A 280983-nucleotide genomic window follows, 5' to 3' on the forward strand; every position below is an offset into this window, starting at 1 on the left:
CATTTACAGGGAGGTGGATGCTTACGCATGAGTCTCCACAAGGATATTTCTTTTGGTGCATATGCTGGAAGAGGCCACCATTTGGACATTATTACCTTGTGGGATCATAAAGGATTAAAATTTCTGGAATATTTCCATTTGTCAGAGGAGAGAACTCATCTTTTCAATGGAACAAGTTCTCTCCAGCCCACTAGGGTGTTCTGAGTGGGAAGTGAGTGGGAAAGCGGAGTGGGAATCCGAGCAGAATCCCCTTGGATTTCTCCTTATGGATAAAGACAACAGTTCTGTTGGTGAATCTTCTAATGACATTTTTCAGGAGAACGCCATAAACCTAGATGACCTATTTTGGTCTTCTCCGTACTCTGGGCAGACATATTCCTGGGAAAATGGTTTGGAATGTATCTATCCCGATTGGAAGGCTCCGCCTCCTCCTTCCCAAGATCTCAAAGGAGAGGGTTCTCCTAAAAGTTTGAAATTTGTTGATGGAGATCTCATCTGTTTTAATTCTAGATCTACTAGTCCTACGGTCTCAAATAATCAAGTGCAGAATCAAAACAACTTTTATGGCTGTCCTGAACAGGTTCCTGATTTCCTGCAACCAGTGGAGGTTACTGCCACTTCAAACCATCTAGATGTGTACACAGGCGAGCTGGGTATTATTGACCCACTACTACAAGAAACCCAGCTTTTTGAGGAGACACATTTAACAAACTCTGCGTTCAGCCATGATTTCCTAGAGGAAATAACATTTGTTAACAATGATAGTCATAGCTTGCTTCCACATGGGATTCATCTCACTCTGGATTCTGAAGTTTTGTTGCCCGTTTCGTTGACATGTACAGATACGAACTCCAATCCCAAGCCTTCAGTTATATTTCAGACACCTCTATCTACACCAGAACACATTTACCTCCCATCCTCAGCCCTTTCCTGTGAGCTCACCCCTTTGAAGATACCACCACCTATTCTGTCAAATAACCAGTATCCAATGGATGAGATAGAGATGTTGTTACCCGGGTTGCTGGTTGGAGATCTGTACTTTGAACAGGAGAGTCGTAAGCCGCCAGCTATTAACAAAACCAATGAAGATGATCAACAGAGCCAAGAGATGACAGACACTAACACAGTAACAACACAGCTATCATCTGAAGCAGAGACTGTTTGTAGGAGTCCATTAGGTGAGTCTTGCATATCATCTGAACTCTGTGAAGAAATGTTGTGTGTTTTATCCACAGAATGCACATTTGATGTACCATTGGAAACTGCTCGAGAAGAGTTAGAAGAGGAGGTCTTGTCCAATGCTACAACTGATAACATTTTTTCAGAACCTGAAACAGTACTCGCACCAATTGCTTTTGTTGATTTACCATCGGAAGATCCTTCAACTGAAAGTCTGCTTGACAAAGACGAACATAAGGAGTCCACAACAGCCTTGCCACTCAGCACATCTGAGCATAATGCCTTAATTGAGCTCTCGCCTGAAGATGACATCTTACCTGAGGACCACATCCAGCCCACTCATTCACCTGAGGCTGAAGCCTTATCTGAGGAGTCCCACGATGGAGATATTCCTGCTGAATCAGTGTTTGAAATCTTAACAGACAGCATCTCTTGCAAAGCTGTGGCATCTTTAGACCGTGTTATTCCACCTGTGACAGATGCTATTGAGCTAACAGAACAGGAGAAATGTGAAGCAGACTCACCCGGTCTTGAATCTAAATCACTCACCCTTGAATTTCAGGACAATGCAACGAATGTAGAAACCCACAAAGTAGACGATGACCCTGAGGCTATGGAGACCCAGCAAGCTAATTATACACCCACAATAGGTAACAAAGAGGATTTAGACACACTCAAAGTTTTAGAAATCTCAGATTTGCATCAAAATCAAGAGGCAACCAATTTGGAAATTAAGTCGGACAGTTTGCAAACTACTTATTTAAACCTAGATGACAGTAAAGCTGACAACAATCAAGAACTGATTGCAATGAGTGAAACCTGTCAGGAGCTAGTCAGTGCTCAGCAAAAAGAGGACAATCTCACATCTTTGGACCAACTGAATGACAGTTTAACTACAAACTCAAGTTCAAATGTAATAGACACACCTGAAGGAAATGCAACAGCTCACAATGACGGTCTCAATACACAGCTGAATGCTGAAGAGAAACTTCCCATTGATTTTCCACCAGGAAGGGAGAGATCAGATTGCAGTATGCAGTCTGCTAAGAATCAAGTCATACCTCATTGTGCAAGTAATCGTAATTCTTTAGAGTCCAGTCCCTTTACCTGTGCAGGTAATCAGCTGATTGTGACGGGTGGACTAGGGGGGCCGGATCTTACAGAGACTCCCAGCCAATTGTGTGAAGCTACAGGAGAGGGAAAGGTGGGGCTTCTTGCTCAGCTTACACATCAGGAGGATTTCCATCAGCTGACACCATCACAGATAGACCTGGCGCAAGAGCAACAAGTGAGCTCAGTCGCCCCCAAATCTCCTCCCTCACATAGAAATGTCTTTCCCTGTAGAGCGAGCCTGGATGGGGAGGCCTACCTGACCTTTATGGAGATTAATCCTGATAATCCCAACATTCCCAAACATGCAGAAATGACTCTGGATCTGTGCAAGGCCACAGATGCTCTGCAAGCCGCATCGCTCCATGACCAGAGGGTCCCGGTGGACTTGATAAACGTGCCTATAGTTTCCGCAACAGCACATAAAAGCGAGGAGCAGTCGGCTCTCAGAGCGGTTTTCCAGGCTTTGGATCAGGACGGGGATGGATTTCTCCATATTGAGGAGTTCATCGAGTTTGCAAAAGCATATGGAGCCGAACAGGTCAGTTTTTGGTGTATCCGTGTCTATTTGTGTGAGTTTGTGGTGGGTAAATGTTGGGTGGGGGTGTAAATGTTAAAAAAGAGGCTTTATGATTACAGGACAGAGCTTGTCTTCTCTTGGTTCCCAAAGCTCATAGTGAAACTTGATCATGGTGACAGCCAAGAACTGCTCTTTTATTATTCAAACCCTCGAAAGACTGAGAATACCACTCTTGACCTGCATTTCTCGCGCATTCTTTCATGGTTTCTGTCTTTCCTTTTTTAACTATCGGCTGTTTTGCATCAGTTTTAATGATCTATGCAAATATTAAAACAATTGTCAGTGTCTTTTAATGATGTCTGAATCTTTATCCCGAAGTTTGTTTATGTTTACATATTTAATTAGATGGGAACTTGTAATAATTGCTATCTTTATCTTAACTTGGACATCAGCTTTTTAAAAGAACGTTCCAGGTTTAATACGATTCAAGACATTTTCAGATTTAGGTTATGGTGAGATGTTTACCATGGAGTCTTTAAAAATAGAAATGTGAAAATCATTGCCCTTTTTTTTTTTTTGACCACTTTCATGAAGTTTTCTTTTAAAATTTGTTTATTATGTGAGCTTTGAAGTTTTTTAAAACTCCCTTTTTACAGCTGTTTGATGGCATTGCATTGTCAGTATGCAAATAACTTTGCATAGAAATAGTATAACTATTTTATATTTATAAATAGTAGGAATATTTTTTACACAAATCATGTTGAAACATTTTTTAAACTGACTACTAATGAGTACAGTTTTTTTTGCTCATTTTAAAGAAAAAGAGGTACAAGTGGCAATCAGCTTTTGTTGTTATCAACAATATGTTGGAGGTTCTGTCAGATTTTAGCTTACTTTGTTCGAAAACAGGAATATTCTTGATAGTTAAGTAGAAAAAAAAATGGTTTTAGTTTAGTAAGTCATGGAATTTACAAATAAGTGTAGATTAATAATAGATAATGTATGGCTGAAATGTATGAATTGGTCTGTGTTTGAAATTCATGAGTTCATCTAACAAAATATGATCCTCTGTATTGTTTGACGAGCATTAACGATGTTGCACTAGTGTTTATATTTGGCAGGTCAGTAGACAAGTGATTCTAGATATTCAGGAGGAGGATGTATTTATCAAACTGCTTTTGAGACCTAGTGTTAAGCACTGGATTTTCCGAATCCCTCTGTGGTTATTTTGCTGTTCAGATGAGAATAAAGATTTGTGTTCCTGTTAACTCCCGATCCAACAGACACGCGCCATTGTGCATTTAAGAGAGGATGGATTTGATGCCGGAAGTCTGGCTCTTTTGTGACTGTTAAAACTGCTGATACAATCAGCTGGAAGGTTAAAAGGGCAGATAGAGACGATAGAGGGGGGTGGATGGACATAAAAATGTTATTCATCTTTTCTCACATGCACTTTCACTGTACATAGGTAATGAAACATATGACTTATATTTGCATTTGTCTTTGAGGTCAGTCTAATTTTGCGGTGTGCTTGTGACAGTGTGGTAGGTTTAAACTTTAACCGCCTTGTCATGAGAAAAGCATCACATATTTGCAACACTAAGCAAGTTTGTGTGTTTTTTTTAAGGTAGTTTATGGTTTCAGGAATGAAGCCTCGAGGGACATTCCTTTGTCTGCGTGACTGTGATTGGACTCAGATTTGCACTGGTTTTTTCTCATTATAAGAGCTTGCTCAGCTGGTTGGCTCACTGAAATGGTTATGACTAAAAGGATGGAGAGAAATAAACATGATGAAGAATCAGGGAGACAGAAAGTGGTATGATGTAAAAAGAAATGCTGAATGTGTGTGTGGATTGCATTGGTCTCAGATAGTTTCAAGACACACTGGAGAGAGAATGTGTCTGTGTGGATGTGTCTTTCATTATGATGTCATTTCTATGTCTTTTTTTATCTTTGTGATACAGTCGCTATGAGATTGTATGACGTTAGATGCAAATTCTTACCCAGAAGTAGCGTTTGCCAGGAAGGAACTGGTAACAGAGCAAAACTGTCCATGTGTGAGTGTCTCTGAGAAAGCTGTTACTGTCCTTTTAAAAATTTAAGAAAGTAAAAATAAGAAAAACTAATAATTTATATTTGTATGGGGTGAATTAGCTTGTGAAGACATAAAAAAACCTAGTGTTTTAATCAAGATCAACAGAGGTTTTTAATGATATTTTTTTCTGCTTAGTCACAGTTTTTCATGTAACTGATTGTAACTGAGATGCTTTTATATACTGTACAGGTGTGAAACAGCGCCTCGACTGCCCCACATTACAGTCATTACCTAAAGCAGTCATTTGATTAATTAAAGGAAATTTGATTGTACAGGTGATAAAATACCAGGAATAATCTTTACATGATCTGATAGAAATGTATTGATAAACAACTATGTATTATATAGTTATTTTAGTATTTTTATGTACTATTATATTTTTATTCATATTTAGAATGGGCTTTTTTTGATATATAATTTTAGTAGGGATGTTCATTTAGGTTATTTTTCCCATCCGACGCTCGTCAACCAATTATTAACCATTAACCAACAAGATAATTTTAAATGAGAATTGAATTAAATTAGAAAGGATAAGTGTCTGTGACCTGTTAAAAGCACTAACATTTGTTTCCCAGGGATTGATTTTACATGTGCAGAAAGCAGCAAACAACAGAACATGAGGATTCACATATAACATCACGCACCTGTAGCACTTCTGCGAGAGGAGAATAAGATAATAAAGCTAGGCTATATATAGCGAATAAGTAGGCCTATATTTTTACTGGCGCTGCATGCACGCACACAGTTAAGCTTTGATACTTTGACAATGCAGTCTGTTCATTATCATAATAAAATGCAGTCTGTCAAACATATGGAAAAAAAACACGCTGCTCAGTTTAAAAATGTGATAAAATCTGTGCTGTTAAGTGTTATCATCGTACCACAATGATGTTATGCAAAACATTTTGTTTTACGTGGATATTGGAACACAAGTGAAGTAGGCTAAAATAAATAATAATTTGGCATTCAAATACATAGCCAATACGGAAACATTTGATTTTGTGTCGAATGAGAGATCCAGTGTTCATTTTAGTTTCGTTTTAGCCTATATTAATTTGTTTTGGCATGTCGTTTATTATGCTGCTTTTTATAGGGTATTTTTTTCTTTTTCTTTTTAAAATAGGCTTCTGTTAATTAAAAGGATTGTTGTGGAGTGAGGGGAACTAAAATAGCAAAGCTATGTTTACAGTGTTTATCATAACATTTTGCGTCGGCATTAGGCCTATTTCTGAATGAAATTTTTTTTCTCTATAAACAAGTTTTTTTTAATATGCGTAGCATATTTTAACAATGCAGCAAATTACTGCAAATAAATAAATTACTTTTAAAACCATTTAATTGATTGCATTAATTGGTCAAAGTTCTTAACGGTTGGTTAACAGTTAACTGGTGAAAATTTACATCTCTAATTTTCTGTTTTTAGTTTTCTGAAGATGAGTTTTGGTAAATTTTATTTATTTTTTTTAAATATTTTTAAATATTTAGTTGTAATCAATTTTTATTTCAGTTAAAATTTTAGTTTTTTATTTATTGTATAGTAGTTTTTGTTTGTAACACAGTAATTTGAAGTCATCATTGACCTGTATGACTGACTTTCTTTTGTTAAGCACAAAAGAAGATATTTTGAAGAATGTTGACGGTAGCCATTAACTTAGCATTTTTTTTTTGTATGTGTAAATCAGTGCCTTCAAGAGCTAAAATATCACGCACACAAACAGAGTTTAATGTTTAGACGACAGTTTGATGTTTGATCTCTCGATTGGAGGTATTTGAACATGTTTAGTGTTTTTCTTTGAGAACTCTGATTCTGTAACTCACGACTGTCCTGCTGGATATCAGTCCTGCTGTTGCCTGGTTACTGACTGTGTGTTATAGTAAGTGTGTGTGTGTGAGAGAGAGAGAGAGAGAGAGAGAATGTGTGTTTTACCACCATAACTCAGGGACGGACAGACTTTTGTCTGTTTTGTTTATCCTTGAGTTACAAATAAGTTTATGTAATGTTTTGTTCTTTAATGGAAGATATTAGATCAGATAAGAAAAATGCTAAAATGAGCTCATGTCAATTTTGAGTCTCTTATTATTATTATTAATATATATATATATTTTTTTTTTACCCTTTTTTGAGTGAGAATCAGTTTGGTGTGTTTTGTTGTCATTAAATGTCTGATAATGTGTTCCATGATGCAGCTCTGATTGTGGAAGATGAATAGTTTGTGTTTTTTCGTGTTTGTTGAGTGCCGTGTGTTTGTGGTTTCAGGTGAAGGATCTGACACGGTTCTTGGATCCCAGCGGTCTGGGTGTGATCAGTTTTGAAGATTTCCACAGAGGCATCATCACAATCAGTAATGAAGGTACAGCAGCACATACAAACTCACTCAAGGCATGCTTTAAATTAAGGCTGTGCAATTAATCGAAAAAACGGTTCGATTTCGATTTTGGCCTTCAACAATTATGAAAATGCAATAACCGAGATGAAACAATCATTCCGGCTTCTTTTGCAGCACTACGCTTTTGTTCCTCCATAAAAGCTCAATTTCACGTGCAAATCTGTAAAAAAATGTAATGTGACATTTGCAAAATAGGACGTGCTAGATTTATCTAAGTATAATTATTCATGTTTTCAAAAGCATTAATAAAGAGAACATGCGCTGCTCCTCAGGAAGAGATATGCGCTCAGAGACGGAACAGAATACAGACATGTAAAGTCATCTTTTAGCTCAAGGAGCACGCCTAAATGGTCAAATATACACGAAAATGTGTCAAGATGATGTGCTTGGTGATTATTCATTTATAATTAATGTAAAGAGTTAAGAATGAAAACAGGTGCATAACAGTAATTTGGATCCGTGTGGCTCTTAAAGTGACAGAGGGCTATATTATATTTTACGTTTGATTATTCATTTCTGTTGGACGCTGTACCACGCTGCATGAACCTTTTCATATAAACTAAAATAAATACAAAACTAGAGCCAAACTAAAACTGAAATGAGACTTTAATAATAAATAGTATAGTGAATAAATAAAATAACCATATAGCTTGAGACTTGCATAAAAAAAAAAACATTAAAGCATAGTTTTTCATTTGTATCTTTTCTATTGTATTTGTCCTTTTGCTTTTTTTTTTTATTACTGACAGTTTAATTATTTTCAATAATTTTGAAAACTTTTTGTTTGTTTGCAATTCCGCTGGTCGCTACTATGTAGATGTCATAGCAACCTTATTTACAGGAAATACATATTTGATATGTATCACTATCTTTAAATAAATCACTCATATAAAGCTTTGGTCAATAATTGTGATTATGAATTTTGCCATAATCGAGCAGCCCTACTTTAAATCATGTTAATTAGAGATCATTTATACGATAGACTAATCCAAACTCTAAAATAAAAATTTGGTCAATTTCAAAACAGAATAAAAATATTATTTAAATCCTTGAAGCAGCATTTTTAAATTAAGAACAGCTACAAAAGGAGTTTTTTCTGGTTTGGCTAGAGTTCTCATCATCAGTTTTGCCCTCAAAAGAATAGCCAAGTTAGAAACACAAACATCTTGTTTTCTTGATGACTGTGTGATAATCTGACACTATTTAGTAATGATTTTTGTCTGATTGAGAGTTCACATCTCCTGAAATACAAATTGCAGAAAAACAAATGAGTCAGAGCATCTGTGAATTACTCAGTGAATCACACCGCTGAAATGGAAATTGAGTTTCATATAGAGAAAAGAGCTTTTATCTTGCCTCACAGGAATATTAAAATGACTGATATATTGAGTTATAGCTAGATAAAACTAAGTGAATTCGTACCATAATACATTACTGAACCTGATCTTAAATGCAAAAATTATGTAGCAAAGCACACATGATAATCCTCAGATGTCATAGTTTTCTTGAAGAATCCTGGATTTTGAAGACACCTGGTAGACACATTTTAATCTTACCTCTAAACCTTCAGAATAGTGGATTTGGTTAACGTGTTTCAAAACGTAGGGTGCATTCACACTTGTCATGTTCAGTTTGATTAAAACGAACCCTGGTGTGATTGCTCTGTTAGTCCGGTTCTTTTGAGCAAGTGTGAACGCTGCCATTTGAACCCTAGCGAGCACCAAACATTCAGACCAGGACCACTGAAAAGATGGGTCTCGGTCCACTTCCAAACAAACTCTGGTGTGGTTCGAATGATATATGACCGTAACACGGACCAAATAGTTCTAAATGAACCAAAAACAGGAAGTAATTAAAAGATGCAATGCATTACGAAATGCGGTGTAACCAAAACAAAATGAGCAAAGATGAGGTGAAGTTCCTTTTATGAGCTCCTAGTGAGTTTGCAGGTGGTGAGAATAAAATTATATGTACACTACATGCAAAAAAGACGGCATTAGGTATGTTCGACTTAAAGCGGTGATGAGCAGAATAATCAGTTAATGGGTGCTTTGATATCATACACAGTCTGACCTGACGCACCTTTTGTTTGGGGTGTTCGATGAGTTTCATCATGATGTATACGCCATTCAAGCCGACCAATCAGGTTGTGAATGTATAACTATGCCTTTAGGTTCGGTGTCTAGGTTCGCTGTCAAAAATGCCAATGTGAACGCTAAGTGGACCAGGAACAAATGTATTGTTTTCCTTTTTGGTCCAGACCAAATGAATCAAACAAACCGAACTACAAGTGTAAACACACCCCTAGTGAACTCTTTTCCTTGGAGAGGAATAGATCACCTAAAAAATTTACATTTGCTAAAATTCTCTTGTTCACAGGCCATCCAAAATGGAGATGAGTTTGTTTCTTCATCCAAGCAAATTTGGCAAAGTGTAGCATTTCATGACTTGCTCATCAATGGATCCTCTGCAGTGAATGGGTGCCGTCAGAATGAGAGTCCAAACAGCTGATAAAATTAACATCTTGTGAAGTTGAAAGCTGCATGTTGGTTTGAAATAAACCCATCAAGCAACTTCAAACTGTTGCTTCCGGCTTAAATACAAAATATGAGGATATAATTCATAATCATGCATCCTCCAGAGAAAGTGTGATCTCGTCTGAATCAGGAGAGAAATATGCACAGATAAAGCATTGGTAACAGATCTAAACAAATATATGTTTATATTTTGATGTGAGAGGACAACAGGAGATTTTTACTTCACAACACATTAACTAATGGACTGGAGTACTGTGAATTATTGTGATGTTTTTATCAGCTGTTTGGACTCTCATTCTGACGGCACCCATTCACTGCAGAGGATCCATTGCTGAGTAAGTGATGCTATGCCAAATATTGTTTATTTAGCTAAAAATGTGGTTTATGTTTGCTATATTTCAAGAAATTCCATACAATAGCAGTCCCATACACTCCCCATCTCTCTTTAAATCTATTTTGATGATTCAGGAATATTTTTCAAGTGCTTTGCTTGGGTTTTCTACCGATAATACTTCAGTAATGAGGATGGTCATGTTTCTAATGGCCTGCTAGGCGCTCAGATTTCCCTTTTATTAATGGATGAGTGACTGGAGCATCTCCCTCTCCCCGCCTGTCTATTTGTACTCCATATCATTTACTAGATTCAAGGAAACATTTTTCATTAGGAAAATATTCTAGATATCTGAAACAGACTATTACATAAATATTGTTTCCTGGACTCCAGACAGCCCAGTCGCTCAGTGCAATGTATTCCATTATAATATAAAGTTTTTAGTAGTCCTTTGTCATAATCCTGTTTGAAGGTGTTGTTCTTTATCAGGTTCTGATCCATATCTCTACAAGACTCATCTCAGTGCAGTGGAAGCCAGTGGACCTCCAGAGGAATATGACGAGGTATATAACACACCAACATTGTGGTTATTGTGGCCATTTCTCCTCCGCTCTTGTCATAACAAACATAATAAATCAGAATTTCAGGACCACATTTTGCTGAATCATGGATTCTAGACCAGCACATTCCACAAATTCCCTGAAAGCCCAGAGAACAGGAGAAACAGAGCATGTTCATTTCTCTGCTACAGCGCCTCCTGCTGGCTCAGTGGTGAAATGTGCATTCAGCTCATTCATTATTTACTAACTACATATGCAGTAGTATTTCAGAAGGACATATGATAATATTGTAGTTATTGTAGAATATGTAGTTAGTCCTGTTACCACAGTTCTTCTGGATTCAGTTTCTTCATGTAGGCTGCTTTATTAGGTACACCTGTTCAATTGCTTGGTGACACAAATTGCTCATCAGCCAGTCAGATGGCAGCAACTCAGTGCATTTAGGCATCTAGGTGTGTTGAAGACGTCTTGCTGAAGTTCAAACTGAGCATCAGAATGGGGAAGAAAGATGATTTAAGTGACTTTGAAAATGTAATGGTTGTTGGAGCCAGGCAAGGATTTAAAAAACTGCTGATTTATTGGGATTTTGATGCACAACCATCTCTAGTGTTTACAGAGAAAGGTCTGAAAAAGAGAAAATATCCAGTCAGCGGCAGTTGTGTGGACGAAAATGCCTTGTTGATGTCAGAGGAGAATGGGCAGACTGGTTAGAGATGATAGAAAGGCAAAAGTAACTCAAATTACCACTCGTTACAACCAAGGTATGCAGAATACCATCTCTGAACACACAACACGTCGAACTCTGAAGCAGATGGGCTACAGCAGCAGAAGACCACACCGGGTGCCGCTCCTGTCAGCTAAGAACAGGAAACAGAGGCTACAATTCAGGTCTGGTCTGAGTCGTCTTCATTTCTGCTTCGACATTCAGATGTTAGGGTCAGAATTTGGCGTAAAGAACATGAAAGCATGGATTTGGTGTAAGTTTCCTTGAAATTTTCATTTGTTCATGAGGTTCTTTCAAAAACATGTTTGGCCCTTTAGTGTGGTTAACTACTCTTTTTGTTACTGTTTTATATTTTAAGCTAGCTTCAATAACCACTTTAATAAATTATGGTGTGCTTGGTCTGTATACCTCAGTGTCGACAGTGGTTATGGCCTCATCTATCAAAAGCTTTAATTATAAGTTATATAATTGAGCATATTCATTTTGTAAATACAGAAATGTGCAATGTGCTGCTTCAGGATCTTGTTTTTTCGATCTGATTTTCCCTTTCCTCATTTCTGTTTCCCGTCACTTCTAATGAAACACACACACACACACACACACACACCTGTGTGTTTTCCTGTGGGTCATGAATGGCTGTGCTGTTTCCATGTATGCACAGCGCTACACAAACACACCGGTTAAGGTGGTTTGTGTAGCATCTCATCCAGAGGAACAAACACACTTACACACACACACACACACACACACATTGTTGACAATATACAGGACCGGCTGGTGATAGATTTTTTTTTATAACACACACATGCACACACCTGTCAGTCATCAGAACATATGACTGTTGCAGCACGTGCTGTCATGAATACGTCTTTTGTTCATGTTGGTTGTGAATTGCTAATGCTTTGCTACATAAAAAAAAAAATTGAAATGAAAAACAGAAATAGTGTTAAAACTTAGTGGGCTGCCTACCTAGACAGCATTTTTTGGCTATCACAGATACACTAAAATGCTGTCTAATTAGACAGGATACTGAGAAGTTATGTTGGCACATGAGTGTAATGTTAATTAAAGGGGCGGGGTCAGGGGCACAGACTCCGCCCCCTCCTGTTCCTGGTGTCCTTCAGACTTTGGTCCTTATTTTCCAAGGCAGCACACTAGGAGTAATTTTTCTGGTGACTCGATGTGGGGGCTGTGAGAGACACAGGAAGTAGCTGTTGTTAGTTTTTAGGTTAGTTAGTGAACCTGTTTTTCCCGTGTGACGGTACTCGAGTGGGAAGAATGGTTTTGGGAATGGCCTCTCCTGTTTTAAGAGCTCCTCACAGACTCACACAGGTACGTTGGGCACTGAGATGCAGGTTTTCTGATGGAGTTTGTACTTTTGGTTAGAACTGACTGATCGACTGAAGGTTTGAGGTTTATTTTGGCCATTGTGTTTTTAAACAACTAAAAAGTTTCTCACTTGTAACTTTTCTAATTATTAAATTAAAATATTTAATGTTTTATATTGTAAAAAGTATAGAAAGGGAAAATAAACAGTGGGACAAGGTTTATACATTTTATTTCTTTATTTATAGTTTTTTTTTAAGAGAATGTATTACATAAGCAAAGGGGGAAATAAACATTAGGACATTTATTTTTTAGGACATACTTGTTTTTGTTTTTTTACAAGAAAATGTTTTGCATGATATAAAAATGAGAACAAATAAAAATAAACATTAGATTAAGGGGTAATACACTGTGTGTATTATATTTTACTTTTTTACACTTTTTTTAAAAATATATATTTTACTTAGTGTAAAAAGAAAAAGAAAATACCTAGTAGAAAAAGGGATATTACATTCGTTTGCATTTTTTTTTTTCTTTATTGTGCCCAGATCGTTTCCCTGTCATTATTAATATTTAATCATTGATGTATTGTTTATGTAAATAGCAGATGCACCTTCATAGTACATTTAAACTTGGCAATAAATAACAACAAAGCAACAGTTTTTCTTGTGAGAGTCTTTTAAAGTTTAAACGCTTTGTTTTTGTGCAGTGGATGATTGACAGGTGAGTAGGCTGTTATCTAGAAAACATTGGAAAAGATTAGCATTTACACTACAAATGCAATGTGTTTTCAATCACCCCTGATGCATCGGATCATTTTGTTCTGTAAACATTCGTTGCAAACATTAATAACCTCCCGTACGTGTGTGTTTGCGTGTTGCTGCTTATAAAAAGCGTGAGCTGGTGAAATGACTAAAAATGCTTTTCAAAAACTGCTTTGAAAAGTATAAACTTAAATCTTTTTTTAAAGCTGTTATCCACATTCATTTTATAGCTCTGTATTACAGCATGTCAATCATTGATTCAGTTGTTTCTAGGAGAAACCTCTGAGACAAGGTTGATACGTGCAGCATAAGGGGAAACACCTTTATGTATTCAAAAGCAATAAAAGTTTTCTAATCAGTGTGTGTGTGTGTGTGTGTTTGTTTGCAGCAGGCGGAGGTCTCAGACAGCGCCTATCTCGGGTCGGAGAGCGCCTACAGTGAGTGTGAAACCTTCACCGATGAGGACACGATGGCTGTGGTCCATCCTGAACTCCATGAGGACGTGGAGACTGACAGCGGCATTGAAAACACACTCACGGATGGAGACGACCACAACAGGTAACACACCAACACACGGGTGTGAAATTACATGAACAAAGAGACTGGATTCATAAATCACCCGGTTGTTATTATAAGAATAATTTATTTATCAGAAATGTACTAATTCTCAGGTCATCCAGAATGTAGATGAGATTTTCTTCATCAGAACAGGTTTGGAGAAATGTAGAATTACATCACTTGTTCACTAATGGATGCTCTGCAGTGAATGGGTGCCGTCAGAATGAGAGTCCAAACAGCTGATAAAAACATCACAGTAATCCACACCTCTCCAGTCCGTCAGTTAACATCTTGTGGACGCAAATACTATATGTATTTAAATAACGCTGAAACTTAATAAGCTTAAACGAAAAGTAGAAATGTTTTAGAAATTAGCCTAAATTTAATAAGTACTGAAACTTAATTAAAAAAGAAAACTTATAAAACAAACAACCAAATTAAAATCACCCATAACAAAATTAAAAGCAAAAGATGATTCAGAATACTAAAATAACTGCAGAAATGTGATGACATCATGTTGACCTGTAAACAGTGTCGTTTCAGTAGACTTGAATGTATCAGCAATAATCTCACAAAATAATACAACTTCCTGATTCTGTGTATCAGCTTTGGACACCGTGTTCTCTAGAAAAACACTTTTTGGTTTAACTTTTTTTAGTTTTATTAGGCAGACGCCACAAAAACAATTCTTGCCATGTAATGCCACATAAGTGTTGAGCAAAGGTGACTGGTTATAACAGGAAATAAGGTTTCGCTTACCTTGTTCGTTTTTGAAATTGCATTGGATTGCATTTATTTTAAATGTTGTGCAGTAAGAGTGCAGTGTTGTTGTGCGCTGTTGTGTTTATGCAAGAATCTGCTGACTAGAGTTTCTTATTTCCCAAGAGCCACTAACATCAGCTCAGCTGACCGAGGTGTTCCTGTTTCCTGTGTTATCAGTGTCAGTCTTAATTTTCCTGTCGCCCGGCTGCAGGAAGTGTGGAGTTTGCTCTTTCTGCCTTCCTGCGGCCCAGAGTTTACCCATCTTTCACTCTCTAGGTTCCGTTTTCTCTCGCTCTTACTCTCCTCTGTCATTGTAAAATGTCTTCTATCTCAGCCCCCTCATGTGTTTCTCTTGATTTAACATTCCTGCCGTGTCAGGGTCACACCGTGTCGCCTTCCAGAAACTCACAGTCTGAGTTACGGAAAATGCATTGTCATATTTTACGATAACTTGCAGATTTTTCTCTAGATCTTTGACTTCTGGTCTCAGGTATCAGTGCTTCGCTTTTAGATTTTGTTCAGATCCCACAGGCTAGCCTTAGTTTATCTGCCTACCAAGGTTTACTCGGTCGATTTTGTTGCATTATTAATGCAACGTGTTTCTGTGTTAAATATGTGTTTTCGTGTCAACATAAATTCATGCATACAGATATTAATCTGATTGCAGATCATGTTAGCACACACACTGGGTCACCGTTAATGAGCTCTAAATCAGATTAAGACGCACACACATCGTACGTCTTAAGCATATGTAACTGTGCTTGCACAGGAGATTGATTCAGATTTTCCGGGTCACAAACGTCTGGCAGGATTGTCCAGCAGATTAAACTCTACAGGGACAACTGCATGTTACCTCACAGAAAGCTAGTTCGTTCTGAGTAAAGCAGTGTTATTATCGATCGTGGGAGTTTGGTTTCACTGACACACTGTGTGCCCAGTTGCTCAGAATCGCTAAAGAAAGGCCGAATCGCTTTAAGATGCGGTCGCCACCTTCACGCGTGCTTTGTGTGACCAATCGCAATGTTATAGTGAAACGAGGGTGAGTATATGACCGGTTTATGTAACCTAGTTCTCTTGTTAATTTATGTCTGTTGTGTGTGATCCTTTACATACACAACCATTCAAAGCTTTGGAAAGGTGTTTTTTTTTTTTTTTTATGATTTTGATTCTTGTGCTCGTCAAGGCTCCATTTATTTGATAAGAAATACCGTAAAAACATTTTTAAATAACTGTTTGCTATGTCAATATATCTTAAGATTTCATTTATTTCTGTGATGCGCAGCTGTATTTTCAGCATCATTACTGCAGAGATTAAAGTGAATTATCAGATTATCATCTTTTTAAAAAAACTGTTCAAGTTCTGCCTCACACACAAGGATGTTTTTCAAGGGAGTTTTTTTATTTTTAATAGTAGGAATAAAAAAGCAAACATGATTATCTTCAGAATTTCGATTTATTGTTCCGAGACCGTAAATGTTTACATTTTAAAGTTTTATGATTTTTCCTTAAGACTGTTAATTTATGCTAAATTATGTGTATTAAGGGTAAATTAGACATAAATTAAGCTTCTAGTAATAAAATATATAGTACCAAAAATGCATCCATGTATTTTTTGAACAAGTAATGTTTATTTAGCAAGAGTGCATTAAATGAATGCATTAAAATGTGAAAGACATTTGTCATAAAATATGCTGTTCTTTTGAACTTTCTATTAATCAAAGAATCCAGGAAAAAATGCATCACAATTTCCACAAAAATGTTAAACTTTTCAACATTTAGTAAAAAAATGTTTCTTAAGCATTGTATTATAATGATTTCTGAAGATCATGTGACACTGAAGACTGGAGGAATGATGCTGAAAATACAGCTTTGATCACAGAAATAAATTCAATTTTACAACATATTCAACAGACAACATAGTAATAATATTCTAAAATATCACTGTCTTTAAATGCAGCTTTGGTGAGCTTAAGAAACTTTTTAAATTCATTAAAATAAAATAAAAATCTTACCAACCCCAAACACTTGAGATTCATTTTTAGATTCATGTCCAGAGAACTAAAAATGTATTTTAATTTATTAATTTGCTACAAGCTTTTGCCATTGTTTCTGGTATTTTCAATAGCATTTAATGAAATCTGTTTAGATAACACATTATATTCCATGTGTTTCTGTGATAGGTTCACATTGGGCTCTGATTTGAATGGCCACACCCTCGTGGCCGTGATTGGAGGAGAGGAGGAGCACTTTGAGGATTTCGGTGAGAGCCACAACGCTTCAGACCTGCTGCTGGCCAATCAGGAGGATAGAGGGGCGGGGCCAGAGGTGGAGGGAACTACAGAGCCACTCCCACACCCGGACAGCCCACTGCCCCGCCCCCTGATGCTGCTCACGCCTAGGTAACACACAAGTTTATCCAACAAATACCTGGATTATTTAAAGCATAAAAACATCCTCAAACTCATTGTATAGCTTACACACTCCATACATAGAACACAGTGTGACATTATTCTTTATCCCAAGCTAAACTTGGACGGTATAAATAGGCACTGTAAATGTTTATCTGGGCACAAATAGAAATACACTGTTTCTAGTTTCCACACAGTGAAAAAGAGAAAGTGAGTCAGCACAGCAGCAAAGGTCAGGTGCACAATGAGACCATTCCTGACCACATACGACTTCTCTCATTTACAAACAGTGTGTGATAGACAAAACCAAACCTGTGTGTGTGTCTGTGAGACAGATCGAGATGTTATGATCCCTCTGAGCAGTGTGTGCATGTGTTAAAAGGTAAACCGCCTGATGTCCTGCTGACTGCTCTAGTATTTCTCTGATCAGTGGGTAAAGGTCGAGTTGCTGTGGCTATTGTTTTACTGCAGTGCTGATGTTGTCAGGCGTATGTGATCCAGCACACACCTCGACACTAGAGAAGAGAGCATGGAAACACAACACACTCTCAGACCTGTTCAGATACACCCACACACACTTCTCCTTCACTGTAGAGCTCACCTCACTGTAGATCCTCCTCCGTCCTTCACTTTAACTCAATGATCCTCGTTCTCTCCCTCCCTCTCTTATTAATCACTCGCGCACACACTCTCCTCTCCTCATTTCTCCCGTCATATCTTATCCTCTCCCCTTCTCATGTCTTCTGATTTCTTTCATATATCTATTTCTACTGTCGTTTCTTCCCAATTTCTCATTTCTCCTGTCCTCTCCTCATTTCTTCTCCTCCTCCTATTCGTCTTTACTTATTTCTCCCATATCTTCTCCTCTCTCATGACTTCTCATCTGCTCATTTTTTCCTATTTATCATCTACTAATGTCTCCTGTCATATCTTCTCTCTCCTAATTTCTCCTCTGCTCGTTTCTCCTGATTTCTGTTCTGTTTCTCCTGTCATATCTTCTCTTAATTTCTCTTCTCTACTCATTTCTATTCTTCTCCCCTGTTCTTTACTCCTTATTTCTCCTCTCTCCTGCTCATTTCTTCTGTTCTATCTTCTTTTCTTTTCTCCTCTCATTACTCCCTTTGTTTCCTCTCTGTTTCTCCTCTGTTCTCCTCAGCCCCAGCTCTTTTCCTGCTAGTTTCCAGAGTTTCCTTCAGTCGGAGGCGCTGGAGTTTTTCTGCACTCACTGTCATAAGCAGATCAGTCGTCTGGAGGATCTGTCCTCGCGCCTGCAGTTACTAGAGATGAATAGGTAACGCTCCCGCAGCATGTGCACGCCTCCGCTGCGTGTGTGTGTTGAGTTTGGCCACTGTACACACACACACACCCTCATTTACTGTCTGCATGTGTGTACAGTGTCACATGACTCGTGTTGGTTTTGATGTGAAGGCTCAGTGTTTGTACATTGTGTAGATGAGGTTTGTGGTGAACATGAATGCTCTGCTGTTGATGCTGTGTGTGTGTGTGTGTGTGTTTTATGCATGCACGATAGTCTTTAAGTGCTTTTTATGTAAATTTTATACAAATAATATAGGCTACATAATGCAAATATAAGTTGGCAGTCTTGATTGTTTAAAACACATTGGTAAGCAAATTTCTTAAAGAGAAGGAAGCTTAAAAATTACAATCCTGTCATCATTTGCTCACCCTCATGTAGTTCAAAACCTACAGTACATGACTGCATTTATTTAACTACACCATTGTATAGACAAGAAAAGCTAAGAAAATCTCCTTTTTTTTAAATTTTATTTACTCGTAAGGGTTTGGAATGACATGAGTTTTTATTATTGGGTGTACTGCACCTTTAAGAACTGTATAACATTGTGTTACCATTAAACCTGAGTATGCATAAAATTTTCAATTTAGTGTTGCACTGGTCAGTTTTTCCAAGACATTTTGCCTGGGAAACTTTAGTTTAACATATTAATATATGGTATTTTCTTTAAAAGATCATGGAAAGTTCTAAGCGGCAGTAGGGAACCGTGATGAGGGTGTTTTCTGACTTAGAATAGACAAAGCCGTTTCTCTTCAGACTTGTGCAACAGGAACAGAATCTCCTTTCACGCATCCATGTTACACCTCCATAAATACAGAGTTTATTTCCGTGTGCCGTGAGGTCATTACCATTGAAAGAAGAGCATTGATTCAGCCTTCAACCTGCAGAAAGAGCTGACAGCCCCAAACCTCAGCGCTTCGCTGGGTGTTTTTTGATCTGCGGTTCACAGGTCACGGATGGAAAGAGAGTTTTTCCTCTTTGCCGTTCTTTCTTCCTGACCCGTTTCCTGTTTGTTCTTTCCTTTATAGTTCCAGCAAGAGGTTGTCCAGTAAGAAAGCAGCAAGGTGAGATCCTGCCTCTCTATGCACCAAACGTCACTTTTTAAGGACAAAAGGACAATAGGAATCTTTTGTGATGTGTTTGCATGTAATTTCAGATGTTTTTTCGTGTTTTCAGCAAAAACTCACTTATGTTTTGATAAATGTTTCAGAAAACAAGACCTGTATCTGAAGTAATTTTGCTTGCAAAATTAGCAAGACTTTATTTCTTATGTAAATGCTTTTTCAATTAAGAATGTTTAGAAAACAAGACAAAAATATAGAGGAGGAACATAATTTTTTACAGTGTTCTTGGTCGACTATGTCTAAGTTTGCTGGTCCAGTAGCAAGAAAAACCCCATGGAAATTCATGACGGTTTACAGATCAGCAGGGAACATGTTGAAATGTTTGCGTGTGTTTTTCAGACACTTGCAGCACTCTGGCACTCTGGATGTCATGGGAGATCTGACTCGAGACATTTTGGACCTTGCAGATCGTGACATCACAGACAAGGTTCGGAAACAAATATAGAAATTTTGCATGGAGCTGACTGAAATGATGCATTTGGTGTGAATTGGATTGTTTTCATAATCATCATCAAGTGCAAAAAGTAACCAAGATCTAAAAAGTTAATATTACCATGATAGTTTTATTTTTTTACCTTGATTTAATGAACCCTTTATACAAAATAGATTATTTCAAATCAGCCTCACAGTGATAAACAGGAAAATAACAATCAATGATGCAAACCTTTTAAAAAATGAGTCTGTTCAATGTTGATTCAGTTCAATAACTGTGTAAAGTTCATTGATTATGAAACAAGCTCAATTCAGCTATAAGTATCTCTACAGAAGCCAGTAGTGTTTATGTTGAGTCAGTTCAGTTGTTGCAGAAGTAATTAGTTACAATTTTTTCTGCTATAATTGCCGTTTCTTAAATTTATATTTAGCCACATGTTTTTTAATATGCAGTACCAGCTGGATATTATATCAGTTTAAATTCATAAAAGGCTTTTGTTGGAATATGTTGTCATTCAAAGCAAAACATTACTGGTGGATTAGTACATTTTGATCAATTTTAACAGAAGATTCCAAGATTATCTTTCTATTTTGACATGCCTTCATTCATGTCATCCAGCTGGATAATGTTACCTTCGTGACATTGAAATTAGCAATTAATTTTGCAGCAACAATATTAAATTTAAAAGCATTAAGCATTTGATAAATAAATAAGCTCTGAAGAAGACGTTCTCATTTGAAGTTGTTTTCATCTGATAGTGAGAGTGCAGTTAAAAATGCACCCATGACACGGACGGAATAGAAAAACGGATCGTTTTGTGAATGCATGAGGAACGAAGGCTGTGTCTGTCCTGCAGGTGTTGCTGTTGGAGAAGCGTGTGTGTGAGCTGGAGAAGGACTCGTTGGAGAGCGAAGAGCAGCATGCACGCCTGCGGCAGGAGAACCTCACTCTCGTCCACCGCGCAAACGCTCTGGAGGAACAGCTGAAGGAGCAGGAGCTGCGCGCAGAGGAGAACTTACTCACACACACACGTAAACACAGAGATGCTCTGAACAAACTTCAGAGAGAGAGAGACCTGGAGATCGAGAACCTCCAGGCCAGGTGAGGGCCCACACAATACATCTTTAATGATCAATGTAGAATGGCTTTTTGAGAAATTACGTTGTGGGCGACCAACATGTTTTACGCAGATGAAGTCAGATCTAGTTTGGACTGAATTCAGGGTTATGTCAGGGTTAAACAACAAGATTTTCTTTTTGCATTGCATTGCACTTTCCCTGACACATCAGTTATGGATTATAATTGTTTTTAACATGGATTTATACATGTACCAGAAAAATATTTGTTAAATTATATTTTTAAGATCTACAAAACCAAATTATATCATGACTGTTAAAATGCACAAAAACACTTTAGCTGGAATATGATGTCACATGAAGCAACTGGAGGGTTAGTCATTTTTTACCCATTTTAACTGATGATTCCAAGATTATTCTTTTTTTCCAATTATGATGAATCTTCATTTATATTATGCATTTATATAATGTTACTTTTTAAACGATTTGCAACAACCGTATTCAATAAAAAACAATGTTTAAATCAAGTGAATGCAGAGACTTACCTGTTTGTGGGCTGTGTATGTCATGAGTCTTGCACCACGTATTGTTAAGCACATTTGGAGAGGTGGGATTTTATTAATAGTCCTCCTGAGAAGGAATAAGAAATATGAAGACATTCATCATATGCAGTTAAAACTATTTCTCACTTTTCACATTTTCAAGGATGATTATAGTGTTGTTATTGTTATCTAACACTATAAAAAATGTTTATGTAAATTGAAATAAAGCCTTTGCAATTAACTGAAATAAAAGTTCTATTTAAAAAAAAAAAATCAATTAAAGCTACATAGAAGTATTTCTTTAAAAACATACATTTACTAAACTTTAACTTGGCAGTTAAAAAATTGTATGCAATAATACTATATAAATACTACAGTTAAGAGCTTTTATCTGTTATTTTGTCAAGCTCTTAAAAAATACTACAGTTAAGAGCTTTTATCTGTTATTTTGTCAAGCTCTTAAATAATACTACAGTTAAGAGCTTTTATCTGTTATTTTGTCAAGCTCTTAAATAATACTACAGTTAAGAGCTTTTATCTGTTATTTTGTCAAGCTCTTAAATAATACTAAAGTTAAGAGCTTTTATCTGTTATTTTGTCAAGCTCTTAAATAATACTACAGTTAAGAGCTTTTATCTGTTATTTTGTCAAGCTCTTAAATAATACTACAGTTAAGAGCTTTTATCTGTTATTTTGTCAAGCTCTTAAATAATACTACAGTTAAGAGCTTTTATCTGTTATTTTGTCAAGCTCTTAAATAATACTAAAGTTAAGAGCTTTTATCTGTTATTTTGTCAAGCTCTTAAATAATACTACAGTTAAGAGCTTTTATCTGTTATTTTGTCAAGCTCTTAAATAATACTAGTTAAGAGCTTTTATCTGTTATTTTGTCAAGCTCTTAAATAATACTACAGTTAAGAGCTTTTATCTGTTATTTTGTCAAGCTCTTAAATAATACTAAAGTTAAGAGCTTTTATCTGTTATTTTGTCAAGCTCTTAAATAATACTACAGTTAAGAGCTTTTATCTGTTATTTTGTCAAGCTCTTAAATAATACTAAAGTTAAGAGCTTTTATCTGTTATTTTGTCAAGCTCTTAAATAATACTACAGTTAAGAGCTTTTATCTGCTATTTTGTCAAGCTCTTAAATAATACTACAGTTAAGAGCTTTTATCTGTTATTTTGTCAAGCTCTTAAATAATACTACAGTTAAGAGCTTTTATCTGTTATTTTGTCAAGCTCTTAAATAATACTACAGTTAAGAGCTTTTATCTGTTATTTTGTCAAGCTCTTAAATAATACTACAGTTAAGAGCTTTTATCTGTTATTTTGTCAAGCTCTTCTTTGTGGATAAGATGTGTCTGCCATCTATGATGACTTTTGTTTTCTCTCACCCAGTATTGCATTTGAATGTTTTCATTGTGCACTCTGCCCAAAAAGAAAATATCATAGTGTATCGTTTTTGTCTGTGTGTTCAGGTTGAATCAGTTGGATGAGGAGAACGGTGAGCTGAGGTCATGTGTTCCCTGTCTTAGAGCCAACATCGAGAGGCTGGAGGAGGTACCAACACATACACATCTGTAGATCACATACAGAGCCCAAAATGACTCGTTTGTCACATCATGAGTGAATGGAAAAAAAATCTATTTACATTTATTTTAGTCACTTTTTACTCTTATTTGTTGCCGAGTGTCCAAAAGAAAGTTCAAATGGTTTTTAAGAGGGAGTCATTTTTTCAGGAAAAGAGGAAACTTCAGGATCAGGTGGACGACGTCACAGATCGGTTGAACGAAGAAATCGAATCTCGCAGAAAAATGGCCGACAAACTGAGCCATGAACGCCATACGACTCAGAAAGAGAAGGAGTGCACTCAGGGGGTGAGAGGTCATCTCTTTGGCTTTATAGCTGGGGTCACATGGTTGTTCGTCTCTGTTAATGGCTTCTCTGTGCGTGTGTAGTTGATAGAGGACTTGAGAAAGCAGCTGGAACACCTGCAGCTGTTTAAGTTGGAGGCTGAAGCGAGAAGAGGCCGATCGGCCAGCTCTGGCCTGCAGGAATACAACACTCACATGAGAGAGAGCGAACTGGAGCAGGAGATACGCAGACTCAAAGAGGTACAAACCGACTTAAACTGGTCAACATAGAAAAGACACAGGGCAAGAACAACCCCAAAACTGTAAAAAGCAGACTTCACTGGTAACAACTGACTCAAATCTGTAAAAACCCAGACTCAAACAACTAAAGACAGACTTAAATGCGGACTCGGGCAGTTTTAGCAGTTTTAAGTCTGTTTACCTGTCTGTTTAGATATTTTAAACGGGTAACCTGACTCAAAATGGTCAACACAATAAAGGTAAGCCATAACTAAACTAAGGAAACACAAACACGAAAGGCATACAGAGACAAAAAGGACTGGTACTGGTTAAAACAGACTTAAATGCAAACTTAAACTGGTCAGCATAGACCAAAAATAAAATAACAAAAACAGGACAGGTACAGACTTGTCCAAGACTCAAACTGATAAACTCATACTAGTTAAGAGAGACTTAAAACAGGTAAACATAAACCCAGAAGTCTCAGACCGGTAAACACAGACTCACAACATGCATTAAAAAGCTTGTAAGCGGACTTAAATTAGTCAACACAAACTACACACTCTAAAGACTCAAACTGTTGAACAAACATAAATTATTCCACACAGACTGAAAACCCGCTAACGACAGTCCCAAGACTCAAACAGGTCAAATATCTCTCTGTGTGTGCAGGATAACCGCGGTCTGAAGGAGCAGAATGACGAGCTGAACGGACAGATCATTAATCTGAGCATCCAGGGGGCGAAGAGCTTGTTTACCGAGTCTCTATCCGAGTCGCTCGCCACCGAGATCAACAATGTGTCTCGCTCTGAGGTCAGTATTACACTATTGTGCTCGTTTCTGCTTTTAATATGGACACTTTGTGATGTGTAATGTGTGTGTGTGTGTGTGTGTGTGTGTGTGTGTGAGCAGCTGATGGAGGCCGTGCACAAACAGGAGGATATCAACTTCCGTTTGCAGGACTACATCGACCGCATCATCGTCGCCATCATGGAGTCCAACCCCTCCATCCTGGAGGTCAAATAATCACCATACCTGAACTGAAACAGGAGGCGAGCGATGCATAAAGAGATGCATCGTTATGTTGATCAAATAATTGAATCATTCAAAACATTGTTTGTTTTGTGTGTGGATGTGAATGGCCCTGTCCTTCGGTTCCTGTGACTTCCCTGTGTTTTGGGATTGAGGTGCCCGTTCCCTCTGTGTACACAATTCACGGATTGAATTTCAGTGTAAGAATCTTGTTTGTGTAAGTCTGGTTTAACCCATGTGAGGGACATTAGCTGGCCTGAGGGTTGAGCGTGTGTGCACCATTTAACTCGTGAACGAGTTTTTGCTGAATCTCAGTGTTTATACTTGCATTTTTCTTTATATTGTTATTTATTACGATGAAGCGTCAGGGGAGACTGACACCCACCAAGGGAGTTCGCAGTGTTGCATTGTGGGTAAGGTCATGGATCCCGTGCGATTTGATTTCTTGCTGAGAATATTCGTCTGCTTGCTCCTGTCCTGGATTCTTTTCCTAAAGACTTTTATTTTCTGTACAAAAGACTCTGGAAATGTTCTTTGCACTTCAAGCAATTTCATTTAGAGAAATTACTGTTTGCTATTTGAATAGTTTGAAGGATAAATAAAGTGAAGCTGCTTTATCAACGTTGGCGGGAAAACGAAGCGGCCGCTGAAGCATTGATCTCGAAGCGAAAAAAGAAAAACTTCTGCTTCATTTCTGCGTTTCAGAACTCTTTGTGTCTCTGATGAATTTGGGTGTAAATATTGATCTAGAACGTTTGGTTCTTGGACTTGTATTTTTATGGAGATAAAGATTTAGTTTCATGTTGTCTTCCATTGGACTGTTCCAGCGCACCATCATGGATCTACATCCCTCTCATCTGGGACAAGCATGTTTGAGTTTCACTTTCATCTTTTTTTGACTGGGAAAATCCAGTGGAAGATGTATATGTATTTATGTATGGCTGTTTTAAAGCTACTGTAATGATACCGATGGACATTAAAGTGCGGGAACATTGCTTCTTTAAACTTCTGAGTATGTACGCGCGTGCGTTTGCCGCCGACTGTCTCCTTAATTTCCTTACAGAGATGATTAGGGAAGATCTGAATCTACTGCTCTTGATGTTATACAGCTGCTGTATATGATTTAAGATAAGTCAACACACATTTCCAGTGTCCAAAGACAACATTTCGCCGCTTAGGAGTTCTGCTTGCCACTTAAGACTTTAATAAGTTATAAACACATAATAAACAGACTCCTCGTAATGAAGGATACAATTGTAAAAAATGATGTTTACTCTTAATTGTCAAGGTTGCTGTATAAATGAAAGATATCAGTATTGTCTTCTGGTTTAATGTTTGGCTTTCTTTTAAAGATACCCCCCATAAGATGTATCTTTACTGTAAGGGGTCTTATAGATTTTCAAAAAATTGTATGAAGGTGATTAAAAGAAAAATGAAAATACAATTAGTTACCAATAAATTAAGTGCAAATAAGTTGTTTCTTTCTTTTTTTTTTTTATGTGTCAGTTCTATGAACGTGCACATACTGTAAACTCCAAACAAGGGACAAATAGAATAGAATAGAATTTATCCGTGCAAATGCAAGATCCCTTGAGGTACGGATAAACATCATTAGAGAAACCGGGATAGTTTTACAGCTTTTTGTACTTTATGAGATTGAACCGCGAATAAATGAATGAAAATAAAATGCAAAGGTGTTTGAAAAACCTGATGCAGTTATTGAAACCCAACTGTTAACCTTTGACCTGTTATTTATCCACCTTTTTTTTGCTAAATAAAGTGCCATTAACCTTAAAACTATTTATGCTCAAACCAGTGTTTATGATTATAAATTAAAACAATATTAAAACAACTTTAATTTAGTAATATTTAGCATAACAGGCTGTTTTCGTACAGGTAAAATAACTGGATGTAAAAGACACAAGAAGTCTGGCACATTCATTTTTATCTTAAAATTACACAGACAATTTAGAGGCCACACACAGAAAAGAAAAAGGAATTATTTAAAACATTTTGGATGGTACAAATGCTTTTATAATGATTAACTTATTCTTGATGAATCTAGTAAATGAATTCATTAAAAAGTAACAAACCTAAGAAGGTTAGCGCCATCTAGTGAACTGTTATGGAATATGGTTATGATAGTCACAGGGAGTTATGTCCATATAACACGACTTATGTCCATATAATCCGTCCGTCCGTCCGTCCAGACTCTCCAGACTCTCCCCAGCTAAGAGAGACCAGCATTGGCCACCTTGCAGCTTTACCCTCCATCACCTGCAACCATCTGCACACAGACACACCTGACGCCTTCCTACCACAGCAGTACTACCCAGTGCTGGCCCCCAGCCTACTAGACACAATGGAGAAGACATGCTGCGCTCTCAGAGCTACACACATTCAGGGCTGAAATACTTGTAAATAAAGAAACCAACACATGCTTAAAACATCATTGCAAGTTACAACCACTTCATATTTTAATGCATAACTGCAACTACCACGTATGTAAATCATGCATTTATATCATCATTCATAATCACTGCATATATTAATGCTTCATTGCAGCGATTGTGTATTTTAATGCACTGATGCCTCCACTGGATTTTTTAATGCACTGATGCATCCACTGAATATTTTAATGCACTGATTCATCCACTGAATATTTTAATGCATCATTGCAACATCTGTGTATTTTAATGCATTGATGCATCCACTGGATTTTTTAATGCACTGATGCATCCACTGAATATTTTAATTCACTGATGCAACCACTGTATATTTTAATGCACTGATGCATCCACTGAATATTTTAATACATTGATGCATCCACTGAATATTTTAATACATTGATGCATCCACTTTATATTTCACTGCATTAAGTATTTCATATTAATGCATCAATGCAGCCACAGAATGTTTTATGTATAATTACAACCAATACATTCTTTAATGCATCATAATAGCCACTTTATATTTGCATGCATCATTACAACCGCTACATATTTAATTTATTGATGCACATACTACATAATTTAATGTATATTTAGTGTCCATCTGTCTTATTTTGCCTCGTTCATGTGTAACTTTCTGATATAGCGAGACAGGACTGCTCTCTTGGGTTTGTGGCTGAGGTTTTGGGAAAAGTGTATCCAAGGATACTGCTGTAAGTTTAATTTTTATACTAATGTATTTTTTCTCCATTGATTGCAATCTGTCTCCTGCATAAGTATCTGTGTGTACTTGAGACTTTGGCACCCGGCTCTCTTCCCTGACCCGTGTGGACCCGCTGTGGCAGCGTGTGACACAGAGACTGCTGGAGAAGGTTCCAGAAAGATGCACCGAGTGTGTCATCACAGGACTCATACGCAGCCTCAGCGGGTATGAGATCCAGCAGAGCTTGGCCCATCTGAGATGCAACCTGAGAAAAAAAAAACATCAATGATTATATGAAGTGTGTGTTATTCCTAACAGGGCTGCACCATTTGAGGAATAAAAAAAAAAAAAATATATATATATATATATATATATATATATATAAAATGAATTTATAATGTATTCATATAATATTATTTATTACTATAAATTATTATTATGTATTTCCTGTTTCCAGCAATTTTAGTGCTTCAACTTAAATATAATTTATTTATTTTAAATTTATTTTGAACGAGCTTTTATTTTTATACTTTGTTTTCATTTTAAATTCAGATATTTATTTTTTTGTAATTTATTTATCTAATATTATGTACATATATATATTTTTGTGTGTGCTTAATTTTAGTCATTTTACTGTTTTAATTTAAACTAAACAAAACAATATTGTTTAGTTTTGAAGTTTTTGAAAATAACTGAAATGTTAGTTTTGCATCTAATATTTATATTTATTTTATTTTTTAGCTTTATTTTATTTAATAAAAACGTTTGAATTGTTTTAATTTTAGTTAAGGATGATAAGCCAGCAATCAAGGACCTTTAGGTGTGTATTTGCAGGTTTTCTCTGAGGATATTGCATTGAGCATGTCTTTTACTTCCAGCATTAACGCAGCAGACTTTTGATGATTGATCTCTTGTATATCTCATTACTCTCCAGTTTGAGTGTGCATTAAAGGTGAGTGTTCAGTTCAGTAAAGTTCTGCTCCATCTGGAGGACAGATACAGTTCCACACTTCCACACGATCCGGCAGAATATATTGCACATTAACAATGAAATGATGTCTAATATTGATGTTTAATTCATTCTTTTCAGGATGGGACTCAATCTGTTAAAGCCGTTTCTAACCATTACGCTCTGGTCACTGGACTTTTCTTCTTCCCGCTGCTCAGGAATTATGACAGGTCTGTATGCATGCAGAGATTTTCTTTAACTCATGTTACATTATTGCACTGATTTCATGATTTGTTATAGGTCGCAGCTGACCTTTGACCTTCTGTGGAGTGATCATCTGGTGCTAGGAAGACTGCTGCACACTCTTGGGCTGCTCATGCACCTGGCCATCAATGCACAGGTACAATCATACACAAATGCAATATGCACTACACAATCTATGCACGCTCAAACATGCTGCAGTATGATTCACATAAGTGTCCAGTTATCATTGTGGAAATAATTGCAGTAAATTAGCTTTTTATTCATGCAAATTTAAGATCATTTGGAAAATGAAGAAATTAAGACAGCCATAAAAAATAGTATTGTAATCTTAATGTTACAATCTAAAATAATAAGAATAATTATTATTATATTATATTTTTTCCTTTACAGTGAAACATGTTACAATAGTGATATTTCTTGTTTTATTTTTATTTAGTAGTAATAATGATAATAATCATCAGAATTATCATCATAATTCTTCTTTTTGTTGTTCTTGTTCTTATTTGCTATATTGATATATAATCACAACATTTTAGCCAAATTGTGCATCCCTGCAAACACAAATTTTAAATCGCAATTGCATTAAAAAATATTTTCTTAAATACTCCTTTTTATTTTGCAGTGAAATATTACAAGCACAGCAACATTGGAATTTTAAATTGCATTTCAGAAAAAAATTGCAATTTTATTTATTCCTCAAGTGGTGCAGCCCTATTAGGAATAACACACACGTCATATAATCATTGATGTTTTTTTTTTCTTCTCAGGTTGCATCTCAGATGCATCCCTAATTACTATGGCATCGTTATTTGGTTTTTATCTATTGAGTTATTTTTGTACTACTAATGTTTTAGTCTAACATCCTCTATTTTATATATTATATATCCTCTAATTTATATATTTTATATATTAAATTATTGCTCTAAGTTGAAAAGCAACATAATTTCAGCAGTCACCAAATCTGACAAGGCCTTAATTAAAAGTTACCGAAATCTGTTACTCTCCTTTTTTTCCAGACCAAACTATGTTTAAATTCTAAAGGAAAAAAATACAAATGGGTTATTTGTCGACGGATAATTTATATTATCAAGCTGCGGTTGCACTAATGCCCCAGTTTATACCTAAACGTGCTGAAAACACAATAACAAAACTCACCTTATTAGCTATTCCACTCGCTTCCACCTCATTGGTTGAAACGCAGCTCCCGCGTTTTAGCTCCGCCCCACCGCCCTCGTCTCTTTTTTACGTTGTCTGGGCAACCGAAAAAGACGCTTCACAGCTAAAGGCGCGTCGTAAATATCGAAGGACTAATTTAATCTTTTTATGGTGTAAATAAAACATATGCTGCGCGAAAAACACGCGGTCATAACGGCAGTGCTGAATGGGAGAGCTCTCATGTAAGTTAAATTCTTTAAACAGTCGTTATTTGAAAGGTTTTTTAAAGCGGCAGGCCTCGGTGTGGATTAGCTAACAGAGCTAGCGACAGATTCACTAACGCTAAAAACAAATGTAAACAGATTTTCACATTACATTTCGCCACTGACACCGGAAAAGCTCAATATAGCGTCGTACTGGTTTTAAAATATTTAGAAATACATCTTATCTACAACTTTATCAGCACAGCAAACCGTTAACTTTGAGGAGTCACGCTTAACGTTAACGTTGCATGAAATATCATGGGACTAGCATGTTTTTTGTTTTTTCATAGTAGTGCCGTGTTTTTGGACACTTGGCTATGTGAAGTACCTTGGATTGTCGTTTAAATATCACTGTATAATCATAGAGTTTATCAAAATACCATGATACCATCATATGACTCCTTCATTGTAATGCAGTAAGCCAGATTAAACCATTAAACAAAGTTGTTTTTTATATTGTAGTTGTCATATTTAGCTTCTCAATCAATATTGTCAGTGTTAGATTGTTGGTATGATATTAATACAGTCTAATAATAATTCGCTAACACTTTCTATGAAGCCCGTATTTATAATACATTATAATGGTATTTTTAAGGCTTTATAATAAATCCATTATGCATTATAAAAAAATTATAATATATTATATTGATTCATGAATAACAACAATTATAATAGCTCATAATACTTACGTATTTGTGGTTATACGTTTAAGGATATGATTATTTATAACACACAATGAACACTATATTAAATCTACTTCATTTACAGTATATTGGACTGTAGCATATCTTGACATTGTTTATTTAGGATCTGGACACAGTATCTTACCACAGCTTGTGAGTGGTTAGATTTTCAGTGTTTCTGTGGAGCTTATGTTAATTAATTGATGTGAGATTAATACTCCAACAACTGAAAAAAAAAGAAATGTTTTATATGGTTACATTTTATTTTGATGGTCCCCTTAATCTATTGAATATAAGCAACTTTGCAACTACATGCCAACTAACTCTCATTAGAGTATTAGTATGCTCAAGAAGGGTAGTTGACATACTTGCAAAGACACTTATAGTCAGTTTATCTGTTGGATGACCATCAAAATAAAGTGTTAGCATATATTTACAGTAGCAGACACACTAATACTCTAATGACCACTAGTTGAGTTGCTGTAGTTGCAGAGTTACTTATCAACAGCTGCCATCAAAATAACCAAACTGATATTACAATAAAAATAGTTCAAAGCAAATGTGTCATATTGCACATTCATCTGATCTGATATCTGATCTTATGGCTATTTGAGAGAAAAAAAGTATTATTATTACTACTTATAAGTGGTCTTTGACCGCTTTAAGTAAAGCAGCATAAGAAAAATGGCAAGATATATTTTTTTTTATTTAACCTTTATTTAACCAGGGGATCTCATTGAGATTTAAAACCTCTTTTCCAAGAGAGACCTGGCCAAGATGACAGTGTATTGACAGCGCACAGTAACAAATATGAACAACCAACACACATACATAAAAATAAACAGTGTGCATTACACTACTTAAAAATTAGACAACATTAGACTAATTAAAAATACATATTAAAAGCAGTGACAACGATTTATTGCATCTATTTCCAAAGATTTCATGTAGTGTTTAAATTGACCAAAAGAAATCAGATTTTGCAACTTCAAATCAATCTGCAATGTGTTCCATGTGGAAGGGGCTGCATAACTAAAGGCCTTCTTACCAAGCTCTGTACGGACCGTAGGTACAGAGAACAAATACAAATTACCAGAGTTGCTGCGAGACATATAAGTGCAAAGATAAGAAGGGAGCATATCCAACATAGACTTATAAATAAACATAAGCCAATGAATGTGCCTCCTCATTGATAATGAAGGCCAATTTGTCATTTTATACAAAGTACAATGATGTGTTGATGCTTTACATCCAGTCACAAATCTTAGTGCACTATGAAAGACAGTATCCAATAAAGATAAACATTTATTAGGCGCATTTCTATAGAGCAGATCACCATAATCAAGTGCAGTGAGAAATGTAGCAGCAACCAATCTCTTCCTGGTTTTCCAAGAAAAACAGGCTTTGTTTCTAAAATAAAATCCTATTTTTAATTTGAGCTTCTGTACCAATTTTTCAATGTGCAACTTAAAAGAGAGCTGATCATCAATTAATATACCCAAGTACAAGATATGAGACTTATAACACATTATAACTATGAGAAATATAATACATTGTAAAAGTGGATGCAACATGTTCATTGTGTTATAAATCATCATACTCTTAAAAGCTATAACCACAAATAAGTAAATATTATAATATATTAAAACTGTTCTTAAGAATATTCATGAGATGATACAACATATTATAAGTTTTTTTATAATGCATTATGCATTGATTTTAATGCCTTAAGAATACCCTTATAATGTATTATAAATACGGGCTTTATAGAAAGTGTTACCATTGATTCTTATAGTTTTGTAGGTCATGGCTGTGTATTTTGATCATCGCGTTGAGGCCCCTGACACCAATGGAGTGGCCCTCCTGATCTCGTGGCACTCCAGCTTGTGTGTGTTGGCCGTGGGCTCCGTGAATGCCTCCACTGGGGGCTGCGTGGATCTTTACCTGCAACAGGTGAGGGATGATTCTGTACACGTGTCACTGCTTGTTAATGTAGTTATACATTTATATACATTTTAAGCAACACAATACACTACTGTTCAAAAGTTTGGGGGCTGTAAGTTTTTTTTTTTACATGTTTTTGAAAGCATTTTCTGCTCACCAAAGCTGCTATTATTTAAACCAAAAAACAGTAATATTATTACTATTAATTTTTTTTTTATTTTTTAATATATTTAAACTGTAATTTATGATTATGATACATAATCATAATTATTCCAGTCTTCAGTGTCACACGATCTTCAGAAATCATTCTAATATGCTGATTTGCTGCTCAAGAAACATTTCTGATTATTATCAATGTTGAAAACGGATACACACACATACATATATATTAATGTTCATATTCAACAAAGATGCATTAAATTTGGTTTAAAAGCAACATTTTAACTTTCTGTTCGTCAAAGAATACTGAAAAAAAGTTTCCACAAAAATATTATGCAGCACAACATGATAATAGGAAAATATTCGCATATTAGAATGATTTCTGAAGATCACATGGCACTGAAGACTGGAGTAATGATGCTGAAAATTCAGCTTTAAATAGCAGGAATCCATTACATTTGAAAGTATATTAAAAAATAAGACAGGTATTTTAATTATAATTATATTTCATAACTTTTAACAGTATTTTTGATCAAATGAATGTAATGTTGGTGTAAGCATAAGAGACGTCATTCAGAAACATTAAAAATCATTCCAACTTTTGAATGGTAGTGTATGTATTGTTTTATCATTTCAACAAACTTAATAGTTCACTTAACATTTTAATAGTTATCTGAATGTTATTTTATGATAAAGATCCAGTATTCTTTCATGAAATAATGTCAGCGGTTATGTTGAGTTTTAATGTCTTCTGTAATTTGTGTCTGTTTTAGGGGGAGCATGTCGAGCTCTGCCATGTGGAACGGGGATTCAGCCCCTCGTTGTTGCTGTGGCACCCGACTAAACCCTTGCTGGCGGTGGGATGGGAGACGGGCGAGACCATGCTCCTCTCACACCCCTCCGGTGAACTCACACCCCTGCCCAACAACACACATGCCTCCTGCATCACAGTGCTGGAGTGGAGCAATAACGGCAGCCGACTGGTTACAGGAGATCAGGTTACACACACTGCATACATGTATACTGCCGTCAAAAGGCAAAGTGCAGAGAAACGAGAGTGTCAGAATTGCAGTAACTACAAAATCCAAACTAATACCAAGGCATTTGGTATTCTGGTTTTGTTTTCCCATGAGCCACCACAGATACTGCCTTGGTATCAAGTGGTAAATGATGGATGAAATCGCATTTAAATGCAAATAGATAGCAAAATATTAACTCCTAGCAAGGCAAATGACAGCTTTATAAACAGTTAACATTAACTAGCCAGCCGCTAGCAAATTAAACAGCCTACCTGAATTTCTTCATATTCACTCTGACAACGTAATAATAATCTGATTTATAATATTATTATTATTTATTTTTGTATTTTATTCTGAGAAAATGTTATACACCTTTTATATACTTAACTGCAGATATGGACGTGCTACAGTACAAATATTTTGAGCATCCCTTATTCTGTCCCTTATTTTCCTATAAAGAATCCCAATTATCCCTTATTTTCTTTTATGGCATCCCTAATTATATTGTTAGGAAAATTTTTAATTGTGTGGATTTTAACTACATGGTCTGTAAGTAATTACTTTTTAAATAAAATGAGCAAAACTCTTTGTGGTGAAAGGAGCATTGCGATAAGATGATCTTGAGGCTTACTATGGAGTAATTTTAACGTTCACAACATGAAAACACCAATAAAACTAAAGTTGTTAAAAACAATCAACATGTAGTAAGTAGTGTTGTCAAAAGACCCGGTACTTCGGTACCAAGTCGGTACTAAAAAAATGTAAATGTGACGGTACCAGGTTTCTTTAAGTACCGGTAGTACCGAGGTTCCGTTCAAACCCGGTTCAGCGCTATGATTTCCGCGAAGCAGAAAACGAGGAGGGAATCTCAAAATCCAGTCATGAAAATGAAACTTACATTTTAATATGGACAGTCATGGAATTTGTCAAAGTTAGCATAAATTAATCAAATCAAATCTTCATATGGACCAGTATCTGTAAATGTTAAGCCGCAAAAGTTGTTTGAAATATGAATCCGTGTTCTGCGCGTCTGTGTGAATTAATGAATGGCAAAGACGTGCGGGTTTGTTTACTACATAAACTGAAGCGCATGACGCTTGCATTAATTTCAGCATCTGAGCTTCAGAGTTCTTTCTCCATCAAGCGATCTGAACTTTTCAGTTCATCTCAATGGACGCACAGCGCACCTGTATTTGATGCTCTGTAAACTCTTTGTGAAGGAGCACGACTCACCGTCGCTTTACTGATAGCGCTGTTTCTCACACATGCAAAGAGAGAGAGAGCGAGAGTCTTACCACGCTGAATCGACACGCTATATGTAAACTATTCTTTGTTGTCTTCTCCGGTCAAAATAATGGAGTTCATTTAGAATTATTCATATTCATTTTTGAACAAGCAAAAGACATACCTGTTTCTCCGTTAGTGGGCGGAGCTAATGCGCAAATGGCAATTTCATTGTCTGATCTAGTACCGTCCCTGTTTTGATTTCAGCAAATCATTTTGACCGAACGCAGACAACGTGATTAATATTCATGAACCCAGCAGCTCATCAATTCATAGTGCATTGTATATACATTAGTATGATAGTAGAATTAGTAGTATTATTATCTTTTAATAATAATTAATATGATCTATTACTATTTTTTTACAGAAACCCTCAATGATCAATGACCAAAAATAAGATAATAAATAAGATAAATTAAGATAAGCATCACCATCAAGCATCAAGTTCAGTTAAAATGACAAATATGCATTCATTAGTTAATTTTTACATAAAGGCATTGTGCTAGAAATATTACTATTATTTAGTAAAATGTATGTGATACTGCTACTACTGTTGAAAAAAATGATAAACTTTATTTTTTTAAGAAATAAATCACAATATTTCTTCCATGTTTTAACTTTAATAGCAAATCCCCTTTATTTACCAAAAATAAAATGTTTAAATTTCATAAATTAAAAGACAAATTTAATTTGGGTGAAACTTGTTTACTGTTTTTCATAATTATATAACTTGTAGAAAAACTTTAAACACAATTGTAAATAAGTATAAAGAATGGAATTGATTTTATTTTTAGTGCTAAAAAGTTTTTTTTTTTAAATTAGCATATTTTTGTGTTTTGCTTTGGTACCGAAATTGGTACCGAGAACCATGGATTTTCACTGGTATCGGTACAGAATACTGAAATTTTGGTACCGTGACAACACTAGTAGTAAGAAACACAATCTGATTTTTTTTTATCTGATTTAGTTTGTAGATACTGCACTTTGCTTTTGCGATAGTGTTTTAGTTGTATAAGGTCATACAAAGTCAGAGTGCAGTATCTGCATTTTAGTGGTCAAAGGTCACATCAATGGTCATGGTTTTTATCTATAAAAAAATACATCCTAAAAAGGCTTTAAATGAATGCATTGCCCACAACTAATTTACCCACAACATGTTTGACTGGCTGATGTAAAAACTTTAAAGGCATTTTTCTCAGTTTCAGTGTTTGCGCAGTTACTGTACTTTGCCTTTGTAGGGCAGTATATTTCTCTGTATTATATAATAAATGCTGATGTATAGGCTTTACATGCACTGAGTTGAAATGGTGTGTGTGTTACAGGCAGGTGTAATGGCGGTGTGGAGGGTGGACGCTAGAGGGAAACTTCAGGGATCTCCTCTGATAAAACATGACTACAGTAAACCACTGACGTGTTGCATCTTCAGACCTCCACCACCTGCTGAGTGAGTCTCATTTAACCACCACATAAATAACACAATGACTTCTGAACAGTGTCCATAAAAGTTAGAGCTAGACTAGAGAGGCGATTTTGAGATGTGAAAGTTAGAGCATGAAATTAAGAGAACATAACACACTTAAAGGGATAGTTCATCCAAAAATCTAAATTATGTCATTAATAACTTACCCTCATGTTGTTCCAAACCCATAAGACCTCCGTTTATTTTTGGAACACAGTTTAAGATATTTTAGATTTAGTCCGAGAGCTCTCAGTCCCTCCATTGAAGCTGTGTGTACGGTCTACTGTCCATGTCCAGAAAGGTAAGAAAAACATCTTCAAAGTAGTCCATGTGACATCAGAGGGTCAGTTAGAATTTTTTGAAACATCGAAAATACATTTTGGTCCAAAAATTGAAAAAACTACGACTTTATTCAGCATTGTCTTCTCTTCCGTGTCTGTTGTGAGAGAGTTCAAAACAAAGCAGTTTGTCATATCCGGTTCGCGAACGAATCATGCGATGTAACCGGATCTAAATGAACTGCTGTGAAGAGAGAACTGAAGATGAACACCAAGCCGAGCCAGATAATGACTCGTTCACGAGTCAAGAACCGGTTGCATCGGTTTTCGGATCACCAGTAGTTCTTTCGGAGAGTTCGATTCAATAAACCAGTTGAAGAAAACAGTTCATCAGTTCTTTTGCGCTCGACGTAATGGCGTCATTGGCGATGATTGCCCTTGATTCAAGCCTTTAGGTTACCTGGGCTCATAACATTAGCACAGAATCGGTTCAGAATCAATCACCAAAAGAATCAGTTCGGTTCAGACGCTCTGTGAGTCGGTCTGCTTCACACTGAATCACAATTGCGCAGTATCATCAGCTCCTTGGTTCTCGAATCGGACCCGTCCGACAGAAACGGTTCTTGACTAGTGAACGAGTCATTATCTGGCTCGGCTCGGTGTTCATCTTCAGTTCTCTCTTCACAGCAGTTCAGTCAGTGTACTGTTTGAGTAAATTAATTACTTCGGGATATTGGTTTGTTTGAACTCAGAGGGAGTGTCAGCCACATTAAAAAAGTTAACAGCTTAAGTCATTTGTGGATTAATGCGTATTGGAGACGCGAACCGTTTAAAACAATTCAGTTCGATTTGGTGAACTGGTTCAAAAAGATCCGGTTACATCGAATGATTCGTTTGCGAACCGGATATCACAAACTGCTTTGTTTTGAACTCTCTCACACAACAGACACGGAAGAGAAGACAATGCTAAATAAAGTCATAGTTTTTGCTATTTTTGGACCAAAGTGTATTTTCGATGCTTCAAAATATTCTTAACTGACCCTCTGATGTTACATGGTGTCACGGCTTACGCTGCTGGAAGGAACACGGAGCCGAGGGATAAACGAAACAAGGATTTATTAAATAAAACATAGGCAAGGTAAGTAGCAGATAACAGGTGGCAAGTGGCAAGTGGCAAGTAACAGGTAACAAGTGGCAAGTGACAAGTAACAAATGGACAAGTGGACAAGCAACTAGTAACGAGTAGACGAGTAGACCCGACAAAACAGAACTGAAAGGACAAGGCTTTTATACAAGGGATAATAGGGAAAACACAGGTGGATGGCATGACTTTATTAACAGGGACAAAAACACACAAAATGAGTCCAGGTGTGTGACAGTACTCCCCCCTCCCGGTAGGTGCGTCCTCGCACCGTAGAAACAACAAAGGGAGGCGTGGGTGGGAATTTGGGAGGAGGTTCCGGTGGAGGACAGCCTCCCAGGAGGGGGCCAGCAGACAGGGACCACAGAGGAAGGAGCCAGGGAGGAGATGACGGAGGGAGGAGCCAGGGAGGAGACAGGAAGGATCTGAAGCAGGAGGTACCCAGCAGGACCCAGGCCAAAGCCATAACGGCCCAAGGTGGGGCCGACGGTGGAAGGAGCCATGGAGGAGGAATGGTCACCGACTCCAGGGACTCGACCCACGGCAACGGAGCAAGTGGAGGAGGAGCCCGAGGTGGAGACGGAGAGCCGAAGAGCCAGGGTGACGGGGAGGAGCCGGAGGTCCTAGGCGGAACTGATGGCTCTGGTGACTGACGCGGCGATGTGGATCCGGAAGGCCGCGGTGAGGCCAGAGTGACCGAGGACTGAGGTGTAGCCGAGGGGATGAAGGAGCCTGACGGAGCCGGAGGGACGGAGGGATGAGGCGAAGCCGGAGGAGTGGAGTCCCGAGGCATAGGATGGACGACGCCAGACCAAGGCGGAGCCGGAGGGACGAGGGAGCCAGGCAGAGCCTGCGGACTGCCGGGCCACGGCGGAGAGGAAGGAGCTAGGAGCCATGGTGGAGCCGACGGGTCAACGGGCCGAGGCGGAGTCCAGGCCTCAGAGGCTGGAGGCGGAGGTGAGGGAGACGCCGACCAAGGCGTCGCTGGAGGATGGCGGTCCCGCTGAGCTCGCACCACAATGATGGTAGGCTGAGGGCGAGCAGAGGGGCAGCCAGACGACAGCGGAGGAGGAGGCAGGAGTGGGTGGGAGGGTGGGAATTTTGGAGGAGCAGGCATTGGAGTAAGCTCTGGGGCTGGAGCCCTTCCTGGGCTTAACGGAGGATCAGGAGCCCGTCCTGGGCTTAACGGAGGATCAGGAGCCCGTCCTGGGCTTAACGGGGGTTCAGGAGCCCGTCCTGGGCTTAACGGGGGTTCAGAAGCCCGTCCTCGGCTTAACGGGGGATCAGGAGCCCGTCCTGGGCTTAAAGGAGGATCAGAAGCCCGTCCTCGGCTTAACGGGGGATCAGGAGCCCGTCCTGGGCTTAAAGGAGGATCAGGAGCCCGTCCTGGGCTTAACGGAGGATCAGGAGCCCGTCCTGGGCTTAACGGAGGATCAGGAGCCCGTCCTGGGCTTAAAGGAGGATCAGGAGCCCGTCCTGGGCTTAACGGAAGATCAGGAGCCCGTCCTGGGCTTAACGGAAGATCAGGAGCCCTTCCTGGGCTTAACGGAAGATCAGGAGCCCTTCCTGGGCTTAACAGAGGATCAGGAGCCCGTCCTGGGCTTACAGGAGGATCAGGAGCCCGTCCTGGGCTTAACGGGGGAACAGGAGCCCGTCCTGGGCTTAACGGGGAATCAGGAGCCCGTCCTGGGCTTAACGGAGGATCAGGAGCCCGTCCTGGGCTTAAAGGAGGATCAGGAGCCCGTCCTGGGCTTAACGGGGAATCAGGAGCCCTTCCTGGGCTTAACAGAGGATCAGGAGCCCGTCCTGGGCTTAACGGGGGAACAGGAGCCCGTCCTGGGCTTAACGGGGAATCAGGAGCCCTTCCTGGGCTTAACAGAGGATCAGGAGCCCGTCCTGGGCTTACAGGAGGATCAGGAGCCCGTCCTGGGCTTAACGGAAGATCAGGAGCCCTTCCTGGGCTTAACAGAGGATCAGGAGCCCGTCCTGGGCTTACAGGAGGATCAGGAGCCCGTCCTGGGCTTAACAGAGGATCTGGCATAGGTGAATCAGAAACCCCCTCATTTTGACCCATTTGGCGCTCCACATTATGCTCCCTCGTGGTGGGCAGTGTCGCCGGCTCTCGCACCTGGTCTGACAGGTTGCTCTCTGGCTCTCCGTCATCGGTGGGCTCGGGCTTATGCCTCGTACCGTGAGGAGATTGTAGGCTGGGCTCTGGGTCCAGAGTGGAACTCAGGTGGATGGCATGACTTAATTAACAGGGACAAAAACACACAAAATGAGTCCAGGTGTGTGACACATGGACTACTTTGATGATTTTCTTCTTACCTTTCTGGACATGGACAGTAGACCGTACACACAGCTTCAATGGAGGGACTGAGAGCTCTCGGACTAAATCTAAAATATCTTAAACTGTGTTCTGAAGATAAATGGAGGTCTTACTGGTTTGGAACGACATGAGGGTGAGTTATTAATGACATAATTTTGATTTTTGGGTGAACTATCCCTTTAAGTGTATTCCTTTATAGACTAGTATATTTCCATACAAAGTTTTTCACAAGAGTTGCTACTCTTTATATGCTTATATCGTGTTTATATCTGTAGGGATGTGGCGACGCTGGCTCGTGCTGCTGTTAGTGGGGACGAAAGCGCTCTGGACATGTTTAACTGGAAGAAGAGCAATAAAGGAGCAGCGTTTGCACTGGGATCACAGGAAGCACTGACATTCTTCATCAGTACTGCTGATGGTGAGAGACAACAGGATGAATACTTATGATGTTCAGTCGCTGTGGTTCACTCTAACACTGTGTGTGTGGGTTATTTAGGGAGTGTGTACAGCGTGGATGAGCAGGCACGGAGTGTGCCATTGGTTTCCGTAGAGAGCTCTGTACAGACGATGTGGTACTCCAAAAGGAGGGATGTTCTCGCCGTGGTTACAGACTCACTGCTGCTCTCTCAGTTCAGTCTTGGACCGGAAGGAATTGCTCAGGAGATCAGTAAGGTAACAACCAATCAGATCGCACCTCATATGTCAAGGCCAATTAAATATCCGAATACAACCACAAAAACCAGACAAGTTCTTTTGTCTTACATCCTCTAATTTCATTTTATTTTAGTTAAAGTTTTCGGAATTCTTTTGTGTGTTTTTGCATATAATGTTTTTTTTATGTCTAAATGTTTTAGTTGTTTGGGTACATCAAGATATGTCATTTATTATTATTATTATTTTTTAATAGGTCTACATAGTTCTTATTAAATGTATTTTATTTGGGTTATTTAGTACACCAAGTTACATTAAATGGAAATGAGAAATTTTGCCTTGGCAACTAGCTCAAATAAAGTAATTAAAAAAGGTTATTTTATTTCACTTAACAAAATTTTTTTTTTTTTTTTAATGTTTAAGTTTTAGTTTGTATAATAACCCTGGTGTGTGTACAGGTGAAGCTCAGTGGCAGAGGTGTGCAGCACGCAGACATTGTGTGGACAGAAAACGGTTTGCTCATCACCGCATCAGGAGAACAACACATCAGGTTAACAACTCATTTCAGTCCTCTGTGTTTTTTGTATATTAAAGTGTTGTACAGTTTCTCAGCAGCTGCCCTGAGAGTTGCATGTGCTCTGATGGTGGTGGTGGTGGTGTGTGTGTGTGTGTGTGTGTGTGTGTGTGTATAGGTTGTGGGATGTGGAGCTGGATAATCATTACGCTCTGTCACTGGATGAGTCTCTGGGCTTTGAAAAAGGAGAACTTCTCAACTGTGTGTCTTTTTGCACTTCTAAACGTAAGACTTCCACTGTTACTTGCTCAAATACGGCCTGAGTTTCTGTATTGTATTACTTCAGTTTACAACTGTGCTACCGTTTGGAATCACTAAGATTTTATGTTGCTGAATGAAGTCTTACCAAGACTGTATTTGCGTGCATAAAAAAAAAAAAATTGAATGTATCTTTTTTTTTTTATTCTTATCGAAAAGACAAAAAAGCTAATAGGTTTGCTTCCCAGAGCAATGCACATGTCGATTAAATGTATACCTTGAATACAGTTTAGGTCATTTTGTATAAAAGCATCTGCCAAAACACAAATGTAAGCGTTTTTATAACTGTTATCTTGTTAAAAAAAAGTCATCTGACTCTTTCTGTGTTTTTTTTCTGTAGAAGTTCTTGCAGCAGGTACCAGCAAAGGCCGTGTTGCTCTGTGGCACATGGTGACTGTGAGTGATCAGAAGGGGGACACGAAAATACACTGGAAACTCCAGACACCAGCAGAGGTGGAAGGAAACATCTCACAGCTAAAAGTAAGCAGTCGCTTTAGATATTTAGGGATACTTCCAACATTACGTATGACATGCGATTGGTTACTAAAGACAGTAATTCTGATTCTTGCTTCGGTTTGTTGAAGTCTTGTGTCTGTCTGTGTGTCTGCAGTGGGGTTCGAGCTCTCATCTGTTGGCCGTCTGCAGCAGCAGCTGTGTGGTGATTCTGTCAGAGCATGTGATGTGTTCTCATTACAGCCAGCAGATGGCAGCAGTGCAGCTCACACCAACACAGCTCAGCCTGGCCAACTTCAACACCAACACACACATCACCTTCAGCACAGACACACACATCAGAGCCATGCAAGTCACCAAGGTGAGGCATGTTTAATGTGGCACATTCATAAACCCTAAATATCATAAACCCCACAAGTCAGCATCACTGTTCACCACATGATATGATGAATGCAGACTGCAGACTGAATGCAGAATGCATAATATTTTTTAATTGACACATGACCAGAAACACTGGAATCTATTTCCAAAACAATGCTAAAACTGATTAATATTATTATTAAAAGTATCTGATTATGTTAAATTATTTAAAAAATCTTATATAATATATTATGTATTTAAATATGTTATATGTAATAATTATAACAATAAATTATTTTGTAAAATCAGTGTGAGAAATACGATTAAATAATGTGAGAAAAAGATTACATATGTTACATATATATGTATATGTGTGTGTGTATATGTTTTTAAAAGTTCTATTTTGCTTTATATATATATATATATATATATATATATATATATATATATATATATATATATCAAATTAGACCTTTGAATAACTTATTAAAACTATAAGTATATAACATAAAAATATAAAATATAACATTTTGTTTTACAACATTTCATAACAACATTTTGGTATATATTTAAATTAATATATATATATATATATATATATATATATATATATACATAGATATATACATATACACATATACATATATATATATATATATATATATATATATATATATATGTATGTGTGTGTGTGTGTATATATGTGTATATATATATATATGTATGTGTGTGTGTGTGTGTGTATATATATGTATGTATGTGTGTAATAAAATAATTATTAAAAGTTCTAATTTTGCTGAATAAATTACTGAAAATTTTGTATTTTTCTACGTTTTTTTTTCTGCATCTGTTTGTACAGGATATAGTTGTGGTGTGGAATGGGAAATATATCACTGTGTACGAGCCATCAGGACAAACCCTACATAGCACAGGTATCATAAACACGAGAGATTTCAAGACAACAGATTAATAATGTATAATATGCCTTGACTGATTTGCAGGACCACACAGAATCAGAGTCATTTTATGATGAATTCTGTTGTTTTTATCATCAGGTTCTTTCCAGTGTGAGTCTGCTGCTCTTGTGGTACATGAAGAAAACATTTATACTGTCGAACCTAACCGCGTCCAGATCCGCACACCACAGGTACATACACGTGTGCAAACTCTACATACACCATATTTTATCATATGAAAATACACAGTTCACAAAGTACACAGTGAATGTTTACATTTCCAAGTTTGTGTTTCATAAGTGTATGTTTGTGTGTGTGTGTGTGTGTGAATGTCCAGGGCACCGTGAAGCAGTTGTTGGCGTTTTCTGAAGCGGAAGGAAACCCGACACTGCTGAGTGTGTGTGGATCTTACCTGGCTGTGGGAACAGATACATGTCATGTCAGAGTCTTTGACCTCACACGAAGGTAAACAAACACTAATCTACTCAAGCGTGTGTAAATGTATATACATGTGTATATATATGTGTATAATGCATGTGTGTTTGTGTGCACAGGGAGGCCAAAGCCCTGGGCGTCACGAAGAACCTCTCTGAGCTCATTCCTGACCTGGGCGCTCTGAGATCAGTCAAATGCAATGCGAGCGGCAGTCAGTTGAGCATCCTCATTGCACAGGTACTAAAAAAACCAAACTGTTCTTAAAGTGATTTTGTACGCGGCGTTTTAGTGCCACGTTGAAAAAAAAAAATCTTAAGATTATATACTTAATATTAAAACTGAACTGCAGCAATGCAGCTGTAGGAAAATGTAATGAAAAACCGAATTATGACTTTTTTTCAAATATGAAGAGAAATAACAAAATTATAAGGCATCACAAAATATAACAAAACAGTAACATATCATATAAGCTTTATCAACATGAATCCGTCAAAGCAGATATAACAGATAAATGTGTTTTGTGCATTGTAGGTGAACGGGCGGCCGGATAACAAAGTGTATTTCTATGACATCGAGCTGGACACGCTGTCTCACTTCGACTTCTTCACAGGGAGGCCAGAGAGCAGTCTCGCACAGTCCGAGGACAGTCAAAGGTACCTGAGTTTCTTCTTTGTGTGGTCTCACAAGAATAGAGATAAAGAGAAGCGAACGTTCATTGTGAAAAATTAAATTTGTATTTAAGAACTCAATGTGAGGGGGAGTTGGCCGCCCGGTGCCCTGTTTCTCAGTTCTGGGACGAGAATGAGCCACGTATGTTTGTGTGTGAAACAGTTCCAGTGAACTCTGACCTCCAATCACAAACAGAGAAGGTAAAACACAATCTAATAAAAATACAATTATTTGGTTTAATTTGTTTTTATATATTTATTTTACTTAAAATTTTTTCACGTTTTTGTTTTTATTAATTATAAAGTAGGTATGATTTAAAAGCTTAAAGTCTCATAATAAATCACCTATTTTATTAGATTGTTTTGTTCTAGCACCATATAAAATCTTATAGGAACCTAATTTTTTTTTTATATCTGCCTTAGATTTCTAACACTTGATTAGGCGTCTAGCTTTAAGTTTAATTTTATTTTTTGTCAAACTTGATTCAGTTTATAGCTTTGTTTTCCTTTTTTTGGCTAGCAATAGTTAAATATGTATTTTGTATATATATGTATATATATATATATATATATATATATATATATATATATATATATATATATATATATATATATATATATATATATATATATATATATATATATATATATATATATATTAACTTCTATTATATATAATATATTCTTTCATAAAATTCTGTCCAAAAAGTGTATGTGAGATATGGAAAAGTGATTAAATAATTTACAAAAGGATTTTCAAAACAAATCTAACTCGAAGTTGAAAAAAAGATAGCATCATACATTTTTAAAATCTTCTTTTCTTAAATCAGTTTATACCTGGCTCAGAACAGACACAAATGCAAAATGTAAAGCATTTTGTTGCAATTGTCTCTCTCTTTTTTTATATTCTTGGCTCTTTTTGGTTTCCATACTAAAAACTATGCATTTTATTTTTTTAATGTGTATGTATCTCTTCCGGGTCAAAATAGACCCGAATACATTAACTGAGTTAAAGCGTATATAAAAGGTTTTTGTCTTTTCTGGCAGGAGGAAGTGTTGGTGGTGACTTTCTTTGTGACACAGGAACACGGTGTCCTCCTGCAGGACTCACAGCCTAAACCTGCTACGCTGCTCTCTCTACTGGCTTTAGATACACCATATTACTATTATATCTGCAAGGTACAGACACACAAGATACAGACACCCTTCATTCCCCTTTCTCCATGCTTGTCTGTCAATCTGGATGCATCTCTGTTTCTCATCCCTTTAATTTTTCTATATTTGTTGCATGCATTGTTTTATTTTTCTCATTCTGATTTTATTCTGATTGTCCTGTCACTGCTAAGCTCTTATTTCGGCGTGGAGGCCTCTTTCTCCCTGATGTGAGTACCTCACAGTTACCCAGCGGTCATTTGGGAGAAGAATCATCTCACATCACTCTTTCAATAATCTTTTGCTAAAGGTGTATGGTTAATAAATGTTTCTCTCTGTCTTCTCAGCTGGGTGAGGGTGGAGATCAGGGGGTCTCGACTCCCGCCGCTGCGCCCCAGGTGCCTTCATCCCCTCAGATGGTGGTACGACGAGCCCTTCGAGACTTTGTGGGTTTGGAGAGCTGCGAGAAGCAGACCAGAGATGCCATGCTGAACTTCAGCTTCTACCTCACTATAGGGGACATGGATGAAGCGTTTAAAGCCATCAAACTCATCAAGAGGTACATGCACACAGACGCCGGTTCAACACTCATGCTTACCAGAGCAATGAGGATAATAATAAGTGAATGTGCAAGGAATAAATCAGACTGGTAGAACATTTGAAAGTGATTTATGCTTTCATCTGCACTGCTTTTTAGTAGTTTTTCTATTTAAGCGGGTGCTAGATGGTTGCAATTCACAGCTGTGGCGCTGTGGCGTACTGCTTTTTCAGAATCTTGTGTATGATTACTGCATTTTTATCCAGTGAGTCAGTTTAAAAGAAATTTGTACTATTGTAGTGATCAATGCTGATATGTAAAGAGCAGGATCATCATTTGCTGATTACTCAGAAAATGTTATTGATAACTAAAACTATTAAAAATAGTTCATTGAAATTAAGCTGAAATATATATTTTTTTGAAAAACCTGAAATTTAAAATGTATTTTATTTTCAGTTAGTTGCCATGCAACATTTTTATTTTTTTGTTTTGTTATTTAATCTAATATTTATATTTTATTTTATTTCAGCTTCATTCTATTAAAGAAAATGATTTCTAATAGTTTTAGTTTTAATTAGCAGTAACAACACTGTACTGATCATCCAAAAATATAGACCGATTAATGTCCCGGTGAATCACAACAAGTCTAGGTAGGTTTTAAAACAGAAGTTATATTTGGCCTGTGTTTGACTGAGTCACAGTGAGTGAGTGAAACATTCTCTGTGTCCTGGCTGTCTGCGGTCTGGGTGGATGTGGAGGACGTGCGAGATGGCATGATTACCATCTAGCATCCATTCCAGCGAAAAGGGAGGTTTTAAGTCAAGTGATCTTTATCATAAAAATGATTTCCTAGTAATAAATGAGGTAACAGTGAGCTCGGATGTTTGTATTTTATGATTTCAGACGCAAAATGCATTCCCTGTCATATTTCCAAAGAGGATACAGTGATCTAAGGAGACACACACACACACACACACACACACACACTGCCTTCTCCCTGTTAGAATGAAATACTCAGAAGTGGCTTTTGGGAAGGGTGTGTGTTTCATGTTTGTAAAGGGAATTGTAATTGTACTTTGCGTGCTTGTAAGGTTACTGATGTTTTGATGTAGGTGTGTGTAGCAGCTTCCTGAAAGACGGCAGAGTGTATGAGAGCACTAGCGTAGATGACACAGACCTCCATGACTGTACGGGGTGTGTACCGCACGTTCCTGCTGTATTATTTTAGTTCATTTTAGCAACAGATGAAACGGCGAGGAGAGGAGAGGAAAAGAGCTCGAGTTGAGTGATCTATTGATGCTTCTCTTTAACAGAAATGTGACGGATCCCTGTAGGGTTTGTCTATGTCACAGACTGTCGGATATGTTTATATGACCTTTAACCTCTCACTTTTTAAGGTTAGTAATTTTTCTTTGATCAAAGCTGTATTTTCAGCATCATTCCTCCAGTCTTCAGTGTCACATGATCTTCAGAAATCATTCTAATAGGCTGATTTGCTGCTCAAGAAACAGTTCTCACTATTATCACAATTGTGCTGCTTCATATTTTTGTAAAATACATATTTTTCATGATTCTTTGACCATTTTGGGGTGAGCTGTCCCTTATTCATGCCAATAGTTTCTGTGCATGTAGTAAGATTAATTACTCTCATGTTATCATCGCTCAAGTGTCAGTCTGGAATCAGGGGTCACAGTGGAGCATAATGTGTCTTCGTTCATTTCCTGTCATTCAGACTGTCCTTGACTCTCTTCTGTGCTCACCGATCTCTCTCTTTCACACACACACACACACACACACACACACACACACACACACACACACACACACACACACACACACACACACACACACACACACAGAGTCAAACCCAGAAAATCCCCTTTGAGTGTTGAATGGCTTTATGTTTATTTCTTTAATAATATTATACCAGTCCAGCTCAGAGTGAAATGTGACATTTTAATAATATACTTAATATAGCTCTATATTATACTCATAAATGGGTACCACAGGCACAGGTTAGCAAATATTAATGACTAGTGTTTACTGAACTTACATAGTTCCATTCTATCATAAAATGATGATCAGTTTCAGATCATCTCCTTCTGAATTGTTGCAGAATGTCTTCATTGGGCATCTTGTAGATTATATAATATCAGATGAATGCACAGGCATTAGTCACTAACATAATTTTGGTACCAAATGACACGACCTGCACAGAATCTGCTCCTCTAAATTTCTGTCTTGTTGCATTCACATATTCATAGAATGATTATTTTGGATTAATTTGATAATACTTCCAGCTCTGTTTAACACATTTTACCATATTTGACTCTCATATATCTCTCCATAATAAAAACAAAACAATTATAATTATATTTTTCATAAACAAAATGAAGAAATTAAGCAAATGTTCTTTGTATTTAAGCATAATTACCGAAAAATCTACAACTAAAAAAATCTCCATGATTTCTATCTTGTTCCTTTTCATATTGAATTTAATAATAATAATAATAATAAAAACAATTGCACATTTTTATGGAAATTAAGCAATTTTCCCCCCAGAGTTCTCATTACATTATTTCAAGGTTTTAAGTTTTGTATATTTGTTTTACTGTTTTGATTCATGGTTATTTTAATTAACAAAAATAAAAATAAATAAAAAGAAACTCTCTAAAAAGTGTAATGTCATAATGCAAATTATTGCAATGTTTCTAAAAATAGACTTGATTTCTTTATGCAAAACTCACACACACACACACACACACACACACACACACACACACACACACACACAAACTGAATTAAAATAAAATGGAGTAAAATGTGATTTGACATGTTTTTGTCAAATTTTCTAGTTAAAACCTATTCATATTTTTTCCCCTCAATTAGCAGAAAACATGTATAAACAAGCAGATTCCAAGCCGGCCTGTAAAGGACTGTATTCAATTGACCTGGGAACAATATTCAATGCCTAGACTCCTTTTAAAATCTGGAGCTCCATGTTTCATAGAAGTATATCTGATACATGTGCATAAGAATGTGCTTCTACTTTCTCTTAAGTGCAGCTATGAATATAAACATGTCAAGATCCAGCTTGATCTTTCTCTGTCAGTTGTATTCTTCGCAATCCACAGTCCTGCTTCTGTGTTTATCCTTAAACATGAAGTCCAGGAGATCAGTTTCACATGAAATGATAGAAATCCTCTCCATGTGTATTGCGTCCGTCCGTCAGTGTTTTGTCTCAGGTGAGATGTGTCTGTGTGTGTCAGCATGGTGACTCTACGTAGTCATTGTCTAGGCGCGGCCTGAAGGGTGTGGTCAGAGATCGGCTGATGACGATGACCGACGGAGACATGCAGTCATCACGCCGATGCAGAATATTCCAGATTAGCATGGCAGCCGCTAGCGTTGCAAACAGGCAAGCAGCGATGTTAGCATAGCAGGCGTGTGACAGGTGCGTGTAGGGGCCGATCTTGTAGAATGTCACCAGACCGATCACCAGCACAAAACCTGCAGAGAGAGAAGGAGACAGGACTTAGCTTCAGAAGATGGTGCTGAAATTTCTTTAGCCAGTTTAGTGTGTTGGTTCCAAATCTCTCATAATGCTTTATTATCACCATATCTTGGATTCAATGTTTTAGTCCAATATTTGGTCATTAATATAGCTTAACGAGAAGGCTTTTTGTAGGACAGTTATTTTTGAACTCAACAAGTGTAAAAAAAAAAAAAAAAAATTCCCCCCAAAAGTAAAAAAAAAAAAATAATCGAAAAAATAAACATTTTGGGGGGGAATTGATTCTTCAATTCGGAACTTTATATAATATATTTAAAATGTATTTCTTTATTTATTATTGCAGTAAATCATTGTCATTTTAAGAGATACATGCATTTAGAAAATACATTTCATTTCATGCTGTTTTTAATCAGGTTTAAGCATGAATTTTATAGATTGCTAGATTTAGTAATGTGACGCTTTTATAAACTTTTAAAAAAAACATTCATTTTATTTTGCATTTTTTATATCATTAAAATATGTCAATTTAATGTCCCAATATAGAATGAAAAAAAAATCTAATTCTACCTATATATGGCTTTTACTGAATTTAGCCAATTGAAATGTCCAAATTTAAAATCATCTTTTTGCCATAAATTTTAAGGAAGTAATTTATAATTTCTTTTTCTAGTTTTTTGGGGTTTTAGATTGTTGAATTTGCCTAAATTTTTCTTATTTCTGCTTATTTCTAATTACTTTTTAATCTTTTAAAATTTAGACCAGTTTACTTGCCAGCATGAAATCAATACTGACCTCATTTATACTTACAGTATAATGTATGATACTGGTTTAGTTGGGAATAGTTAATCTATGCTCTTTTATATTATTATATAAAAATAGTATTGTTAATTGTTTTTCTATAATAATAGTATTGTTTTAATGGCTATCATGACCAAGCTTTTTAAAGTGTAATATAATTGAGTTTTTCTAAAAAGCTTTATTTTTGGTTGCAATGAAAATGAGAAATAAGAGCAGTATTTGTTAGTTTTAACATCATGTTGTTTTTGAACCCTCCCGAAGCGCTTTCCTGATTCATTGGAATTGAAATTACATTTCTCTAGAAATTTTCTTTGGTTTTTGAAAGCATGCCACATAGCTGACCACTGAGCCTGAAGCCGAAACATTCCTCTAATTCATCACAACCATAATAATAGCTCAATCTTCTTCCCTTTTGACTGATACGAGTTGGTTTTGGCTGGTTTGACTAATAGGAGTAGTACGTCTCCCACTTCCTGTAAAGACTCCGACTCCGAGCACATGTGTTATTAATAACTGCGGCCTGAAAACACAACAGCAGATTCCCAGAAATACAGAACGCAGAGGATGTGAGATGAATTCAGAACAGGAGAGCAACGAAAATGGAAAAAGTTAACAGTATTCAGATCACGTTACACATGCGTGTTTTATTAAGGCAGGAACAAGAGCGGACGAGGCATTCATTCGTTCTGTTTTTATTCTGAATGAAGCTTTTTTTGGCCCAGTGTCATCCTTTTTCCTTCCTTTTCTCCTCTATCCTTCTATTCTTCCTTCCTTCACTCCTTTTCATTCAGTTTCATCTGATGATTCTTGCTCACACACAATTGAACTGGAACATAGTGTACAATAACAGGCTCGATTCAGTTTATCCATTTCTCTCTCTCTCTCTCTGACTTTCTCATGGATTGTTTATCCTTGATTATTTTTGTTTATTGAAAGGTTTTATTTTTAGTGTATTCAAAAAAAAAACCCCTGCTCAGATGTGTAATTGTTTGTATTCTTACAGAAAAACACACATGAAATGCATGACATTTGCAGACCTGATCCAAATTAAATCCATATGTCCTTTGTTCCTTTTTAGAAATGCGTTTCTGTCAGATTCTATTTCATTTTTTAGTAAAATTACACGGGATAGTAAAAACATACAGAGTTCAGTCATGTCTACAGCTGTCTGAATTCACTCTTTTACACTTGAGACTAAATTGCAGCTACAGCCAGACAGATGCAATTGTGTTCAATAAATAATCATATTATTATATTTTTATTTGTTGAAAATCAGTATGGGGAAAAAAAACATTTTATATATATATATATATATAAATATATTTATTTATTCAATTAATCGTAGAAAATTAGTGTATAATAAATACAACGTTATTATTTAAAAAATGTAAATTGCTTATTAAATGTTCGTTAGCCTCATAGTAGGCTGTTTACAGTTGCCAGATAATGTGAATTTGGTTGGGATCATTAATCTAGAATTCAAAATGTTTAGTCAAGTCTGTGTATATTGCCCTTTTTCAAGTGGCTTAATCAGAATTTAGAGCCCAAACTATTCATTATATCTTTTAAAGGGATAATTCTCCCCAAAATTAACATTCTGTCATCACCAATTTGTTGGTAGCAATGACTTTATAGTATGAAAAAAATATCACGTAAGGCAAAGGCAGCAACTGTTTGGTTACCCATATTCTTCAAATGATGTGTTCAGCAGAAGAATAAAACTGAAAAAAAATATTTTTTTGGGTAAACTATATCACTTTAAGCTTTCACTCTCATTAACACACAGTAATCTAGAATGAAAATGAAATTAAATGGCCCAAAAAACTAGCCTTGAGCCATCATCACTGTGTCCGTGAGTGAGATGATGTAAGGTGACTGGGGGAAAGTCCCTGTTCAGTGGTGCCCTTGTGTTAGTGTCTTGTGAGTGCACTTAAACCGTGAGAATATAGTAGGAAAGCCTGATGTACATATGGAGGTTTATAAGGAGTTAATGATTTGCCTGCATCTGATTGGTTTTCACTGTTTACTTCATGGAAGCAGTTTGTGCCTGTTTATAATTAATAGTGCAGTATGAGGAGGACATCATTGTTTGCAGTTTGTCAGACATAGTCTGTCCCTAGAGATTGTGTAAATAGATGCAGTATTGTAGGGACAGTTAATCAGGACACTTGTTTCCTCCATCCATCAAACACACACACACACACACACACACATTGTGGGAGATTCTAGACCCGTCCCGATGAAACATGCTCCTTTGTGGCGTCACATACATCCACTTCTCTTTCTCCCTGATTGCTTTGCGCTTCTTAAAATATCATCAATTCCCGTTGAAGTCGATGTCAAATAACTCTGACACTCATTGGCCCCCTCAGTACTGTCACACCCCCCCTCCCCGTCTTTCCTCTGCGGCTCTGGGTTTGCATAACAGGTAGTTACAGACACTTCCTCGTCCTGAGCAGGGATATCCTGGCGCCTGACTGTCGCTCTCTGGAGCTGCCGCTGGTGCTCTGGACCCCCGTTAGCTAAATATAACTATTGTCACACTTAAAACGACGCACACATTGTGCACTATTAGCTGGACTGATATACTTCACTTGTGACAGAACACCATCGTAGTGCAAGCACAGCCATGGATGGCTTTGATGAAACTGAAAAGCACTTTTTATAAAACGACTGTCTAAAGCTCATAAACGTACACAGGAAATGATCGGGGTGTCTATAAAAAATGACCTGAGGTTAAGAAAACAACTGCTGTGATCAGAGTGAATGAATAACATTTGAGTGGATTCTATGACACTGCTAAGGTGTTTTAGGGAATTCTTATGGTCCTGTGGGCAATTGAAAGTGGTAGCTAGGGCTTTGTTAGGGTTTTCTAAGGATGAGGTTGCTGGGGGTTCTGAGTGGATGCTAGGTGGCTGTTAGGGTGTTTTAGGTCATCGTTATGGCGTCTGGTTACTAGGGTTTTGCGAAGGTTTTTTTTATTTTTTTTTTACTCGCACACCAGACAAGAAACACTGCGCACGCATCGCGTCCCTTCTAGAACAATTCGTACAAAAGTACGACAGTTGCTAGGGTGTTGCTAGGATGTTCTGGGTAGTTCTATAATAACTACCATCATCAGTTTGCAGATTATTACCTACAACACCCATACACTCACGCCAGCTGTCCATTCGCTAGTAGTCCATCAACGAGCATCTGTTTAAAGGTCCCATGATGTAGACTATTGTCTTTTTTTGTTTCTTGTTTTTGTTTTATGTTTCCTGATGTGTACTTATATTGTTAGTATGATTTTTACGCTTAAAATGTTGAAATAAAAGGCATTTTATATCCTGATTTTAGTCCTCTGGCTTGAGTGCTTTGTTTGAAGGGGCGTGTCTGCTGTGAGGCAACTGTTGTGATTGGCTGACATCTTTGCATTCGAAATGCCTATTACATGTGGAACCCCTCTCTAATACTTCAAAAAGAAATTACTTTTTTTTTTACTATTACAGCTGTCGAGATTAACAAATTGTGGACGTGTTGATTATAGCATTATTTTTTAGATCTTTTCTCATAATTAAAGGCTGCAGTGATGAGCATTGAGTAGACCGAGTCTGTTTATTGCGTGAATGCAGTGATCTCATCATTGCTACGCGTTTTCTCTCATAAAATGCTTTCAGCACAACTAACAACAAACACAATATCGACATGAATATAGTAAGAGCTTCGTTGTGCAGCATAACAGCATCATTGATTATAACGGCGGTTTGGGCAAGTGTGCAGATATACTCACGATGTGTGATTGACATCTTTGAACAAATATAAAGGGAGATTTCTTTGATCTCTCTCTGTAGTTAAATCACAATTTAAATAACAGATTTGTTTCATGCTACTAAGAGAAACAATGTGAAGTTGATCGTTTAGTCACTGACTTATTTACTGACAGTATTAAACAATTTAGAAAGAAAGGGCTTGGTTTACACCTATCAATTTCTAGCCACTGAAGGGCCATAGACAGGCTAAGGGAACTCATATTAATGTTATAAAACCTCATAAAGTGAAATTTTCATGTCATGGGACCTTTAAGCATGCAAGTTAGCGTTTAAACATCTATGCAGATACTATAAGTATGCAGAAATCATGCACAATAAAACAAGATAACATCACAGCCAGCACACTTTCATGGGACATCAACAGTGAGTTTTAAAGAGATGGGAGCTGATTTAATTTGTGAACGGGCCTCTGGCCAGGACTCTGTTGTTTCCTGTTGAATTGTGTAGCTTCAGGCCTCTGTGCTTTGTTGACTTTTGTTCTGTTATAGATCCTCAAAGCTCCATCTTTCCTTTCCCAAAATGCAGAACAACAAACACGGGACAATAGAAACCGTATCTCTGTGAACAGACGGCTTGATATTGAAGAATTAATTTGTTGTTTGAATATAGGTGTGTGGCATTTGTGTCAGTCTTATTGAAGCTCCTCAAAAGGGACTGTTAGTGTTTGTTAGCGACTGTAGAAGCGGGTTTAAACACTCACTGGCTAACTGGAACAGGGCAGCGATGGCTTCCTCCCACCACTGAGAATCCTGGGTAATGTGGGTTATCTCCAGTAACCCAAACAGGAAGATTAGCTGACCCACGGTCAGAGCCACCGTAGCCATCAGGTTACATGCCCGCATCATGTCAAACTGAACTGCAATCAGAACAACAGAAGTAACTCTTAAATGGTTTTTGTAAATGATTCAATGACTTATTTAAATCACATATGCATGTACGAGCAGAGGAGTGTGTGTGTGTGCGTGAGTGTTTGTAGGTAGAGGATCTGAATCATTGTGAGGAAGATCCAGCTGCAGATGTCCATAAGACACAGCTGTGCCAATGTGGGTGTCACTTCCTGAAAGACAATCCTTCACTGTGTCTATCCGTTTCCCATTTCTAAATCAGGATAGATGGATAGACGTGCCATGCTGCATGATCTCTGCTTACTTGTTCTTCCAGTGATAGTTGCCATCGTTTAATACTAGCCTGACATTAAAGGGATTCTCTACCCCAAAATAAAATTTCCCTTTCCCCCATGTCGTTTCAAACCCATAAAAGCTTTGTTTGTCTTCGTAACACAGTTTAAGATATTTTGGATGAAAACCAGGAGGCTTGTGACCATCCCATAGACTGCCAAGTAAATAACAGTGTCCAGGTCCAAAAAAGTATGAAAAGCATCGTCAGAATAGTCCACCTGCCATCAGTGGTTCAACTGTAATATTATGAAGCGACGAGAATAATTTTTGTACATGAAGAAAACAAAAATAATGACTTTATTCAACAGTTCCTCTCCTCTGTATCTCTCCACATAAAAACAGAAACAGAGGAGATGAATTGTTGAATAAAGTTGTAATTTTGTTTTCTTCCCATACATAAAATACTCACGTCGCTTCATAACGTTACAGTTGAACCACTGATGGCAGGTGGACTATTCTGACGATGTCTTTCATACTTTTCTGAACCTTGACACTGTTATTTACTTGGCAGTCTATTGGACAGCCACAAGCCTCCCGGTTTTCATTCAAAATATCTTAAATTGTGTTCCGAAGATGAATGAAGCTTTTACCGGTTTTGAATGACATGGTGATTAATGACACAAATTTCATTTCAACCTTTTAAATTGATGCCAAATTAAATCAAATGAGCTCTAGATGTCTGGAACTCGCATTTAAAGAAAAAAATAATTCTATAAAATTTTGTGACCAATTCATGTGGAAGCGGTTCATTAAAAGTTGGTAAAAACATTACATTTATTTTTTCTTCTTTTATTTTCCTGAGTAATCACAGGCTCCTGCAGTGACTTTATTTATTTATTTATTTATTATATTTTTATAATAATATTATAATATATATTACATTTATAAAATTGAATATTTATTAGTAAATTTATTTATTTATAAACTATACATTTTTTATGTATTATTTTTTATTCATTTAATTCAAAATGTATTATGGGGGAGGGGTTAATGCTTCAAAAAAGATTTTCTGTATTCTGTTTTATTGAAAGTAACCTTATATGAAACATTATATTAGGAAATCCTTTGTTGGTGTGCACTGAAATATATATATTTACAATACATAATTATAAAAATATGATTATTAGAGTTTAATGACATTTCAAGTATTCCAGTGTAATCACAAATTATCTACTAAACTTTATGTACTTGTTAGTCACATTTTAAGTTTTTTAAACTTCATAAAATAACTTTCGGCCTTGGGTATTATGCTTACAAAATCACTCTTAGCACTGAAATTATAAATATAAATAAATTAAATATATTTTATATATTATAATATATTTTATAAAATATATTTTTGAACGAATTACCTAATGATCCCATTAAATTGACAATATATTAATATAATAATATTAAAATGTTATCTTTTTCTGTTACATTCAGTAATATAAAGGGTATCAGAGCATTAAAATGTCTCTATTCTCTCACACTCAGTTGTATGATGAAGAGACTCACGTTTGACAGTGCTGCGTGACTCCTGATACCCTGCGAGCTCCGACCCCCAGCTGAGTCTCTGGCAGACTGTGGGCTCGTGAGTGTGTGTGTCCTCGTGCGTACACACTCTCCAGAGCCCCACGCTCCGCCGCCGTCCGTCCTCCAGCGCCTGCAGCACCCAGTTGGAGCTGAACGTCGCCACGTTGTTAAGCACCAGAGACAGCAGGGCCACCGCCGCCGCCACTGCCACCAGCCTGCGCGCGGCCATACACCCGCTAAAACGTCCACTGGTACACGATGAACGGTGTGAGAGGTTAGCTAGAGGACATCGCCACTCATTCTTTCTGTCTTGAGGGTCGTTGGGGTGATGGGAGTCTCTAACCCTCTTCCTCGAAGTCGGGGGTCACTGCTTCTCGTAAGGCTTGTTGCGGGACCTCCAAGGCCATCACATAAACACACACGCTTTCGTTAAATCGCTCCGTTCTTCTGCGGCTCTGCTCGTCCCTTCCTCCTCTTGTCTCCTCCAGATGTGCGCTGGGTGTTTTTTTTCTCCTCGTCTCCCTGCTGAGGAATGTCTGCGTGATGCAGTCTCGTGTGTTTCTCGTTCTTTCCCACACTCGTTTATCTCTGATTACTCAGTTTCCCATGTCCATGTGCACGCATGTGTGTGCTTTATCCCAGAAAAGCTCAGAAGGACTGGGATGAGAGGGCAGCAGAGCTTGGGAATAAGTTCACTCTCTCTCTCGCTCTCTCTCGGTCGGTGACAAACACGTTACTCCAGCTACAGGATGTGTTTCCTGGAAGGAAAGCAGACCGAACAGAATGCAACACCCGTCCTCTTTCTCTCTTTGACTTAGTGAACTGGTTATTAATGGAGCAGGAGATTGTCATATATATAAAGGTTATTTACATCCATGGAACTTCCATGGAATTTTTCCATTCTTCACAGTCTTATATTTCCAAAATACAATTTTCACAGCGATGCCATAAGAACCATTTTTGGTTCCCCAAAGAACCTTCCAGTGAACATTCTTAAAATAATTTTATTTTGCTTATTTATTAATGTGAAGAACATCTTTCCACTATAAATAATCTTTTATAAAAGGAATTGTTCTATGGAGATTAACGGTTCCTCATGCAACCATCGATGCCAGTAAATAACCTTTATTTTAAAGAAAGCTCTTTTTTTGGAATCTTTGTTTAAAGTGTCCTTCAGACTAAGAAAAATGGTTCTTTTTAAGAATTGTCCACTGAAAGGTTCTTTGAGGAATTCAAAGGTTTTTCTACAGCATCACTGCGAAATATACCTTTATGAACCTTTATTTTTAAGAACGTTATAGAGTGTTTGTACTCCAGACATAAATGATTCCTCAGATCATGTATCTTGTCGAGGAGTGTTGTGCCATAAAACAAGTGACAAAATCCTGCACATTGAAGGAGCCTAGAGACTAGAAGATCATAGGGACCTTAGCGTTTTTTGAATTGCAGCCACCCAGAGCAATGTAAAAATGTACTTTATTATCCAAAAAACTGGAAATCATAATTCATTCTGGTTGGATTTGCTTCTCTTTCTACTTTTCTGTTGTTTCTTTTCCAGTTCTGGGCCCCAAAAGATTGAGGGAATTTCCTGTTGCTTAGCTCTAATAAACAGCCCACATCTGTATCTACGAAAATCCTCACCGAGCGAAAAAATGAAAGGGGGGGATTTTGGATAAATAAAGACCAGATGGCAGTGGATGAAAAAGGAGGGAGGGCACAAAGGGCCAAGCGAGTGGGAGAGAGGGAATGTGGGCGAGAGAGTGTTTGGTGTTGATGGGGTCATTCCATGCATAGCTGGGAAGATTTGCTTATGAGATGGAACGAAGAGAGAAACAGCAGAAACATTCCGAGAGCAGCTGCTAAGAGTTTCCACAAATATCATCTTTAAAACATCCTCTCACCCTTTAAAGACAGATTTGTTACTTTGTTATGTTTCTATACATGTATCCACACTTTAAAAAGTTTACAAATTGAACCTTATTGTAACGTTTTACCAAGAATTCCTAGAAAGTCATACTCATTTCCATTGTGAATATACATCTTTATTGTTATGCTATTGCTATGATTGTTAGTTTATGTAGAGTAAGTATTGCTAGTAAGCCATAACAATGTCTGAATCATGAGATAATGGATCTCGCTGAGTTTACAAATTGGAGTGAACCCTTGCATCTGAATCTTGTTTAGGAATCGCAAAAGATTAGAAAAGTCATGGACGTTTGTAAATCAAAAAGTGTGGCAGCACTCTCTAGTGAAAAGCTTTTATATACTATACCAAAGAACCATATAGCGGCAGAAATGGCTATTGAGAAGGTGTTTGCTAAATCAAAGAGCTAATGAAGAACCTTTAAGTTCCAAAAACTTTCTTCATTCAAGTTTTTCTTTCTTGTCTTCTCTGAGACATCTTTGACTTTTGAAGTGAACTGAATCTTTTGTCTGTTGTGTGTATGTGTGTATCCGCATCTCCAGTGAGGCAGTGTGGGAGAACATGGCACGGATGTGTGTGAAGAGTCGTCGTCTGGACGTGGCACGTGTGTGTCTGGGGAACATGGGTAATGCACGGGCCGCTCGTGCACTCAGGGAAGCCGAAAAAGAGCTGGAGGTGGAGGCACAGGTGGCTGTACTGGCTACACAGCTGGGCATGCTGGTAAGACATATGAACACTTTCCTAAAGATCCACAAAATCACCCCTTATGATATAAACCATTGATGTATGGTTTATAAGCATCAGACAATATTTGGCCGAGATGCAACTATTTGAAAATCTGGAATCTGAGGGTGCAAAAAAAATCTAAATTCTGAGAAAATCACCTTTAAAGTTGTCCAAATGAATTCTTAGCAATGCTTATTACTAATCAAAAATTCAGTTTTGATATATTTACAGTAGGAAATTTACAAAATATCTTCATGGAACATCATCTTTACTTAATATCCTACTGATTTTTGGCATAAAAGACAAATCTATCATTTTGACCCATACATTGTTTTTTTGGCTGTTGCTACAAATACTGTATACCCCAGAGACTTAAGACTGGTTTTGTGCTCCAGGGTCACATATATATGTCTCACTCGATCGTGGAAGCTGAATACATTGCGAATGACGTTTGCTGTCGTGTTTAAAGCACACTAGCAGAAACACAGCGTTGTCTAAATAAACCTAGAGCACTTGGAGCCTCTCTGTCTCATTCAGTACAATAACGAGAACTAAACATTTGGATTTAAACGTTTGGGCTTATCGCTTCATCTCGCTCTTTTTTCGCAGGAGGATGCAGAGCGTTTGTATAAGTCATGCAGGAGGTTTGATTTATTGAATAAGTTTTATCAGGCGGCAGGGCAGTGGCAGCAGGCGGTGGAGACGGCAGAAACACACGACCGCATTCACCTCCGAACCACTTACTACAGCTACGCCAAACACCTGGAGGCCATGGGAGACAAGAACCTAGCGCTGGTGTAGTGAGTGTCACGTTCACATACAATCACTGCTGTCATACACATCCAGCAAATATCCTTATCATTTTCATTCAATATATTATTATATTCTTTCTACATTTTTTTCTTAGTTTATTATAGTATTGACACTATTGCTCAAGTTTGGGGTTGTCACATTTTTTAAATGTTTTTGCTCACCAAGGCTGCATTTATTTGGTCAAAAATACCGAAAAAATTTTTTATATTGGGATACATTGTAAAATAACTGTTTTCTATTTTTATGTATATTAAAATGTAATTTATTCCTGTGATTAGAGCTGTATTTTCAGCATCATTTGTTGATGAATAGAATGTTCAAAAGAATTCTAATATTTTTTTTGTTACATTTAATATATTTTATTGTCCTATTTTATCAATTTAGTACATCCTTACTGAATAAACTTATGTTTATTTAAGAAAAAAACAAAACTAATTTATCACTACCAATCAGATGTTTGGAATAAATTAAGATGTTTTTAAATCAAATTAGATCGATTTCTAAAGGGATCATGTAACACTGAAGACTGGAATAATGATGCTGCTTTGGATCACAGGAATAAATTACATCTTAAAATATATTACATTTTTAATTCTAATAATAGTTCACAATATTTTTCATTATATTTTTAATTGAATAAACACATCCTTGGTGAGCATAAAGCAAAAGTAAAAAAGTCTGTGTATGTATATATAACCTCTTTCCTGACTCGTTCTGTAGTTTTGAGAAGTCAGACACACATCGGTTTGAAGTGCCCAGAATGCTGATGGAGGACAATCTTTCACTGGAGATCTACATCAATAAGATGAAGGACAAGTGAGTTTGAGTTTTCATTGATTCATGTTTCCGGTCCTTGATATCCTCTGATGTCTGGTGTGTGATTGGACAGGAATCTGTATAAGTGGTGGGGTCACTATCTAGAGAGCCAGTCAGACATGGAGGCTGCGCTGCATTACTACGACCTCGCTCAGGACTATCTGTCTCAAGTGCGCGTGTACTGTTATCTAGGAAACATTCAAAAGGTATGTTGCCTGAAGTTTCCTTTGTGTCTGAAATTAAATCAGCCGAATGCCTCACAATGATCTGTATATTTGACAGGCGAGTGAGATAGCCAATGAGACGGGCAACAGAGCAGCGTCTTATCACGTTGCACGCCAGTATGAGGGACAGGATGAGATCAGCCAATCGGTGCACTTCTACACACGAGCGCAAGCCTATAACAACGCCATACGACTGTGTAAAGAGAATAACCTGGATGAGCAGCTCATGAATCTGGCGCTGCTTAGCAATCCAGAGGACATGATGGACACAGCCATGTATTATGAAGAGAAAGGAACACACATGGACCGAGCTGTTATGCTTTATCATAAGGTACACCCAAACAAGGAGATGCACCTTTGAACTTCACCACTAGGTGGTGCTGATCACTAATGGATGACGTCTCCATCCCTCCTTTCCAGGCAGGTCATGTGTCCAAGGCTTTAGAGCTAGCTTTTGCCACAGAGCAGTTTGGAGCGCTGCAGCTGATCGCAGAGGACCTGAATGAAAACAGTGACCCTGCCTTACTAGCACGCTGCTCTGATTTCTTCATAAAGCACGCTCAGTACCAGAAAGCTGTGCAACTGCTGGTGGCTGCCAAAAAGGTGAACGCACCATTCAGCCAATCGTTTAGTATTCATAACCGAACAAAAAGCCATTCACACCAAGAACACTAACTATAACTCATTTTATTATAGTTCTCACACAACAATCATTCATCAGCTAGAAAATTGTTTCAGCACCATTGTTCATTCTCTTTCATCATTGTTATAGTTGTCGACTTTCCTATTTTCAAAACTTATCGCAGTTATTGTCCCCTAATAGTAGAATTCTATAAGAATCACAACAGTGTTTTTTAACTATGCATATGGATTTGTGTTTGTAGTACCATGAGGCGCTCCAGTTGTGTTTGGACCAGAGTTTGACCATCACAGAAGATCTGGCCGAAAGCCTGACGGTGCCAAAAGACTCGTCCCATCTGTCTGAAGCCGGCCGGAAGGAGCTGCTGGAGAAAATCGCAGACTGCTGCATGCGGCAGGGCAACTATCACTTAGCCACTAAGAAATACACACAAGCTGGAAACAAGATCAAGGTTTGCCCTGTGCACAAATCAATCAGTGACCTGAGAAAATCAAACAGCTTGCATTTTGCTCTTACAGAAAGATTTCATGACATCTTATGGCATAATGTAAGCTAAAATTCTAATAAATAACGAATAAAAATAATACAAATCAAACGGGAGTAGTTTATCAGTAATCCTAAAAAATAACACTGCTAAAAAATCAACACATAGTAAGAGGTGGTTATAAAAACTGTAAGGGAAGCGAAACAAGTCATAGGAAAGAGGAGAAATAAGATTATTTATAGTATTATATCTTCACTCTCACCAGCCTCTTCAGAAAGAAAAGATATCAAGCTTTTCTTTTCTGTTCCGATCTTTGACAGGCGATGCGAGCGCTGTTGAAATCCGGGGATACAGAGAAAATAGTGTTTTTCGCAGGCGTTTCCAGACAGAAGGAAATTTACGTAATGGCAGCCAACTACCTGCAGTCACTGGACTGGAGGAACGACCCGGAGATCATGAAGAACATCATCAGCTTCTACACAAAAGGACGAGCTCTTGATCTGCTCGCCGGCTTCTATGAAGCCTGTGCTGAGGTACTGAGAGCGTGTGTCCATGCACTAATCATTATCTTACAGTCTTAAAAATACATTTATTGGCATTAGTGGTTCCAATCACTCCCAGTCTTTATAGTGAAACAAAAGGTTCTTTAAACTATCAAAATGTTCACAATAAAAGAAATTGTTCTTTTGAGAACTCTTCACTGAAAGATTTTTCTAAGGCACTGCTGTGAAAACGTTATTTTTGTGTATGTGCACAGGTGGAAATTGATGATTTTCAGAATTATGAGAAGGCATATGGCGCTCTTACGGAGGCCTGCAAGTGTCTGACTAAAGCAAAGGCTGACAGCAAACTCCTCATGCTGACACACAGACTCAACCTTGTCAAGAGATTCATTCAGGCACGAAGGTACTGATGAAATATGCAGAATATGATTTGTGCATTCTGTAAACACCTATGCATGCATTCATTAATGTATTTGTGTGTGTGTGTCTAGGATGCATGAGGAGGATCCAGTGGAAGCGGTGCGTGTGTGTGAGTCTTTGCTGGATGAGAAGGAACTGGACCCTGCGGTGCGTGTTGGAGATGTGTATGGGTTCCTGGTGGAGCACTACTGCAATCATGGTAACTTCCAGCAGGTATGTTGCTTTTAGAAAGCTTTCACACTGGACACATTTGCTCCGGTCTGAATCCAAATGCGATTGTTCCCGGAGCTCCCGCAACTTTAGTTTCAAACTTAATTGATTCAGCCCAATATATAAATTGAGAATGATTGACAACACAACCAGATCAGTGTGAAGCTTAAAACTATGGATGCACCAATGCCACTTTTTTCCAGGACGGGTACGATACCATTACTTTTAGTAAATGCAGAGAGATTACTAATGCTTTGTATATTCATTGCATTTGCAAGTTTTTTAATATTGTGTAGAGAAACCAAAAGAATATGAATCATATTAAATGGTTTAGATGTTTACTTTAGTCATCATCACACTTGATTATACCTGTTTAAATGCATTGCACAAGCTGTTAATTTCACTGTTTATTTTATTGCTGTACATTAATCCTGTAATAATGCAGTAGTGGGTCTAAATGTCTGAATTTCTTACATGAACCAATCTGTTATCAGTAAAATGCCAGTGTGAAAACTCTTTGAGTGTTTAATAGAAACCATAGCCATGTTATACTCTCAATGCCCTCATGTCATTCAAATCCTTCTCAATGCTTTTATTTATATAGAAAACAAAAGGAGTTTGAAGACTCTTTATGCAGATCTAAAAACCTACATTTCAGTCTGTTCCTCGTTGAATGGACCCAAGTATTCAAAAAAGTTGTACAGCATAACAGATCTTTTTTTGGAATGACATAAAGGTCAATGCATGGCAAACTATTCCTTTAACATCTGTTTCCAGTTATATTTTGATTGATTTTGTTTTTGTATGTGTATTAGGCTTGGAGTAAAATCGAGGAATTGAGATCAACGCGTCCCAACATAAACTTGAGCTTGTATGTGAGTCAGACCAGTCTGGAGGCTCTACAGAACGCTGCTGGAGTGCGTCTGGTCTACAGAGACACAGACACCCATGCTGCCGAGGATGAGGAAGAGGTGGAGGAAGATGAGAACATCAATCATTAAGAGAACAATCTGCTGAGGAGGTGGTCTTCGAAATAACAAGAGAAAATCACATACGTTTTCAATGCACACAAAACCGCACACGACTAGCCAACAGAATTCTGCCTGCCTGAGTACTGGTTATTTTTCAAATGTGCCATATTTCTATGGGACTGCCGGTCTAGTAAATGAGGCGTCTTTGATAGTTGTGTGATTTTGTTAAAGCCACTTTGCAGGTTGCCTTAAGTAGATTAGTTTGTGTGCGTGGCCTTTTGAACAAGAATGCCACTGGACCACTATATTGAAGTCATTTTGTACAAATTACTAATTATTTAATGGCCAGACTTGTCCTGCTCTCTTTTTATCACATATCTTATACATTTTAATAAATTTTTCTATATGTTTCCTTAATCATATTGAGTGAATCGCATCTCTCAAAGTTAGATGTGCAAGTGTATTTTGTGGAAGATATAAGGTGTTTTAATTCTTCGTAATCTGTTTTATTCGTTCCTGATCCTCGCTGATTTGCCCTTTTACTGAATCTGTTCAGTTAACTGATTCAAAGAGTCCGTACGCAAAGGTAATGGCACAATCCATTGACAAGGTAAATGAACTGAATCAAGATGTTCGAAGGAGTCACCGTTAATCATGTATCAGGCAAATGCATCATGATTCAGTTGATCATAAATGCTCTGGATTTACAACCCGTTTGTATTGTAGAGCACAAAGGGGTTTTGGACTTTCACAAGAGCTCTTGATATTTACCAAACAGAAGGAACAATTCAGCAAAACTGTTTCCACAACAAAACCGATCTGATAGGCAATGCAAGTACTCTCTGCTTCTCAGGCTGTGTATGTCTTATATGTGCTGAGACTTGATGTTGTTGTTTATGATTCATTTGTTTAGAAAACATTTGTTGAGCAGATGCAGCACAAATCATATCTCAGGATATATTTTTCTATTCAGTGTTTTCAGTATTTCTAATATTTAACATGTTCATGAATGCTGATTGATATAAACTTCTCTTCGCATCACTGATGATTCATTCAACCGAATCATCAGAAAGAATCGTTTAATATGATTTATTTGTCAAATCGAGCTCTCTTTCACAAATTTGCTGTTTATCAATGTCACGGAGACTCGTGTTCATAGAGAAACCAGACATCGAACACCTCTGACAGCTGCAGATCATGGACTCGAAGAATAAACCCAGCTCAGTAAACCAACTTCAGAAACAAATTTACTCTCTGACTGAAGAAAATGTATGATTTTTTTCTTGTCATTTGTATAATCGGTTTTATATATATATATAGTTATATACAGGCCATTAGTGAAGCCAAACAATTATAATGTCGACCTATATAGTTTATGTAGTATATATTAATAATTGGACCTGATCATTTATGCATTATAAAGAACTGGATTGTAAAATCCCAGGATTTTTAATCAGGTGAGAAATACCAACAGTACCGTTCAAAGGGGGTCTAATTTTAGAAATTTTTACTTTTATTCAGCATGGACACATTAAATGTATAAAAAATGACAGTGAATATTTATAATATTTATAATGTCAGCATATTAAAATGATTTCTGAAGATCATGTGACACTGAAGACTGGAGTAATGATGCTGAAAATACAGCTTCGCATCACATAAATAAATTACAAATACAGTTATTTTTATACTGTTTTATTGTATTTTTGATTCAATTAGAGAGCAGTATGAAGCGGAGATCTTTGAACCGAAAAACATTGTTACACACTGATGATCAAAATAATGCTACAGACATTTATTTAATGCGTTGATCCCATCCCCAGGTTTTATCTCAGGAGGGCACCGCCTCGTCTCTTCAGACAGAGTGTTGCCGGCTCAGAAAGGAAGTCATACAGCCTTGCATCTTGAAAAAAAAGGTCTAATATTACTTAATTTGATGAAGGTGAGTTTCCATCATGTAAAGTTTCTCACAAGGTGAGATGGAAGATTTTTGAATTTTGTATGTATGGCTCAGTCAAGCAGTCAAATGTCAAATGTTTTAATGACAAAAATAAAGTATTACAAATGTGTAATCTAACTTACAGTCTGCAAAAGAGCAGGAAAGGTGGAAATCAGGATTTGGCATAAAATGATGGGATATAATATAGTTCACATTTTACGAAAAAAAGTGAAAAGTGAAAGTCATGACATTTGCCAACTATGGTAACCCATACTCGGAATTAAATTAAAGCCATATAGAAATATTTAAAAGAAAAAGCAAACACTATTAAAATTACAGTTGCACTGAATGCTAAATGTAAAATAAAAACGGATTGTAATAAAAGCTAGATAATAAAAAATAGTTTATAGTCAAATGATTAATCGCGATTAATTTTGTTTACATAATGTATGTGTACTGTGTTTATTTATTATGTATATATAAATACACACACACTATATATATTTTGAAAATATTTACATGTACTGTATATACATTTATATTATTATATATAAATATATTTAATATATAAACATAACATAATTTGCTTAGATATATACATGCATGTGTTTGTATTTATATATTACATAATAAATATACACAGTAAACACATATATCATGTAAACCAAAAATGTTATTTTGAATGTGATTAATCGTTTGACAGCGCTAAATTAAAATATGGGTAAGTACTATAATAGCATATAAATAATATTAAAATAACAGTCATAAAATCATAGGCCCTCCCCTCGAAATCTGATCACAAATGATCACAGGAGACGGATGTTAATAGCATCTGTCTCACCTGACCACGATGATGACGTCAGTGAAACCAGACTCTGTGCACCTGCTACATCAGGAGTGACGTGGTGGAGCTTGAATCTTTCTGAGTGTGGAGGCTCTGATTCATGTGAGGACTCGTTTAGTCATGAGGCGTGGGCGCTGAAGGTCAGCTGATGTTTGTATGTGTGTGTTATCTTTCTCTCATAGTGTGGTCAAGGGGAGGGAACAGCAGGAGAATAAGACACGAGCTTTCCCAGCAGTCTGCAGTGAGTTTATTATCAGCCACTTACACACAGAAGATACTTATAAGTGTTTTTGGTTGCTGATTTGTTTCCCTTCCACATGCAGATGCTCGTTATTTCTCAACATCAGCTGAAAGAGACCCTAAACTACAAAATCATCTGAAGGAACTCATGCTTTATTCAGAACATGACAGTACATGTACAAGACAGCAAACATACCGTTAACACGAATGTGACCCTGCAGCACAAAATCAGTCTTAAGTGGGAATTTTTCAGAATTGAGGTTTATATATCAACAACTATTTGAAAATCTGGAATCTGAGGGTGCAAAAGAAATAAAAATACTGAAAAAAATCACCTTTGCATTTGTTCAAATGAATTCTTAGCAATGCATATTACTAATCAGAAATTAAGTTTTGATATATTTACGGTAGGAAATTTACAATATCTTCATGGAACATGATCTTTACTTAATATCCTAATTATTTTTGTCATAAAAGAAAAATTTATAATTTTGACCCCCCTACAGGGTATTTTTGGTTATTTCTACAAAATATACCCCATAGATTTAAGACAACTTTTCTGCTCCTGGGTCACATATGTTTATTTTACTTCAAATTATGATTTTTTTTTTAGATTTTTTTTAATGGTTTAAGTTTAGTTTAAGCTAATAACCCTGGCTTTAACTATGAAATTAACCTAAAATTTCTTCAGATACTAATGAACATTTATAAAAAAAAATTAAAAACATGCTAGCTGATCAGTAAAATGATTATTCTAGGCTAAATGTAAAAATACAAAGTTTGGTGTTTGGGATGTGAATTCAAATCATTTTTGTCCTATTATGAACCTTTTTTTGTGTCTGTATAGACATTTTAAGACATTTCCATCCCTTTTTAAAGCGAAACCTGCTTCCATACACACTAGATCTGATTTGGTCTGATAAATAGTGTCTCTGTATCCCAGACTGCAACGTGAGATGATCCTGGCTGTCCCTGAACACACTTTAGAGGCCGGACCCCCTGAGGGCCACTTCAGTCCCGTGGGGGCGAACTGAGAGAGAGCTACACAGACTGAGAGAGGACAAAGCCTGCCTGAGGAGAGCCAACTGATACTGGCTCGGGAACAGGTGTGTGTGTGTGTGTGTGTTATTTAATGGCTTAGTTCTGTGACGTGAACGTGTGCTTGGTATTTCAGATGGCTGTTTTAACAGAGAGTCCTCTCAGAGTTGAGTATCATTCAGAGTTATGAGTAAAAAATTGTGTGCTGGTTTTATGTATTATTGTGGAAAAATTGTGCAGCGTTGGACCAAGATTCCTTTAATGATGGTAAAGGTTTCTGTCAAACAGAGTACATCTAAATTATGATCAGTGATCATATTATTTACAAAAAGTGTTTTCGTAGAAACGGATCTGATATTCAATAAGCCAAGCTTTATCATTTGTTTATCCATATTGCATCTGTTTTTTATTTGTTGAACCTCAATTAAATTGTTAATCTTAACTTGGTTAATCTTAACTCGTTTTTTGTATTTTCTAGTTCGGGGAACAGACACAGTGTCTATAGTGTGATATCTAGGTGAAAGAGTCTCTATGTGCTGAGAATTAACTGACCTCTGTGACGGGAGGCAGCTAGCAGACGGTCGGTTTAGCCAGTCTGTCTGCTTCCTGACCTGGGCCCCAGTTAGTCAAGTATAAACACTAAGACTATTTGCCATATTTCTAGAGAGAAGAGTGGCGCCACCCCAGGAGGGATGAAGAACAGGTCAGGTCTGCCCCAAAAGCTCGTCCAATTGTCTATGAAACCTATGTTATTCTGTGGGCACCACTTAGACATCCAGCCATTGAGTGATGACAATCTGCTATGCATCTCATCACCACGGTAAGCAGGGAGGGGACCAGAGCATATTACAGTGTCTGACATCGTGCTTGCAAGTTCACACACCTCTTTAATGTTATTTTTAGTGATCTCCGACTGGCGAAGTCGAACATCATTAGCGCCGGCATGAATAACAATCTTACTGTATTTACGTTTAGCATTAGCCAGCACTTTTAAATTTGCCAAGATGTCAGGCGCTCTGGCTCCCGGTAAACATTTGACTATGGTGGCTGGTGTCTCTATATTCACGTTCCGTACAATAGAATCACCAATAACTAGAGCACTTTCATCAGGTTTCTCAGTGGGTGCATCACTGAGTGGGGAGAACCTGTTTAATGTTTTGATCGGAACAGAAGAGCTGTGTTTTGACCCACGACTACACTGCCTCACCGTCACCCAGTTGCCCTGCTGCAGGGGCTCTGTTTCCGGAACCGAACAATGTACAGGAATCCCTGAGCTAGACGCATCCAAAGCCGTATCTAGAGCCCTAACATTCTTACTGTCCTCAATTAAAGTTTGGATGCGTGTCTCTAATTCTGAAATCTTCTCTGTCAGCCTAACTATTTCCCTGCATTTATCACATGTGAATCCCTCATCAGCGACAGAGATAGATAAAATGTACATGTGGCAAGAGGTGCAAATAACAATAGCAGGAGAAGCCATTACTCACCGTGCTTGATGAAATATTCTTACTGCGGTTGTTTGATGAACTTGTGAAAAACTGGAGCGAGAGAGAGGAGAGGAGAAAAGAAAACAGCGATAGGTTCGAATGAAAACGCTACGAGTGCTAACTCTTTGCAGGTGTACTGCACTCACGGATGTAAAATAAAAGTGAACGATCAAAATTAATCTGATAAGATTGATCGATAATATCAGGAATATGGTGTGAATTAAGTTATATTTTATCACTTTAAAAAAACAGAGAGTGATAGTAAGATAAAGATTCTAGAGAAAAATAAAAAATAAAAAAATAAAAACAGCTATACGGAGCTACGATTAGCAACAGAAGGCCAACAGGAAGTAGAGAAAACACTGTCCAACAGCGACACCCGTGTGTGTGTGTGTGTGTGTGTGTGTGTGTGTGTGCGCGTGTTTGTGTTATTGAATTTGCTCTTCCTGAGAAACTATGTGTGGAATGTTTGTAAAGCTTATGTCAATTTTACGGGCTGTGAGAATGAAAGGCGGCTGATAATTAATTGTCTGACGTGTTAAGATCATTTCATGACCGAGCGTGTAGTTCACACTCATGCTGATCCCTGAGAAGCATTCGACAAACATGATATTTGCACACGTGATAAATAAATTGCAGTTAATTCATGGGCCAGTCACATCAGTGTTCTTCAGATTTAGAAGCACTTTATACACTTGTTTTAGTTTAGTGTTATTAGAATCTAAAATAATTTTTTTATAAATGGATATGTAAAAATATAAGTGTGTCGGTGTACTTATATATATATATATATATATATATATATATATATATATATATATATATATATATATATTATAGAAAAAATCTAAAAGTATTATAAGATTATAAATAAAATAAAAATACACATTTCAGAGAATTTTCCATCTGCTTTCTATCTAATACTTGTTTTACATAAAAAAAAAACTTTTAAAAACTGCCCTGTACCTCAATTTTTGAAAAGAAAGTTAAACGTGAACGAGAAGCGAATTCATCCTAGGAATTTAAAGTTGGAAATACTGCAGGGCAAACTTGAAAGCATATTACTGGAAAGAAAAAAATAGCACGGATTATCCATGAAAAAGAGAGCGTGGAAAAGACAGAAAGAGAGCGAGCGAGACAGAAAGAGGCTGTGGGCTTTGCAGATAAAGGGAGAGTGTTTGGGAAATGGGCTGCAGACTGAGGGGCTTCGAGAGCCTCTTTATGAACTGGGGAGAAAAAAAATCAAGATTATGCTTATGGGAAACGGGGTGCAGTGAGTACAGTGGCCCCTGAACCCCTGGGAAAGGAGCAGGGCCGGGGAGGGGGCTTATGGGTAGAGAGGGTAATTGCTGGGGCTTCGGGGGTGTGCCAGCTCACACTGGGTGGCATCCGCACAGACACGCTGACATCATGAGAACATAACAGAGAGAGAACGAGAAGAAGGAAGAACAAAGTGGATTCAACGCTTTACCTCATGGTTCTAGGCAGATTTTAATGTCTATTATGATTTATATATTATATTATATTATATTATATTATATTATATTATATTATATTATATTATATTATATTATATTATATTATATTATATTATATTATATATATTTCCACACACAATTGATATTTGAAATATACTATTTTAAAAAGTACAACATTACAAACAATACTAATAAATATTATAATTTGAAATTATATATAATTAAATGCATATATAATTTATTATATATTTACATATTTTGTTAGATAATTTTCTATATAACATATACAGTAACATTATAAACATTATATTCACATACATACATGCGCAAAATATATTATGGTATATTTTAAATATGAATAAATTTTGTGTGCATATATATATATATAATTCATTATACTGTTATGGTAAAAACTTGAAATGTTATTTATTACAATTATTATTTATATTATAAAGTAAGTTGAGGTATTTTCACATAAATTAATATTTTAAATATATTGTAATATTTAATAAAATCAGATGGAGATAATGTGTTATATTATATTAAGACTTACATTTATTTTAAATAATACTTACTGAATATATATATTATGTGCATAGAAATATGATATGCATTAATTACATTGTTAATGTTGTTTATAATAATACTTTACATTTTATGTTCAAATGTTTACATATTATTTATACATTATTTATTAGTATTATATAATTATAATTATTTGTAATATTATTTTATTTATATTTGCATCATCAGTCAAACATCAGTACAGTATAACATAGTAGTTTTCACCATGCTTTACAGAAGTCATTCATGAATCATCTGACCCCATAGTGACACTGAGATCATCTCAGGAATGTGTGTCTGATAATACGAGCAGTTGGAAAATTTAGAATGCCAAATAATATTCCAAATAGGCATCAGGGTTCATCTTCAACGGGAAGTTCACTTCTAAACCTGCATGCAGTCTGAACATGAGAACCGCTGCTTTAGTCGTTTGTTTGGGCTTTAACACTCAGTCGATATGTGCATAATACACTCTGGCAGGCCGTGTTAGAGCATGCGTGTGTGTGTGTGTGTGTGTGGATGGGACAAGCCTTGTGAATGGCAGTAATTTATGAGAACAGGCTGGCGGAGGGGATGGGGGGGGGTGAGACAGAGGAAAGGAAAAAAGTGACAAAAGGGAAAGAATGTGGGACGCGTGAGAGAGGAATTTGAGCAGAACTCAACTCTCAAATTAATGAGTGTGAATTCAGGCAGAAAGACTGAGAGCAAGTGAAAATGAGTGAACCTTTACCTTTCCAGAATGCATATTATTTATATTTATATAGTCTTTTTTTTAAATGGCATGCAGTAATTGTCATGCTAGCTTGAGCATTTCATAGTTCCCATGGTCATAACCTGGAAATGTTGGTTTTCACTGCTTTAGGTAATTAGAATCTTAAAAATGCATGCAAATATCCATAGTTGATTCATATTTTCTAGTTACGCTCAGCTGGAAACTGCTCTTTTGCTTTTTAAAACAAATATTCAGCAGTCATTTGTAGTCTTAAGGTACATTTCTCTGTCAGAAGCACCTGTTGGCTGATTTCAAGAGTTCGGAGAGATTTTCAGCTCTTTAACGCTTCTGGAGGAGTGAGAGAGAGAGAGAGAGAGAGAGAGAGAGACGGGAGTTGAGTGGGAAAAGGGCCTGAGGAGAGGAGAGAAGAAAAGCACAAGAGTTTGAGAGAAACATCAAGAGATTGAGCCGAGAGATAGAGAGAAACGACACGCTGAGCGGTTGAAGGGAACTAGAGGAAAATAACCTGAAGGAAAGTTTGAGAGAGGGAGAGGAGGGGTCCCGAGAGTTTTTCCCACACTCTGTTCTCTGCTTTAATCCGTCAGGAATGGGACAATATTCAGATGCCCTCCTGTAGCTGCTCAACACAAAGAACAGGCGTTTTTCTCTCTCACACGAACGAGCCGCTTGGTATCTCACAGGCTCTGGATCTGTCCTCATGTCTTGCCTCTGTTTCTGTTCTCACAGTCTGTTCGCATGTGTTCACACATAATTCCCATTATCACAGGAGTTTAGCAGTGGCACTGATTATACCTCGGGGAAACTCTCGAACACCTGTAACCTAGATCTGCCTCTGTCTGTCACTGATGGCTTTCAGATGCCGGGTCATACAGCTATGTTGAATCTCGGGGGTTATCGTAGTATTTGTTTTGTTTTGCTGGAGCAAACACTTCAGTAGCGTCAGGTCACATTTCCCATCAGTGTCCATGTTTCAGAGCGATCACTGGATTTACTTAGCCATTTGGTTGATTTAAAAATCATAATGTTAATATGAGGCATAAACTGCATGTTTCATCTGTGCACCAAACTAATTAGCAAATATAATGACTGTTTTCCGACAGGTTTCTAAACTCGTCCCCCTTTAGTTAAGCTATTTTGGGCTTGAGAGTTCAAGGTTTGGCAAGTCTGTGCATGTAATGTTTTATTTATTTATTCATTCTTTGATTCATTAAATCAAAAAGCTTTCATTATACATTATTATAATATAATATTTCACACTAATATCGTATTAATTTTAATTACGTAATATTATATAAATAATAAAAAAATGTGTGTCAGTGTGTATATATGAACAGGCTTATTTATTTATTTATTTATAATAATAATAGATTTTATTTATAATGCACTTTATGTTTAAACTAAATCTCAAAGTCCTACAAATTCAAAAAAGAAAAACAAAACGACGAAAATCTGCCCAAAAAAAAAGCTTAAAAACATAAAAACTATTTATTATTCATTAGTCCATTAAGTCACAAATATTTTATTTTATTATTAAGCCTAACCCTAATTTATATTATAGTTGATTTTTTATCCAAAACATAATAATCTCTTCTCTGTGCTACAAAAGAACACAGTAATATAAATATTTATTAAATAATTTGTTATTGTTATTTGTTATGTATATGTGTGTATATATTTGTATGATTTTATTATATCAATTGTTTTTTTACCAAAACCCACTAGTCCCATTTCTGTGCTAAGAAATAACACACTATTTCCAATATGTATTTACTTATTCATTCATTAAATCACAAATATTATTTCCAATATTTATTTACTCATTCATTCATTAAATCACAAATATTAACCCTAACTCTAAATTATTTTGTAGTATATTTTTTACCCAAAACACAATACTCTCAACTTTCTGCTACAAAATAATAAAATTTTATAAATACTTATTCATTAATTGTCTATATTAAGTGTATATGATTATATATGTGTATGATTTTATTATATCATAGTACTTTTTTACCAAAATCTAATGCACTAATATCACTAATTGTTTATTTATTTGTTAAATCACCAAAATTTCATTGAGTTACAATACATTTTTGCAACTGATATGTGTGCGTTGTGCAAGTTGGAAGATGTGACCACATGTGTTGTTTTTAATATGAGGAGAAGGTAATTGCGTTTTGGAACGAATTACATTTTTCATGGCTTAAAACCAGTTTTGAGTGAACACAGTAGAAGAGGAGAGGGAACGTGTTTATCATTTCACAATTATTATGAAAATGAAGTGGAAAAGTGTGAATGTAAAGGTTTAGTGGTTGGGATATTGGTCTGTTTACGCTGTTAATGTTGAGATTTTAGGATTATATGATCAGGTTTTTGATGTTGACATGTTTTCTATGTAACTGCACTTGTTTTTGTTTGAGGTGATTAATTAGGGTCATCTTGGCGGGAAACAAAAAAGACACTGCCCTCCCCGACCTGAGGAGCTCAGCTCACACACTTGGGCTTCCCTCCACATTTTAATGAGATTAAGGCCATCTGCAGAGTCTTAAGGAACAAAAGTGTGTGTTTCTGTTGAAGTCCTAAAGCTAAATCATGTTTATTCTCAAACCAACTGTTGCATTTTAGATAAACATAGTGTAGTGTAATCTGTGCAACCAATAACACTATATAGAGTTTAAAAGTGAAGTTTGGGGTCTGTAAGATTTTTTTTTTTTTAATTTTTAAAGTCTATTCTGCTCACCAAAGCTGCATTTATTTAATCAAAAATACAGTAAAAACATCAATATTGTGAAATATTATTACAATTTAAAATAACTGTTTTCTATGCCAATATATTGTAAACTGTAATTTATTCCTGTGATGCGCAGCTGTATTTTCAGCATCATTCCTCCAGTCTTCAGTGTCACATGATCTTCAGGAATCATTCTAATATGCTGATTTGCTGCTAAAGAAACATTTCTGATTATTATCAATGTTGAAAACAGTTGAGCTGCTTCATATTTTTGTGGAAACCATGATACATATTTTCCAGGATTTACTAATTAATAGAAAGTTCAAAAGAAGACCTTTTGTTTGAAATAGAAATCTTTTGCAACATTATAAATGCCTTTACTTGATCAATTTAATCATTGCATTCTTGCTTAATAAAATCTTTCATTTCTATATTTTTTTAATCACTCAGGACTTGATAGTGAATTTCACGCAAAAATAAAATTAATTAATTAATTACAAAGACACAGCAGGTAACAAGTTAACTTGAATGAGAAAATTTGAAGTAAAGACTGAAAAAGTATTTCTTTCTTTTATTGCAAAACATGCTCCAAAAATCTTTGTTTTATTTACAAACTAGAAATATATATTTTTTGCAGTGCTCTAAGATCTAGTTTGTGAATGTGTAAAACATCTTTTGACGATTTTATATTATAAGTGCTCTTTTATATTTGTAGTTTTAGAAATGTATCACATAGCTATTTCGCGTGTGATTTTGTTTTAATGCTAACAAAAATAGATTGAGCTGAATTATGAGGTTTTGGGTCGAAATGCAGTTTGTGATCCTGTATGAATGAGTGTGTGTGTGTGGATATAAATGGACACAATCCAGGTCAGAGAGCTCCTGTCAGTGGTTGGGTCGTGCTCATTTCCTCTTCTATCTCTGGAGCTCTTGGAAGTCCAAACATATACACACTATACCTGAAAACACACACACACACACACACACACACACACATACCCTCAGCAGCTCACCAACACGGCAACACCCTTCCTCATTTTCCTGTTATTCACCTCAGAAACACAGTATAGGTTTATACTGTACATATGCTAATAATAATAATAAAGTCAAACATGGCCTGTATGATAGATATATATATACAGTACAGACCAAAAGTTTGGACACACCTTCTCATTCAAAGTTTTCTATATTTTCATGACTATGAAAATTGTAGAGTCACACTGAAGGCATCAAAACTATGAATTAACACATGTGGAATTATATATGGAATAAAAAAAGTGAAAATATGTCATATTGTAGGTTCTTCAAAGTAGCCACCTTTTGCTTTGATTACTGCTTTGCACACTCTTGGCATTCTCTTGATGAGCTTCAAGAGGTAGTCACCTGAAATGGTCTTCCAACAGTCTTGAAGGAGTTCCCCGAGAGATGCTTAGCACTTGTTGGCCCTTTTGCCTTCTGTCTGCGGTCCAGCTCACCCCTAAACCATCTCGATTGGGTTCAGGTCCGGTGACTGTGGAGGCCAGGTCATCTGGCGCAGCACCCCATCACTCTCCTTCTTGGTCAAATAGCCCTTGATGCCTTCAGTGTGACTCTACAATTTTCATAGTCATGAAAATCAAGAAAACTCTTTGAATGAGAAGGTGTGTCCAAACTTTTGTTCTGTACTGTATACATATATATTCACACTGCATGCCAAATAAAAATGATCTACTTAGTTTTTTTAATTCATTTTCCATTTAATATTTGAAAATGATTTTTAACAATGTCGCACATTATTTTCATTTAATAAGTAATTCAGAAACCAGACAAACACAAATCCGATGATTTTTTGTTCTTTATAATTGTATATTTTTCATACAAACTCTAGAATGTTGACAGAATATTTCACCATCCAGTTTTAAAACTCTAAAACATCTTATATACACTGATATCCACATAAACACACATATACATGTATTTTACACCCAGCATTCACATTGGTTTATGAAGACATTAATAACAAACATAAAATATGGCAGTTTTGCATGTCGGCTGGCTCTCAGTGTTTGGTTGATCTGTTCAATTGTTTAGTGCTTGTACATCGCTGACAAAAATAGATATGAAGCACAGAATAAAGACAAAAGCAATAGCAGATAACCAGAATTAGATGGAGGACAGTGTTGGCAGTCCAGCTTTTAATGTTTTGGTACACAAGTCCACAGTATGAGAGAGAAATAGAGTAAGCTTATGAGTGTTATTACAGACAATAAATTCTCTTTATAGATTATATCGGATGTAGATTTATTTAAAGTACAAATAAAATCCAGATTTGTGAGGATACCCTGTTAATGTGATTTCACACTGACACCAGATTAAAGCAATTACATATTCAGCATCACATGACTGTCTGCACTCCCATTGGCTATTCCGCCACTGCTCATTTGCATAAAGTAAAACTTTGTCCAAATGCAAAAGTCGAAAATGTATTGCGTTCGGTTGCAATCGTTGTCAGTGTGAACGCAATTAATAAAAACATCTTTCATCAGAGTTAAAGTGCTCTGAACGTGTGAAAGTACGTTTATAACATTAGCAACATCAAAGCAAACTAGTGGTGATGTTAACCATGTTAACTACTTAACCATGAGGTAATCAGCACATGCTATCCGAATAATTAATATACTATTGCTATTGTGTCTGTTTTCATTACTTCATATTAGCTGCATGTTATCCTCAGCCTGTTAGCATATAAACCATAGCCGATTCCATATTATAGAAATATATATTTATATAAAACATCTTTTGCTATGCTACATATAGATTGGTTTTGGTTCTCAGTGCTTGCAGCATCCAGGTATCGCCATCTTTCCCTTTCATTCACCAGTGCAAATTTAGAAAATAGACTTGACATTTAAAAAAGAAAAAAAGAAAATATATACTCTCAATACAACAACAGTTTAAAAACGTTTTCTGTTCATATACAGGCTGACAAATCAATGTTTTTCTGTGGCGTCAAATACTGCAAAAGACGACTACATGCTACATGCATTGCGTACAGCTTATTTATCAACTCAACATCATGAGGACTTTGGATATTTCAGTGATATGATGCTCATATCAAAGCGTCCAAAGACAGGATTTCCTGAGTTTAGAAAGAGGTTCAGTTTAGGCCTCCGAATCTGAGAGGAATTAGACAGACATGACACACAAACACCCTTCGTCAGAAATCCATCTTGATCCATCTTAATAAGTTGTTTCAGTGTCACAGTGTCGGTTTCGCTGTTCTCCTAAACAGCTTTCATCTGTTCAGGAGTTTCTCAGACACTGTGAATCTTCTGAGACAGAATCCCACATGAACGTGTTTTCCCATCAGTCGTTGATCAGAGTGCAGGGGATCATCAGAGATTGTTTGGCCTGCTCATACACCTTCAGGAAGTCTTTATAGCGTGGAGCACAGCCGAGCCATGCCTCCCCAAAGTGAACGCGGCCGGTAAACAGGAAGCTGCCCGCGCCGGGCCGAACGCCACACAGCAGAGCCGTACGGATCTCACCCGACCGCGTCAGACGCCCCGATTCAGGGAACAGCGCAAACTTCTGACGGAAAACCTGCGTCGCGCTCACTTTGATCACTGCCGCTTTCAGATGTGAGTCTGTATCCACTGAACGGATGTTTCCTCGGACCACTACAAACACAGAAAGCTCTGTTAGTAAGGATAGATTATTAATAAAGATTATGAACATCGAACTAGAGCTTTTGCTACTTTTTGGTAGATTTACGATTTCCTTCTAAAACAAAAAATTCAATTTGAAGGCCTCGAATGAAACCACTGGGTTTGATGAGAATAAGTGTACAGTAGAACTTTGCAAGGAGTAACTTGGTGTAACGAAAACTAAAACCATAAATAAAACATTTTCATAACTTGAAATAAAATAAATTTTATTTTATTCCAGCTAGCTGAGAAGGCAACATTTTCATTTAGTTTAAATCGATGTACTAATTTAAATAAAACTAAATCTGAACAAATTATTATAATAATATAAATAAATATATATATATATATATATATATATAATATATAATTTTTCTTTATTTAAAAACAAAGAAATGAATAAAAATTCCAAAAGCACAAAAAAAAATAAAAAAAATTATTCCAAATAAAATTAAATGGAAAGAATAAAACAAAAACAAAAAAAGATCTAAATCTGAAATTAAAATTATTTTGGGAAAAAAATCTATCTATCTATCTATCTATCTATCTATCTATCTATCTATCTATCTATACACACATATATAGACATTTTTAAAAAATGAATAAAAATAAAAATCACAAAAAAAATGAATCCAACGTTTATCATTTAGTTTTACTTGATGCACTAAAACAACTAAAACTGAAATAAAAAAAATATAAAAACTATATGGAATTAAAAAAAAACCTGGTAAAATTGACAAAAATACAAAAAAATGACAAAAATTCTAAAAAAAAAAAAAAATCTTATTCAAAATATTAATGAAAAAAATAATGGTATCTTAATGATACTAAAATAACACTGGTGGTGTGTAATACCTTGCAGACAAAAGGTCTGATCCCAACCTTCAAGGTTGCCAGTTCAAATCCTGAACTAAAAACCACCAGAAAGTCATGCATAGAGGTTCAAGATCGGGATTGATGGCTGAAAGTTGTAGGTTTGAGGTTCTTGCTATCCAAGAGCCAGTACCATTACAGGAAACCCCCTGCTGATTGCTTTGGATGAAAGCATATTTACCCCTTAAAACTACAATGAAAAGTAAATCCAGATACTCACCAAAGTCACTAGTGCACACAGCCATCAGGATCTCAGTGTTATTGCATGGCCTGCAGACTCCTGTGAGAGAAAGAGAAGAGAAGAACATGAACACCACAAGATGAGGCGTAACGCACAGCTGTTGCTTTAACAGCTCTTCGCTGGAGGTGTGATGATGTAAATGAGCACCTGATAGATATGTGTGAGCCATGTCACCTGATCAGAGCTCATGAGAGAGGTGTGTGTCCCCTCAGTCAAGACCCTAACACTTCCCTCTTCCTCTGTACCGTTCATCTGGATGATCTACATGAGCTGCTAAAGCAATAAAACTGAACAGCTGATCTCACAAAACCCTCCCACACAGAAACCAAACGGACTCATTCTTCAAGTTTGTGTCATTTTGAAGATGCAGGATGTTTGTTTATATACCTTTACAAAAAATGTTCCATGTTAACTACAGTTTATAAGCTTTAAGTCAAGGTTAGATGGCTTTGTTAATTTGAAATGAATGAAAATGAGGCTTTGGTGGAAAGACAAAAGGTTGCATTAATCTAAATGTCCTAGCTCATGTCTAAGATTTATTCCTTTTTTTGTTTATTATATATGTTCAATTAAATGTAGAAATTAATGTAATATTAAATATGTAAATAAACGAGATTCAGAAAGTGACTAAAGATTTTAAATTAATTTGTGGTGGTTTTATTTTTGTAAAATCACAACAGATTAATATGTAGTACAAATTCTTGAATCAACACTCGTAATTATCGATATACTATAACATATTTTTTTGATTAAGATTAGAATTTTTTTTTTATTTTTCTTTTAAGTTAGTTTTAGTAATTTTGTTGTATTTTTATGTCACTCTTATTTTTGTTTTATCAGTTTTTATTTAATTTTAGTTATTTTAGTACATCACGTTAAACTGAATGAAAATGAAAAGTTTTCATATTTTGTTTCTGTTAACTTTATTCAGTTTACTTTATTTCAAGTAACGATTTATGATTTTAGTTTGCTGTTTTCACATTTAGTGAATAATAAATAAAAACGGTTAGAAATGTAAAAATGTATGTCTATCGCATTCATTTGTATCATTACAAACATTGATTATATTGCCCATTCTGCACTCTAGATGTCGGCCATATTGGTTGAGCATAACGTAAATAAGAGCACTATTTAAACTCAGCACTACTGAGAGTTTATCGAATGCATCTCCATCTGATTTCTGCAAGCTGTGCAATGTCAAACAGCAACAGGTGTCTGTGTGGGTGTGAGAGAGAGAAAGTTGTTGGCCCTTTAAAACTTTTAAACGTCCTTCCCTGTCTCCTCTCTGCTCCCAAAACTCCCAACAAAAGATCCGCTTTCCAGTTGCATGCCCCCCCCCCCAAACCCCTCCTTTACCATGGTGACTGTGCTCTCATGCAGGTCTCTGAAACGAATCACTATGGAGACAAACCCTGTCCCATACCAAGCTTTTGTCTTTCTCTCCCTCCCCCTCCGCTCTTGGCTTTTCCGCTCTTCAGATCCGAATGCTCCCTCGCCCATTTCTCACTACTGGCTGGAAGGAGCTTTGACCTAAAACTATTACTCAAACCTATTGCATTTAAATAACTACAGTGCTACAATTGCAGATCGCAATTAAAAGTGAAGAATTAGAGCTTGAGAAGCACAAGTCTTCACGCGGTGGATCTATGCTGAAATGCATCACTCCAAAGTTTAAGTCTCATTAAAGTTTGAATGAATGCTGTGTTCATGACTGGTTTTGTCTGTCTGGTGCTCCCCGTTCTGCACCCCCATCCACCCAGAGGTCACTCGTCTCCAACTATGCATAGTTTCATAGTGTTTGGCTATTTTTAATTTTTTTTATTTGCAGGTTTGGAGAAGCATTCAGGACTCAACTGGAGCTTAATGCACAGAAACAAATCCACGAAGATGATCTTAAAAGTTCCTAAGAGTTGCTAGTAGTGACTTTTTGGCAATTTTAGATTATTTTGGGGATATTAAAAAAATTATAAATGTTAGTTCCCAGTTATATGCATTCCAAGAACTTTCTTTGTTTAATATTTTAAGCAATTTCTTTTGAATAAGTATTTGTTTTGCATAGTTTCATATCGTTGCAATTGGCTCTCACAGGTTTGCATAAATGTTTAGGATTCTCCTGTAGGCTAATTATCAGACACACACAAAAAAGTGATTTTGGGCATTCAGAGGTTATTTTTGGGCAATATTAAATTATAAACGTTATTCACGACTATTTAATATTTTAAACTAAATTCTTAATTCTAAGTGTTTTTTGCATTGTTTCATAGCTTTGCATTGCACTTTTTTGCAGAACCATCAACTCAGGACTCGTTTGCAGTTCTCAAATTCTCAGAAACTAACCCATATTGATGACCTTAAAAGTCCAGAAGATTTGGTAGTAGTAATTTTAGATTCATTTGAGATTATTTTTGGACAAATATTAATTCAGAAAGGCTTAAAGTATTTTATTAGATTGTTTTTGTTGTTGCTTAAAATAGGTGCTAATTTTCTAGAATATTCACCTTCGCTGCCGATTGGTTCCGAGTTGAGTGACGGCTGTGCCATCCAATCCCCCCTCAGCTCATAGCGAAATGCTGCGATGCGTCTGCTTATGTCCTGGTGAGGTGTGGCTTGCAGGAAGAGAGCCGGTCGTTCTCCAGGCATGGCACTGAAGCAGCGCACATGGGCCGGACCGGACGGCTCGGAGGTCTCGTCTCCCACCAGAAGCTCCAGGACTCCGTCCCGCTCCAGGTAGAGCTGAGCCCCGCCCCAGTGCTGATCCGGCTTGATGCAGGCCGACACCGGGCTCCTGCTGGACTTGCCGGGACCCATGGCGCTCCACTGCAGTCTGGGGGACAGGGTGAGACGCAGCGCTCCAGCGGGGTACAGCCACTCCACAGAGCCCTCCGCACACCTCAACCAAACCTGCTCCACGTTCTTCACCGCCTGAGAGAGACCACTGCACAGATGGAAACCAGCAGAGGTTAACCAGAGAAATCTGAACAGGCCAAACCACCATGAGTCACCTTATCCACATTAAGTCATTCCCTGTGTTGTGTTTTCTCAAAACTTGAGTTTTGAGTCATTTGGCCAGTGCATAAAGTTGCAGGAAAAGTTCAACGCCCCCTATGGTTACTGGTTACTTTAACTGCAGCCATTTAAACTTTTTGCACTAGTGGAAACATCCTTCCACGACCATTAGAACTGCTCATATCACAGCTTTCATTGGCTAATATTTCAAATTTTCCTTATATTTTACAAGCAAAGTGCTTTATTTAACCTTTTTTGAGCAACTGGTTTGGCTTCTAAACATATTTGAGCAAACATTAACTATTCTACAACTAAAAATATCCACAAACTGTATAAGATAGATAGATGGATGTGCAATGCAATTCAGGCACGTATAGCCTATATATGACAGATGGGTAATGCATATTTTAACTATACGTAATATTTTATAAATGATTTATGTTATTGTAATTATTTGCATACTTTTTTTGCACACTTTAAAATTCAAATACATCATGAATGGTAGAAGAAAATGCATCAATGCATTCCAGGATACACCGTGAACGATATTAAAAACGAACAGATATAAAGCATTTAACTCGTGCATTTTGATGATATTTACCTTCCCCTCCAGCTGCACTGGTCTTCCGAGTAACTGGCCATCGTGAAACCCGTCAGGAAGGAAATCCAAATCGCAACATCCCTAAAGCCCAAAACCTCCATCACAGCGCAGAGAGACACTGCGGTTATCCAGAGACGAGTGCGTGAAGTCCTTCCTCCGCTGCGTTTCCAAATCTATAATTAAACCAAACGAAAACCTGCTGATTCCATGCTGTTGTCTGATCTAAAAGACTGATCTGTTCTTAACTAAACCTCGCCTTTCCCCTTTATTTCTGTAGATCAGTCCGTGTCGCGCGAGCAGTGAGCTGCTGACTGACCGCAGCGCAAGAGTTTCAGAACTGAACTAAACTTAAAACCCCGCCCACAACAGGAGGCGTGGCTTCACCGATGTTAAAATCAAAACATCTATTCATACTGGATAAAAAAAGGACTGAAGAAAGTTTAATAGCCTTGGATTTTGAAACATAACACGTTGTTGGCAATAGCTGTCCGAATCATTTTAGTGAATCAATTGATTCGGACGAACCAAATAAATGATTTGGAAGTCAAATCGCTGTTTTCAAATTAGGTTATATAAATTGCGTTGAATTTATGTTGTTTAATGTTTCAAAATAGACTAACTGTAGCATTTTCCAAATATTATTAATCCAGAAAGTTATTATTACTACTTAAAACATCGTTTCAAACTCACAATGTTAATAATATAAGAAAATAACAATAAATCACTGATCTACAAAAAAAAAAAAAAAAATTACCAATCGGTTCTAAAGGAATCATTTCATAGAGTCGGTTCAAAAGAACTTTCGAGTTCATTGTTGAATCAATACATTTTAGCATTCACTCTCCAGCTTTCAGAGAGAAATGCGAGAAAGTTGGTTTTTAACACGTTTCAGTTAGCTTTTTTAACATGGTTAAAATATTTACATTTCCATGTAGTCAAAGCTTAAATTTTAATGCAATCTATCTTAATTATAATATACTTTATAATCCATTTAAGATGGCTGCTGATTGAATTATGTTTGTGATGCAATATTAGTCTAAAAATAAGGGACAAAGTCAGTGCTTGAAAACTGAATAGTAGCCTAAGCTGCAAAAGCTGAAGTTAAAATCAAGTTGAGAAGAACTAGGATGAAAGATCACATGATAACATGCCATTATTACAGGGCTGTTCCATCTTACTGTATTATAAGCAAATCAAATATTCTTTTGCATTACCATATCTTTATGGATGTGCATGTGTGCGTGGGCGATGTGACTTTGATGTGGTTATGACAGGACCTTTGACATATTCAAAGCCTGATGTCCAGTGTGTGTGTGTGTGTGTGTGTGTGTGTGTGTGTTCCCTGTTGATCTGCTGTGCATAAAGTGAGGCTTTTGTTCTCTGGTGGCCACTTCAAAGAATATACACATAAAAGCAAACGTGAACATGCATGTATGTGCGTGCGTATGTAATTGTGCATGTTAAGTGTTGCATAGCAAGTGAATTGACTTTCTGAGTCTTGAATCAAGCCTTTTTCCAATATTTGCACACCAAAACAATAAACATTGTAAATGAAAAAATATGATGAAGCTATGTTTGGATTGTCAGTGCAATGTAGTGAAAAACAGCTTATGATCCCATTTGGATTGATGTTGAGGCATAAGACAGCCATGCATCTTAAAATATATATTTTTTGTTGTTGTTTTGCAAACAAGGCCCAATATTACCTAATTTGATGATGCTGAGTTAAAAATAAAATAAAAAATTCTATCATGTGTAATTTTCACAAAATAAGAATGAAGATTTTTCACATTATATCAGCTTTAATGCGCTCATCAAAATAACAAAAGCAGCCAAATGTCAAATGTTTTAATTACAAAAAGAAGTATTCAGAATGATCTTACATTTAACACTGTAAAGGAATGGAAATCAGAATTTGGCACAACAATAATGTCTTTAGAATTGAAAGTAAAAATTAAATCAACTTAAATAAAATAAAGAAATACATTCAAGATAGTAGTCACCTTTTTCTTGCAATTGTGAGATATAATCTCAATCTCTATTTTTTTTTATTATTTGTGGCAGAAACATGCTTCCATAAAAGAGCAATTATGCCTCTGTTGTAGTTTTTCTGGGATAGTGTTGGTCTCCTCAGATCTTGATCCAGCTGTGTTTGCAGTCTTTCCCCGGACACACACACACACACACACACACACACACACACACACACACACATGAGAAAAAGGCAATAAGAACAACAGTGTCATTTTTCACAGTTCTCTTATAGGGGCTTGCCAGCAAATACAGCATTGTGTGTGTTTCCTCAATGAAGACACTTCTTACACAGTTATAATGGAAAGATTAAAGGACATGGAGAGACAGTGAGATCAGAAGAAGGGTCACACACTATTAGAAAGGGCAGAAAGATTGTGTTTTAAGCTTCACTTCCATTGGGTGTAAAGTTAAGGATTCAACTCAAGTTCATCTAGCCTGTTTTTTATTCATTTGTTGAAAACCATAAGTGCCCTTACGAAAAAATAGTATACTTCAAGTTTATTTTACTAAGTATACTTAAGTAAAGTTCAAGTATATTTTTAAGTTTACTTTTATACAAACATCAGTGTTCTAGTAGTGCACTGTTTCAATACTCCTTGGGACTAAATTGGCCCACTTTCTAGTATATTAAAGTATACTTTAAGTATAACAGTAGCTAACTTTGAGTACACAACTAGTTTACCTCTATGTGTGTAGTTTGCAATTATACTAAAAGTGAACTTATAAGTATACTGATAGTTTAATAATTAAATACTTTGTACACTTTGAAGTATAGTCTCAGTAAACTACTAGTTTAGTAATGTTATACTGCAAGTATACTCATAAGTTTTCTTTAAGTGAACTTTACATCATACTTTAAGTATACTACTATATCCCTATTATGTGTAATATATTTTGTTACATTAATATTTTAACATACAAAACATCAAAAGAAAGACAAGGGTATCTGCTTGTAAACAAAAACATTTAATTCTAGCTTCATGCATTCTTTTTTTAAACACTTTAATGTGTATCATGAACAAAAAGCTGAAAAAAGACTATGAATTGGATTCAGATTGATAATCAAAATGTAATTTTGAGTATATTTCTGAGGAGTACAGTAAACTAAAAGCATACTTTCCTATTTTTAGTTTAAAAGAAGTATACTAAAAGCACACTTATTAAACTTTTTTTTTCATAAGGGTGGATAGCACAACATAATGTGATGCATTTTGGCTTATGGTTAACTGAGTGGATAAAATATTACATACCATTCAAAAATTTTGGGTCAATAAAATATTTGTAATGTTTTTGAAAGATGAGGTCTTTAAGGCTGCATTTATTTGATGATACAATACAATATACCATAAAAGCAGAAGTATTGTGGAATATTATTACCATTTCAAATAACTGGTTTCTATTGTAATATATTTTAAAATGTAATTTATTTCTGTGATCAAAGCTGAATTTTCAGCATCATTCCTCTAGTCTTCAGTATCAAATGATCCTTCAGAAATCATTCTGATATGCTGCCAAATAAATATTCCTGATTAATATCAAAGCTAAAATATATTAATTCAGAATTTTTGATGAATAGAAAGTTCAAAAGAATAGCTTTTATTTGAAATAGAAATCTTTTATAAACTTCTTTACTGTCACTTTACTTGCATCCTTGCTGAATAAAAGCATTAATTTATTTAAATAATAATAATGATAATAATATTGCCCCCAAAATTTTCATTGATAGCTTAAGTAAAAATTCAACATTATATAAAAAAAAATATTTTCTTGAGTGCATTAATGCTGTGCCACAATTTAAAATTAGAATTTTTTTAAATGTATTATTAATTAATGAATTTATTTAAAAGAAAAGTAAAGAAAATATCTGATGTTTGCATGTTCAAAAATGATTCTATGATGATGTAAGAAGGTTAATTGTGCATTACTATGTAGATGTAAAAAGGGTGTTGATTTGTGTTTGCTAGGGTATTCTGGGTGGTTGCTATGACTGTCCTTCACTGTAAGTCAATGTAACAATCGAGTTCAATACTTAGTGTTAGCAGTTTGAATCACTAACTCAAAGTAAGAGCAATAGGAAAAGTGATGCAAAGCACATTTAGACCAGTGTGTTTGAGAGCTCCTGTGACCCTTGTGATGTTTCGGGAAAATGAGCGAGTGTGTAAACGAGAGCTCGGGAGAGACACAGAAGCGAATCCTCCGTACACACAACTGACACTAAACACACACACACTCAGACTGACGCATATGTAACAGTGCACTTTCACAGACACACTGCAGCTGCGTGGTCATGTTTCTTTACTCTTTTTCCTCTTAAATGTTGTAAGAATATTTAACCTCGCTTTAGCGTATCACTGTCAATCATGAAGAAACGACTTCACACACAGCTACAGTACAAGGAAAGGGAATTCTTTCTTTCTTTCTTTCTTTCTTTCTTTCTTTCTTTTTAAAAAAAAAATTATTAGGTTTTGATACTTGAGCAAAGTTTCCCAGTTATATATATATATATATATATATATATATATATAATACCAGAAATATAATATAATAATAATAATAATATATAATTTTTATTGTATTTTTTTTTTAAATAATGTGCTTCATAATGTGTATTTTATAGTTGAAGGACACTGGCATTCAAAAGTCTGGGGTAAGATTTATTAATGTTTATAAAGAGTCTCTCATTTATTTGATCAAAAATACATTAGAAATAGTGAAATATTATTACAAATCAAAATAACAGTTTTCTATGTGAATATATTTTAAAATGTAATTTATTCCTGCGATCAAAGCTGTATTTTCAGCGTCATTACTCCAGTCTTCAGTGTCACATGATCAGATCAGATTCAGAAATCATTCTAATATGCTGATTTGCTGCTCATGAAACATTTCTGATTAATATCAATGTTTAAAACAGTTGTGCTGCTTCATATTTTTAAGGAAACTGCGATACATTTTATTTTTCAGGATTCTTTGATGCAAAGAAATTTCAGTTTCCTTCAGTTTAATTGCATGTCTCATCATTCTCTGTGTCCACCCATCCTCCCATCCTCTCTCCCTCCATTCACTCATTTTCTTCTGCATTGACTCAGATGGATATCTCTCTGCTCTCTCTCTCTCTCTCTCTCTCTCTCTCTCTCTCTCATTGTGTGTCGGTTCACATTAAGCATGATTAGCTCACACCCTCTCACAGCCGTATTCACGGACAATGAGCGCATGCCAGTGCAGTTTGACCCCTGAGAGCCTTTTTTGTCCTTCCTCTGCCGTCAAAATCGCCGTCTAAAATATCTTCAGTCCTTTCAGACCAAAGTCAGTCAGGAATCTTTAAGCAGACCGCATCAGCATGATGGCACAAATGAGGGCTTTTCAATTTCTCAGTTGTTTCTCCTAGACACATTTGTGCATAATGTCCTGCTTGTTCCTGCTGAGCGAAAGACATGCATCCCATTTAGAGTTTCAGAAGAGATTTCAATGATATACTCAGATTTCACTAATTGTACAATCAAAAGTCAGAGATCTCAATATGAGCTTGAACATTTGTTGTCTTTGTATCTCTATACTCTTACTGTAAGTTTTTCAGCTGAATTAGTTGTGTCTGTTTTTATGTCTCGTAAACTGTGACTTTAGATGCTAAAACATACTATTACTAAGAGCAAAACATACTGTTAGATGAATATTTAAAATTAGATATATATATATTTTATTTTCAATTTTTATTAAATGCTTTTTATTAAAATTTTAGATTTTATTTTATTTAAAATATATTTGTAATTTTGCTGTTTTTGTAATTTGTATTAGCTTTTTTTATTAATTTCTATTTAAATTTTAGTTATTATACTGCATCAGGTTAAACAAAATTTAAATTAGATATTTTGCTTTGGCAATAGCTTAAATAAAATAAGTTAATACATTGTTATATATTTATAAATTTTCAGTTTACATTTCAGGTAACAAAAACATCTTTTTATATGGTTTTAGTTTAAGTTTCAGTTAACTATAATAGCCCTGGTTGTAACACTACAGGAAATGTATTACATTATTTTAGCTTTTAACCCAGAAAGCTTTCCTGTGCTTTTTAAAAGATGCATTCAAATTATTATCTATGAATAATGCATTATGCATGTGAGAGTTTTATTAGCTACTGTTATGTAATTTGGTGCTCTTTTCACTCAAACAGAGCAGACCATAAGGTGTTGCATAAGCTGTAAAGGACCTCTGTGAAACCAGTAATCGTGTGATTATTGAATTAGTAGTTTTCACTAGTATTAGTATTTATAAAAGTGCTACTATTTAGTGCAAAAGTTGATTGTTGTGTTGTCCTGCAGTGTTTGTGAATGATTCCTCACATCATGTGTGTTGTTGAGGAAAGATGTGCTATTACTTAATTGATAAACGCAACGTTTTCATCTGGTGGACTATAAATCAAGTGAAAATAAACACAGATGCATGCTCAAAGAGACCACAAAATTCTCAAGCATTTATTTGTTACTGTCATGCCTGATCCTAAGCTTGTGCTGCCATTTAATCTCAGATCAATCAAATAGTTTTCCACCAAATTTTCCAACAAAATCTCCGAACTGAAACCCTCACTGGTGTGTGTGTGTTTTCTAATCGGGCGTCTTATTTTACCCGTGCATTTGTGACAGAGGTCAGCAAGGTTCTGATGTTTGTGATGGAAATGCGAATCAGAGACAAAGACAGGTCGCTGAAAGAGTCAGTTTGAGTCAGTACATGCCCAAAACACGATTTTACCGCCATTTCTTGAGTTCCTGAGGAATTCAGGAATAGATTGACCGGGATTCCCCGGGGATTTGAGTGTGTTTGTGTGTGTGAGAGTTGATCAATAAAATCACAAAAGCTAAAATGATTGGCTAAAATGCATGAGCTGGGATTAAACGAAAGGAACTAGAGGATGCACGATGAAGTGCAATAAGACAAACCATGCTGATGAGCGAAAACTATACAAAAATCTATACAAAATGGTAGCATGTCACAATTTAATGATAGTGCAACTGAGTGTTTCTGAAAAGCTGCCCTTTGACCTCCTGCCTTGACCCCAAATGACCCGAGTCTGTGTTGTTAGAGATCATTAGTCAAACACACACACACACACACACACACACACACACACACTGGCTGACTCACACAAAGATCGCTTGCCAGTGCGTTTCATTTATCTAATCATCAGCCAATCAGAAAGCACACTCTCTGCTCGGATTGGCTTGTGTTTGTGGACAGAAGATAAAGTTAAAGAAACAATCAACTACATCCCAAGCTAACTCTGTATTTTCCTTAACACTATTACTTTTCTTTTTTTTTCAGTTTAAATTTTTCTATTCAATCTAAGCAACACTAACAGAATTTTTCTTTTGATGTTGGTTTTTCATGGCTAAGAAGACTTAGTCAGGAGGTCTTTATGCTGGAAATTTAGACTCAGATGAGTCAATAGTGTCATGCAGTATGAGTAAAGAGCAATAAAGTGAATATTCACAGCGGTTCAGTTCAACTGATCTTGGGTAAACGTTATGAGAAATCATTGAGCTCGATTTGATAACATTTGATTCCAGATATCTCAGCAAATTGTAAGACACTTTTGAGATTCTTAAGAACTAGAAGAAGCAATTAAGGTGAAGGAAACTTACTGGTTTCTGATTACTTTTGTATGTCTATTATTATTATTAAATTAATTTGTATGTGTACGTTTTGTATGTTTATATGTGTAATATATTTTTTGATTTTATTTGATGTGAATCTACAATTTTCATAGTCATGAAAATAAAGAAAACTCTTTGAATGAGAAGGTGTGTCCAAACTTTTGGTCTGTACTGTATATATATATATATACACACACACACATATGTATTATTATAATTTTTTTTCAGTTTTACTCTGCTGTCTTAATTTTTTGCACTATTAGAAAATTAAAAAAGGACTCATTTAAGAGCAATTACCTGGACAAAACTAAAGCTCTTCAAAGGATCTTCATCAATAGTTTTGGGTTACAGACGTGTACGGGTGACAGTAAAACACTGAATATCCCCATCATTTGAGTGTCCAGGTCCAGTATTTTCGTCTGCTGTTGTAAGTTTTCAGGTCTTTGATATAAAGGTAATATTCGTTTAGCATTTAGGTTATTAAAAATGCTAAGAAAAAAGTGCAGTTTGCCACTTGCAAATGCTCAAATGATCCAAATGGAACAGCTGGAGAGACACCGGTGATGAAGTTTGACAGTGAGGTTTGCAGATGTCAGACTCTTTTGCACCCTTGTGTTCTGCCTGTTATTCGTTCATTTGGTCTCTTGTGCGAGTGACTGACTCTATTGTCATCAATACATTGTAAATCAGTTGTTTTTGGAGGGAAAGCGATAGCACATCTGTGACACACACACACTGCGCCCTCAGGGTCAAACCCCTGTCTGGCCAGACTCAACAGTGTGTGTGTGTGAGTGTGTTTTGTGTTTCTGACTCGACAAAAATTTCCCTCCAAAATTTCTTTTCTCATTCATCAGCCTCTCCGCCTCAGGGGCTAAACACACACTTTAGACAGCGGTGTGTGTGTGTGTGTGTGTGTGTGTGTTTAGCCCCACAGAAGCTCACCGCTGCAGACCCACCGGGGGAGAGATGCCTCCTCCACTCGTCCTTAAAACACCACTGAAAAGATTGCAAACTGAAGGAGACTCCCTTTTGTCACATTTACAATGTACAAGAGTGGAAACTCAATTGACTCGACTACAAACAGCTGATACACAAATAAATCAGGAAACCTTGGTTTAAATGATGTCCTGTGCAGGTCTGGATGTGGTCTCAAAGTCTAAATGTATTAGAAATTTGGATTTTATCATAAACATTGTCCAACTTAATCATCTCCATCACAAATAATTAACTTTTTTGACCCACTAACACTACTAACACTACACTACTAAAAGTTTTAATGATTATATGCAGAGTTAATATTAGAATATACATGTGCTTTGTACTTTTTAAAATTAATTTGTCATTTCACAGAATCAAGGTGATTAAAAATAATGAAAAACCTAAAATAGACATTACTCTAAAACAAAGGGATGTTGCTTGTCAACTACTTATTTATACACTTATCACTCTGGAATGGTCTTGCCACTTGTGAATGTGATTATTGGCTCTCAAGGTTTAGCTTTAGAAAATTAGGTTTTCCTAATTATTTGAAGTATTCTTCTTAATGATCTGTGTGAAGTTGCATTAACCCTCTGAAGAAATGCCTGTGTGATTGGGTATTATGATCTCTACTGGTTATTTGTTACAGAAGAGTCTTTAGTTCGTGATGTTTCATTCCTAAGGTTCTTCAGATCAGCATCTGGCTTCTTCTTTACAGCACTAAAAGTAGATGTTCTCAAGAACCTGAGAATAAAAGACTATGAAACATCTTTGAGTGCATCATTTAACTTTCTTTCTCTGTCTCTCTCTCTCTCTGTGTGTGTGTGTGTGTGTGTTGGAGGTGGGCTCATGTTTTAGAGGGAATTCCCCTCACTCATTATAGTAAATGAATCCCACCATCTTTGTATGCATGTCTGTGTTTTAATTCTAATTTCTAAGTTGCAATGATTTGATTGCATGCAAACTTGCATGTTTGAGGACATTTGGAAAATATATATATTTTTTATGCCACAGATTTAAAATGACAATTGCAACTTTTTATTCCACAGTTCTGACTTTTTTTCCCCTTACAATTGCGTCGTTTCTCACAACTTTTCCTCTCAGAATTGTGAATTGCAATTTTTGATCTTATCACATGTCTATGTCTTGCAATTCTGAGAATTATGTGAAAGAAATTTAGTTGTCAGATCTAAACTTTTTTTTTTTAATTGTGAGAAGAATGTCTCTTATTGTTTTATTCAGTCACAGAAACACGTTTACATAGATAAATCATGTTTCATAATTCATTTTAATTTAAATTTTTTAATTTTTTAACTAACCCTAAATTATCAGCACTAATAAAAGGACTGATGTCTTAGACAGCTTCTCTAATACAGCAGTGTGAATGCTTGAGCGGCGTGACGGAAAGCTTCTCCCCAGGGCAGGGAGTTTTTATACACCTCCTTAAACAGGAAACATTAATTAGAGGGTGTGTGTGACCTTTGACCCTGCAGCTGAGGGCAAGAGTGACCCCTCGCTAGTACAGGAAGGATAAAGCCTTGCCTGAACGCGCACACAAACTCACATGACTGATGCATGCGAACACGCCGTCCTTCAGTGAATTAACACTTGATTTGTTGAAACACTCTGATACTTCTGAGTGAGTGCCAATGAATGAGGCGTTTGTCACATTCTGTCATGCTGCCAAAGCACAAACACAGTGTAATTGTGGGACGTTGCGGGCTTTTGTGTGTCCTGCTCAGTGAAGTGGCACCTCTTGTTCAGATTAGCAGGATTACCTGAAACTGTGCCAACCGGACAGAAACAGACTTCTCTTTTCCCTTCCTCCAGGTTTCAAGGAAACAGTCTGTGTGCACAAGTTCAAAAATATGAATGCAGCAGGGTTGCGGATGTTATTGTGTGTGCTTATGCAGATTAGGCACACATCATTGTCCAGTATTGTACTGTCAGCAATTTATTATAATTGTAACATACATATTTACATACACTGCACACTGACTAAAATTCAGAAAGTGAAAAAGCATAATAGGAGCCCTTTAGAAACATCGCTGCTTCTTCGGAATGGTATGAAACTTGACTTTTATGGCAGTCACTTTATGTGACAAAAAAAAAAGAAAAAAAAGAAAAGTGGACTTGATTTGAAAAAACTAAATGGTTGTAAAAAAATAGATAAAAAAACAGACCATGGAAAGGGTTACACTCTAAAACAGGGGTGTGCAAACTTTTACATAATTTACTTAAAAGTAAAAAAAGTTACATTTCAGATGTTTGGTCACTTTTGAACAATACCAGAGGGTTTAAAAAGCTTATTTTCCAAGTCATTTTATGCACAATATAGATTTGAATGTTTTTCACTTATCCCTGAGCCAGATTGTCTGTCATAAAATGACAATCTAGAGTCCAGCAGCTGGGTTCTGGAAGTGAAAATCCCATTCGCTTTATCCACAGAGGAATTCAATTTGAATTGCATTGAACTTTTTAGCCTTTCACTGCAGAGGATCCACTGGTTAGCAAGTGATGTAATGCTAAATGTTTCTGCTCTGAAAGACACAAACTCATCTTAGGTGGCTTGAGAGGGTGAATATATTTTTAGTTTTGGGTGAAATAGTCTTGCAGTGTTATTTTATAAATACAAGTTCACATGGTCTCTGGTATAATCTGTAAATTAGCTCATAAAAACTGCAATGAAGTTTTTTTAATGAGGTTCAGGATGTCGTTGATTCAAGGACTTGAGTAGCAGGATCAGGTGTGTTTAATTAAAGATGAAGCTTAATTCTGCAGGGCTGTGGCACTCCAAACGTAAAGGTTTATTTGAGTATGAGCAAATGTTGGACCGCTTCACTGTCTGTCCACTAGAGGACGCGATTGAGCCTCACATTCACCAGCTGCAATTATGATTCATATTTACCTCACTTTACCCTGAATGAAGGTTGTGAGGGCTAATTATTCATAACATGGGCTGTTACAATATAATCAAACATTAAAATATTCCAGAGGCGGATAAACAGCCTGTTGAAATCCTATGGTTGAAATATTATTGTGCCATGTATTTACACGTTCACTGTTAATACCGTTAACATCACTTTATATATTTATGGCTGTAGTTGTATTTTATCCACGTTTTATTTCATTTAACTTTATGATTATGTCGTCAGCTAGGTCCTTCGAAGCCAAATTGTGTTGGTCTCTAACTATTTTATTAAATCGGTGGACGCTTGTTATTGAAGAAACGTATTCATAAAGAGTTTTTTTAAAATAGATATATTCAGCAATAATATTGTAATTCGGTTTATGTTATATTAATTTAATCCCACAAAAGAAAACACTGAACACAATAGAAGTAGATTTTATTGTTGTTTGGTAATTTATTTATATTAAATGTTTTTTTTTAATAACAGTTTTAACTTTTTTTTTTTTTAAGTCTGTCACTTTTAAATTACTTATTATTATTATTATTCCATCCAGTGTTTGTTATTCTGTTAAGAAATTTGAAATGCTTCTAACCATTTATTGGCAATTGTCAGTCATTTTAGTTGTTTTACATTTGCTGGATTTAACAAAATTATTGTTCAGAGGTTTAAATGTGTATGTTTAAGTAACTGAGACTTTAATCTGCACTGACTTTATTAAAGAAATCTTCTCTGACAGTAGAATTATAATAATCATATCTGTGGTGAGCAGCTGCATTTTGACACCTGTGTTTGTGGCAGGTGACCTTTCTGCACGTCAGGAGCAATACTGTACACCTGTAACCACTGTATCACCACTTTACCCTGTAGTCCTCCTAACCTAACCTCTTTCACATAATCTGTCCAGATGTATTTAATGTGTGTATTATGCAGTCATACTCTATACTGCATTTCAGCTAAATCTTTTTCTCCACCAGAAGCAAAGCTAGTAACATGAGCGCTAATATAGTTTGATGACTTCACTGCAGGGTGTTTTATACTTCTTAAATGAACACAAGATTCACAATAATGTGAGACTAGCAGTATCTTCCTTGTGAAACAATCTCTTTAGAGTGTCTTATTTGAAATGTTGAATATTTAAGTGAATAAATGCAAAATAAATGAAACGTGACAAATATGTCAGAAAATTCAATTCATATATTACAAACAAATTAAATACAGTTGTATAAGTACCCTTAAAAAAAATCAGTGTTTTAATCATCCTGTAACTGGATTCATTATGTACGATTTCAAATTAATGATAATTCACTAAATGTGTCTCAGCATGTATTTTGTCCTTCATATTTTTTTTATGGTATAAGGTGCTTCATTTTGATCTGTTTTTGTTTCTTCATGTCTGTATCATCTTTAATGCAGTTCATTTAGTAAATCGTATAGTGTTTTAATATAGTGTTATATCGTATTCCACAGAATAAAGACGAGGACACGAGGATGAGTGCTTCCACTCTCTGGAGAGTCATGCCGTCATGTGTGGATCCTCCCTCCTCACAGCATCAGAGAATCATCCATCTTCAGTGGGGTAAGATGTGTCAGCGTGGAAACCCTCTTAATCTGCTCAGTTTCATCCATGCAGCTAACTGAGAGTTGCACGTGAGAAAAAGTACTGATAGGCCTATTTTGCATGAAATGGCATTTTTTACATGGCAGGTAAGATAATTTTTTCTCATTTATATGAATATTTTTATTTAAAATGCATATAGTATTCCCCAGTGATTTAACGATATCCACCTTATTTTGCAATGTGGAAGAGATATCCGATCCACACAGCAAAAAAAGAAAAAAAAAAAAATATATATATATATATATGTGTGTGTGTGTATATATAAAAATTCTACTTTATGTTTCAAAATATTTTATAGAAATATACCAATACCATTCCAATAATTTTTGGGGCCTTTTTTTTTTTTTACTAAATATGTTTTAAAAATATGTATATATATTTTCAAATGCATTTAAAAATATATTTTGCCCTCCATATATTTCAATCCAACAAAATATGTTAACATATGTCCCATTTCAAGAAAAACTTTATTTGTTTTCTGGTGAACATATAACACATTTGAATAATAATAATAAATCATGATCAAAGCCTAAATGTACGTTATTTTAGATTGGATATGTATTTTCTTGTCACTAAAATATATATATATATATATGTGTATTTATATTGTCCCTGAAACTAAATATATTTTTAATTTCCAAGAATATATTTCATTAATCTTCACTTTTTACAACATATATTTAGCATTTAATTAAAATATATTTTGGGCAGAAAAAAAGTGATGTGCATATGTCAACAGAAGTCTTACATATATTCAGTTTATGTTACTAATAAGGCGAATAGCAATTTTTTTAGGTTATTTAGAACTTATATTAGCGTTGAGAAGGCAATACATAAATTGCTGAGATCAGTCTTTTGAATTCTTTTTTTTTAAAAGTTCATCTCTATGACGCCATCTAGCTTCTCATATTTACAGGCCTCTTTAACTTTATGCTTAAACAAAAATGCTGACAAACTCTTGAAAACACAGAGTAAAGGCTGAGATGTTCATTTAATACTGGCTAATAAATGACCGACTGTCAAACAGTGAAATCTAAACTAACCTAATTCTGTAGCTAATGGGTTATAAATGGAAATCACATCTTGGTAACATCTCAATCATGTTCCAACATGTCATTATTTAAACCCTGGCGACAGACGTACAGATTGAGTTCATGATGTGACTGTGAATGAACAAAGGCTGTTTTAGTTTTGCCCTTTTGTGTCCTGTATGTAAAATACTGACATTATAAAATGTGTTACTATATAATTTCAATTCATTAACAGTCAGAAACACACTGGCTTGTTGCGTAAATCGTTTGCTGCACTTTGTTATAGCCACTTCATTATTTACCTAATAAATCAGAAGTCTTGCACATTCAAAGAAAATATATTTTTGAATGAGTTGCATGTAATTCATCGCTGGTGTGGTGCTGCTCTCTTGTGGCCATATGGAGGAAGTGCAGCAGAAACTCGCATGAACAAATCATTTATTACATGGTTTTTAAGTACATACAAACTGTTTCTTCTACATTTAAATGTTCTTAGCAATCTTCTGAGCATGTTAAGAACAATGCAAGCTGATATAAGTAGGCCACGGTACTGCAAAAAAATTTATCAATTTTTCTTAATATTTGGGTTATGATTGATCAGTCTATTATTACACTTTATATTATAATATATATATAAATATTATATATATAAATATATATATAAATATTTTCATATTTATTTTCATAAATATTATTTATATATATATAAATATTTTCAGTCATCGATTTACCCTTTAATATCCTAAGTTTATAATGAAATATATATGAAAAAAATATGCACTATTTATTTAGATGACTTTGTGATGCTGAAATATTCCTTTTAGCATGTTGACTTACACTGTTTGTGCATTTCCAATTAAACAGAACAATAGCAAATGAGCATGCGCGGTTGTATGTGCCTGAATATCTCAATCATCTTGCACGACCAGCACGTTTCCTTTGATCTCATATTCGATGGTGCTCCAGTCGAACAGGTTTCCTCTCGGCACGCGCTGCGCGTGGTTCAGATACAGCGCTTTGATCTGGTTTCCGGTTAGGGCGTAGTCCCACATGTTCAGGTCCGTGAGCTCGCCGGCGAAGCTCTGCACCGTCTCGAAGTCGCCCAGGTGTTTGTCGGGGTCCTGTCCGAGAACAGCGGTGCCCTGCGGGTGGATGCTGTGACCCGGTTTATGCAGCTGAAATGCGCTGCGGCGTCCGTCCACCCAGAAGGCCGTGAGTCCGGTGCGCGAGGCCCAGGTGAGGCACAGGTGAGTCCGGAAGGTGGAGAGATGCGGCAGGTGGAAAAACGCCCCGTCGCCGCTGAGGTAGAAGGACACACGACCGTCTTTCTCTCTCCACACGTTGAGCTCGTCGAAGTCGGGCGTCCTGTAGGCGAACAGAATGATCTGACGCTCGCCCTGGAGCTCCGTCGCGACGCGCATGCAGAGCGTGAACGCTGTAAGGCCCAGTGGCTGCTTAGGTGTGAGTTTAACATAACTGAAATCAGTCTCATACGGGAACAGAAGCACTTTACCACCGAGACCCACTGCAAGACCAAATAAAATACTGTAACAAACACAAAACCAGCTCAAACTCCTGCTGCATGAATCTATAACATACAGTGAAATACAGTACAGTACCTTCAGTAGCTGCTGGTGTCAGAGAGAGCAGACCGAGGAATAAAACCACTGGCACCAACATCATACTGCAGCTCTGGAAGAAAAAAATAAAACAACAATTAAGAATATTAAAATTATTGTCTAAGTTTGACATGAATGCCTTCCATATTCCTGTAAATTCACTCCTTGGGTGAATCACAGTTAAACTTGTCAAGACAACAACAGTTCATCCAGAAAATAAGTAAAAAAATAAGTAAATTAGGACCTTTTTTTTTTTGCTTTGCATTGCAACATTTTCATGGCAAACATACTATCCATAAAAAAATCGCATTGCTTGTGAATATTATTTTACTAATGTGGTGATAACATTTTTAAGTTTTAATATGCATGATTTTTGTTGCATCAGAGTAAATATAAAAATTGTCCTAATAATTATAAATAAATAATGATGATAATAATGCATTTATATAATTTTCTGGTGAATATAGTATTTCTTCAAGAGCTTCATCCAGGATATGTGTGCCACAACATTATTGTAGTTAGCCAAAACTAAAACCATAAAAATTGAAATAAACTGAAATAAAATCAGCTTAAGTTTATATATATATATATATATATATATATATATATATATATATATATATATATATATATATATTTGAAATTATATTAAATAACAAAAACTATAAAAACTAAATTACCAAAACATGAACTTAAATTAAATCTGTAAATAAAAGTAATAATTCAACATTAAGTAAAACAATACTAGCATCTAAATGATACTAAAACAATACTAGTGTGCTATATAATAAAACAGATGCATTATTATCACATCATAACATTTAGTATCACTAAGCATTATATTTCAAATGATTGTTTCAGTTTTTCAATTATTATATAAATGAAATTGTGACAAATATAATACTTACTGTGTAGCAGAAGGGTGTTTATTATTTCTGTCTCTGAGGAAATCAACGCTGCTGAGCTGCTTCCCTCCTTGTACCATCGTGACATCAGCTAAACCAACAAAAGATGCTGTGTGAGGATTCACACGATCATGAGACCAAGAACACAAAGAGGTTTTCAAATGTCTCTTCCTCTGGATTTCTCACTCTGTCAAATACTAGACAGTTTATATAATTCCTTATTATTTTTTTTTACATAACCTTTTGCCTTTTGTGCAAAACAGAAATAATCTTTTTAATGTTTTTTGAGTTGTGAAAACATTGGTGTAATCGTGACAAAGAGCAGACATTAGTCTTTTCCTATTTAAGATCACAGAAGCTGTCGATGTGTGTCATATGGTTTCATGAATTCACTGTGGTTTAATAATAGTATAATTATACTTTTAGGATGTTTGAGTGAAGGTACTGGGAATCTTAATTTTTACATGTCTGTATCATCTTGTTTTGCATAAATGTGTTTAGTTTGATGTTCAGGTTTTTTATAGGAAAGCCCTGATACATCTAAGCTGTCTTCAAAATTCGATCAGAAGAAGGTTCCTCCGGAGACAGGAAGTAAAACAGTATTTGGATTCGGACATGCCTTACTGCATTTTAGAGCTTTCAGACACAGCAGAAAAAAAGGGGGTGGCTATTTGCACTAATAAGTTTAAATAGCGAAAAATGCTATTTACACTAAATGAAAATAGCATATTTTCTTAGCAATAGATGCTATGTGCAATAGATGCCAAGTGCAAAATTTGAATATCATGGAAAAGTTTCTGTAATTTTAATAAAAAAAAAAGCAAATGTTCTTATATTCTAGATCCATTGCACACAAACTGAAATCATTCAAATGTTTTTGTTTTTCTGATGTTTATGTTTTACAGCTTAGGAAAATTAAAAATTCTGAATCTCAAAAAATTTGAATATTTTCTTAAAGATCAATCAAAAAAGATTTACAAAACCGGTTTAATTATGCACTCAATACTTGGTTGGGGCTCCTTTTGCACAAATTACTGCTTCAGTTTGGTGTGGCTTGAAGGCGATCAGTCTGTGGCACTGCTGAGGAGTTACTGAAGACCAGGTTGCTTTGATAGCAGCCTTCAGCTCCTATGAATTGTTTCTCAGATGTTACTTACTTGTATCTTCCTCAACACAATGCCCCATAGATTCTCTTTGAGATTCAGGTCAGGTGAGTTGGCTTCAATCAAGCACAGTAATATCATGGTCAACAAACCACTCGGAAGTGGTTTTGGCACTGTGTGTAGGTGCTAAAGTCCTGCTGCAAAACGAAATCAGCATCTCCAAAAAACTTGTCTGTAGATAGAAGCATAAAGTGCAAAATTTACTGTCATCTGAAAAGAGGACCACTGAGAAACAGTCCAGTTCTTTTTCTCCTTATCCCAGATGAGATGTTTTTTTTTCCTGGTTCAGGAGTGGCTTGGTTCTAAGAATGTGACCGCTGTTGCCCATTTCCTGAAGACGTCTGAGTGGGGTCACTCTTGACTTGCTGACATCCGGCTCTCACTCCTTGAGAAGCTCTCCCAAGTTCTTAAATCAGCTTTTTCTGACAATATTCCAAGGCTGTGGTCATCCCTGTTGCTTGTACACCTTTTCCTACCACACTTTTTCCTTCCCGTCAACTTTCTATGAATATATTTCAACACAGCACTCTGTGAACAGCCAGACCTTTCAGCAATGACCTTCTGTGTCTTACTCTCCTTGTGGAGGGTGTTGATGATTGTCTTCTGGACGACTGTCAAGTCAGTATTCTTTCCCATAATTGTGGTTGCATGTTCTAAACTAATCCAGGAGGTATCCAGTATACTTCAAAATTAATCAAACTAATCAAGCTCAAAATGGAATATTAAAATTTTCTGAGATACTGAATTTTTTCCCCCTAAGATGTAAGTCGTAACCATCAGAATAAAAAAAAATATGTCTAGATAATATATATCTTGTAATATATTCTAGATTCATTGCATACAAACTGAAATAATAAAGTTTTATTTTTTAATTCAATTATAAAAAATAAAGACCTTTTCTATGATATTAAAAATTTTTGAGATGCACCTGTATACATAAACTAAATCATATATAAATATGAATTATCGTATATACATTATTGTAAATGTGTATTACTATATACTTATAAATATACACGGTAAACACACATATTATCATTGCTTTTATTTTGGATGTGATTTATTGATTTGAATAGCCCTATTATAATTATGGTTACAACATAGTTTGAGTTTATGTAAAATAACCAGATGAATTCAAATATACATGCTGACTTGTTTGTGACACTCGCAGTGCTTTATGGGAGTGGGCAATCCCTGCAGAGTTCCAATTTTCTGATTGGTAGATATTTCTCTGCAGGATTATGGGTAGTGTAGTTCTTCACCTGGATTTTTGCTGTTAACCTGCACAAACACTGCAGATATAATGCTGAGAAAACAATTTCTTTGTTAGCACCTATGGCTTTGTAAATCATTAAAACAGGTGAACAGATTATAGAGGTTGACACAAATGTGTGACCTGATCAGAATCAATTATTTTTCACCACTAGTACATCTCCTTTAATCTCATATTTGATGGTGTTCCAGTGGAACACATTTCCCATCGGCACATATGGTTCCTGGTTTGCATAAACTAACCTTATCTGACTGCCAGGGAGAACATAATCCCACATGTGCACATCTGTAATTTCTCCTACAAAGCTCTGATTCTTATCAAAGCCACCCAGGTAGTTATCAGGGTCTTGACCGAGCAGGACAGTGCCACCAGGACGAACTGAGTGACCTTTTTTATACAGCTGGTATGAGCTGCGACGTCCATCCACCCAGAAGGCAGAAAGACCAGTCACAGATTCCCAGGTGACGCACACGTGGGTCCGGAAGGTGGAGAGAGGAGGCAGGTCAGTCTTCAATCTACCGTTGCTGAGGTCAAAGGACACACGGCCGTCTTTCTCTCTCCACACGTTGAGCTCGTCATACTTCTGTGTGCGGTAGGCGAACAGAATGATCTCTCTCTGGCCCGGGAGCTCTGTCACAACACGCATGCACAGAGTAAATGCTGAAAGACTCAGTCGCTTTTCAGGAGTGAGTTTAACATAACTGTAGTCAGTCTTGTTTGGAAAAAAAAGTATTTTACCACCGAGACCCACTGCAATAAAAAAAGAAAAAAAGGGGGATGAGGGAAAATAAGCACTCGCAATAATCAATGTGATTTATTAATGAAAATGTGGTACCTTCAGTAGCCGCTGATGTCAGAGAAAGCAGACAGACAAATAAACCCACTGGCACCAACATCTTACTGCAGGTCTGAAGAAGAATAAAATGAGTGCAATGTTTGTATGAATATGCTCGCCAGTAGGACCGGATTTAAATAATGGGATGAAGAAAATCTATCCTCTGACTGGTAAACATTAGACCTAGTTCAGTCGATCAATTCTAAAACAATGCTTCAGTGTCATATTAAATCAGACTTAATTAATAAGCATTACTTTTCAGAAGTCAAACACACAGAGGGTTAATACTTACAATGTTTAGCAGGTCTTATCTGAGAGAACAGCTGCTTGATAGTCATGAACTGGAAGGTCTTGAGTATTAAAATGCTGCAGGGATTGAGCTCAGACTGAGGAATGATCCTCCCCACCATCTTTTTTAACATGCAGTGACTTGCTGAACATCATAAACAACATTTTTCAAATTCACTTTTATTGACTCATTTCATGAGAGATTATATAGACGATATGCACTTGTATATGTAGCTATAAAATGACACACCAAAGGCCTGTTAAAGTGATCTACAGAAAAGCTAAAACATTTAAATTGTGAAATACTTAAAAAACAATTGTCATTGTACAATCAAATAAAATAAAATCTTGACATTCCAAAGCTGTTTGGTGTTTTTATTATTATAATTTTTTGGTTTAGGTTATAATAATACCATTTTAGTTTTGGGACTCAATATACTCATCAGATCAATGAAATCATGTTTTATGAGCATTTTATGAAAAATACCCAGATTAAATATTTTAATATGAAAAATAATGGTTGTTTTTTCATAGCCTTTGATGAAGAACTGAATTTACAATCCCATATACCATTGTGATTAATATAATAGTTTTAAAAATCTTATAAGTTATACTATTGATTAAAAGTTGATTACAAATATAGTTTCAACATAGTTTGTTTGTGCAAAAGAAGATGTATACAAATAGACAAGTTGACTTGATTGTGGGAGTGGGCGGTCAATGTAGTGCTCCTCTTCTCTGATTGGTAGATATTTCTCTGCAGGATTATGGGTAGTGTAGCTCTCCCTTTATTGCTTTAAGGTCTGTGCTGCTGTTCTAAACTAGCTGTAGTGGCCTGAGATTAAAGGTCACGTTTTTCATGTTTTTGAAGCTTTGTGTTTACAGTGGGCAATATAACGTGTTCATGTTTCGCTTGTAAAAAAACACAGTATTTTTCACACAATTCACTCACTGTCATAAAAACGGGCTGATGACTTCCTTGTTCTATAAAGTCCCTCCTTCAGAAATACGTAACGAGTTCTGATTGGGCCAGCAGTTCCGGTGTTGTGATTCGACAGCAGCTTAGAGCACGCTGACCTCCTGAAAATGCAATAGGGCTAGTTTTTGGAGTAGTTTTGAGAAGCAAGTAGGCAGGATTTGTTTTGAAAACCTGGCAATCCTGTTCAAACGCAACTCTTCCTCTTCTCTGTGAGAGCGCAACAAGACCACGCCCCCTTTTTGTGTATTCCTATGGGCGGAGGTTAGTCAAAAAACTGTTTTAGTGATGTCATTCCTGCAGGAACTAGAGAGATGTAGTTCGTTGTAGGCGAATTCTGTTAAATAAAATATCTCGCTTGGCATTGAACTTTGAGCTTTAGAATTTTACAGATATTATTTATACTCTAACAACAACATTACACACTAACTAAAGTTTAAAACATGGGATCACGAAGAAGGGGACCTTTAATGCTGCCTTCATGTGCCATCAGAATTATCATAAATACAAGTTTCCTAGTTTGAAATGGGACATGAATGGCCTCTGGGAAACTATGAGACACCTGTAGTTCCGAGTTGATTATTTTATTATTTTAAGATCATTTTGATGCATGTGGTTCTGAGTTGAGTGAGCGATACACTTTAAATATGCAGAGGAGAGAAACATAGCAGTCTATCTACAATGCTTTCTCCTGCATTTCAGTCATGTATATTTACGTACATAACCATTTGATGCACAATAATGTATGTTTTGAGCACAGTAAAAATAGCATTTATTTGACCAAAATTTAGGAAGTGTCATTCAGTTAGTGCTATATAGCGCTGTGAATGTTTATATCGTTACCAATAATTGGGATACTACATTTGATTCAAAACCTGTTGGATATTGACTAAATATCTTCTAATCTATACATTTGAGCTTTAATAAGATTTCCAACAAGAAACAAACAGGCAAGAATGAATAGGCAGTCCACCATGATTTCTGTTCTTTCCGACAGCAAAGCACTTGAACAAACTCGTAATTGTAATGTCAGAAGTGGGAAGTAGGAAGTTTCTGATTGCACGTGAAGGCATCATTAATTAGACAAAATATTTATAAAATTGTCAGAATAATTGACCACATCGTCCAGAAGTCACATGCATGTATGCATCAATACATTTTTATAATTTTTAAAAAATATTTAATATATTTCAGAATTATGCACATGCATTGAACTTGTAATGTTCAGAATTTTTTTTATTGGTTAGCCTTCACAGCTTTGTACATGGTGTATGTGACATTACATCATATTACAATCAGTTATCTGTAGTCACTTGCACATCGCCAATTATCTCATATTTGATTGTGTCCCAGTCAAACACGTTTCCCTTGTCATATGTTTCCTGGTTTGAATAAACCGCCTTAATCTTACTGCCTGAGAGGACATGATCCCACATGTGCACATCTGTAATTTCTCCTACAAAGCTCTGACTTGCGTCAAAGCCACCCACATATGCATCAGCATCTTGGCCGAGCAGGACGGTGCCACCAGGACGAATTAAGTGCCCTTTTTTATAGAACTTGTACAAACTGCGACGTCCATCCACCCAGAAGGCAGTAAGACCAGTCTCAGATTCCCAGGTGATGCACAGATGGGTCTGGAAGGTGGAGAGAGGAGGCAGACGGAAAAATGCTGCATTGTCACTAGATCTAATATACAAGGACAAATGGCCATCAGACTCTCTCCACAAGTTCAGCTCATCGTCATTAACTGTGCGGTAGGCAAACAGAATGATCTCCCTCTTTCCCTGGAGCTCCGTTGCGACACGCATGCAGAGAGTAAATGCTGAAAGACTCAGTGGCTTTTCAGGAATGAGTTTAACATAACTGGTATCAGTCGCAGTTGGAAACAAAAGCACTTTACCACCAAGACCCACTGCAAAAAAAAAAAAAGGTGGATTAGGGAAAAATACCACTTGCAATCATCTGATCTATTAATGAAACTGTGGTACCTTCAGTAGCCACTGGTGTCACAGAGAGCAGACAGAAAAATAAACCCACTTCCACAAACATCTTGCTGCAGGTCTGAATGAAAAAAGAGCAAGAAGAGTCATAAAATAATTTTCTGTTTAACTAAGTTTGTCAGCAGATAGGACTGGAATTATGCAATAATGAAGCTTCATCTTCAAGCTCTGGTAAATATGCAGAAACAAAAACATTATTCCTAGTTGAGTAGATCAGTTCTTCACTGCGTTACATTAAATAACATTTAATTAAGTGTGAAAGCACTACATCACTTTTTCAAAGATGTATTACACAAGTATTCAGTGTTCAGCAAAGAAGATCAGTTGACCTCAGTTATTTGCCTCCTAGATGGTCATAATCAGAAGGGTCTCCGGTATTAAATGCATTGATGATTAATCTCAGATTCAGGAGTTATTCTCCTCACTGTCGTTCTAACATGTAGTGACTTCATAAACGTTATGGAGCATGTATAGAATTCAGATCACAAGTATCAAGAGGTATATAGCTTGTTCAGGTTATTGAACTGAAGGTCTATTTTGCACTAGTCACGTATCTACTCGGGTGCTCAAGTTCAAGGTGGCTGTCAAAAAACAGTGAATCTAATCAATATGCAGGCAAAAGTTCACTTTACTTACATCAATGCGTTTAAAGTTCATTAAATGAAAACAACAGCTCTAGTGGCTGAGTAACTGCATTTGTGTAGGTAATTTCACAACTGCATTAGATTAAAGTTCCTTGACCTGCAGGCCGTATGAGCATTCAGACAAACATATGCTGATCGATTTTGAAATGTGTCCTGCTAGAGTTCAGATTTATCTGTATGAGTGTGTTAACAGAGCAGGATAATTTTTTGCCATTTAAGCCTTTTTTGCTCTGTTCCACAAATAAAGATAATTGGATTCAGAAGACTTGGAATGCAACACAAGTCATTTGAAATACTGTTTTATTTTCCAAAATAAGTAGCATTTAAAACAATAAACATATAATATGCACTGTTGCTCAATATTTAATTACAGCTTCAGATGCATGATTTTGTCATTTTTGTACAAGCCTACTTCTCAACAAAACATTTAACTATATATATGCTCATGTTTTGACGCCTTGGGAGTGAGAATAGGTTGAGATGACATATTTTATGGTGTTCCAATTAAACACAATTTCCTTTGGCACATATGGTGAGAAAAATTGTTTTTGTTTGTTTAAATGTTTGCCAGAAAGTATAGATTAGATTAGATTAGATTAATCAACTTTATTGTCACTGCACATGTAGGTACAAGGCAACGAAATGCAGTTAGCATCTAACCAGAAGTGCAATAAGCAGTAAGTACAGAATACACAAGGTCTATAATATGTACAATAACTATACAGATAAGTATTATGGACATAATTTACAGATTTTATATACTTTTAGCATGATATACAGATAGGTATACTATGAATATACTATATGGATGTAAAAAGTGTATGTACACTATAGGCAGAACTATGAACATATGAACATAATTACACTATAGCAATGGACAGTAAGTGCATAGAAAATATTTCAGTGTGCAAATGAATTATTCAGTGTTCCTGGATGAACAGACAGTAGTGCAAGTAATAACAAGTTACTGGTTTTTGCTTGTTGTGAATAAATAAATAAATCAAAGATGTAGTGTTGAAGAGGGGGAGGAGTCTGTGTGTGTGGTGTGGAGGGTGTTGAGGGGTGTCAGAGGGCAGAGTTCAGCAAGGAGACACCTTTAGGGAAAAAGCTGTTCCTGAATCTTGTGGTCCTTATCCGGAGGCTCCTGAAGCGCCTCCCGGAGGGCAGGAGGTTAAACAGTCCATGGTCAGGGTGAGAGGAGTCCTTGAGAATGCTGCGAGCTCGACGTAGACAGCGTTTCCTCTGCATGTCCTCAAGAGCAGGAAGTGGTGTCCCTGTGATGCGTTGGGCAGTTTTCACCACCCTCTGCAATGCCTTGCGGTCAGCCACTGAGCAGTTCCCATACCAGACTGTGATGAAACTGGTCAGGATGCTCTCAATCGCACACCGGTAGAAGTTCACCAGGATGGATGAAGACAGCTGGTTCTTCTTCAGTGTCCTGAGGAAGAAAAGGCGCTGGTGAGCCTTCTTGACCAGGCTGGAGGTGTTTGTGGCCCAGGACAGTTCCTCCGAGATGGTGGTTCCCAGGAACTTGAAGCTGGAGACATGTTCAACAACCATCCCGTTAATGTGGATGGGGTCAAGCGTGCTTCCTTTCTTCTTCCTGAAGTCCACAATGAGCTCCTTAGTCTTATTGGTGTTAAGGACCAGGTTATTGTCAGCGCACCATGTGGCCAGGTGCTGTACCTCTTCCCTGTAGGCAGTCTCATCGTTGTCTCTGATGAGGCCAATCACCGTGGTGTCGTCTGCAAACTAAATGATGGAGTTGGATCCATGCACAGGCTTGCAGTCGTGGGTGTAAAGGGAGAAGAGGAATGGGCTCAGCACACAGCCCTGTGGTACGCCAGTGTTAAGTGTGATGGTGGTGGAGTGAGTGTGGCCTGACCGAACATGCTGAGGCCTGTTGGTCAGAAAGTCCATAATCCAGTTGCAGAGGGAGGTGTTAATGTCCAGGTCTCCAAGTTTTGTGGTCAGCTTGGAGAGAATGACGGTGTTAAATGCTGAACTGAAGTCAACAAACAACATCCTAACATACGTGTTGTTATGGTCCAGGTGTGTGAGTGCAGAGTGCAGCACTGTGCATACCGCATCCTCTGTGCTCCTATTTCTGCGATAGGCAAATTGGTGTGGGTCCAGTGTGGGTGGGAGGCAGTCTTTGAGGTGTGCTAGGACCAGTCGCTCGAAGCACTTCATAATGATTGGTGTGAGTGCTACGGGGCGATAGTCATTCAGGCACATTGGGGAGGAGTGTTTCGGTACTGGCACAATGGATGTGGACTTAAAACATGTTGGCACAGTTGCTTGGGTGAGGGACAGGTTGAAAATGTCTGTGAAGACCCCTGCAAGCTGCTCTGCACATGCCCTAAGCACACGTCCAGGAATGCCATCAGGGCCAGCAGCCTTGCGTGCGTTGGTCCGGCTCAGTGCAGTGTGGACACCTGTGGAGGTGAGTTTGAGAGGTTGGTGGTCTGCTGAGGGTGTGATCTTGGTGGCCGTCTCCTTGCTGTCGCTGTTGAAACGAGCATAAAAGTCATTTAGCTTGTTAAGGAAGGAGACGTCCGTGACAGTTGGAGTGGAGTTGCTTGACTTGTAGTCACTGATGATCTGGATGCCCTGCCACATGCGTCGGGGGTCAGAGTTGGAAAAGTGTTCCTCTACCTTCAGCTTGTAGCAGTACTTGGCCTTTTTGATGCCCCTTTTCAGGTTAGCCCTGGATTTACTGTAGGCCTGAGCATTATCTGACCTGAAGGCAGTGTTGCGGGCTTTCAGCAGAAGTCGCACCTCCTTGTTCATCCATGGCTTCTGATTAGGATATGTTGTTATCTGTTTTTCTGTTGTAACACTGTCAATGGTGGAGTTGATGTGATCCAGTACAGAGGAGGTGTAGATATCCATGTCCGTGTGAGATCCACAGGCAGCCTGAGAAGCAAACATACTCCAGTCAGTGTGTTGAAACCTGTCTTAAAGTAAAGAGTCTGCTCCAGTTGGCCACACTTTGATGGTCCTCACTGATGGCTTCACACGGTTGATGAGGGGTGAATACTTAGGGGTGAGAAACAAAGAAAGGTGGGAGGTGGGTTGCGATGTAAGCTCCATTAATGTTTGTGTATACATGATCCAAAGTTTTGTCTCCTCTGGTGTGGCAGGAAACATGCTGGTGAAATTTGGGGAGCACTGTTTTTAATTTGCAGTGATTAAAATAACCTGCGACAATAAAAGCAGCCTCCGGGTGAGCAGTCTGTTGTTTACTAATGGCTGCATGAAGTTCGTTCAAAGCAAGCTTGGCATTAGCATCCGGTGGAATATAGACTGCGGTTATTATGGTGGAAGTGAACTCCCGTGGCAGATAAAAATATATAAAATAAGATATAAAATAATGGAATAAAGAAATTTCATCCTCTAGCTGGCAACTATGGAAAAATTCAAAAACATTCCTAGTGTGGTATACACTTGTGCCAGTATTCGGTAATGCGATATGTCATGGTAATGAATAATATTGTTATCGTGGACACTTCTAAATACCGTGAATAATTATATATTACAAATTATTCAGATATGGAATGCATTTTAAGAATAGTATTCCCATCAACTGGTCAAAATGCACAACACAGTATGCTGCTTGAAAGACTGATGTGAACTAGAGGTCTTCACGGGTCCAAAAATTCATGCCCGAACCCGAAAGAGACCCGTAATGTACTACACCGAACCGACCCAGAACCGTCTAATACTTCAAAAGCTGGACCCGGACCCGTGTACAGTAGATCCGAGAAATGCCTCGACCCGGACCCGTATATTATTTGAAATCTGGACCCGAACCCGACGGGAAGACCCAACTTGACCCGACTGTCACATATTCCACCATAAATTGCTATTACAAGTCAATAAACCTGTTTTTGTCTTACCTAATTTAAAGAGCCGTAGTCTCTCTTCCTTGTCCCTGACTGCCTGTGATGCATTACAATCCTCCGACAAGAAAGTTATTCATGTTATTCCTCTCGTTATTCCAAGTCGAAGCTGAATCCACTCATTATTTCAGCTTCAAAAGTCCATTTGATGTCACGGTGACGGATGACAAATGCTACTGTGCACATGTACATTCTTACATAATAACTTCGACTGTTTGCCCTTTTGAACTATAATAACGATCGCTCGTGCAATGCCATGGTCGCTGACGTTATTTATTTGCTATCATCTGATCTCTGTGCTCTCTGCTCTGCATCGAGTCTGAATCTGACCACTAAAACTTTAAGATTAAACGGTTCATTTATAATATTATAAAAAATGGGAGAAAATGTAAAACGTGGTTTGGCGGTCGAAGTGTCCCTCACTGGTTGCCATAGAAACATGAAATGCGCTCGAGACTCCACATGCGTGCTAGCTGTATCAACCTAAAATGCTTTAACGCAATTTGAGCGTCATAGAAAAGATTCATGTGACAGTTTACCTCAGATTGTGTTGCTGATTTGAAATATATTAAATATGAATGTGTCATGTCTGCAAGCATTAATACCGTGCGTGCACTTGTATTAACTCTGAGTCTGCACGCTCTGCTTCTAAAAGCAGAGAGAGAGAGAGAGAGAGAGAGAGAGAGAGAGAGAGAGAGAGAGAGAGAGAGAGAGAGAGAGAGAGAGAGAGAGAGATCACTTTTTTTTGGCTCACTCTTTTCTTTTCCTAATTTTACAAGTTGCAAGTTACAAAAAACACAAGCAGTCTTTGATCACGGCCGGGTGTTCTCCGAGTCCGATGACTCCGATCGCACGGGTATTACACACAATGTTAAACAGACCCGGGACCCGAGGTAATAGATTCGGACCCGACCCGGACCCGGCTTATCATTTAAAATATAGACCCGAACCCATAAGAACCCATGTGAAGACCTCTAATGTGAACAAGCACGCATGAGAAGCACATGGAGGAACACGTGAGGGACACACTGAATGAAAGCACATTCACTCTCTGACAGCAGATGGCGCTAAACTGCAGAAAATGCAGTCCTTACCCTTGAAACATCACAAATAAACCAGTTGCCCTACTTTCTAAAACATATTTAATAATTTTAAATAGCCAATCAGATTTGTGTATTTGCTATGATGTTCATCACAGTGCCAAATACTTAAGCATTAAGTCTTAATAGGCTATTTTAATCTGGACTACAACATTACATAGAAATAGTTTGAAAGTGTTTTGATTTTTTTTATTGTTAATTTACATTTTACATTGCTTCATTTTAAACATTAGTTAATTCATTAGTTAACTTAAACTGCCAATGAAAAATATTTTTCTGAACATTCATTAATCTTAGGTATTCCAATATTTAATAACATGTTGATAAAACCTAAAGTTGCAACTGTATTTTAGCTAACATGAACTAAAACTTTTACTTTTTAAAAAAGATTAATAACTTCTGTAGCAAATGTAGCTATTGCTCATTGTGAATGTTAATGGTTAACTAAAGAGATCTTATTGTAAAGTGATACCTATGGGTCTTTAAAGTTCTTTTGCACTTTAATCAGTGCAAAACTTTTAACTTTATATATTTTTTTCTGTATTGCTTTATTGTATTTAAATGTTCAATTATTTTTGTTATAAGAAAAAAGTTTTTTTTTACCTGTTATACTGTATTATGAGCACTTTTTTAAAACTAAATTTAAATACCGTGATAATACCGTTTACCGTGATAAAAGCATGAGCTATTAATCGCAACAGGAAAATTTGAGCCCGGCATATCCCTAGTGTGGTAGATGAGTTCTCCACAACATTATTTTTTAATATTATATCACATGTAATTACTAAGCATGAAAGTATTACATCACTTGTTGAAAGAAAAACTAAACGCTCTGGTTAAGAATACTTACAAAATATTTACATTTATTCATTTAGCTGACGCTTTTATCCAAAGCAACTTACAACTGCTATATATGTCAGAGGTCACACGCCTCTGGAGCAACTAGTGGTTAAGTGTCTTGCTCAGGGACACATTGGTGTCTCACAGTGGATTTGAACCCGGGTCTCTCACACCAAAGGCATGTGTCTTATCCACTGCGCCAACACCACCCACACATTTAGCAGTTCTTATCTAAGAGAAGATCTGTTCAACTCAGCTGTTTGTGTCCTAGATCATGAGGAGCGATGTTGACCAGAAACTATTTGGAAAGTGGACTGACCTCAAATTCGGTTTGAGCCTCCCACCATCTGTTTAACCTGTAAAAATGAAGCTGATGTGTCCTGCAGTGACATTCAGTGCATGCAGTTTTTATCGACTTGTTTTTTAAAAGACTATATGGAGTATGTGTTCTTGTATTATTAGAGTAAAATAATAATCCACAGAACTGCAAAAAATCATTTGACATCTATTAATTCATTGTACATTCATGTTAATTTCATATCTTGATGTTCCACAACTTGCAAAGGCAATGTTAATGTTTTTGATATTATGATGATGTTATTACAGTGTTTAGATTTCTTATACACAGGAAAACTGAAAAGCTCAGAGGTTTTGCTGATAGAGCACTTCAGAAGAAATAGAGATATACAATTATTTTAGTTATTATTATTATTATTATTATTATTATTGTATTCTTCTATTGTCACACTATTTGCTTGAAAAAAATAAATAAAATAAAAAAAGTTATTATTCCATATACTTTTGCTTTAAAGGATTATGATGAGAAATATTTGAGTCTATATTCAGATCTCTGATTTTTAGTTGAAGTATCTGAACACAGTTTGAGAAAACGGACAGTAGAACATTTCCCAAATGACCTTTTCTATAGATCTTGAACAAACTGCGCTAGATCTTCACTAGACTGAATATACAAAGACAAACGACCATCTTTCTCTTTCCACACGTTGAGCTCATCAACCTCTACTGTGCGGTAGGCGAACAGAACAATTTCCCTCCAGCTTGACTCCATTGCAACATGCATGCACAGAGTAAATGCTGAAAGACTCAGTGGCTTTTCAGGAGTGAGTTCGACAAAGCTGGTGTTAGTTTTGTTGGAAACAGAAGCACTTTCCCACCGAGACCCACTGCAGGAAAAATCCACAATAAACAAATGCATCCATGAACAAAATCCTACTCAAGATAATCGACGTGATCTTTTAGTAAAACACAATACCTTCAGTAGCAGCTGGTGTCAAGTCAAGTCACCTTTATTTATATAGCGCTTTAAACAAAATACATTGCGTCAAAGCAACTGAACAACATTCATTAGGAAAACAGTGTGTCAATAATGCAAAAATGATAGTTAAAGGCAGTTCATCATTGAATTCAGTGATGTCATCTCTGTTCAGTTAAATAGTGTCTGTGCATTTATTTGCAATCAAGTCAACAATATCGCTGTAGATGAAGTGACCCCAACTAAGCAAGCCAGAGGTGACAGCGGCAAGGAACCGAAACTCCATCGGTGACAGAATGGAGAAAAAAACCTTGGGAGAAACCAGGCTCAGTAGGGGGGCCAGTTCCCCTCCTCCTCTGGTGTCAGAGACATTTTTTTGGTTTACAATATAATACCATTTTAGTGTTGGGACTTAATATACTCATCAGATCAATGAAATCATGTTTTATGAGCATTTTATGAAAAATACATAGATTAAATGTTTTAATATGAAAAATAATGGCAGTTTTTTCATAGCCTTTAATGAAGAACTGAATTTACAATCCCATATACCATTGTGATTAATAGACTAGTTTTAAAAATCTTATGAATTAAACTATTGATTAAAAGTTGATTATAAATATAGTTACAACATAGTTTGAGTTTATGCAAAAGAAGATCTATACAAATAGACAAGTTGACTTGATTGCGGGAGTGGGCGGTCAATGTAGTGCTCCTCTTCTCTGATTGGTAGATATTTCTCTGCAGGATTATGGGTAGTGTAGCTCTTCACCAGGGATTGTGCTGATAACCTGCACAGACACTGCAGATGTAATGCTGAAAAAAAACAAATTTCAGTCATTAAAATGAACAGATCACAGAGGTTGACACAACTGTGTGACATTACAACTAGCCAGAAACAGAAGCACTTTACCACCGAGACCCACTGCAAGACAAAACCAAAATTAACCATAAAAGACATATATGCATTGTTTTAAATAGACAAGCAGAATACCAGTCACAATAATCCATGTGATATACAAATGAGAACTGTGGTTCCAGACAGAAAAATAAAACCATCTTGCTGAAGGTCTGAGGGGGACAAAAATGTGCAAGAAAACCAATTTCTTAGTTTAGCAGACAAACACTTCACTGCTTAAGTGTTTAATCACTTTTTAGAGACAACGGACCTGTTTACATCTAGTATTAAGATGAGTTTTGGTCGATCGGATCACAAGTAGACAAGGGAGACATGCCAGTCACATGTTTCAATCGTCATTAGAATGGCGACATCTGAGGTAGTAAGTGCATCATGTTTTCATCAACTTACAGGTTATTGGTTTATTGGAGCTATGTGGGCACTCAGTTTTTTTTCTCTTTTATTTGGTCAAAATGTCATGTTTTTAAAGACGAAGTGCTATGCATAGTCTATTTAAGACTAATTGGTACAGCCATGGCTAGTCATTTGGCTGTGACATAAATTTTGTGTTTTGCAAAGTTTGCTGCTTAAGCTGTTGAAGTGTTCATTCAAACTGTTTCTAGATTATAGTTTTTTTTTATGTGTATATTGTGCTTTTTATATAACTGCTAAAAGCTTATTGCCCAAAAAATGAACTTTTCACAAAAACAAATTTTACTGTTTTTTGATCCTGACACAAAATGACCAGCTAACATTAACTGACTAATCAAATCAGCAGCACATGTGAAAGTGTGTACAGCATGTGTACTAGTCAGGTAAAATCACTATCATACTAATTAGATTGTAAGCGTAGACTGACTGCTATATAAGGAGGGAAGAAGTACTTCCAATCATTGTGTTCTTGTTAGCAATGGTTACCTCCAAAGAAACACATGCAGCCATCATCATTTTGCATCAAAATGGCCTCAGTTGAAAATACAACAAAGAATATAGCATCTGTAAGAACCATTTACCGAATCAAAGAACTTCAAGGAGAGAGGTTCGACTGCAATTTGATAACTAATAATGCAAGAATTGATTACCATCAGTTAGGATTTGGCCCAGAAGTGACCCAGACAGCAAGCAGTTTTGGCCCAGATCTGGCCCACATCTGGCATGCATGGATTTCACTTGGGCCAGATGTGGGCCGGATCTGGGCCAACACTATGTTGGTGTCTAGGTAATATCCAGCATACCAGAGTGAATTGTAGAGGTTATGATCAACAAGGGTCAACACTGTAAATACTGACTCACAATATCACAATACAACTTTTTAGAAAGAAGGTCCATCTTGCACCATCATTTCAAGATGCACTTCCTTGCACAATCATCATTCTACAGTATTAGCAAAAAGCCAGTATACGTGTCAGTTTCAACTGTTGAGCAAATTTTTACATCATGCATTCCTCAATGCTGCCTTTTAAGATGTCACGACCGGCTCAAAGCCGTGACAAATAAGTGGAGGACTTAATAAAGGTTGGTAAGGTTGCAACAGGTTTTTATTAATATAAGTAACAAAATAGGTAAAACGGGAAATCAATTACAAAGTAACAATCAATTCCTGTATGACAACCGATGTTAAAATGTCAGACAGAACCAAACTCAAAATAAACGGGAGAAAACAAGTCTCACAACATCTCTCAGCACTGGAGCTCTCCGAAGCACCCCTCAACATTCTCAAAGCCTAAGCTTATATATAGGTGAACATCATTCTCTTGATGGCCCTGCACAGGTGTAAATCATTGTCCAGATGAGCCTCCCAGCCAGACCCACCAGTTGAAAACAGGCACAACCAGAGACTCGTCACACACCCCCCCTAAAAAGAAGAGAGCAAATGGTCTTAATCAAGCAAACAACAACTCCCAATTCACTTTGTCCAAGTAGGAATAGTTGGTTCAGCCTGAGATTCTCCCTAATCCCGTCAACTCTCCGTCTTTCAGCAACCTGACGCCTAGAAAGCAAAATGAAGGAGGAACAGAGACAAAAAAAGTCAGAAAAAATACAAACTTCAAAATTTTTAAACCACATGAACACGGGACAAGGCGTCAGCAGTTACATACTCTACGCTATGGCGTATATCCAAAGAGTAACTCTGAAGAAACAAACACCATCTCATCAACCTTTGGTTGGGGTTTTGTAAGGAGTGTAGAAAAACTAAAGGATTGTGATCCGTATAGACCACTAGAGGTCACTCTAACAACCCAACATATACTTCAAAATGTTGTAAGGCCCAAATCAAAGCCAGCGCTTCCTTCTCGATCACTGAATAATTAAGATGATATAAATTAAACTTAAATTTAATTTACCTACTTTGGGAGTAGGATACTTGTCTATTGCCTCTATCTTTGCGCGAACAGGACGTATATGGCCTTGCCCCACCACCTTCCCCAAATAGGTAACGGTGGCTTTGGCAAATTCGCATTTTGACAAGTTAACAGTTAAATTGGCCGAGACAAAACGATCAAACAGTGCCGTAATCTGAGTCAAGTGTTCCTCCCAAGTTTGATTAAAAACAACGAAATAGTCTAAATATACAGCGCAGCCACTCAAACCAGATATAACGCGATTCATCAAACGTTGAAACGTAGCGAGAGCGTTACGCAATCCGAAACTCATGACCTTGTAGTAAAATAACCCTGAAGGCGTAATGAAAGCAGAAATCTCTCGAGCTCTTGCAGTTAAAGGTACCTGCCAGTAACCTTTTAGAAGATCAAATTTGCTCACAAATCTAGCATTACCCACTTGATCGACACAATCCTCGATTCGAGGCAGTGGGAACGAATCAGGCTTCGTTATGACATTTACCTTTCGGTAGTCTGTACAGAACCTAAACGAGCCATCTGGTTTATTCACTAGTAATGATGGCAAAGCCCAACTAGAAAAAGAAGATTCAGCGATGTCATTTTTCAACATATACTCGATTTCATCATCCAATTGTTTTTTCTTAGTCACCGATACTCGATAATAACGCTGACAAATTGGAGTTGCATCTCCCACGTCAATGTCGTGCTCTATTAGACCCGTACAAGAAGGAGTATCAGAAAACAATGTAACATACTCAATTGTCAAATAAGACAAATCAGTGCGCTGTACATTCGTTAGATGACTAAGTCGAAAATGTAAAGAACTTAATGCTTCCGAATTTTTAAGATGAGCCTGAAGAACGCAATCTCCCAGATAGATTTCACCTTCCTCTTCAGCTACTGGAGATTGAACCAATTCAACCGTGTCATTAACAGATAAATCTGCAAGCATAACAGGTTTAATAAAAGAATCAGGCACACTAACTTTGTCTTCATTTGTCATAAGGTCATCAATTTTTACAAGCATAATAAGGCTTTAACAAATTTACGTGACACAATCTCGTCTTTTTTTTTCGATCTGACGTATTAATCAAATAATTCAGATCAGAAATCTGCCAAACAACGGTATATGGTCCAACAAACTTAGCCTGAAACGGTGACCCAACGACAGGCAACAACACTAGTACCCGGTCACCAGGTTGAAACGAACACAACTCTGTTTGACGATCAAAAAGTAGTTTAATTCGACCCTGAGATCTGTGCAGAGATGCCTTCGCCAATTGGTTTGCCTCATTAACTCGTCTACAAAAATCACTTACATATGACAAAACATTTTTCGGTTGATCAGACTTTTCCCAATCAGCCGACAAAACAGCCAACGGACTTCGGACATCGTGTCCAAACACAAGGTCGTTCGGACTGAACCCAGTACTTTCTTGTGCAGCTTCCCGGGCCGCCATCATTAACCAAGGCAGACCAGTTTCCCAGTCCTTAACCATTTGAACACAGTACGACCTCAGAAGAGATTTTAACGTTTGATGAAACCTCTCCAGTGCTCCCTGACTTTGGGCATGATAAGCACTGGAGAGGTTATGTTGAATATGCAGTTGTTTCAACATTTGACCAAACAAATTAGAAGTGAAATTACTTCCCTGATCAGATTGAATAACTCGTGGTATTCCAAATACTGAAATGAACTGAGTAAGCGCCTTTAAGACTAATTTTGTGGTTACAGAACGTAAAGGGTATGCAGCAGGATATCTAGATACTCGGCACATAATTGTAAGCAAATATTCACTACCTGCTTTTGACCTAGGCAAAAAACCGACACAGTCTACAATGAGATGCTCAAACGGTTGACTAATAGCTGGAATTTGATAAAGTGGAGCAGGTTTCAAAGATTGATTTGGTTTTCCAGTAAACTGGCAAGTGTGACAAGATTTAATGTATTTAGATACATCACGCTTTAATTTCGGACAAAAAAAAGGTTTCAAAAGTAACTTGTATGTCTTTTTCACTCCCATATGGCCAGAAGCATCATGTGCGGTCTGTAACACTAGCTGCCGGAGAGACTGGGGAATCACAATTTGCACCATAGGATCACCAATCACAAACTCTCCTTGTGGCACCCATTTCTGAAAGAGCAATCCCTCATCTAGGTAATACCCAGACGAAAGATTCTCAATTGTGTCATACGAGACAACTCGGTCAAACAATTCAACAAGAGTAGAATCAGTTTTTTTGTGTTTCAATCAATTCATCAAGTGACACTGCCAAAAAATTGAAGGGATTTCTAGAGATTCACTCACCACCTTCTCAGATCCAGGTTTTACTTCAGCTTGTGATTTACTTATAGATCGCGTAAACACACAAGAAGGCAAAATACTTGACGGACAAGTCAAACTCTCATCACCATCTGATTTCAAGATCATCGGGCATGATGTAACCACTAGATGTGGTGAATCATTTTGCCAGACACATTCACCAGCCAAGTCATTCCCCAGAATAACCTGTACTCCTTCCACAGGCAAACAGGAATGAACAGCCACTTCCACTTCTCCCTGGACCAACACAGAATGCAAAACAATGTTATGACATGTTAAAACAATGTGGAACAGACATAACATTGAGGCCAATGTCCTTAATCAGCACATTACTCCCAGTGTACGAAACACCTGAAAAAGGTAACGCAGACTCTAACACAAAGGATTCTGCTGATCCTGTATCACGTAGAATATTTACTATTACAGTTTATGCGGAATCTACCATTCTAACGGAACCCTTTGTAAAAAAAGGAGTAAATGCTGAAACACATGGCGAGCAACTTTCTTGCACGTTCACTGTTGAACCAGTCACAGCCAAAACCACAGACTTTACAGGAGACAAAGGTTTAGGTTTCGGTCTAGAATTGTCAGTTTTTGCTTTCAATAACAGGCATTCATTCTTCCAGTGACCAAACTCATGACAATAATTACACATATTCGCTCTGTCTTTTTCTTCAATAGATCTATGCCACTGTGCATTGGATGAATCATGCATAAACCTAGAAAATTTACTCGAACTTTGCCACGGTTCTTTTTTAAAGTTCCCTTCACCAGATCTGTAATCAAAAACATTTTTATGAGAAAATAAGAATTCATCAGCTCTAACGGCCGCCTCATACGCAGTGTCAGGTTTACGTTTGCTAATATACGTTGCAATACGATCTGAAATGGAACTCTTAAATTTTTCAAGCACCATTAACTCTTTTAAATCGTCAAGTGTTTTTACATCAGAAGCAACACACCAACGATTAAAATAGACAGAAATATCGTGTACAAAGTCAACATACGTCTGCTTTTCATTTTTCTTCCAGGACCTAAACCTTTATCTATAGGCCTCTGGAACCAACTCATAAGCACTCAACACCGCTGCTTTTACAGCTTGATAATCAGAAGCATCCTCTAAACTCAGAGAAGAATATGCTTCTTGGGCTCTGCCTGTAAATACAGACTGCAGCATGAGCGTTCGCTTATCATCTGGCCAACGTTGTGCATCCGCAACACGTTCAAACAATAAAAAGAAACGCTCGACCTCTTTTTCATCAAATTTAGGAATTAACTTCATATTTCTCACCGCATCAAACTTGCATGAACTTGAACCACGTTCTGACTCTCCAGTTAAAGGAAGTTTACCATCTCGTATTAAATCTAAACGATAACGTTCAAGTACAAGTTGTTGCTGTTGTAACTGGACTTTAGAAAATTCCATTCGATTTTGCGCTTCTAACAGCTTTTCTTTCATTTCCATTTGAATGATCAACAATTGCTTTTGTTGTTCAAATGTTAAATGAGACTGTGTTGATACCGCGCTTACAAAAGTTAACGGGTCTTCTGAAGATTTAAACTCTAGAATACCCTGTTCAATTAGCTTTGTCTTTACCAGGGTTTTAACCTGATCCTTTAGACGTTTATCTTGACTCATCAGATTAATTTCGTAGTATTCTGCAAGCTCTAACAGTTGATCCTTGGTTAAATCATTTATCAAGCTTTCGGCCGGCGCACTAACAAATGCCTGAACGTTAGAGGTCATTATGACAAATGTATGGCTACTAAATTTTAAAAAAAATATTTTTGAGACAGAAGTTGGAACAAGGAATTCCCTCTAACTAATATTGTAACTACCTAAACTCATCCCTATTCTTCATACAGTTACTTGCAGCGGGTTTTTATACACTGTAAACCAGTGCTTGCAATAGCAACCAATTTATGAGTCACTACAACAAACACGGACGTGTTCCCGAGACAAATGCTCTAACTGCTTTCACCGCACAAAAATAATAAACTAAAATAAAAAAAATGGGCATCCTGTTAAGGATATCCCGCTAAACCAACACAAGGAAAAGCCTATTCCAAAACAACTATCTCCTCAAATATACAAACAGTAGACCATACTTACCAAAACCCCGTAAAAAAAAACAAAAACAAAAAAAACAGCCAAAACAACCAAACCAACCACAAAAAATCCTCCACAGGTTTTTACTTAACGAATATTATTGGGAAAAAAATTCTAACTAATTAATCATCAATTTAACAAAAAAAATGAACTATTTAAACAAATAATGAGTCTCCAAATATATCACTAAACAAAACCGCGGACGAACATGCAAATTTCTCTTACCAAACCAAATTGTCAACTACCAAACAAATTGGACACATATTTATCCCTTAAACGAAGCGTCCATAATTATCACACTAACAAACTATGAACAAATCTTTATCAACTAATAATTAACCGGACGACACAAACTACCACTAAATCTTCATCAAATAACAATTGGCCGGACGAGCCCCCATATTTGTCACAACCGGCTCAAAGCTGTGACAAATAAGTGGAGGACTTAATAAAGGTTGGTAAGGTTGCAACAAGTTTTTATTAATATATATAACAAAATAGGTAAAACGGGAAATCAATTACAAAGTAACAATCAATTCCTGTCTGACAACCGATGTTAAAATGTCAGACAGAACCAAACTTAAATAAATACAAAAGAAAACATAATCTAAACAAACAGAAACCAAACACAAAATAAACGGGAGAAAACAAGTCTCACAACATCTCTCAGTACTGGAGCTCTCCGAAGCACCCCTCAACATTCTCAAAGCCTAAGCTTATATACAGGTGAACATCATTCTCTTGATGGCCCTGCACAGGTGTAAATCATTCTCCAGATGAGTCTCCCAGCCAGACCCACCAGTCGACCACATCAGGCACAACCAGAGACTCGTCACAAAGGTTTCAATCTAACAAATGGTATATCTCACTGTTACCTTTTAAGGCTTTTCTGGTTTTGTAACAGAAGTTTGCAATCTCAATATAATACAATATATACATTCTTACTCCACCTACTTCCCTTTTTCATTATCTTAACGGTGAACTTTCTGTTCCTTTTAAGGTATGCCACATTTTCTCTACAATAACGGTTTTTCTAAGTCATGCTTATTCGTCCTTTTACCACGTCTATACCCTTTAGTTGGAAAATCTATTAATTTTCCTAATACCATTAATACATCTCCATTTTCTTTTCTTGACATAATTCTTTGACCTATGTGCAAAAACATTATATAATAACCATTATTATAACTAATCCTACAACAATTAATCCTCCATAGAGAATGTACCAACCGGCACTCATAAAGAGATTAATTTGACCACTTCATATATCCGTTGTAATGAAATCAAACACAGCTTTAGCTGCTTTCCTTATACCATCCACACCTTTTTTCACAAATTCTCCAGAAGCCTCAAACCATCGTGGTCCTACTTTTATTCTCTGATCTCTATACCAGTATTGCATAGATCATTTTTCAACCAGTTTAAACCAAGATAATCATTTTTATCTTTTGCTTTACACAAATTTTCCTTCCAATTCCTTCTTTCAATTGTCAGTGATAAATCATCAATCGCTATAGCATCTAATTTGGTTAAGGTCCATGAAACATTTTTCACTGAGGATTTCTATTTCTAAATCCTTATTACTATGGATTCTGTTATTTTCTAGTTCTACTGTATTGGACCCTGTTATTGCTTTCACTTTATCAACAGTGCCCAACCCCTCAGAGAACTTACCTACTTTATGCCTTGTGTTATAATGACCTCGTCACCAATTTCTAACCTTGTGTTTTTCTTAACCTCTCTTTCTTTCAGGTTCACCGTATTGTACCTGTTGAGGTGCAATAAACACCGATCAGTATTCTGGTACCAGTCACCTAGGTCTCTATTTTTAGCAAACCATTCCTTAACAGTTCTAATTGCGCGCTCTGCAATTCCATTTGTCTCTGGACAGTATAGGCTATGGATTTAACTAGTATTATTCTATTTTCTTTACAGAATTTTTCTACTAGTTTCCCACTTATGTTATGTGCACCATCTGCTCTTAGACTTTCAATCAGTCCCTGCCACTTTATTCATTCTTTTAAACACTCTACTACCCTTTCTTCGATTGCTGACCTCAAAGACTATATCATGGTTTTCTTATTGTGGTTATCGAAGGCAATCAGAAAATAGCAGTTTCTTTTTTTAGTTTTGTGGCGTAATGGCCCTGCAAAGGCAGTACTAATCTGCTGTGAAGGATACTCCTTTGGTAATTCACTTTCCTCACAACCTTTAGCGACCATAAACTTCCTGCATATCTGGCATTCTTTTCTTACCTCCCTATAATGATTCCTCCAAGTAGGAAATGTTTAGATTTCTTAATCTAAGTTCCACTTGAATCATTTTAACACTGGGATGGTTTAGCTCATTATGCAGTTTCTGAAATAACTCTGTTATTTCTTTTGTTTTAAACTCGACCTATTAGTTTATCTATCTGTCGATTCCCTTCAGCAATATTCTGCTGTGTATGGCTAACCTGGTGATAAACGTGAGCCTTTACTTTCTCTAGCAAATTGGCTATATTTTTCCTCTGCTCTCTATGTGCCTTTGGTTTACCCTTAGCTGTATGGAAGTCATTAGCTTTCCACTTGTCAAGTTTTAAGTTAATTCAACCACTACCATATTCCAAGTCACTTTGTCAACACAATTTCTGTGTGGTGTTATGGAAATTTTTAGTTTTGTTAATTTGGCATTGATTGCATTAATCTCATTTAAGTTTCTTTTTTAACATACAATGAATAAGGTAGTATATATAGTCCATACGGACATATTTTATGTAACTTGTGCACGTAACTGCTTTAGGTTGAATAACAACATTTGAGGGGAAACTGTGTAGCAGAGACGGACAGTTTTTGAGAGTAACCAGGCATCTACGATGAGATGTGCATGAGATGTGCATGTGTTATGATGTGATGTGCACTGAGCAACATGATTGGCTCAAAGGGCCTAGTCTGTCCTTCAATGTATCTTTTTACATTCTATAAAAAGTGGGCTGTAAGTCTGTGTGTTATCTCTTTGCACACAGACTTGGAAGATGTGTGTAAACCAGATCATTCTCTGCAGAGAATTAAAGCAATACAAAGACAAAACTCTGTTTAGTTTTTCATTCTCAGTCTCTACAAATTGTTATTGAATTAGAATTTCCACAACAGTGACCCTAGTAAATGTATCTTTCCTTTTCTGTTTAATTCTTCTTCAATCTAATTTATTGTCTCCTAGAATTAAACTCCATTGATTCCACCTTTGACTGATTCATCACTAGGTTTCTTTTTAATCTAGCTATCTCTCCTGCCACAGAAGAAATCACTATTGGTTGTTCTTTTGCTACAATTTTTAGCTGTAATTAGTCTCTTACATACAGCTGCTAATATTCTCTCAGCACTGTTCTCATCAAAGCGCTTCATTGCTGGTCCTTGCCTGTTTGTCAAGAATGCAATCGGATATCGCCCTTCTGCATTTCAAATTGTTAAAGTAACTTCCTCTTCTTCTTCAGCGACCTGAACGTACAGAGGAAATGTCTCATCTCTTCTTTCTAATGCACCACTATTAAGATCTATTTTGATTAATTTTAATCTAGCTTGCTCCATCTGCTCAGTCCATTGCCATTTCCCTCCTTGCTTCCTTGATATAATATTTTAGCCACTCTAGAATATTTAGGTATTAGCTCTCTGATATAATTCAAGGTATCTAGCAGTAACTGCAGCTGCTTCCTGTTTATGGGGGACCTTGACTGCTGCATTTCCTCTAGCTCAGCTCTTGTACTTGTTGTTAGAGCTTTTCTATCTTTGCCAAGCTTAAATCCTAGAAGATCTATCTCATGCTTTCCAATCTCCATTTTCTTCAAACTGGGTTTAACACCAGCCTCTGTTCACCTACCTAGGGTCTGTTCTAGCTATTTCAGTTACACTCTATTTCGTCTGGTCAGAGGAAAACTGGTCCCCTGAATGAGCCTGGTTTCTCCCAAGGTTTTTTCCTCTATTCTATCATAGTGTTTTGGTTCTTTGCTGCTGTTGCCTCTGGCTTGCTAAATTGGGATTACTTCACTGATAGTTATATCATTGACTTGATTGCAAATGATTGCACAGATACTGTCATTTTGCATTATTGACACACTGTTTTTCAAATAAATGTTGTTCAATTGCTTTGGCACAATCTTTCTTGTTCAAAGCACTATATAAATAAAGGTGACTTGACTTGACCCTGTCTTGATTGTCCACTCCAGGCACCCCACCAACTATAAGCAACCCCACAACCACACATCCAAAAACTCTCAGAGCAGAATGTCAGGGTAGATTTAGGGTTAGTGTTAGTTGAAAGTGTTAGAAGATATTATGCAGACAGTCTACTAATACTCCACCAACTGCTAGTTGACATGTGGCTGCAAAGCTACCCACCGCCAGTAGAATGCCTAAAACAGACCACCAAAACAAAGTGCCACCGCAGTTTAAAGTGCTCTTATTTATCCTTTGTGAATATCAAAATGTCAGTGTAAACTGTAAGCAGGAATACTGGTACATTTTCCAAAATTGCACTTTGAAATTGTTTTGGCTTAAAGCCTACATAATCTTAGATTAATTCATCTGTTTTCATCTTTTACTTCCTCTTTTTCTACACTGACTTCCGCTTTTCTGTCAGCTATCTTTTACCCTGCCTATTAGTTTTGGGCCTGCTTTTTAGTCTCTCTACTATAATCTGCTGTTTTTCCCTTATGCTCAATTTATTCCCTTTTCTGGACTTATGTAGCTACTTTTCTCGTTACTGTCTTCTGTCACAGTCTTTCCCTAGATTTTGGTTGTTCCCTAGATTTTCTCCCTCCAAGGGATGTTTCTTTAGGGCTAGATCTGTCTCTCCCTTTTCTCAAATTTTTTTTCCTGCTTTTTTTTGGTGCATCTTGCAACCGTTTTTACAACCATTTTAACATCATGCATTCCTCAATGCTGCAATTCAATGACTACTGAACTTCCAGCCAATCAGCAACCTCGGAAAATCCCTTTTCAACACAACAAAGGAAACCCCCTTTACACAGGAGACGCAAGTGACTCCTCCAGACATTTGTACTGGTGTATCTAATATAATTTTAACCTCATTGAGGAACTCAATGCAAGGGTTAACTAAGTGATTGATGGCTGTTCATGTCTATGCAATTTCACGTATTGCTGTAAACTTGGGATTCCATTTTCATTCTCTTAAACTCATCCTTTCCTAAATTTCTACCTTCCTGCAACTTGAATGTGTGAGTTCATGTGCTTATGTGTTAGATTAGTTTATATGTCTTAGATTTATTTAATAAAGCCTTATTCATATTGAAAAGAGAAGTATCTTGTGTTTTCTCCTTACAAGTTAATGTCTTAAACTGCCGATCTTGTTACTGTGCTAATTAATAGTGTTTTCACTATAGTTTGGATATTAATATCCAGCGCAGATTTGATGTTAAATGGCTCGTTCCGTGAATCGCAGGGCATCTCAGTGATCATCCGTGAAACAGTGATTCTGTTCAAATTCCCTTTAAAATCTTAAATGATTCCCTTTGAGATAAATTGACCTGTTTCCCTTACAATTATTATTATTTTTTTTATTATGCACAAACACTGCAGATATAATGCTGAGGAAACAATTTATTTGTTAGCCATTACGGCTTTGTAAATCATTAAAACAGGTGAACAGATTATAGAGGTTGACACAAATGTGTGACATTACACCTGATCAGAATCAATTATCTTTCACCACTAGTACATCTCCATTAATCTCATAATTGATGGTGTTCCAGTCGAACACATTTCCCTTCGGCACAGACTGTTTCTGGTTTGCATAAACTTCTCCAATCTGACTGCCAGAGAGAACATAATCCCACATGTGCACATCTGCAATTTCTCCTACAAAGCTCTGATTCTTATCAAAGCCACCCAGGTAGTTATCAGGGTCTTGACCGAGCAGGACGGTGCCACCAGGACGAACTGAGTGACCTTTCTTATACAGCTGGTATGAGCTGCGACGTCCATCCACCCAGAAGGCAGAAAGACCAGTCACAGATTCCCAGGTGACGCACACGTGGGTCCGGAAGGTGGAGAGAGGAGGCAGGTAGAAAAACACTCCGTTGCCACTGAGGTAGAAGGAGAAACGGCCGTCTTTCTCTCTCCACACGTTGAGCTCGTCATAGCTCTGTGTGCGGTAGGCGAACAGAATGATCTCCCTCTGGCTCGGGAGCTCCGTTGAGACACGCATGCACAGAGTAAATGCTGAAAGACTCAGTGGCTTTTCAGGAGTGAGTTTAACAAAGCTGTTGTTAGTCTCGGTTGGAAACAGAAACACTTTACCACCGAGACCCACTGCAAGACAAAATGTGAAATGCTGATTGCTATAATCTATACTTGATCCTTTACTGTAAATCGTGTTACCTTCAGTAGCAACAGGTGTCAGACAGAAGAGAGAGAAAAATAAAACCACTGGTAACATCTTACTGAAGGTCTGAGGAAAAAGTGCAAAAGAAAATCGATTAGTCCTTTTAGCAGAGAAATTTTGACTACTTTGTAGATTGTTTTTAACAAGTTTATTTCTAATAGGTGTTAAATTATTTCTTAAAGACAAAGGCACAAAATCTTCAAGAATACTTACAATGTTTAATCAGTATTATCAAAGAAATCACTTCAGATCAGCTGTTTGTCTCCTAGATGGTTGTGACCAGGAGTGTCTCGAGTATTTATTAGCAGAATGGGTTGAGCCCAGATTCAGTTAAGATCCTCTTTTTTTTTTTACCTAGAAGGAAGATGACGTGTCCTGCAGTGACATTGCTTGCAGTGTTTAAAGATTAATTTAATGAGAGAATAAGCATGTATATTTATTCTATAGTTTGATTCAGACAAATTTTTGACATCTCTTCTGAAACTAGAGGTGGCACAAAAAAAGAAAAACCTTTTACTTTTTCCTTAAAATAAAGAGGCATCAAACTTTAGATAAGCTCTCCATTGCTGTTCAGGACTGTTCAATTAGTTGAGTTATTAGAGACTTGGTTTGTGATTTTCCTGTCCTACCATCAGACGTGAAACTAAAGGCCACTTTACAGATCATCAGAAGCATAAAAAGAGAGTGTGAGCTGAGAGTGAACCGGGGAAACAGAGGATTCAGTGTTAAAGGGATGAAAGAGGGATTGAGCCTCCGCAGTGACTGTGTGTCTGTGTTGAGCGTTTGTCTCTCAGAGGGAGAGATGCTGTGAACGCACCATGGAGCTGGAAGTTGCTGTTGGGTTCAGAAAACAGACCAGGTACAAGAAATCAGTTTATTCTTTTCTTTCATTATATTAGGTTTATTTACGTAGTTTTGTTGGGGTAGTAGTCTGTGGTATGCTCATGTTCTGCTCTAACTGCTTTACTTTTTTGAACACTGTTAATGAGAACAGTCTTATTTAACACAGCACATTAAATCAGTATTTAATCAGCTGTTTGCAGTCTCAAACGTTTGGGGTCAGTTTTTATTTTTTCAACAATGTTCACATGTGACAGTAAAGACATTTACATTTCAAATGACAATGACAGTATGTTACAAAAGATTTCTATTCAAATAAATGCTGTTCTTTTTAACTTTTTATTCAAAGAATTCAAAAAAATTTAAGATATTTAGCACCACAATGTTTTCAATACTGATAATGATTAGAAATGTTACTTGAGCAAATCAGCCAATCAGAAACTGAAGGATAATGTAACACTTAAGCTTTGCATTACAGGAATCGACTGCATTTTAAAATATATATTCAAATAGAAAAGAGTTATTTTATATTGTAATACCTTTTACTATTTTTATTGTGTTTTTGATCAAATAAAAGCAGCCTTGGTGAGCATAAGTGATGCCTTTTAAAAAAAAAGTATGTATCATAACTTTTTTATGATACATACTTGAAAATACAAAATATTCTTAACTTCATACTTCAGTTTGTTCTCAAAAATATGTTTTGTGATCTGGCCAATGGTTACGAAATGATGAAATCAGCAATAATAATCATTACCACAACCTTTCTAAAGAACTGAATCTTCAGACACAAGTGAAAATATTGTGGTCATCGAGACCGCCTGTGAGAACTGCTCAATAAGTTGTTGTGTTTGTAAGGCCTCTAACAGTTCATGCTTTGTTTCCATAGACATTATGCAACCTTTTCTCATACACTCACACACACTCCTACACATCAAATACTCAATGTCCACAAGTATTCATGCATTCTTGCTGTCCCTTTCTTTAATGTACATATTATCCAAAAAAATTCAACAAAAATGCTACAGTTAAAACCTGTTCATTTTTAAAATAAGTTACCTGACATTGTAAAATGATGAAAATTTATATTAGGTTCACTAATACAACACATTTCATTTTTGGTTAAAATGATTAATTATCTTATAATTGATGGTGCTAATCTATAGCCTATTACATTCAACATTACAATGCATGTAATTTCACAGAAAAACATTCCTTAGAGTAAATATCACCTTTTATAATATATTATTTATCTATTTATATTTCTTCTTATTTTTTTTATCAGTTACGTACATTTGACAAATTACTTTAATGCCTCCCATATTGCCTGAAACATTGTTGCCTTATCTTGAATTTCTGGCAATCCCAGCTGCCAGGGTTTCTGTAGAGCAGCTGTACTGCCCAACAGCAACTGTGATCATTCATTCTTCTTATTCTACTCTCTTTCATTCATGTACTCTATGAACCCATCCAATGGTCAGAGCAAAACAGCTGTTGTGTGTCACTCCAAGTTATTAGGTAGCAGCACCCAGAATAGTATGAAGATAGACTCTCGCAACACCTTTTAAGCTCTTCTATTTAGTTTGCAAGGAGATTGAACACATCTGGAGCACTTTACTGAAATCCTCAAGCTTGGTTAGTACTTAATCCACAGAGTTTGAAACTTGCATGTAGTGAGCTTCTGAACTAACACCACATGTTGTGACTTACTTGTGATTACTTTGTTCTTTGCATGAGAGTTTTAAATTAGTGAAGTTTATTGCTCATACTTAGAGTTTGTTATTTGAACAAGCTCCAGCATTAAACTTCATGGTGTGTGTTGTTCTGCAGCGTTTGTCCTTCAGACGTGAGGTCTTGTTGAGGAAAGCTGTGTTTGGCTAACAATGTCCACCTGGGGAACCATTCGAGTCTTGGGCATGGACTCTTTTGACTTTTGCAACACACACACACACACACACACACACACACACACACACACACACACACACACACACACACACACACACACACACACACACACACACACACACACACACACACACACACACTCTCAAAACCACTCAGAACACACCAACATCAGCATAGCAACTAGTGGTGGGCGATATAGCCTCAAAATCATATCACAATATTTCAAGAATATTTGCAATCATGATATTATGACAATATAGAAAAAAAACATGGAACAACATTTTATTGGTGATTGCAGCTGGCAGGCTGGCAGGCAAAATCAAAGACATTTTCCATCCTTTTCCAATGAGCTTCAGTCATCGATTACAGACTATCTAATCCGAAGTGTAAATCTAGTGTCATAAGGTGGCAGCAGCAGCTGTGTGTTCGACTTAAAGCAGACCGATCGGTATACCATTAAAATACTGCAAGACTGTCTTGCCTCTTATTTACATTGGATGCATCTGCGGCGCATTACGGCTCTGATGCGGCCACTGGAGATGATCGTGGCCACTCTACTCAATGCTTGTTTTTACACCAGCTGGCAGCCATGCTGCGGCACATTTCAGAAGCGGCTCTCTGTGCTGCTTTGCTAAAGATAGGCGCCTCGTCTATTCTTGGCAGTAAGAGTTTGTGCTCGAATTTGCTCTAGAACTGCTCTCGCTATACTTTGATGTCTTACATCGATCAGTCTGAGCAGTGCTGCTTCAAGTCGAACACCTATTGGGTTTGTGGTGTTGTTGTTGTTATTGCAACAACACTTTTTTTATCATATAACAATTTATATTGGAATTATTATAAATGATATAATATGGCACACCCCTAGTAGCAACACACTCACAATCACTCAGAACACCCCAGCAACCGCACAACAACACACTCAGAACACAACCACTCAAAACATCTCAGCAACTTACTTAAGACACTCCACTCACATTTTCTATAAATGTAAAAATCTAGTTTGCATCAGTCATGACCAAAGAATGTCAGTGGGTATAGAGGAATGACATGAATAAAAAAAGGAATGGACTTTCTCAACAATCAGAGTACAGTGCTGGCAGCAGTTTTCAGAGAAGAGAGAGAATGTCAGAATGCATGAGGTCTGTGTACACACTACAGCAGCTAGAGAACACATGCTACAGACTGTGAGATGATGCATGTTTCACAAAACTTATTGAGCAACTGTGGTCAAATATGACTTAACATCTAAAAGAATGTTATGAATAAGGCGGCTGATTAAGAAAAGCAGAAGTGTGTCTGGCTGGCACACAAAGGATGCGAGTCTCACCTGAGGAGTTGATCGGCAGGAGTGAGACTCATGCTGTATTTGGTCGGGGTTGTAGATCCACCGGCTGCAGAGAGTGTTACGAACTGCTGAAGGAACTCACAAGACTGCCATTCCATTGGGTTTTGCTTCTCCGGAGAAAATGCTGCCTCCCAAGGAACTTTTCCCTGCAAGTCATGGAGAGAATGCCTCGGATCTGCCGATCTTGTTTACTTTATTCATGTGTCGGGAAACGCAGACAAGGGGGCTACTCAGTTCATTTAGTTATGCTGGTATGAAAACCTTATCGTTTTTTTGAAAATCGTACTCTGTCCATTGTATTTTTTTGTTTTGTTTTATTGTATACCCCCCCCCCCCACACACACACATACACAAAAAAACAAAACAAACAAACAAAAAACAGACATGTCATTACAAGTCACTCATCTCATTTACTGATTATTCACACAACATTGACAAACAAAACCATGGCCACTATCCCTCCTTCACCATCAACCTCTGTGGAAATTGAACCACCCCAGACATAGCAACTGCATTACCAACAGAGTTAGTAAATATGGAAAATACAGCATGTATAAGCAAATCTAAATGGATAACTGGAGTGCATCCCAGAAGCCCTGCAATGTGGGCAAGTCTTCCTAAACCTGATATTGAGCCAGTGATCGACTGACAGCACGAATATCTCAATGAATCAAAACTCAATGTGTCCTTTGACTATAAAATAACAAAGTCAGCTAACCTGAGCAGCTTGATGGTTATTGATGCTTCATTCTGGATCCATTGCTGTTGTCTGTCTAGGATGGAGGATCAGGACAGGGTCAGTCAGGCCTCCAGCAGTGCCACAGTGTCCTTTCTGCCGATCAGAGACAAGGTGAATCACATACACATATGGACAAACACACACGACTACATATTTCAAACCCACTGACTGTGTGATCATATACGTCCAGTGTCATGAAAAAGTGCAGACATTTGGAAAGAGATGTCAAGCGGCGAAGAGAGACCCCAACTGTCCTGTGGTGATCAGAGGATGGCTGTATAAGAGGGTAACGATTGGAGCACAATACTGACCATCTGTGTGTGTGTGTGTGTGTGTGTGTGTGTGTCTATGGCAGCATCACCTGATAATAAGAAATATTTGACATTTTATATCTTTTTTACTTCAAATCCCAAGTTTTTATTTCAGATGTAATGTTTGTATATTGGTTTCATATATGAAAAATTTATAAAAAAAATATTTACTAATATTTAATATTTATAAAATGAAATAATTAAAGTTCTATAGAAATATATAAAAAAGACAAAACCACATTACAAAATAACTAAAAATTAAAAAAATAAAATTATAAAAATCTAATTCAAAATATCATACTATAATAAATACTATAATAAATAAATACTATAATAGCATATACATACTATAACAACATATTTTAGCCAATATCATTCATTTTTAAAGCAAAAAAAAAATTATCTATTTTAAGAGATTTACTGACCTTTACTGTCTTATTTGTATTTAATTTCCACCAACCTTTAAATTTTATTTTATTTTTTTACTTTAAGCCCCACAATAAATAAATGAAGCAATAATAATATATTTATTTATTTTTTATATTGTAAACATGGTATTCCTACAAACATAAGTGCATTTAAAAATTGTATGATCATAACTGTCTTTTTCTGTAGGACAGCACTGGACTGAAATTGTGGAAAAGAAGATGGTTTGTTCTCTCCAATTACTGTCTCTATTATTACAAAGGTAAAACAAATTCTATGTGATTGTCTTATCTATATATTTGACTTGAATTAAATGTTTTAAAGTGCAATCTGTTTTCATTTAAAAAAATAATGAAATTATAATTTTTCTCTTTAGATATTTAACTCTTATTCCTTGAAACCCCTCTTTAATCCTGTGTCTCCAGACAGCCGTGAGGACTCTGTTCTGGGCAGTATTCCTCTTCCCAGCTACAGGATCCTCTACTGCTCCCCTAGAGAGTGCAGGAACCGGAAATATGCATTCAAGGTGAGAGTGAACGTCTTTTGGAGCCCCATGAATCTAAATGTTCATATTGTCTCATTGTACACTTGTGCGTGTAGGTTGTTCATGAGGGGATGCGGCCGTACATCATGAGCGCTGAAACCCAGGAGGACATGTTGGGTTGGGTCAGGGCTCTCAGCCAATCAGCAAGCATGGAGGTTGATGACATCATCAACAGGTGAACCTGAGCTCTCGATCTAAAATCACTCCACTTGTATGGAATCTGCTATTTACTTTAATATCTCTTCTTCTTTAGACGCTGTGCAAGTTTTCAGGACTTCACTCAGATGGGCGATAATGCTGAAACCATGGAGCTCCAGCACACGGCCATGTTTCCTCAACGAAACGCCCAGAGCACAACAAAACTGAGCAGGGTACAGACAGAACCGAATCTAATGGATCAAGACATGATGAGAATTAAAATGAAGACACCAGAGCTGAGAGGAAGACATGAGAGCATACCAATGTAAATGATCTGTGATGCTTCAGATTGATGATGCATTGAAAGAGTCTTCATAGCATTTTTCTACTTATTATATATAACTTACACATTTGGTAGCATTTAAATTGAAGTTAGTCAAGTTCAATCATGGTCTCTTGTGCCAAAACAGCATAATTTAGCTTTGGATTACCATCTAATAGTCATCTGTTGTTGTTGTTACTGCCCTCTTAAGAACTCTCTATACAAATTAATTTGTTTAAACTAGTTAGTGTTAAACCAGATGAGAACCCTTTCTATGTAATCTCTTTCCATAAATAACAAGGCTTTTCCACTTGGTCCATTATCAGTGGTGCCATCATGTTCTTCAATAACAGCCTCTTTGCAAATACCTGCAAGTTGCAACCCATTCTGACAGATTCACAAAACAATCCACAAAGCATTAAGCTTAGCTCTCTTTCTCTCTGTCAGCGCACCTGAAGCTACTGAGCGGTCTCAGAGTTTTCTGAATGCAGATGAAGAACCTTTTTGCTTCCTTCATCCGAAAGCAGCCTTTAAGCAGCCTCCATTTCCCAGAGAGCATCATGGGTCACCGTGCCATAGTAATATGGGCAGAGCGGATGGTTGGCACATGGATAACTGCTCGAGTGCTCCAATGTCACCCTGCATCTACACAGAGAGGGGACATCTGCTCGACAAGGTGGGAATTAGGTATATACTGTATGCAAAAGTGCTGATACTGTGCAAAAATACACATTTCTTTAACTTAACTGTCTGGCTGTGTTTCAGTCCGAGTTTCCATGTTCTGTGTGCTACTGTTCCAACTACCAAACAGCAGAACACACGCCAATGTGCAAGGTAAGACAAATCTGTAAAAAAATATATATATATTATCAGTGATTCAAAGTAAATTTTCCATGCAATACAGTAAATACAAAATTCCTCATTTTTGATTGGACATCTGTTTAGTTTCTGCAAAACGGATTTTTTAAACAGTTTGAAAAGACAATTTTGTAACACTATCATGTGGTCTCGTCATTTTACATATTGCTTTAAAAAGTTACAGTAAAGCCACAGATAGGCACAGTTTATTCGATTTTTTAATGCAATTTTTTTTTCAGCCATGAATCAACATACAAATGTCATTTAGAACATGATGTATAAGTCACTGAAATTGCATTTTCAAGACAAGATTAATGGAGCGTTTTACAAGAAAATAATATTTCATTTAACTTAAAAATTTCAAGGTGTTACAAGGTGTGAAAATGGTTTCTACACTAATTTTACACCATTATTAACTACTTTATGTTGCTCCAGGCAGGTAAATCAGACGTCGTCATGGAGAGAGAAATACAACCAATCAGAGATCTGGAAAATGATACAGATGTGAGTGCACTATGTGTGTGTTTGTGAGAATTCATAATAATTCTTTGGGGCTTGAAATAATCAAGATGGAGGTTATAAGAGGAGGTATGATTTTGTACGAAATGCACCTTTTTTCACATTTCACATTTTCACGAATCCAGCCAGTTTAGTATCTTATTAATATACTATTACAGTTTTTATTAATATTTTGAATTTTTATTTATATTAAAAAAGTTTTAGTAATTTTGTTGTCTTTGTCATTTTTGGTTTAAAATAATACAAAAAACGTTGTACTAATTTTAGTACTTCAACTTAAAACTTAACGAAAATGAGAAATGTCAAAGCTAAAAACAGAAATAATTTGTTTCTGTTTTTTCCATTTTATTCATTTTAATAGTTTAACTGTAATACCCCTGATCCAGATCCTAGAGCTTGTGTCAGGCTGTGCCTCCTTGTCTTCTTGTCGTTCAGGTGGTCCTCACTCGTCTGTGTGGTTGTGATAAACTGCTGCTGTCTGTCTCTATGCAGCTGGCTCAGTTACAGGCAGATAAGGTTCGTCACACAAACAGATCATACACTGAAAGCATGCATATAAAACACCTCACAAGCATTCCTGCCTGATCTCTCCTTTTCTTTAGAAAAGCATTGAGTATGCTTTAGAAATCAAATGGCTGGGGATGGAAGACAGACTTCCTGGAGAGCAGGAAGTATCCCAGAAGGCTTTGCTTCAGGAGGAGCTGGTTACACTCAGAGCCAGAATATGTGATTTGTCATCGGTACAGTACTGTGTGTATGTGTGTGCTAGGGTTGCACGATTAACATAGCAATACGACTTAGTGAGATAAATTGCAAAGGCTGTGTGTTTCAGAGTGAAGCACAGCACTGTGTTCATTTACACGCAAGCAGCTCATGAGTCACAAGCTTGAGTCATTTTAACCCTTTAACTGTCACCCTGTCCCGTATACGGGACGCCTACATTTACTTCACTATATTACAATTAAATCTAATCTAATCTTGGCAAACTATATATCGTCTCCCAAATATATATTTTACCAATGTTTTTTGTTAAAAATTATGTAGGAAAAGTAATAGATTAATTTATGACAAGAGTGCACCCTCAAAAAACAGGAGTTTTGACCTTTGTTTAAAAAAAGACTTCTTTGTTGCCTTTTTCTCTAGCACATTTTAGAAATCATTAGAAATTATATATCAACTAAAAACTTAAAATCTCAAATATAATCCTTTGATACCCATTTTAAAATCCGACATTGCATTACCATAATTGCTTGTAAATTGTACATCAATATCATGTTACAAAATGTTTTCATTCATGAATTATAAAAATGTAAGTTTGAATTCGTGCACTGTAAAGTCTATATTCAAAAATGTGAGTTACAATTAAGGGTTAACGTGCATTTGAGAACGCAACGTGAGCCAACCATCTTCCCAAACTTGTAATGAGCAGCACTTATCAACAAGAGATGCTTTAAGGGCTCCCGGCAGTTTTTATCAAAATAAAGCTTGATGGTTTAACATTTGAACAGATGAAGTTAAGACAGCCATAAATATTAGTATTGTAAGCTTAGAGTTGTAAAATAAAATTTAATTATTTTTCTTAAATACTTAATGGTGAAACATTACTATATATATATTTTTTTGTTTTTATTTAGTGATTTTAATATTTCTATTTAGCACTACTCCTATTAATTATTATTATTAATACAATTCACGCAGCACTATTTTATGCTTATCGTCAAGCCCTGTGTATATTTTGTACGTATTTAATTTCGTTTTGGCAAGTATTTAATTATCTTAGACAGAGAAATAAATGTTAATTCATGCAACAGAGATTATACAATTAAGTGTTTTTACGCTGTTAAACTATCAGTTTGTTATATCTGCATTTTATAGCCAATGTTGATTGTTTTAAATTGAACATAAATCGAACGAAATCTAACATAGTGTATATGCATAATTCCATGCATGTTATTAATGTATGAATCAGAGCTACTAAAGCAATGCCTCTTTTCTTCAGGAGATGGACAAATTGTGGAGTGATTATGAAAGGATGGAGAGTGAGCTGTCCGTTTTCCATTCTCACCTCCAACACATCCTTCACTTTGGATCACCGCAGGTAATGCACACAAACACTTAAGTGACGCTCTGCTTAGTGGTTAAAGATATGGACCAGTAATCAAATGTTTTAAGGTTGAAAGTCACTTTGGATAAATGCATCTGCTAAATGACTACTTGAAGAATTCAATCCAAACTCTATAACAGGAGCAGATTCAGGCACAGAGGCAGCTCTGGATGATGGAGGATATCTTGTGCGGTTTGAGGGTGAACAAGAACCGCTTTATGGCCTTACTGGGTCTACAGAGGCAGTGTGGTGAGTAAATGTATCAGTCTGTGTCAAAGTGCATTAATTTTAGTGTGCATACCTAAATAGTCCTCTCATTCCATCCTCCAGTTCCTCAACCAAAACCTGTTTCCTACTGTGAGGGCGAGTTAGGAGGCCTCAACATGGTAATGAGATGCACTTAACAATGAATTTGCCTCAAATCACCAATTCTTAATAAAAAAAAAATAACGTTTTGTAGCTTAATCATTGTAAATTCTTGAACTGAACCAGAAAACTCTTGTGTCTTAACCAGTAGACCACATCACTGTTAAATTGCTACCAAATTGCCTTGGAGCAACTTGTGTTTAATGGCACACATGCAGAATTATGAGGGACTGTAAAATTTTAATCTACAATTTATCAGCTACCAGCCTTATTGTTTAACCACTTTAGTAACTTTAGTAAAGGGTATCATTTAATTTATTTTAATAAAATTTTATTTTTTTTACTAAAATTGTTTTAATAAAGATACTGAATTGGATCAGCACAGACCTGATTAGCCTGGAAAATGTCACACTAGTGCTGTCAAACGATTAATCTCATCCAAAATAAAAGTTTGTGTTTATAATATAGAGTATGTGAGTCTACTGTGTATATTTAATATTTATATATAAACACACACACACACACATATACTGTGTGAACTTTTATTCTGGATGTGATCAATCATTTGACAGCCCTATTTTACACTAATGTTTTGAGTATAAATATACATAAGTTAAATAAGAAAACATATTCATATTTTGAAAAACTATGAGCATTTTAGCAAAATAAATAAAGAAAATGTGCTAAAATGCTATACAAGTAAATTTGCATTCTATTGCACTGAAAAAATTTCTTTCCAGGTTTATACATGGGTCAAAGACGCTAAGATCTCCATCAAAAGATATTTATAAAAGTAATTTTATGTCCATAGAAAGCACCTTAAATGGTTTCAAATAAGTTTTTGGAGAATAAAATGTCAAACTTTGGTTTAAATAATGTTACATTGTCATTCACCATATTTTTGTAAAAATTCAAACAACATGCTTATTCTGACTTACATATTAAAACAAATAAAAGAATAAGGGAGCATACTGAATTGTATTGTGTTTTAAATGAGTAAAAAATTCTTAATAACCAATGGGCAAAACCTAGGATAGTGGCAAATTTAAAACATGTAACTAATTAGTATTTGGTTTGAAAGTAATTAGTCTTTTAATATGTCATAAATTGATTTTTGTTGTAAATATGCCTGACAAGATTGTTACACTGAATACAGTTTTAGTGGGTGTCTTCTGTAAACCAGGGAAAAATTATATTTATGTTTTGCTCAGAAAAACAAAAATTGCAATTAAATTAAACAGAAAACTTTTACATTGGGAAAAACAACAATAATTTAAAGCAGTATTTCACTAACTGTTTCTTACTTGAACCCGTACTGCTAACTTATAACTTTATATACTATAAAATAAATAGTTTCTAGATAATATATTAATAATTTACCGCTGTATTTCAGGAAAGGGGTCCCTCACAATGGGTTCATCATATTTGGGGGTCCTTGGCATTAAAAGGTTTGATGTAAAGATGATACCTTTCTTTTCTCTCATGTAAAAGGAGTATGTGACTGAAGCGGAGCAGCAGGACTACATGAAGATTCACCAGAGTTATAAGAAATGGACCCATGAGAGTCCTGCCGACAGCAGAACAAGCACCGAACACGAAGCCTCACATGAACCGCTGCGTCTGACACGTGTTGTGACATCAACACTTCCGACGTCACTAATCGCAGAGCGCATTTTTGTGGACGACCCCTATTCTGAGCCGTCCCATCAAATCACACTGCAGTCAGGACTGAGGAGCAGCCAGAGGAGCACGGCAAAGAAACCCAGCACAACTCTGCATGAGACAGCCGACAAAAACAGACACTTACACTGGGCCGACGGACTGGGAGAGATGCAACAAAAAATACCAGAACAAAATCTCAACTGCAGAGCCAGAGAGAAAGCACTGGCTGACAGAAAGACCTGGACAAACTATCAGCAAGAGGTGAGATTTGGCAAATTTAAAATGATTTCTGAAGGATCAGAAAAGTAATGATGCTGAAAATTCAGCTTTGCATTAAATGAGTAAATTACATTTTTAAATATATACAAATAGAAAACAGTTATTTAAGTTGCAGTAATATTTCACAAAAATTGAACATCAGAATTTTAATCTTTAAAAATGAATACCGCATGGTACCAAACTCCAGAGCCTGCTGGGTAACATTGTTAAATCTCAAACAAAATGACCCAGATTGCAATCAATATAAATATGGATGATTATGTGCATGTGTGCATGAATGCATGTTACAGCTCGAGCCTGGAGCCTTGTGCCTTACAAACTCTGAGTCTGACTGCGATACTGCTGTGAGCTCTCAGAAACACCAAACTAAACCCAGACATATGGATAAAAGAGACAGAAGCACGAGGTATGGACATTTACACAATCAGTGTGTCAATTCAGTCAATATACTGCATAAAAAGTTAAATTGACCATAATAAAAGATATATATGCATGAATACAAATACCCTATGCATGGTTAAAATTTAAATAGATGGTAATAAAATATATATTTGCATGAATTCAAATATCCTGCATGGTTTCAAAGTTGCACTCAATCTTTAATTTCTCTTGTGCACTTTAGGTCATGCATGTTATTTGTTTGTGCATGTCTTTAAATCTGTAGCTTTGTGCCTTAATTGCTTTTGAGAAACACCACATTTTAATTCAGTCTGAGTTTTGTTTTAATAGATGAATAACTAATTTATTCTACTGTTGTAAAGTCTCAGTTTCTCCCTTGTTGATACTACAGTACGTACATTCTTCTGAAAATGGTTCATTCTCTTCTTTCAGTTCCGCCAGAGGGCACTTCATAGACGACATTCATCCCTTGAAACTCATTACAGCCAGTGACAAAGAGACAGATGTCCAGAAGTACACAGCAGGTACAGTACATGCATTTGCTGAATATGCAGTCACAACATGCATGCGTATTTTGAACATTCGGATGGAATTTTGAAAAAAGTCAAAGTCAAAGTCACCTTTATTTATATAGCGCTTTTAAACAAAATACATTGCGTCAAAGCAACTGAACAACATTCATTAGGAAAACAGTGTCAATAATGCAAAAATGATAGTTAAAGGCAGTTCATCATTGAATTCAGTGATGTCATCTCTGTTCAGTTAAATAGTGTCTGTGCATTTATTTGCAAATCAAGTCAACGATATCGCTGTAGATGAAGTGACCCCAACTAAGCAAGCCAGAGGCGACAGCGGCAAGGAACCGAAACTCCATCGGTGACAGAATGGAGAAAAAAACCTTGGGAGAAACCAGGCTCAGTAGGGGGGCCAGTTCTCCTCTGACCAGACGAAACCAGTAGTTCAATTCCAGGCTGCAGCAAAGTCAGATTGTGCAGAAGAATCATCTGTTTCCTGTGGTCTTGTCCTAGTGCTCCTCTGAGACAAGGTCTTTACAGGGGATCTGTATCTGGGGCTCTAGTTGTCCTGGTCTCCGCTGTCTTTCAGGGATGTAGAGGTCCTTTCTAGGTGCTGATCCAGCATCTGGTCTGGATACGTACTGGATCCGGGTGACTGCAGTGACCCTCTGATCTGGACACAGACTGGATCTGGTGGCCACGGTGACCTCGGAACAAGAGAGAAACAGACAAATATTAGCGTAGATGCCATTCTTCTAATGATGTAGCAAGTACATCGGGTGTTATGGGAAGTGTTTCCCGTTTTGCCTAATTAATGCAGCCTAAAAATCCTTTAACGGATTTGGATACTAAAAGCATATCAGTATGTTATGTGTAAGCCAGGTTGAAGAGATGGGTCTTTAATCTAGATTTAAACTGCAAGAGTGTGTCTGCCTCCCGAACAATGTTAGGTAGGTTATTCCAGAGTTTGGGCGCCAAATAGGAAAAGGATCTGCCGTCTGCGGTTGATTTTGATATTCTAGGTATTATCAAATTGCCTGAGTTTTGAGAACGTAGCGGACGTAGAGGATTATAATGTAAAAGGAGCTCATTCAAATACTGAGGTGCTAAACCATTCAGGGCTTTATAAGTAATAAGCAATATTTTAAAATCTATGCGATGCTTGATAGGGAGCCAGTGCAGTGTTGACAGGACCGGGCTAATATGGTCATACTTCCTGGTTCTAGTAAGAACTCTTGCTGCTGCATTTTGGACTAGCTGTAGTTTGTTTACTAAGCGTGCAGAACAACCACCCAATAAAGCATTACAATAATCTAACCTTGAGGTCATAAATGCATGGATTAACATTTCTGCATTTGACATTGAGAGCATAGGCCGTAATTTAGATATATTTTTGAGATGGAAAAATGCAGTTTTACAAATGCTAGAAACATGGCACAGAATTGACAGAGCAACCATCAAGTCTTAGACACTGTTCTAGGTTATTACAAGCAGAGTTTTTAGGTCCTATAATTAACACCTCTGTTTTTTCAGAATTTAGCAGTAAGAAATTACTCGTCATCCAGTGTTTTATATCGACTATGCAATCCATTAGGAACAATTAATATTAATAATACAACAAAATGCTCAATGAAAAATCTAAATAATACTCACACAGCCTTTTTAATATTTCAAGTACTACTTGAAGTCATTTCGGCATCTTTAGTATCACCTGTATCAAAATTTGCAAAGCAAAGGATTTCACCTCAACGCACAAGCAATTGTTTAATAATACAATCCTGTCATGTTTTTCTTCTCTTCCAGATTCTGCTATTGTAAACTTGAGTAATGGTCACAGCAGTGATAGAGGCAGATTTAAAAGCCACAGGAATGAGTCGGCCAACCCAATAATGTCACAATGTGTTGATGCAAAAGTGCACAATGAAGTCAAGGACAAAAAATCACAACAGTCATCTCGGGATGACATCATCGTCATAGAAAGCCACTCCATCAATCATATTTCAACTCTTACGGTGTTTAAAGGACATCAGGGAAACAATCAAATGCACAAATCTCATAAAAAGAACAGACAAAAATATTCAGTCTCCGCTAACATTAAATCTGAGTGTTTTCCGTCAAATAACCAACAGTGTGAGTTAGTTCCTGTCTGTGTTCATGATGCAAAACCTCAAGAATCTCTCCTTCCAGTGGAGAATCAACAACTAGACCAGGGACCCAATCAAATGCCTGATAAACCGGTTGGAAGAAACTGTGGGCGGAGCCAAAGTCCCAAAACAATGGCACATCTTTGCCAAGCTTATGGAATACAAGAAATGCCCAATCAATCGGCCAAGTCTGACCAATCCAAACCAGAGCTATGCGTTTATGAGGAAATCCAGTTTAGCCCACCAAGATCAGAAGATGTTGAAGAGAACCAGAAGAATCAAACCAGTGGAGATGAAACACAACCATCAAACCTCACTGTAAACGAGTCTGGACCGACCCACACTGAGGTCAAGAGGGAGTACAGAACCAAAAATACAGAGAAAAGTCAACCAGGAAGTGATGTTTCGTGCAATAGAGGGAAAAAGTTGCAAGTTTACAGCTCCTTAAAGAAAAGCTCAGTAATAAATCATAATGTCCAGGACTGCCGGCCACGGATAACCATGCTCAGCACCAGCCTGTAGATTAAAGAGGGGCTGCAGAAAGTGTGAGTGAATGAGGCTATAAGACACAAAGACAGAAGACGATGAATATCTGAATTGAATAGATAGTAAATGGTAAGTTAAAGTGTTAATCTACGGAATTAAAATTGCCTTCATAAAAGCTTCAATCCTTAATGGAATACAATCATATCATGCTCATGTCTGTGTGTGGAGATCCTGTTTAATTAGGGATGAAGAAAACTATATTTTCATGTCGAACTGCAGTTTTAGTTGAGAATGGGTGACATTGGTGCTGTGGTTATTTTGTGTCATTTAAAAACTGTCAGGAGAAGAATTCATCATTTTTTTTTACATGCATATTAAATTTATTTGAATACTATCTGCTAATATAATATCTATACTATCTAATATAATATCTGCATACAAACTCTTAAGGTAATTAATTGACTATTTCTACATGTGCATTAAGTTATCAGCTTTGTTATGTGTTTGACCAATGATAGTCTCATATTGTAAACACATCTGTGGCTTATTAATGGCTTTCTGTGATTTTGCCAAGTCAGACAATGCTCCTGGATCAACATCCTAGTTAGACTTCCTATAAACAGACAGATTTTAAAGTTATCAGTTAGATAAAATTTTGGTCCAGAAACAAATAAAAGTTGATGATCCAGGAAAATGTTCAACATGGCAAAAGTCATAATAATATATTAGAAGTGATTTAATAAAATAACTTTGTACTTTCATTGCAGTGTTATGTGATGCTGTTTTTGTTGTTTTCCAATTAAACCATCTCATGTTTTGATCCTACTGATTATTTTATTATTGTATTTAACAACAGGAAACCCAGGGACACACTATGCTAACATGTAAATATAACACTCTGATCTGGATATAATATGACATGCATAGGAAACGTTGGCTCAAAATTGTGAGGATTCACTCAGCTCAAAAACAAATGAAAGTTTCGTCATCCTTTACTCAACCTTGTGTTAATACATATGATTTACTTTCTTCTGAAGAACACAAAATACGTTTAGTAGAATGTTCAAACTGCTCCTTTTCCATAAAAAGGCCACTGGTTACGATTGTCAAGGCCCAGAACTGAAGAAAGTATCCTAAAAATAACATTATAATAGTAGTCCACACGACTTGTGCGCTATTACTTACTGAAGCCGAGTGTAAGAAACACAAGAAAAATCTTAAAATCTCCTGAATGTCCTTGCGGGTGATTATAAACAGATATCAAACAAATTAGCTGTGATTAAAGTTACATTTCTGATCTGAGATTTTGAATCTCAGTGACTTTTTTCACCTGAGTGACTCGGAGCACTTTTGAATCTGTTCACAAGGAACAGACTTGTTTTATTTACTTTCTTGCTTATTTATTATCCACAAGACTATACATTATATGCACTTGTACAAATTGTAGTACACAGCACATAGGTACTTTTGGTTTAGTATTTACACATTTTATAAATTATTAGATGACATTACAAGCCTCTTCTCTCTATTAGTCAAACTCAATTTATAGAATAACGACCCAGACAGCAAGCAGTTTCGGCCCAGATCCGGCCCACATCTGGCCTGCATGGATTTCACGCGTGCCAGATGTGGTCCGGATCTGGGCCAACACTATGTTGCTGTCTTGGGAGTCAAACTGTGAAACAATGTTAAAAGCATATTTGCATTTATGATTGTGTAAATGCAGGTGTTTTCATGGTCTACTGACTTGTTTTTATTTTATTTTAATTTTTTTAATGAGCTAGACCCGATTCAATGAATGGCAAGAAACTAAAATGAAACAAAAAGGGAAACAAATGAACAATTATTTTAATAAAGTCGCACATGTAGGCTTGTGTGAAGCACACAAAGCAGAGCAGATGCCGCTGAGAGCAACTGAAGCTGGATGTGGAGAATGAAGGAGTCGCTCATGTGCTGTTAGTCTCTGTGTGAGACACGAGTGAGAAGAGCAGCAGATCTACTCTGAACACTGCTGTCTCGTCACGTGTCCAGTGAGCGCAGGCTGGCCGCTCCGTGTGGCCTCACAGCTCACTGAGACGCTCTCCATCCACTCCTGCTCAGAGAGAGTCAGGCTGCTCCAGCTGTACAGACCGTCCTTCTCCAGGAGCCCAGCGCTGCTCTCCTGAGACCTGCTGCTCCCGTCCACCTTCCAGCTCAGGCTCCAGTCTGACGGGAAGCCCTCGCTGGCCACACACACCAGTGTCGCTGTCTTCTTTGAGGAGATCTCTGCACTGGAGGGCGGCAGGACGCTCACTTTAGGACGAGTGAAGCCTGACAAACACACAAGAGTCAACTCAATCAAGAAGAAACCATCTCTCTCCTTTCAGCTTCAGAAAAATATATGAACAATTAATACAGTGATTGACTTATTAAACTGCAAGTGACCTGAATTAAGTTTTAAAAAGTGTGTGATCACCAAAGCAATGAAAGTTTGGTTAAATATATTGATCTAAAGTGTCATTTTCATTCGCAACTTGAATGTACGTCAAGTTGCCAAGTCATGTAGGTCAATATAACTTTTGTCTAGTATGTTATAACTTTTTATTATAACAATTAAGCATCCATAATTTCCAGTTTGAAAATATCTGCAGGCTTTACTTCAACACACTAATCTGAAAATTTCAGTTTAATTTCTGTCTTAAATTTTCAAGTAAATCAAAGTGGTGCCAAAATGCTAAACTATTGTACATTTTATTTCAATGCAAATTTGCGAATGTGCAAATTTTTAACCATTTAGAATTTAATTATCAATGATGAAAAAAGAGCCGAAGCACTAAAAACTCACAAAATCAAGTTGAAATAACAGAAATGATTATAGTGCACTGGATGAAAACAGTGACTGTCTTCAGGTAAATGATGTGGAGTGTGTTTGCATATTGTTCAGATGCTTCAGTGCTCTGAGAGTGTTTATAGTGCTGTGAGTTTAACACTTCATCACTGACACACACAACAATCTTCATCAACATGACCTTCATCATCATCTGGACACTTTTATTCTGCTTCGTACTACAAGGTGACTAGTATGTATATCTGAAAATCAATTGAAGTATATATTTTATGTATATTACACAGCTTAAAATATGGCAAAATAATTTATGGACTCTAAAAATTTTGTTTTTCAGTGTCTAGAGCAGCTGAGATCACAGTCACTCAGAATCCATCAGTGAAAACTGTCACACCAGGAGAAAATGTTGTGATGAGCTGCAAACTCAGTAAACATTCAACCTGCGGCCCACCCTGTGTGGCCTGGTACTTACAGAAACCTGGAGAAGCTCTTAAACTCCTGATTTATGATGCAAGCAGCCGCACGTCAGGAACTCCATCTAGATTCAGTGGCAGTGGATCTCACAGTGATTATACTCTGACCATCAGTGGAGTCCAGACTGAAGATGCTGGACATTATTACTGTCAGAGTTACTACTGGATGAACAGTAAAAATGTGTTCACACAGTGATAAAGAGCCGTACAAAAACCTGTTTCAGTCAGAGTCACAGTTACTGAACTCAAACACTACCACTCACTACTGACACACAGAGACCAAACACAGAACTACACATGTTAAAAAAACTGAAATCAGATGTATTCTATGTGACAATGATTTGGTCAGTGACAAACAGGTTTGGCTTGGTTGAGAATATCAACTGATATGAATCAAAAAAAAAAACTATGGTGCCATATTTCTCAGGACCAGTGTTGTAGTTTTTGTGTTTTGTTTAGATTATGTTCCTGTTGCGTTAACAAGCGCAAGGTTGTGGGTTTGGTTCCCAGGGAACACATGTTAGGTAAAATTGTTAGCTTGAATGCTAAAAGCGTCTGCTAAATGTCATATCACCTTTTCCTCCCAGACTCCATTCCCCATAATGCTTTGCCCAGACTCATCAATGATTTCATTCAGCTGTTGTTCAGTTCATTGTCAATATAAGTACAACAGTAAGTACATACAGTACAGTGCAACAAATACTGCATTTGGTTCCTCACTTAAGTCTCAGAGCAGTTACATAATATAAATCTCTTCTGCTCTCCATGCACTCCATTTTTCAAACCATGATATGTATTTTTATCATTCTTATTTTTCTTCTTTCTTATGCATTCATATATATCCAAAAACAGCGGGACATAAATATGTTGCTGTTGAATAGTATATTTTTCTTCTAGTCAAATGTCTGAGTACAGTTCATTAAGTTCATAAGTGGTATAAGTCTTATAAACTACCAAAAGTGAAGTGAAACTCTTTCAGTTCAGAGCGTTTAACCGATCAAACAGAGAAACTGTGAGTTTGAGCTGAAAACCAGATTTGCATTGACAGCTTTAGTGATTCTGATGATCTCAGAATAGAGCAGCTCCGTCTCCAGAGACCATGTTCAAACCCCAAGAGCTTCAGTTCACATTTACTGCTAAACACAGCTGTTCTCAACTATTACAATCCATCAACAGCAGCTGAAACTTTAGTGAAGGACTCTGAAGGAAGGACACACTGATCAATGATGCAGTCGGACACAAATGTAAGGCGTTCAGAAGCTTTATTGAATGAACAGCAATGGCAGCACATTGAAAGACTGCTTGAGTATTGAGCTGTAAATCAGGAGACTGCTGTGAATCCTGCTGCTCTTCACTGGAGAAACATCAGCACTCGGAGCTCTTGAGGAACGTGGTCTCCCGAGCAGCTCCGTCATGTGTTACTCTGCAGACGAAGCGCTCGCCGGCTTCCCAGCGTGCTTTGCTGAGGCTCAGGACGCTGCTGCGGCTGTAGCGTCCGTCCTGCTCGCTCTCTGCGCTGGTCTGAACCCCCTCGGTGACCTCTGACCCGTCCAGCATCCAGCTCACCTGCGCCCCCTGTGGAGAGTAAGAGCTGAGCAGACAGAGCAGTGCGGCTGAGTCTCCAGAGATCTGCAGAGAAGAGGGAGGCAGCAGAGACACGGAGGGCTTCACTGTGGGACGAGCTGAAACACACAAACACACACAACTCAAACTCACTCTTAGCATTCTGACTCTCATAGATTTAGATATGGTAATGCTGTAAAAATCATAAACATTTCATCGTTACTGTAGTTTGACCTCACTGCCTTCATTTACATATATACCAGATAGATGTTGTCCTACATGAAATCTCCATTAAATAAATGTTCACCAGTACATCTAAATTTAAATTGGTTTTCTGAAGCAAACATGATATACCATACAAATTACAAGAATTTGTTATTTTTCTGAATTAATGTGTTTAACATTTTAAATGATTGTCAAAATTATTTCGAAAGCAAATTCATGATCATTTAGAAAACAAATTAATATTATAATTCATATATTCATTGTTTTTTTAAAAGATCATACTCACAATCACAGTTATATGGAAATGCAGATTAAAAAAAAAAAGAATTAACTAAATTTATTTTGTCTGATGATGATGCCTACAAAATGTAAATTATTTTGTCCATATTATCAAACCTTTGTGTTATTTCAACCAATTAATTAATAAGCAATGATAAATAATAATAAGATGTGAAATTATTAATGTTAAGTGAGATAAAAAAAATATGATTTTAAATGGAAAAATATTAATATGTAGTTATAAAATAGCAGACAAAATCTTAATAAATGATTAAGCAATTAAATTCATCAAGAAATGTTGGAATTAATGAATAATTAATTCTAATACTAATAATTAATATTTTCTCACTTTATTCTTCTTTAACTTCAAAAACATTTTATAACAATTGTTGGCAAATGTTTGCTTAATATATTGAATAATAACATCATACATTTTAATGATAGAATTGAAGAGACTTACTGATCACCAGTTTAGTTCCTCCGCCAAAAGTCCACCACGGTGCTTCATTCTAGTGAAAGCGTCGTACAAAAACCTCCGTCACACTCAAATGAACACAAACTCCACGACACTCACACACACTGGTATGAGACTCAACAGCAGCTCTTCTCTACAGCAGCGATGGATTTTTCTAGAAAGCAACATAAAACGCTCATCTTAAATATAATAGACTAAAATCGTTTGTTTTTAAAATCGTCAGAAAGCGAGTGACCGACCAGCCCGCCACCTGAGCACCGGACACCGATTCCCCTTGCACTCAGCCGGCCGGCAAACAGGATCACGCAGCACCGAGGACGAGCACCGGACACTACTGGCACCTTCACGTTCACAACCACTAATAAACACACCCTCCGGGGCTTTAACCCTTTATCACAGCCTGCCGTGTGATTCTTCAGCCCGCGACAACGTGTACATTCAAAACTGTCTATTGTAATATACCTGCACATACAACTGTAAATTTGTATATTGTTATTCCTTATTTACTTTACTATTTACTATTATTATTTAATATTATCTATATTTTTGCTCTGTCGCTGTCATTGTGTTGCACTGCGGAAGTTTCTGTCATAAAAACAAATTCCTTGTATGTGTAAACATACCTGCCAATAAAGCTCATTCTGATTCTGATACAGTATCATAGATGAAATCAGATCTGGACATCAGAAATTAAATGCTCTCGGCATCAAAGTCTGAATGAAACTGATCATTAAAACAGTGTTTGCAGAGTGAAGAATGTTTCAAAATCAACGTTTTTATATCACTGTATCTCTGAAGAAAATTGACTGTCTTCAGAAAAACGTTATTGTCATTTTCATTTCATCTTGCATTTTCATGCCTGATAAAGCAGTTTTTGAGAGCGAAGCGCTGCTTTTTGAATAGCCAATATCAGGGAATCCTTTATTTTTCTGGATCACTGCTGTGCGAAGAGAGGCTTGGCTGCCAGGCAAGACATAGTATTAACTTGCTAGTTAATTAAATTTACTTAATTATTTTGCTAGTTATCAGAAATAAATTTCTTTATTTTACAAAAGCACAATGTAGATACTATGAGTGCACACAAAAGTACACCCTTTACATTTCCGTATGATGTAGTACTCTTATCTGTATGAGCAAAAATGATGGCGTTTAAGCAGCCATTTATAGCTGCACTTGCATTCCCTGATAGCACATGTAGGCTACATCACAGAGATGTTTGTTTTTGACATCTGCATTGATATCTGCAAGATATCTATAAGATTTTTCCAAATAGATGTCAAATAGACATTTAGAAGATGCCTCGACGATGTTTATGATTTAGCATTTATGTAAAACTGACATCTTAAAGAAGTTTATCAGATGTTTGTACACAGCGGATGCTTTCCAGATGAAGTGATCTTTACCAGACATCTTGCAGATGTGTGGGTGCTATAGGGTATGATTGATGGGTTTAACTACATTTTCACCTCAAACTCACAGTTTCACTGTTTGATCAGTTACACGATCCAAACTGTATCAGCTTCAATTCTACTCATGAGAAATGAGTTATGTCTAATAAACTCATTATCAGTTTAAGATGTAGGAGCTATTTGAGAAACTCTTGAACAGAGGCTTGTTTCTTTTTAAAATGGTATTAAATTAACTATATTGTGGTCAGACTTGGATAAAAGAGGGTTGATTTTAGCTTTGTAGACATCTTTGATGTTGCCATAATATTTATCCAAAATGTTATTGTTCTGCTTTTGAATACAATTTGATATGCTTAAAGCAGCTCTGGATGCATTACCATTGAGAGGGATATACTGTACACAACACACATAATAACACTGCCAAACTCCCTCAGAAGATAAAAAAGGTCTCAGACTTAGACAGAAATATTTAGCATCAGGTGTACAGCTGGTTTCTTTCACTTTATATTTCACTGTGTATCTCTGATTCTGAGCATAGTTGAGTCAAGCCTGTCTGTCACAGGACAGATCCCAATCTAATAGAGCTGATTTGACTCCTGACTCAGTTGTGAGCTCATGTGTAGTTCTGTGTTTGGTCTCTGTGTGTCAGTAGTGAGTGATAGTGTTTGAGCAGCTGCAGCATCAGTTCAGTCACTGTGACTCTGACTGACACAGGTTTTTGTACCACGCTTTATCACTGTGGGAACACACGATCACCCGCACAGCTGCCATTATAATTTATTCTGCAGTGAAAACTCTGACAGTAATAATGTCCAGCATCTTCAGTCTGGACTCCACTGATGGTCAGAGTTAAATCAGTGTGAGATCCATTGCCATTGAATCTAGTTGGAGTTCCTGACGTGCGGCTTTTGGTCCAATAAATCAGGAGTTTAGCAGCTTTTCCAGGTTTCTGTAAGTACCAGGCCACACAGGGTGTTGTGCAGTATGCAGGACTACTGAGACTACAGTTAATCTCAACATTTTCTCCTGGTGTGGCAGTTTTCACCGAAGGACTCTGAGTGACTGTGATCTGAGCTCTAGACACTGAAAAACAAAACATTTATGAGTTCATTCATATATATTATTTGACAAATTATTAAAGGATTTAATATTGTTTATTTCAAATATACACTATTCACCTTGTAGTACGAAGCAGTATAAAAGTGTCCAGATGATGATGAAGGTCATGTTGATGAAGATTGTTGTGTGTGTCAGTGATGAAGTGTTAAACTCACAGCACTATAAACACTCTCAGAGCACTGAAGCATCTGATCAATATGCAAACACACTCACATCATTTACCTCAAGATAGAAGAGATACGCAATTTTTCTGTTATTTCTTAAATATCTTTGCTAATAATTTTCAATTTACCTTTGAAACCTCCGAAACAGACATTCATAATCCAAGTTAATAATCAGTTTCATTCAGACTTTGATGCTAAGAGTATTTAATATACCTGTGTTGCAGATTTTATATCATCTATGACATTGTGTAATACTGTATAATGGATGATTTAATATGCTTAAAGTGTTTTATTTCTATAGGTTTTATAGATTTTATTTTATTGATTTGAGAGTGCTCAATTAATCAAACGTGATTAACTCACTGTCTGCCGACAGCAGCTGCTCAATGAGGAAGCGAGAGAGAGAGAGAGAAAAGACTGAGAATTCTGATAAGCCATCGGACAATTTATATATACATTTCTTTCAGTTTCTTATTAAGCATCAAAATAGAAAATACATTCACCTGGAAGAAGGGGGCCCAAATCTCTGTCTTGCGTACATCCCTTAAAACTCTTCATTGCAGCACTACCTGCTGTGATCTCAGAATCAGAGAAAACAGAGTGTGTACGCTGATATATAGTAAACTATAAAGTTATTGTGTAGCAGCAGCAACATAAAGATAATCTTGAGCAGTTTCACAAGTAGCTCCTTCATCTCAAGCTGAAAATTTCTTACAACTAATTTCTCATGAGCAGAAGTGAAACTCTTTCAGTTCAGAGCGTTTAACCGATCAAACAGAGAAACTGTGAGTTTGAGCTGAAAATCAGATTTGCATTGACAGCTTTAGTGATTCTGATGATCTCAGAATAGAGCAGCTCCGTCTCCAGAGACCATGTTCAAACCCCAAGAGCTTCAGTTCACATTTACTGCTAAACACAGCTGTTCTCAACTATTACAATCCATCAACAGCAGCTGAAACTTTAGTGAAGGACACACTGATCAATGATGCAGTCGGACACAAATGTAAGGCGTTCAGAAGCTTTATTGAATGAACAGCAATGGCAGCACATTGAAAGACTGCTTGAGTATTGAGCTGTAAATCAGGAGACTGCTGTGAATCCTGCTGCTCTTCACTGGAGAAACATCAGCACTCGGAGCTCTTGAGGAACGTGGTCTCCCGAGCAGCTCCGTCATGTGTTACTCTGCAGACGAAGCGCTCGCCGGCTTCCCAGCGTGCTTTGCTGAGGCTCAGGACGCTGCTGCGGCTGTAGCGTCCGTCCCGCTCGCTCTCTGCGCTGGTCTGAACCCCCTCGGTGACCTCTGACCCGTCCAGCGTCCAGCTCACCTGCACCCCCTGTGGAGAGTAAGAGCTGAGCAGACAGAGCAGTGCGGCTGAGTCTCCAGAGATCTGCAGAGAAGAGGGAGGCAGCAGAGACACGGAGGGCTTCACTGTGGGACGAGCTGAAACACACAAACACACACAACTCAAACTCACTCTTAGCATTCTGACTCTCATAGATTTAGATATGGTAATGCTGTAAAAATCATAAACATTTCATCGTTACTGTAGTTTGACCTCACTGCCTTCATTTATATAAAATTTAATTTAAAATTCAATTAAAATTTAATTTAATTTATGCATTTAGCAGACGCATTTATCCAAAGCGACTTACAGTTCAATTTTTACCTTTCATGTGTTCCAGGGGAATGAACCCCCAACCTTGTGCTTGATAGCACAATGCTCTACCAATTGATACCACATAGATGCATAGATGTGCAAATTCATGATCATTTAGAAAACAAATAAATATTATAATTTATATATTAATAGTTTTTATAACACTCATGATCACAATTATATGGAAATGCACATTAAAAAAAATGAATTAACTACATTTATTTAGTCTGATGATGATAAAAATATGATGAAAAATATGAATTATTTTGTCCATATTATCAAACCTTTGTGTCATGCATTTAAAAATCTCTTAATAGTTCATTTGATCAAGAACTATGCATAAAATATATTAAGAAATAGTTAAATATACATTAAACTATTTCAACCAATGAATTAATAAGCAATTAAATGTTAGCGATAATAAGATGTGAAATTATTAATGTAAAGAGAAATTGAAAAAAATGAAATATGATTTTAAATGGAAAAAGGAATATCACTAAATATTAATATGTAGTTATAAAATAGCAGACAAAATCAAAATAAATGATGAAGCAATTAAATTCATCATGAAATGTTGGAATTAATGAATAATTAATTTGAATATTATTAATTAATATTTTCTCACTTTATTGTTCTTTAACTTCCGTAAAATTTTTATAATAATTGTTGGCAAATGTTTGCTTAATATATTGAATAATAACATCATACATTTTAATGATAGAATTGAAGAGACTTACCGATCACCAGTTTAGTTCCTCCACCAAAAGTCCACCACGGTGCTTCATTCTAGTGAAAGCGTCGTACAAAAACCTCCGTCACACTCAAATGAACACAAACTCCACGACACACACACACACTGGTATGAGACTCAACAGCAGACATGAATTATTAAAAAATGCAGCATAGAATGTTATTGTATAAAGGCTCATCACATTTTCAAGACGTGAATTTAAACTCTGCTGATTCTGTTTACCTGCTTTATAATGGAATCTTTAGCAAGATTTAGATGGTCATTCCATATTGGATGACCTCTGACTTGTTATACATGATCATAGATGATATAAAATCTGCACATCAGATATTAAATGCTCTCAGCATCAAAGTCTGAATGAAACTGATCATTAAAACAGTATTTGCAGGGCGACGCTCCTCCTTGTGAAAATGATCAATAAAAATTGAAGAAATAAAATTGCAAGCATGTGTATCTCTAAGACAAATTTCAACCATGGTTGACAATAAAGATGTATTGTATTATTGTCTCTTCAGGTAAATGATGTGGAGTGTGTTTGCATATTGTTCAGATGCTTCAGTGCTCTGAGAGTGTTTATAGTGCTGTGAGTTTAACACTTCATCACTGACACACACAACAATCTTCATCAACATGACCTTCATCATCATCTGGACACTTTTATACTGCTTCGTACTACAAGGTGAATAGTATTTTTATATATTTGAAATATACAATATTAAATATTTTAATAATATGTCCAATAATATATTTTGATGGACTCGTTTTAGGGTGTAAAGCTAAGATCACAGTCACTCAGAGTCCTAAAGTACAAACTGCCACACCAGGAGAAAATGTTAAGATGAGTTGTAAACTCAGTTCTCCAGTTATCAGTTCTCTAGACTGCACCCCACCCTGTTTGGCCTGGTACTTACAGAAACCTGGAGAAGCTCCTAAACTTCTGATTTATCATGCAACCAGTCTTGAGTCAGAAACTCCATCTAGATTCAGTGGCAGTGGATCTGACAGTGATTTCACTCTGACCATCAGTGGATTCCAGACTGAAGATGTTGCATATTATTACTGTCAGAGTTTTCATTGCAGAGTGCATAATTATGGTGACTGTGTGGGTGATTTTGCGTTCCCACAGTGATAAAGCGTGGTACAAAAACCTGTGTCAGTCAGAGTCACAGTGACTGAACTGATGCTGCAGCTGCTCAAACACTATCACTCACTACTGACACACAGAGACCAAACACAGAACTACACATGAGCTCACAACTGAGTCAGGAGTCAAATCAGCTCTATTTAGGGTGACCACCCGTCCCGCGTAGCGCGTGCGCGCACAGCGTTTGAAGCCCAATTCATGCGTCCCGCAAATTGAGACTGTGTCACGCAAAATTAATGCTTGCTCAAAAAAAGTTGATGGCTATATCCTCGAGCCCCAGGCAGCCAAACGAACACTACTTGACAGTTCAGCACGCTACTGCGAGAGCGGGAGCGAGCGAGTTTGAATGAGAGATGAAGTTTACATCTTTATTATTCCTGTTTTAACGTTTTTCTACATTATTTATATTAAAATATGTTATGTAGGCAATAACTCAGTTTACTATTTGACTAATTTACTGAGGTGGCATCGTTGTTAAGTTACAAAAATGATCATTTGTTGGATAATTTACATTTTACCGTTAATAACAGGTAGTGTATTCCGATGTAAAATTAACAGTCGCCTGTGGACGCTCAACAACCATCTTATCTGAGCTCAAAACGCTGCTTGAGCAAGTGTCAAGATACTAAAAGTAATAAATACATAATTATGAACGTTTATGTGTGTTTATTTTTGTTCTCAGTACGTAAACCACAAAGCTGAGACGGGAGGTAGGCTATGTATAACTGCAATATAAAGTAATTTTGAGTATTATTGCTATTATTATTATTTTCTAAAATTAGGTGGATGTAATATAAAAGTACACATGGCAATGTTTTTGCAACAGCTCCAAGTCTCACGCGCAGTGTAGGCTACGTCACTGTCCGAATCCGTTCACTTATTTATTTGTTCACTCCTTCCTGATGTAGTGAACTCAACTGCCATACACTATATAGGGATTAGTGAATGAGTGAATTCCCTTCCCTTGAGTTGTGATGTCAGACTTTTTTTTTTACTTTTCCTGTGGTGTTGAGCAACTACAATTCATTTTAATCCTATAATTTTATATTATTAATATTAAATTAATAAAATAGCTAAAGTAAATCGTAAGTGGAAGTGCATCTGTCAATTCTGTCATGAGCATACATCAGCAATTACACATGTTTAGGGGAATAGGGCATTATTAATATAGCCTACCATGTAAGGTGGTATGTGCTAGAAATGGGTAAACCACTATCAGTGAGTCTGCCCATGGGGTGTCCCACATTGTCCCTCAGAAACATACCCCTTGTCCCCCCTTGGGCTTATTAGCAGGTGGTCACCCTAGCTCTATTAGACTGTGATCTGTCCTGTGACAGACGGGCTTGACTCAACTATGCTCAGATTCAGAGAAATCAGAGTGTGTAAAGTGATACCAAATCAAAGAAACAATAATACCATTGTGCATTACACTCATATCCAATTTTAAAGTTATATAATCATTGGGTAGCACCAGTAAGCTAACATAAAATTGATCTTTAGCAGTCAGGTATAGCTACTTTATCAAGCTGATTATTTTATTTAATGTTTTCTTTTTTTAATCATTATCTGACTTATAACTCATAACTCATTTCTGATGAGCAGAAGTGAAACTGTTCCAGTTCAGAGCGTTTAACCGATCAAACAGAGAAACTGTGAGTTTGAGCTGAAAATCAGATTTGCATTGACAGCTTTAGTGATTCTGATGATCTCAGAATAGAGCAGCTCCGTCTCCAGAGACCATGTTCAAACCCCAAGAGCTTCAGTTCACATTTACTGCTAAACACAGCTGTTCTCAACTATTACAATCCATCAACAGCAGCTGAAACTTTAGTGAAGGACTCTGAAGGAAGGACACACTGATCAATGATGCAGTCGGACACAAATGTATTGAATATTCAAACTTTTTTTAGGTTTTATTTCCGTGCATTGTATTGGATGCATGTTCTACACAGACCATATGAACCAGCATCTGTGGAAAATCATCATTTGTGTCCAAGTTTGTAATAATTCAGTGCAAAAGATGGAAATATACAGAAGCCAAGATCTCCACTAATCTTTAGGAAACTGATAAATAATAATAATATCACTAACTGAAATGAATGGCCTTATAAAATAAATCATGAAAAAGATTTAAAAAAACAGATGTTTTAGGGGACAGAAGTAACATTACTGTAGTATACAGCATGCTACAAAATAAAAGTCATGATTAAGTAGCATTCAGAGAAGGTCTTAAACAGATTAATGACATGATAGATGGATGAATGGATGGATGGATAGATAAATAGATAGATAAGTATATATATTTAAGAATAATTAGTATAGTAGTAACAAATGATGCACAAAATCTGCTTTTTACTGTGTATTGTGGATATTTGTATTTAATTTTATTTTGTTTTATATCCCAGAATTGCAGAAGCTTACATCAAAGTGAGAACAGGGAGAAAATGAAGAGCACAGACAGTGAAAAAAAGCGACTTAAGGAGCAAATGAGAGCTGGCGGAAACCTAAAAACCTTTATTTTTAGATTAATTCTAGACTTTAAAAACCCTAATGGCCTGCATGGTGCATTTTTTAATTTACATATGTGAAACTGAAAATGCAGGATTACAAAACGGCATTAGCAGACTATATAATGAAATACACATGAACAGTAATATATATATATATATATATATATATATATATATATATATATATATATATATATATATATATACATATATATATAAAGTGATACGATGTTTCACAGTGTAAAAAAAGAAATAAGCCACAGTATTACTCAGTCTCCCCCTCATTCCTCTTTCTTGAGTATTAAGCAAGACGACTGTCTTCCCACCCAGAAACCTGGCAGAATTTTCTCCTTTATGGGGTTTTTAAACCTGTGAAGAAGTTTGACTTCCCTTTTCTTTGAATCTTTCTATGTCTCCACGGTGTAGAAGCAGAGCAGACCAGCGGGCTGATCCACATACACCCTCCTTACACAGCACCTGCACACACACACAGGAATGTGTGTTAATATTTTGGAAAGAGGGCATGAGAGAGACAAAGGCAGCAGAATTATCTGCTGTGTGTTTGTGAGTTGTGGCCCCTTCAGAATTTGGGAATGCATGCACCAAAGTATATAATATATTATACAAAAATATATTTTTCATGGTGTATATTTGTTGTAATGATAAATGAACATAAAGACCCTCACTAAATGAATGCACTGTAAATTATTATTGTTGTTAATAATAATAATAATCAAAAATAATAATTTACAATGCTTTCATTTTGGGTTTTTCTGTGCTGGTAAATAATAATAATAATAATAATAATAATAGCATTATTGTTGTGTCCAATATTAGTGCATTTTTTATGATTATACTGGATATTCAATGTTATTAAATATAATTAAATTAAAAATATTATTTGTTTTAAATCAAATAATTATTTTCAGAAGTTATGCAAAAATTAATGTTTTGGAAATTTTGAGATGGGGTAAAAAATTATCTCGATTAATTCTGATGGCTGAAATCTGAAAATATAATTTTCAGATGGTGAAAATATTCTTCCTTACACATAGCACAAGTAGTGAAACAAGTAATTTACTTAAGTAAAACTTGCTGGACAAATTATTATTATGGACTTATAATAATCAAAAACAATTATAACAAAAATAATTTATTGTTTAATATTTTTATTATTAATAATGATCACTTATCAGTGCAGAAAAAAAACAATGCACTGTGAATTATTATTATTCTTTAAATTAATTTAAAATATTATCTTTTTGTTAACAACAACAGAAACTATTCAAAGTGTCTCTCTAAGAGGCAAGAGTATAAAGGTAAATCAGTAGCAAAACTCGAGAGGTTGAAGATCTGAATGTGAGAACTTGTCATTTTAATATTTGTATTTGTAAGTTAAAATTTACACTCACAGCTCTGATGTGAAGAGTTGAATCTTTCAATTTGCACACACAGACAATGATCAAAACACCCGCATTTTGAATTGGAAGTTGTAGATTAATAGTCACAAATGTGTAGAATGACATTCACACAAAGAAAATGACATATACACACGTTTACGACATATTTACTTTTGCACTTTACTTCAGTTTCGCTGCACAACGTCAAGTCGGCACTTACAACCTCTCAGATCTGGAAGTACAAGTTCAAATCCTAGCGCTCTGACTTTTGCTACTCTTTTTGCGGTATTCTGTTGCAAAACTCACTTGTGCACTTGTATATGCAGATGTGATAGAGCAGAGCTGGGGGCGGGGCTTTGGTGCGAATGAGAACATTTTATTGGTCGATGCCCGACCAATGAACAACGCCAATTGTTTTCACTGAATATCCTTAGCTTTGACAGGATTTTAAGACACTGCATTCATTTTGCCATTCAGGTATTATCTGGTAGACAAATAATGCAACATATTTTATATGTATATCCCACTGCATATCACTCTACCAGAGTTGCAATATAATGCTGTTTTTATTATTTTTATGTTTTGTAAAAACAATTTTAACATCTTCATTGGGTTAAATTCCTAATTTGCTTGTCAGTAATGAACCTTTTTAAATGCAACATTATTATTATTATTTTTTTTTATATAAAATCGAGTGTCTAAATGTACATTAAACAGCAAAACCTAAAAAATAAGCACTTATGACCAGAAATACTGTTTTGAGCAACTAGTAGAGTTAAATACATGTATTTATTAAACATCAACAAGGCCATCTAGTGTTTAAGCAATGGAATTGCATATGAATATTATCTTTCTGGCCACCAAATGCCTCTAATTTAAAGCGTGCCTCTTTGCACTGGAATTTAAACCTAAATACTACAGTTATTGTAGTATAAATTATAACCATATTACAAAATGTTATATTTCAAATGGTCATTCATGGATCATAATTATTGCGCATATTATTTAGTACCATGATCTCTTCAAATTAACTAAACAGGACTGAGTTAACATTCAGTACAGTTATTTTATTGGTTAAAAGTTACACTTAATTGTTTAGTCACATTTAACTGCCAAGGAGGAGTATGAGAACTTAATGCAGTTCCATTTTCCAGTATAAATTGCTATTATAACGCATAGTCATTAGTCAACGCAGTTATCCATGCATAATAAATGCACTTTTTGTGTTACAAATTACTAGAAATCGCTGCAAATATAATAAAACTGCTGTCTGTCCCAATTAATACATTTCAAGCATATTGACAAAACGTTTTGTTTAGTACCATGAACCACGTGACCGCGTGGCGGTGAGATCAAAGCATGCTTTGGTACAGCGAGTTTATTCTGCAATATGCAGTGGGATATACATATAAAATATGTTGCATTATTTGTCTACTAGATAATACCTGAATGGCAAAATGAATGCAATGTCTTAAAATCCTGTCAAAGCTAAGGATATTCAGTGAAAACAATTGGCGTTGTTCATTGGTCGGGCATCGACCAATAAAATGTTCTCATTCGCACCAAAGCCCCGCCCCCAGCTCTGCTCTATCACATCTGCATATACAAGTGCACAAGTGAGTTTTGCAACAGAATACCGCAAAAAGAGTAGCAAAAGTCAGAGCGCTAGGATTTGAACTTGTACTTCCAGATCTGAGAGGTTGTAAGTGCCGACTTGACGTTGTGCGGCGAAACTGAAGTAAAGTGCAAAAGTAAATATGTCGTAAACGTGTATATGTCATTTTTTTTGTCTGAATGTCATTCTACACATTTGTAACTATTAATCTACAACTTCCAATTCAAAACACGGGTGTTTTGATCATTGTCTGTGTGTGCAAATTGAAAGATTCAACTCTTCACATCAGAGCTGTGAGTGTAAATTTTAACTTACAAATACAAATATTAATATGACAAGTTCTCACATTCAGATCTTCAACCTCTCAAGTTTAGCTACTGATTTACCTCCATACAAGAGAGAGTGAGGAGTGTGTGTGTGTGTGTGTGTGTGTGTGTGTGTTTCACCTGAGGGCTGTGGTCAAATCTCTCTGGCCTGTCCAGGTAAGGACACACCTCATCTGTCATGCGGGACACTTTAGCCCCGCCCTCTGTCAGCCACAGCAGTTTATTAGCAGTTCGGTCGTCCAATGAAATATTAAGCCAGTCTGAGATGAAAGGATCTGGTCACTCAGTACTGATTTAACTAGTGTTTGATACTTTTACTTTTATTTGACTATTTTATATTTATTTAACTTTTGTTTTTATGTGTGTCGTGTGACTCACATTTCAGCAGTTCCTCTCTTGACGTCGGCTCTGGGATGTTCGGCTCGTAAACTGGAAGCTTTTCTGAAGAGAAATGTCAATGTAGATTTAGATTGTGGTATAATGGTTATGATAATACTAATTATTATCATGCAGACAGAGGTTTAGTTCGTCACCAGCAGGAAAATATTTCTGACTTTGACTTTGCTTCCTGGAAAAAAATAAAAATCATTAAATCATTATTATTAAATAATAAAAAATCATTTGATCATTAAATTCTCGCAATGATCTTCAGCACTCGATTATGAAGCTATAATAATAATAAAAAATTTTTTACTACACAACTTTTTTTTTTCAAATATGTCTATTTTGAAATGAAAATGTGGTATAATTTATGTCATTCATGCATTTATAACTGAATGTGACGAGACGTGAACATTTGGCATTTTTGGCTTATTAGACATACCAAACAACGTGTGCATATTTGAAAATATTATTTGCAAGTTCAAGATGATTACTTAGCAACTAGAATTTCCTTCACTATTCAATTTCCTTATTCTTTATGAAAATCGATGGTTACAGCCTTATTTGTGCCAATTGATGAACCTTATAAATGGAGACATGACTTGTCTTGTCAAGTTAAACTAGTCTCTCAGTTAAGCCGTCGAGGACACATCAATGCACTGTCTGCATGAATGTGTATGAGAGTAGCCCACTTGCCCAATAACCCAGAATGAAATGATTTAACACTTGTTTAGACTTCTGATAATGTGGCAACCTGATACCTTAAATTATACAATTATTTATAATTGGTGATTTCATATTAAAAAATTTGATATATTTATATAAACAATTAAGGAGCACAGGTAGACTGCTATATATATTAAAATATACATGTCGTTTGCTACTTTTTATTTGTAACTTCTAGTCAGAGGTGGGTAGTAACGAGTTACATTTACTTCGTTACATTTACTTGAGTAATTTTTTGGGGTAACGAATACTTTTCGGAGTATATTTAAAGATGGGTACTTTATACTCTTACTTGAGTAAATTTTTGGGGGAAAATCTGTACTTTTACTTCGTTACTGTGGGCGACGCTCCTCTCGTTACTTTATCCTAATGCAATAAATGTTATAAATGCTTCAGTTTATTCCAAACGCGCCGTCTACTTTTCTCTGGGCAATGAGCGATGCCCATTCGCGAATGATTCATTCTTTTGAGTCAATTCTGTTCAAAGGCTTGATCAAACCAATTGGCAAACGAGTGAATTGGTTCATGAATCAGTTTGAATGAGTCGTTCAGTTCCCTGCCGCACGCGCTGAGCATCTGAAGTGGTTCACTCGGAGTTGTAACGTTTAAGAACAGAAAGAGCGTTGAAAACGTGGCTGGAACTGCACTGAATTGAAATCTGCAAAGGTTATTATTTGCTAGCGATGGAGATCCTTATTAGATGAACACCGCGTGTGCTGTCTACTGTTCAACAGGTAATAACTTGGGCTACATTCGATTACAATACACGATACCACTGTGACATTAGTTTGTTGTACGTGTGTGGCTTATAACAGAGGGGAGTCTGTTAATTTTAATACAATCACACTGGTGCAAGTCAGCTGCTAAATTCAGATCTGTGATCGCTTGCTGGCGCTGAGCCAGAGATAGATGCGCTTATACAGCGCTGCGCATTATAACAAATCACACATGATTCTTTTGAGCTTATTAAAGCATTGGCCAATCAGAGGCGTTCAGATGAGTCATCGCTAAAATACCGGTGCTTCCTTCACTCGCTCACTGACTGAATACCTCTTTCTGGCGAATTCTCTCGCAGGAACAACAAAGTGCAGATGTGTGTACGAATCTTTAATTAAGATATTGATTTCACAGTGTTAACAGTTTCTGTGATTTTAATGGGAGTTTCTGAGAGTGTTTGAAATCTAGACTGTCAGTGAAAATTATCTTTAATAATGTAAATGTTATTTGCTCTCTTTCTGAACAATGAAAGATTAGTAGCAATATTTAAATCACATTAACTTTCAATGTAAAATTCACATTTAATATAAAGTCAGTCGTATTAAAAATATGTTATGGCATGATACCTATATCTGTTACTTAAGTAAACAGACAAGCTTTTATAATAAATTACATAAATTGGAGTAAAGGATGATGAAATATATACATTTATACACACACACATACATTACATACATTTTATCTATATATCTAAATAAAAATAGGCTCAGTATATATGACCCAAAGTAACTAGTAACTAACTACTTGAGTAGATTTTTTATCCGATACTCTTTTACTCTTACTCAAGTAACTATTCAAGACTAGTACTTTTACTTGAGTAAATATTTCTAGAAGTACTTTTACTTTTACTTGAGTACAGTTTTTGGGTACTCTACCCACCTCTGCTTCTAGTGCAGCCACAGTAACTACTTTTTCCAAAAGCTAGATTGACCGTTAGCTTCTTTTAATGATGAGTGACTTATATCTTAGCTGTATACAACTCTTCCCAACTCTTACTGTAGCCAGTCAACAGTTTGGTACTGATGTGTGTTCCATGGGTTATATAACAGTTTTATGACTGGCCACTGTGCAGTGTATATTTCACTGATGTGATAATGATGCTCCTGCTGATGAGACATCAGGGCTTTCCTCTCGTTTAGAGGACTGGAGGGAAACACTTTTACAATGTTCATGACTATCAAACCAAGACCATTTCTGCTGAATCATCCATCCTTTCTATGCTTTAAAAAGAACTTCTTTTCTTTATTTAGTCAGGTCAGGATTTATTTGTGATTTATGACTTGCCAATCTTTTCTAAAAATATAAATACGCAGAACTTCACAAGTACAGAAGTGAGATGCAGTGTGTGTGTGTGTGGTATGTATATGGCTGTCATTGAGCTGTCGTTACTGAAACAGAACAGCCATCTGACAGCACATAAATCCTTCATGCATGCATGTGTGTGTGTGTGTTTTTGCATCTGCAAACGTGTTGAAAAGCCAGAGTGATACAATGTCTCAAAGCCAAAATGACCTTCTCTAACCTACTTAGTGTGTGTGTGTGTGTGTGTGGTTCAGGTATACCCTACGTTATGGGGACATAATATCCCCACAAAGATGGCCAGTTTTTTTGTCCCCATGAGAAAAACAGCTTATAAATCTTACAGAATTAAGTTTTTTGAAAATCTAAAAAAGCCCTAGAAAGGGATAGAAAATACAGTCTGTGCAGTATAAAAATCATTATGACTATAAAACGTCCCTGTAAAACATGGAAACTCAATGTGTGTGTGTGTGTGTGTGTGTACAGTGACAGAAAGTGAAACACAGATTTATCTTTATTCCTGCATTAATCTGACCCAAATATAAAATGATAAAAAGTTCACATATTCACACATTATAAAAAAATACTTATTGAGAGACATTTAAATATGCTGTTTTATATTTACTATGTTTTTTACTGAACAAAGTATGGGATCAAAATAGAATAACAATTGATTTGAGGATGAGCATGTATAGGATTGAGTGTGAAATACAGGGTCTTCCTCAGTGTATAAATCATGGCATTAAATGCATGTGCCAAGAGAAAATCAAAAACAAGATCACTATGTTCAGAATGAAACGCTCGTTATATATATCGTTATATATATATATATATACACTGTAGAAATAATAGTAGTAATATGGTAGTAGGCTATTGTGAACATATCTGACCAAATAAATAAATAAATAAATAAATAAAAATAAAGTAGGGCTGCATGATTATTAAGTTAATGTAAATTAAATATTGATATAACTTGTTGCAATTTAATCAAATAAATAAATGCACTGTATGTTAAGAGTGAAATGCTTCAGCTCACCATCTGCTAAGAAAGCTGTGTATATTAGCTTTCTAATTTTACAGTTGTATTGTAATTATTTTATTATTATTATTTATTAGCATTATTATCTTAATTTTTTATTTTACAATGAAATATCGCAATAGAAGTATAAAATATAAAACAATAAAATATTACAATGTAATAATAGTAATAATAATATGAACAATTATTTTTATTTTTTATTTTTATTGCTATTTATTAGAATTATTTTTATCACAAAAAAAATTATTAAATTACTTTTTATTTTACATTGAAGTATTACATTAATTCTATTTATTTTTTGTAATTTATGTTTATTAGGTAATAATACTGAATAATAATAATAATAATAATAAAATTAATAATGATAATAAATACAGTTAAAATAATAATATTATAATTATTATTAAGAAATAAAACTGTACAAATTAAATAATAATAAGTTATTATTATTACTGTTATTATTATTATTTGACAACAATATTAATATATAAGCACAACATTTTGGCCAAATTGTGCAGCCCTCCAAACAAGCACATCAAAACTGTCATTTTACACCGCGCGCGCGATCAGTTGTTGGTAATTTGTTGTATAGCGTGCCCGACGCCGCATCCAATGTACACAGCACTGCTTTTGTTAACACACAGCTCGTAGAAACGGGCCTGGCAGCTAATGTTTTACTCTACAGTTGTGCAGTTTGGGGGGGATACAGTACAGGCCAAAAGTTTGGAAACATTAAAATTTTTTATGTTTTTGAAAGAAGTTTCTTCTGCTCATCAAGCCTGCATTTATTTGATCAAAAATACAGAAAAAAATGTAATATTGTGATATATTATTACAATGTAAAATAATTTGTTTTCAATTTATTATACTTTAAATTATCATTTATTTCTGTGATGCAAAGCTGAATTTTCAGCATCATTACTCCATTAATCCGGTCTATCACATGATCCTTTAGAAATCATTCTAATATGATGATTTATTATGAGTGTTGGAAACAGTTCTGCTGTAATGTGTGTGTGTGTGTGTGTGTGTGTGTGTATATATATATATATATATATATATATATATATATATATATATATATATATATATGCTAAATCATGAACACAATGACAGGGTGAAATGGGCTGTGATGCATGGGGCTCCAGGTAAAATCTTGCCTAGGGCAGCAAAATGGTCAGGGCCGGCCCTGATCACCTGCTCCACAGCCTCACATGTTAGCAACTTACACTTCAGCTTGACTAAACCTTAAACACAAAGGCAGCATTAACAATTTAAACATTTTTTTTGTCCCATCTGGCATTTCAAAAAGTATATTTTCTACCAATATATATTTTGACTTTGATTTAAAATTATATTTAAAAAATATGAATGCATATAAAAAAGCATTTAAGATATTACAAAATTTAAAAAAAATATTTTATTTCAAGAAAATATATGCATTTATAAAGAAAAACGTTTTATATATATTGCATATTTTGTATGTATTATTTTTTTTACTAAATGTAATATTATTTTCTTTTTCTAGGTAACTCATTATTATTGTATAGTGTTTAATTTATGCATGTTTAGTCATACTTTTATTCAGACTGCAAATGTGGTATAAATGTCCAAATATCGTTTGCAAACGAAGCGATTACTTTGAATAGTAGGCTATGCATCTTTGGTCAGGTGTAAACTGAATTTGACCTTTTATTATCACCGCATGCTTAGTACGTTAAACCACCTTAAGACTTGTTTTCATGATTGAAATATTACCTAAATTGTTACACTTGTGTTGTTTTAAATAATGGTGGTTTGAAACAGATGAAAAACAGACCGTATCAAAACATTATGATTTGCATAATCGCTGTGATCGTCCCGTGCAACAAAAGCCTGTCACACACTGCCCCCTAGTGATAGATGTATATTATTGCAGGAGAATGATGTCGTTTAAACGCAAGGGATAAAATAAACATATTTGAACCAAGTAACTACTATCCTTATTAAAAGAATAAATAAATACATTTTGACCCAAACTGCTGATGATAATATTGAATATTTCCAAGACTTTCATCATATGAAGCGAAGATTTGTTCTTTTTAGATTACATATTTACGTTTTCTGCAGTTTAGTATTGTAAATAAATGAGTCTGGATTTCATTGTGAAGAACAAACATTTGACCCCGACGTGATTCGAACACGCAACCTTCTGATCTGGAGTCAGACGCGCTACCGTTGTCCCACGAGGTCCGTCACTTTTTATCAGGATTTGTCCAATAGGATTTAATACCGCTTTAGAAATAGAATGAGAAAAAGCAGTTTCTCATTCTTCTGAACAAGTTGTGATTGCTTTGGTACATTCATGTATATTTCTCTGTGGTTTCCTACATCATCAGTTGCTAATGTCATGTTGGTCAAAATGTAATGCATAGTTCTCTGTGCAATAGTCTTACCCCTCAAAACCTCTTTCAGTCTAGTTAATCGTACAAGTCATTAAATGCAAATGGAGATCTAGTTATAAAATGTCAAGCACATTTTCTACAAATTTCTATTAAGAGTTTTTGTAAAAAAGTGAATCTGGACAAATGAAGAGAATGTAGATCAACCAATGATACACCATTTCTCTGTCTATGGAAATAGCTCATAGCTTCAGCTGGAAAGCATATAGGCCTACTGTATAGACAGAGGACAACTCAAGAGTTACAAATTCTGACAGTGGACTTAGTTTTTATTTTCATCTATGCGCCCATATTTATTTTTCCTTTTCAATATCACAATGACATTGTAAAGGTTTTTTGTTTGTTTGTGGTCAGACCACTAGTAAAAGTGTAACTGGGAATTCTATCCAGTCTCTTTCAATCAATATCCCACAGACAGTAATGTGTAAATATGTACTTTTGAAAGGGATTTGTGGCATAAGCATATGGCATACTGTTCAATGCAGTAATTGTCATGTCTCCACAGTTTACATCTGGTAATACTAACAAAGCACACTGTTATATTGACAACATGACTAAGCATTTTGACTTATTTGTTTGTGAACAACGACACAAGGACTTTTCATTCTGATGGCACTGATGTTTATTGACAGAAATACTTGCTTTTGAGAGATGAACTAAAGATTTTGTTTGAGTAAGTTACAGGCTTTTGCAGGTAATCTATTGTGTGGTGCTGTTTGTACAAATTGTTTTGAGAAATGCACATAGTCTACTTCTGTGCAAATTCGAGAAATGCACTAAAGCGACAGAGAAAAACTGTTATATTATCAAACCGATGACGATGTACAGTATTTCAGGTTGATAGGGAGGTTGGTTCATCATTAGTAGCCTAAGTGAATCTGGTGCATTTATTGTGCCGCAGCGCCATCTACCTGTAATCAATTAATGTTATTGAGTGTTGAAACATTGTAAATAAAAAATACAAAAATAATATATATATATATATATATATATATATATATATATATATATATATATATATATATATATATATATATATATATAATGAATTAAAATGTAAAATTAGTCTCACAAAATCCCGCACTTTCAATCCTATAATTCTTTATTTACTAGCAAGGGAATGCAGGGGAAAGCAAGCTCAGTTATTAATGTCCTACTAACATATATGTGCATTTTATAATCTTACTCGGGATATAATGTGAGCTGTTAATTTGAGCATAAGGATGGAGGATAAAAACGTACTTTTGACCCCGACGTGATTTGAACACGCAACCTTCTGATCTGGAGTCAGACGCGCTACCGTTGCGCCACGAGGTCCTGCGGTTAGAGGGTGGATTTACCTAATTCGTCTATAAGCAATTCAGAAACAAATTGGAAATATTGCAAATTTTTTGTTTTGGACAGAAGGGCTGCACAATGTTGTCCAAACATTTTATGACTATGTAACAATATGGCTAAATAATAATAATAATAATGACAAAAATAATTATTTAGTAATATCTGTTTTTATATAGTGATAGTATAAAAAAAAATTAATAATGACAATAACACAATTATCGTTGTTGTAATTAAGTAATTTTTAGATTTTTATTTAATCATAATAAAAAAAAAATAACAACACAAAATTATAAATATTTGTATATTTTACCCTTGTCCCAGATATGCAATATTAAACTATGAAACTGTGAAAATCCATATTTAAATAAATCACATTTTTGAAAATGTTAAGAGTGAAAAGCATTTATTTATTTTTATTTTTTTATTGTGGAAAATATTTTGTATCACATTGTAAATAAATATGATTTGCATCATGGCCAACAATCTTGCAACTAAAGTAAAAAAAAAAAGAAATAATAAAAATACTAGGTACAAATCACTAACATAATGTTTGTGTTAATGCCTAAAAAATATGCATAAATAAATGCATAATATAACAATATTTTTAATATTAATATTTTGTTCAAATAACACATACATACATGAGTGAGTGAATGGATTGAAACTTGAACATCAATGCATTAATATCTGATTTATATGTATATTGTGATTTAAAAATGGCTAAAATATTTTATACAATGAAACTTGTTTTTAACAAATTTTGACATTTTAAAACATTGTCCCATAGAATGAAATGTAAAAATCACAAAACACTTCGAATATAAACACAGTCAGCCTTTAATAAAAAAAGAAAAAAAAGAATAAATAACAATTATAAAATGAAGAACAAATAAGCATTGACATTTAATAATTGCATGTTGATGTACTCCAAGTCATGCATGTAACTGAAATAAATGAAACAACCATAGGTCAAACATTGCAACTCAATAGGATTGTCACTCAGATCCACATGGTGTGTACAAGAGAACAGAACGAGACTGATGTCATACTTCAGATTGTCTCTCTTCACTCGTTCTGCAGTCAGGAGTCGACGAACACAGATCCCTGAAACACACAGCAGATATGGGATGAGACTCTATTAATAAAATCAGCATGAGCCTGGCAATATGAGTGGAGTATCAAACTCTCAAAGGCTTATAGAGGAATGAAGCAGCAAAAGCCAACTCAGTAATTAAAGATCAGTTCATTAGGATCTAAACTAAGTACCTGCATCCAACAAGCCAACATTCACGTGTCCTCTATATATTATATTATACAGTATATTATGTTACTCTTATTTTGTAAATATTAATATACACATGAATGTGTGTGTGTGTGCAAATGCTCGTGTAATCACCTGACAAAATAAACACATAAAAGCACAAAAATAACAAAAGGACAGATGAACACAAACAGAGAAAAGCAGTGATGTGCTTGTGAGAAAGGGTGTTGAAATTGCGGTATGGTGGCATTCTGTTAAGCTGGTGTAAAACTCTCTGTAAAATAACAACACCTTAACACGTCTGTCAGCAAACACTCGTGTCCGGCTCGCTCTCCATCCCTCCAAACTTTGTTGTTAGACTCGGAGAATCCAGGAGGGGTTTCTCTCCCCCTGGTTTGTCTCCCTCCTTCCAGCTCTCTCCTTGCTTGGTGGGTAATTTGAGTTCCCTGAATGCTTTGAATAACAGAGGGACTGTGAAATAAAAGGCAAAAAAAAGTGACAGAAGCTGTCAGTTGAAGGAAGACAAGCAACACATCGACAGCCACAGCCATGCCTGAGCCCACAGAAGGTACATCTCTCTCTTTCCTTTAGCCTTAATCAGCTTCTTATCGCCTTTGTAGTATTTATGCTACTTCTTCTGTTTATTTAGTAGAAACGAGTGTTCTTAGTAGTGCCAGAAAGACCTTACAAAACATGACAAGACTAGACATTAATCAAAAAGATTCAATGACTTCTTTGATAGTTTTGCATTATTAGATCTGCATATTGTGGTATTGTTTATTTATCAGCTGTTATTGTTTATTAATATTATGAGAATAACCAATCAGTGATTATTTTTTTTTAACAAAACTGAGATTTGCTCATTTATAACTTACTTTTTTTGTTTTTGTTTTTTATATGACAGATATATTGTTATTTGTCATATAATGTGCTGTTCTTCCTGCTTTATATTGCTTCTAATATATACATATATATATATATATATATATATATATATATATATATATATTTTTTTTTTTTTTCACGATATTTCCATGCACTTTCTTTAGTTTGGAAGCTTCCTGAGGTCTCTAAATATTTTGCACACACCTCAAATTAACATTAGGATTAATAGAAGAAGCAATGCAAGAGGATGAAAACTGAGGAGGAGGAGAAGAAGGAGAGGTGGCTCATGAATGAGGAAGGGTCAGTGTGAAGAGAAAGAGATATGTGTCAGCGCAGAAAGATAAAGTTGCACAGATGGTCAAATTAAAACCTTCCTGAGCGGAGTTGAAACACACCCACTTCTCCTGTGTGAACACACGCTGATGACGGCTCTGCTCTGAAATAATGAATGACGTGAACAAAACCTGCATGAGACTTAAACTGTACGGTTTCTCATCACTATATCGCAATATTAATGATCTGACGTGTTTTATTAATCTGCATGGTATCAGAACTTTCATCTGCGTGATAGATAAATATAATTTATGTTTATATTTAATATTTTTCAAATAAATGTAAAAAGATTTAAAGAAAAAAACATTTCTTTTTAATAAATATTTCAAAACATTTTACATATCTAAAATAATATTTGGAAAACATTTTAAAATTATATTTTATTTATAAATAATATTTACACACATACATAAATATTCATATATAAACATAAATTATATATACATATATATATATATATATATATATACAGTATGTGTGTGTGTGTCTGTATTTAGTTTATTATTTCATTATTTAATTTTATTAATTTTAATATGATTGTAATAATATATTAATACTTATTATTTTACAATAGTTTTTTTATAAGCAGATATAGATGGATGATTTTATTAATTAAATTTGTTTAATTTTACCTTTTTTATTTATTCTTTTAAATAAATTTATTTTAATATATATCTTTACTTATTATTAAAATTTTGTACATTTTATTTTGTGGCAATGTTAAGCCTTTTTTATCATGCCAATATTACTATTATGATTCAACAATAGATATAAAACTTTGGATTAAACATTTTTAACATAACGAATACATTTAATGTGATGCATATTAGTAAGAAACAGGTCAAATTTCTGCACTCAAAAACATGGCGTACTTCATTCACTTTTTTTCCCTTACAAGAGTTTATTGCAATAATCATATTTTCACTTCATTTAAATTATATTTAAATAATCAGAATCAGTTCATTGTGAAAACAATAGAATTTATTCAGTTCATGACGAGTGATATTTCTGTGGAAACATATTTCTGTCACAAGATTTAAAACTATGAATAATAAAATAATAATAAAAATAAATAATAAAAAGGTGTTTGTGACATTTTACTCACAAGTCTGAGGAAAAAAGTCAGAATTGTGAGATATAAAATCAGAATTACGAGAAGAAAACCCAGAATGTTAATATATAAACTCAGGATTGAGAAAAAAAACTCATAATTGTGAGCTTTAGTTATACTTACTTAGTTAAAATGCATGAGATCAAAACAACTAGATTGGATTTACTGATGATAAATATAAAAACTAAACCATTTGTTTAAAACACATTCAGTTTATATTACAGAAATGATTGATGTATGACTGATAAATATGATTTGTTTGTGCATGAGTCTTAAACCCTACAGATTTATCAAATGATTTTCAGATATTAGAAAAGGCAACACCTAATTTAAGATGAGCAGAATCTGAAACCTTAAACCACATTGAGACACATTTTATCTGTGCTCTTGAGTGTATAAGTCCCTGTCATGATCCAATTAACAGTTCAGATGCTAAGAAAAGCGTGACCCTCGAGACCTTTAATAAATCCATGCTTGCGGCCACATGACAGAACATATTTCATATGCCACAAAACCTTAACAGATTTTGACCAAGGTTCATCTAGAATCACTGGCCTGTTCTTGTCTTCACCACTCCACAGTAAGATATAAATATCTTATGATGACCTCTGCCATTTCTATTTTCACCGCGCCATCCGTTCTGCAAATCACAGTTTATAGGACAACTCATCGTGGACTGAATCTAAAAACATGGCAAAAAAAAAACTCAGCTGTTCAGAGAGATATTACAAAATGGCAATAGAAAACCACGTCATCTCTTCCCATGGCATATCAATCCCTCGGACGGGTTCATTTCTCAGTTTAACCTCTGCTACCTCGCCCCACCTTTTGAATGAACGGCAGTAAATCCGATCAGCAGCCTGTCAGGAGCGTTGATTTACACACCTTCGTGCTCTTATAAGGGTTCTTCCAGATGCTGTTGTCCGATATGGTAATGCCACAGAAGCCCAGGGGAGAGACGGGCTCTAAAAATACCATCATACGCTAATAATCACCTCTTCAGTTATAGAGACTTTACTAGTGTGAAAGAACACTCTGGAGAGCTGATCTAATAGTGTTTGCCACCATCAAAATGCAAAGTTAGGTGAAACTCAGGTTTCAATATAAAGCTGCACTTGGTTAAGTTTTTCTAATTAAATAAAAAAGTTGAATAAGGTTTTAAAAATGTTTTACACATGAGGTCATTATGACCTTATTTAAAGCTAATTTATTTTAAATGGACCAAACATACTGAGATCTCATCTCCTGTCATTGGACACTTTTGCTCATGACATTAATATTTATACAACGTTTATATAATGCCATCAGTAAAAGAAAATGTTAAACTGTTACACAGCCAAGTCTGGAGTTGGATAGATTTGAAAAAAATAAAAATAAATAAATAAAAAGGTCTCTTCTGCTTACAAAATGATATATATACATATATCTGACATTATTAATAAACTCAATTTACAAAAAAATTAACAAAATCATTTTAGGGTCAAATGAAACAATTCAAGATTTTTAATGTGGTCTCTGGCAATAGTGCTCTGGGTTTCTCAATTAAAAACAAACAAAATACAAAACACAAAATGCAAATTGCAAATTGCAAAATGCAAAATGCAAAAAAAAAAAACATGCATGCAGTGCATGCTTAAAACTTGAGAACAGTCTGCATTGGCCAACAACCTATCGCTGAGATATCAATCCAATTATTTATTATGACCCTGCAGCTGCCAGAATATTTTATTGCTCACAATAATCCGCCTTACAGGTCAAGAGTCTATAATTTAAAGAACCACCTCTATTTATGTCTATTTATGTGACAGACAACACAGGGAACGTGCAAATAAAACAATGCAACTATGTAATAGTAATGATAGCAAAATTTATAGGAATACAAACTTTTAAAAGGAAAGAGCATGCCTAGTCAGTCCAAATTTTGCCATAAATTGCTTAATTAGAAGCTAGTTGCATTACCCTGGAGTGACCCGGGATCAAGTGCTGACAGACTGTGTCCCAGCCACTATGCAGCATCAGTCATTTACCTGCACAAATAGACAACAACCTCGGCACTAGTTTAATTATGTGCTGCATTATCTGCCACCCAGATTCAACGATTTGGTAAAGTGTGACCAGGCGCTTTCTTAACATAATCTGCATAACATCTGAATAGCCTGAGTGATAGATGGATGTTTAGCAGCTCTGTCAGGAGCCGCTGGTTGTATACAGTACTTGTGTGTGTGTGTGTGTGTGTGTGTGTGTGTGTGGAATTGTGCTAAGACAGGGAGCTTACCGTCCTAATGTGCTAAATCCAGCATGTACTGTAGTACACTGTGTTGAGTATCGCCTCTATCCCTCTGAAACACACACACACACACACACACACACATTCGTCTTAGGTGAATCATGAAATCTAGTTTCTTACTAGTGAGGTGTTTATACACCAAATATAAACCATAAACCCTAGACATAAAACTTTTCTGTGTTACTGCTGTCAGCCAGGAGTTATTAACTTTTATATGGAGTGGCAATTAGATCAAATGGTGATACAAAATGAGTAGAGTACATGAAAGAATGATGACAAACTGATCATATACAATTACAAATTATAGTAGATGAATTGTGAAATTCATGCGGCTTAAATTGGAATTGCAACATGCACATTACTAATAACATTTGGAGCAGGATTTGAAAAACAGATAATTTTACTCAATCTTGTTCGGCAAAATGAATGAATCCAAGCCATTTCTTTGTTCATTTCTCATTAAATAGTTTTATTTTCAATAGCCAAATTCCCCGTAGTCCACTTAAGTGATCCTTTAAACATATTTAGGAAATGTTCTATTTTATAATTAGTCATCAAATGAAAATTCCAAATTCCTAAATGAATAAATCGCTCGTCACTATCTAAAATATGTTTTAACCTTGATTAAATCTTTTCAAATAACAAAATAAACAAAAACATTAATACTTTGAAAGAGAAAAATAAATGCAGAAATAAATGCATTAATTAATAAGTTAAAATTTGGGGGATGAGGGGTTAATCAATATATTTTGCAAGTAATGCAGAGTCAATAATTTTTTCAAGCTGCTTTAATGATTAAAATGTTGAGTTTTCTTTTAATGTCACAAAACTTGGAACAAATCCAACAAATAAATAAATACAACAAAATAATTACTTATAAATAATAAATGCTGAAATATATAAAAGCAAATAACATAAATTAAATTACATTTAAAGAGGGTTAATCAATGTATATTGAAAGTCATCGAAGAGTTTTAAGGCAGTTCTTTTTACAGCTGCTTTAAGGGTTGAAATAAAACTTTATAAAAAATGTTTATTATCTTGCCATTTTTAAATGCCAAGTTAAGTTATATGTGTGGTTTGAAATGTGATCCTGTGCTTACTTCTTACTGGTGAAGACAACGTTAAAAGTTCATACTTCATGCAAAAAGAGTAACAACAAACTAAAGCAGAGCTTTCCTGATCCTACTTGATTTTTAAAAGACACTGAAAAACATAATTAAACTGTAATGAGTCACCTAGTATACTTAAAATTAATCTGAAGTGCAAACACAAAAACATTGCATGTGCCACATCCTCTCTAAAATAAATCGCAGCATATCTGCGGTTACAGTCCTTATACTTTGAGGTCAGTCCTTTTTGACAGTTATTTGACTGACCATAAAAGCCTGTCTGTAAGATGTTTGCTATCTGATATCGGTGTGGTCAACGGTTAGATTCCTGGCGTGACATAAGAGAGGTTACGATGTAACCGTGGCCTTTTAAACAAGCTCCATGGAAACAACTTGCCCTCCTAAGAACGAGGAGGATACGAGGCATGCTGCTATTTCAGACCACATGATCAGAGAGAGTTTCTCATTATGGAAACATCTTGATAAAGTTGCATCAACAACTCCAACTAAAAGATCTCCAAAACAAGAAATTAACACAGATGCTGAAACTAAGCAACACATAGCAGTGTTTCTGTAGAGTTTTAAGTAAAGCATTTTAAGCAATAACATTAAGGGAACACAAATCTTGCTCAGTAGTAATTGTGGCTTGTTTTCCAGTTAAAAAGTTGTAAAGATGCTTGCATCAAGATATATCTACTTGAGTAGATATGTACAAGTAGTCTTATTTTCTGATAAATGTATTGAAATGATGTGAGTTTATGATTATGATTATTATTTATGATACACACACACACACACACACACACACACACACACACACACACACACACACACACACACACACACACACACACACACACACACACACACATATTCAGTTATTCAGTTTAATTACAGCAAACAAGATGTAAACAGTGAAGTTAAACATTTATTATTCAAGTTTTACTTGAAAATACATTTTTGGTGCATTAAAATGGCCCTATACCTGCAGATTCTAACCCGTGTCCACATAACAAACTACAGCATCATGTTTAATATAATTTACATCTATATTTTTCAATTCAGAAAAGAGAACTCAGTCAAGGATCTTATATGCACACAATACATGTGTGTAGAAATATACAGAAGAAAGTCTAAAACTGTGAGGTCAGTTTATGACACCTATATTTTTCTGGTGTCATATTTATAGGATTGTAGAGGATCTGTCTGGTCGAGTGCCTGAGGATTCCTACTAAGGATCCGCTTACTACTCAGAGCTCTGGAATATATTTATCATCGGGGCAGTTGATTTCAGAATAGTTACATATAACTAAGCTGATGTCATCAGTCATGATTCACTGAAACATTTATGGTCAGCCAGGTTCACAGTTTGAACATTATTAAATGAATGTATTGCAGAAATATACATACTTTTTTATCTAATCTGACTTCTGTCAGGCCATTGCATCATAACAGAAATATCTAAAATACTGAACAGCCATCTGTCCAGTTTTTAAAATGTTTTAGAAACATTTTGTCTTGGTTATGCGAACGTCAAAGAAACATTCCATTTGATCATTTTGCAAACATTACGGGAATGTTACTTTTGAATGTTCTCCGAACATTCTGAAACGAGTAGTGACATTTAAAAAATGTTACTAAAATATCCCATGAACGATGTACAGATAACATTTTGGGAACATCAAGTTTGAAAGTTTGTTCAAATTTGCGTTAGTGGAAGAAAGTAGGGGTGCACGATAAAAATCGGCCGATAATTAATGCGCATCTCGTCAGTAAAGCCTGTTCTCTAATCAGCGGTAAATTCCAACAGGTGCGTGATTTCACATAGAGCAGCTGTTACTACACAGAGCCGTTGGTAACTGAGAAGATGCGCAAATCCATGTTCATTTGCACTGAGGCAAATGGTGGTCACACCAGAAACTGACCGGTTTTCGGACCCCCCCGGACCCCCCAATACAGTAAAACTGCACATTTTAGAGTGGCCTTTTATTGTGGCCAGCATAAGACACATCTGTGCAACAATCATGCTGTCTAATCAGCATCTTAATATGCCACACCTGTGAGGACTATCTCGGCAAAGGAGAAGTGCTCACTTACACAGATTTAGACAGATTTGTCAACAATATTTAAGAGAAATAGGCCTTTTGTGTACATAGAAAAAGTCTTATACCTTTGAGTTCAGCTCATGAAAAATGGGGGCAAAAACAAAACTGCTGTGTTCATAATTTTGTTCAGTGTATAATAAGCCAAATCTGTAGCAATTTAAAATTAGGGGCAATCATTGCATTTTAATCTCGATCCAAACGAAGATCGTTCATACATGTAGCATGAGCAATTTCTTTTAAAATTTCAATTAGATTGTATAATTTCTAAATCTGAAGCACAAATAGAATGGTCTGGTTTCAGCTTTGTGAAATTATGCAGCATAAAACATCTGCACAAAACAGAAACAGCCGAGGGACTGAATGGGACACAGTTTCACTCTATGACAGCAAGTGGCGCTTATGGGACAGCAGTGATTTCACTGGTTACCGGCATAAAAAAAGATGCACGCTTATAAGCACGCTTATAATTTAATATGCATTACAAATTATAAGGCAAAATAAAAAGAATTCATCTTAAACTTTTTTGAAGACAGTCAGTTCCCCTCAGAGATAAATATAAACTCCTACCACCAATTTAATCCAATATTTTGCACAATTGTGAACTTTAAGCCATAATAATACTGATTTTATTTCGATATATCATGCAGTACTAATAAAAATTGTATTAGTACAAAAAAAGGCTTTTATTATTAGCCTTGACTGTAATAGATAAATTGAGCTTGCATTGATGTATTTATGCCAATAAATGTACTACGACCAAAATAGTTGAAATGTTTTAATTTCTAATTAAATTAAATTTCAACTATAGATCCGATGTATCATGGAAATATCACTTAGATATGTGAACCTCAGTGTGTGTGACCTTATTGATATTCATGAGTTACGTCACAATGCCACATAGTAACACTGGACTGAAATAGCAAAATGCGGTTGTAAAGAAACAATATTATAAATTACCTTAGTTTAATTACGGAATTCAAACAATAAATGTGTTTTTGACACTAAAACATTGCGTTGCTGTAACTGACGGCAGCACAGAGCTCATTTGAACTGAGCTTCCTCTTTACTCTTAGTTATAGCACGAAAACATGAATGAACATCAGAAAGTATGTTGAAATACAAAGTACTTCAAACATAAAGTTTCGACATCTCTTATCTAATGTCACTTTTTCTCATTTCTTCCCACAGAGGTGAAGACAGAGGGTAAGTGACGCCATTAGCTTGCGTTGACTGTTTGCAAATTACAAGACCTTTACGAATTACGTTACGAATACTGTAGGTTTCTTTGTTCTTTCATCTGCAGATGCTCCAGAAGAGCATGGTAATGAATCTGATATGACAATTCTTAAGCAACGTCCTTGCTTTATTTAAACCACATACTAACTATATAAATGAGTCACTTAGAATTCTAAGTTGAATTCTAGAGTTCTAAGTTGGTGTGCATGAAAGGACTCTGTGATATAATTCAATAATTCCTATTTGGATGTGTATGTAAATATATTCAGCCTGCCCTATTATGGAAATCAATACAATTTTACAATGAATGACTGCAAAAGGGTGAGAAGAGGAAAGAACAGTCTCCTTCCTTGTGCATGAAGCTCACCCAGAATTCAGTTATTTCTGTGATATCATTAATGCCATTCGTTGTTAATATAAGAAAACAACCCACTTTATTACTGTTTTATGCTTGAATTAATATATGTTTTAAATATTCGCAAGGAATATTTAAAATGGAAACAGAGCGTGCATTTTGTTGACACAAGTTGTTATTTACAGGATCCCAATATGTGAATATCCAAGTCTGTCTGCATGTGTGTGTGTATTTTTGTATTTATATATTACATACCTGTTTCATGCTTGCAGAACGAACCGAGCTTACAGGACTCTTTTTAGAGAAGCCACAAAGTGTGGTAGCCACCACAGGTATAAAGACACAGACAAAACACATTATTAAAACTCCAAATATTTGCCATAAAAAAAACATCCGGCATTAAAAGTAAGATGTGTGTGTTTTTAACACAGGAAAAGATGTAACATTTGTGGTTAAGGTGGACTCCACCAACCTCACACGTAAACCCACCATGAAGTGGTTGAAGGGGAAGTGGATGGACCTCGGCAGCAAAGCGGGAAAACACATCCAAATAAAAGAGACCTATGACAGAAATACTAAGGTGAGAGGGGACTGTGTTGTCATATTTAATATCAATATCAAATGTAAAGAATATTCAGCATAACTAAATTCTAAATTCATCCATATCCAGGTTTGATGTCTGTATGGTGTTTTGTTTGGAAGCCTGGTTTCACCATGTGATAAAAATAAATAAATAAATGAAATATAATTTTTATCTCACAATTTAAACTTTTTTTTAATCAGAATTGCAAGATTTAAAAAATCTGAAAAAATGTGAAGAGTGACATAAACTTGCAATTGTCAGAATTGTGAGATAAAAGTCACAGTTACCTTTTTTTATTCTTTAGTGGAAATAAAATGCAGAATTGCTTGATGTGAACTTAGAATTAAGAGTAAAAACTTCAGAATTCTGAGTTTATATCTTGCAACTTTGATTTAATTTGTTCTCAGAAATTTAAGAAAAAAGTCAGAATTGTGAGAAAATAGAATTGTGAGATATAAAGTCAGACTTGTGAGAATAAAACGTGAGATAAAAAGTGGCAGTTAAAAAATTGTAAAAAAAAAACTTTTTATTTTTTATATATTGGCTTCCATAACATGGATCTTCTATTTTAGTAGAGCATTTGTCAAAACTGTAATGTTGAAGGTATTTATTTTATCATCAGAAATCTTGTAAAATCTTTAAATAGCTTTTTTCTACAAAATAGAATATAGATTCTCTTTGCACTTAGTTGATCAACTTGAATTTGTGACTTGTACTTTATTACACGTCATCCTTAAATGTGGCTTGTTGCTTTGACTCGTTCCTTCTCAGATCTACACGTACGAGATGAAGATCGTCAAGGTGGTCCCAGGAGACTCAGGTGGATACAGGTGTGAAGTGTCTGCTAAAGACAAATGTGACAGCTGCACCTTTGAGATCACGGTGGAGGGTTAGTGTGTCTTTCACACACAATCAGACACAACGAAAATAACACCGTCTCAGTATAAATCTGTAAATGACTGTTCTATATTTATCTTTCATCCTTGTCTGTAGCTGCTGAACAAGAGAGCCAAGCTGATATTTTGTCTGCCTTCAAAAGAGCGTAAGTCTGTGTATTATATTGACTAGTATATTTCTCATAAGTATGCAATCACATATTTAGGCCTGAACCAACCTTTAAAAAAACATGAATCAGTTAACTGTTAATCTAAATACACACACACATACTGTACATACAGTACATGCATGCATACATACTTTAGATAGATAGATAGATAGTGTTTTATGAAATTTATTGTGCTCTACTACAGTGATGCTGGAGAGGACGAGGGTGAACTGGACTTCAGCGCTCTTCTCAAAGCTGTTAAAAAGTAAGTGTCCTCTCTATCCATTAAAACCACACTGTGTCTCCTCTAACCACTTACTCTTGTTTATCACATCACTCACTTTCACAGGAAAAAGAAGCCAGAGCCTGAGGTGGAGAACGACGTCTGGGAGCTTCTGAAGAGCGCTCATCCCAGCGAGTACGAGAAGATCGCCTTTCAGTACGGCATCACTGACCTGCGTGGCATGTTGAAACGACTCAAGAAGATGAAGGCCGTGGAGCCCAAAACCAGCGAGGGTACGAGAAAGAGAGATCTGGGAAAACTCAAGCCTCTGATCTTCTGTTTGTGACTGCGTGTTTGTGTGTGGGATGTTTCTGCAGCGTTCCTGAGACGACTGGAGTCGGCGTACTCCGTTAACAAGGAAAAGAAGATTGTCCTGTCTGTGGAGTTGGTCGACCCTAATGCTGAGATCAAATGGCTCAAGAACGGCCAAGAGATCAAACCTTCTGCCAAGTGAGAAGCCAGAAAATACTCATACACACATCCAGTTTCAAAGACACATTCATGAGATAAAACATACTAGAATTATTCAAGACGATCCATATTGTTTATATTTTGCATCTAAAATGAGTTATGTCATGCACCAAACAAAATGGCAAAGATAACAATATTTTTCAAACATACAAAGGCCAACAGACGTCAGAGAAGCCTTCTCTGTCAGTTTCTGTCATGTTTAATATTGTAAGGAGATGTCACATATGTCTCTTCTGGGGCAGATACATCATGGAGTCCAATGGAAACATTCGAACCCTCACGATAAACAAATGCAGTCTTGCAGATGATGCTGCGTATGAATGCGTGGTCGGGACTGATAAATGCTTCACGGAAGTCTTTGTTAAAGGTGTGTGTAAATTCATCTGCTTGGGAAAGAGATGAACCAGAAGAGCTTTTCATTCAGTGTGTGAAATATAACCAGTGAATAGCTGATGCCACTTATTTGCAAAATCATCGACAAAAATCCAGTAAATTTTCAGTAGCATTTCATATATATATATACATACATATACATTTGTCATATATCTATCATATGTCGTATAACATTTATTAACACATATCTCACCATCGTAGTTGTAATTTTTTTAAACAATGAACTATTCCATTCATCAAAAACATTGTCTTAATTATGCCATCATCTTTTGATCAAACAGCTGATCATCGTGAAGTGGAATTTAATTAGCATTACATTTTCTCTCTAAGAATCACTCTGCAGTTTTTAAACTAATGTGAAAGTCAAGTGTAAAACTCTCAGTTCCTCTAGCATTCTGACGGCACTATTATAGTCCAGCGTATACAATGTCACACTGTCTTTATCTAATACAATGTTTCAAATCACTTTATCTAATTGCATTACAGAACCACCGGTCACCATCACTAAACTGCTGGATGATTACCAGGTCGTGGTTGGAGAAAGAGTGGAGTTTGAGATCGAAGTGTCTGAGGAAGGAGCACACGTCATTTGGTAAACAAACTACATCTTGCATCAAGATATCACCAATGCTTTCGTTAGACACAAAATACATACACATAACACAATTGTACATATATAATATTTGGTAGCACAACTGAAAAAAATACAGCTATGATAACAGGAATAAATGACATTTTACATTATATTCAAATAGAAAACAGTTATTTTAAATTGTAATAATATTTCATATTATTTTATGTTTTTGAGCACATAAATGCAGCCTTGGTGAAAAGAAGAGACATCTTTCTAAAACATAAAATATTTGACCCTGGACCACAAAACCAGTCTTAAGTGTCAATCGAAATTCAGATTTAAAAAAAACTGAGAAAATTGCCTTTAAAGTTGTCAAGATGAAGTTTGTATATTACAAATAAAAAATGAAGTTTCGATATATTAACAGTAGGGAATTTACAAAATATCTTCATGGGACATGATCTTTACTTAATATCCTAATAATTTTTGGCATAAAAGAAAAATTTATAATTTTGACCCATACAATGAATTTTTTAATATATATATATTGCTACAAATATATCTCTGTGCAGCTTAAGACTGGCTTTATAGTCCAGGGTCACATATATTCCTATTTATCCCAAATTTTTGACCATGAATGCATAGGATGTTTGAGGATCGGGAGTTGACACGAGATGACAAAAGTTCGAAGTATCGTTTTAAAAAGGACGGGAAACGCCACTGTCTTATTATTCAAGAGGCGACCACAGAGGACAGTGGGATGTACTTTGTTTACACCAACGGAGGCCAGTCAAAGGGAGAGCTCATCGTTGAAGGTAAAACCTGATCTCTACATACGTTCAACCCTCACCAGACGTTTAACTAGTGGTTTTGCAGAATAAGTTGAAAATCTTTAATAATCCTTTTCTTCTCTTTGTCAAACTCCAGAGAAGGAACTGGAGGTGTTGCAAAGTATCGCAGATCTTACAGTCAAGTCGGCAGAGCAAGCTATGTTCAAGTGTGAGGTGTCTGACGAGAAAGTCACAGGGAAATGGTTTAAGGATGGCAAGGAAGTTCAACCCAGTAAACGTATCAATATTTCCCATATCGGCAGGTCAGCATTCAGACACATGCACACGTGTTCCCTTGGCTCGGATGTATAGGTTTGAAATACGTGTGTGTGTGTGTGTGTGTGTGACTCCAGGTTTCATCGTTTAACCATTGATGACGTCAAGCCAGAGGATGCAGGAGATTACACGTTTGTCCCAGACGGTTATGCACTCTCACTGTCTGCTAAACTCAACTTCCTGGGTAAGATATCGACTCTATAGTGAGCAAAACTATCTCAGATTTGTTGATTTGTCATGACTGCACATAATCAGGTTATTCTTTATCTTTCAGAAATCAAGATCGACTATGTTCCCAGACAAGGTAGGACAAAGATCAATCCCTCAGCCAGAGTTTTTAATTTATTAGTATAAGTCTGAAAAATACGATTAACCTTTGGTTTACTGCTAGAAGCCCGGACTATTTCTTAAAGCACAGTCTAAACATAGATGCTAGCTTCATGCAGCTGGCTCAAAGTTGCTGTCTTTGACTCTCTAAACACACTTACTTGTATCTGCTTACTTTGTTTTGCTCCTTTAAGATCCTCCTAAGATCCATTTGGATGTGCTCGGGAACTTGGTTTCTCAGAACACCATCATTGTTGTTGCTGGTAACAAGCTGCGTCTGGATGTGGAGATCACAGGAGAACCCGCTCCCACCGTTTGCTGGATGAAGGGAGACAAGGTACACATGCAAAATGATGACAATTAGTCAAAAGTGATCATTTAAATAATTCATAAACATTTTAATTATGCAGCTTCAGTTTACATATTTAGAGTGCCTTATTGGGTCATGCACGTGCTCCAAATAGGGATGCATTGATATGATATGGTTTTTATCATATAAATAAAACTCTTACAATGTTTTATTAATTGAAATTAAGCAGAAATCAATTGTACATATTAAACGAAACACCTGAAACAGAATAAAATTGGAAATGTACTGGCAGCTAACTGAGGTGTATAACATAAAAAAATTATTGACTGGAGAAAGAAAAAAACTAAAACTAACTAAATAATTTAAACTTATTAAGAACAAACGAACAAGAACAAACTAATAGAAACGACAAAACCACATAGAAAAAAAAACAAAAAAAAAACATAATAATATTTCTAAATATTAAGAAACCTGTAATAGTATGTACAAATACTTAGGTTTCATGTGATTTAAAACTTTAATGTAATTAATAATATGTATGTATATATATATATTATTTAAGTGTTTTACATTGATAATGTTTGATATTTAAACTATATTGATTATTTGTTTTGGGATAAATTAACAAAAATAAATAAAAATAAAAATAAATACAAAGAAAAATACTATAATAACACTCTCTACATGCTTTAAATTACATCAGGCTTAAAAGTATAAAAACTGCTTTTAATTTATTTTGTTTTATTTTTACACAGGTATGACTGCAGTTAAAATCAAATGTTATAACATGATTATAGCCAAGGTTTTAAATGGAAAAATGTAAAATACACAAATATAACATAAAGAAACTAAATGCATGTTAATGCAAATTAAATTAAATTAAATTAAATTAAATTAAATTAAATTAAATTAAATTAAATTAAATTAAATTAAATTAAATTAAATTAAATTAAATTAAATTAAATTAAATTAAATTAAATTAAATTAAATTAAATTAACTTTTTTTCTGTGTTGATGTGGTAGTGTTATTATGTGAAATTATTTTTATTTTATTTTTTTGACTTTTTTAATGTTACGGGTATTGGTCAGACATTTATTGGCTGAAAACCATATAACAAAAATATGCAGTATTAGTTAAATATGCTCTGTTTGTAATGTTATTGCTAAATGAATAAATAAAACCACTGTGCCTGTGTATCACAGCCGCTGACAGACGCAGAGGGACGTGTGCGAGTGGATAACAGAAAAGACCTCAGCAGTTTGGTCATTGAAGGAGCAGAGCGAGAAGATGAGGCCAACTACACCATCACTGTCACCAACCCCGCAGGAGAGGACAAGGCCAACCTATTCATCAAAATCGTAGGTGTGTTTCCAGCACTGACTCCTTATTCCTCCAGATGGCACTGGGATTATGACTGCAACAAACTAAACCAAATTTCAATTTCCAAAGTAATACCAACAAAATAGTTCTACTAGCCACAAACACCATAGCGATCTCTAATGAGTGAATCCCTGTTGGTGTGAAAGCACCTTTAGGATCTAAATGCACATTTAGATTTACATTCATGCACTGGCCAAATGCATTTATCCAAAGTGACTTACATTGCATTCAAGGTAAACATTTTATCAGCGCATGCATTTCTTGGGATTCGAACCCATGCCGTCTGAAGTCACTGCTGTGTGTTGCAGATGTTCCTGATCCTCCTGAGAATGTCAAGTGTATTGGAGTAGGAGAAGACTGTGCCACTGTCATCTGGGAGCCCCCGAAGTTTGACGGAGGAGCACCTTTGAAAGGTAACACACACTTGTTACAGGTAACCCAGCTCTACCCACACTCAGAAGTCTCAGCGTCATCTCAATCTGATCCGCTTCTGTTTTCTAGGCTATCTGATGGAGAGGAAGAAGAAAGGATCCTCTAGATGGACAAAACTTAACTTTGACGTCTATGAGAACACGACATATGAGGCCAAGCGCATGATTGAAGGCATTCTGTATGAGATCAGAGTTTTTGCGGTCAATGGAATCGGAATTTCTGCTCCCAGCCTCAGCTCTAAACCATTCATGCCAATTGGTGAGAAGGTTTCGCTATTGCTTTGTTATGAACTTTTGGCATCTCTTGCTTTAACTATTGATTTCTCTCTCTCAGCCCCCACCAGCGAGCCCACAAAGCTGACCGTTGATGACGTAACGGACACTACGTGTTCACTGAAGTGGTTGGCTCCTGTGAGAATCGGAGCTGGAGGGCTGGATGGATACATCATTGAATTCTGTAAGGAAGGAGGTGAGTCATTTGCTGGACTAAAGCATGGCGGATCTAAACTCACTTCACCATTGTGCACTTGGGCAATGTTTCTCCAAGAATTCTCTCAGGCTATATGTGGATAAATAATAGGGCTGGGTCATACAATTTATGAAAAATAACTTATTTTGTTTCATTTAGTGTCCAAGACAACATTTGTTACTTTTAATTGGTACTATTGAGTACTAGTGAAGTGACACAAATGCAAAAAAAATGACTAAATCTTTATCTTAAAAATCTAAATATGTCAATGTTTCTAAAATTACACAGTTTTGATTTTATTTCATATATGTATTGATATTTATGTTTTTTGCTCTAAAATGTTTAAAGTAAAATAAGAAAATTGTATTCATTGGTTTATTTAAATGAACATTTAATTTAGCAATAAATATTATTTAAATGCAACGATATAACAATATATTTTAAACTAATAAAAAAATATAACTTACTTTACTAATGTTTCATACTGAATCTCAATAATGTAATCTCACGATGAGGACAATATGGCTTAATTTTCTATAAGATAAAGCATTACAACTGTAGGGGTGAATATTCAGTATGTCAAAAAGCTCAGTCACATGCCCTAATCCTTGTTATTTAATTTATAATACATTTATTTATTTTAACTAATATATTTAATATTTTTTAGTCAGTGTTTATTTTGAATGTTTGTCATCTAAAAGTATTTTTTAATTTGTCATTTTCTTATTTAATTATTTTTTATGTATATAATATTATATGTAAATATTATTTATTTATTTATTTATCTATGTATTCATTTATAACAAATAAATAATCTAATCTTTTTAAAGATTTATTTTGAATGTTTTTTATATAAAATTAGTTTTCATTTGTCATTTTTTATTTAATTGTTATTAATTTGTTTATTATTGTATGTAAATATTAATTGTTAATTTATTTATTTATCTATCTATTTAATTATTTATTTATTTTAACGAATAAAATATCTTATATTTTTTTTAGTTAGTGTTTTACTTGGAATGTTTTCATTTAAAATAATTTTTTACTTTGTCATTTTTATTTAATTATTTATAATGTATTTAATATTATATGTAAATATTATTTATTTATTTATCTATTTATACATTTATAACATATAAATGTATAAATATAAATTTAAATATTATAAATCTAATATTTTTTTTGTTTTTTGTTGTTGTTTTATTTTGAATGCTTTTATTTAAAAATGTTTTTTTAATTTGTCATTTTTTATTTAATTGTTATTAATGTATTTATTATTGTATGTAAATATTAATTGTTTATTTATTTATCTATTTATTTAATTACTTGTTTATTTTTAAAAAATAAAATGTCTAATCTTTTTTTTAGTAAGTGTTTTATTTGGAATGCTTTTCATTTAAAATAATGTTTTAATTTGTCATTTTTTATTTAATTGTTGTTAATGTATTTATTATTGTAAGTATGAAACTATTAATTGTTTATTTATTTATCTAATTATTTAATTACTTGTTTATTTTTTTTAAATAAAATGTGTAAGCTTTTTTTTTAGTTAGTGTTTTATTCTGAATGCTTTTTTTATTTTATAAAAAAGTTGATTTAAGAAAAATCAATTTGTCATTTTTTGTTTCATTGTTATTAATGTATTTATTATGTTAAGTATGTAAATATTAATTGTTTATTTATTTATTTATATTGGATTTAATTATTATTATTATTAGTCCTTTTTATATTCCTGCATGTCAGAAACAGAGTGGCATCCTGCTAACACGGATCTGGTTGAGCGGCAGAGTTATGTGGTGAGAAACCTTCCCACTGGAGAGAAGATGAATTTCCGTGTGGTTGCAGTGAATATGGCGGGCCGCAGCCCTCCTGCATCGCTCGGACAGCCCGTCACCGTCAGAGAGATTATGGGTAAGAATAAAACAAGATTCATGGAAAATAAGGTTTGTTTCTAGCAAACCTGTTCCTTCACAGTGATGCTCTCCTCTCGTTTCAGAGCATCCTAAGATCCGTCTGCCTCGTGAACTCAGAACCAAGTACATCAAGAAAGTCGGAGAGAAAATCAACCTTGTCATCCCCTTCCAGGTGTTTATGATAAAAACATGAAGCACATCTATGATGAAGCACATCATTTAACAAGCGCTTGTGTTGTTTCAGGGCAAACCGCGTCCTGTTGTCACATGGCTGAAGGACGGCCAGCCGGTGGATGAAAAGAAAGTGGGCGTCAGGAACTCAAACGTCGACTCCATCCTCTTCATTCGTTCTGCTGAGAGAGAGCACTCTGGAAAATACACACTTAGCTTGAAAATTGAAAACATGGAGGACTGCGCTAACATAGACATCCGGATTGTAGGTAAGATGACATAGAGTTTAAAAATAGTGGTCGATTAATATATATAGAAAGCATTGTGGCTGAAATAATAGTGATATGCAATGCAATTTAATGTTAACAAATAATACACAATATTTACAATAATTTTATAAAACTCAGTTAAGTACAGAAGTAACAATTTCTAATCTTTTTTGTCAGTCAAACTACTTTGATGTTCAATATTTAATTACCTTGAAAACATAGTGGTCTGATGTGGGAATATGATCACATGACATGCAGGTAAACAAAATATTTATAATCTTTTTAGTTATTTTGAATGATTTAATTTTACAATTATTTAAAATTAAATAATATTTTTTTTTATTATATCTGATTTATTAGATTTATTTAATTTGTATGTAAATATAAATACTTTTTAAATGAATTTTTTTTATCAATTTATTTCATTTATTTGCTTAAATATAAATTTTTAATTATATTTTGGATTTGATCATTATTTATTTATTTGTCTGTGCTCTCAGTGAAGCTCCCTGCATCTTAAAACTATTTAGATTAATTTGCTTTCATCAATTCCCAAACCTTCCTCCCTCATGGATCCCAGTTTTGGGAAACTTAAGTTGACAGCCCTGAAATCTCCCTCTGATCGTATCGCTCACATGCTGACCCCAAGTTCATCTGACACTCCGACTCTCTTCCCAGATAAACCCGGCCCTCCGACTCAAGTGCATGTGACTGACGTCTGGGGTTTCAACGCAGCATTGGAGTGGAAACCACCTAAAGATGACGGCAACTGTGAGATCACCGGCTACACGATCCAGAAAGCGGACAAGAAAACCAAGGTGAGAGATCTGATCTCCATTTATCCACCAAAACACCAGTCTGTCATCATTAACTCACCCTCATATCTTTCTCTGACTTCAGTATGATTTAGCCATCAAATAGCCTACTGTTTTGGTGATTTATCATCATGTTTTGAGCTCAACCGCATCCATCCATTTACCGTAGGGTGTTTGGAACAACATGAGGGTGAACTGTTATTTTTGTGTGAATGACTCCCTTTCTCCGTCACTTCCTCACAGGAGTGGTTCACGGTGTATGAGCACAATCGTCGCACTAACTGCACCGTCTCTGACCTCATCATCGGAAACGAGTACATGTTCCGCGTCTACAGCGAGAACCTCTGTGGTCTCAGCGAAGATCCCTGCATGAGCAAGAACACCGCCGTCATTGCCAAGAATGGTCAGTGTGGTCAACAGCATACATGTCGGAAACATGTCAAAAATTAAGCTTAGATATTTGATTGCACTGCAAAAAAAAATTAGCTTGTCAACAAACTTTTGTTGACAAGCTAACTAGTTAGACGTGCACAAATCAATGGAAAAACCTCATTTAGATTTTTCTTATTAAAAAATTGAACGCAATTTTGGGATTATACATGTGGTTTAATAATAATAATAATAATAATAATAATAATAATAATTAATATATAATACAAATAATATATTAATATATTGTATAATTATTATTATTTTATTACTGAATAAAAACATAAAATGACTAAAAAACTCACCTTTACTCTAAAATAAAAAATAAAATTAAGTATTTTGTTTTGTTTGTAGGGCTTCACACTTTATAACTGAATATGTCTATAATATAATAATATCTAATACTATTTAAATTACTAATAAATTGCTTTAAAAAAACAGAAAATTACTAAGAAAATTACAAAATAAAAACAAATTCTATCCTAGTATTTGAAAAAAAGTATTATATATATATATATAAAATTACAACTATAAAATTACAATAGTAACATCTATGACTTAATGTCTTAATTTCTTAATTTCCCAACATTAAACCTTCATGCTTTTATTTAAACAGAAAATGACATGTTGCTTTCCCAAATGCACATTATAAGCAACCCAAAGTCAAACACTCTGCACATGCAGCTTATATATTTATTTATTTAAATCCCAGCCTCTGTAATTCGATCATCTCATTAATCATGCAGCCCTTTAATTATAACATGTTACATTGTCAGGACCGTGTTTGGTAGATATAACTGTAGCACACAGGTATCAAATGTCTGTGGATTGTGATGTTGATTTCTCAATGTCACACTCTCAGGTTTGGCGAGTAAACAGTCTCCCTTCAAGGAGAAGGATATGACCTGTGCTCCGAAGTTCACCGCACCCCTCGTGGATCGATCTGTGACTATCGGCTACAGCACGGCCATCAGCTGCGCGGTCAGAGGCTTGCCAAAGGTACAAGACAACATACTCTTCTGAACACGAGGACTATGCTTAGTATGTTATAGTTTTAGGCAAAACACTACAGGTGAATAAGGTAAAAGAAATTATCACCATATTTCCTCTGATGATTAATCACAGTACATAAAGGCAATTGTTTTGTATTACAAGTTTTCTGAAATGTTATATTTGATTATGTATAGATGTGAGGCATTGTCTAGTAAAATATGCAGTCATTTACATGCATTTTCAGGTTAGAAAATTATTGTTGCATTTTGTTGACATATTAAAGTAAAAGGATTTCAAAAGAAGGGATTTTGAATATTTGTAATTTATTTATTTTTTATCAGAAAATTCAACAGACAGAAAGAAACAAAACATTTACACCATGTTTTTAGGAATAAAAGGTGATGTAAAATCAGATATACAGTAGAAACAAGCCCTTCAGCAATAAAACCCCAAAGTCTGTGGATGTAAGTGCTGCAAGGAGAAGTGGAGAAGAAGAAAAAACACATTTTGAGACATCTGCCATTACATTTTTGTATTATAATCGAAATCTAAAGATGCAAATAGATAAAGTGTAATAAACACAAGTGTATTTTGGATGCTTTCTGTCCAGTAGTTTGATACAACATGTTATAAAAAGCCAAAAAGCCCAAAATCTCAAAACTAATACTCACCATCATTCAGCATCCTTAACATTTCCACAATCCACTGCAGGAAAAATCAAACATATATATATATATATTCACTCATTCTTATCATGAAACAAAATCAATATCAGGAGATGTATATAGTTAATTAATAAACATCAAATTTCACCTCTGAACAGAGCAGTTGAATATTACAGCTTGACTTCTTTGTGTGTCTGTGCAGCCGAAGATCATCTGGATGAAAAACAAGATGATCATCGGTGACAATCCAAAGTTCCTGATGCAGAATAACCAGGGAGTTTTGACTCTAAACATCCGCAAACCCAGCACCTTCGATAGTGGAAAGTACTCCTGCAAGGCTGTGAATGAGCTCGGAGAAGATGAGGTGGAGTGCAAACTGGAAATCAAAGGTAATGTACACTGAAAATAACTTTTTAAAGGAGAAATTGCTAGTACATTTCACAAATAATTACGAAGAAACGGCAAGTAATGCATTACATAAAATGTGAAATTTTGAAATAGATGCATGAAATAGCTTTTTTGTTTTTGTTTTGTAAAACATGCTCCAGTAACATTTAATTAAAACTTTGTTACATTGAAACGGCTTAATAAACACTAAACAATTCATTAATAAAAGCCTATAAGGTTTATGGGTGGGGTTAGGTGCAAGAAAATATTATTAGCTCAGGATGAAACCCATATAGTTCAATAAAAAATCCCATCATGCCGAACAACCTGTGTGGCATCAAGAGTTCAATGTTTTAAACGCAGTACTTCAGTAATTCACTAGAGGGCGCGTGTAGTCAGTGTTTCCTCTATTCAACTGCTGTGTCATGTTTTCTGACACGCTTGTGTCACCAGTTAAACACTATAACCAAGAAAGCATGTATATCATCATTAGAACGTGTCACCAGACACCTTCCAGCTGGAAAGTTACTTGGCACAGACAAAAAACATGAACAAACACAGATATGCAACCAAACATCTCTTAAATCAGCTTTTATTGCTGGAGAAGGGTGAGTACATTTATGGTGGTTTAATGTATATGTGTCACACTGACAACACACAAGCTTTACATGCAGGAAAACTAGATGCTTTATGGGTTTCCAATTGTGCAACATGTTACAGGAAGATAATTAAAGCAGGAATGTCAGACTTAATTTCACATTTCTCTTTTTAGTAATGCCACTGGCTGGCATTTCAAACAGCACATTATCATAGTGCTGCATTTGAATTCTGTACGCAGAACACATGAAGTAGATATTATGCACAATTTTCTGCTCATTCAATCCACTGATCTAAACAATTTACATATTACTTTTCTTCATATCTAATGCAATATCACAGTTCAGTTAATCTGTTTATAATAATAGTTTACCCAAACTAAAGAAGGCCATTAATGATAATGATTTATATAATGATATAAATTTAGTGCTGTCAAATGATTAATCAGGATTTTATATATATATATAAATAATTTTTTAAAGCATATTTTTAGGCATTTTTACATTGTTTTCATGACATTTCAGAATATTTATCCCTAAAATATTTAAATAAGTATTATATTTAGCCCAATTTAATGTATTTTTACATTACTTTCATGGTATTTAAGGACATTTATCTCTAAAATTTTTTAATATATTATATTTTAGCCTATTTTGGGGCATTTTTACTTATTTTCATGGCATTTAAGAACAATTATTTCTAAAAATATTAAAATACGTGTTATATTTAGCCTTTTTTAGGGCATTTTTACAAGCCTGTGATAACATTTATTCTTAAAAAATGAGTTTTTCATAGCATTTAAGGACATTTAGCCCTAGAAATGTTACAATATGTTAGATTTAGCCCAATTTAAGATATTCAAGGGATTTTTATGTGTTATATTGTGCCTATTTGGGGGGTATTTTTACATTGAAGGAAATTTGAGTTATTTATCCCTCAAATTCTCATTACGGTAATAAAAAAAACTTCTCATTATAGTCTAACCATCAGTATAAATTGAGTGCAATAGATCATCCCATGATGTATATCATTATTGTTTTATGAGTAATATAAACAGCATCTCTTGTCACAAATGCATTCTCTGTCTTCTGAACGCAGCTGCGCTGATAGAGAAGAAGGACTAGGATGAATGAAAGCATCGTTAACAGCAGAGATGAAGCAGATGGGAAATGACATCGACTGTGTATGGTCCACTATAAACGTATGTTTTAAAGTCATGTGTGTTTGCCAGGCTCTCCATGTGAATGAAATTACTGATGCCGGCTCACACGGTCTTAAACTCGCGCTCTGATTTTGTAGCTTTTGAAGGCTTTGAATAAACGCTCGGTTGACTGCATTAAACACCAGTCAGAAGTATTTTTATCAATACTATAGCAACCGGTGACGGTGTGCAATATGGACAATTATGCATGTTCAAAAACAATGGCTTTAAAAGGAACTCAAAACACAGATCCTTCCTTTCAACATGTAGTCGACATACAGTATATCCTGCTCATAAATGATTTTAGGATCAAACTGGTGATCGATTACCCAGTTCTTGCTGATCTAAGTACATTATATAAACTGAATGCATACCTTAATGCGGTCTGAAATGACTCATGCTTTCATTTTGCTAGAATATTTGCACCCCAAACTGCATTGTATGTGTAACTTGTATCTGCATTTGTAGTGTTAGAATAGAAAATAAACTGATTTTATGACAAATGCAGCATCAGCGATTTCACACACCCAAACACATCAAGAAGATATTTCAACCATTTTCTGCTCTTTCAATCCACTAATCTTCACAATTTACAGTTAGATGTCTAAAGCCCACAAACTAATATTTTCCACAATGTCATGGATCCGTTGGCTGTTTATTAAAAGACAATTTGTATTAAAATGTGAATGATTTGAAAATGAGGATTTTTTCAACTAGTATTGATTAGGATATGTATTTTGACAAATGTTGTTGAATCTCACAAAGTCCAGGTCATATTTAGTCTCAAACACACACACACACACACACACACACACACACACACACACACACACACACACACACACACACACACACACACACACACACATATATATATATATATATATATATATGTATGTATGTATGTATATAAAACTTGTTTCAAATGTTTATGTTTATTCATTGCATTCAAAGATATTCATCCTTAAAATTTGTATTATATTTAGGCTAATTTAGGGTATTTTTACATTACTTTTTAATAACATAAGCACATTTATCATTAGATGTTAAAATTGCAGAAAACTATAATACTATATATATATGTATGTATGTTGTGTTGGATCTAAGGACATTTATCTATAAAAATTTTAAATATGTTATATTTGCATAAAACAATAATAATAATCTCTCTCTCTCTTTATATATATATTTGTGTGTGTGTGTTTATTATATATTACAAATAGTTAGAATATTAATAGCCAAAGATTGACAACTAAAAAATAATCCTACTAAAAACAAACATTTCAGTTTGGCTTGGCCAATTTACTGTATTCATTTGCTTAAATCATTGCATGCAGTTGCGCTCAGCCACTTGGTGCTGCTGAGGCAATGCTGTAAGATCATCACCATAGTTTCTGCAGGTTTCTATGGCAACTGAACCACTATATATCCAACCGAGATGGAGGGGAGAGGAGCAGAAGAGAGGAGGGGAGCAGAGAGGTGAGCTCTGGAAAGCAAAGGGGAGGAGAAAGCCAATGAGGGGAGCGGAGAGGAGAGTCAGACAGCAGGGAAAAGTAGGGGGGAAAAAACACTGGCATGTCTTCAGAGACAATAAATACATGCATGTTAGAAAGAGAGAGAGAGAGCGGGCTATTTCCAGCCCATGGTTGTCTTGGAAACAGAGGCCTCGCTACTGATGCAGACTTTCAATGCTCACAGATGCTCGGCACTTGAATCTGATTAACAACAACTGGCGATTACTATCCCGTATATCAAATATAACAAGTCAGCACAAAGACTGTGACCTTCACCTACAGAGCTTTAGAGAACGCTCAAATAAATAGTACACAGTCACTACAGACATCCCTGATTGTATAAAACATCACACAGATGCCATTTTACACTAATGTGAACGCAGCCAAATGCATCTATCTGTCAGACAGTAGTGTACACAGGAAACGAGACAATGGAAAAATACAGTAACGCATACAGTCAGTCGGCAAGCAGCATCAATGCAGATGATTTCCAAGAGCGAAAGCACTATATGCTGATGCTCGATCACTGTTTTCAATCACTTGATTAGCAGCTCCCCCTCACTCACTCCTCTCTGAAGGACAGAGGGTTTCCCACATTTCACAGTTGCTATGGAAACACTGCAACGAGAACCAGGAGTGCATGCAGGAAGTGTGAGGCGTATAGGTATAAGGCCGCAGGAAGATTTTCTTCATCCAGTTTTTAGTAACTATTCACTACTACCGGTTAAAAGTTTGGATTTTTCATGTCACTTCTGCTCACCAAGACTGCATTTATTTGATTAAAAATACAATAAAAACAGTAATATTGTGAAATATTATTGCAATTTAAAATAGCTGTTTTCTATGTGAATATCTGGTCAAATGTAATTGATTCCTGTGATGCAACACTGAATTTTCAGCATCATTACTCCAGTCATCAGTGTCACATGATCCTTTAGAAATATGCTGAATTGCTGATTATGGGTTGCAAGGTCACGATAACGTTTGCTGACTGCATATAATAAAATGCAACTAACTATAAAAATGCACGGTTAGGATAGCAAAGTCAGTTTTCTTATTCAGCTGGTTTTTTATACTATATGTAAAAAACCCTTAATTGAGCACAGTGTCTAATAAATAATCTGGCTATTGAATAAAACATTTAAGAACCACTGATTTAATCCTTTAGAAACTGTGAATGATAGACTGAATAGCAATAATGATGAAAGCAATTTGACTGTTTTCTAAACATCCACCAGATGGTTGATATATTAGACCACGCCCCTCTACAAAAACCCCGCCTTCAACAGACAAAAGTCATATGTAAAGGAAAAGAACGAAAAGAAAAAATGCACAAGCCACACCCCATTTTTTGCTATTTACAGAGTCTTGAACCATGATTTCAAAAACAAAAGTCAAGCATAAAGACACGTAGTCAGAATTCTAAAGCCAAAATGTCCATGTTTTATTGGTAAAGAGCATCTGTGTAACGAATGGCACAGTGCAGAGGCTCACACGCACAGTTAAGCATTTGCCACAACCTTTGACCCGGAACTGATGTCCAATCAACTAGCTCTCCACAGCCGAACCACACAGCATCAACATAGAAAACAAAGCAAATTAACTAAAAATACTCAGTACAAATAAATAAGTAAACAGATGAAGATAAATGGAACAGAGCCGATATCAGCAGTACTGTATTTTTTGATGCAAAAAGATGAACTTTATTTTACTTTTTTGAGGTGTGTGTTGTTCTAAAGAGAAATATATGAGTGAATCTCATAAAATTTGCAAAAAAAAAAATCACCACAAAATTGTATTATTTAGCCTATTTTTATCTTTTTTTTTCACAATGCGACATTTCATCAAAAAACTGCAACAAAAGAAAACATTCTCAAAATTGCAACTTTTTTTATATAATACTGTTTGCTGCACTCACCACTTTATGCTAATTTAAATGAAAAATTATATATATTTTATGTATGATAGTAATTTTGTAATTTATTACAGTAATGACAATCTATAATACAATATGGGAATTACAAACAAAATCAAAAGTAAATGATCCATACAGCACTAGCAGTAAAATTTATTCTATTATCATGAAATGAAATGTCACATAGAAGGAAAAAAAATGCAAAGGTCCAAAAACAAGGATTTTTTTTCTTTATGCACAACACAATTCTATTCATTTGGTGCTGTGGTTAAATATGGCCTGTTTTCATGAGATTCACACATAAATAGAAGGAGAGGGAAATGCAGATAGTTTCCAAAAAACTTAATTCTGTTTCAAATCCTGAAGAACGCATGTTCTGCTAATGGTAAGTCAAAAAATAGAAAATATTTACATCTTTAGATTATATACATGGCAATACATGAACACATGGTCAGTATGAGAAGGTGAAATATAGAGAGAGAGAGACAGAGAGAGTCTACAGTGATGATACTGCTTCATATAGTAGTCATAATACAATCTTTCTGTGCTGATTCAGAAACTGCTTCAACACGGGTCTCAGCCCCAGTGTCTTCATCTCAGCCAGTGAAATCATCTTAGAGCAGCTTTCGAAAATGGGGAAATGTTTAGATGAATTGTCTTTCAGTAGCTGTAAAGGTGATGTGATTTTGCTGGACACAGAGAGGATGCATAGATGGGACTACAACCTGCTACAGGACGACACAAATCTGAACGCTGACGTACTGATTCAGCGCCTTATGATCTTGGGCAGGTAAGCGTTTGGCCATTTAACATTTCACAAGTTTGTTTATATAATATGAAATGAGGTATGGAAAGGCTCAAATGCGAGTCTAATTCAAGCAAAGACTTCATTTGTGGCTTTAAGTCAACGTATGTTAGCTATATGCTGGTGTACTTACAAAATAATCTCCGAAAATGAACAGATATATATGCATTTAAAAACTTCAGACTTTCTCTTTCAAGAAAAATGAATCAATGACTCATCTTGCAGTCAGCTTTATATGCAATAAAATACTCTAGAGTGAGAATCTTCCTCACGAGATACCACTAATTAGCAATAGCATGTAGCATATCAAGACTCATTTGTAGAAACTGATTGTTGATGTAGCTTTAGCATTGCATTTGGGATCACATTGATGTGCTCTGCCAAAATCTTTCAATTTTCTAGCATTAAATAGGCTAAAATGTTCAAGTTTTACATCCAAGATGAATGCAAATATGCCTCTCTGTGTATTTGTTTGTTGATAAGATCACATGCACCAAAAGATGTGCATGTTTCAATTTCGATTTCTGGTGTCAAGGACACAAAGCGAGGCAAAGAGAACACGTTCCTCAAATTAACTAACCTTTTACTTATGTGATACTGATGTAATTCTGATCTACCTGTTCCGCATCAGCAGATGAGGGTCAGGTGCTACAATAAGCTTTCAAGAGTATTTCCTGGCAATGATGTTGTTGCTAAGCAACTCCACTGGATATTCAAACACAAACAGATTTATACTGTAGGGAGAAATATGGAAAGCAATAAAAGAAGCAGAAAAAATATATAGTTTGCTCTATAATTCCATTATGAAGAATAGCAGGGAGACATTTGAAGGACTGGTGGGAGACAATATAAATCTATGTATAGCACTTAATCAATAAAGGTATCTTTAATCAAACTTAACAAAATTAATGCAAAAAACAATTGCCCAAATTTGATTCAAGAAAGGTCCCAGCATTTGAAAAATGATGAATCAGTTTTAACACCAACAATCTGATCAAAGATGAGGAATTGGAAATTAAAAATCGAATAAAGTTTAATGCAGCAATTACAATATAACACGCATGTGGACTCTACTCCAATTAATGGCACATTGCACATTGTTATTATACAACTTCAAAGCCATTCAAGGATGAATAGAATGCTTTATGTAGTCAGCAGTTGTCGCATGGCTCCCACGAAGGACCTGTCAGTCCGCGAATCTCTTCAAAGAAAATATTCTCTGGAAGTGAGGCATACAAGTTTCCCCAATGGATGGCTAGTGTTAAATTTTAAGCGGCCTAAGAGCGGTATTATTCCCATTCCCTGAACCCTGATTCCCAGACCCAGCGATTTGGTCTATAAACAGTATACTTGAAAATCTTTACATTACATGTCATATTGCAAAATCTTTCATCAGAAAAATCGGGACATTTTCACAATGTCTTTCATTCTCTCTCTGTTAAAAATCTAAATTTTTTTTAATGTAGGTGAAATCTCCTGTGCTGCGTATCCCAGTATATTTCAAAGCTTCAATACAGCTTATTTTAAAGTCAACATGAACTCAAAATAGACGCTGTTTACATTAACACAAATTCCTTATTGTGCATCGGTGCACATTACGCAAGGTAAAAAACAAAATATCTTCAGAATCTTTTATTAAAATGTAACCTGCTCCGCCTCTGAAACCACTTTCCATTTCGGCTACTCTCACGAATCTCTCTTGACTCCATTCTGGTACACCCACTTTTCATGATCCAATCAATTCCTGATTAATAAAGTCATGACCCGCCCTGCATCCATTGAATATTCTGTTTCACATAGAAATACTACAGAAGTTAAATGGGTTGCGAATGGCGTTTCATGTTGACTTTAAGTCCAGACACGTTCTGCACACATCAAATGCCAGTGAAATAGCCCTTACACACTGCTGTTACTCTTCGATTCAGGCGAAAATACAAACATATGACACTCAAGATCTCTTCAAACGCAGATCTGCACAGAGAGTTTGCACTACGGCAGCATGTCGGCAGGTGCTGTTGTACCTTTGCAGAGGACAGCAGCCAAGTACTCTTATTGTTCACATGGAAAGACTTCTTCTTTCTGCCCTCTCCTCTAGGGATGATGAAAGTGTATGTCACCCTTTTAGAGTTCAGATTTCTGAGCTTAAGAACTGATCCTCACTTGTGCTAGATTCAGAATGTCATCATGAAGCAGAGTGAACATGAACATGTGTTCTGGATCACAGCAGTTTAAGTCTTTATTTTTGAATAAGTTTCAGTTAATACTGTCCCTTACACACACACCCACACACAGGTACACTACCTACCGAGGCGAGTACAATGAATAATGATGTCAACCTCCGGGAAGTGTAAATGTGTGTATGCTTTTATACAGGTCTGTTAGCTGTTGTACATCAGTGTGTGTACTCGGTGTCGCTGGACTGTGGCAAACCAACACTTAAGTAATTACACTACTTTAATATAGACTATATTTTTTAATACGTGGACACAACTCATAAGAACTGCAAAAAAGACGCTTGCTTTGGCACATATGTACTCAATAGCGCCATGTCCACTTCATCAGCCTTTCTGTTCATTGAGCGGAATATTCCATAGAATCTGTCGGAAAGGTATGGAATTCCATAATGTCCGAGACTGCAAAAGTCTTGACAGTCATACTGGTTTAAAACCAGTCTACTTCCCTTTCTGTGTGTGCATGTGTATGCGAGGGTAATCATATCTGGGTTTCCTGAACACTCTCCTTGGAGCCATTCGATAGCAACAGCGGCTCAGTCTGCAAATTGGGAACGTGATTAAGGCATTTAAAATTTCCATGGAAAGTAGTCGCCATTGGGATGGGAATTGGTAGAGGAGGTGAGGTCGAGCCAGGGTTTGAGGGGTCACTGGAAGTCCCCATTTTCATGGTCGAAGCCTGATTTTGGGAAGAAGGGTTGGGTTTGTTGTTGAGCATTCCAGAAGCCATGTTCAAGCCCAGTACGTTGTTGTTAAAGTGGTGTGTTTTGTAGTAGTGGTTCAGGTGGTCAGCTTGCCCAACGCTCGGTAAGGTCAAGATCTCAGCGTCATGATTCCTCGGACTCTGCCTGCTTCCTCCACCAGATCCTGCACCTGTGTGGATGGTGCTCCCTCCCGTGATGCCACTAGCCCCACCGGCAGATCCGATCTCATCTTCGACGTTGATGATCTCAATGGCGCGAGCCGGACCATGGTGTTTGTGCAGTTGGTGCTGCTTGCGAAGCTTGTAGAAGACAACCAGCATCACGGCCGCCATGAAGGTGATGGCCACAAAGCAGCCGATGATGATCTTGGTTGTCTTCATTACGTCCTCAAGACCTGACAGGTTGGCGATGTCTGTGATGGAGACCGTGAAAGGATGATCAGGTGCACGTGTAGCTCGTGGTGACAAGGAGGACAGCATTGAACTAGTGGGACCTGCTGATGCAGATGCAGCCGTCGGCCCTGGAAAACTAATGAACGTCTCATTGACGAACTGCCGTGCTGAATCGTGGACATCTTGCCCAGACTCTACAGTTTCAACTGTAACAGTTGTGAAGTAGCTGTAGCCATTGCCTGGGTCAGATGCAGAGACGTTCAATACAGCAGTTGCTGTGGTGTTGCCAGCAGAGTTGGTGACCATACAGGTGTACGGTCCTGTGTCTTGCATGGTCACGTTGGTGAAATTCAGGGTTCCATCATGCAGGACTGAGATCCGGACCTTGTAGGCTCCATGGGTCATCAAGGTTCCATTGGGGGTCAACCAATTAACAGAAGTCATGGATGTCCCAGTGCGGCATTTCAGCTCCGCTGCCATTCCCTCCGTCACATTCAGATCAGTGGGTGGCTCCACAATCACAGGTGCATAGCAGGTAAAGTCTCGCTGCTCGAGGTCACCAATGTATCTGCCCTTAGTACCCGGTGGGGCATGGCAACGTGCACAACAAGTGGAGTTATCAGGAACGGTTTCTTTAAGCCACCAGCTCAACCACAGAACGTCACAGTTGCAAACCCAAGGGTTGTGGTTCAGATGGACGCGCTCTAACTGCTGCAGAGGAGTGAAGAGATCATGGGGCAATGAATGCAGAGAGTTATGGGACAGATTTAGCTCCTCCAGGTTTTTGAGGTCATCAAAGGCATTCCTCTCAATGACGGAGATCTGAGAGTGCATGAGCCACAGTTTGCGAAGAGACACGAGGCCTTGGAAAGATCCAGGATGCACCTCACCCAGTTGGTTTCCTGACAGCTCCAGTTCCTCTAGCCGCACGAGAGGCGTCAAGTTGGGTACATCCTTAAGCCCACACATGCCCAGATTCAGGAAACGTAGGTTCAGCAACCCCTCGAATGCGGCCTCCGAGATGAAACTGAGTTTGCGCAGCTCACCGAGGTCTAACCTTCGCAGCGATGGCACACGGTGAAAGGCATATGCCGGGAGTGTCTCTATAGGGTTGTTTCTTAGCCAGAGTTCACGCAGCTTGCTCAGGTACTCAAATGCTTGTGATGGTACCAGTGGCAGTCTATTGTCAAAAAGCTCCAAGGTGATAAGATTGGGAAGGCCATTGAAAGCTCCCACTTCTATCAGACGAATCTGGTTCTTAGACAACTGTAAAATTTCCAGATGATTTAGGTGCTTGAAGGTGTCTGACTTGATCACCTGCAGAAAAAGACAAGAAGAGAATATAGTAAGTTATAAAAGCAGACATATTCCGGACCTGGTTTACTGCATCTCTACTGTTACAGGTTAACCTATTCTGCAGCAGTCTGAGTGATTAAGCCATATGTCTTTGTATTAGTATGTATACACACAAAAGTTGCATCTTTGTTATTTTTGATGCTATTTCAGTTTGTGCGTATGCATAACCATCTGTAACTCTGTGATCGAAGATGCCTGATTTACAATGTCTGATGGTTGTAGCACTGGAAAGTTTCATTAACAGAGCTCGTAAACAACGGTTGACCAAGTATCATTAGCACTAGGGATTTGCAAATCCTTGCAAGTAATAAAAATATATGTTTCATATTGAATAGAAATAGCAAAATGGCAGTTAAATGAATATCTTTGGTACTTGCACAGTTACTACTGGTTAAATTGATTGATAAGTTATAGGAGCAGCATACCAATGAAATGGTTAACGTTCTGGATTAAAATCAGAGCAATTTTTTTTTAATTGAGTAAACTGGTCCATAATTAATTTTCTATTGATTTTAATCTGACAACTTCTCCTTTTTCTAACAATTAAAGGAAATTTGATATTGCATGGTCATTTTCATACGTACCTAATTTTAGCTGTTTTTTTTTTTTGGATAGTAAGGCAGTTTTCATGTCCAGTTCTTGGAGGAAACATTTTAAACACCTATTTAGGGTATCAAGGAGGGTACCTGTATGGAATTCTCCTGGAGGTTGAGGTATCGAGTATTGGACGAGATACTCTGTGGAACTTCATTCAAGCTTTTTCTGGTACAGATCACTCGACTGGCTTGATTGGAACAGCTACAGGGAGAAGGGCAGGCGGGACTGGCTTCAGCCAATCTAGGCCCAAGGAGGTGTGGCCACAACAACAGTTGGACCAACCAGATGAGGGGGGAGGGGCTGAAAAGGCCTGTTACCATAGCAGCCTGCATGGCAACTGAGTCATGTCCTGCCCCTTTCCTAAAAAATAAAAAAAGGCAAACCGTGAGTGCCAAAAACCCTAAAAAACTTCTTAAATGGAAATGGAAGTGTAATTATAATAACAACATCCACAAAACAAGAAAATAATTAACTTTTTTACGATTAACTTGTGGAATCAGGTATCTCGTGGCATCAAAGTGTAATCCACACAGTTGTCAACAGCACTGCATGCTGCTATGGGAGTCTTCTGTTTTCCATCAGAATCATCACAGTCAGCACTGGCCTTGCTTACTGGAAGAAAATACACGGTAGGGGTAACGAGAGAGGTCAAAAACTGCATATATGTACAGCTTATCGTATTTCATATACCGTAGCTAAGGGTGTGAGGGTCAGTACATCAGCAACTAAAAACTCTGACCTGTGCAATTAAATGTTTTGACCTCTAGCAAAACTGAAGTAGAATTTAATTTAATTTAATTTTCACTATTTTCTTTGCTTATTTTAGTACTTTTAACCATTGAGTATGTAGTCATAATTGTAACACAAAACTCGTACATTTATTTTTCTAGTCCATGGAAAAAAAAAAAGAAAAAAAAACTTCCAGATTTGGATTGATCTGGCCTTGCGTTTTAGTGTTTAATTTAACTAGTGGTTCAGACTGGCTGAAGGCTACATGTTGTCCTGTCAGAACAATGTTGCACTTTAAATTGTATTTGCAAATAAGATTTCTTTATTAAACATGCATAGATGAGTGGTTCTGTAAACATAAAAATGTATTATTAGAAAGAAAAATGCTAATATACAAAAATACAACATTCACATTGTTACTTGGTAACCAACATTCCATACAAATGTGTGCATGTAACCACTGTGCATATGAGCTCTACAACTGAAGAGGTAAACAACTCTCACGAACACTGATGTTTCCTATAAATAAATACAGAATAATGCTGATATTAAATAACCCATGACGAATGTTGGATGACAGTAGTGCAAGCAGCAGAATTTGTTTGTATAAACAGCCTTACAACTAAACATTTAGGAAGAATGGTGTTTATAGACAATACAAATGCAATAATTTCAGTAAATACTGCTTATATTTAAATAAATGCTGCTGATTTTTTTTCTGACTCTCACTTTTTTTTTATTATTAAATTCTACAAAAAAAGTGTTAAGAAATAGATCTAGATCAAGATTTAAGATGTAAATTGAGTAGAAGACCCTTAATATAGGATGAGACCTGGTCCTTTAATTTTTCTAAACCAAACGTCATCAAGCATGTTTACATACACCACAATACTAAATACACTCGAAAATAATCTCATCCTACAAACCAGACAAAGCAAGAAAACCATGTTTGCATGCTTTGAAATTAAACAGTTATTATGTTATAAGGCAAACATTAACATTAACACAATTAAAGGTTTTTAAATTAAAAGCAAGTTTAGGACAATTGGCAAAAATGTAGGTGTACAGATCGCTCATCATTACCCCAACAACCCCTCCACCCCCCTTTTAAATTATGACATTTATCTATTTAAAAAAAAGAAAAACAACTTTTAGTGCACAATCGGTATAAAATTGTGCACAAACACATCCTACAAACCCCATGCACAAAAAAAAATCATATTTAAATGATATTTGAAATGGTCATGGCTATGCTTGCCAAAAGCATCATAAGCTTAAGTCGATCGCAGAGCCATTGCCAACAATGGTCTCTACGATCAACTTCGCTTACGATGCGTTTGAGAAACGCAGTTCATGTTTTTATCCATTTTGACATCAAAGCGTAAACTGGCATGCGCAGAACGCACGCGCACACTGAATAAACCTTTACGGTACACCGGTAAAGGGGATTTTAAATGCAGATCGAGGTAATGAGAAAAACTCATTCCAGACGGTTTTGTTTTAAGTGTATGGCCTTTGCCTGTAAACATTGTGCATGTAAACGCGCTCATTGTCTTACTTCAGGTATAATATATTTCAAGCTAACACAAAGCAATTCAAACTAAATTAAATATTAGATTTTAATATTGCATCGTCTCGTAATATGGCTTTAATATCTATGTCCATCACACGCAGGCACATCTCGTTTGTGTGTGTGTGTGTGTGTGTGTGTGTCACAGGTGCGATGGTGCAGCTTCACTGTAACCATGACAACGCTAAATTGATTTGCAGATGCTGGGTGTCGGAATCCGGTTGGGTGGCAGCGCTCTGTTTGCTCTGTTCGTTAAAACCAGCCACAGGCCAAAGAAACGAGTCGAATAGACTAATTAAACATATATTTCATAAGCCATTATGTTGATTATTAATTAACCTTCATAAGGCATCAGATGCGGCGATCTCAATCATGACAGACAGAGTCCGCAGTGAGTCTGTTGCTCTTATATGAGAGTAAATCGGTGCATCTGAGTGCGTTAGTGACTGCGGTGTCTTAACGGAGACCGTCGTACGGGCGTGAAATACACAAGTGAGGCCCCAACACACACAGGCGCGCGCGCGCTCCCTCGCTCGAAGACGCGCAACAAAATGGCACACGGGTGTCTGTGTAATTCACGAATAACGAGAAAGAAAAATGCAAATCAAGCCAAGCCGTCATTTACATCGCCAACCGCTAAATCGTCACAATTCCAAACGGCCAGATTCATTTATATAAATAAACATCGAAATAAATAAATAAACTGCATAGCTAAATAAATAAAACGAAGGATGAATGAAAGATCTTACCGTTCTCCTCTCATGCATCCATCACATCATCCGGTTCCTCTTCTAAGGAATTATGCACATTATAACCATATGGAAACTTATTAAACCTAAATCAAAACGGGCGCCCGTCAATCATTCATTCAGCATGAACTATAATCAAACCTATTGATCCATTTCACAGCATTTGATATCGTGCATCAGATCAAATGTATGTCGTACCTTTTCATTTCTCCTCGACGAATCTTCTTCTAATGATTTCCTCCCCGTTGATTCGGTGTCTCTCACAGATCCGGAGCGCGTCAGTGCGCGCGGACACAGTGGATGACGGTGAATATATAGTTAACAGATCATACCACCGCTGAAACAAAAACGCTCCCTGTAAAGTGTGAAAATCGAATGTAATTTGATTATCTGGGGTAGAAACCTACTGGCGCATTTTTCTAAGTGTATGCAAGCAGCTCGTGCGCCTTGTGGCCGTACAGAGGGACGGATGCTGCACCCAGCGCAACATCTTACGTAAAGTCCGTAGCGACGATCCTGAATACAGCGACCAGCTGAAGAACGGACCACTGAGACATGCACAAAACACACCTGGTGTAGCCGGTTTCCATACATCCATGCATCCGCTCATCAGTCCATGCATTCATGCATCCATCCTTTCTTTCATCTGCTGGCACGACTGTGTAGGACGACTGTCAGATCCTTTAGCCTTTGAGATTCTAATTATGCACTACTGAAGCTTAACATATATATTTTAAAATGGCAAAGCTGTTTGTCTAAAGCAGTGGTTCAGAGCTGCTTTTGCTTTATATTACATCATTAAATAAATAATCAAACACTGGAGTTTGTTAGTATATTACACTGAACTGCATAAGCAGATATAAATGATTTAATAATGAAAAAAAACATGTTTGTGCTCACTGCAAGTGAACCTGTATTTAATGTCATCTGGGTCTTAATTTCTTGTATCACTTGTATTTCTTGTAAATTCAGTTCAGTTGCGTTTTCTTGTTAAATCAAGTTGATTCTACCTTATAGCTAATATTTGCATCAAAACTGTGTTTTTTCATCTTATGAATGATTATATATTACCATTTTATGATTCATAGTTAGCATAGTTTTTACATTGCTGTCTGCATTCCAATTATATCTTGCACGATATTTATGCATTTGGCAGATGCTTTCATGTAAAGCAACCCACACTGCGTTTCAAGAAGTGCATTGTTACTCATGCTTTCCCTGAGAATCGAACCCATAACCGTGATGTTGCTAGCACCATGCAGTATTGTTAGAACAGGTGTGCAACCTATTAATACTGTGGCAAGTGTGACCCAGCCATTTAATTTTGTGGAATAAATGAATTTGTCATCCAGACAGTCCCTTTCATGGGCGAAATAAATATCGCTTTCATGGGGTAAATATTTAGTTCACAAAATGCTTCTGTAAGTAGCATTTTGACATGAAATACAAATTATTTCATTCCATAATCATCCACCATTTGAAAAGCACTTATCTAAATGATGTTTAAATAGCCAGTTTTGTAACTTGAGCCTCATATAAACAACATTTATATTTGTTAATTGCCACCATTGTTAACTGTTGATATCTATGCGTTTGTAATAGACAACTCACACTAAATGGTTGCCAGAGATGACAACCATGATGCAGTAAGTCATTTAAGTTGATCGTTTCAAGTTCAGCTACAGGGTTTTCCATTAGGGGGTCTGTGAAAGCCCTGCCTGTAGACAGACATAAAACAGGTCATTTTCTTTGAATATATATTTACACTCTCAGAAAAAAAGGTACAGAAACTGTATATATATATATAATCCATATATTCTGTGTATTTCTAAACATGTCATGTGAATAGTCAGGCCATCCAAGATGTAGATGAGTTTGTTTCTTCATGGGAACAGATTTGGAGAAATTTAGCTCTTTGGCATCCCTTGCTCACCAATGGATCCTCTGCAGTGAATGGGTGCCATCAGAATGAGAGTCCAAACAGCTGATAAAAACATCACAATTAATCCACACCATTCCAGTCCAACAATTAACATCTTCTGAAGTGAGAATATACATGTTTGTAAGAAACAAATCTATTGTTAAGATGTTATTAACTTCAAACCACTGCTTCCAGCTAAAATATAGGTCCTCTATATCCATCACATTGCTTTCTTATTGAAAAAGAAAAATCTTGAACAATCTTGTCTGAATCACAAGAGACATCTGCACAGATCAAGCACTGTTTACATGCAAAACAGTCAAAAACAGTTCTTCAGAAATATGTGTGGATTTTGATATGAGAGACAGCAGGAGATGGACTTTTACACTGGAGGAAGTGTTATTATGGATCATGGACTGGAATTTAAGTCAGAAATTATGGTTTGGAGTCTAAGACATCTTGATGGATTTGTTTCTTACAAATACGGACCTTTCGACATCACAAGATGTTAATTGTTGGACTGGAGTGGTGTGGATTACTTTGTGGATTATTGTGATGTTTTTATCAGCTGTTTGGACTCTCATTCTGACGGCACCCATTCACTACAGAGCATCACTGGTGAGCATGTAATGTAATGCTAAATTTCTTCAAATCAAGAAACAAAATTTCTTCAATCCATATATATATATATATATATATATATATATATATATATATATATATATATATATATATACAGATATATATATATATATATATATATATATAACATTACCAGGAAAGCTAATGCAAAATGCATAATTTGAGTTCACATATTGGGAGGCCTACAACATGCACAAGTACATAAACCAATGCTTATCTACTGTATGCAAGCTTGGTTTCAAGCAGTTTTTTTAAAAATGCTTTTTTTAAAAGTGTCTTTGCGGTCCCTAGTAGAGGTTGATGACTGCTAGTAATGCTGATTCTCTCAGTAAAGGAATAAATGAATAAACAGGGCGTCTTAAACAGATCCATCTGTCATAATGGTGCTTGGCCTGCATGTTGAACATGCTTGTGGTAGTTAGTTCATATTATCAGCCCTGTTTGATCTCTCCTCTGGTTCTGTGTTGAACTCTGTCTGCGTCCCACACACTTGTGTCCTCCAGTAAGTCATCTACCTCTCTCTCTCTCTCTCCCTTCTCTCTCTCTCTCTCTCTCTCTCTCTCTCTCTCTCTCTCTCTCTCTCTCTCTCTCTCTCTCTCCATCCCCCTCCCATTAAGAATCCAGTCACACAGCGGTGCAGTGGATGTTCTGCCTTCCCTCACCTCACTCGTTCCGTACAGTGCGCACAGACGCGCGCACACAAATATAAACAAACAAACAATAAATTACTCCCCAGTCTACACAACTCCCTCTCGTTTAAGGCCAACTTCAGCTGTCATCAGTTTTATCGATACGCATCTGTCGTGCGGTGGGGTTCTGTGCTCACAATGTGATTTGCGCGTGTTCATTTCTCCCCCAGTGCATTTGTGCATCAATATCTCGAGGCGTTTTGTGTACGGTTTCTTCCCACCGAGGGTGCTGATGTGGGGCTTTCATGTATGTCTGTGTGCGCGTGCATGTGGAGGGCTGTGTGTGTGAATGAGTTCTCTGTATCCGCTTCACCGAAACGCGATGTGCTTCTGTTACTAATACTGACGCGATCGATGGCCTGCACACGTTTAGCTTAGCTTGACATTGATATTATTAATCTTTAGAATCTCAGTAACTTGTTTTGCACAAACCATTAAAATAGTAAATCAAAACTGAATTCAAACCAGTTTGTTCGTTGAGTCCCAGACTTGATTGTCCTAGTATTCTATGCAAGATAATTAATGAATGTATCCTAAATCATAGTATGTTGGAAAAACTGTTTTTCAGAAATGTAACATGCACATACATCATGGAGGCATCTACAACTTTCCCATTACAAGTCATTTCATGAACTTTTACACCCTAATATTAGGCCAGAAACTGACTGACACATGTATGTGAGTGCAGACACTAAATATTAGCCAGTTTTTCATTGTGGCTGGTGGGCCTCAATAAATTGCTTAATGGCCCTACACAAGACTAACAAATGGTTTGCAATTAAAAGCAATCTGTTAGTGAACTAATGATGCTACAAAATGATGCTGGATTTTTTTTAAAGATAGAGCTTGCAGAATTAATAATTTATACACAAACAAAAAGCAGAAGCAAATTAGCATCTTCATGAATGAACATTTTAAAATTAATAATTAATACTTATAAATAAATGAATACTTCTGTTCAGCAAGGATGCATTAAATTGATAAAAACTGAGAGTAAAGACATTGGCATGTTTCTAAAGATTTCTGGAATGATTTCTGAAGGATCGTGTGACATTGAAGACTTGATGATGTAATGATGCTGAAAATTCAACTTTGCATCCCAGGAATAAATAAATGTTTTATATATATATTTAGATAGAAAATTTTTCAGAATATTACTATTTTTACTGTATTTTTGATCAATTTAATGTAGCCATGGCAAGAAGACACTCTTTTTCCCCCCAATTATTTTTACCAAATCCAAGCTTCTGAATGGTAGTGTAACAGAACTGAATTTATAATATCTCAAATGCAATATTCAAAATAATATTTCATGTACACAGTAAAACAGACAAGCTTTAAGTCTTCTCTCTTGATTTCGGATCCACCACCAGAGGTCCCCGTTTATCCGGATACCTGTTAAAATTCCTCCTTTGCTGGTTCAGTCCTGGATGTTGCAGTGTAGTGTGTCAGAGCTGATAATCAAAAATGTTATTTATAGTTTCATTCAGTCCACTTGACCAGGTGTTGATTCCTGTAGGTGAAATATAATATAGATTTTGCTCTGATGATAATTGAAGCTGTTTATCCAGTGCCCCGTAATCTTTCTAGAACGCTCCTACTGGTTTTTGTACAACCCCTCATTAAACCCCTCATTATAAAGTAATATATAAATTACAAAAGAGGTTGTTTCTTGACTCAGCTTGAATCATTCTCACTTACAGCTTTCCCAAAGGCATAGGAGGGAAAAAAATGTGTTGTTTAAAATGAATGACATCCTACATTATTAAATAAAGAGTTGAAGTTTTCATCCATGAAAGAGAATTAATGTTTTTTTTCATCTTGGTCTGTAGAAACACTTGTTATAGTTGTCTTCCAAGGAACACAAAAGTAAATTATGAAAAGAAAAGTTTGCTCTTGGTGATTTCTAATGCAGTGACATTCACATGTATATAGCTTTTTTATTTATTTATATTTTCATTTATCTTTTATTTTTAAAATATTTTAGCTTAATTTTTAAATTTAGTTTCTTTATTGACATGTTCCACTTTTTTATATATAGGTATATCTAATTTTCTTTCAGCTTTACTTCAATTAAAGAAAATTATTTTAATCGTTTTAGTTTTAGTTAAGTTTTTAAAATAAAAAACTATTAAAAATTACGAAGAATTAACCGTTCCATCTGATATTTAGATTTTATTTTAGATTTATTTCAGTTAAAACATTTAAAATGTTTTAACTTTAGTTAAAAAATAATATTAATTAAGTTGTATTAACATTAATTATAGTGTTACTAAATTACTCTTTTACTATTTAATGTTTTAATAAATTATGAACTTTTTCTTAAATTACAATTTCAACAATATGAGATGTATAAGAATTTGGGTGTTTAATTTTCATGAAAATAGTCACTAAATTTGGGGGAACAAATTCCGATGGTCCTAAAAACAGGCTCAGTGTATTAAAGAAATATTTTCATGATCTCAACAACTTCTTAGCAGGTTTCAGGAAATCCAGGATTGGTATAATCAAGTCAATTTGACTGTTTGAGACATCGTTGAGATCTCTTGGAGCTCTAGTGAAGACACAGGTGAGATTATTGTTTTTTTTTATTAGAAAAAATATCCAGGAAAAGTGTTTTTCTTTCTACTGCATGCATCAAACAAAACACTAAATGAAACCCGCAAGCATTTCTTCCTCAAAAAGCGTTCATTTAACTCACTAAACATGACTTGCAGCCGCTGGCTTTCAAGCACAATTTAGATCATCATTAAAAAGGTGACATTCACAAATGTGAGTCTGTCCAGGACTGGCTGCCCTCCAAAACGAAGAGTAGGCATACGAGAAGCTGTTCATCATGCCTAAACCAGTTACAGTCCTAAAACCACTCCAGACAACAGCTAAACCCTGGAAGAGATCGCAACTGGAGCTCAAACAAAAACACACCGAAGGAAGATGACTAAACCAACTTTGGGCCTTCAGGCAGGAAAAAAACACAAAAGCACCTGGATTTGAAATATTCTGTTTTGCAACAGGACAATGCACTAAAAACAAAATACAAAAACGATAACCTTCAAATTGTATAATATTTCTGAATGGACCTGATCTAACATGGACTACATTTTGATATAACGTTAACAAAGATTAACACTAACACTGTAACAAATTTATTACTATAACTAATGGGGGAAAAACAATAAATAAATGCAATATTCACAGACTGCGAACTGTGCCAACTTGCACTGAATACTATTTTAAACCAAGTATGCATTATGCAATAAGCATGTTAAACAGTAGTACTCTACATTGTTGTCACGTGACCTCATGTTTAATTCAGTGCCCGTCGTCCTTATAGCATGCCAGAAACACACTGTAATTTTGCATTTTTAATGCATTTTGAGCAAAAACATCTCTTTGAGGCTGATCAAACTCATTAGTCCAGATGAAATCACCTCCAGGTCATTTATCAGAGTGGAAATAATAAAGGTCTGCATCATGCGCTGCAGAACTGAACGCCGTGCATGGCACAATTTGTCAAATGACACACTTCACCAGTGTGACTGCAGCTCACAATCAGTCCTCATCCAGCCTCAGTTAGCTCAGCCGAGGAGGATTTGAAACGCTGACAGAAGGAAACCCAAAGAGACTCTCCGCTCTAATTGAGCTGCCGCTCAATACTTACACATTTCATTTCCTAATCTGATTCATTCTAACTGTTTTCTAATTAACTTGATTTAATTAATGCTACCTTTGACATTTTAATAGAGCACTTTGCGTGCAAAAATTCTCAGTTAAGGCAGAGCATTACAGGTGAATAGGACAAACATTTTAATTAATATGTATCACCATACTTTCCCAGTTGATTAAACACATACATTAAGGCAATTATTTTGTTTTCTGAAATGTCATGTTTAAATATGGAAAATAACCATTATATAATTAAATATGCACAAATTTGCATGCATTTTCAGACCAGAAATATGAACATTGGATTAAGGAAGTTTTAAAATTCTGCTTTTTTGTCTTTTACAGAAGGATTTAGGATATCTGTTTTTATCACTTCATAAATCAAACAATATTGTCAACTGCCAGAAACAAATACATTTGCATCCTGTTTTTAGGAATAAAATGTGATATAAATCAGGCGAATGAACAAACTTTTTGGTCAAAACATTCAGAACATAGGAATAAACTAACAGTTTGGTGTATGTGAGTGCTGCTGAAGTGAAGATTCCAGATTCATTTTGAGAAAATGGCCTTGAAAAGATGTATTGTATTTGAAACCTACACATTTTTTAAAACACTTAAATGTGTTTTCTAAATGTTTTCTTTTCACTAGTCTGAAAGAAGAAAAGTTATGGAATCAGATTTTTCCTATAGGTGTCTTCATAGTTGACACGTACAGTACTCGTATAGCCCCTTTATTGCATGTGTGTGTGTGTGCTTACACTTTCTCCTCGGTTCCTCTGTGTGTTTTTGGTTTCTTTCCAGGTTTCTGCTTTTTAATCGGCGGGTTCCATTCCTGCACCAAGAACACACACACACAAACACACATCAATGAGGTTACAAGACAAAGGCACACAAAAAACACAGACGAGATTACAAGATTAAAACACACAAAGGCAATAAATAACAATGTGGAAATACAATAAAATGGGATGTGTACTTATTTTAAAGAGTCATTCTGGAATAAATTGAGACTGTTGCACAAAAATAAACTAGCATTGATAATAAGGATAATTTTGCTAGTAATATCTGAATGCATAACTCTCTCTCTCTTTCTCTCTTTCTCTCTCTCACACACACACACACACACACACACACACACACACACACACACACACACACACACACACACACACACACACAAACACACACACACACACACACACACACACACTCAATTGTGGACATGAGCATGTGATGTAGCTCTCTGCACACTGCTTTTATACTGAAACACACACACACACACACACTACATATTAAAACACATGACTAGACAAAACTGCAGCTAATGAAACTTTTCAATACTACAATACTAAAAACTTGAGTTTCTTAAGTAATGTTTATCCAACAAATCCAACAAACTTGCAGCTTTTCATGTCGCTGTTTTCCTTTAAAGAAGACAACTGGAAAGGAAAAGGCTGTGGATGGGGTTTTGAAAAAAACTGTCAAAAATATCCTGCATCCTAGGAATATTTTCTATTTCTAATTACATTTTATTTTATGTTTTAGTACTTTTGTTGTGTTTTTGTTCTTTGCCTGTATGGTATTTATTATTTATTAGTTTTTGATTATTTAGTTTGAGTTAGCTTATTTATAATTGACTGTTGGAGTTAACATTTATTTTATTTAAAGTAATGTTTTTTTCTTCAGTTTCTTTTTTTGTTTTGTTTTGTTTTGTTTAAACTCTAATATCCCTTTATATATACACTTTATAATATCATCTTTTACAATTGAAAGAGAACCAACAACACTAACAAATATTTGTCTGTTTTCCTTCAAAAGTTTATAATTTCAGATAAAGTGTAATAGTTTTAATGGTCTACATGACCTTTTTTTAATCAAAAGCTTGTTTGGATTTTAAACCTCTCTTTGTTGGTAATATCAAGGTGTCTGTGAAAGTACAGGAAGCTGATCCTCTTCCTCTCCTCGTCCTGTGATTGGTCGAACACAGACTCCATTTCCTCCATGTATCGTGGTGCAAAGCCAGTAACGTCCTCGAGAACCTTCTCATAACTATCACGTGCCTGCAAAATCACACAAATTCATTAAGTCATAACAGTAACTGGCATTTGTTCATGCACTCTGATTTCTGACTGTCCCTGTGTGGCCTTCTCTCTGGCCTGCTGGATCTTGGACAGTTTGCTCTCGCTCAAGTCTGTGTGGTTTTTGACTTGATTCTCTTTTTCCTGAGCGTTCTGCTCTCTCTGGCATGATTTATGATATGCCACACAGCTAATGGACACACAAAGATGTATTATTAGTAGTGCTTTTCATTTTCTATTCAGCTCTCACTTATGCTACTGAATGCACTGGAGATACTATTTCATCTTCTCTCTCTAAGTCTATCATTTAAGTTTCCAACATATTTTTTTAATATTAGGGCTGTCGATTTAACTTGTTAATCGAATTAATTATTTTTTAACACAATTAACGAGTGCAATATCACACCAGTGCTGCAAATGTGATATTGATTTTATACAACCATTCAATAAATAAGAACTTATTATTGTGTTATATTTGAGACACAAAATTGACTGATTTTGCCAATGCAAGTATTACCTATTAAAGTCACAGCAGAACTGTTGTGCATCTCCAAGCAACACACTATCTCTGAATGAATCTACGTTTTAAAACGAATCGATGAACGAACAAATCAATGGCTCATTCTTAAAGAGAGCCATTTACTCCATTCCTGAATGAATCTGCTTCATTTGGAAAATGAAAAAAAAAATTCTAAAGCTATGTTTTTTGTTATGTCTGTTTCATGCTTTTCTCATGTAACACAATAATGGCTTTAAACTCTCTTTTGTTGGTAATTTCTCAGCAAATTTAAGATGCAATTAATTAGATTCATAAATTGCCTAATTGTGAAATTAAATAATTTAAAAACTGTAATCATTTGAAAGCCCTAAATATTATATATGTATAATGTATACACTGAATTAAATGGATGCAGATAGTATTTTCACTTAGAAATTGCTAGAAAATTTCATAATTAATTACAAAGAAATGGCAGGTAACATATTGAATTAAACAGATTTTAGAAAAACTGAAATTACATCAGGTTTTCTGAAATGTTGTTTTCTTTTTTTGGACATATTAGCATTAAAAGTTTTTATAATGGGGATTTTGGAGGATCTCTTTTCATCATTCCATAAATCAGAGAATACTGTGAAAATACTACCGCCAAAAAAAAAAAAAAAAAGAACATTATGTAAATGTTGCATGAAAAAAATAAGCTCAGTATAAAAAAATAAAATGATACTTGCTGACTTCTGGCAGGGAAAAAATATATGTCCTCTGTACAGTCTGGATGTAATTTCCTGGCTGAGAGACAAAAAATAGAAGGAATCAGATTTTTTTTTTCTGTTATGAAGACAAGGTTTTTTTTTTTTTTTTTTTTTAAGGAAAACTCCCTTATGTGCAATAGAATTAAATACAAATGGTTTTATTTGAGTGTGATTAATATGTATTAAAATAAATAGCTTTGAATATAATCGTTTTGTTGTTAACATTAACCTCTAATGTCATGTAACAAATGAGATGCCCTACTGTATATTTTACAGCTTTAGTTGGAAGAGATATTTTTTTCCTTAAGAAAGACAAAGTATTGGTATCGGCCGATATTATTCTAAATAATCGGTTAAAGATATCGGCTGAGAAACTGAATATCAGTGCAATCTCTAGTATCTACAGTACTGTTTATTTACACTTATGGTAATTGTATAATTCATAATTAATTATTTAGTTATTCATTCGTTATCTGGTGATCTTGAGAATTATGTTTCCATCTTCTCATGTTGACATACTTCAGGATGAATTACATGCTGCAGTTTTCAAGCATTTGTTCAAATCACTATGAACAATAGTATTAGTAATGCAGGATTTGGCAAACAGCACTAACAAGTGTAGATGCTCTTGAAAAGGAGAAAAGGAAAACACTGACCAGCTAATTTCTACTGCTGCTTTCTTTGTTTGGCCCTATTCCATTTAACAATAGCCAGCATTTTAGTCATGTTACTTAAAAAGGAGACTTCACAGCCTAAACAGATAAATATCCTTCTAAAAAAATAATGCACACTTTAGCATACTTATAAAAAGAGTACTTACAAAAATAATATGCTTTTAAAGAGTGCACAGTCAACTGAACTTTATTGCATTTCATTTGCACTTAAATGAAAATGCATGACAGTTAGTGACCCACTTAAGTAGGATATAAATGCACTGTTATATGTAATTTAATAACATATTGCCAAACGTACTTCCAGCATTTATGTTAATGTATTTGTAATGATGAAGATGCAATTTAGTAATGTAATATCAGTGATATTAATTATATAATGTACTTGTGCTTTAGCATGTTAGTCAACACATCAAAGTGTAGTTTTTTAAAGCATGTAAAGTGTACTTTAAAGTAAAACTTTCAATTTGACATTATTACAAAGTGCAATTTAAAAAAAAAAAAACCTTGTAAAGAAACAGTTATGAAAATACACTCTCTTTAAGTTGCCTTTTATTTCATCAACATTACATTACCTCCAAGTACATTTTTTTATTATTATTATTTAAAGATTTGAAGTACAATACAAGTGCACATTAAATATAAATAAACACTTATTTTTCACAAGGGTAACAAATACTAAAATAGTGAGGAATTTCACTTACTGTGGTTTAGTGTCTAAAAACACTCAGCAACAGGACGCAAATTAGCAAATGACAACGGCAACAAATCCTGTGCTTGATAAAAAATACCTAAAAGAATCTGTAGAGCAGTGATTATCAAAATGTTGTACACAAATCACAGAAACAGTCCTGAAAATATATAGACTGGTAAAAGTGAGGACATTTCAAATGAAAAGAGGATGACAGCTACTGCTATAGAGTGTAGGTTTAAGACTAGATAACTATCTACACACAATATTACGTATTCATAAATGCATGTATTTGCATGTACTGACTGCTTAATAAAGTCGGGCTGATTAAAAAAAGATCCTGGGTGAGGCTCTGGCCGTAATCCATTGCATGCAACTGTCCGTGTGAATCACTCTGCATGGGGAACCACTGCATGTGAGACTGGATATAGTTAGTTCTGATGATAAACATCTCTGAAATTTGTTGTCAATTTGACATGAATGACACTGACAGAAATCCAAAAACTAAAGATGATAATACTCATGGGAACTAAGCAAAATCTCACAAATTATCCAAAATCATCACGTTGCTGCATCTTAAAAGTTATATGCACCTTAATATGCACCTTAAAAGTTGTAATATTTACCATTTAGGAGTAAATAATCTCAAAATCTCAATCTCAAAATCTCATTATGCACAGATTGCATGGGAAAAATACACAAACAAAAGAAAAAAGCATGTCAAAAATAAACCTAAAAAAAACAGTTTTTAATTAATTTTTTAGCAAAGTACAAAAACTGGAAGCATTTCAACAGGCGATTTCAGCAATTAACTACTGTATTGATCAATCTTTCTGAGTGAGCTAAATATACACTATAAAACATAACCAAATCTATTTGTTATTGAATAGCAAAGTGTCACATGCAAAAATGCTTTAAATATACATTCCAAAGTTTCTTATAAAATGCTAATTTCCTTTTATAAACCTCTGCTGATTCACACGCACCTCTATCCATTAAATCAGGGTAACACTCTTTATGCTTTATGGATAGTCTATTTTCAGTTTTCCCCCTTGTTTTGCCTTTGCATGCAAATTTTGCCATATTAACTGAGAGTAAATGAATTATTTGTACTTTAAAGTCTCACAGCACTACAATTTACTATGAGTGGGGTGCAAAATGGTAAAAAAAGTTTCAAAAATCAAAATGATGTTGCAGCGCCTAAAATATACATTATCATATCAGTTTTAGCTTAAAAAATGTAATTTTTGTCAACTACTCAGAAACTTAAGTCAAACAGAATAGCAAACGAAAAGCTGACCTGTCACTCCAAGGCTTTTTACTTCCATCTTTGGCTTGTTTTGTCCACCTTCAGTGTCCCTCACTTCTGTGTAGTCAGTCAGCTGTTGTGGAGGTGCACATGTACTGTATATGCAACTGTGTTTTCTTTCTTTCTTTCTCTCTCTCTCTCTCTCTCTCTCTCTCTCACACACACATACACACACACACACACACACACACACACACACAGACATTCTCTCTCATCTGAGTGTAAATGAGTTGTCAGGTGTGAAATTTGAGCATGTTGAAAAAATTGAGAGTTATTTCAGCTCTCTGCCAATCACATCTCAGAGTAAAAAACTGCCAACACGTGAAACAATTAGTATGTTTCAGTGTATTTACAGAGCAAGTTCCTAAATTCTAAAGCAAACAATATACCGTTAAGATAATGCAATTCAACCTATCTATAACCAAAGCTTATGAAGTGTTTAAGGCACATGAAAGTAGATGATTGTTTAATATCAGAGTTCATCACCTCAGAAACAGCAACAGGACAGTGGCCAGTGTCATGTGACCTCTACTGCATTATACACAGTCAATCGTGGCCTGTGGGAATTTAAGGAATTGTTCATCCTTAAAAGAAAAGGTCATTATTTACTCACCCTTGATGGTTGTTACCTCCATGGAGCAATGTTCAAGCATACAATTAAAGAAATGGTTTACACAAAAATGAAAATGTATTGACTCTTAAGACATCCAAGATGTTGATGAGTTTGTTTCTTTATCAGATTTAGAGAAATGTAGCATTGAATCACTTGCTCAGCAATGGATGCTCTGCAGTGAATGGGTGCCGTCAGAATGAGAGTCCAAACACCTGATAAAAACAACACAATAATCCACAATAATGGCCATTCGCTGTAGACCATCCATTGCTGAGCAAGTGATATAATGCAAAATTTCTCCAAATCTGATGAACAAACAAACCCATCTACATCTTGGATGGCCTGACGGGGCATTTTTGGGTGAATTATCCCTGTAGTAAAGCATTTGGTAAAAATGGGCTGTAAAAGCTGCAAAACAGTGAAAACGGTGATTACGGTCGAAAAGAAAGGAGAATAAATTCAACAAGAGAATAATTTATTCAAAACTCTTAGGTAGAGCTTATGTATCATCTTATTCATCAATTATTGTACAGAACAGTAGAAATAGCTGATATATATATATACACTTTAATTCTGCATACATTTCCATACACACACACACTCACACATACATATATATATATTTCCTTTGTTCCTATTTCCTTAAATATATTTTCAAATGAAATGGAGTTATGCTTTACTCCTATAAAACAACCACCACCGCCATAACAAAACACACACACACACACACACACACAGTCTGTGTGAGTCTGTGTGTTTGTGTAGGTAAACAAGAGCACACTTAAGCGATATAAACGATGGGTTCTTTCAATGTGTTCCGATCTTTGGAAGACTGATTCTCCTAACGGTATTAAAAAGCTTAGATACTTAATCCATATATGGTTATTATTGGAATTATGATGACTTTTTTTAGCTTTTATTACTAAAGTTAACATGAAACAGTTTACAACCCATTTGATTTTCATCATCGGAATAAAAAAAGACATTCAATGATAAAGATGTAAGGCAGGACTTGATTTTATTTATTGCAAATTGGATGGTGTAAAGTGCCACTGTATGACTGGCAGTTAAAAATTAAGAGGGTTTGATAAGCATTCTTTGGAAAAACGTGCACTAAAAAATGTGTATGAAAAAGTAAATGGGGTCATTCTAGTTTCATGTTGACTTTAATCATCATATCAGATGAATCAAAGCCTGCACGTCATGATGCTAAAATATGCACACTAGCCTCATTTGTATTAATATAATAAAATTATATTACTAAAATTCATTACACATCTTGATCTCGTCATCCCAAAAAACAATGAAAGAAGTACATTCTCTATGTCTCTGATTGGCTGAAGACGTTTGGCTGTCCGGCTTCAGCTAGGATGACAAACATTTGCTCTCTGTGAGAGTTTTTGAGTATTTCATAGCACTTCTCCATTGCAATCATCCCCATCTCTGTCCTTCAGTGGAAGTCTTTGCCTTTCATCCCAAGTGCTTTTTGTCTAACCCCTTTCTTTCTTTCTTTCTTTCTTTTTTATCTTTCTTTCTTTCTTCTAATTGGTTCTCTCTAATTCTCTCATCTAGCTCTGAGTCGCCTCATCTCTCATGCATTCATTCTGCCCTTCAGAGGAAACAGTGGAGACAGAGAAAGCAGTGGAGAGCCTAGAAAACATGGATGGGGGAAAAAAGAAAGGAGGAGGAGCATGAGGTAAGAAAAGAACGTGCTTGATATACCGATTATCTACAAACTGAAAATGAAGTATTTGGCATTCAAAAAGCAATTAAAGTTACATAAGTGTGCAGTACATAATTACAGGGCACGTGACAAGTATGCAATTTCAAATAAATGCCATGTTTAACAAAAAGGAATGAGCTGTAATTCAATCGATTAAATGATTTTTGTTGCCTTACATGGAATATGAACAATCATAACTCAATTCATTTATGTTATAATATACACTACTAGACAAAGGTTTGGTCACACTTGACCACTCATGACCTTTTGATCTGAAGGGTTGTGCATACGTTCTTAAAAACTACAAATTAAAAGTTTAGTTTAAGTTCACACACACACACACACACAAAAAAAACACAAAATAAAAAAATAAAAAAAAAACAAGGAGACATGAGAACTCCTTCAGTAGTGTCATGAAATTGGTTGGGATTTAACATTGTTTGGTCACTTCATAGCAGAAATGTTTCCATTTGTATTATTTCTTAGTTTTCATACTTTACTATTACTCTAAAATGTGTAAAATGTTAATAATAAAGAATGAATGGATATGTCCAAACCTCTGACTGGCAGTGCAAAATAAAATATGTAGACATGAAGGTCACAGTCTAGAAAGGAAATGGGTTTTATGATCAAATTTAGACTTCCTTACTTAACTAAACTTCTTTTAATAAACATCATCTAAAGCATACAAAAACATCAAGGGCAGACTATTTATTTATTGTTGAATAAAGCTGCAGGCAGAATTATTCATGCAGAGCTAAATTTTTATGTAACGTTGGACCATTTTTAGGAAAACAAATATAAACTGCTTATTTTCTGTTTAAAAAAAACGAATCGTTTTCCCCCTCACTACTTGTGTCTATTTTGCTTTCTGATGCTTGTTCATCAGGCCCCCTCATCTAAATCTACCCTTCATTTCCCCTCCTATTCTCATCTTTCTATCTCACCTGTCCATAAGTCTCTTAAGCGCACGCTCAATGTTCATGCGATGTCCGACCCGACTCACACCCAGATCCAGGAAATCCTCTTTTGTCAGAGATGGCAGGTGGGAGCCGTCAATCTCGTTGTCAAGAAAACGCTCCCTGTGCTCTGCCAGATTCAGGTAGGTCAGCCAATCAGCAACGTCATATTTGCTCCAGTAGGAAAGTGGCTTAGACACAAAAGGCTGATTGGGTGGAGGAGGAGTTAAGGGCGGGTAGCTCATACAAGATGGGGAGGAGCCTCCAGACAGGAAGTTGGTAGGAGAGAGAGAGCTGGAGACAAGCATGAGGTTAGGAGGAGCCACAGGTGGGAAGAGAGGAGAAGTTTGCGGGAAAAACTGGTCTGAATATTGCTGGGCGACTCCCAATGGGGGCGTTAAAGGAGGTTGTATTTCATACGGAGAGCCATAGATCGGCGTAGATGGAAAGAGAGGGAGCGAGGATGGACGTGGAGGTCCAGATTGCAGGTGGTCCGAGCAGGAGATGAGTGGACTGGGCGCTCGGCGACACTGAGTGTACGAATGAGATTCAGAACGCCGTAGTTCAAGTCCAGAGAACTGAAACTCAGAAACTTTACCGCGATACTTAGAGCGATGTTTCGGAGACAAGGGATAGGGGGAATAGGATGGAGAAAGTGGTGTAAGAGAGACAGAGGATGGAGAGAGAGGAGCATGAGAGAGAGATATTGGGGAAATGGGAGGATGAGGTAACGATGGAGGAGAGAGGGGTGCATGAGCCAGGGAAAGAGGAGAGAGGGGGGCATGAGGCAGCAACGGAGGGGACAAGATCCCATGAGGAAAAGAAATAGGAGAATTAGATGGTGTCCACTCTCTGAGAGGAGGTGGAGCTGGGGTTGGGGTGAGAGGTAATGGGGTTGGGGTTAAGGCTGGGGTTATAGACGTTACAGGAAGAGGAGATGAAGGTAAAGGGTTCAGAGCAACAGAGGGGCAGTTAGATTTTAAAGAGTTAGGGGGGAGGCTAGGAGAGATGGAGCGTTGGAGAGACAGCGCAGAAGCAGGGAGGAGAGGAACACAGCCAGAGGGATCACCTGGAAACCTGTGAAAGAGTACATAATGTGTGTAAACCAGAAAAATAGCAGTAACACCAATTTAATTCAGACAAAATAAGCAGTAAAACTACAGTAGATTAGAGGTGTTTACCAGTTAAAATAATGGCCAAAACAATTCTAGGGTGTTTGATGGGGTCTGTAAAAATAATGTGATATTTTAACTTTTTTCTTTAGTTTGCTAAGATTTGAGGTATCATTCACATCTGTAGCACAAAAAGAATGAGATAATATACATATATATTTGGCATATGTGCACTGTGTTGTTAACCTACTCTACATTTGAAATACAGTTGGGGAAAAAAGGTATGTAGTCAATAGAGAATGGTCCATTAGACCACATTATGAATGTAGAAGTCACCGTAATTTTTGAAGGGTTCACAAACTTTTTCTTGCATCTGTACTGTAAGAATTTGTTTTTGTTTTCACAAGATGACTCACCTATGATTTGATGGATGTGCCTGACTCTGCCAGCCACCAAGCTGCTGTAGTTTACTGCTGAGTTCATTTATGATGCTGGCCTTAACATTGGAGAGAGGAGAGTTCAGACTACGATCCATAATTACTGGAGTCTTAACAGCAGCTTCACCTCCTCTTCCCTGTTCTTGCTCTTCCTCTTCCCTTGACCTGTACATGTTGGGAGCCTGCCGCTGTAGCAGTGGTCCGGTTCGTCCATTTTCTGTGTGTGCATGATATTTTGACATATTCTGAATGTGTGTTTTTGCATGTGGTGGGTTTGGAGGTTTGGATTTATGCATGTGCAGTTTGTGTGGTTTTTGAACTAATTTATTGGGGTGAGAAAGAGACAAATCAAGAGACACTCTTCGATCTCCTTTGAATCCATCCCCTACTATTCCACTCTCCATACTTTCTCCTCGTCTTCCTCCCCTCTCTTTATCTCTGCCTCCTTCTAGTTCCCTTATTTCCCCGAAGTTTTCTATGTGGTGATCACTGCTGTTGTGACTATCCAGTTCCTCAATCCCAGAATCAACCACAGCCTCTGACCAATCATGCCCCTTAAGAGCTAGAGGAAGTCGATCACTTGCGGTAACTGATGCACTTTCCAAAGGCATTGTTGTGGTGACAGACATTACAGCTGCAGTTGCAGCCACAGTAGAATATGACATAGAAATGTTAGCATGGCCTTGTTGCGGGTAGAAAAGTGGGAGAGGCTGATGCAGTGACATAGGGTCAGATGAGGTGTTTGGGGCAGAAGGGGAATTTGTTGAAGGAAATATCTGTGGAGAAGGAAGAGATGGGGAGAGAGCTGACTGGGTCAGATTGGCCACCTCACTGTCATAAGATGTAAGACTAGAAGCAGCAGAGTCTCCCGCTTGTGGCGAGGGTAAAGGTTGGGGTTGGGTGGTGTTTGGGTGCTGAGAATAGCTTGAGGGTTGGGACTGAGGTAGGTTTGCAGGAGGTATTTTGGGACACAGCTGTGGAGGGGGAATTAGAGGACATGGTGGGAAAAGAAATGGATGTACCACAGCAGAAGGATGGACGGGTGTCTGCTGTGAGTCAGCTTGCATGTTGTCTAGTAGGAACATGGCATCTTGCGGGGGTTTGGAAAGCGTTTGCAGAGACTGTTGCTCCTTGGGTGGTTGAGATCCTGACAGCTCCTTCTGTTGTTGTTGTTGATTATATTCTGTTGTTCCATGGGTGTCTATTTCTATTCCGTTTGCAAACTGTATAGGGGGAGGTAGGGGATCTGCAAATACGAACTCATCGTCCACATCCACAGATGGAGTAGGGGGTGGAAGCACCATCACATTGCCACCCTCTCCAACTCCTAGATTTCCCCCTCTCTTTGTATACTTCTCTCCCTCCTTTTCCATCCCACTCTCTCCCATCTTCTGTCCTGCCTTGTCATCCTGGGAACTACTGGTGGAACTTTTGTCAGCCGTGCAGAGTTCACTCTCCTTGTCTATAAAGGAAGGCCTGCGGGGAGGAGGCTTGGGCGGTATCCTCTTGTGCCCTTCCCTTTCTCGGTCCTGCATGATAGCGTGGTACTGATTGGCTCTGTTGTCTCTGTCCTGAAGGTGAGACTGGTACTGAATGGCTTGATTATCTGTATACCACACCTTTGGTGCTCCTCTTTCCTCTTGATCCACAATATTCTGTTCACTCCATTCCAAGCTTCCCGACCCACCACCACTTAATCGAAGCATCCGAGGAGACTGGGGGCGACTCTGTGGGACTGGCCCACTTGTTGTTGGAGAGGCACCACTAAGGTAGAGAGAGGTGTGTGATTGGTAGATGTAGAATGGAGGAACAGGTTTTGGATTTGGAGGGGAGACTGCAGAAGGAAAAGCTCCGGTGCTAGACAGCTGTCGACCAAAGTGGCGTTCCTCTCTACGAGTACGGTGGTCGTCTTTCAGCGCTCGCTCGCGTGCAGCCAGTGCCAGTCCAAGTGGGCTTGTTGGGTCTAGAACCTTCCCCGTCAATGGGTGGATGAAGGTAGTGGCTTGATGAGGTGTAGCTGATGCGTACTGTGGCAACCCAAACGCAGGTGGCATACTTAAGGCATCACCAGAGATCAATCCCTCATCGATAGATTTAGAAGAACATAAACGAGCTGAAGTGTTGGCCTCCAATGAAGCCTGAGCAGACTTCTGCTCATCTAGCATGTCCTCCTCAGAGGAGTAACAGAACGAGGTGCTTTTCCGACGGGAATCACGGTAGTTTTCACGTTCCCGCTGTGCTGTACTGTTGCCCAGTGTTTCCAGTTTTGATGGGATATTTGTTGGTTGAGGTGGAGCGGGTGTAGGAGTCACAACTAGGTTTTGAGGCTTTGCCTCTTCCTGCTCTTCATTATTCTCATGAGATGGCTCTGTATCCTCACTGCTCGCACGGCTACTGTGCCCAGAGCTGCTGGTAGATGGCGCTTTCACAATAATAGTTGGGATCGAAATGGAACTTTTTTCCAACCTTTCTCTGCCAGTCTCCTCCACCTTGCGCTGCTTTACCAACATCCCTTTCCCACCTTGCCGTCCTGCAATCTTGGCCATCGCTGGCGCTTGGTTCCGCTGTGCTGTAGACTCCTTGGGGTCCACATCAGAGGGAGGCACGGCATTGCTATAGCCACGCCTCAGGCCGCCCGTTCTTGCTCCTCCCATCTTGCTGGTATCCGTTTCAGCCTATGAAACACAATATTTCAAAGTCTTAGAGGGATAGTTCACTCATGAATGACTAAATTTTAGACCTAATAATGACTTAATTTTAATTTTTGGATGAACTATACCTTTAACACTTTTATTGTAACAGTGTATGTCCAGAAACAGACAAGAAAGACTAAGACTGATGCCACTTCTTGGAATCTTTGACCAGTGCTATAAAGCTCTTACCCTGCGGTTTGGCGGTACTCTGTGCTGTGTCTGGCTATGAGGCAAGTGGTGTGATGGAGGCAGAGGAGGAACAGCATAAAAATGTGTTGGTGCTGCTCTCCTGTCTGTGTGGCCACCGGCAGACAGGGGAGGCTCAGGCGCTGAGGTGTCGGGTGGAGGGGGGATGTCCTCTGATCCAGGCACAGAAAGACTACGAGACAGCTTCATAGTAGGAGGATGGAGATGTACCCTCTCCTCCTCGGTCACGCCTTTGGGCAGAAGACATGCAGAACACAGTTACATAAATTGCTCTAAGAATTACAGTGCAATTGGTCTGAATAGTAATGAATTCAACACTTGTTGCATTTAAACTCACCCATGGATTTCTGACGCATCATTACAGCACGCTGAGTTGAATGGCCTGATGAAAACTGGGCTTGGTTGTAACCATACCCAGACCCTGATGACATCACGCCAACACCTGATTGTTCAAAAGTTTGCTGTAAAACAAGGAAAAGACTGATGGGGTGGAATATTTAGAACATTTCCTTGCTGCCTAAGTGAAAGACGGCTCTACATCAGACAATCTTACAATTCTACTTCCACACAATGACGGCTTGTAAATGTACTTTTTCTCAGCACCTGCAGCACAGATAAGGTATCACTCTTACACTTATTACTGAGTGAAAAGCCTTACTAACATTACTTTGCAACAGCTAAGATCAGGCAAGCAAATGCAAGTGGTCATATGTAGCAACACAAATCAAAGAACCTTTTTCTTCCACCAAAACTATTGTTTGTTCTGAACAGTTCACCAATTTAAGTCCCCGCACAGCATTTTTTATGCCAAAATATTTAGCTACATGCTGCTGATCATGGCGTTGTTTTTTAAAGATGCTTGTTAAAGTTTATGCTGATGATAAATGACAAAAGATACCATACTGACTCTAGTTTAAATTATGAGTAACTTTACTCCAAAAATGGCAATCAGAACAGAGATAATGAAACAGATGTTACCTCATTAGCGTTAAAGCCCTTGTTTCGTTCCTTCTTGCCCCCATGACCTCTGTGACCCTGAGAGTCTGATGTGCTAATTGTCTGCTGAGCAGCAGCTAGAATCTCATCCAGCTTATCTGGAAAACGACAAACGAAAATGAACATGTTACAAAACTTGAGATGAATCACCTGGATATAATAATATACATTAAATGTGAGATTCAAAAGTGTGCGTACAGAAAACAACTTTGTATAAGGAGATAAGATATAGTAAATGAAAAAGATGGGTTTCTTACTAAGGGCCATTTGATAGACACTCTTCTTCTTTTCTGTAGCTTGAGAGCTCTCTATATGATCTGAGCCACATACAAAAAAATTAGCAACTTCAAACACAAATACAAAGAGACAGCTACACATGTATCTGAACATAATGATCCTAATAAATAGCTTACAAGGAACAAACCCACATGCCTTGTGGAATTTCACAAATTGGTCTTAAATGCATCCTATGTGATAACCATACTAACTAAAGGCAATTATAATACACATTTCATAACCCTTATGCATTTGTAGAAAACAAAAGAAAAACCAATTCACCTGGTTTCTTCTTCCATGGCGAGGCAGCTGCAAAAGAGAGTGAGTTATGTTAAAAATGCAATAATATGCTTTAATAAATGCATGTTTAACTGGACAATATGGTGACAATGTAACATTTTAAAAATGTTTTATCATTATTTCAAAGTATTCCCTTGTAACAGTATTAGCAATCAGTGTCAATAAACAGCAAGTATTTTTCTCAAGTTTGCAGTCTGTTTTGACTGTCACTAAAAGAAACACATTTTATAACTAATATATATAAACTGCATACTGTTCTTTATTGTTTAAAATCTAGACTGATACTGACATTAATAACCTTGATACATTTTATAAGAGAAGACAGATTATCCAACTAAAAAACATAAACTCTCTACAACACTATGAAATTATTAAAGAGTTAATTACATAAATCCTGTCAGAAAACTAAGACATATTTCACCCCCTAAAACAGAAGAAACAAGAAATTATTTTTTGCATAATGAAAACGAGGCCTGTTTAAGAATAATTTTTATTTTTTTTGTGCATTGTAAATATTATTTAACTATTATGGTTGTGAAACACAAATACTGAAGAAAATAGCCTGGAGAAGCACTGTGAAAAAATATGCTCAATTCCCATAAAATGGCGATATACATTCATAGTTAGTTATTTAGTTAGTATTTTGAGGTGAAATGTGTCCTGGATCATTTTTGTGAGATTCATTCTAAGATATTATAATGGTTCAAAATGACAAGACATTGCACAGACCTTTCTCCACTATGTGCAATGAAGAAAGAGAGACAAAGAAGCAAATTATCAGCCAAAAAGAGAATTGAATATGTTATATCAGATTTTATGATAACAGTAAATGCTTAATAGAATAACATGCATTTCATGTGTGTATGTGTATGTAAGATTGTACCCATCTCCTCCAGTTCTGAAGTCATGGATTTGGAGCGCAGAGCTAAAGCCGGAGGGGTCAGCCGCTTACTTTGCTGGGGAACTAAAGGGAAAGATAGCACTGTTACATCAAATCAAAAACTGTCTGCAATGCCATTCATTCGTACTCCCACAGACAAATCTACGGTAAAATCTCTCTCTGACCTTTCTTCTTAGGTATTTCCTCCATCTCAGGATTTCGTGCTACCATGACAACCTTCACCACCAGACTGTTCCCACCCTGGCGAATCATGTTCACCACCTGCCTGTGACCCACCTTCACTACAGTGATGCCATTCACCTGTGAAAATACAGCCACAAGATTTCAATCAATAGTAACTTAAGATACATTCTAATACACATAACCGTTGAAAGTTTTGGTATCAGTATTTTTTTAAATAAATAAACACTTTTATTCAGCAAGGATGCTTTAAATTGTTCAAAAGTTACAGAAATTAAATTACAAAATATTCAATATCAAATTAATGCTGCTCTTTTGAACTTTACATTCATCAAAGAATAAAAAATGCATCATAGTGTATCACACATATTGTATCACTTATAATAATATGTAATAAGTATATAAAAAAAGCAGCACAACTGTTCTCAACACATAATAATCAGAAAGCAGCAAATTAGCATATTAGAATAATTCAAGATCATGTAACACTGAAGACTGGAGTAAAAATGCTGAGAATTCAGCATTGATTACAAGAATGAATTACATTTTAAAACATAAATAAATAAAAACCACTAAATCGTACATCGTAATAAAATTTCACAATATTAAAATGTTGTTGTATTTTGTACCAAATAAATGCAGCCTTGGTTAGCATAAAAGGCTTTTCAAAAATGTTACAAGCCCTGAACTTTTGAACGTTTATATTCCAAATATTCTAATTATACTCTATTTTTCAATTCTGGTGATTTTCACAAAGATTTTTTTTTTATTTTTTTTATGAAAACTATATTTAACAATTATATAAGAAAGGAAATTTGATTTGCAGTTTAGAGAAAGAGAGAGAAGCACAAGTGGGTGTCTTAAGCATTATCATCAGACTTGATTCAAAATGATTCAACATGATTCACACACTCCAAATTAACCAGCTGGGAACCGTGAGGTGAAGGTTTTTGCTAACAGGGCGTTGCGTCTGGAGACGCATCAATAAAAATATATTTTGCAGCAACACATAGTCAAGATGGCATACACAGAGAACACAAGATCCATTTCATCTTCTCTTCCAGAATCAATTAAAAGTAGGTAACACAAGTATCTCTGTGAGGTTTATCACCTCAGTGTAGGTGTTAAGATTTGTTCAGTGTTGGGTTTAACACCTCACAGACTGGAGAACATACTGCTAAACTAGTTTTGGCTTTTGTAGCGATGCAGCATTCGGTCTTCAATTTAACATTCTATGGCTCTTTATCTAATAAAACTTGTTTTAATGGTTCATTAGATATGTACAACATGGTTGCATCAAAGGAGGCGACATCTTTGCTGACCTCGATCAGGAAGTCTCCCATCCTCAGGCCGGACCTCCACGCGACGCCCCCCTCATCGACAGACTCAAGGTACTGCAGAGCAGGGAAGGCTGGAGTAGGGCTGAACTCCTCCACAGGAGTCTGGGCTGGAGATCCACAGATCACAATCATGGATGTGATCCATCTATGTCATGCTGTGCTCTGTTATCAAACCAGAAAAGAGCTCGCTGATGTCCATCACTTACCTTTGGCCCCTCGGAGTACAAAACCGAAGCCTTCATTGTCTTTTTTCTGCAGAAGTACAGTTTTCTCCTTAATGATGTAGTCACTGTCAGAGAGAGAAGAGAGAAGCTCATATTGTTTTCATTAATAACAATAACTGAAAAAGTCTCAGGTTGTGCATGTAACCATTGTTCCCTGAGAAGGGGAACGAGACACTGCATCCCCTAGAGAGTGCTATGGGGAATGCCTCCGGCATGACCGGTGTCTGAAGCATGAGTCTAAACATGACAATGAACTTGACTGTGGCAGAGGACAGCCTATGACATCACAGCTGGTGCAACTGTTAAAGGGCACCTGTGGAATACTTAATTACACTTCTTGCCTGAAGGCAACGTGCAGCAATTCCTGAAGCATTGCAAAGGGACTCAGTGTCTCGGTCTCCTTCTCAGGTTTCATGCATAACCGGAGACGTTTCCTTTCGATAGGGAACTAGCGCTGCATCCTATAGAGGCCACTATGGGAACAGTGAACCAACGCTGCCATGCTGAAGGGATGAGTGCTTTATTGGGTCAAAAACTCAAAGGAATCCTCAACCCTGCACCAGCAATGCAATCACAGACCAAAGCTTCTCAAGAACAGAGGCCTCAACAGGCCAGCAACCAATGAGGCTTGCAAAGAGCCTAACACTGAGAGCTAACTGGCCCACAAGGCCTAAATACAACACCTCTCAAACTGAGAGGTGGCATGATAACACTCTATATTAAGGTCAATAGCCAAGGAGGCTCCCAGAAATCCTAATAATCTAGTATACTACCCCACCTTCCGAGCTCTAGGAGTGGAGGCCTTGACCTTACAATTATCTAAAATGAGAGGAGCCCTAACTACACCCTACCCTCAGGACATCCTGTAAGGAGGCTCACAGAGAGCCTACAACTCACAGATGCTGTCCTAGTGGAGCTCTGGAGAATGGAGGCCTCAATGAAGATAACTCTCTGTAGCATCCTGACGATGCTCGCAATAAATTGTCATGGAGCGGAGGCCTCAGCATGATGACTCTCTAAAATGAGAGGAGGTCTAACCACACCCCAAGTATAGTTTACTGTGCAAGGAGGTTCACAGAGAGCCTAGAACCTGCAAAAATATGTCCTAGCAGCACTCTGGTGAGTGAAGGCCTCAATGAAGAGTGTAGCAAGAGGAGACCTGATGACAGTCAAAGCAGCCAAGGAGGCTCACAAAGAACCTAACAAATTAGCACATTTCTGTCTCTAATTCTTCAGACTCATCAGTGCTCTGTCTACAACCCCCATGCTTAATCCCGTTTCAATGAGTGCAGATGCTTAACTCTCTTCCCTCAAGAGAGAGCCAAGCCCAAGTGTAACCAATTACTGTGACTGCATTGTGAAAAGCATGCATTTAACCTCAAGCATGCAAGCTCAAACTAAAGATTCTATCACTTTGAAAGAATCAGGGAAACAGACATTAATTAATTGCTTTTTAAGTGCCTTAAACTCCATCAAGAGCCGAATGCATTCATGCAAACACCAACTACTATCCCTCAGGAGAGAGCAGAAGGGAAAAGGTTCCTTATCTATCTCTTATAGTAAGTCTTGTGAATGCATCATACCTAGTGCATCCAGCTTGCTCGTAGGAAAAACAGCATTCCACCCAAAAAGGCGTCCCACATCCCTCAGGAATAGGTACAGCACAAACTAAGCTTTCACTGGGAAATCTTTTCAGTGCACGCATTCTGCTCCCTCATGAGCTAAACATGCATGCTCCAAACTCATGTTCAAACAAACGGTCTCCTGAAGACAAAAAAAAGAATGATGTACTTGACAGGTTCCCTTTTTATACCCTTGGCTTCAACAGCTTTGAAATCGTAGGCTGCCACCTGACAATGTCAAGTTCATTGTTGTGTTTAGTCGCTGCACATCACTGGTCATGTCGGAGGCATTCCCCATAGCGCTCTCTAGAGGACGCAGTGCAGGGTCCCATTCAAAAAGGAAACAAACAAATTACAAATGAAAATTTACATGAAAATGGAAAATAAAAAAATAAAAACAAACAAAAAATATTAACTTAAGAAATTACTTGTCACCATTTTGGAATATAAATCTAAGTCAGGGTTATTATTGTTAAATAAAACTAAAATCATATATTTAACTTGTTTATTTCTAAATGAAAAAAAAAAACTTTTATATTAACTTTTTTTACATTTAGTTAGTTGCCAAGGAAACAATATACATTTTCGTTTGGTTTACATTAAAGTACTAATTTACTAAAAGTACTAAAACTAAAACAAAATGTTATAAAAACCATATATATATATATATATATATATATATATATATATATATATATATATATATATACTCACCTAAAGGATTATTAGGAACACCATGTTCAATTTCTCATTAATGCAATTATCTAATCAACCAATCACATGGCAGTTGCTTCAATGCATTTAGGGGTGTGGTCCTGGTCAAGACTATCTCCTGAACTCCAAACTGAATGTCAGAATGGGAAAGAAAGGTGAATTAAGCAATTTTGAGCGTGGCATGGTTGTTGGTGCCAGACTGACCGGTCTGAATATATTACTGGGATTTCCACGCACAACCATTTCTAGGGTTTACAAAGAATGGTGTGAAAAGGGAAAAACATCCAGTAAGCAGCAGTCCTGTGGACGAAAATGCCTTGTTGATGCTAGAGGTCAGAGGAGAATGGGCCGACTAATTCAAGATGATAGAAGAGCAACTTTGACTGAAATAACCACTCGTTACAACCGAGGTATGCAGCAAAGCATTTGTGAAGCCACAACACGCACAACCTTGAGGCGGATGGGCTACAACAGCAGAAGATCCCACCGGGTACCACTCATCTCCACTACAAATAGGAAAAAGAGGCTACAATTTGCACGACCTCACCAAAATTGGACAGTTGAAGACTGGAAAAATGTTGCCTGGTCTGATGAGTCTCGATTTTTGTTGAGACATTCAGATGGTAGAGTCAGAATTTGGCGTAAACAGAATGAGAACATGGAACCATCATTCCTTGTTACCACTGTGCAGGCTGCTGGTGGTGGTGTAATGGTGTGGTGGTTGTTTTGTGCAGGCTGCTGCTGCTGGTGGTGTAATGGTGTGGTGGTTGTTTTGTGCAGGCTGCTGGTGGTGGTGTAATGGTGTGGTGGTTGTTTTGTGCAGGCTGCTGGTGGTGGTGTAATGGTGTGGTGGTTGTTTTGTGCAGGCTGGTGGTGGTGGTGTAATGGTGTGGTGGTTGTTTTGTGCAGGCTGCTGCTGGTGGTGTAATGGTGTGGTGGTTGTTTTGTGCAGGCTGCTGTTGCTGGTGGTGTAATGGTGTGGTGGTTGTTTTGTGCAGGCTGGTGGTGGTGGTGGTGTAATGGTGTGGTGGTTGTTTTGTGCAGGCTGCTGCTGGTGGTGTAATGGTGTGGTGGTTGTTTTGTGCAGGCTGGTGTTGGTGGTGTAATGGTGTGGGGGATGTTTTCTTGGCACACTTTAGGCGCCTTAGTGCGAATTGGGCATCGTTTAAATGCCACGGCCTACCTGAGCATTGTTTCTGACCATGTCCATCCCTTTATGACCACCATGCACCCATCCTCTGATGGCTACTTCCAGCAGGATAATGCACCATGTCACAAAGCTCGAATCATTTCAAATTGGTTTCTTGAACATGACAATGAGTTCACTGTACTAAAATGACCCCCACAGTCACCAGATCTCAACCCAATAGAGCATCTTTGGGATGTGGTGGAACGGGAGCTTCGTGCCCTGGATGTGCATCCCACAAATCTCCATCAACTGCAAGATGCTATCGTATCAATATGGGCCAACATTTCTAAAGAATGCTTCCATTACCTTGTTGAATCAATGCCACGTAGAATTAAGGCAGTTCTGGAGGCGAAAGGGGGTCAAACACAGTATTAGTATGGTGTTCCTAATAATCCTTTAGGTGAGTGTATATATATATATATAACAAACACAACAGAAACTTAAAAATGTACAAAAATATATATAATATATACAAATGAAACTAATTCATATATATATATATATATATGAATTAGTTTTCATTATATATATATAAAGTATAGTTAATCTATAACTATAAACTATTCAAAAATGTGCTAACACAACAGTGGACTGAATCCAATGGAAAAACTAGCTGTGGAACACAAACATCCAATTGCTAGCTGTTTCAGGCTGGTCATCTTTGACCAGTAGAAAACAAGCTACAGTTTAAAGTGGTTAAGATGTTTATGTGACTGGTAAACCAACCAGTTAATATCCAGATTTAATAAGTGAAAGTAAAATTGACATGACATGTGGCCCAGTATGTTGTCCCATACTCAAATTTGTGCTCTACATTTAACTCATACACACACACACACACACACACACACACACACCCGGAGCAGTGGGCAGCCAATGCTGCAGTATAATGTCCAGCTCTAGACCAGTTAGAAACCAGCTACCATGTTACAAAACACAGCTACTAGCTGAAGCTCAGAAACAGAAATGTTTCATAGAAATTTAATTTATGTTGGGTTTAAAGTAGTAACAATACCGGTAGTAACTATGCTATTTTGGCGGACACCATGGTTGCCATGGTGAGCGTATGGGGGTTGGTTTGTAGACGTGTGCAGCTAGTTCAGTGCAAAGACGATGACAGTTACAGACTACAGACGTTTTAGAGTATAAATAGTCTGAGTAGTGCATTCACACTGAAAATTACAAGAATAATAAAATAAAGTGTGGAATGTTGGACACTTCATGCACTCAACTGTTGCAGCTTTGATTACATAGTGGAGTGGGAGGGGCTATAAGACTTCGATGATGAAGGACAAAATAATCTTACATTATTCATACACTACACGTTTGAGTGCATAGTGCATAAGTACTTATGTGTGTAAGTGCATAGTTTATAGTGCATAATTTAGATTAGCTGAAAGTAAAAAAAAAAAACGTCATGTTTAATTTAGTGAAAACTGAAAATCCAACACCAAAACATTTTCTTTGACTATACTGAGGTCTACTTAACTAACAGACGACCAGTGCTGGGTGGTTATCTGGATTACATAACAAATGGAGCCCTTGTAATTAAAGTATATTACATTTTAAAATGCTCATAATCAGATACTTTTTTGTGGATTACATGATTTAATGAAATATTATCTTTTAATCAACGCATAAACATTATGCAGTTCTTTTGAGAAACCCTGGAGTAATGTAGTGTCATGTTTAACGTATTTCTTGATGCTGATAACAAAGAATGGAATATATGCTGTTAAAACAACAAACTCATTCAAATCTATAAACAAGTTAGGACAAAAGTAACCTAAAGGTAATCAAAAAGTAGTCAGAATGAATTATCTAAAATCTAGATTATATTACCTACTACAATTTTCATCATGTAATTTGTAATCAGTATCAGACTACAATTTTTATGTAATTTACACAGCACTGCAGACAACATCCTTTAGACTTCTAGTTCTTATATAAAGCTAATTATAAGCTAAAAACCAAACCCCACTAAAAAAAAAAATTTTTTTTAATACTGATAGGTTTTGTCACATGTAGCCACATTTTAAACAATCCAGGAGCATCACAGCATGATAAAAAAGTTATATTCAGATTAGCAGCGATGGAAAACTAAAACAAGTTTTGTAACTAAAGAAAATGATTGTTTAATTCTTTTAACATCAGCTAAACATGTTTGTATTTAAATTGTGACTTTCAAGCCAACAGAAGCATTTTCCTACTTAAATGTGGTTCAAAACGTAAACACTATATTGAGGTAACACACTCACTTAAAGAAAATTGAAAATGAACCCAAACCAAATCCTACTACAAAAGGAAACTTAAAATTTTTTTTTTTTTTTTTAAATGTAGCAATTTAAAATCTACACATTCATGGCATATTTGTGAGAATTACAACATGCATTGTCACATTATCAGCATTGGAAAACCAAAATAATTTCAGCTTTGAAGATTTTAATTAAACATCTTTAACTTGAGCTGAACGTTTGCCTTTTTTATTGCAATTATGATTTTCCCTTACAAAGTCCTCACATGAAAAGTTTGCACATTTTCTAGAAGTTGATCTACGTATCTCGAATTTTAATCCAACCCGGCAGCAGCATTTTCCTACTTAAATGCCATTCCCAACAGTGTTAAATATATCCTAATCAGTGTAGGATTGTCAGCGGGAAAGATAGTGATGCATAAATGATGATACACACATTCATCCTGTATTTGATCAACCCCGCAGCATCACAACTTTCTATGATGTACTGTGTGTTTCACACACACACACACACACACACACGCATGCATGCATATATATATACACCCATAGTGACTCATACCCTTTCAATGACTCAAAAACACACATACATGTCACATGAACTAATTTACAACCCCAAAACACACACAGCAAAATAATGCTTTCTGACGTGTCGCTACTGTATATACAGTGACAGCCACATTCACGACTCATATGCACACATATAGACACATATATACACAATCACTGTACGAGAGAGCGGGATTTGATTTACGATAAACAACCAGACTGTAGCCACACACACATAGAGATACATACAGATGATATATACTGTATATAAAAACATTCTGCTCAACAGTCTGTCTGCTACCTCTTCAGAGCATCCATCTGCCTGTCTCGCTCTCTCTCGCTCTATCTCTCTCTCCGCAGCGACAATAAAAGAACGGAGCAGCCGATACCTGTAAATGAACCAGACGCTGCGGTTCTGGGGACCGAGCGAGGGCCATGAGGATGAGAGGGAGAGAGGGAGAGACAGGTCTTTCTCTCCGTATCCCCCCATTGCCATGTCCCCCCCCCTCCTCAGAGTTCTCCTCCTCCTCTCCAGCCCTCGTCTCTCAGCACAGCCAGAGGAGAGAGAGAGAGAGAGAGAGAGAGAGAGAGAGAGAGAGAGAGAGAGAGAGAGAGAGAGAGAGACCGTACACGCTTATGAACGAGAGAGGAGGAGGGAGAGAGAGAGCCAGAGAGAAAGGGAGGGTTTTACAGAGCTCACATTCAGTCACTGCGACATTCAGAGAGACAGAATGAGGAGGGGTTGTGTGAAAAAAAGAGGAGGGAGAGAATGAAAGAAACAAGTGTGGGAGAGAAACATGCTTTAAAGGAATAGTTCACTCGAAAACTGGAATCCTGTGCTCGTTTCAAACCTGTGTGATTCTCTTTCTAACGTGGAACATGACAGGAGATGTTTAGCTGAACGTTCTTGCTGCTCTTTTCCATATAATAAAAGCATACAGAGAGCATTTGGCCTCCTGAACTAAAGAAGTCTAGAAAGAAAGTAACATTTGCTTGCATGCAGTTGGCAGATACTTTAATCCAAAGCGACTTGCATTGCATTAACAGTACATAATTTATGTAGAAATGCATGCATTGCATGGAAACTGAACCCATTGCATTGCAAACGCCATGCTCTATTGTTTGAGATACATAATGCTCAATTTAAACTGATACAAATATTCTCCAATTGCAACAGGTTTGATTTCAGTGATGCCAAAAGTAATTTCTTTATAGCTTCTACAGTTTTTGTTGTTAGACATTAATGGCCAAAAATAGCAAGTATTTCAAATGACATATACTGTGGCCTTCTGAAGTCATAGGATAGCTTTGCATGAGGAGCAGACCTAAAGGTAACATTTATATTAATGTATTTGGCAGACGCTTTTATCCAAAGTGACTTACATAGCAATCAAGATAAAAATGCATGCATTGCCTGGGAACTGAACCAATGGGATTGCAAACATCATGCTCTATTGTTCAAGGAATGCTTAATTTTAATAGATTTTTTTCCCTATCATGTCAGGTTTGATGTCAACGAAGCCGTAGTTATTTTCTTGACAGCTTCTGGTTTCAGTCTATTTTTGTTGTAGACAAAAACCATCATTAAAAAAGTCAGACTGTAACTGTGCATGAGAAGCAGACACAAATGTAACATTTACATTTATGCATTTGGTGCTTTTGTTATTGCAATCAAGGTACACATTGTAGCCTATATAAAAATGCCCTGCTAATTGAACCCATGCTGATGTAATGATCTACTGTTTGTGCTATAGGAATGCTTAATTTAGACAGTTATACATTGATGACTTTTCCTATCGCACAGGTCTGATGTCAGTGATGCCAAAAGCCATTTCTTTAATGCCACAAAATGCAGAGAAAATAGAGTAATATAATGACTGCTTTTATGATACTTTCGTGGTGTTTTTCCGGCCTTGACACCTCCAGGTTACAGTCTATTATTGTTGATAATGCAGCTGATAATAAGATTTTCACTCAATAAATTACTTAAATATGGTGTGTCACACCAAGTATCATACTGTATGACTTCAGAAGCCTGGGAAATAATGATAATATAGACTATAAAAGATAGAATATAAAAGTAAGATATTTTTTAAAAAGAAATTAATCAGTAGCATTAAATTGATCAAAAGTGAAAGAAAATACATTTATCACGTTACAAAAGATTTCATTAAAAATAGTTATTTTGAACTTTCTATTCATCACAAAATCCTGTAAAAAATGTATGCAAAATTATGAAGCAGAACAATGGTTTTAACATTGTTAATAATCAGAAATGTTTCTTGAGCAGTAAATCAGCATATGAGAATGATTTCTGAAAATCATGTGACACTGAAGACAGGAGTAATGATGCTGAAAAATTCAGCTTTAAATAACAGAAATAAATTACATTTTAAAACATATTACAATAGAAAACATTTCTTTTAAATTGTAATAATATTTTACAATGTTACTGTTTTTATTGTATTTTTTATATAAATGCAGCCTAGGTAAGCGGAAGATACTTATTTTGAAAACACTTTAAAATCTTTCTTAAATAAAAAAACCATTCTTTTTGGACATCAAAACAAAACAAAACAAAACAGTGTTGTGGTTTGGAACAACATGAGGGTGAGTGAATAATGACAGAGTTTTCATTTTTGGGTGATCTATTCCTTTCATACAGACCCTGAGATAAACTGTGGGATTTTGATGAGTGGGTGAGAGATGCGAGCGGATACTGGTATTCACCACACACTCGGCCTGCATGGCAACAGATGATCAAGACAGCTTATATGTGCACGGACACTCACACAAACACAAGCACACATACATGAACACAAAACACAACGTATGCACACAATATTGCATATCCACTGGAAAGCAACTTGTTTCAGCTGATGCAAGGTGTGTGAGAGAGAGACAGATCAGAGAGACAGCAGCGGCTCACACCGCATGTGTTAATAATCCACATGAGAGCCACAGATCCAAACATTGTTGTGTAATTTTTCAAAAGTGGCTGTGACATTTGCATACAGTCTAGTGGAGGCAGAGACTCGCTTTGTGTACCTGCCAGCAAACGTTTGAAACAGGAAGCAGCCGCTAATCTTTTATATGGCGAATCCATTTAACAAAAACCCATCGATAGATTCCACTGGATCAACATGTATAGTTTAGTTTATACTGTACTTGCTAGTGAGCACACACTTTATCACAAATCTAGGCTAGGAAACCCATTTCCAATATAGAGGCACTGCACAATCTTAAGTGGCACCATTTTCGGTTTAACATGATTTTAGCTCAGTTTTTAACATGCTGTATACATTAAATTAGTTGCAAGTTATTTCTACAGTACCTTTTTAAAAATGATGGAATATTAACTAATAGTTTAGGGGCAGTAAGATTTTTATTATTATTACTTGTATTTAGAAAAGATGCATTAAATTGATCAAAAGTAACAGTAAAGACATATATAATGTAAATTCTTCAATTCAAAATAAATGCAGTTTTTTTTTTTACTTTCTATTCATCATATAATCCTGAAAAATAAAATGTATCACAGTTTCCACAAAAATATGAAGCAGCACAACTGTTTTCAACATTGATAATAATCAGAAATGTTCTGCATATCAGTATATAAGAATGATTTCTGAAGATCATGTGACACTGAAGACTGGAGTAATTTTTCCTGTATTTTTTTTTATAAAATAAATGCAGCCTTGATGAGCAGAAGAAACTCCTTTAAAATACATAAAAAACTGTTCTGATCCCAATCTTTTGAACGGTAGTGTATGTATATATATATATACACACACACACAGAGAGAGAGGCACAGACATAAGGGGTTTATCAAAACACATCTATATTCATGATTAAGCTTTAGTCTGTTTTTTTTTTCTCAGAACATTAAATACATTTACAATCAAAATCTCATTACGCACAGATTGCATAGGAAAAATACACAGACATTTTAAAGGATATACAAATAGGAAAGTTATTTTAAGTTGTAATAATATTTCACAATATAACTGTATTAAAAGTAGCCTTAAAACATAAAGAAACTTATCAACCACAAACATGTATATTGTGTAATATATATGTATATATATATATGTGTGTGTGTGTGTGTGTATTAAATTGCCATTAAATTTTTTTAATATAGAGCATTGCAAATCAAATTTAAATTAACAGATTATGTAAATTAAACAGACAGATAAAGGTGTATTTAATTCAAATTTAAATATTCAAAATTTGAACAAGTGAATTCAGAATTCATTCTGTTCCCACCTGGGCACTTCAAGACCATCGTACGTTCCTACTGTGTGATGACGAAACAGTTTCCTCTTTGCCTTCTCACTGCGGCTGTCTGAAATACACACACACACACACACACACACACACACACACACACTCTGACTGTTAGCACATGTAGGCGTGTATATCTGTGTAGATGGAAGTGTGATGTATCAGATTGATGTGATTTTGCATATTCGAGTGCTGTGCGCATGAAGATTATATGAGAAGGCAAATCACCACAGGAAAAAAGATCCGGGGGACATCCTCAAAAAGAGAGAAAAGACCCATAAAGGATACATAAAGAAATGAAATAATTCACCATTGTGTTTCAGGATCATGGTTTGTCGATAGTTATTACATACACCTTAATTTATGTAGAACAGAAGTCCACATTAAGGTAAGCAGAGAGGAAGAACATTAGCGTTTATCTTTCATAGATCAGGAGAGCTGGATTTCTCCCTTATGGTTCAAGTATCAACTCATATCTCAGCTAGTTTTCCTATTCCTTCTATTGTCAAAAATAATCCAGAACATTTGCTTATACGTGACCTTGGACCACATTTTTTTTTCTTTTCGAAATTGAGATGTATGCATCATATGAAAGCTAAATAATCATCTTTCCACTGATGTATGGTTTGTTAGGATCAGACAATATTTGTTCGAAATACAACTATTTGAAAATCTGGAATCTGAGGGTGCAAAAAAATCAAAACATTGAGAAAATCAGTACTTAGTAATGCATATTACTAATTGAAAATGAAGTTTTGATATATTTACGGTAGGATATTTATAAAATGTTTTCATGGAACATGATCTTTACTTAATATCCTAATGATTTTTGGCATGAAAGAAACATCGGTAATTTTGACCCATACAATGTATTTTTTGTCTATTACAACAGCAGATATATCCCAGAGACTTAAAGACTGCTTTTGTCACATATATGAATTTACACCAAGAGCTGTCAACAGGTAACAAACCTGTAAAGGATCATTTTTAGCAATAGAAAGATTCAAATTCATGAAATAAATGTTTTAGTTCTTATTGTCCAGACAATAGCACATCTTCAAACCTGAGTACTGACTGAGACACTGTTAAGATTCAAATAAAGGCTATTTCATTTCTACTTAATCTTAACAGACTCGGCTGAGATATTAAAGAGAGCTGAGGTGTTGCAGTACCTGTTTGCTGCTCCAGAACCTCTTCTACACAATCAGCAGGAAACCAGCCTGTGCGGCCCTTCACTGTTCCTTCCCAGAATCCTCCTTCACCTACACTCAACACTGAGAGAGAGGGTTTGATAAAGCTTTAATAAACCTTTTATTCAAATGTTTCTACTGACTTGAAGAGAAGTCTTCTGACCTTTGACCTTGTCCCCTTTGTTGAGGCTGATCTCAGGCTCACCGTGAGCGGAGTGAGAATGTGTCGCCACAAACACTCGACCCGGGACAGCGCTGTAGAGACGCTTCCTCTGACCTCCTCTATAACACACAGACACACCAGTGCTGTTACTGTTAACTGCAACTAAACCTATTAAAAATATTTTTCTGTTTTGAAAAATAAAGCTGAAATAAAACTAAATAAATATTAGATTAAAAATGTTAACTTAAAAAACTTATTTCAGTTAGTAGCCATTAATAAATAAACATTCTTATTTATGTTTAAGTTTACATACTAAAATATTACAACTAAGCTGTGAAAATATTACTTATTTACAAAAACATTACTTATTTAAATGTTAAAAAAATATATAATAATAATAATAAAAACAAATATTGCCTAACTGAAATAAATATGCAAAAGCTAAAGTACTAAAACTAAAACTAAAAATAAATATAAAATAAAGATAAATAAATAAATATATATATATATATATATATATATATATATATATATATATATATATATATAATGACTCAAGACAGAAATATACTGTATAAAAAACACTTATACTTAAAAAGTGATAAAGAATTTAAGATAAATATGTTTAAGCTGAAGTTAAATAACTGAAACTCAAATTTAAATTTAAATTAAAGCTAAACAGAAAATTGAAAACAATCTTAAATTTCTATATTTCATTTTTCGAAAACTAATTCTAAAATAAATATATATTAAATCTATATATAATCTATATATTAAATTAATTTAATTAATTAATAATTAAATTAAATTAAATTAAATTAAATTAAATTTAATTTAATTTAATTTAATTTAATTTAATTTAATTTAATTTAATTTAATTTAATTTAATTTAATTTAATTTAATTCAATTCAATTCAATTCAATTCAATTCAATTCAATTCAATTCAAATAAATCTATACAGAAATGTAAAATCATTAAAAAAATTACAAAAAGAATGTAAACATACTTTAAAATATTTAAACAAATATTGAAACAGAATTTTGAAAAATTGCAATTTCTATATGAAATTAAAATAAAAACTAATAAAATTAAACAAAAACATATAACAAGCCTAAAATAAAAAACTCAAAGTACTAAAATTAAAATTAAAATAATTTTAAACTATAAAAACTATATAGAAATATTTAGAAGAAAATGAATAAAATGACATTTAAAATGTCAATAAATATATATAAATAATACTAAAATAACACTAGGACAAACAGAGGAGCACAGAAAACAATATGTGAACATGCAGGCAAAAAGTTGCATCCTATCCAAAGTAATAAAAAAAAGGTGACTCTGTGCATTAGTGCCAATGAATAATGTTGGCTTGGCTTTGTTAAATAGAGTATGTTTCCAAGGATTTGGTGCAGCAATATGATTGTAATAACTCTCTAGTATTTGGATCTCATCCATTACTGAGCACCGTGGGACAAAGCCCTCAAACAAAATCATTATGTCAAGGATGCTACCAAAATTTCAAGACTGGATGGACCAAACGGAAAAGTAAAAGTTTAAGAATCCACTTCTAGTCTGAATAGACGTCAGATATACTAATGTATGGAAGCCAAAGACTGAATGTTTTAGCATGATGACTGATTCTTTAACACAGCAGAAAGTGTTTGTTTCTTAGCCACTGAGTAAGAATTAACTCAGTATGGCAGTGGTGCTTTGGCCAGAAGCCTAACAGTGCAAATCACGACACGCAAAATAGTGAGTCAGAGCTTCTGTAATGTACCATAAGAGAGCAACAGAAACCAACGCTGTCAGTTTAACATAAAAAACACCACAATGATAGAGGTAAAGACCTAAGCATGTACTTACACTTTAAATATGTCCATATAATCAGTGACATTTCTTTGGTTATCAATTCAAGTGGTTTTCCTGTAACGTCACCCTGATGTTCACGCACTACTGAACAGCTAATGTTGAGTGAAACATCTCCAACGCTGTAAGCTACGTTCCTAAAATGCAGTCGGATGAATCTCAAGAGTCACATTTTGCCCCAAAAAGAAAAAGACAGAAAGATTGACGTTTTGCTTAAAATATCATTAAAACAAAAATGTAACCTAAAAAATTAAAAATGGTCATGACAATTAAGCACATTAACCGATCTCATTACTTTAATGCATCCAGACATTTTCGTTTTTGGTAATTTGCTTAAAGTTATTATTATTACTACTTAATTATTCTGAATGGTGATTGTTTCTAGACCTATGTCTATATATATATATATATATATATATATATATATATATATATATATATATATATATATATATATATATATATATATACAGTATATATATATATATTTTTTTTTTTCTTTTTTTTTTTCTCTACATTTCTGAACACAATCAGAACACATTCTGATTCTAATTATTATACCTCTATACAATTATACATTTTTTTTGTTGTTGTTGTTGTTGTTGTTGTTTATTGCATATTACAGTTGATAAAAAAGTATTCACATTTTTATATAATTATATATATATGTAATTATATATGTAATTATATATATATATATATATATATATATATATATATATATATATATATATATATATATATATATATATATATGTAGCTTTGCTTTTTTAAATTTCAATAAATTAAAGTTAATAAAAGGTAATACAACAAAAGGTTTAAATTAAATTAAATTAAATTATAAAAATGTAAAAATGAAATAATTAAGATAAAACACTTTTTTAAATTATTTGTAATGTGACCATTAACCAACATCAGACAACTTCGAACTTGTGTTGTTAAATTATTTAATTTATTATTGTTTAATTATTTGATATTAAATCTTGTTTAAACTTAGTTTTGTGTGTGTGTGTGTGTGTGTGTGATATTTGACCCAGAAAAATTCCTGACAGGTTGAGATTGTTTATTCACCAAAGAGACATTTACCAGCACTGAAATCAAACGACGAGAAAATTGAAAGAAAACAAATGTAATTACAAGCCATAAGCATGCTGGGAAATTCATTTATTAATTTATGATGCCCTAAGGTGATTCTCATTTCCATGGGTTTGAGCTTGGCTTAAAAAGCAGCCTGTGGTTGCAGGAGTTGCTCTGGTGTGGTGTGCTTTAGGCCTGCTGAGAGGCTGATGATTGATTTTTCAGCACAGCCTGAACTGTTCTTCCCAGTCAGAAAGATTTGCGCCGTTTGTCATCGTTTGCAGTGTGTTCAACACAGAGCGTTAGTAAGTAACTAAACTACCAACATTTACCACAATACTGTCACTTTTCCAGGAATAAGACAAAGCACTATAATAATAGATAAATAAGTTTAATAGAAAGTCTCGCTCTTTCATGTGTAGTACTACAATGTCTAATTCTTTAATTTAAATAAAGATTAAATAAAAACTAGATAGTAAAGTTTGTGGTCAAACTTTAAGTTGGCTTGAATAAGCCTAGCCAGAAAGATTGAAGCTAGCATGGAACTAGCATGTTCCCAGCATGACTAGCAAATGACTAACATGTCATTAGCAAGTGACTAGCATGTTGTTATCATGAATAGCATGTTGTTAGCATGACTAGCATGTTGTTATCATGATTCTAGCATGATTAACATGTCACTATCATGTTTATATCATGATTAGCATGTTTCTAGCATGTTGCTAACATGTTTTCTAGCATGATTAGCATGTTGCTAGCATGTCGCTAACGTGTTGCTAGCATGATTAGCATGTCGCTAACCTGTTGCTAGCATGATTAGCATGTTGCTAGTATGTCGATACTATGTTTCTAGCATAATTACCATGTTGCTAGCATTTCGCTAGCATGTTGCTAGCATGATTAGCATGTTGCTAGCATGTTGCTAGCATGTTTCTAGCATGATTAGCATGTTGCTAGCATGTCGTTAGCATTGTTTCTAGCATGATTAGCATGTTGCTAGCATTTCGCTAGCATGTTTCTAGAATGATTAGCACGCAAATAGCATGTTGTTAACATGATTAGCATGTTGTTACCATGTTTCTAGCAGGATTAGCATGTCGCTAGCATGTTTCTAGCATGATAAGCATGTTGTTAGCATAATTAGCATGTTGCTAGCATGTCGTTAATATGTTTCTAGCATTATTATCATGCTGCTAGCATGTTGCTAGCATGTTTCTAGCATGATTAGCAAGTTACTAGCATGTTTCTAGCATGATTACCATGTTGTTAACATGTTGATAACCTGTTTCTAGCATGATTAACAAGTTACTAGCATGTTGCTAGCATGTTTCTAGCATGACTAGCATGCAGTTGGCATATTGATAGCATGTTTCTAGCATGATTAGCATGTTGCTAACATATTTCTAACATGATTAGCATGCGACTAGCATGTTGCTAGCATGTTTCTAGCATGATTAACATGTTGTTAATATGTTTCTAGCATGATTAGTATGCGACCAACATGTTGCTAGCATGTTTCTAGCATGACTGGCATGTTGCTAGTATATTCTTAGCATGATTAGCATTCGACTAGCATGTTGTTAGTTTGTTTCTAGCATGATTAACATGTTGCTAGCATGTTTCTAGCATGATTAGCATGTTGCTTGCATGACTAACATGCGACTAGCATGTTGCTAGCATGTTTCTAGCATGACTAGCATGTTGCTAGTATATTTCTAGCATGATTAACATTTGACTAGCATGTTGCTAGTTTGTTTCTAGCATAATTAGCATGTTGTAGCATGATTAGCATGTGACTAGCATGTTTCTAGCATGATTAGCATGTTGCTAGCATGACTAACATGCGACTAGCATGTTGCTAGCATGATTAGCATGTTGCTAGCATGTTTATAGCATGACTAGCATGCGACTAGCATGTCGTTAACATGTTTCTAGCATGATTAGCATTCGACTAGCATGTTTCTAACATAGATAGATAGATAGATAGATAGATAGATAGATAGATAGATAGATAGATAGATAGATAGATAGATAGATAGATTAGAAATATTAGGTGAGTAGATAGATAGATAGATAGATAGATAGATAGATAGATAGATAGATAGATAGATAGATAGATAGATAGATAGATAGATAGATAGATAGATAAGAAATATTAGATGAGTAGATAGATAGATAGATAGATAGATAGATAGATAGATAGATAGATAGATAGATAGATAGATAGATAGATAGATAGATAGATAGATAGATAGATAGATAGATAGATAGATTAGAAATATCAGATGAGTAGATAGATAGATAGATAGATAGATAGATAGATAGATAGATAGATAGATAGATAGATAGATAGATAGATAGATAGATAGATAGATAGATAGATAGATAGATAGAAAAAGTTTGAAGATAGATAGATAGATAGATAGATAGATAGATAGATAGATAGATAGATAGATAGATAGATAGATAGATTAGAAATATTAGATGAGTAGATAGATTAAATACTGATTTAAATAAAAAAAAACATTTATTTCAGACTCAATTATATACTGTATATCAGGTTTCTAGTTATTTTTTTATTTTTTTCTTCACTTATTTTTTAGTGTTGCTGCATCAACAAAATCCGGGACACTTTTACAGGATTTGTATTGAAAAACATCACCACTTTATATACAGTGGTCAGAAATGGTCCCCAGGGATCTGTGCTCACCCCTGCCTCCCTCGTTGCTTTTGCTGCTTGTCCTCCATCTCTCCTTCCTCTCTCCCTCGGGACGGGGATCGGGTTTGGGCTCCACGGGGACTGCTGGAGCTCCTCACAGCGAAAGAGGCCCGGCGCTGAGTCTGATTGAAATGAGAGGAAACAAATGTTTTGGCGCCTGATGTCTGTGTTTATGTGTTCTCCTGATGGCCAGCAGGAGGTGAAGGGCTACCTGAGCAGATGGCATGCTGGCAGCAGCGGGCAGCACTACGGGGTCCATGAGCGTCGTCATCATGTTCTCGCTCTTGGCACGGAGCAGCGGGTGAGGATGCTGAAGGCCGGGTGTGATGGCTTGATTCAACATACCGTCCATAAAGAGAGGAGCATATTTGGGAGTTTCCAAAAACGGAACTAGTGGGAAAAGAATAAAAGATTAGAGGAAAAGAGATCATATAGAGATGGGCTCTGTTCCAAAACCTAGTGAGTTGCCTTCAAAGGAACTTCAAAAGCATGCAGTTTGGAAGGTCTACATACAGTAGGTAGAAATAATTAAGCACATGAGAATTGATTCAAAGGGACCTTGACTTTAGCATGTTCCTAAAAGTGTTATTTCAGTATTATTTGCTTTTTATAGTATGCTGATATTTTTAAATTGCTTTTATTTTATATTTAGTTTTAGCATTTTAGAACCTAAATAATTATTTTTTAAATTATATATATATATATATATATATATATATATATATATATATATATATATATATATATATATATATATATATATATATATATATATATATATATATATATATATATATATAATATTATTTATTATAAAAAAAATTTCCAGCTTAATAATGATTAATCATTTGTTATACATAAATAATATGTTTAAACTAACAGTTTTAGTTTCAGGTAATAACAACAGCTATTATAAACACGCAAAAAAATTTTTTAATAAAACACAAATATTGAGTAAAATGGTCCGATTTAATCAGATGAAATCGCTGTTTTTCAGCACAAAGCATTATGGGTTTTCGCCAGAATAAGGCATCTTTGTAAGGCAACAAAAAACATAAGATCTTAGATTTTGGAGGACAGCTAAGGTATGCATATTTCTTGCTGTGCACATTTTAAATATAAACTTACCGACATCTGCATCATTGTGATTTTTGATGATTTCTCCAAGTTCAAAGTGGCCAGACATCACAGCGACCTGTCAAACACAGTTCTGCTATATACTTTGCAACAATGCAGTCTTTAATATGAGGACAATCCGTGCAATTCTAGGTATATAATATCTATTGTAAATGTCTTTATGTCTTGCCAGCCTTTTATGTTTAGTACAGCGGTTAAACCTCCCACATGCATGTATAAGAAGTCATTTTGATTAGAACGATTAATACACAGATACCTGGAAAGGGGTTTGACCGTGTTTGTTCTTCACCTCCTTACTGGCTCCTCGGTAAAGAAGGACCCGGGCACAGCTCTCCTGATTGGACAGATGAGAGGACACATTTACTAGAGAAGCAAAATGACATAAGATACGAAGACTTCTTTTCCTTATAAAAAAAAATTAGAAACATTTCAGTTTCTCAGAAAAATAAACTCACTTAATTTTGTTCAAATTCTCAGAAAGCAAGGCTTCATATCATAATTTCGTAAATGTATTTATTTAAGATATTTTGGTCATTTGATTTTCTATTTAAAAATAAATAAAGATAAATGAGAAACGGTTTGATTTTCGTTTTTTCGTTTTGTTTAAGAAACGGAAAACGAAAATGTAGCTGGATTTTTCGTATTTTTGTTTGTGGGTAAAAAATGAGATTATGCTTTAATATTTGTTTGAATGTGTGGGCGGCGCTGAAACGCCCCTTTCATCCCTTCTGTACTGCACCGACAAGCGGCAACCGCAAACTCAGTTCATTTTCACCAGGAGAGAAGCGGCAGACAGCAGAGCATATTAATCCCGCGGATTCTATACTAGTGGTGCTTGCAAGCTTTATATATATATATATATATATATAATTTTTTTTTGACCAAACAGAAATTGATTTATTCAATGACATTTGAATTTTACTGTAGGCCTATATGATCTACAATGACATGAAATATGCGGATTTTTAGCCTACTAATTTTATTCTATACCTATTTAAGAAAAACCTCACAAGTAGCCTATGTTTTCATTTGCTATTACAAACAACAGCAACTGAAGCTTTATCTTGTAGAGTGTAGTCTGCTGCACTTCTCCGATCGGCGGATCCCGATCCACACCTTCCATCCCGAAAACAGGGGAAAGAGCTTCAGCTCCGTCAGTTTGGATCGTAAAACACCCTAAATAACACGAAAACCTTACAAAACTCAACACGATGTGCTTTCTGCCATCTCGGTCTACATTAACTTCTTTCTGAAACGTCAGAAATGAACCAGGCTCATGCATCAGACGAACCATGTCTAGCTGGACATGTCTACTTTTAAAATAATCCATTTAAATAGAAAAATAATAATAATAATTTTATATTTAGGCCTATGTAATTCAAATGAAACCAAGGAGAGGTGCAGTGTTTCCCGTCTGAACTCATTATCTGTAATGATGTCACACCATCACTATATTCATACTGTCATCTACAGAATTCGTGAATTCAGTTCATAATTCTAAGTAGCCTATAGCCTATAATTAAAACATTTAAAGTAGACTAATTATGGGGAAAACTTAATTTATTTTAATATAAATTTTATTATAAATGTGGGGTTGGGTTTTTCCTATTTTTTTTTTTTTTATGAATGGCCTAGAATAAAATAGATAAAAATTAAAATAATTAAAATAATAAAGTTGTCAAGTCTGCTTTGTCAATAACATGCAGCAGCTGGAAAATTATAATATTATTTTTTATTTTATTATTAATTTAATTAATTAATTAATTAATTAATTAATTAATTATTATTGTTATTATTATTATTTTATCTTGCAAGCACCACTAGCAAAGAATCCGCGGGATTAATATGCTCTGCTGTCTGCCGCTTCTCTCCTGGTGTAAATGAACTGAGTTTGCGGTTGCCGCTTGTCGGTGCAGTACAGAAGGGATGAAAGGGGCGTTTCAGCGCCGCCCACACATTCAAACAAATATTAAAGCATAATCTCATTTTTTACCCACAAACAAAAATACGAAAAATCCAGCTACATTTTCGTTTTGCGTTTCTTAAACAAAACGAAAAAACGAAAATCAAACCGTTTCTCATTTATCTTTATTTATTTTTAAATAGAAAATCAAATGACCAAAATATACACGGACCGAAGATATTCATTATTAGCAGTGCATGCAACATTTAATGCCATGAATTTATCAATTTCTGACTTCCTTCTCTGATTTGAGAACCTTTCGGTTGCGTTAATTTGAGCAATGGTGAATAATTTGTTTTAAGACCTGCAGATATCCCGAATAAAGCTAAATATATATATATATATATATATATATATATATATATATATATATATATATATATATATATATATATATATATATATATATATATTTAGCTTTATTCAGGATATCTGCAGGTCTTAAAACAAATATATATATTAAAATATACTAAAATATATTAAACTAAAATATATTAAATTAAAAAATACATAATACTAAGAACATAAAATTACATAATAATAATAATAAAAAACTAAATAAAACAAATTATTTTAAAATACATTTGAATTAAATTGTTTAAAATTAAAGCTAATGAAATAATAAAAAAATAGTATATAATTAATAATAGACCATGCTACGCCTTGAAAGTCAAAGCCAGCAGTGTCACTTCTGTATTGGTGGATTACTGTCAGACTCTGTCAGGTTACCTTGTTGTAAAGGGCACATATGTGGAGGGCAGTGTTTCCTGATGCATTCTGGGAAGTGGTGTCTGCCCCATAGAACAGAAGGTGTTCTAAGTGTTGGGCGAATCCGTGCTGACACGCCTGCAGTGGAGTCAACAAAACACAGAGGGGAAAGACATTAGATCACATCCACTCGATCACATCCAATTGGGAGAAGTCAGGGAAAAACTAGAGGACCAACCAAAAGAGGGCAGGGAAGACCTAATCATCTGTCATTTCTTTCTGTTGGAGGTGGTTATGGAAAGCAATTTTTTATCTTTCTGTTGAGCCTAAAATTATAATACATATTTCTATACTCTTTTATGAATGTATATTAAAACATGCATTTCTATGTACAGCATGAAATGCAATATTTGGCTCTGATTACTAAAACTTTCATTGGTTGTGTTAGCCTAGCAGGCTAACTGATTAGCATGCTATTCATTGGAAATGACAAAATGATAGCTTAGCAACCCAAACAGGCTAATCGAAAAAACAAACTTTGACAAACTTAATTATGTTCTGTAATGTGATGCATCCGGTATAATTTCAAGAACAATAAATTATGTATTTTCATGGTTAGGACTTCATATTTTTATATAATCCACTTTCATTTAAATTTTAGCTAAAGTTTTGTTGTTTCTCTTTTTTAATAGTTTTTGTTTTATAGACTAATCTGCCCCAGTATTATTTTAGTATCATTGAGAAAATATTTAGTAAGTTTCTCATTTTTATCAGTTTCTTTTTGCCTGTTTTTTTATTTCAGTTTTAATTTAACTTATTTTCGTACATCAAGAAATCTTGTATATATTGAATCAGTTTTTTAGTTAACGTTTTAGTAATTCATGTTTTTTAATTCGTTTTTGTTTGATTATATTGACCACTCTGCACCAGTAATATTTTAGTATCATTGAGATACCATAGCAGTTTTTATTAATATTTGGAATGCTTTTGTTTTTATTTATATATTATCTATTTTTGTTAAAATTTTATTTCAAGATTTAGTAATTATGTCGCTTTTTCAAATTTGTATTAGTTTTTGTTTCATTACATTGACCACTCTGCCCCAATATTATTTTGAGATATTATTATAGTTTAATTAATATTTTTATTTTTATATTATCCATATGTTTTTAATGTTTTTTTCATAAGAAAAAAGATTTTCATATTTTTTATGTTTTTTAAATATATATGTGTGTGTGTGTGTGTGTGTGTGTGTGTGTGTGTGTGTGTGTGTGTGTGTGTGTGTGTGTGTAAGAAGAGAGAATTAAAAAGAGAAAGTCAGGCAACAGACAGACAGCAGAAGACGATGAATGAAATGAGAGATGAGAGATGAGTACCTGTGAACTTCAACTTCTCCAAACGCCTCTTCATGTCTGATCTATGGAGAGAGAGAGAGAGAGAGAGAGAGAGAGAGAGAGAGAGAGACAGACAGTGGAGGACTATGGACAGTGTCGGATGATTCAGAAGCACCTAGATGTTGTTCTCCATTTGTTGAAGATGTTTATGTACTGAACGGTGACTGGGCTGTCGGATTCATGTAGTTTCAGACTCAGTCCACCCACAGTGGGTTTGCTGACCTGATGGTCTCCTGACGTCGGTGCTGTGGTGTAGTGATTATATCTCAGGGCTGACAGGCTGGAAGGTTTCTAGACATGCATTATCTCTGCTGTGCCATAGGTCGCTCCAGGGGAACATGAACTATAATAAGTGCACTGGAGAAAAACATCTGACATGATTCAGCTTCAGGATTTTACATTAGACAATATTTGCAACAATCTTGAATCTGATCATTTACGTTTTATTCATTTTATTATGTGCTATTATAATTTATATATTTTTTTATATTTCTGTATAGTTTTAATTAATTTTATTTCAGCTTTAGTTTTAGTAATTTTAGTACTTAATTTATATTTTTATATTTTTTAAATATATTTATATTATGAATATTTTTTATCATTTTTAAAAGCTAATAAATTTTAATTTTTATCATTTATATATATATATATATATATATATATATATATATATATATATATATATCTACTGTATATAATTTTAATTAATTTTATTTCAGCTTTAATTGTAGTAATTTTAGTACTTAAACATTTATTTCAAAATGTGTTTATAAAATACTTTAAAAACACAGAATGCATCGCTATCTAATTAAAAAAAAAAAAAGTAAATAAATGCATATATTTATTAAACAATTAACAATTAATTTAATGAATAAAAAATATATACTATAATAGAAAAAATCTATAAATATAATTTTTAATTAGTTGCCAAATCACCAGTTCTAATTTTCTCTTATTTTCATCTTTTATTTATTTCCAGCTTAATTATTTCTAATGGTTTTAGTTAACAATAACACCTGAGTTTATTTCAACTACAGTAGAGTTTGATCAGATGCATGTCGGCAACAAAATATACTGTAGCAAGAAGCTTTTCTCCTCTATTTTAAACTACTGACAATTCTAATTAACTTCATATGTGTAACTGCATTTTACCGTTTGCATTTAGCATTGCAATCCATTATCAGATTCCTACCCATTAAGTAGCTTTTTTTTTTTGCATGTGTAATGAGGTTAAAGCTAAAGATCCCACCATCTAACATCTGATGGAAAAATATCTTCAACAAATGATGAAAAGTGTCTAGATGCTTACGAATACAGACACAGTAATGACCAGGATGAAACAAGTTGTTTAGAAACAAGAAGGCGAAGACTGGCATGTTACTCAAATCAATTTAGAATTTTTAAAACCTCAAAAAATTAAAGAAATCCACATTTCAATTCTATATAGCAAAACACACAATTTATCATAAATAAAATCATGAATAAAAAAAATGAGAGAGTGATGTGAATATAAATGAAAAAACACTGAAATGTTTGTTTGCATGCACACATGACACATATATTCTCCTCTTGTGTTTAAGACGGTAAACACACCTGGTGTGCCTCGTCCCAGCCGTTCTCGTCTCTGATGCCCAGCTGTGCTCTATAGTACAGCAGAGTCTCACAGCAGGACGTTTCGCCCCCCATCAGCACCGAGTGGTACAGCGGCGTCAGTCCACAGCGGTCTCGATAATCTGGAGAAGCTCCCATAGACAGCAGCGCCTGTAAAATGGGATGTTAAGAATTATAATCAAACCCCGTTAAAGATGCACTAATCAATACTTTGCAGTTGCCACCATCAATTTAACCTGTAAATGAAACGTTATGGAGATAAAGTATTTAGCTGCTCATGATCTAAAAAAAGGCTACTTAGTGCATCTCAGAGTGTGTAAAGAAATAGTATACCCTAAAATTAAAAATAGCTAAAAATGTATTCATCCTTAGGCCATCCAAAATGAGTTTCATGGAAACAGATTTGGAGAAATTTTGCATTTGCTCAGCAATGGATGCTCTGCAGTGAATGGGTGCCGTCAGAATGAGAGTCCAAACAGCTGATTAAAACATCACAATAATCCACAAGTAATCCACACCACTCCAGTCCAACAGTTAACGTCTTATGAAGTGAAAAGCTGCGTGTTTGTAAGAAAAAAATCCACCATTAAGGAATTTTTAACTTTAAACCATCACTTCATGCCAAATTATGAGTCTATAATCCATAATAATGCTTCAACCATTGAAAAAGCATGTGTCCTGCTGTCTCTCACATCAAAATCCATCCACATATTTTGGACTGTTTTGCTAAGATTGATTATTCACTGGAGAAAGCAATATTATAGATAGAGGGCTTATAATAATGACTCATAATTAATGGACTTGAGTGGTGTGGATTATTGTGATGTTTTTATCAGTTGTTTGGACTCTCATTCTGACGGCACCCATTCACTGCAAAGGATCCTTTGGATAGCAAGTAATGCAATGCTACATTTCTCCAAATCTGATCTGATGAAGAAACAAACTCATCTACATCTTTGATGGCCAGAGGGTGAGTTCATTTTCATCTACGTTTCAAATTTGGGTGAACTATTCCTTTAAATATTTATGCATTTGCTTTCAAAAAAAGGTTAATAGACTTCAGTTTAACTGCATCGAACTGAATGTGACAATTCACATTGAATGTTTTCCTTTTTCATGACATGGATATATCTGTAAATAACAAAATGTTCTGATGAAGAAACTGAGGCCTGAGTACATTTTCAGCAAATTTTCATTTTTGGGTGAACTGTCCCTTTAAATGCACGTTCTTCAATCCTACTGTGAATGAACTGTGTGTTCGTACCATGAGTGTGGATTGGTTATGAGCTCTGACTGCTTTATGGAGGGGTGTGAGACCGTCTCTGCATCTGAAATCCACATGAGCTCCGTTCAGCACCAGAACACGAATCCCTTCCACGCTCAGAGTCCCCTGAACCGCCAGAGTCAGAGGAGTCTCTGATAAAACAGAGGAAAAGAGACACTGACACTACAGCTATGGAAGAACAGCTTTATTTAAGAGACACAGGCAAAACACTAAACAGTAAAGTGGCACACACACTCAAAAAAATTAAGTGTAGAAACTATTCTCATTTAGACATTGCTAGTAAATTGTTCTCTGTAGAGATGCTTTATAGCTAATTTGAACCTGTTTTCATAATTGATGAATTTTATAACATATACTGTTATTTTCCTGTTTTATTGCTAAAGTAAAGCTGCTTTGAAATAATCTTAATTGTATAAAGTGCTATATAAATAAATGTGACCTGACCCCATAGACTGTAAAATATGTATATGTAATATATACTGTGTTAATAAGAAAAAAATAAAAATAAATTGCAGGTGTTTTAACCACATTTTGAATTACGCAATAATTTGGTAATTTTCTCATTCTTTTTTCTGCTGATTTTGTCTTACAGTGTAGCGTCCAGCTCACTAGATATACGGTTGATGTTCATAAAGTTAGCATTCATACCCAAATGGTTAACTATCTAAGGTTGCAACCACAAATCAGAAACGATCCTTTCGTTTATAACTGACCAATGAGCTGCTGCGATGGCCCTATGACATCATAGAGCCTGGGAGCGAGATACTGAAGTGTCTCCTGCTTATTTCAGAACGCTGCTGCAATTAGTGCTCTGAACGTCACATCAAATAAAAAGCATCCTTTAAATGAAACGGCTCAAGAATAGACTCGTCACGAACACAATGAGCTTTGAGTCTAAGGTCAATGAAATGAGACGATTCTGCCAGGGAAATGTTGGCAACACAACATGACGCTCATGTGAACTGAAAATGTTGAAAATGAGGTTTAAACATATTCTTCAATTAATCTACATCTACTACATAATATAAATACATTAGCAAACAATTAAAAATAAAATAAAACTGAGGATTTATATTTTATTAATGGTTTAAACATAATAAACAGATTTAACTGCAGGCCAATGTTATTTTAGTATCACTGATATACTATTATATTATTACATTTTTATATTTTCTGATTTTAGTCATGTTTTAGTCATTTTTATTATATTTGTTTAGTTTTTTTAAATATGCTATACAAATAATAATAATGACAAAAACATACAAAAAAAAATGCTAAAAAATTAAAGTAAAAACTGAAAATAATTATTTTTAAAATTTGTATTTAATTAAAAATGTTTTTGTTATTTTAGTATTTTAACTCAAACTAAATGAAAAAGTTTATTTATTATTATTATTATTTAAAAAAAAATGAAGTTAATGTTTATTCTATTTCAAGGGTAACACATTACAACAATGTTCTATTAGATAATGTTAGTTAATACATTAACAAACATCAACTTACAATGAGAAATACATTTGTTACAGCATTTAATCACCTTTGTTATTGTTAGTTATTAAAACTGTTCCATTGTTAGCTCATGTTAAATCAGGCCCTTTATACAACATAATGTATTAATAATAGCTGAAATTAACATTGATTGTTCATGTCACCTTACATAAACAATTGGAAACCTTTTGTAAATTGTTTCAAGTAACAATTTTTTTTTTATGGTTTTAGATTATGATAGATTTAGATTCACTCTGGTTACCAAAATAAAATGGTTGCACTTTTTCAAACAGGCGTATTTGGTAGTATCCAAAAATCTGTTTTCTGAAAGCTAAGTTTGTCATGTTTTCTAAATTACTACCAGGAGACTCTCGAGGGATTCAAGACCCTTCACAGTCTCACCTCCGCTCTCGGTGTCGTGGTAGTTGGGGTCCAGTCCTTTCTCAAGAGCTTTACTCAACTTCTCCACTGCTCCAGCATGAACATAATCCAGAAACTTCTTCAGATTGGCCTGCAGAGGGAGACACACACAGAGGCTTCACCTCCTCCAAACAGAAGACAACACACCCAGCTTTCCACAAAAGACTGTTTCTACATTTATATTTAATCTGTTTTGGTGGCAATATGTTTTTTGTATTGTATTTACCTTGGTGTGCAGCTTCGCTAGTTGTTTCTCATCCAAGTTCGTCCGTTTGTAGACCCGTGTCTTATATCTGAACTGTAAATTGAAGAGAGCAGGAAGAGGAGGGAGAGAGAAACTGGTTAAAGTTGTCGAAAGACAAGTTCTGAGAAACAAGACCTAAATGAGAGTTTTAATGCAGATGATGGGACTGTTTTTCAAACTGCAAAACAAAGAAATGTGTCATATCTGGAGATTAAAAAATGTCCCTGTAGCACTGTTCAAATTTGAAGCCACATAATTTTTTTTATAAATTAAATTAAATTAAATTAAATTAAATTAAATTAAATTAAATTAAATTAAATTAAATTAAATTAAATTAAATTAAATTAAATTAAATTAAAAACAGTTACACATTTTAAACAAAAAATAATTTGTGGATTTTTTTTTTTTTACATTGTTTCATTTTTCATAAAGCTACATGGTAAAACTTCACAATAATCAATAATATAAAAATATAATATAAAAATAAGCAACACATTTATTGATGTATTTATTAATCTTGTTCAGTATTAACAATACAATATCAACAGTAACAGATATATAAAATATACAAATATAATAAAATATTAAGAGCTGTAACTTTTAAGTAAATTTAGAGATTACAACTTTTGAATGTATTAATGTATTAGTAAATGTTCAAATGAACATAAAATAATAATGATTAATCAAATGATTAATAAATGCTTTAGAAGTATTTGTTATTGCTAGATCATGCGAACTACTGTAATACAGTTACTGTAACTAACATTAACAAATGAAGCCTGATGGTAAAGTGTTGCCTGTGATTCTTCTCAGCTGTCAATCAAACAGCAGGTTCCTATTGTGACAACTTGCCCCATAGGCCCAACAAGTGTTAAACAACCTGTATCATTATATAAAGGTCAATGATGATGGGAATGTCCGAGCTCTTTCAGGAGCATTTTAGGTGATGTTGTGTAGTGTTTGTGAGCCTGTGATGTCATATCCTCCTCAGCACCTCCAGGTAGGGCACTCCCTTCTCCAGGGACTGGGCGAACTCCCGAAGAAAGCGCTCCTCCTCCAGGAACTTGGCATCTCGTCCGTCTCCAGCTGGCTGGAAGAGGCCGTAATTGTGAACATCCCACAACGACTCGCTGAGAGAACAAATAATCTGCTGCGTCGCGTTCCAAACGCTTGAATCGGGATCAAACCTAAAACACTTCTACAGACGGCGAGAGAGAATACAGGTTCATGAGAACAACAGATTGAACTGGATTTAACGTTCAAAGCAACTTTCAGCTTTATTGACAACATCAGTGATGTGCCATCATTCACCACAGAGCATCATTTTGACTCATAACTCATACTAAAATTCTGTTTACAGTAATTATATATATATATATATATATATATATATATATATATATATATATATAACTATAAATCCATGTTTTGTTTAAATAACATATGAAACACTTAAACTTAATTTCAGCTAGTTGCTGAAACAACAACAATACAACAGTACAACAACAATAATAATAATAAAAATCTGTAAAATAAAATATTTAATTATAAAATATTTATACATAATTTTTATATTTATATAAAATCTACATATAATAATAAAATATAGTAACATATTTAAAAAAACAATAAATAAATAAAAACGAACAAATCAACAAAATTACTAAAACTAAAACTGAAAATATACTGTAATATAAAAAATACAATATTTAAAATATTAACAAAAACTATAATATCTATGATACTAAAAATAAACATCAACTATAAGTAGTATCATAGGTTATTCATATTAGTGAATATTACATATTATAACAATTAATATTAAAATGACACTGAAATCCATTTCTTTGAACATATTTGCAATATGCTGCAATATTTTTCTGTGATGAACAACAACGTCAAATATTATATTGAACCTGAAACATTTTTTATGTTTAAAATATTAATATAACCTGTTGACTATTTCTGTGTTGTCTGCTTTATAATGTAATCAATCACTTTTATAAGCTATTACAAAATGCTATTAAACAGTCATTTGACATACTGTGAACCATAAACCATCCTGCATATAAAAATCCAACCCCAAACTTCAGTAATATGTAGCTTTATCTGGGGGTTTTTAATGTGCTGCGATGGAGCGTGTTAAAGTGAGCTGCTAATTGAGTCAGGAGTTGAGATGAGTTTAGATGAGAGAGATTTTGACATTAAATCAGGTCAGAGCTCCCACACAACTCCAGCTCAGTGTGTGTGTGTGTGTGTGTGTGTGTGTGTGTGTGTGTGTGCTTATTTAAAATTTCCCCAGAATAGCTTCACACACACACACACACACACACACACTCATATAAAAACGAAGTAAATATTCTTTAATCACAGATTCCCATGTTCCCATTTTCTCCCCCAGAATTAATTTATTTTTTAATTTTCTTCTAATGTCTCAATCCCTCCCACAGTAACCTTGGGAGACACAACAGATCCAGAGTATATTAAAGTGTGTGTGCTTCTTTGAAGCTTTCATTAAAACATTTACTGTTGTACAGTGTGTGTGTGTGTGTGTGTGTGTGTGTATGTTTAGGGTGTGTGACAGTTTAGTGTGTGTATTTCTGAGGGAGGGGCTTCATAGAACCAGGAACTCAACAGACATTAAAAAGGTAAAATATGTGAAAATAATGTGATTTTATTTTATTTTTAACAATCCATGAGCACATGTTACATTGCACACACAGTCAGGCTTTTGCAAAAATCTGATCAACCACCCTTTTAATTATTAATAATAATATAATCAATTTTAAATTATTATTTGATTTCTATTTATTTGACAATAATTATTTTTTTAAAAATGCTACAATATAATTTTTTTTTATAAATTATGTCCGTTTATAATAATAATTTTATTTCTATTTATTTTAATAAACAGTCAAAATTACACTGCAAATATACAAACTAAAATATTAATTGTTAATAATAATAGTAATATAACATCATTTATTTTAAAGAATTATTTTATTTTTATTTATTTGACAGTAATAAAAAAAAGAAAGTAAAAATTATATATTATAATAATTGACATTATGGCATATTGATAGATTTTAAATTATTATTGGTAAACGCAAATATCTGTTGACATAAAATTAAGTTTTAGTAATTAAGTAAGGTGCCGAGTAGAGAATTTGACAAAATGATTATTAGCCAATCTCTAGAACAGACTGTGAGTGTGTGTCAGTGTGTGTGAACAGAAATGCACACACCGTTTGTTTGATGTCAGGGATGCCGATGCGAAACACAATCTCAGCGAGGTGCGAGTCTTCCACAGGTGTGACTGTAGTCATGCTCCGCTCCATCAGACGCCGTCGGGCCTGCTGATTGGTCAAAACTGGGTGATACTGCTGCTGATTGGTGGTCTGATGATAAAGAGTTGGCTGACTTGGCAAATGTGGGATTCCTCTTTGGGCGGAGTTAAAGGCCCTGGGCTGTCTCTCTCCTCTCTGCCATCCAATCACAACAGCCGCAGGTTTAGATCCATCCGTCTTGCATCCAGCCCGGTTCAGGTGTTCCTTGTCCCCCATATCGATCATCCCATTTTGTTTCAATCTATTCAATCGCTCCTCCTCATCCTCCTGATCCTCACCCTCTTTGTCTTCGGTGCTGCCAAAAAAACGTTTGGTGTTTCCCAGCATCCTTTGCTGCACCGTGTCAGCAAGCAGTGTTGATGTCATGGCATTGAGTCATGCTGCTTATTAGCATCCACCTTAATGTGAGACAGACTGAAGAAAAGAATGAGAGAATAATCATTAGAGGAGTAACGCATTTCATTTCACTGATGTTAAAACAATCAGTATAAAGCCACACTTATAGAAACCAGAAAATCTTTTGACTTCGCCCTGAAAGAAATCACTCAGAACACACTCAGAGGTTTTTAGATGGGTGCAGAGGCTTTTTAGGTCAGGTAGCATCCACAGTCTTTGACGGAGTTCGTCTGCTGGCTTCTTTTGCTGTAGTAGCTGTGTTTTACACCAACTGGCAACCCGGGTGTTGAAACACTATTGGGTGAATTGTCAGTGGGCGGAGTCACACAGATCAAAACAAAAACAGACATTCTGACATGGAATTCAAACTTCAATCGCTACAATAACTAACTGTAGCATTGTTTTTCAGAAAAACGCATATATGAGCTTGGCATGTTTCCTACATATATGCAAACATATTATAGTAAATATAGCACCTTTCAATCCTGTTCACTTAAAATTACTGACCAGTAAGCAAAAAGAGTCCTAGATAATTATATAACGTGCATTACATATTTCATTGATTACATTTTTTTTTTAATCTTAATCTTTTAATTGCTCCAACCTCACAGCCATGATAAAATCTTGCATGTTGTGTCATGCATATTAACTTTTACCCACAACCCAATGATAAAACAGATGTTTTGGAATCTTACATTTGAATTCAAACACACCAACATTTTTTGACAGCATAATCCAAATACTGAATATTTGAGAAACTGTCTTATGTGTGATTAAAGAGCTTTAGTGTTTTGTTTTGTTTTGTTTTGCATTGAGCATGTGTTTTGGGTCACTGACCTGCAGCATTGTGAAGCATCAGATGCTGTGTTTCTGCTGATTATATTGTTGTATAATTGCACACAAGAGGGACACTGACTCACTGGATTTATTTATATCATCTTTCAGTCAGCATGTTTATTTTACTCACTTCTTCTTTTTCCACAAATGCCTTAAAAAGCATTACTTTACATGCACCACATATCTCCACCTCTCCCTCGACACCTGTCATCTGTAGAGTAAATACTGTAAAGAGACACTGACGTCAGTGATGTACACGTTTAGAAACTGTCCTGTAAACCTCCAGAGATCTGTCACCTCATTACTGACGGTTCGGGGTGACAGATTCAGCCTTGCACAGCTTTAGGTGGTTAATTACGTAAAATATCACAACCTCTTTTGTGGTTCACCAAGTGCTCATTCACCCAATGCAAATACTGATATAGTTACAATTATTATTGGAATACTATTTTTATTTATATCTATGCCTTTATTATTTTTAATAATTTGGTTTTAGATATTTGGATAGCATTTTAGTGATCTTGATCAGATTTATAGAGTAAGTGTTTTCATCATATGCATAGAAAGACGTTCAGACTGATGTCACATCGACTCTTTAAAACAGGCTGTTAGTAAACTTGACTGGTTACACTGGTGTCAATTCAAGAGTGAATCAGTCCAGCGAGACACAGATGGTCTCCTTCACAAACTCTCCAAATCAGTTGCTCACTCCATCTTTAAAAATACAGAGATGTCGACATCAAGTTGAGATCCTGATAATCAGGATGACTGAGTTAGTCGGGGTCAGCCACTAAAAACACTGTGATTTCTCACTTGTTGTGCTACCTGTAGTTCCTAGTAGAAACACAAAAGTTAATATTTAATATTTTAAATATCAGTCAGTAATTAAATGTCAGTAATTGATAATAATATATATATATATATATGAAGAGTTCATTTGAAAAAACAGATTACGCCGTTTTTAACAATTTTCAAAAATCATGTTTTTTCATAGTGCATTCAAATTAAACTCAATCAAACTGCAGGTAAGTTATTTTGATTATTTGATTAGATTAAAAACAAATAAACTCTTTATGTGTGTATGCAACTCCATAGTTTACACACAAACACACACACACACTGTATGTTTATATATATATATATATATATATATATATATATATATATATATAGTGTGTGTGTGTGTGTGTGTGTGTGTGTGTGTGTGTGTGTGTGTGTGTGTTTGTGTGTGTGTGTGTGTGTGTGTGTGTGTGTGTGTGTGTGTTTGTTTGTAAACTATGGAGTTGCAGCCTCGATTTACAAGAAATAATTTAGTATAACAAATCAACAATTTTTTTCACAAATCCAACTTCATATATAATACAATCTGACTTTGGCTTATTATTATTATTATAATTAAAAAAAATCACTTTTTACAATCTTTCATAAAGGAAGAATTGTAACCAGAAAGAAACAAAATATTGACTAAATTTGCTGTCAAAAACACAAACTAAACAAAATGATCACAACCACAGCATCCAAAACTGGACATTGCAGAAGTATTTGCCTTTACGTTTGCATGTACAAATCTAGCCCTGGTTTGTTATATTGGATTATTTTGCCCTTTGTATGACATTTGTTGAAAATCTTCCAATCATATATAATATGTAAGAAGACATGTCAACCACATGCATGAATCCCCTCATATTCAGCAGCTGATAAAACCAGACCAATGAGAAAGCAGAGAAGTGTTTCTCACGCGTCTGATTAGCTCTCCGCTGTATAATTGGCAGTTGACTGGGGCAGGTGGGGAAAAATAGAGCACTGGCCTCATTTCGCTCTCTAGAGACGATTCAGAGAGAGTAACACAGGCGCCACACAGAAACCAGCAGCCCAAGGACAAAGAGGGAAGAGCGGTGATATGAGACCAAGCCACGAAAACAGAAGAGAGACTGCAGAAACCGGACTTTGAGGACATAGGACACAAGATGAGGCCTGTCAAACCATACTATACCACAGAGGAATGCATGCGAGTTAGTCAGTAGAGCAATAGAACCAGTATTGGATGACAGAAATAACTAAAAACAGCTCTTTTTCCACGTGTGTTTTGTCCAAGCGTCCATTCAGCTCGCTCGCTCCCTTTTTTGTGAGAAGAAACCCTTTTACACACACCTCCTGTCGTACTGTACTTCATTCTCTTACATAGACAAGCGCACCGCCCCCCTCCTATGTAGGACATGGTGAATATAGATATATTTCCAGTGAATTGGTCCCCTGAAACTTTAATTGGAGAACTTCCATAGAACAGACTGTCCCACTTTTATAACCCGTTAAACAGAAGTGGAGCAACCAGGTCCGGCACTGGTCCCTTCATTTCTCTAACTCTCTTTGTGTCTCTCGCCGGCCATCGCTCCATTAGAAAAGAATGACAGCGCAGATAACGGACAATTAAACCGAGTGTTGGTGGTCTTTTCTGCACTCTTTCCCTGGAGCTCAGAGTGAGATTGGATCTTGAGAAAAGCACAAAACGTTTTTTATTTCCATATCACACCTGCTAAAGCCTAGTGACAGAGATCATGAATGGTGCTTATCATTGTGAAACAGATCAATCATTCACAAGATTTATTGTGAATAACTGTGAATTGCACAAACGTTCATTCAAATGCAGTAATGGCATGATTTAAAAGAACAGTACCAAAAAAAAATAATAATAATGATACACAATTCTATTCAAAAGTTTGGGTCGGTAGCATTTATTAATTTCTGGAAAGAAGTTTCGTCTGCTCACCAAGGCCGCATTTCTTGATAAAAAATAAATAAATACAGTAAAAACAGAAATACTAGGAAGTTTTATTGCAATTTCAAACAGCTGTTTTCCATTTAAATCTATATTTTAAAAAGTAATTTATGCCTGTGGTGCACAGCTGAATTTTCAGCATCATTCCTCCAGTCTTCAGTGTCACGCAATCCTACAGAAATTATTCTGATATATTCTGATAAACTGATACATTTTATTTTTCAAAATTCTTTGATGAATAGAAAATTCAAAAGAACACATTTATTTGAAACATTATAACATTATAAATGTCTTAACGGCCAATTTAATGGAAAGAATTTGTTTTATTTTAAAAAGAATCTTACAAACCTCAAACTTTTGCGTCACAATGTTAGGGTGTTGTGAGTATTGCAATGTGGATGCTAAGGTGCTTTGATTGGTTACTAGTTTGGATGGTTGTAAACTCTCTAGATTTGACCCCTTCTTTAATTAAGTCTGAGGAACTTTTTAATTAGTTTAATCATAATTCTGATCACTTCACATACAGTCACTTACAGAGCTACGTGACCAATCATCATTTTACGCCCAGTAATTCTCCTGCTTTTTCAAAACAATCCAGATGCGAGGATGCATTTCAGAAAAATACAGGTGCATGTGAGTATTTATCAACATGAAGAGAAAAGGCACTGAGGACACCGCTGACCAGTGTTGCTAAAATTAACACACCTTGTTGTCCTACCAAAAACACACGTGTGAAGCTGATAGATCTCCTGCGGTGAACAAACAGAGGAAACTCAGCGGATCATAAATTAACTGAAGTGTGAGGAATCAAAACTATTTCCTTGAATACTAATGCATAACCAACATTTTCTGTATGAGGGGTTTTCATAGATTGCTTAACCTTGGAATAAAGTCTTTATTTAATCTTGAGTAAAAGGCCACTTTTAGCTCTGGGTGATGAACTTCTGATTCAGAGTAGTGCCAAAGGTGAAGAGTGTGACTCAACACACTGCTACAGGTGCCTGTCAGCAACATATGCACAATCAATAATAAACCATTCATTCTTATGGCATTAAATATTCATGCACTGTTTAGTTTCAAACATAATGGTTAACTCTCCAGCATGAATTTCCTACGATAAGATTTACATGTCAACATGTACACAGAAGTTTCAATAATCTATTAAAACAACTATTGCATGATTGTTACATGCTTAATTGTTCAGTCAATTTAAAAGGGTTAGTTCACCCGAGAATGAAAATTCGTCCATCTTCTACTCACCCTCGACGCATCCTAGGTGACTTTCCTCTTTAGGAGTAATCCAATCAAAGTTATATTAAAATTGTCCTTGCTCTTCCAAGCCTTTCAATTGGGGTAAGCGGGTGTTTGTTGTCAACAGTTCAGAAGACGTGAAATAAATTGCGTGCATCTGTAATAAAATGTCCCTCCACTCCGGGGAGTGAATAAAGCCCTCCGTAGCGAATCCATGCATGTTTTGTTTTGCTCTCTCTCCATGCTCGTCACTAACCACACAACGCTGACAAACTACAACATCCGCCTGCACGTCTTCCAGTTCCCCACAGTGAGCAGAAGCGGGGAAAAAAGTGTTTTTTATTTCTGAAATCTTGATATCTATTTTACAAAAATGCATGGATTTGGTACAGGGGGGCTTTATTCACCCCCCGCAGTCATGTGAGGGACGTTTTATTACAGATGCATGCACTTTATTTAATGTCTTCTGAACACCCGCTTACCCCCGTTGAAAGGCTTGGAAGAACAAGGACAGTTTTATTTTAACTTCGATTGGATTATTCCTAAAGAGGAAAGTCACATACTGTACAGCTAGGATGCTTCGGGGTGAGTAGAAAATGGATGAATTTTCATTCTCAGGTGAACTAACCCTTTAATAAACACCCTACTTATTTGCAAAAAAATAAATAAATAAATAACATTAAGATTAATCTGCAATGTTAACTATCAAAACTGACAATAGTATGAACAGCACGAAACTGGTACAAGATAACTCAGAGTGAGTTAACACAGGAAATCACACATGAACAGCCCAAATAATTAGGAGAAGCTTTAGAGAAGGAACCCGAATGAGGAGGAAACCCACAGCCGTGAACTCATTCAGCAACATACTGGAGGTCAGCGCTCTAGAAGACAGGAGGAGGAGGAGGAGAGAAAACAGGGACGAGGAGATACAGATCACAAATGATGATGGGAAAGAGCTTAGGACACGAGAATGAGTGTAAGTGCACAAGACCAAGAGAAACTCCACAAAGACATCAGTCCGTCCACAACTTTAAACCTCACAAACACACATGTTCCTCTCAGAGAAATGGACCGAGAGAAAGATAAAAGAGAAAAACAGACAAATAGAATGACAGACAGACAAAAAAATAGATAGATGGATGGATGGACCCATGTTCTAAATGCTCTAGTGTTCGAGCAAGATAAATTTGCATGTTTTAATGAAGTTATAACAGAAAAACCATTTATTTGGCTTGTTCCTCACACAAAGCTACATTGCAACTTAGAATATAGCAAAGTAGCCATATTAATTACTTTTATGCTGCTTTTTGGATCTTGACAGTCCCTGCTTGAAAAAAAAGAAAAGAAAGAAAGAAATATGAACATAGTTTATGTGCGCAGCACACAATTCTATTCATTAAAACACATACACAGCTACAGATCACATCCAGCTCAAACCGCAGTAAAATCGAATCTCCAATTGAGCCCAAACTATTCAAACACACATGAACAGTCCACGCTTTCTCTATACAGATTTCCTATGTAAGTATTAAAGTGTACAGTCATGCTCTCTGACGTACCTTTGCTCTCAGCAGGCCCTTCACACCAGGAAAACAGCACACACACACACACACACACACACACACACACACACACACTTCCTCACCCACTCACCATCAGCACAACTGAACTGAAGTCAAAAGCGCTGCATATACAGCTTCTGCAGTTCACATTCCTGCTAATGCACACCAGCACAACTGCAACAGTTTCTCAAAAGTCATCTTTCAAGCATCCCGGGTGTCACATGCATGCAACAGTTTCTATCAGATCGGATTTTATCGGATGCACTATCCAATTGGGAATTACCTGATTGTTCAGCCTGAGCTTCCTCATTCCAGCACAGAAGAACTGCTTCGCTCCAGAGACACGTGGTCAGCAGGGCAGAACAAGGTCCAGAGAGACACAGCCAAAGCAAACAGTCATACAATAAGTGTGTTTTCCCGTGCACATTCAGGCACTGCATCCATGCAGGATCACCTTCAGCACTGGAACAATCTCTCTTCTGATCTATCCTGCTGTCATGCACTCAAACACTCCTCCCTCCAGCCTCGCTCTCCACACACACACACACACACACATGGCCTATCATATCAAACTGGCTCGCATCTGAAGCTTGGGTTTCATCCGGATCTTCTGTGGCTTTGTGGGAAGAAGTCATCTGTTATGCTTGGAAACCACTGAAAGCCAAAGAGGAAAACATAAATGTTTCAGATGTATAATGCAGGACATCCATGCATATGTTTGTTTAAGTGTGTGTGCATGTATAAAAAAAAAATCTTGGCGTACTCCGACACACACACACGCTTAAACAGAACTGGGTCATGGATGGAAAAATGAAAGGAGTAATTAGCCTGCCTGCGTGCGTTCATGCACATGCTGTGGTGAATTAAACTGCAGAAATCATCACCAGTCCTCTTCACGCTGAGGTTAATCATCATCTCTCACCCACAAGGTTTGTACGAGGACACTGAGAACAAGCACTTGAGATACACTTACGAGACGCAAAACTGTAAGAGAGAATGACTGGCCTTCACCGAACTGATGAAGACAGAACATTGCCTTCTTCAGAGTCTGTCTGTGTTTTTTCCACTTTGAAATCAGACCTGTTTGAGAGTTCTTCCTGATTAGAGTCATTTGATTATTTAAGCATCACTATCACTAGTGCTCATGCTCATAGTTGAGCCTGAAACCTCTAAAGCTAGAGTAAGTGCTCCTTACCAGTGTTCTATTAGTATTGTTTATTATTGTTATTGTATTTAATAATATTTTAAATTAGCTTTTATTTTATTTTTTCATATTTTCATTTTATTTCCATTTTTATGTTGATTTGGTTTTTGTACAGTATAGAAATATTTAAATTCTTATATTTTTTATTTTTTTTAATAACATTTATAATCATATTTTTATAGTTGTTTTCAATATTTTCAACTATTTTCACTCTAAATTATAAAATTATTTTAAAAAACTTTTTTTTAAGTTTAGGTTTTTCATTTAATATTTGTTTTATTTTATCTCAGATTTAGTTAAATTACAAAAAAAAAATTCATCATCTATCATTCATCTGTCTGTCCGTCCATCCATCCATCCATCCATCCATCCATCCATCTATCCATCTATATCTATCTATCCATCCATCTATCTATCTGAGGCTGTGAGTAGTGAGTTGTCGGGGGACAAATGAGTCCTCAGAGTTGGTTTTCTCAGTACTTCTCTATTTTCAGGCGTCTATAAGTTGGTCTGCCACAGTGTTAGAGCCACATAAAACCAATCCTGCTGCCTAATTACTAAAGCATGTCTTTCTTAAGTTCAAAACAGAACTGAATGTGACCAGTATGTTGTCAGCATCAGGCCATGCTGCTCCCCTCCGCTGTCCTGTTTTCTGACTTTTCAAATGGACCCAAGTCCCACCCCGTCCTCTCACTATAACATCAAACCTCGGCGATGAAGCTGATAAACACTTTGGTTTCTCGACTAGTTTATGCATTAACATCTTCTAACAGAGCTGATCTGTGTGCTTTCAAACGAATAATATGAATTTGATGCATTACATGAAGACAGAGCTGAAACCATTTACATACGTGCCGTGCTACCAAAACCGTAACATCTTGCATATAAATTAATCACATTACCCGTAAGGATGTATAATTAATTTATTCAAGTACTTCTCAAGGCTAGATCACACTTAGTCATCCTGTTAATAAACTAGATTTTGACATTTATGAAGAAAATGTGAGAGGTTTCTTACAAAACTCGCTTGATGTTGAGGTGGTCAGAGTGAGTTTGTGTAATTGCTTGGTGGTTGCTTACAGATCCAAGTCAGTTATTCAGGTCCGTAGTTATAGATCGGGTTCAGTGTAGATCTGTGGGATTACTACAAGTTAACTGGCCAAGAAGACACATGCTTTGATGAATTATTCATGTCTGGAGCACTAGCACATCGCATTGCTGTGTCTAAATGTGGAATAAGCAATAATAATAGTGATACTTGATCTATTCAACACTACTCATTAAGACTGGCCAGTAAAAACAAAACCTATATTTGCAGCCTTCTCTTTCTATTCTTAAAGCATTGTAAAGATGCCTGGACTGTTTTAACATTAAAAACAAACTACTGGAATTGCTTATTCTCTGAGATGACCTCAAAAATCCCCAACATGTCTAAGGCCACATCACTGACCCTCAGTCCGATATAGATATTAATAATAATAATAGATTAAGATCGATTTGTGACTAATTGCTTTTGTTCAAGTAACTTTGGACAAAATTGTCTGCTAAATGCACAAGTTTAAATGTAAGGAAGATGAATATTAATACCACTGAAAATGATGTGTTTAATAGGCCATCAAATAATTACCAGGTTTCATAGAAAGTGGTGTTTCATGAGGCCAAAATGACATTTTTCATCCCCTAACAAAAGTGTAATCATCCCATCATTTCTGAACAGCTTCTTTCATTTCATGTGAGAATGTTCCTAAACATGTACAAGGTGCACTATTGTGCAAAACATTCAACTAGCACATTAAACATACATTAAACACAAAAATGATTTAATCTAAAGCAAAATAAAAGTGCTGACTAATAAACATGTTTATGTTAATAAAGAACACCATCACTGGTTATTCTTGGAAACCCACAGGAAAGTAACACACACACACACACGCACACACACATTGTCATGCAAGTTCCTCTTTCACAAAAAAAGCAAAAAACTAGGAACTAATCTTGAATAAACTGAGAAAACTTCCAAAGTTTTTAGAAATTAAAGAATAGAATAGAATAGAATAGAATAGAATAGAATAGAATAGAATAGAATAGAATAGCTTGAGATCTTGAACACTGAGTGTGATTAATCATAGACGCTGAAGTGGCAGATGTAATATATTCTATAATATATTCATAATCTATTCATTTACTCTCACTACTTTGCAGAGGTGGAAACACTGGGCCACATACATATTTTGAATGCATACCTTAAACACGTTTGTTTGACATTTTTGTCTGACATTTGCTGTGGGTTAAGTGTCGGTTTGAGTCCTGTTGAGATGCCAAACATCGTCTTTGCTCTCCAGTGGATGCCACTGACCTGTGGGACTTCCTGTCAGAAAGGACTGCATGCAAATTCATCAATCCAAGTAAAATCAAAATCAAGACCACATACTCTAAAACGGCCCAAATGCATCTGAATGACTCACTGAGTGTTCATTTTACAGCACTTGTCGGCTTTTAACCACTACAGCACATTAAGGAAATACAATAATCTGCTGAGCACTAAAAAAAAGTGTGCTCACTGAAAATGAGAGTGTGGTTAATTTTAAGACATGAAACACTTTCACAGGAAATTGCATTGCCAAAAATGAAAATACACAAAACTCAAAAGTTAACAAGGATCTGTGAACAAGCTGAACAGAGGTTAACAAACAAGCATTTCAAATGGTTAATTAGGTCATCTTTAACTAATTAAATAATAATAATTATAATAATAAAACACACATAAACCCAGTGTAATATTGGGTCAGCACAAAGATACTTTCCTGAGCGATAAATTTTGCATAAATATATACTAAATATATAGACATGTCCTAAACTCCATCTAAAACAGCATTTTGTTAATTCATGCATAATTATACATGCAGTTTTAATAATCTCACATATATTGAGAGATTGCATGCATGGAATAACTAAACCTCGGTATAATTAATTTGTCACACCACATTGAGCATTTAACATGAACATCAAGGCAAAAAAACAAAAATGATTAAAATGCTAAATATGTAAAAGAAAGCACCTAAATTACTGATTCATAAGATTTTTAATCTGCATTCTTGATGATCATTAAAACAATATTCTAGAATATCCAAAATAGTATCGATGGGAATTAACAGAATTGTTTAAATAGATAGTTTATAAGTTAGACCAAATTAAATGTGCTTTAACAAACTTCAACATAAAAAAGTCTAGTGAGAAAAACTGTATTTTCATTACTTAATAATGCAATAAAATAAGTAAGTCCTTCTTTCAAAGTTATTTTGGGTTTGAGCCTCTCAGTTGTACCATCTACTAGACCATCTACATGACTATGACACGTTCTGTAAATAGCATTGTCTGATAACAACCAAATTGTACATTAAAAGCAACAGTGCATGCTTGAACAGACACACAGCTGAAATGAGCTGTTAAACACTGCTGACTCAGTGTGATTGAGGGGTGTGTCGCTCTATGTGCCATAAGAAAAAAAACAACTAAAATAATTCAAACTTTCACACACACTTGTTCAGCTAAGCTTAAACACAGTAAAGCACTTCCCTAAAGTCCTACATGCAGCTGATCAATCTGTCCATCAGACGGTCATATTTCTCTTTCTGACAGACAGAGCGGTTTGGCTCGGCTCAGCTGATGGACATGAGGTCTCTGCTGATACTAGCAGGTAAAAAACATTCAGCATCATCTTACTGTCTTAGACACTTTGACAAGCTCTTGCTCTTTACTACATTAAATATGAAGTTTATTTCAAGCCAGTTTCCACTCTACTGAAGAGGCAAATTTTCTTAACAAGTTTGTTCGTCTGGTTAACATACTGGCATTAAACAGTGATAAATGTTGACAATTTTCCAAAAAATAATCCAATTTCAGAGCAAACATCACTGTAAATATGAATTATATTATTTTTGGTTACATCACATGCCATTGCTGTTACTCAGATTTGTATTACAGACATTTTGCATATATATATATATATGTATGTATGTATGTATATATGTATGTGTGTGTGTGTGTGTGTGTGTGTGTGTGTGAGAGAGAGAGAGAGATGTTTTTAAAGGCGTGCAAAAACAACTTTCAGACAGCTGTGGTATCATTATAAAATCATTATTAAATTTTTTAAACAGATCATTATTACATTTTTTTAAATATTACAAATATACAGTATATAACATTTGCTGTGATTCAAAGAAAGTCATTCATTTTATTGAGTAATTAATGTCTATTTTATTTTTTTTTATAACTCCTTAGTCATTGTTCAGAAATATTTCACCAATGTAAGTTGCAACTGACCAGTCAGAAAAAGTCTTCCAGAGAGATATGTAGTTAGACACATACATATTTTTGAAATGACATCTCAGATGTTCTGGTGTGGTCACAGTTTATCTGGATTTTAGACACTTCTGGTTCCACAGCCCTGAAAATGCAGCGGACAGTGACTCTTGAGTCATTACAGGGTGTGGCTGTCTCGTTTCAATGACAATAAAGCTTCAAATTAAAATAAAAGCTGAGGATTTTTAATCCAGAAATAATCATATTTATCTTTTTATGTTACAGTGTTGTTGGCTGTGATAAGGGACGGCAAGGGACAGAAACCAACAGGTAAATACCCACATTTCACTACACACACATCCACAGATTGTGTGCATGGCCAGATCAACTGAAATAGTCCAAGTGGTGAAGATCAGCAAATAAAGATTATCAGCTCTTCTTGATGAAAAATAAAAACATTTAACATCATATCAAATCTATTACGAACACAGCATTGAAAAAAAAACCAGTGGATATTTCCAGAACTTCAAAACAGAACATCTGATATTTCTAAAGTCACATGTTTAAAATGTCTTGTGTATATGAAGTATACCTCACTTCCAGCCTGGTGTAAAGTAGTTCAGCCGTAGTTTCTCGAGAGGGACCGAGTGGCCGTAGCAGGGTGTGTCTGATAAAGATTGAACAGCCTGACTCCTCAAAATAATCTCGTCAAAGTCAGACGAGATGAATTTAAGATCTACAGATCCTTCTGAGGAATCTCAGCAGCTCGAGTGTATGTTCATCAAAATCCCATGATCACGTTTCACATCGATTAGACAGTCGAAAACTATACTGAACTCGACAGCAAAGCCACAGCCCTTAAATAATCACCAACGCATGCATTTACACAGAAGACAGAAGATGCAGGGGCAAAAAAAACATCTCAATTCATTCAAACTGAAATCAGAAAGAAGGCGAAATTTTGACTTTTTAAATAAATAATGTATAATTATGGCTTGTTCAAAACATTTTTTTACTTAATTGCTGAAACACATTTCTTGAAACCATCACTCATTTTCTCAAAACCTTAAACACAACTCAAAACCATTTCACTTGTACTTAAAATCAAGCAGTGATCTCAGATGATACACATGAGTCAATTAAATAAACACTCAATAGACACAACAGAGAAAAATGAAGAACACAGCATCCAGAACATTACAGAAAAAAAGTTCTATTGTATTGAGTAAATAATAAAATTCTGTAAAAATGTATATAGTAATTGCAATTGAGTGAGTTGAATATATTGTATGTACTGCAAGAATAATATTGATTAGTTCTGAATGTTTGTATATATCCAGCACTTAGATACTGCAAAAATACTGCAATCCAACTGCAAAGGCCAAAAAGGTGAAATAAGACTCTAAATGAATAGCATGTTACAGTACACTCAAATACTGTAAGTTATGCTATTGTAAAATCAGGGTCAATGAGAGATTCATTCTGTGTCAGCATGATGTCTTTGTGCTTGAGTCCAGCTTGAGGACTTTGTCCACATCACAAGTAAAATAGTCTTTTTTACTAGACAAAGAGAAAAACCCCTCTGATGTGACCGATCAAGTCTTGATAACTCACTAAACCTACTCTTTCTCTCCTCATCCTCCTCTTCTTCTCATACTGCTTCAATCTATTGTCAGTATCATTATTCAGTCATCTGTGCCACTTGTGCACTCTGGCTCAGATTTTGTACAGTCGTTGTGTATAAATGATGACAACTGTGCATTACTTGCGTTTAGCATTTTGCAGCAAAAAAGCATCACAGTGTGTTAAGTGAATGAGAATGTGATAAAAGTTTTGCAAAAAGAGACTAACTGCCTGTTTAAGGTTTAGCAGAAAGAGTGCTTTATTCGACAAACTGGTTTAAGCTAGTGAAAATTTGGTTCAGAGATAGGGGTTTAGTGTTTTAGCAATCCAGAAAAACTGTAATAAATAAAGGCATTAATAAATACATTATACATAGATAAATTGAAAGAAAGACAGAAAGTCCATTCTAGGATGCAAACTTATCCAAGTACTCCAGTTATCTTTGTAGAGCAAACAGCAATAAATCACAGGAGTTTTCAATTATTGTCAATCAATCGGTCATTCATATTTCATAAAAGTAGTCAGACAACCTAAGATCTGTCTCTTACTGTATATGTCTGTTTTCTTCCTCTCAGTGTTACTCCGGCCGAAGTTCCCACAGGTGTATGTCGGAGATGACATCACTCTGATCTGTAACCGTGAAGGAGGGAGTAAACCAACAACATGGTATCGTGATGGAAAAGTACAAGGATCATATAAGGATTATACAATGCTGCTTACTGCAGTGACACCAGAAAACAACGGGTCGTATAAATGTGGGCAGGACAATCAGGAAAGTGACCCGTTCACACTCATTGTACTGGGTATGAACACCATCCTAAACGTTCATGATCGTCTGTTGTGTTCCTCCTGCTGTTTCTCATGATCTCTCTCTCTCCCTCTCTCTCTCTCTCCCTCTCTCTCTCTCTCTCT

General features: G+C 35.9%; 12 protein-coding genes, 1 long non-coding RNA gene, 2 other non-coding genes and 3 gene segments (V, D, J or C); 6 read left to right on the forward strand and 12 right to left on the reverse strand.

Annotated features, from left to right (window-relative positions):
* Nucleotides 1–44542, forward strand: part of LOC132124344 (rab11 family-interacting protein 3-like) — a 45102-nt gene extending 560 nt beyond the window's left edge. The window contains exons 1-15 of one of the 3 annotated variants that reach the window (XR_009426749.1): nt 1–2830; nt 7162–7255; nt 10649–10722; nt 13922–14091; nt 17034–17252; nt 18418–18552; nt 19605–19640; nt 20040–20127; nt 20990–21234; nt 23229–23310; nt 23490–23627; nt 23709–23864; nt 24516–24656; nt 24756–24958; nt 44508–44542. The exon at nt 1–2830 is cut by the window's left edge and continues 560 nt beyond it. Coding sequence is in view for 2 of the 3 variants with exons in the window: in XM_059535346.1 (XP_059391329.1) it covers nt 167–2830; nt 7162–7255; nt 10649–10722; nt 13922–14091; nt 17034–17252; nt 18418–18552; nt 19605–19640; nt 20040–20127; nt 20990–21234; nt 23229–23310; nt 23490–23627; nt 23709–23864; nt 24516–24656; nt 24756–24869 (4356 nt within the window). In the remaining variant the exon portion in view is untranslated. Of the gene's footprint in view, nt 2831–7161; nt 7256–10648; nt 10723–13921; nt 14092–17033; nt 17253–18417; nt 18553–19604; nt 19641–20039; nt 20128–20989; nt 21235–23228; nt 23311–23489; nt 23628–23708; nt 23865–24515; nt 24657–24755; nt 26092–44507 lie in introns of those variants that run through there. The other 2 variants (XM_059535346.1, XM_059535348.1) reach the window with 2 other exon arrangements.
* ift140 (intraflagellar transport 140 homolog (Chlamydomonas)) lies at nt 30485–65626 on the forward strand. 2 transcript variants are annotated; one of them, XM_059535349.1, is made up of 30 exons: nt 30485–30638; nt 33138–33295; nt 34219–34443; nt 37071–37192; nt 41231–41373; nt 41452–41627; nt 42065–42156; nt 42299–42405; nt 42779–42918; nt 43049–43252; nt 44111–44183; nt 44307–44398; nt 44545–44672; nt 44762–44879; nt 45174–45295; nt 45385–45511; nt 46358–46489; nt 46657–46692; nt 46810–47021; nt 60284–60461; nt 61077–61267; nt 62001–62096; nt 62170–62302; nt 62379–62651; nt 62741–62923; nt 63205–63411; nt 63765–63977; nt 64202–64350; nt 64439–64580; nt 65393–65626. In XM_059535349.1, exons 2-30 carry the CDS (start codon nt 33149–33151, stop codon nt 65576–65578), a joined length of 4347 nt encoding a protein of 1448 aa, XP_059391332.1. In that variant the 5' UTR covers nt 30485–30638; nt 33138–33148; the 3' UTR covers nt 65579–65626. The 2 variants fall into 2 exon arrangements, with proteins under 2 accessions (XP_059391332.1, XP_059391333.1); XM_059535350.1 differs by lacking the exon at nt 46657–46692.
* Nucleotides 50157–58562, reverse strand: LOC132124343 (transmembrane protein 204-like). Its single transcript, XM_059535345.1, has 3 exons — nt 57800–58562; nt 55825–55980; nt 50157–50510 (listed from the first exon to the last, which is right to left on the reverse strand). Exons 1-3 carry the CDS (start codon nt 58044–58046, stop codon nt 50266–50268), a joined length of 648 nt encoding a protein of 215 aa, XP_059391328.1. The 5' UTR covers nt 58047–58562; the 3' UTR covers nt 50157–50265.
* A 12792-nt stretch (nt 65627–78418) lies between the features above and the next one.
* LOC132124346 (meteorin-like) lies at nt 78419–85328 on the reverse strand. Its single transcript, XM_059535351.1, has 4 exons — nt 85010–85328; nt 83901–84337; nt 81382–81441; nt 78419–80261 (listed from the first exon to the last, which is right to left on the reverse strand). Exons 1-4 carry the CDS (start codon nt 85108–85110, stop codon nt 79948–79950), a joined length of 912 nt encoding a protein of 303 aa, XP_059391334.1. The 5' UTR covers nt 85111–85328; the 3' UTR covers nt 78419–79947.
* Nucleotides 85329–99922: 14594 nt separating this feature from the next.
* On the reverse strand, nt 99923–126115 carry LOC132124374 (C-reactive protein-like). Its single transcript, XM_059535395.1, has 5 exons — nt 125452–126115; nt 101761–101944; nt 100853–100925; nt 100073–100758; nt 99923–100029 (listed from the first exon to the last, which is right to left on the reverse strand). The coding sequence occupies exons 3-4, from the start codon at nt 100914–100916 to the stop codon at nt 100142–100144; spliced, it is 681 nt and encodes a 226-aa protein (XP_059391378.1). The 5' UTR covers nt 100917–100925; nt 101761–101944; nt 125452–126115; the 3' UTR covers nt 99923–100029; nt 100073–100141.
* Nucleotides 104220–108644, reverse strand: LOC132124376 (C-reactive protein-like). Of its 3 annotated transcripts, none has more exons than XM_059535396.1 (3): nt 105321–105388; nt 105029–105101; nt 104220–104943 (listed from the first exon to the last, which is right to left on the reverse strand). In XM_059535396.1, the coding sequence occupies exons 2-3, from the start codon at nt 105087–105089 to the stop codon at nt 104327–104329; spliced, it is 678 nt and encodes a 225-aa protein (XP_059391379.1). In that variant the 5' UTR covers nt 105090–105101; nt 105321–105388; the 3' UTR covers nt 104220–104326. The 3 variants fall into 3 exon arrangements, with proteins under 3 accessions (XP_059391379.1, XP_059391380.1, XP_059391381.1); XM_059535398.1 differs by lacking the exons at nt 104220–104943; nt 105029–105101; nt 105321–105388 and adding exons at nt 107588–108207; nt 108284–108356; nt 108625–108644; XM_059535397.1 differs by lacking the exons at nt 105029–105101; nt 105321–105388 and adding an exon at nt 108284–108356.
* LOC132124356 (leucine-rich repeat-containing protein 4B-like) lies at nt 122938–210664 on the reverse strand. 4 transcript variants are annotated; one of them, XR_009426750.1, is made up of 5 exons: nt 210209–210664; nt 207444–207574; nt 207052–207322; nt 203545–206326; nt 122938–122948 (listed from the first exon to the last, which is right to left on the reverse strand). XR_009426750.1 is itself a non-coding variant. In XM_059535369.1 (4 exons), exons 3-4 carry the CDS (start codon nt 207292–207294, stop codon nt 204395–204397), a joined length of 2175 nt encoding a protein of 724 aa, XP_059391352.1. In that variant the 5' UTR covers nt 207295–207322; nt 207451–207574; nt 210209–210664; the 3' UTR covers nt 202695–204394. The 4 variants fall into 4 exon arrangements, 3 of the variants coding, with proteins under 3 accessions (XP_059391352.1, XP_059391350.1, XP_059391351.1); XM_059535369.1 differs by lacking the exon at nt 122938–122948 and having other exon boundaries at nt 202695–206326; nt 207451–207574; XM_059535367.1 differs by lacking the exon at nt 122938–122948 and having other exon boundaries at nt 202695–206326.
* On the reverse strand, nt 129308–130475 carry LOC132124377 (C-reactive protein-like). Its single transcript, XM_059535400.1, has 3 exons — nt 130323–130475; nt 130106–130175; nt 129308–130036 (listed from the first exon to the last, which is right to left on the reverse strand). The coding sequence occupies exons 2-3, from the start codon at nt 130161–130163 to the stop codon at nt 129420–129422; spliced, it is 675 nt and encodes a 224-aa protein (XP_059391383.1). The 5' UTR covers nt 130164–130175; nt 130323–130475; the 3' UTR covers nt 129308–129419.
* LOC132124355 (pleckstrin homology domain-containing family A member 4-like) lies at nt 130785–146402 on the forward strand. Of its 3 annotated transcripts, none has more exons than XM_059535363.1 (19): nt 130785–130968; nt 134980–135052; nt 135132–135227; nt 135868–135940; nt 136104–136204; nt 136279–136397; nt 136476–136685; nt 137130–137358; nt 137448–137516; nt 137976–138044; nt 138495–138575; nt 138662–138799; nt 140059–140157; nt 140304–140412; nt 140494–140549; nt 142021–142452; nt 142761–142876; nt 143302–143393; nt 145188–146402. In XM_059535363.1, the coding sequence occupies exons 1-19, from the start codon at nt 130928–130930 to the stop codon at nt 146048–146050; spliced, it is 3066 nt and encodes a 1021-aa protein (XP_059391346.1). In that variant the 5' UTR covers nt 130785–130927; the 3' UTR covers nt 146051–146402. The 3 variants fall into 3 exon arrangements, with proteins under 3 accessions (XP_059391346.1, XP_059391348.1, XP_059391347.1); XM_059535364.1 differs by lacking the exon at nt 130785–130968 and adding an exon at nt 132471–132584; XM_059535365.1 differs by lacking the exon at nt 142761–142876 and having other exon boundaries at nt 145188–145324.
* On the reverse strand, nt 147727–148376 carry LOC132124414 (Ig lambda chain C region-like; the record flags this gene model as incomplete). The annotated part of the segment is given in 1 exon segment: nt 147727–148376. A coding segment is annotated over 1 exon segment (366 nt), but the record flags the coding sequence as incomplete, so codon positions are not given.
* LOC132124384 (Ig kappa chain V-VI region NQ2-6.1-like) lies at nt 153872–154599 on the reverse strand. The segment is given in 2 exon segments: nt 153872–154345; nt 154441–154599. Coding segments are annotated over 2 exon segments (399 nt in total).
* LOC132124415 (immunoglobulin lambda constant 7-like) lies at nt 155550–157430 on the reverse strand. The segment is given in 4 exon segments: nt 155550–155986; nt 156941–156989; nt 157177–157238; nt 157418–157430. Coding segments are annotated over 4 exon segments (441 nt in total).
* Nucleotides 157519–157826, forward strand: LOC132124404 (uncharacterized). Its single transcript, XR_009426754.1, has 2 exons — nt 157519–157633; nt 157722–157826. It is a non-coding gene; the product is annotated as an uncharacterized LOC132124404 (long non-coding RNA).
* Nucleotides 170332–170403, reverse strand: trnaw-cca (transfer RNA tryptophan (anticodon CCA)). Its single transcript has one exon. It is a non-coding gene; the product is annotated as a tRNA-Trp (tRNA).
* trnaw-cca (transfer RNA tryptophan (anticodon CCA)) lies at nt 171858–171929 on the reverse strand. The gene has a single exon. It is a non-coding gene; the product is annotated as a tRNA-Trp (tRNA).
* LOC132124354 (myosin-binding protein C, fast-type-like) lies at nt 173746–197951 on the forward strand. 2 transcript variants are annotated; one of them, XM_059535361.1, is made up of 29 exons: nt 173746–173779; nt 182233–182247; nt 182324–182365; nt 182908–182967; nt 183067–183215; nt 183990–184107; nt 184212–184260; nt 184469–184528; nt 184613–184779; nt 184864–184996; nt 185260–185384; nt 185897–186002; nt 186630–186799; nt 186912–187077; nt 187168–187274; nt 187365–187394; nt 187612–187754; nt 188931–189090; nt 189417–189521; nt 189610–189798; nt 189874–190008; nt 191752–191919; nt 192005–192093; nt 192166–192361; nt 193040–193179; nt 193420–193579; nt 194468–194604; nt 195466–195652; nt 197346–197951. In XM_059535361.1, the coding sequence occupies exons 1-29, from the start codon at nt 173761–173763 to the stop codon at nt 197369–197371; spliced, it is 3351 nt and encodes a 1116-aa protein (XP_059391344.1). In that variant the 5' UTR covers nt 173746–173760; the 3' UTR covers nt 197372–197951. The 2 variants fall into 2 exon arrangements, with proteins under 2 accessions (XP_059391344.1, XP_059391345.1); XM_059535362.1 differs by lacking the exon at nt 182324–182365.
* A 14413-nt stretch (nt 210665–225077) lies between the features above and the next one.
* On the reverse strand, nt 225078–273621 carry LOC132124349 (SH3 and multiple ankyrin repeat domains protein 1-like). 2 transcript variants are annotated; one of them, XM_059535352.1, is made up of 27 exons: nt 273226–273621; nt 266016–266531; nt 263765–263968; nt 262753–262824; nt 262509–262617; nt 260598–260749; nt 259316–259483; nt 256350–256466; nt 253914–253991; nt 253649–253715; nt 252732–252910; nt 252512–252642; nt 246855–246973; nt 246674–246775; nt 245484–245562; nt 234872–234954; nt 234648–234772; nt 233310–233445; nt 233128–233208; nt 232227–232253; nt 231926–231985; nt 231651–231766; nt 231010–231133; nt 230655–230902; nt 227752–230447; nt 226212–227300; nt 225078–225191 (listed from the first exon to the last, which is right to left on the reverse strand). In XM_059535352.1, the coding sequence occupies exons 2-27, from the start codon at nt 266481–266483 to the stop codon at nt 225110–225112; spliced, it is 6912 nt and encodes a 2303-aa protein (XP_059391335.1). In that variant the 5' UTR covers nt 266484–266531; nt 273226–273621; the 3' UTR covers nt 225078–225109. The 2 variants fall into 2 exon arrangements, with proteins under 2 accessions (XP_059391335.1, XP_059391336.1); XM_059535353.1 differs by lacking the exons at nt 262753–262824; nt 263765–263968; nt 266016–266531; nt 273226–273621 and having other exon boundaries at nt 260598–260661; nt 262509–262538.
* A 4056-nt stretch (nt 273622–277677) lies between these two features.
* Nucleotides 277678–280983, forward strand: part of LOC132124416 (uncharacterized) — a 6058-nt gene continuing 2752 nt past the window's right edge. The window contains exons 1-3 of the mRNA XM_059535411.1: nt 277678–277843; nt 278734–278778; nt 280647–280933. Coding sequence (XP_059391394.1) covers nt 277813–277843; nt 278734–278778; nt 280647–280933 — 363 coding nt within the window. The 5' untranslated portion in view covers nt 277678–277812. The remainder of the gene's footprint in view (nt 277844–278733; nt 278779–280646; nt 280934–280983) is intronic.

The sequence above is a fragment of the Carassius carassius genome, chromosome 42 (assembly GCF_963082965.1).
Source record: "Carassius carassius chromosome 42, fCarCar2.1, whole genome shotgun sequence".
In the NCBI taxonomy this organism is placed as follows: domain Eukaryota; kingdom Metazoa; phylum Chordata; class Actinopteri; order Cypriniformes; family Cyprinidae; genus Carassius; species Carassius carassius.

What these genes read in the sequence shown, in the direction of transcription:
- ift140 (XM_059535349.1), top strand. Translation starts at nt 33,149, where the DNA reads ATGGCTGTGTATTTTGATCATCGCGTTGAGGCCCCTGACACCAATGGA. An exon ending in GAAACATCTCACAGCTAAAA is followed by an intron (nt 42,919 to 43,048) that starts GTAAGCAGTCGC and finishes GTGTGTCTGCAG; the next exon opens with TGGGGTTCGAGCTCTCATCT. An exon ending in ATTACTATTATATCTGCAAG is followed by an intron (nt 46,490 to 46,656) that starts GTACAGACACAC and finishes GTCACTGCTAAG; the next exon opens with CTCTTATTTCGGCGTGGAGG.
- LOC132124343 (XM_059535345.1), bottom strand. Translation starts at nt 58,046, where the DNA reads ATGGCCGCGCGCAGGCTGGTGGCAGTGGCGGCGGCGGTGGCCCTGCTG. An exon ending in GTCACGCAGCACTGTCAAAC is followed by an intron (nt 55,981 to 57,799) that starts GTGAGTCTCTTC and finishes TTCTGATTGCAG; the next exon opens with TTCAGTTTGACATGATGCGG. An exon ending in TGCCCTGTTCCAGTTAGCCA is followed by an intron (nt 50,511 to 55,824) that starts GTGAGTGTTTAA and finishes CTCTCTCTGCAG; the next exon opens with GTTTTGTGCTGGTGATCGGT.
- LOC132124346 (XM_059535351.1), bottom strand. Translation starts at nt 85,110, where the DNA reads ATGGAGGTTTTGGGCTTTAGGGATGTTGCGATTTGGATTTCCTTCCTG. An exon ending in CAGTGCAGCTGGAGGGGAAG is followed by an intron (nt 84,338 to 85,009) that starts GTAAATATCATC and finishes CCATCTGTGCAG; the next exon opens with TGGTCTCTCTCAGGCGGTGA. An exon ending in TGTGTGCACTAGTGACTTTG is followed by an intron (nt 80,262 to 81,381) that starts GTGAGTATCTGG and finishes CTGTGTTTGTAG; the next exon opens with TGGTCCGAGGAAACATCCGT.
- LOC132124374 (XM_059535395.1), bottom strand. Translation starts at nt 100,916, where the DNA reads ATGATGTTGGTGCCAGTGGTTTTATTCCTCGGTCTGCTCTCTCTGACA. An exon ending in GACACCAGCAGCTACTGAAG is followed by an intron (nt 100,759 to 100,852) that starts GTACTGTACTGT and finishes TTGGTCTTGCAG; the next exon opens with TGGGTCTCGGTGGTAAAGTG.
- LOC132124376 (XM_059535398.1), bottom strand. Translation starts at nt 108,344, where the DNA reads ATGTTTGTGGAAGTGGGTTTATTTTTCTGTCTGCTCTCTGTGACACCA. An exon ending in GACACCAGTGGCTACTGAAG is followed by an intron (nt 108,208 to 108,283) that starts GTACCACAGTTT and finishes TTTTTTTTGCAG; the next exon opens with TGGGTCTTGGTGGTAAAGTG.
- LOC132124377 (XM_059535400.1), bottom strand. Translation starts at nt 130,163, where the DNA reads ATGTTACCAGTGGTTTTATTTTTCTCTCTCTTCTGTCTGACACCTGTT. An exon ending in GACACCTGTTGCTACTGAAG is followed by an intron (nt 130,037 to 130,105) that starts GTAACACGATTT and finishes TTTGTCTTGCAG; the next exon opens with TGGGTCTCGGTGGTAAAGTG.
- LOC132124355 (XM_059535363.1), top strand. Translation starts at nt 130,928, where the DNA reads ATGGAGCTGGAAGTTGCTGTTGGGTTCAGAAAACAGACCAG. An exon ending in AACACACGCCAATGTGCAAG is followed by an intron (nt 137,517 to 137,975) that starts GTAAGACAAATC and finishes ATGTTGCTCCAG; the next exon opens with GCAGGTAAATCAGACGTCGT. An exon ending in GGGTCTACAGAGGCAGTGTG is followed by an intron (nt 140,413 to 140,493) that starts GTGAGTAAATGT and finishes TCCATCCTCCAG; the next exon opens with TTCCTCAACCAAAACCTGTT.
- LOC132124354 (XM_059535361.1), top strand. An exon ending in CTTTGAGATCACGGTGGAGG is followed by an intron (nt 184,108 to 184,211) that starts GTTAGTGTGTCT and finishes CCTTGTCTGTAG; the next exon opens with CTGCTGAACAAGAGAGCCAA. An exon ending in ACCTTGTCATCCCCTTCCAG is followed by an intron (nt 192,094 to 192,165) that starts GTGTTTATGATA and finishes GTGTTGTTTCAG; the next exon opens with GGCAAACCGCGTCCTGTTGT.
- LOC132124356 (XM_059535369.1), bottom strand. Translation starts at nt 207,294, where the DNA reads ATGCAGGCTGCTATGGTAACAGGCCTTTTCAGCCCCTCCCCCCTCATC. An exon ending in TCCAGGAGAATTCCATACAG is followed by an intron (nt 206,327 to 207,051) that starts GTACCCTCCTTG and finishes CTTTTTCTGCAG; the next exon opens with GTGATCAAGTCAGACACCTT.
- LOC132124349 (XM_059535352.1), bottom strand. Translation starts at nt 266,483, where the DNA reads ATGACATCAACACTGCTTGCTGACACGGTGCAGCAAAGGATGCTGGGA. An exon ending in ACGGTCAAACCCCTTTCCAG is followed by an intron (nt 253,716 to 253,913) that starts GTATCTGTGTAT and finishes TGTGTTTGACAG; the next exon opens with GTCGCTGTGATGTCTGGCCA. An exon ending in GGAAATACCTAAGAAGAAAG is followed by an intron (nt 233,209 to 233,309) that starts GTCAGAGAGAGA and finishes CTTTCCCTTTAG; the next exon opens with TTCCCCAGCAAAGTAAGCGG.